At 44.9% G+C, this 288,358-nt stretch overlaps 3 protein-coding genes across 3 annotated transcripts; 1 reads left to right on the top strand and 2 right to left on the bottom strand.

The window, feature by feature from the left end:
* Window positions 1-55,430: 55,430 nt before the first annotated feature.
* On the top strand, window positions 55,431-230,708 carry LOC129337387 (poly(rC)-binding protein 3-like). Its single transcript, XM_054990991.1, has 13 exons — window positions 55,431-55,514; window positions 177,459-177,598; window positions 188,962-188,985; window positions 189,103-189,135; window positions 190,569-190,685; window positions 192,829-192,960; window positions 214,312-214,440; window positions 215,571-215,714; window positions 217,743-217,784; window positions 218,253-218,328; window positions 220,020-220,072; window positions 222,754-222,923; window positions 230,360-230,708. The coding sequence occupies exons 2-13, from the start codon at window positions 177,521-177,523 to the stop codon at window positions 230,706-230,708; spliced, it is 1,347 nt and encodes a 448-aa protein (XP_054846966.1). The 5' UTR covers window positions 55,431-55,514; window positions 177,459-177,520.
* Window positions 230,709-237,604: 6,896 nt separating this feature from the next.
* LOC129337388 (zinc finger protein 830-like) lies at window positions 237,605-259,166 on the bottom strand. Its single transcript, XM_054990992.1, has 10 exons — window positions 258,899-259,166; window positions 257,645-257,744; window positions 255,369-255,486; window positions 254,208-254,241; window positions 250,591-250,826; window positions 248,275-248,371; window positions 247,909-247,972; window positions 242,357-242,437; window positions 240,926-241,002; window positions 237,605-237,972 (listed from the first exon to the last, which is right to left on the bottom strand). The coding sequence occupies exons 1-10, from the start codon at window positions 259,072-259,074 to the stop codon at window positions 237,789-237,791; spliced, it is 1,167 nt and encodes a 388-aa protein (XP_054846967.1). The 5' UTR covers window positions 259,075-259,166; the 3' UTR covers window positions 237,605-237,788.
* A 677-nt stretch (window positions 259,167-259,843) lies between these two features.
* On the bottom strand, window positions 259,844-288,087 carry BAG1 (BAG cochaperone 1). The gene is made up of 7 exons (XM_054991984.1): window positions 287,815-288,087; window positions 285,197-285,325; window positions 280,667-280,749; window positions 278,981-279,094; window positions 277,518-277,625; window positions 263,943-264,005; window positions 259,844-262,083 (listed from the first exon to the last, which is right to left on the bottom strand). The coding sequence occupies exons 1-7, from the start codon at window positions 287,861-287,863 to the stop codon at window positions 261,994-261,996; spliced, it is 636 nt and encodes a 211-aa protein (XP_054847959.1). The 5' UTR covers window positions 287,864-288,087; the 3' UTR covers window positions 259,844-261,993.
* Window positions 288,088-288,358: the final 271 nt, after the last annotated feature.

Genomic DNA, 288,358 nt, shown 5'->3' with positions numbered 1-288,358 from the left:
CATGATTGTGAGGGGTGCACTCATATTTTGCATGGCTTTAGGTATCAGTCAAGTCAGAAAGAGTCTCAGCATCTCAGACATAGTGGCATGACTGTGTACAGCCTTGCCATGATTGTTATGAGGCCACAGTACATTGAATGTCTAATGTTAACCTACTGTATTTTCTCCTTAGCCGTGTTCTTCCCATATTATAACTGTTATTCCTCCAGACAGGATGGGCCCCCTGTTATCTCACAGAACTACACATCTCTGAGCTGGAGATGACCTTGGAGACTCCAGGTGCCTGCATTTGTTACTTTGCCCAGATGCTGGGAATCTAGTATTGTATAATCACTGTTTAGCCATAACTATATTGGGTTCTCACAGAACCAGTATAACCCTGCACGCCAAAACGTAATCATTGATGGAACGCAGGAAAACTCAAGTATAACATTGACCTTTGGTTTTGAATTGTCACTTCTACCAAGCTCCGTGATAGAGTTCAGACCTGAACTGTAAAATCCTGAATAAAGCCTTTTCTATTGGAACCAATGCGTGTTCACTGGAGAGGGACTGAGGGATCTACCTGCGAGGAACTGACACATAGCCAAGTAGTGCCTGGACAGTTTGCAAGATTCCCAGGCAGGGTTGCCAGCACTGCACTGGCAAATGCTGGAAGATTTTAGGGATGGCCCATGGGGAGGATATAGTTTCAGGGGAGGTGACATCACACCCTCCATGATACTCTAGAAATTTCTCCGGTAAAATCGATAGCGTCTGGGGGGGACACCATCTCCCCATGAACACTATGACTTTGAGCAATCTAAAACCGAATTTGAAATTGCCCTCTGTACAAATGATGAACATGTTATTTCTAAAATGTATAAACTTTTGTTGAAGTTTGAGACAGAAGAAGAGCAAGTAAAAGAATGTATGATTAAGTGGGCAACAATTTGTGGACATTACATATTAATGGAGCAATGGGAAAATATGTGGACAAGGGGGTTGAAATTTACATTGAGCTCTAGTATCAAATAAAATTTTTATAAGATGATGTATTGTTGGTATATGACTCCTGAAAAATTGGCTAGAATGTATAAGGGTGCTGCAAATGTATGTTGGAAATGTGCTAAACAAGAAGGGACAATTTTTCATATGTGGTAGACATGTAAGAAAGCAAAGAGTTTCTAGTTACAGATATAATCATCGATTCAGAAGATTTTGAATACTAGAATCCAGTTGAAACCAGAGGTTTTTTTTGTTGGGAATAATGGATGGCCAGTTGGAAAGAAGCTTTGGAACTTTGTTTTTATATTTGATTATGTCAGCAAGAGTACTCTATGCACAAAAGCAGAAAACTCCAACATTGCCTACAGTGAATGGTGGATAAAAGTGTTATTTTACATCAACAGCGAAACTTACTTCACTGATTAGAGAAAAGACATTAGTTACATTTTTGACTGAATGGAAACCGTTTATAGACTTTTTACATGAAATGGATAATAAGAGTTTGATGACATCTGGATTTATGGATTAAAAACCATGAACAATAGAAAAAAGAGGGTTTTTATGTTTAACTTAGAATAAGTGAGATTCTGAACATGATCTATATTTGTGGTGGAGAAAATTGGAACTCAATCTGTAGTTTAGTTTAAGGGTTTCTTTTTCTCCTTTACTTGCCTATGTATTGTTAGTGTCTCTTCTTTTTAGAATGTTTTTTTTTATCCTTTATGTTTGTTGCCTATCATTTTTATGTTATTGTTTATACTTTAAATAATAAAAAATTATAATCTAGAAATTTCTCCAGTAAAATCGATAGATACTGGGGGGACACCTGGTGTCATACATGATGTGACATCACTCCTGGGTAGTGGCTTGGAGAATGTGACATCACTTTTGGGTAATACTCTTAAGAAGCCTCGCAATCTCTGTGGTCTTTACCGCAGAGATTGGAGAACTTCCTAGAGTGTCACCATGAATGCTATTCCTCCCCTCCCATGGTTTTTTCTCATTGAGGGCAGGGGATTGGGGCAAAGGCGCTTCTGCTTGCAGGCAAATGGCAAGCCCATTTCCAGGGCATTCAGATTGGTGGCAGTTCCTCAGATTGTAGGCTGGGCCTACATCAAGTGTTACCTTTCAATTTGTGGCCCCTTAAACAGTGAGGACCAGGCCAAGATATTCCCCCCTCCTTCATGCAAGGTACACTCCTCACATCCTGGCCCTGCACCACCGCCACGGGCCTTGGTTTGCCCAGCAGGAGATACCAGTCCCATCCTGTGCAGCTGATGGCTGGCAGTCAAACAAGCCCTCGTGGAGCAGCAGCGCCCTTCTCATTTTGCCACCCCCAAGCAGTCACTGGGATGTCTTGCTGAAGAATCAGCCTTGCCCCCAGTGCTGCCCAGTTCTACCATCCGTGACACTATTAGCCTAGAGCTGCTTGTTTCAGAGGCAACATTTTTTATTTCCAACTGTAAGGCAAAATTAATTCTTCTGGTGTGCTGGCTTTTAAGCTGAGAAGAGAAAAAAGCCCAAATACCAACAAGAAATTTCTTGCATTTTCACTTCACTGTCTTGTGACTATAGCAGGACATTTTACGTTGAAAGGAATGTAGCAAATTAATGAGTGAAATGTTCTTCTGCCTTTGTAATTTGAATAAAAGGACTGCCTTTTAGTGCTAGCCGGGATGTGATGACTTCCTGCTGTTTTCAGGTGTGAATAAAGGGGACAAATGCTGACTTTGTAAGCACTGCTGCTGCAGGAGCTAGTAATCGAACAGGGGAGGGAGGCTCTTCCGGCCGATCTTTGTAATTATGCCCCTCTGCTCTTCACTTGCCACCGTCACTCTGCCATGATTTCCTGTGTTCTTCAGCCAGCCTTTTATATAGTAGCAGAGGTCATGTCCAACTAAGATGAAAAGCCCTGGGAAAATCTAACCAAGTATTACTGATGCAAGGGCAAGAAAATAAGAAAGAGAGCCAGTGAAAGCAGTACAGCAGATTTCTAAAATTTAATTTCCTCTTGGAGGAAGGTCACTGGTAACACAATCAAAAGAGCCCGGGATTAATCTGTGCAAATGGAGATAGGACAGAGCAGAGGCAGGGAGCAAAACAGACCCTGCACTTGCAGAGAAGATTCGTTCCCAGTTGCTGGAAGAGAGCGGCAGTCTCCTCCCACAGCATTGTCTGAAGCATCAGCATGGATACCAACCAGCCACTGGATCTTCTGAAAACAGAGGTCTGCACAACCGCATTGTTTTCTGGAAGGAGGTCAAAGTTCTCTTGAGTCTCAGGAGGGCCTGTTGAGGCACTGATGTTCTTGTAAGTGTTGGGGCCTTTGCTATTGAACAGGATTACGAGACACACTGAAAGTTTAGAAATCATGAGCAGTATGGTGAAGATGGTAAAAGACTTCTTTCTGTGCTCCATGGCTAGAACGTGGGGGGGGGGGATCCAGTGTTTCCGGTCCTACTCTGGAAGTTCTGTTTTATGCACTATGTCAGCTTGTGGGATCTACTGCGAGACAAAGGTGAATTCTTTAGTATGTACAGCAGGCTAATACCTACTGCTTTGAAAATTGGACGGGGGAGGTCATGGAAAAGTAACATACATTTGAATTGAACGAGTGTTTTGCAGCACCGCGCCAGTGACCTAATGCCCGCTCAGAAGCTTAAAAAGGAGCGGCTTGCTGTCTGCACCTAAAGCACCTCTTCATAGTGGCCCGAAGGAGATGGGACCAAATATTGGCTGCCGATTGGACCACAGGGGCCGCTTTTGAAAGCATCGGCCTTTTGTTGTCTGCTCTTGGTTGTGGAGCTGGGCCCACGGCTGCCTTTGGCAGGGGGGTGGGAGGAGGTGGGGAGATTGACTGGAATCAATCTGCTTTCTGACAGTGTAACCAGGATTGGGTTGTGTGGGCTTTTCCTTCTGTTTCTCAACTGATTGGGCATGTGCAGTGGAGGGCGAGAGGGGAAGTCTGCCCACTGTGGGCAGGAAAACATTAAGCCTGTGTAGTATGGAATGGATGAGATTCTCAGTATCACATCAAATTCAGTGGGTTAGAAGTTAGACTCTACAGGCGAGGGGACCTGCAAGGACTTCTCATTCCCCCTCCCCTACTACTTCCTCTTCCCCTTCCCTGAAAGCCCCCATAGCCTCTTCCCTATTAATGCTTCCTTCCCTCCTTTCCACCCACCAGCCAACCTACCTTTATCTGCCCCCGTCTTCAGCTTTCCCTCTGCCCCTCCCCTGGTAGCCTCTACCCAGGAAAACTCTGGCCAAGTAGCCTGGTGCTGGCTGAGCTCGGTCCAGTTGTGTAATGGGGAGCCTGCAAGGACTTGCAGGGGGTAGCTCACTCTCCTTGTGTATCCTCCCCTTGCTGTTTCCTTTCCCTCCTCCTGCCATTCCCAAAATCCTCAACTTTCCATGCTTCCTTCTCTCCTTCCCACCTACTCACCAACCTACTTTTTATCTCCCCCACCCCAGTTCAGCTCTCCTGTCCTCCATTTTATCTTCACAACAACCCTGTGATATAGGTTAGTCTGAGAGTGTGTGATTGGCCCAAAGTCACCCATTGAGCTTCCATGATCCCATGGGTGTTCAAACCTGGGTCTCCCAGATCCTAATCTGAAACCCCAGCCAATACACCACACTGGCTTTCATGAGGTGGCTGCTATTGAACAGTAGCAAGCAGCCCGGGATGGGTGAGCCATGCAAGTCACATGGTAGCAGGTCACCTGGTCGTTCATGCTGGGCCTGGTCCCAAGGAGTCCTCCCTCAAAGGCCAAAACAGCCCTGGAAAGAACCGTCCCCCTCCCCTTATGGAAAGGCTGGCAATAGTGTTGTGTTTGCTTAGCAATTGCCACTTGAGGGCATCCAGTTCTTAAAGCTACAGGTGATTTATGATTTGAGGTGGGGTTATTTCACTCCTACCAATGTTTTTTTTTAAGGTTTCATATTTTTCTGCAAACCTGAGGCTTTTCTCAGGTTTGTATAAAGATCTGTCTTCTCTGTCCATGTCCCCAATCTCTGGAATTAAGTATCCACTGACAGGGCCACACTGAGAATTAGAGTGAAACTCTAATTTCCCTCTGGATCATAATCTGCTTGGCACCTTCTGGCTGCAGAGTACATTGAGGGGAGCAAGGGAGCTTTCCGGCAGTGGCCAGAGGGAGCCAAGCAGACTATGCTCCAGCCCTCGGTCTTAGGGAGGCCATGGAGTGTGTGCATTGTTCGCCCAGTCCCTGAGTGGGAGCTGGTGGCTAGGGCTACCACAAGCGCTGCTGACTTGAGGTAGAAGGAAGAGGGAGCATGGGCACAACTGCCACATGGCGAGGCGGGTATGCAGGGAGTTGGCTGCTGGCTTTCTGGGCTGCCCCTCCTCAATATGGTCATTGAGTGGTAGGAGGGATTCTCTCCCCCTTCTCCCTGGTGGAGAATCACATTGAGTGGCCATTCTTTGCACTACACTTCCAACACACTTCCCACAAGGGCTGAAGCCAGACGGAGGAATCAGCAGCAGCAGTAGTAGTTTATTTTCCACGGTCAGTGACCAGAAATTTACAAAAACACCAATAAAAGGTACCACAGAAGAAAATAAAACATCAATAAAACCATTCACAATACCTGAGTAAACTTTAAAATTCTCAGTGGTACAATAAAATCATTCACTTAGACACTAAGGATTTCCTGATCCTTGAAGCAATCCAACCAAATCTGGCCACCTGAAATGTGATCTTAGGATGTCTATCTGAAAAGAAACCCCTCAGAGTGCATATCCTTTGGCTACGGGTAAGGGGCAAAGTTGAAAAAAGGAAGAGATTTGCGAAGATTGTTATACACCTTGCAATCAAATATAATGTGTTCTAATGCTTCTATCCCTTCCTCACAGCAGGGACAAATCCTTTCCTCATAAGGGATTTTTTTAAACTTCCCTTCGAGGACAGCCGAGGGAAAAACATCCAGTCGCATTAGTGTGAAAATTCGTCTGTACTCCTGATTTGATAGGTTGAGGAGATAAGGCATAGGTGTTACCCTATTGGGGGGCTCCAAAAGATCTCGCCATTTCTCTATTCTGATTATATCATGTTGCCTTGCAATATCTAATATCCTCTGTTTTACTATGTCTTTAGCTTTTTCGTAACCCATAGAGCACAGGTATTGTTTGCTCCCTCGCTTCCTATGCAAGCACTTCCTATGCTTTCTGTTAGTTCCCTCCAAGCCATTACTGGTGGCTGCAGTGGTGAAGAGGGAGGAACCAGAAATCGCTTCCATGAGCGTCTGCTGTTTGACGTCATGTAGGATGCAACCTCCAAAACTTGATACGTATGATCAGCATTGCTCACTTACTTTTGGCATGGAGTGAACAATTAGAGTAAGTAAATCTATCAGGTATTCATGGGGCTGGCTGCTATAGAGATTTCCTGGCAGATTGAGTGCTTGAGTCATTCTCCAGAAGTAGGCAACCAAGGATTTATTGGGCATAACAAAGAGCGCTCCTCATGTCATGACAGCTCCTTCTGGTTAAAAAAAAAAGACAATGCTGGAGGTCAAAACACATAAAGCAGCTTGTCAAATCAAAATGCTGTTCTGTTGTGTTGCTTTCTATACCAGCCTACAGAACAGAGAGATCAGACTTCCAGTGCACAGAGCTGAGTGGAGTCTGTCCATCTTAATATTATGATAAAGAAATCAGTGTGGTTTAGCAGTTTTTTGAAGGGGTGTCTAAAAGGTTTTTTGGTTTTTTTAAGGATAGTTTCCCACCCCGTAATTTTTACTCTTTCTGGGAAAAGACTGGAAAGTAAAGCAAAAACAAAGGTGCTCAGTTCAAAAATCACATCAAGCCATGATTTCTTAGAACCTAAACTGTGATTTGAACTTCAGTATGTACCAGAAACTGCGGTGTAGAGCTTCTTCCCTGCTTTTGTCTGCACGTGCGTCTCGCATCCACTCCCGGCTCTCTCCGGTTGAGCGCCACATTAGTGACAGCTCCGTGAGAATTCCCCTCAGTAAGTAAACGTAATTCTCGCCCGAAACAACTCAACGACAATCTATTTATAACACGTCTACTCAAAATATGGGACTTGTACAAAAGAAAACAAACTCCTAAAATATCACGTTATTCTATTTTTCTACTACAAGACTGGTACCCTCCTGGAAATCAGCAAACTATACGAAATTATTGGAAAACACTAAACATAACAAAACTATCAGATATAACAACAACTAAAGGCCTTAAAACAAAAGAAGAACTTGAACGGAATACACGTTTCCATACCATGGTTCATCTATTTCCAGCTTTCTTTCACGGCCTCGCAAATAAAATTACAGGAAATAATTCAAAAACCCAAAACAGATCTTGAAAAACTCTTAGACCCCAATTTTAAAATTGACAAATGTTTAATTTCCAAAGTGTATAATATAATATTACATAGCACTAAACCCAAAAGATACGTATACCAAGATAGCTGGCAACAAGATTGTAAGGCAATAATGACACAAGAACAATGGTCCCAAATTTGGTCATCTTCTTTATTAAAATCTCATGAAATAAATGTTAGATTACAGACTTTCAAAATCATTACGAGGTGGTACTACACACCCAAAAAACTTTCAAAGATCACATCGTCCCATTCTCCTCTTTGCTGGAAATAACGCGGTGAAGATGGTTCCTATGTGCACTGCTGGTGGGAGTGTTGTAGTGTCAAAACATTTTGGAGAGATATTTTAGAACAAATAGAACATATAACTTCATATAAAATCCCAACTTCATATAAAATCCCACAACTAATATTTCTAGATTTTTGGCAAGCAGTTCAGATCCCAAATATACACCGACATCTTATATCAAGTCTCTTGAATGCAGCACAGTCACTGCTAGCCCTCAACTGGAACAAACACACCCCTCCACCAGTAGCACAATGGTATTCCCGGGCCTGGGATCAGTTTATAGTTGAAAAAATTACTGAAAGGATCCAGTGTTCAAATTCACCTAATAAAAAAACAAATTTTTATGAAAAATGGAATGCCCTTTTTCAAATCTATTGATAAAAATGACATGCAGCCTTCAAGTTTCTTATATCGAACTATTTTAGAACAATGATGGTTTATATACATGTTTACTACTCAGAGTAGCGAAAGTTTTTCCAGAACAAGAGTTACCTACTTGTAATGATATAATTTGTCAAAATCTGTGTGTTCAACAGTTTGTATCAGTTAACCTCATGTTCTCATCGAATGTTATCATTATATGTATAAGGATGTTTTATTTAATTAATAAAGTCTATTTGAATTTTTTTTTAAAAAAAGAATTCTCAGTATACCTCTCCAGGCTTTCCCCCCAGAGCTTTTAACTTTCTTTCTCCTTCCTTTTTGTTAGGCGGACATAACCCTGTTTCTTCAGGATATTTTATTTCTTGTGTTGGGCTACGGCAGTAGCAACGACATAAATTACGGTTTGTAGTTCGTAAGAATTGTCTGGCTGGATCAGAGCGATGCAACTGTCTTGTTTCCAGCACTGACCAGCTAGATGACCCTGAGAAGCCAGCAGGGCATTAAGAAGACAACTATTCTCTCTTTATCCTTGTGAAATTTCTACTGTTAGTAGATCTTTCCTAAGCAGGCAATTCAGGCACCATCAGTGAATATACAAAGAATGACACCCAAGTAACCTTCTTTACTCTGATGGCATCCGTCACAAACAGAAAATGGTAGAGGTTTTCAGAAAAGTGTAACAGAAGTCCAGCGGCACCTTACAGCTGAACAACTTTGTTTGTTTGTTGTTCAGGAGGCCCCCTTAGTGTCCATCCTGTCATAAATCCATTCCAATGGATCAGTGTGGGTCTTCTAGATTGGTTCACACCTGCATAGGGGAAGCCTGCCTGTTGTGTTTTCCAGACTCTTCAAGTTTTGCTTTTAAAGACCACCATCTTATAAACGATCTCATCTCTCGTAGAAAAATTACATGGAACAAAAAAACAGGATATACTTTCAAAAATTCTGCCAAATTAAACACAAATTTCAGAGTAAAATTGGATGTTGCTAAAATTGGTCTTTTGCTTTCCTGTAGACTGTATTTCAGTTAGTTTTGATGTTTGAAAATATGTACAGCATATTTTCGTATTTGTTTCTGGACCATGACTTTTGAAAAGCTTTTGAAGCTTTTCATTGAAGACCTTGCTATAAATGCAATTGTTGCAATATGGGGGAAAGTCATTTATCAAGCAAGTAGGCCTATGCATGCAATATAGAGACAATCAAAAGAGCTGTATATAGCAGGTAACAATGCATAATTGCCACAATCCCAGAATCACTTTTAAATTAAAGCTTTGTTCAACAACAGTTGTGATCCACATGCTCATAGCTTTAGAATTAGTTACTGGGATTGTGTTGACATTGTAGGCTGTTAGTTTTATCCGTTTTTAATATAAATAATACCAATTCCATATGATTCATCACCTCTCTTCCCTTCTTGATCCAGCTGATGGCCACACTTATCCATTCTACTGTAACTTCTAGGTTAGGCTACCATAACATGTCCCACAAGGAGCTGCCCTTAAAGATATATCAGAAACCATTTAGTGCAAAATGAGGCAGCCTCTCTGATGCTGGGGGTTTGCTAACATGAATGCAATTACGCTCGTTAAAAGCTGATTTGTCTGTTTTACCCACTTCCTGAAAACAGTTGTTTTGCTCTGCTAGTTCACAAAGAGAGGGAGCCGGGCGGGAGGCCTCCTGGCTTGAGCCCGTTCCCTGCCACTGCTTGGTCAGGTGGTGGCAGGGAAATGGGACAAGCAAATCAATCACTTCCAGCCTGAAACAAGAAGTGACATCATCATATTAGGGTGATGCTCAATGGGGAGCTTGCTATATATTGTTGCTTTTGGAATAGATAACAGAAAATTTGTCTTGTGGAATGAACTACTGCACTTCTCTGTAATAATCAAAGTAACCTTGGAGTAAACATGTCTCTTACCTTCTCATCATGGTGTTTTCTTGTTCCTTCCTGGGTTTGCCAAAATGTGTTTTATCTTTTTAATTAAAAGCATTCCTAGCATGAGCCTTGCAAAACAGAAAAGGGGGATGTGTTAATTATGCGTATCAAGTGTGTTAAATTAGCATCTCTAATTTGCATTAGGACAAAAAATTCTTAACCCATTGCTTTATTTCTCTGTTCCTTTTTTATTTTGGGGGCTTCAAATGAGCCAGCATGTGAGCTTGTAACTCAGGCTCTGCATTGATGACCAAGCCTTGAAGTAGCACATGGAACAGACAGGCTGTCTGCATGTGTGATGGTGGCATGTCAGAATATGAATGGGAAAAAACCACGAACAGCCCGTTTCTCTGTTCGCGAACAAGCCTTTCGTGAGGCTCCATTCTAAACAAGTGGTTGCAAGCCTTGTTCGTTGCCTTCTTCAGCCATTGGTCAAGCCAGACAGTCTGGGGCATTTCAATCAATTCCCCGCAGGGACTGAACTCTGTCTGAACTCCTGGCTTTCCTTCTGGTTTTAACCCTTCAAAGTACTTCCAGCAGAGAGTCTCATTTGTGCCACAGTGTAGAGAAAATGACAACAAAGGGAAGGACCCATGGATCATGCCTTTCCCGGGGTGCAGTCTCTCTGAAACTTGGGGGGTCTTTGGAGGAGAGTGACGACTATGTCCCCTGCAAATTTGGTGGGTATTGAACATTGGGAAGGTCAGTTTGTGGGGTGTTTAAAGGGCCCTGCCCCTTGTTTGTTGTTCGTGAATGGCAACGAACAATGAACAGCTTGTTCGGGTTTTTCCCCGTTCGTGCCTATTTCTAATTGCAAGTGGAGCCTTCAAGTTGAGCCTTGGTGGTTTGTTCAGAATTCAAGTCGGACATCATTTTGAGCAACTTTATACTTAAACAGTTTGCAGCATTGTGCAACTTTCTAGATAAGCTGCCTTGGTCAGCTGGCTTCCTTTTTATATGCTCCAGGACTATGTGTAGGTCTTCTTCAATTCAAATAACTGCCATTGTTACAGACATATTGTGCTAGTTTTTGCGCTTACTTGTGAATGAATACATGTGCCCACCGCCACATCACTCACACATACTTTAAGCAAGAGGCAGCTATTCCTTTCTGCTTGCCCTGCTGGAGGAAGAGGACATGGAGGGCCACATGATGCAGTCTCCAAGCGGTGATGGTGGTACATGTTGGCAGCACCCATCACCAGAAGCTTTTCTAATCAGACTCATTTTCTTTTTTAAAAGGTGAATGCAGCCACTCAGAGGAGATATATATTGTGATGCAGGAGCTGAGAGCCTCCTGTGGTTGTCAAAGGAATTTGAGTTCCCTTTGAAAATGAACTACAACTTCCAGGAGGCAATGGGAGGGTGCTTATTTTAAAAAGCAAGGATAGCTTGCTTGCTTTTCTCAGATACGGAGTTCATCATGAATGCTGATTTGGGCAGATGCAGAAAAAGCCTCCAGCTGTGCTGCTCTTCCTATTGAGTCCAAGAGATTCCTTTTATATAAGTCATAAAGAGCTGTAGTTACACAATATTAATTTAACAGATAGTAGGGAAACATAGGAAAGCAGTGTAGGGCTAGGCATGTAGAGAATGTATTTTGACACACTTTAGAAGAACTGTGCGCAGTTAAATGAAAACTAAAACGTTTTCCATTTTTGTTTGTTTCTGGTCACGGTTGAGTTACAATCTGAAGTGATCAAGTATCTTTGGTTGGCATGGGGGGGTGGGGGGTACAAGCAGGACAAGGATTCAGCGCTTAATTCCTGCAGTGCTTTAAATCTGCCTCCCCTCATGCGCACACGCGCACACGCGCACACACATCTTCAAGCAACCGAAATTCTTACTCACAGGTCCTTTGCCATCAGATGTAAGCCTTACGGAGCCACCCATTTGGTATGCGGTCAACATGGGAGGCAGGATTGCAGCCTGCTGGCTCTGCCCTTCAGTCTCTCTGTTGGTTGACTATTATGCAAAGAATCTGTGCGGACACAAGTCAGATTTAGTAAGTCTTCCCCAGGCATTCTGTACCTTGCTTTTTCCAGAAGACGGATTCCTTGTACAGCTTGCATATTTAAAGACTCTGTGCAGAGCAGTCAACTGACGTATGAAGGTCAGGTCAGGGATGGAGTTGGAAGGCACAATCTCTCCTCCCCTTTCATCATGCAGAGAATTGTCAACTCCACAGGGCTTGTAGTTGGCACTGAAGTGGTAAGGTACCACTGGTCTCTTGAATCTTGCAGCTGATTTATTTGGACCACATGTTTCTAGGATAGCCTTATTTGTTCTCTCAGACAAGACAGCTTTTGGACATGTGTGAGTTTCCTTGCAGAGTTTTCTCTGTTCCTTCTCTGCCAGCCTTGTGATATTTGTGTCATTATACCAGGGAGGAACAACCGCAGTTTGCAAGGAGGTGGGCAGGTTAGGCAAAAGCCTTGCCTGGGAAATTTTCTTTCTCCAAGTACATATGTGCAGTCAAGTCACAGCCAGCAAGGGGCTAGCAAGGCAAGTGAGGAGCAGAGGTGGTTTGCCATTTCCTTCCTCTGCACAGCAACTCCAGTCTTCCTAGGTGGTCTCCCATCCACCTTCTGACCAGGGCTAACCCTGCTTAGCTTCTAAGACCTGACAAGATGGGACTATGCCATGCCGCCGTACCTCCCTTTCTCTTTTATTAGAAGCATGCGTAAGTCACCAGTCTCTCCCACCTAGGGAACAGGATCAGCCCATCACTAATAGAGTCAGGTCATTCCTGCCCCCCAGGGCCTGGTGATTAGAAATATCTGCTGTTACAAGAAGCCATAAATAGGTAAACTGACAGAACACTGTAATTAGTACTGTTTCAGTTTAAATAATTAGCTTTCCAGCAAATAGAACAAGCGTTAACCATAACTTTTCAATCTACTTTGAAAATGAAAGGCTTTAGTTTCATTCCTTCTTTAAAAGAAACAAAAGAAATTGGTTATATTTTCCAAATATATTTGTTTGTTCTATTGTACAGATAATTTTTTTCCATCATAGGTAAAACATTTGTAGTTACTGGTCACAGTCCTGCTCTAAGAACTGCACATGCCTCTTCTTCTATATGGCTTGGATAGTTTCAAGTCCCCAGAAAATCAGGGTCCAAGAGCATCCTGGAAGGGGGTGGTGGTGGTGCAGCTCTGAGCTGTGACAGTTCCTCCCCTCCATTGGTTAGCACTTCTTAAGCAGCCTATGCGAGGACCGTAAGGGAAGTTAGGGTAGCCTGCACTCACCAGTCCTGCCAGCCAAAGAATTCTGATGTGCCAGCTCTTTGGGAGTGTGGCTGCCATGCCATGTTGGCATTTTTTTCGTAAAGGGTTTTTCCATCTGTTTCCACATGTAGATAATTTATTTTATTAGAGGTCAGGAAAGCCCGCACTCTCCTAACTTTCCGCAAATGATGCAAAATTGAAGTATTGAAAAAGGCTTTTATATTGTAGGGACCATAGACTAGGGGTGTACGATTCAGGATTCCGATTTGAAAAAAACACCCAAATCGGACCTGATTTGGAAAGATTCGAGATTCCTGAATCAGGCCCAGCATTGCTGGCCCATTTCTGTAATCTGTATCAAAGTTTTCCAAAGCGATTTGCATCGCTTCAGAAAGCTTTGGGTCAAGCAGGAGCAGCCCACAGCATTTTTCTGGCTATTTGCATTTGCAAACAGCCTGAAAAGTGCTGCTTGCTTTCAGACTTCCTGCCCCACCACTGTCGCGGGCTGGGCCAGCCCAAGCAGAGTGATCAAAGTCCAAGCACCAACATGAAGCCAAAGGGGAGTTCAAGATTCAAAAGCCAAGTACAATCCATAGTCAGAACACAAGGTAAAACACCAGAGGTGTGTCCAGGATCCAAAATCCAGGTCCAGTCCAGTCCAAGGTCAGTTAATGATAGCATCAGGCCTAGGAGTGGGCACAAGCATGAAGAGGCGACCCAGAGCGATTGCAGGTAGGTAACACTTTGCTTCCATGCCTGGCAGTTCATCCAGACTGGCTTTTATAGCCAGACATGGTTTGTAGCCAGCTGCTGGGGCTCACTCCTCCTGATGCTACTCATCCTTGCTCTCCAGCAGCTGGAGTTGGCTCAGAAGGTGAGCTCTGTACTGCCTCTCCTGCAGCTCTAGCCTCTGCTTCTCTCTGCAGCGCTCTTTGGGTGTGGGTGAACCTGGGGGGTGGGGGGTGGAAGCCCCTGGCTGGGATTCACCTGTGGCATTGGATGTCTCTGGCTGAGCTTCCCCTGTGGTACTGTGGTGCCTCTGCCTCAGCTGCTGGCTGTAAACTCTGATCAGCCAACGGCTGTTGATCCTGATCACCAGTTTCTGCTGAGTCAGGGCTAGGGCTGGCTACACAAGGTTCCTCTTCTCCTGAGGAGTCCTGGCTTGTTACATGAGGCTCCTCTCCTCTGAAGGAGCCCTCAGACTCATTGATTCCAGACTGGGCCATGACAGCCACTTTTTTCCCCTGATGGGAGGGGGAGGAGGGTTCCTCCCATGGGGGGAAAAAGTGGCAGGGTGGGAAGTTTGAAAGCCACCCTTTTCATGCTGCTTGTAAGCGGCACAAAAAGGGTTGATTTCAATCCCCACGCCGCTTGCTTCAGCTGACAGGTGGGGCAGCCTGCTCCTTGCCTGTCGGCTGAAGCAAGCAGTGTAGGGGTTGAAAGTTAAAGCGTCCCTTTACAAAGGGGTGCTTTCAAACCCTGCATTGTTTGCTTCAGCTGACAGGCAGGGCAGCCTGTTCTCCAACTGTCAGCTGAATCAAGCAGTGCCAGGTTTGAAAGTTAAAGTGCCCCATCGCTTACTTCACCTGATGAGAGGGAAACTAGTGGGTTCCTTTGTCTGCCTCCCATCAGGTGAAATAAGCAGTGGAAGCAGAAAGTTTGAACACTGCACTTTTCTTGCCACTTGCAAGCAGCAAGAAAGGTGTTGCTTTTCAATGTGCTCCAAATCTTTATGAAGCATACTGAAGTGGGTCCTTAAGCGATTTCCGAAGCGGCTTGCCAACTCTTTTCCCCACTTTGGAAATTATGAAGTGGAAAGCCTGAATTTTTTTCATTGCACACCCCTACCATAGGCTTCACCCATAGACTTCATCACTATATTGCCTTACGTACTATTTGTTGCTTTAAATATGTGCTCCTATGTCATTCCTAGAATTGCTTATGTTCTGTTTCAGCATTTCTTCAATCTTGTATTGGATTCTTGGAATACAGTACAATTTTTACTAATACAGTCTAGGACCAGTACAGAACATTCAAAACTGTTCCTTTAAATAAGACACATGAAATTACAGCACATAAAAATATGGTTTATACATAATTTACACATAAAATTCTTTGGAAATAGATAATATTTGTTAAAAATCAGTTATACTTTTACTATTTCCTTACGAACCTTACACATTGCAGTGAGAAACCTAGCACAGGCAGCAGTAATCAGTGTGTTAACACCTAAAAGCAGTTTCGTGATAAGTTCCAAGTCAGAACAGCCCAAAAGCCTACCTAGCAAAGGAAGAATAAACTTTGTTTGGCTATCCACATAGAATTTACAGTGGAGCAAAACATGCTCATTTATCTCCATGCCTTCTCCATAGGGGCAGACCCTCTCACACATTGGTGCTAATGCTATGTCTTTGTAAACTTGCATTTATTTACCCTATGGCATTGTTTATGAAATTGTCCTTGATACCGGCTGTACTAATCTCACGCTGTGTAATCTGCCTTGAGTTTCAGTGAGAAAGGTGGACCGTAAATGACATACATACATACAAATGATCAATGATAAAATCACATCTTAAAAACCAACAAAAATGGTTTATTGAAACAATTAAAATCAGAACTAAAATACACATTAAAAACCTTTAGAAACAATAATTTAAAAAGTGAGCAGGAAGGAGGAATTGCCGAGGGAATGCCAAAACAAACAACGAAGTCTTTGTCAGACTGAGGCTTGAATAAAAGTTGCAATCCAGACTACCCCTTGCAATGAGACAAGAGTTCATTGATTTCAAAAGGCTTTACTGAAAATAAACAACTAATATAAGTCCACATTCCCAGATCCAAGGATCACGGCTGATCTTAGAAATTGTTACGAATGACAGGCAAAAGCAAAAGTACAGGATAGCAGTTCCCTGTGGGCTCCATCCTCCCCCTTAGTTCTCAAAACAAACGGCCCGAGGGTGAGAAAGTGAAAGTTTCCCAAGGGCGTCGGAAAGGCAGATATATGTAGACATAACATTCCTCTTCTCTCTGTGAGCTTCCAGTGGAAGGCTTGCCACCTGCAAAGAAAACACTTAATATACAGACAGGGTCAAAATGGAGTTTCTTTGGTTTGGACACAGTCAGAACCTGACAGTCTTCCCCCACTGCAGAAGATAATGAAGAAGGGAACCGGTGAGTGTCCCAGGGGAGAGAGTGCCAGAGTTTTTGTACCAGAGAGTACCATAGCCAGAAAGGCTCTGTTCTGGTTTGCTACTCACCTGCTCTCCGGAGGTGGGTCACAAGAAGCAGGGCCTTGGAAGGTAATGAGAGTGGCCTGGTACACACGAATCCATGAAGCCGCCTTTTACTAAATTGGACCCTTGGTCCATCTTGGTTAGTATCAGGGCTTTTTTTCTGGGAAAAGAGTTGGTGGACCTCAGTGGGTTTCCCTCAGAGAAAATGGTCACATGGCTGGTGGCCCCGCCCCCTGATCTCCAGACAGAGGGGAGTTGAGATTGCCCTCTGCGCCGCTCGGCGGCACGGAGGGCAATCTAAACTCCCCTCTGTCTGGAGATCAGGGGGCGAGGCCACCAGCCATGTGACCATTTTCAAGAGGTTCTGGAACTCTGTTCCCTCGCGTTCCCCCAGAAAAAAAGCCCTGGTTAGCATTGTCTACTCAGACTAACAGCAGCTCTCCAAGGTCCCAGACAAAGGACTTTCCCATCGCCTGCTTCCTAATCTTACCCTGATGAATCTAAGCACAGTGTTGGAAAGTGGAGGTTCCACTTCTCCACAAGGGGCCCTCTTGCTATTAGCGCAGCTCCCAGAGAATGGCCTTGCACTTCAGTAAGACCTTAGATATCCGCTATACTAGTGTCCCTGCAAGGGCTGAAATGGCAGGGCCAGCCCCAAAGCCCCTCAGCAACTTTCTGGACCTTGCAGGCACCACAGCTGTCGTGTTCTGCTTCCAGTTCTAGCTAACTGGTCAGAGAGCTCCTTGCCTGGGATCCTTCTCTTTGCCTTGTTGAATGATTTCCTCTGTCTTGCTGGTAGTTGGGAACCTGAACTTCTGCTTCAGTATTGGCAGGTTCCTATGGGACTAGGTAAGTCCTTCCCCTGACCCCTTTGATGTTTTTGTCTCAGACCGTTTAGACCTTTGGCAAGTATGTCCTGGATGGTGGTGGATGGTGCTGAGTGTGCCTTTAAATTGCAGAAATATGTAGAACTGCTGCTAGAGTTTATGCACCCATCCCAAATTTTCAAACAGGCATGCCATTATTTGCCCAGATTTCTCTAATCATCGGCCTATATAGCCTGTGCATATCATTTGCATCAGGAGAACGTCTGTCTCAACAATAACTTTGGTTGTGCTGCTAATCAACACCTAAAGAGCAGATCAGGTGAAGCACCGTGTCTTCTTGAATTTGTTAAATAATACGTTTCTTTCACTTGATCTCTTCTAGTTGGAGTGGTCTGAAATGGTTTCACAATGTTAAGATTGAATCAGCCTTCCGGATATTAAAACATTTTAAATTCCCAGCATGTAAGCCTAAAAGCAGCAGGTCCCTTTCAAAGCAATGAAATCTCTTTCTCTCCCCACCTCCCCCTGACCTGGAGTGATGGCGATTGCAAATAAATTGCCAGCTGTTTTACGGTGCCCTTACATTGGATTAATATTATGTATATATGAGGGAATCACAGCTGTTTTAATGCTGAGCCATAAAAGAAAATAACACTCTTACCATGTGTCTGGCTGAACAGATTGCAATAAGCTAATTGAATAAACATTTCTGAAGAGGAAATACTAGTTTTTGCTAGAGATATGATCAGCTACAGGAATGTTTTGGGCAAAATCCTGAATTAAACCCAGCCCTAAGAATAGACATAATACTCAGAGCTATGTGTAAGATAGAATTCTGCAGCAGTGCAGAAAAAGCACATGGAACTGAGTGCGGAATTTGGTTTCATGAGAATCTATGGTTTTTAAAAAATACAGGCAAATTTCTGGATTATTTTGAAGTGTGTAGCAACACCTATTCAATTATCTGAACCCAGAGGAGAGGGGTTTAAAAAGATGTAGATGCATCCCAAATATATAATTTATCTTAATATTTATTTCTTCATTTTACAGAACACTTCCACATTAGAAAATTTACAAAAATTGTAGTTGTATTAATAGTTTGCAGTAGCTGGCAGGACACATGACGTTGGCCTTTATATGTGTACTTCCCAGTCCAGGTATGGGATCCGTACTCCTTGCACACTCCTTGCATACTTGGAGCAATATTTGGGTAAATAAGAGAAAGGAGTGGGAAGAAACCTTTAATAGAATTCAATCAGACTTCCGGTTTCCAGTCTGATAGCGTGGGGCGCTTGTACTTCATGCTCTGCTTAGAGGCTGCAAATTTTAACTCTAGAGGCTTTTAAACATTTGTTTTTAGTTTCTTCTCCCCTCCTTTCCTTCTCTCTTATCCTCTGCTTAGTTTTTCTGTTTTTCTTTAGTGCTTCTGCTATTTTTAAAGTAACTGTGTAGTTACACAGTTAACACAGCTACTGTTCTCCTGAGTATTTTATCTTATTTTCAGTTTTAGCTTTTAAATTGCCAGACTTGCTGGCTTGTGGCCACACTGTCGAGGAAGGAGCTGGTTGCTCGTATTAGCTGGCATTTGATGTTTTAGCTCCCTAAATTATCTTTTCAGGTGGGCTTGAGTAGGGTAGACGCCGACCCAAATGCCGTCTCTTGCCTGAGAACTGGCTGAAAGCCTGAAGAGGTTTTGCACGAGAAAAACTACTCCTTGTACTCTTTTGTATTTCTCTCCTCTAAGCTAAGAGTTTAACCTTTTCCTCTTAGGCTTTTAAACCAAGTTTATGCCATGATTTTAGGGGTTTGATTTATGCTTTTGGAGCTGAGTTGCCACCTTCACGGCCAGCTAGAAGCTAACTGATGACCTGCTAGGGGGTTAAAAGTTCCGTGAGTCAAGGCTATCTGAGAACAATTTTATATATATTTTTATATTTCTACTTGAACATGTATATTTCTACGTTTATATATATTGTATATAAATATTTTATATAAATATTCATATATACATATGAAATATATATTTTTTATTTTTTTTATTTTTACTCAACATAAAAGACTAATTTAGTCAAATTTTTGTCCTTTCCTGGTGCTGCCATTGCCTCACTATTGTATTGTATTGTATTGTATTGTATTGTATTGTATTGTATTGTATTGTATTGTATTGTATTGTATTGTATTGTATTGTATTGTATTGTATTGAGCTTTTACCTATATTTAACTCCAGCTAAATATTATACTTCTCCTTAACACTAGGGTTGCCAGCCTCCAGGTGGTGACTAGAGATCTCCTGGAATTACAACTGATCTCCAGGTCACAGAGATCAGTTCACCTGGAGAAAAGGGCTGCTTTGGAGGGTGGACTCTGTGGCATTATACCATGCTGAGGTCCCTTCCCTCCCCAAACCCTGCACTCTCCAGGCTTCATCCGCCAGATCTCCAGGTATTTTCCAACCTGGAGCCGGCAACCCTACTGAACGCTAGGATGGGGATTAAACGCAGATACTCCCCTGAAGAAGAAATGCAACATGTAACAAAACAGAGCAGGCTAAAGGACTTTTTTGCAATAGAAACAAGAAACCGTTTCAATGTTTTGGATACTTCTGAAAAAGAGTTACAACAAGCTAGTGACCAAGAGTTGGAGGAGAGTACAGGACTGAGGGAAGCCGCCAAAGGAAGAAGTGAGCTGCTACTACTGCAGTGCTCCCTGTTGGGTGATATAGATGCTGAAACGGGCGATCAGGAGTTGGAGGAGGGCAGGGGACCCAGAGAAGCATCCAAGGGAAGAAGTGATAATAGATATTAAAATGAGGGAAGATAATGTTAGTATATTGGCAGATCAAACATACCTTATTGCCAAATCTCTTGATAAAATCTATGAAAAATGAGACATATTAACTTCTTATATCCTCCAAAACAAGAAGAAAGAGAAGGAAGTAACCAGTGATCTCTGGAATTCTCATCCACCGAAATACCTACATCAACATTCACAATTGGGAACTAAGATCAGCCCCCAAACCTTGAATTTTAAACCAAACGGAATTATGGCTGTTGTGGGTTTTCCGGGCTGTATTGCCGTGGTCTTGGCATTGTAGTTCCTGACGTTTCGCCAGCAGCTGTGGCTGGCATCTTAAGAGGTGTAGCACCAAAAGACATCCTCTTACAGGATGACTCAGCTCAACCCCACCCCTCCTGAGTAGATACAAATGACCTACATCTTTTCCACACTGTGACACTGAGAGATCTCTGTCTTTTGGTGCTACACCTCTGAAGATGCCAGCCACAGCTGCTGGCGAAACGTCAGGAACTACAATGCCAAGACCACGGCAATACAGCCCGGAAAACCCACAACAGCCATCGTTCTCCGGCCGTGAAAGCCTTCGACAATACATCAAACGGAATTATCCTTGATATCTTCCCTTACCAAGGTAGAGAATAGATATAAGTTGGCAGAACAAGTGGCAAGTGAAAAGTCATCTCAGCTACTTATTAGGAATACCAATAAGGGAAATAGATTTATGGAGTTAAATCAATCTTTATTGAATACAGCAATAAACAAAAAAAGTCAGGAAAGGAAGGTAGATATCAAAAATGCAAATACAGTGAACTTAAAATCGCAGAAATCTGGGAATCTCAGTGAAAGTGGAGTTGCATCAGAGGCGGAAAGTGCTGTGCAGTCAACTGGACAGACTGGGGAGGGAAGAAGCGGGCTTGAAGCAAGGGGCAGAAGGCAGAAAGGGCAGCGGTGGGCCTTTGGAGCTTAGCCCAGTGGAGAAAAGGGAGGGGGAAAGAAATGGGATGACGCTGATCAGAAGTGAAAGGGAGAAAAAGGCGTCTCTGGACGGGACCTTCAAGAGAGCAAAGACAAGGACATGGGAAGGCCAGGCAGGCAGTAAGAATGGCTGGGGAGCAAAAGAAGAAGGGATGGCTGGCAGGGGGAGGCTCCCATGTTGCCTGATCCTGAAGTGTGAGCATTGTCAAAAGTCATAGTGGTGGTGGGACAGTCTTGGAGTAAAACCAAACCCAAAACGCTGGTTAAAAACGGGAGCCGTTTTATCCCCCAAATGCCATTCTTTTCCACCAGCGCGGGGATCAGGGGGCTCTCATTACTTGAGTTAAATCAAGGAGGTTTTAACAGGGCAGGAGACTAAGTTATTCTTCTGACTGAGGACTTCATTAGTTTACCGGGCAGGTCTGTGTTATTATGGAGACCGTTTTAATGGGATGGAACAGTTTAGTTATGTCCACTAGAAACAGTTTTTCAGTTTGATCTGGGTATTGGGAAATCCTATGGATTTCCAAGAAGCCCTGGATGAAGAGATGTGACAGCCTCTTAGAGGGATTTATATTGGATCTTGAAGTTTAGTGTACATATTCCTAGGAGATCACCCTTCCAGCTATTTAGATATATCTCTTAAGGCAGCCTCCCCTGTTGGCTCAGTTCTTACAGGGATCTGGCTGCCTCATCACTAGATGGCATTTTATTGCACTTAATTACTTTCCATGATTCCCTAGCATGATTTGACCTACACCTTTGGCAGCATAAGCGCAAGGGATGCAGGGAGTAACAGCATATCCCCACTTAGCCTGCTCTAAGAAACAGCCTTCTCTTAAATATTAAATTAATGGTGGGCATCCTTTCCGTTGCAGCCCAAAGGGGTCATGTGCAGTGCTCATTGGCAGGCCATGCCCCCCCCCTTTTCTGAATATTTTTTCATGTTTTTTAAAACTTCTTTGTAAAAACCCAAACAAATCTTTAATCGGATGAATTTGCAAGGCACTTGGAAGAAGAACTTTTTAAAAGTTAAGAGTACAGTAGCACCTTTAAGACTAACAAACTATATTGTAGCATAAGCTTTCGAGAACCACAGCTCTCTTCATCACAGAAGACTGTTCTCTGACGAAGAGAGCTGTGGTTCTCGAAAGCCTATGCTACAGTAAAATTGGTTAGTCTTAAAGGTGCTACTGGACTCTGCTATCTCCTCTGGATCTTTTAAAAGTTGACTGCTGCTTGGCTGAAGCATGGGGAGACAAGCAAGAAAAACCAGCATTGGTTTTGGGGCAGCTGCAGGTGCCATTAGCAGAAGAGAGGTAGGGGAAGGCCAGCTACTTTGTTACAGGAAAAAACATAACTATCCATTTATAATAATATAGAATGGACAAGAATTGGGCAAGATGGGATGAAAAAGCTTGCTGGATCTAATCTCATATCTGCACAATATTTTCAAGAAAGTAAACTTTGCCCTTCAATAACTATTTTAAAGCAGTTTCAGGTGGGTAGCCATGTTGGTCTGTAGTAGAGGAGGAAGATTTGGGTCCAGTAGCACCTTAAGGACCAACTATATTTCCAGGGTATGAGCTTTCGAGAGTCAGAGTAGTAATGTTATGTATGCCATAATTTCCTTTTCCATTCAGATGCCGAGGGAATTTGGATCTGCTTTCAAAATCTACATATGACTATTCTTGCTGAAGTAAACATTATCCTAATTAAAAACCTATGTTTCTTTTTAATCCTTTGTTTCAGATACATGATAAGATTTATTACTTTGCTTATTGATTGATTAGCAGTAGGTTTGGGGGCTCTAATTATTGGGAAAGCAGGATAAATGGTTTTTGAAAATAAATATAGCAGCAAGAAAGTCCTGTCTTGCAGGGTTGTGGTAAAGGAACGTATTTGAAGAATTTTGAACAATGTACAAATAACTATCAACATTCACTGATGTTTGACTTTTGATTTTACTTATTTGCGGTCCACAATCCAGTCAGATGATGCAGTCTCCAGCCTGTTTTTGTGGTGATACCAGGAAAGAGTTCCCCTGATAAATGGCAAGGGTCTACTGTATGTGATGCACTTTGGACCTAAAAGTGCTATATTAACCAGGGCTCATTTGGAGGGGGAATGCTCCAGAATGCTGTTCCTTCGATTTTCCTATGGTGACCGCATTTTTCAATACAGGGTCCTTCCATTTGGGTTGTCCACTGCCCCGTGGGTTTTTACCAAAGTAGTGGCAGTGGTAGTGGCCCACCTGAGAATCCGGGGGGTGCTGTATCTTTCCCTACCTGGATGATTGGTTGCTGGTTGGGCATTCAGCTGAAGATATGGCTGAACAGGTTTCAGTTACTTTGGCCACTTGCCTACGTCTTGGCTTATTTGTAAATCAAAAGAAATCCAAACTTACCCTCTCCAGCGTTATCCAGTTTATAGGGACCATTCTAGATGGGACACAGGACGCGGGATTCCTCCCCCAGGAAAGGGCTATAAAGATTAAGGCCCTTATCAGGAGACTTAAGAGAGAAAACGAGTTTTCAGTCTGCTCATTTTTTTCAGACCTTACTAGGTTGTGTGGCATCTACCCCTGCTGTGGTGCGGTTGGCTAGGCTTCCTATGCGTTCCCTGCAACTTTGGTTTACTTCTGTTTTCTCCCCTGACAGGGATCCTCAGTACGAGAGGTTTAATGTCCCTAGGAAAGCACTCCAATCTGCTTGCATTGTTCGGCACATATATTGTTGCTAGTTTGTAAATCTTGCCTTCCAGGAGCCTGATTTTCAAAATCATGTATCTTCTGTCAGAGTCTCTTAATTCTTCTGTAAAATTTATTTGTAATTTTTTAAAATAAACTGCAACTCCTTTTTAAAATTATAAATTCTTAATAAACACAGAAATACATAAGAGCAAAAAACAGGAATAAAGCCCCAAAGAATCATGGAAATTGTAATATGATACAACAAGTCCTGTGCTTCATCTGCCATTATAACTGAGTCCCACATGTGAGTTTGTCACTGCTTGCCCCTCCCTGCCAAATCCAAGAGAGCTTGAGCCCCTCAGCCCCTATGTAGTTCACCGGTTGCCCGGGGGGGGGACTCAGCCCCCCTGGCCAAATCCAGGGGGGGCTCGAGCTCCTCAGTCCACCTGCCATAGTTTACACCTATGCCTCCATCTATCCCTATTTGCATCCTTTTTATCAGTTCAGTCATTGCATATAAACGGCTCTAAAAGTAGCACATTATGGCAAAACATCTGTTGAGACATTTTAAAAGTTGTTTAGCTGGTTACATTCATGTTGTGTGTTTAAATCCATTGGTTGCGAACTGCTAAGATCAGGCTTTTTAAGGGGCTGTTTAAATAACTGCTCACTCAGTGCTGCCTCTGTGGTGTTTAGGCTGAGGATTAGCTGTTTTTGAAAAGAAGTGATCACATTTCTTAAAAATGTATGTATTGCTGCATCTGTGTCACAGAAGTAGTGAAGTGTTCTGTTACATCTGAAAGCCTATCAATTTGAGAATGGCTTCTAGCTTTTGTGGAGCCCATTGCTTGAAGACATATCTTAGTACTGGCAGGGTATTTCATTTATGTGGCATATTTAACCCCTCCCCTCCCATTCCTAGACAAAGTTTTTAAGGCAACTTGCGGGATAGTTCAAAGCAACATAGAATGAAAACAGTAATGAATATTAAACAAAGCAGCAGTGGTGTCTTCAGGGCTGGACTGTATGGTGGCAGTCCAGGTCCTCTGGAGCCCAACCTGGGGGACGGGGGATCGTGGGGGGCATGCAGAGGGAAATGTACCTTGTGGATACGCAAAGTATGTGCATGCCCTGGAGCTCGTCCTTATTACACTGGGAATGACGGCATTCACAGTTTGACAAGGAAAAGAAGGCCCCTGTGGGAGGCTGATTTAATGGAAATCGGCTGCCAGGGGGTTGATTCCCTTCCTTGTTGCTCTGGCGATGATGTCATTTTCTGCACATCGTGTGGAGTGCGCTCCTGCATGCTCTGGAGCTCCTGGGCCCATTCCCCACAATTCCCTCCACCCTGCCAGCCAGATGAATGGTGGCAGGGGCAGAGGCTGAGAGCAGGGGGGACTGGTGACCCACTGGGGGACTGGTGACCCTCAGTCCAGCATCCCGAATCATAGCATTGCAGGTGGGCAAAGCAAGCTGCAGCTTTGTACTTGACCTGTACCTAAACAGAGGACCATAAGGCCTAGTGGAATTGCAGTAAAACACATAGAGCTACCAGCACATTGAAACAGCATCAGGGTGATAAACGAGAGATTTAAATATTGTCAAAAGCCAGTGCACATGTGTCCACTCACCCACATGAAGAGGCATGTATAGAGTAAGATAAGAGTGGCCCGTCCCCACTGCAAACCTCACTTCGGTACAATGGCAAAGAGTCCACCCCATGAAGCTGCCGTTTTCTCCAGGGGAACTGATCCCTGTCATCTAGAGATCAGTGGTAATTCCAGGAGGTCTCCGAAGCCCTCCCTAGCAGTCACTGGAGATAGTTGTATCTTTCTAGGCCATAGTATAGTATGCTACTTTAACCACTACAATGAAAGAGAAATTACATAGTCCAGATGGAGTAGATGTAGATTTGCTGATACATTATAGTTCCATAGTTCAACATTATAGTTCAATGCCTCCCTTCGGAGCCTTTCTGCGGATGTACAGGAATTCTGACATCAACAGCAGATCGGGCTGGGCGGCTCAAGTATGCTGCCAGTTCTTGCTCTTTTGTGGGAACGTTATCGGCTTGCATAGAGATTTTCCTGCTTATCTCAGGTAAACAACCCTCCCCACTTTTTAGATTTGCTTTCTCTGTTGATGGGCTGGACAATGACTCCTCTGCATCTGTTTTTTGAAGATTTTTTCCCCCATCACCACTCTTGAAAAGTAGCAAACCATTTAAGGAACCAGCATTTGGGGAATGGGGGAATAATCTCCACATTTTACAGTTTTAGAGCTGGAAACTCCAAGGTGAACCTTTCCCCCAATGAAACAGCCTTCCGAAATCAATTAAATCCTCTAAATCTTTGTGTCACTGTTATAGAAAAAGAATTCTGTAACAAGAATTCTTTCATAATTTCCATGTTAGTACAGGGCGGCCAATATACCAAGAAAAAATAAACGGGTATAGTCAAGATATTTTAATTCCGGGCCGGCTGCCTGCAGTTTTTGTGTAAATGCCAGATATTTGGTCTGACTGCCAGAATGTGTTGAGTAACAGGCAGCAGGCAGCAGCCTGCTTTCTCACTTCGTGGGCCTGCTTTTCAACGTGTTCGCCACATGCATAGGAGGGAGCCAAGTTGCTGAGTTCAGCCACAGCACAACAGCTCACGGGCTGCAGCGTATGAGAGTGGTGTGTGTAGTTCCTTCGTAATGCCTGTGACAGAATGAGGGCTTTAGTTAAATCACAAATGCTAAAAGTTAAAAAAGGATAGGAAAAATTCAGATGAGAGAGTGAGTTTAGATGGAGGAGGCTGGAACTGAAAGAGGATTGGACACTCTGGCTTGCCTGTGATTGGTCAGGTTGGGAGGCTGAGTGCCTGATTGGCGGAAGTGTGAACATTCCAAGGCTGGTGAGAGTCAGGTGGAGACAGTTGAGAAAAGGGACGGCTGATGAGAGGACAGAGACGGGAACCCTGCTAAGAAAAGAGGTCCCAGAGAGGCTTGGCTAACAGAGCAGGCCGGGGGACGGGCGTGGGGTAGATATAAACAAGGTATCTTAACAGGGCATATATTTTTCTTCACTTAAGTTTAAATTAGTTCTATCTAAATCTTAATCAATTTCCTGAGTGCAATTTCAAATATAGGCAGCACACAGCCAGCCTCTCTTTCTCTGACTCTCATTCACAGAAATATGAAACCTGCTCAGGCAGCAGCACACAGCTGGCCTCCCTTTCCCTGACTGAGTGCCCTTTCACAAACAGGCTCAGTTCAGGTTCCACACAGGTCATATTTCTCTCATGAATAATTCAGTATACTCAGGCAGCACACAGCTAGCCTGCTTTCTTCTGACTCTCATTCACAGAAATATGAAACCTGCTCAGGCAGCACACAGCTGGCCTCTCTTTCCCTGACTGAGTGTCCTTTCACAAACATGCTCAGTTCAGGTTCCACACAGGTCATATTTCTCTCATAAACACTTCAGCATGCTCAGGCAGCACACAGCTGGCCTCCCTTTCCCTGACTGAGTGCCCTTTCACAAACAGGCTCAGTTCAGGTTCCACACAGGTTATATTTCTTTCATAAATACTTCAGTATACTCAGGCAGCACACAGCATTGTGCTGTGATACAAATTCCTGTATCTCATGTCATGCAGGACTATATTAGTTACCATGCTCTACTCATAAGGTACACCAGAGAGTACTTTTGGGGGGTAAAAAACAAACAGACGCTTCAAGTGGCAGCAGTTCCCTGGATAGACCGTGTGTCATGGTGCCCCTCTCAAGACACACTTGAGCTCCAAGATGCACTAGGTGGTGGTAAAGCTGCAGAAAAATGCGGCTATGGGGACTGGGGGGGGGTGCCCTTGCACGGAGCCCCCTCACCCGTACTGGCTGTGTCTCTTAGTCCTGTTACATACCAGAATTTTTAAAATCCAAAACTGGTAGCTCTAATTTCCTCAGGAACTTTCTGTTATGGCATTACACTACAGTGGTATTTTGCCTGAGAACTGGCAGATTAATTGATAATCTGCAGGCAACTGAAACATGTCTGCAAGCATGCACGCCTTTCAAATGTGGGATGTTGTGATTCTGTGTCCTCCTACATATTCTCATTTTGTCAAGACTTCAGAATATGAACAAATCTTCTCTGGTTAACAAACCTTTTTTCTCAAGTATGATCGGAAAAACTGGAGTGGGGAGAGCTGCATTCTTTTATACAATAATTGTGTTCATTAGAGTTCAGATCCTAGCCACAGGTGGTTTTTAACCTTACAGTGTTAGTGTTTTGAAATTCTCTCTCTCTCTCTCTCTCTCACTATAGTCCTCAAATATTTTTGTAGCTGTGTTCTGTTTTTCCTCCAGTTTTAAAAGAGACTTTCCATCTGGCTGTGCCCCAGCTGTAGGATCCTCTGGCCCTGGAAGGTCACATGGCCATTTTTAATCTTGCAAGTACCACAAGAGCCATTTTATTTCCACTAGCGGGTGGGCTAAGTGCTTGCAGTTTTAATATTACCCTCTTTTGAGGCACCAAGATAGCTGCTGTCCTCCACCTCCTGTGCGCTGGCAGAAGTAGTGAATTTCCCCCCACCCCTTAGGAGAAGGTTGCTTTACTGCAACCTTGGTTGGGCCAGCCAGTTGAAAAGGGGTGCAGATGAAGTATTGAAGCAAGCCATATGCTTTCTTATTCTCCCTTGTTGTTGGTAACTAACAACCCTCCGATCCAATGCTGGCAGCATAGGAATAAGTGGTTGCCCAGAGGGCTGAGCAGGAATTTTGGGGCTGTTGGTCTCGAGTTTGTTTTTTGTTTTTGCCTGCACTGCTATGTAGCTTTTGTGTGGTTAGGCTGATCGGAAATTAACCCTGGCAGGTTCGGTGCAGGTTTGTTAGGGAAAGTATGAGGATGAGGGAACAATTGGTAAGCACCAAAAGGAGTCAGCATAAGGTAGGGAAGTTCATAGAATCATAGATTTGGAAGGGGCCATAAAGACCATCTAGTCCAACCCCCTGCCCAATGCAGGATCAGCCTAAAGCATCTCTGACAAGTATTCATCCAGCCTATACTTACTATAAGCCATCATAATGGGTTGCAGCCAGCCAGCCCAGGGACCATGAGGTCTGTGTCGACTCCTATGCTTCTGAGGGGGAATTTGGCAATGCTGGCAGAGTCTCTTCTGGTGATCTTTTAGACAGGTGGATGGTGAAGATCAGGGAGTAGTGGGGATGCTCGTCCAAAGCTTGAAGCCAGAGGGTAGTTGCCCAGCTAAGGTGAGCGGATCATCTTGATGCTCAGGCTCAAGGGCTTTCTCTAGCAGGTTATCCGTGCCGAGGGTTTGGGAAGTCTGATTCCAGGCAATGGAATTAATAAAGTGGGACCATCTGCAGATCCAACATTGTGGTCTCATATCTTCATTCTCTGCACTGGGAAGTCCTCATATCTTTCTTTAGCCATGATTTTGCAGTGTGGTCTTAGCAATAGCCTCACTACTCTTGCCTCACCCCAGCTGGGAATATGGGCACTGCTAAAGATGTCTCAGCTGCTTAGAAAACAATATGTCTGGTGTTGGAGGCGTTGTGTGACTGCTGCATTGGTTCTGTACATGGGGAGTCACAGGGCCAGTTCAAGGTATTTTGTCAAGGTGTACTCATAAGGAGGGTCCCAGTCTGCTGCAGGGGCTCAGCTTGAACCCGGCCGTCAGTAGCAGGAGAGGTGACTGTCTCCAGGTTCCTTGTCTTCTAGGGCCCACCCAGGCTCCCACAGCACAGGGAGGAGAGGAGCAAGTTCATTGGACAAACCGAGAAGTGTAATACTTCCCTCCCCCCTCCAATACTGGGATAAGAATGAAAAGGTGAGACTATTTGGGTTAAGATGATAAGGTACCAAGAAATTATAAAGCAATGCAGTTTAATTATGAATTGATATTTGGTACTGTTTCAAATATTAAATATTGTATATTTTGATCTGGGCTATTGCTGTGCTATGCAGAAGCAGGTAATGGCAAACCACCCTGTGCTAGTCTCTGGTCTTGAAACCCCCAGCCAGGGTCACCCTAAGTCGGCTGTGACTGCATGTCACTTTCCACCACCCCTGTATTTTGATAATATGTGCAAAGACATTAACAGAATGTACAACCCCCCCCCCCCATTCTAATGAGGGCTGAGATGCCTCCCCCCCCCATTCTATTTCCCTGATGCAAATTCCACCCCTGAAGAACTGTTCTCTGCCTTGTAAGGAATAACATATCGATACCATACAAGTACAGGTATGCTTTCTCTTGAAGTGCAAAAAGCAATTTGGGATTGGGATTTGGACTGAGAAAATGGTGTAAGGGCATATGATTCATCACCTATTTCCCCAGTACTGTGACCCCTCCCCCCAATCCACCTGAATTCCCCAGTTTTTAAGCCTAAAGAAACCCGTAAGAGATCAGTTTGCAGAATCCCAGCTATATTCTCTGGTTTGCCCCTAAGTGCCCTTATTTGCCAACAGTTTTATTTTCTGCTAACAAGCATCTGTAGGAAGATATTATTAACAGAAATCAGCTGAGATTCTTGAGATACGTCTGATCTCCCAAGCTGTAAATGTTTACTGTTTAAGAAAAATGGTTCTGTATAAATGATAATGAAGTGTTGATTAACCCTCTGATTAGGAGGCTATGGAGCTGTGATATTTTAAATTGATGCTATGCCCAATTGCTCAGGTGAGGGAAAACAAGCCATGTGCTAATTAGAATGTTTTCCATTAGAAAGCACATGATAATAATTACGTGATGCTCCAGCAGGGGGCAGTACAGGACCAACTACTGATAAATCTGTTCCTGCAAACACTGGTGGTGGATGGCTCTCATTGCATCTTTAACTCATACTATAGGACTATTCTTAGATTGTGTCCGTTTAGGAAGAAATATAGTATTTAACTGCAATGTAACTTTATTTGGTCTGTGTTCTTCTCTTGTTAGCATATTCAGTTTCGTTTAGCATCTTGAAAAGGAACAAATGTCATGGTTCAGCCATGCATTCTTAATTGCTAAAACATTAATTTTGGCCCACTGCAAACTAGTTGTCCAAATACATAAAACTGCAATTCTGATTTATGCAGGGCTTTTTTTCTGGGAAAAGAGGTGGTGGAACTCAAGACCGCACAATGACGTCCCTTTGGGTCAGTTGGAACAAGGGGGGAGTTTTTTAAAGTTTAAATCACCCTCGGTGAAAATGGTCACATGGCCGGTGGCCACGCCCCCTGATCTCCAGACAGAGGGGAGTTCAGATTGCCCTCAGTGCAGAGGAAAATCTAAACTCCCCTCTGTCTGGAGATTTGACAGAGGTCACACCAGCTATGTGACCATTTTCAAGAGGTGCCGGAACTCTGTTCCGAAGTGTTCCCGCTGAAAAAAAGCCCTGGATTTATGTATATGGACTGCCCTGGAGAAAATTTCCTTTATCATGGTAAGGCAACCAGTCTGGGAAACATTGAACTCTTTCCTAGATTCCTTTATACATTATCTTTCTGTATTGTGATGACTTTCCCCATAAGATTCTTTTGAGATCCAGTTTTATATTTATTGTAATGGATGGAAGGTCAAGTTATTTTATGTGTAAGTTTGTGTGTTATATTTGTATAAACTCACCTGGAACAAACCTATATATGTTTTTTAACAACCCAGTTCCTCTCCCGAGACAAAGCATAAATTGTCACTTTTTGCAGTAATTTAGAAGACAAATGGAAGTAAAAGGAATTTAAAACTGGAAAACTGTCTAGTCCGAATACATTTCAGAGGTTAACAAAAAATGGAGTAGGCTGCATGCGTGAAATGAACGATGGCCCAGAGCAAGGAGCTCGCTTGTGCAAAAGGAAGGGGCAAAACAAGCTTAAAAAATTAATGTTTGTTCTCAAATGGCTTGAAAATTCTTTTACCAGGAAGATTTGAGATCTGTTGTGTTACATCCAACAACAACAAATAGCAATCTCAGAGCATTTGTCAGTGCCAAGAGCTCATATAAAGGGGTGGTGATCCTATTCAAACTTACCCTTTCTCTTAGCTTGATGTCAGCAGAGCCCTATTATTCCTGAAGCCTCGGGGCCCCACAGAGAGTGGGACAAGGGGCCCGTCGGGTTTTTTTGCTGAGGCACCCCCCCCCCCACATAAATTACAATTGATTCTTTTATATAATCTCTATTAATAAGGTAATTAACTGTTTCCTTAGTGAAGCGAAAGTCTCTTATATTAAAACAATTATCCATAAATTATATATTTTAATAAATAATAAAAATTTATTCACTTCAAAATATTACAGTATTGAACAATTATACCCCCAAAATGTGCTTTCCTGAAGAGTTCCACTCGCACAATAAAAATATTTTTAAAATTGGGAATAGAATTCTTCAGGAGACCCTCAAAATGGATATGTACTGTGGTCTAGTACCTCCTGTACCAGGGCCAGCCTGTCAGCTGTAGTGGGGTGAAAGATTGAAGTGCCAAAGGGGGCCCCAAATACCTGAAAGCCGAGGGGCCTGACCATGGGTTAATACAGCCCTGGAGGTCAGTGAAGCTGAACGGAGCGCAGATTGGGACAGAGCACTGTGCTTCGTTGTGTTGTTTCATAAGGCAAATTGCTCTAATAATGGCAGCTCTGAATGTCCTTTTAGTATGTTTTTCCCTCTCACTTCTGTACACTTTTAAAAGTACCAGCTCAGCAGAGTTGTATTATTCAAAATGACATCCAATTGAAAAACAGGAGCAAACAAGCTGCAAACCTCATAATGTATATTTGGAAATGAGGATCATTATTTTATTTACTTTACTTATTATTTTACTTCATTTATGCCCTGCCTTCCTCCTCAATGGGGAACCAAAGTGTCTTATATCATTCTCCTCTCCTCCATTTTATCCCCACAACAACCCTGTGAGGTAAGTTAGGCTCAAGGTTACACAGCAAGCTGCCGTGGAAGAGTGAGAATTCAAATCTGGGTCTCCCAGATCCTAGTTTTACACTCTAGCCACACTGCCACACCGGCTCTCATTGAAACCCCCTGGTTTGCTATCTGCATAGATCTTTATAGGAACTGGCTGTAAGACAGGACAAAACTGGTCATTCGCCTTGGTGATCTGTTCTGCATGAATCTGGACTTCATCACTATATTGCTTTTCATATTATCTGTTGCTTTAAATATGTACTCCTGTGTACCATCTGTGCTCCATGTTGTCTAATGTCAGTCCTATAATTGATTGTTTTGTTTCAGTATTTTTTCTACTCTGTTCTTGCTAATTCTGTATCTTTCAAACTTGTATTTATTTACCCTATGGTATTGTTTATGGAAATGTCCTTGATACTGTATTTAAATGTCCTTGATACTGATTGTACTAATCTCATACTGTGTAATCTGCCTTGAGTCTCAGTGAGAAAGGCAGACTATAAATGAATGAATGAATGAATGAATGAATGAATGAATGAATGAATGAATTGGAGACTTAACCTGATTCCTAGTCGTGCAACCCATTTGCTCAGCCATGGAACTATGTGGTCCTTTTCTACATTTATTCCATCTGCTCACAATTCCTGGCTTTTTATTTCCTACTTTGACAGGGCAGGAAAAAAAAAATTATACAATAGTACTTTACCCAGATCTGTGTAAGCATTTTTAGAAATGTGTCTGTTGATACGATACAATCTATTCATACTGTTTTGTTTTCTCACATGGGTTGCATGACCCTCCTTGCTTCCTGTAAACTGAACGGCTGAATACATATGGATTACAGTGTCTAATAAAGAGGTCAGTTCTTGAGTCACAAGCTGTAAATATTTAGTAAATTATATTGATCTAGAAATGAGGGAAGTAACATAAACCAATTAAATTTATTACCAGTATTGTATCTGATTGCTAATATTTCATAGAGGTTCACTGGTTTTTAAACCCTGAGAGTAAATTGGATACACTTATCCAAGTGCAGAACCTTTTGTATGTACTCCCCTGAGAGGCTGTCTCTCTTTCAAGAGGATTTTATTAAAATAAAACAGGATTTACAGCAAACCTGACAGCTGAGCACTTAGCTTACAAATTTGATTGTGATAGCCAAGCCTCTACAAGGCTATATAACTATCTTTGCCCGTCAGTGCAAGGCTGAGAACTGTAAGAGCTTGGCCTGGGCAGTTCAGGCTGTGTTGGAGCTAAGGGGGATTTGTTTTGTTAGCTAACTGATTTTATCATTAAAATTCAAATTTTGTTCATTGTACAACTGATTAGAATTTTTGGGGCGGCAAAAATGGCTAAGATGAATACTTTGTTTAGTTGGTCTGTATTGAGACAAACATCATAAGGAAAGGTAGTTAGCGATGCCTTTGCAAAAGAAAAAAATGAAAAGCTACCAGTCTCGGACTATACTAGATATGTGTAGTCTGTCTATTGGGGGTCCAACTTTTAACTGCTAAATGTATACATTGTTATCATCATATGTATAATTATTTATTTAGGTAATTTATATTCCAGACTTCTATTTTGGTGTTCCCAGCAATAAAATTAAAATTTTATCAATCATCATCAAAAATAAAAACAAAAATTGAAGATCTGTAATACAGTAATTAAAATATATTTGTTTTATATCCCACCCTCTACTCCCTGCCCCGCTTACCTGGCCGGTGGGGGGGAAAGGCAGGGGAATGCACCTCCCAGGGTGTGCCTCAGTGGGCCGACTTGGGCCCCAAACAGGCTGAGTCAGGCCCGTTTGGGGCCTAAATTTGCCCACTGTGAAGCATGGGAGCACTCTAGGTCTCCTTGCACTGTCCTGGCAGTGCTCCCACGCTCTGCAATGGGCTGACAAAACAGGCCCAACTTGACCCACTGTGGAGCGTGGGAGTGCTGCCGATAGGGCCCTGGAGAGCTCCTGCACTTCATAGCAGGCCCACTTCGGAGCACGGGAGTGCTCCCAGGGGCAGCACGAGTCCCTGCACGATGATGTCACTTCCAGGAAGTGACATGCAGTTCAGGAGTGAGTGCACACTTTGTGCATGCAAAGACACCGCCTAAAGTGAGTGCCAGGTCTCCTGCCTCCCGCCCGGAGGGTGAGGGGACTTGGCAACTCTACGTTCATCCCTGGTGTGAGGCCTGTACCCAGGGAGTTATATACCTCCAGTAGTGGCTCTTTCAAGACGGAAACCACCTACCAACCACAAGCCTCACTGAGCAAAGGCCATGCCCACATTCCTGAAACATAAGACAGGTTCCACATTGGGGAACAGAGCTCAGAAGAGCCACAAGTGGCATGTCAGAGAGCCACTTGTGGTTCCAAAGACGCTGAGTGAGTAGCATTGCAGTAAATTCTTGCCATTCATGATGAATCCATTCCCAAGATGACTAAATCGGTGAAATCTGTGAGTACTGGGAAGTGGCGCTCTGCTGTCTCTTAGTAGCAAAAAATACTGTAATCCTCCCAGGCGTATTTAGACAGTAAGTCTGGTTGCATTCAGTGTAGCATACTCCCAGGCAAGCGCTCATAGGATTGTAGTTTTAGCCTGTCATTTCCTCTCATTTGGGGTTAAGTTCTGTGAAATACAGTAGAAAGATTAATTAGAGTTCCATTTCTAGAGTTTGCTGGGTAGGAATGAATTCTTTATTCAAAGGGGAACTCATTTTCACACAATTACTGAGCAGCTGTTGCAACTTTGGTTCATCTATTGTCTTCTGTGCAGTCACGCATTGAGGATTAAACATGTACGGGCCAGTTGTAGAGAAAAATTTTCTAGCTCAAATAGACTGAGGGGTTGCCCCTCTCCCACAACACATGGAGACAATGTTTTCCACCCAAACATTACGTGCTGTGAGGGAGTAGTGCCCCTTTCCTTCGGTTCCCTTTTTGCCACCATTGAGAAGAGTTCCTTCTGCCGCTCTCTCTTTGTTTACTTCAGTGTCTCTGGTTTTCCATCTGTTCTTAAACATGTCTCAAAAGGCTTTATTTAAGAACTTGTCAGGGCTTGTTGCTGCCACCGCTGGGTGGGCCCCAGCTGGGCCGGCCCTGACGTCAGAGGGGCGCCAGGGATGCTGCAGCACCCTGCTCTGTGGAAGGAGGGGCGGTATACATCACCCTGGCTCCCTCTCAAGCCACTCGCTGGCCTGCTCAACCTGGTCTGCTTCCCCTCTGCGTCCTCCATCATCTCCTCCTCCCAGAACTCTCCTCCAAGCCTCCGCTCTCACACTGCTCTGCTCTCTCTGCTCTCTCTGCTCTCTCTGCTCTCTCTCCTTACTCACACCCACCACCTCAGAGCTCTTCCCAGTCACCTTATATAGGGTTTCCTTTCCCCGCCCCGCCTTCCTTCTAGGCTTGTTCCCTCTCCTGACTTGGCCCAGCTGAGCCTTCCCTCAGGTGTTTCCCTCCTACCATTAATCCCTTCTTGGCTTCCTTGTCTTACTGGCAGGGTGGGGTTGAAGGCGAGCCATCCCCAGCTGAGGTCTCCTTGGCCTTGCTCACGAGGAGCTGCCCCAGCCGGCTTCTGTGCTGCTGAGCTTGCCTGGCCTTGCTCATGAGGAATTGCCCTGGCCAGCTTCTGGGCTGCCTGCTCATTGATGCTGGGCAGGGCTGCCCATCTCCTCCCCCAGAATGCCTGTGGCAGCTCCACCTGGAGGGGTTTGGCTCCCAGCGACTCCTGAGCCAGGCTACTGTCCTCTCGCCGGGGCATGGCTCTGGGATGTAGTGGCTGCCTCTCCTCCTTGGCTGGTAAGGGCTCTGTTTGGGCTGTTGCTGGGTCCCTATTCCCTGCCTTGGCCCTTTTCCTCTAGCCTGTTTAGCCCCCTCTCTTCCCCCTGGAGGGTGGGACTAGCTGGCCTCTCCCTCCTCCCCCCAGCCTTCTGAGGCTTTGGCCTTTCGCCCCTTCCCCCTGGAGTAGGCAGGTTCTGGCTCTGTTTGCCAGTCAGAACGGTTGAACTGCTGACTCCCGGCTGCCCCCCGCCGCTGCCTGCCAGCAAGTCCGGGGGCTGGGCTGCTGACCCCGGACAGAAATGTCGTCAGCATGGCAGTCAAATGACCCACATAGACAAGTAGAATCATAGAGTTGGAAGGGGCCATACAGACCATCTAGTCCAGCCCCCTGCCCAGTGTGGGATCAGCCTAAAGCATCTTTGGTGGAGAGCTGCTGCTAGAAGGTAAGGGGTTGTTGTCTTTCTGCCTTTGCCCTTTGCCTTTCCTAGCTACTGTGTGAGAAGCTGAGGGTGAGTGGGGTCTGTGTAGCTTGCCAGAGAGTGGTTCTGGTTAAGTTCTGTGTGGGGCTGTTGGGGGCTGAGTGAATTGCTGTTGTGAGGCTGTTGGGGGCTGAGTGAATTGCTGTTGTTTGCAGCTGGTTGCTGTTGCTCGTGGTTACAATCCCCGCCCCCTAGTGTCCTGGGGCCCTGCTGGGCTAGGCAGGAAGGCACCTTTTGAAACAAAAGGCTCCTCCTCGCCAGAGGCGCGAGCCTTTGGCACGAGCCGAAGGGTGGGAGCTAAAGGGCTCTTGGCCTGGAGATCTGCCTGGGGGACCTGAGACTCTGCTGGTATACTGGTTCTGCTGGTACTCTCGGTATATATTTGGAAGGCAGTCAGGTCTACTGAAGCCCCCTTCGCAGTCACCTGCATGGAGTGTGCCATGTTTGTTTTCCCCAGAAGAGAAGACAAAGTTCACTTGCCAGAAGTGTAAGCTGGTCAGAGTTCTGGAAGAAAAGGTTCAGAGCCTGGAGGAGAGGATCACCACCCTTCAGGAGATTAAGGAGGGAGAGGATTTTATTGACAACAGCCTGGGGGCTCTGCGCAGCCAAGAAGAGGAAAGTCAAGGAGGAGGGGAAAGAGTCGATCTCCTGAGCCTCCTCTCAGATCTACGGTACAAACCCGAAGATGTCAACGAAGAAGATGCTCTGGTCCACTTGAGCTCAAGAATCATTTTGAAGTGCTAGAGATGGTGACGGAGATGAGAGTGGAAGGAGAACCGCAAAGATCTGGAAGAGGGTGTGCAGAAGACATGGGGCCACATGAAAGTGGAAAAAAACGGAAGGTGGTAGTCGTCGGGGACTCATTGCTCAGGGGTATGGAACGCCATGTCTCTGGGCCAGATCCCCTATTCCGAGAGATGTGTTGTTTGCCGGGGGCCAGAATTCAGGATATTACCGACCGGCTGCTGAAACTCATTAAGCCTGCTGATAAGTACCCATTTGTGCTGATTCATGTGGGAACGAACGACACCGCTGCGAATACTGTTGCAAGAATTAAAGAGGATTATGAAGCTCATGGAAGGCAGTTGGAGACATTGGGGACTCAGGTGGTATTCTCTTCTATCCTTCCAGTCACAGGAAGAGGAACACACAGGGAGCAGACTATACTTGAGGTGAATCATTGGCTGAATTGGTGGTGCTGGCAGGAGCGCTTTGGGTTCTGGGACCATGGGATAGGTTTTCTTAGAGAAGGCCTTCTAGCACATGATGGGCTTCACCTCTCAAGGGCAAGGAAGAAAACGTTTGGAAAGAACCTGGAGAACTTCATCAGGAGAGCTTTAAACTGATGCCGCAAGGGGAAGGGGACAATCGACATGGTGATTTCAATGACGAAGTGAAAACAGTGGGGACCCACCTGGGTAGGAAAGGTCAAACAAAGGTACAAGGCTACAAGTCTCTATATACCAATGCCCAAAGTATGGGCAATAAGAAAGAAGAGCTTGAGCTTCTATTGCAAACAGAGGACTACGATATAGGAGGAATTACTGAGACTTGGTGGGATGATTCCCATGACTGGAATGTGCTAGTGGATGGGTATGAGTTGTTCCAGAAAAAACGGAAGTGTAGAAGAGGAGGTGGAGTGGCGTTGTATGTGAGGAGAGGGCTTGATTGTGAAGAAGTTATGGAGAATGGGGCGAACAGCCCGGTGGAAAGCATATGGATAGAAAGGGGAGGAAGGGGAAAGGGAATTATTGTTGGAGTCTGCTACAGACCACCAGACCAGCAAGAAGAAACAGATGCTGCCCTCTTTGAACAGATTGGTAGAGTATCCAGACATCAGAACCTTGTAATTATGGGTGACTTCAACTTCCCTGATGTGTGCTGGGAGACAGGCTCAGCAAAGCGTCATGAATCACGCAATTTCCTGACCTGCCTGGCCGATAACTTCCTTTTTCAAAAGGTGGAGGAAGCTACAAGGGGCTTGGCCATACTAGACTTGTTATTAACCAGCAGGGAAGAATTGGTAGATGAGATGAAGGTGGTGGAGACCTTAGGGGGAAATGACCATGTCCTCCTTGAATTCCAGTTGCTGTGGGGAGCCAAGGAAGCTCATAGCCAGACTCGTAGGTTAGATTTTCATAGGGCCAACTTCGATGAACTCAGAGGCTTGATGAGAGTCATTCCGTGGGGGAGTGTGCTGGAAGGGAAAGGAGCGAGTGAAGGGTGGGCCCTTCTCAAACACAAGCTTTTGCAAGCTCAAGCTCTCACTATCCCAGCAAGACGGAAACACGGTAAGGGCTCCAAGAAACCCACGTGGATGTACAGAGAGCTCCAGAATAAGCTAAGGGAGAAAAGGGAAATGTTCAGGAAATGGAGAGAAGGGCAGACCTCTAAAGAGGAGTATATGAGGGTTACTAGATACTGCAGATCAGCCATCAGAGAGGCCAAAGCTCAGTATGATCTGGGTCTGGCCAGGAGGGCTCACTACAATAAGAAAAACTTCTAAGATATGTGAGAAGCAAACGCAAGGTAAAAGAGGCAATTGGACCGCTGTTGGGAGTAGATGGAGAAACTCTGATGCAGGATAGAGAAAAAGCAGACAGGCTTAATGACTTTTTTGCCTCTGTTTTCTCCCTGAAGAACTCAGGCACATCTAGAGATAGTAGAAAATGTGGCAGGACACCTGAGTGGCTAATTGACATTGACAGAAAGGTAGTGGAGAGGCATCTGGCTGCACTGGATGAATACAAATCCCCTGGGCTGGATGGGGTGCACCCAAGAGTGCTGAAAGAACTTTCCAGAGAACTTGCAGAACCCCTGTCCATCATCTTCAAGGCCTTCTGGAGGACTGGGGATGTGCCACAAGATTGGAGAAGAGCGAATGTTATCCCAATCTTTAAGAAAGGGATGAAGGATGACCCGGGAAACTACAGGCCTGTCAGTCTGACTTCTGTTGCTGGGAAGATATTAGAACAGATTTTAAAGGGATCAATCTGTAAGCATCTGAAGGACCGCTCAGTGATCCGGGGAAGTCAGCATGGTTTCATTCCTAACAGATCTTGCCAGACCAACCTGGTTTCCTTCTTTGATCGAGTGACCAGCTTACTGGATCGGGGGAACTCTGTTGACGTGATTTATCTGGATTTCAGTAAAGCTTTTGATAAGGTCCCCCATGACATTCTGATGGGCAAACTGGAAGACTGTGGAGTGGACTATAGGACAGTTCGGTGGATAGGGAACTGGTTAGAGGACCTCACTCAAAGAGTGGTGGTCAACGGCGTTTCATCAGATTGGAGGGAGGTATCCAGTGGGGTGCCGCAGGGCTCGGTTTTGGGCCCGGTACTTTTCAATATTTTTATCAATGATCTGGATGAAGGAGTGGAAGGGCTGCTCATTAAATTTGCTGATGATGAGGGGGCGTGGCGTCGGCTCGAAGCGAGATGGACACGTTGTGCTGAAGCTCCGTCTTGATTCCACCCCAGGCCCCTAAAACAACACATTCTACTTCACGTTTCTGAAATTGACATGAAGGGTAAGCAGGATCAGTCTTTCAAGAAGCAAAATATAAAGGCAGTAAAGAACTTACAAACGTATTTCCCTAGTTCTCAAGCTGAAAGTGCTGAGGGGGAAACGGAGGGAGGGAGGGCTAATATGGCGGCCGCGGGAAGCTCAGCTGAGGCACGGAAGCTATCGGCCGTACCCTATGACCCTGCACTGAAAACGCTGCTAAAAGAGATCGAAATGAGCTTTGCTGATCGGATCTCTATCATGATGGAGCCCCTATCTAAACAAATAAATGATGTTAAGCTGGTGCTAGATGCGGTAGCTCAAAGGACAGACCAAGCCTTGTCCCAAACGGCAGCTTTAAAAGACGATGTTCGGCTCCTCCAGTCTGAGAACAACAAAGTCCAAAGCAAAATCCTGGACATTGAATTTCAGCTGAGGAGTTCTAATTTGAAGTTCAGAGGACTGGAGGAGGATTTTACAGCAGACGTAGATCTTTCTGCTTTTCTCTCTGACTGGCTGGCAAGTGAACTACAATTGCAGGAGGGAGCAACCGTCGCCATTTCTAAAGCGTACAGAATTGGCGCCAAAAATAATGAACGGAGGAAGGGGCCGAGAGACGTAGTGGCGATGTTCGTCGATTGGAAAATAAGAAAACAAATCCTGGAAACGGCCAGAATGAAAAGGTTTCTAACGTACAAAGGAGCAAGAATTAATGTTTTCACAGATCTCCCTTCTGAAATACTTGAAAAACGACGGCAATTTAAAAGTGTAACAGAAGGTTTCAGATCGGCCCAAGTCGACTACAGCTGGACCCGCTTCTCTACGCTCCGTGTTAATACCAACGGCAAGATTCATTTCATTTCGACGCCTGAGGAGGGACGTCGCTTCATGCAAGAGCTCGGCATTGAAATCGCCATGGAGACGGAAGCGGGCGCACAACAGAGGAAGCGCAGCATGCCTTTCTCGCCACAGAAGACCAACAAGATTGCTGCCCGTGATGCCTAACAACGACTGTTCTGATTGACATGTCCGTGTGAAGTAGAATGTTTAAAGCTAATACTATCCATTTCATTTGAGGGGGGCGGGGTGGGATTGAATGAGGGGCTTTTTTGCTCTATTTAGCTCCTTTTTACAGGCAGTCTTTTCTGTTGGTCTGAAGCCGAAGCTCAGAGGGGTTCTCTTCGCTGAGCTTCTGAAGACTGCCTAGCAACGAGATAACCAGTACTTAATTACTAAGGTTTTATTTGCGATCTCCTTGCTTGCCCTGCCACTCAAATAGCCCACTTGATTCTAATTGATAGATCAGCTGTGCGGGGGGGCCACCACTGTGATTTTCAACCACGTTGAGATCTTCCCTTCCCTAATTAATTAACACCACCTTCCCAACTGTCATAAACCCTGACACAAAACGCGCTAGTTACACTAGCTGATTGATTAATTCATTAAATATATTTTAATCTAGAATAAGGGGGGGGTAGAGGGAAATCTTTTTAACAGTACTTGATTTTGGGGGGATTGATTCACATTGCTGAAATTAGTAAACACTAAAATCGCATAGTTAATAATTTTTTTTTTTATTTCTACCACATAAGGGAAAGCCAATAAATTCTCCAATTGATCAAATATACCCCACGTGATTGACTACCCATTAGGGATTGGTAGGGCTTCATAAAGTGATATAGGGGTTGAATCTTAAGATCTCATCAACTGTTTTAATATTTATCTCTAATCAACTTGAAATATCATAATTAATTGAGGGGAGAGGGAGGGGGGTTGTCTAATATTGGGGGGTTTGATTAATAGCTTATTGATTTTGCACTGATTGAGGACGTAAGAAGCACTATCAACAATTAATTTCTGAGTGACCGCCTCTTATTGATTATCCTTGAAGCCACTTCATATCTGTGTATACGTATCAACTTGATCTCCTACAGGACCACTTGCAAATTCCTCCATTAATTGATCATAGCTGCTAAACCATCTATTCATATAGCCTAACATATAGATACAGGGTAATCAACAACTTTATTATCCATTTCAAATCAACCTTCACAATCCTGAGTGTCTTAGAGACGGGGGAGGAGGGTCCTATTATTTTGGAGGAGTCAATCTTGCAGTCAGCTGTCTGCGAATTATTGTGTGATTCCTCTCTCATAACCAGATTGGTTATATGTTATATGTTATATAGTTGGATTTAAGGTATAATATTTTCTTCCTACATGTGAATAGTTAGAAGAACTTAGCTGTGTTTGACACTAGTGTTGATAACTTCTTATTTTGCCTACCTTACCTGCCCGTGCCAAGCTGCACTATCTTAACGCAGTACTGCTCGGTTGGCAACGGAAGCACCTTATTTGCTTGTAACACTCCGATAGTACCACTTTGGCCTAAAGAACCTCACACTTCAATCACAGGGTACCTGATTGCTTAGCAATGACCTCGCAATCAGGTTTGCATGTTGTCACCCAAAATTTAAGGGGGCTTAACAACCTTATAAAAAGGAGACGGGTCCTATCGAAATTAGCAAAACTTAATGCGGATGTGGTTATGATTCAAGAAACTCATCTCCATGCGGTGCACGATGAGGAGCTTAAGGCCCCCTGGATTAAAATGCAGTTTCATGCGAAAGGCTCCTCAAAGGCCCGAGGAGTGGCAATACTGTTAACTAAAAACTGCCAGTTTGTACATAGGGCTAGTCTAAAAGACTCTAAGGGACGATACCTCTTCATCAAAGGCCTACTGGATGATCGGATGGTCACACTGGCCTCAATATACGCACCTAACGCAAGCCAGCTTGATTTCTTATCTGAAACACTGCAAAAACTACAGAACTTTCAAGAGGGACCGGTGATAGTAGGTGGGGACCTCAACTTGATAGAGAACCATAAATTGGATAAATCCTAATTTAATCATACTAACGCCAATCCCAAAAAGGTACTTAACGCCTCATCCTCAACCTCGAAGCTGCTGGCGCTCCTCACTCGCTTCCATCTAATCGATGCCTGGAGGGAGCAAAATAAAACGCTTAGGGATTACACCTATTACTCCTCACGGCATGATGTATACACAAGGATCGATTACATTCTTGTATCAACAGACCTTTCTAATAGCGTGAGCCACTCTGAGATAGGTGCCATAGATTACTCGGATCATGCCTGGGTGGACTGTAGGGTAAACCTAACCTCTGAATATCCTAGGGAAAGGTATTGGACCTTCAATAAAAACCTCTTACTCAATGATAGCACTACCACAACGATAGAACAATATATCAAACAGTATCTAGAAGAAAACAGAACGGGACAAACCTCAACCCAAACGGTGTGGGACGCGCTTAAAGCGGTGTTGCGAGGGCGGTTAATAGCGCTCTCAGCATCTCTATACAAAGCTAAAACACAGCAGAAACAGACCCTGATTGACAAAATTAACACCCTAGAACGTCTACACAAAAGGAATGGCAGTAAAAAGGTATATAAACAGCTACTACACGAACGTAAAACCCTAGAGGCATTGGAAACTCAGCAAATTCAGAAAAATCTTTTATACTTAAAGCAAAAATACTGGTACCACTCCCCTAAATCCCTACGATACCTAGCATGGAAAGTCAAAGATAAGAAAATCAATAGGCATATCAGGCTTATCAAGGATTCCAACAACCGGGTGCTCACTGGACCTGTCGATATAGTAAAAGTGTTTAGAGACTTTTATGCCAAGTTATACTCCTCAACCAAGCCAGACAAAGAGAACATCAAACTATATCTGTCTAAGCACAAAAATATTAAACAATTAGCAGAGACCCACAAGATGATAATGGACAGTCCTATCTCCAGTGTTGAGCTCCTTGACTCCATCAAGGGCTTGAAACGAAATAAAGCCTCGGGGCCAGATGGCTTCCCGGCGGAATTTTATCAGAAATTTGCGGCGACACTGCACCAGCCCTTGCTTTCGGCCTGCAATGACATTTTTGTGTTAGGCACCTTACCTGGAACATGGTCAGAAGCTAACATTACATTAATTCCCAAGGAGGGCAAGGATCTTTCGAACCCTAGCTCTTACCGCCCAATATCTCTCCTAAACACAGACTATAAAATCTTTACCTCGATCCTAGCGAAAAGGCTGAACTCTTTTATAGGGAAATATATTAGTAAAGATCAAATAGGCTTCATCCCCAACAGGGATATCTCGGAGAACATCTATAAAGCTTTAAATATACTAACTCTTAGCAAGCATTACAATCAACAACTACTGCTCCTATCCCTAGATGTAGAGAAAGCTTTTGATTCACTTGAAATCACCTACCTACAAGAGCTCCTGTCCCATATGAATTTTGGTTCTGATTTCCAACATGTAATTAAAGCCATATATGACTGCCCCCATGCAAAAATTAAAACCAATGGTGTCTCCTCCCGCTCACTCACCCTCCACAGGGGCACACGACAAGGTTGTCCGTTGTCTCCCATCCTTTTTGCTCTAGCGATCGAACCCCTTGCTGAAGCTATAAGGTCTAATGTGCAAATCCATGGAATGAAGGTCAATGACAACACCTTTAAATTGTGTCTCTTCGCTGATGACATTTTACTGTTTATCTCTCACCCTCTAGACTCCCTGAAGTACCTCCACAAAGAATTGGCCCAATTTGAACTAATCTCAGGGCTAAAGGTTAACCAGAATAAGTCTAGTCTCCTCCCCATAAATTTACCTGCTCCTGTGAGTAACGAAATCAGACGGCTCTACCCATATCAATGGGCACAATCTCACTTACATTACCTAGGCGTAAATATCCCCCAAAACCCGGACCACCTGCTCCGACTTAATCACCAGCTGCTGATGAAAGAAATTAAGAGTGTATTATTCAAATGGAACAAACAAACGTTATCTTGGTTTGAGAGGTATAACTTGATTAAATCCTTCATCCTTCCAAAACTAATATTCCTTTTCCGAACAGTCCCACTACAGATTCCCCATCACTTACTGAGCCAATGGCAGACGTCCCTCAATAGGTTTCTTTGGGATCATAAGCGTCCCAGAATAGCTTTTAAGATCCTGCGGACCAAACGCTCTAAAGGGGGATTTAACTTCCCTGATGTTGGCATGTACTATACAGCAGCTAGGCTATCGGACGTAGTTCAAATCTTGCACCATAACACACACTTTGACTGGATGGATGTGCTGCACCCACAACATCAAACCCACACGATTGGCGAACTATTCTGGACCGATACTGCTCACCGCTCCACTTCATCGAGCGGAAACATCTTCCTCATGGCCCTTCTGAAGCTCTGGGATAAACACAGGTCCAAACTAATCCCTAAAATCTCTAGATTCTCACTATTGACCTCACATGACGGGACACCACCTCAACATAATAGTGCAAACACATCAACCTGGGAGAGCCTTAAGAACAAGAGGCTGACAGATATAACATCTAAAACTGGCATCTTAGACAGAACAGAACTAGCCCGCAAACTCGGTGGGGAGGTTCCGTGGTACCTCTACTTTCAGTTAACCTACTTTTTGAGACACTTGGAAATAGGGCACGTCCTATCCAAACCTATGACGGAATTTGAAAAGATTCTTGAACCCGATTCTCCCGCAAAGGGCTTCTGTCTAAAATCTATAACATGCTGATTAACTCCCATACTAAACAGAATGAGACACTGAAAGATAAATGGCAACTAGATTGCGGTGTTGACATCTCGCAGTCTGACTGGGAACGGGTTTGGACTTCCAAACTACTAAGCACCCCGGTCATTAATGCCAAACTACAAAATTACAAAATCCTTCACAGGTGGTATCTCACCCCACAGCAGCTAGCAAGGATAGACCCCAAAAAATCCCCTCTCTGCTGGAAAGGGTGTGGTGAGCAGGGAACGTTTATACACGTATGGTGGGGATGCCAATCCATTCAAGGATTTTGGCGCTTAGTCTTCAAAGAAATCAAAACCATCACCTCCCACGCTATCCCTCCTAGCCCTGAACTGATCTTTTTGGATGTCTGGACTGACTCTCCTGTACCTCGCCAACGGAGGGACCTAATTCGCACGTTCTTGACTGCTGCCAAGAATGCGATAGCAATCAAATGGAAATCACCTGTTCCCCCGGATTTACACATATGGTACAGGATGGTGTGGGACCATCTTATAATGGAAAAAATATCTGACAGATTGCAATTCTCTACAAGCCCCTTGAAACCCTCTGACTTTGCATCCAAGTGGTTCCCTTTCTTGGATCATCTAGCCAAAAATGAGTTCTTAGCATCACAGCTGCCCTTTCAGGCAATCATAAATCCAGAAGTGTGAGTGATCAAGAGGCCATTGTGGTACTGGAGTAGTTATGTTATCTTGTCCATGAGATGTAGTTCAACAATCATCCTTGCTTGTATGTTCGCAGATTAGGTAAAGTGTACCAGCTAAGGTATATGTATTGGAAATCTCCTCTGGTGTCCCAATTGTATATACAGAAATCGTTTTGTGTATTGTTATATGATATATCCTCTTACAGTTGATGTTGTTATGACTTATTGTTAATAAACTTTTAAAATTGAAAGAAAAAAAAAATTGCTGATGATACCAAATTGGGAGGGGTAGCAAACACCCAAGAAGATAGAATTAAAATTCAACAAGACCTGAATACTCTGGAGAAGTGGGCAGCTGTGAATAGGATGCAATTCAACAAAGACAAGTGCACAGTATTACATCTGGGTCACAAAAATGGGAAGCACAAATACAGGATGGGGAATACACTTCTGGGCAGTAGTATATGTGAAAGGGATCTTGGGGTATGTAAGAGTGGACTGTAAACTAAATATGAGCAGTCAGTGTGATGTGGTGGCAAAAAAGGAAAACTCGGTCTTGGGTTGTATCAAAGGGGCCATAGCGTCGAAATCGCAGGAGGTCATAGTCCCTCTCTGTACTGCCTTGGTCAGGCTACACCTGGAGTATTGTGTGCAGTTCTGGAGGCCTCACTTCAAAAAGGATGTGGCCAAAATCGAGAGGGTGCAGAGGAGAGCGACGAGAATGATCAGGGGTCTGGAGACTGAGCCCTATGAGGAAAGGCTGAGGGCCTTGGGAATGTTTAGTTTGGAGAAGAGAAGACTGAGAGGGGACATGACTGCTCTCTTGAAATATTTGAAAGGCTGTCATTTGGAGCAGGGCAAAGAGCTGTTCCAGTTGGCAGCAGAGGGTAGGACCCGAAGCAATGGGCTTAAATTACATGCACAAAGGTACTGGCTACATATTAGGAAAAACTTTTTCACGGTCAGAGTAGTTCAAAAGTGGAATCAGCTGCCCAGGGAGGTGGTGAGCTCCCCCTCACTGGCAGTTTTCGAGAAGAGGCTGGATGAATACTTGTCAGAGATGCTTTAGGCTGATCCTGCACTAGGCAGGGGGTTGGACTAGATGGTCTGTATGACCCCTTCCAACTCTATGATTCTATGATCTCTGACAAGTATTCATCCAGACTCACTGAAACTGGCCAAGCAACAGATGAACACAGGGAAACACACAGGAGATACTTCTGCACATTCCATGGAATTATCCATCACATTGAGGTGGTTCACGTGACTTAAATCTAGTGCACTTAGAAGAACTGCAGATGTTTCATTCAAGGTCACACAGCTCTTCTTATCCAAGACCGATGATTCTTTATCTCAGATGAAGAATAAACAGACTGCCAAATCTTTGGGAGTTGTTGTGGCACCCCTGCTTTCTTATGGACAGCATCCTACTAGACAACATCAAGATTACTACAGATCTACAAGGTACCTTTCTCAGCAGTACCATTCCCAGAGGTCTTTATGTCCAGCCTCAGTCTCAGACCAGGAAGCAGGCACTGAGGCCCAGGTAAAGGCAGCCTTTTCCATTTCCACAAGGATTCCCTTCAAGGACTGAAGTCACTGTTCTGACTAGTCCAACAACCTCACCAAGGTATACTATGTTTTTTAGACGAACTTACTCCTTTTTTTCCTCCCTGGGAGCATGTAACTTTCCATAATATGGTTAAGTAATAGGTAACATTTCCGTGAATTTCTCCCTTTGGGTCTACCTCCAGCTGTGGTCAGTGGCTGCCCTGAGGGCCTGCTAAGGGTTCAAAGAGACCTCATTTCTATGGGATCAATTCAGCAGGTTGCTGAGCAGGTTGATGCTTATAGTTTTTGTTCCAGGTACTTCATGGTACCTAAAAGGGATGGTGGAACCAGGCCCATCCTGGACCTTCACAATGTAAATATGTTTCTTAAGGTTGAGACATTTTATATGTTATTTTTGTCTTATATCATTCAAATGTTAGAATTGGATTCTTGATTCATTGCTCTTGAATTAAAGGATGCATATTTCCACATTCATCCTGCCTGTTGGAAGTAACTCTGTTTTCAATGTGGTGAAGTGTGCTACCAGTACATGGTTATTGCCCTTTGGTTTAGCTACTGCTTCCAGAGTCTCTATGAAGTATGTGGCAGTGGCAGTGGCTTACTTGAAGGCTGTCCTTACCTGGGTGACTGGTAGTTGGGAGCTCCATCAAGGTCAGAACGGCACATTTGCAGTTAAAATAAATAAATTTGCAGTTAAAATAAATAAAATTGTTTAGTCTTAAAGGTGCTACTGGACTCTTTTTGATTTCGACATTTGCAGTTGACTCATCATCACAGGATCGGATTTGGGTTTAATGGTTAATGGGGAGAAATCCAAGCTGCGTCCTTCCAAGTGTACCCAGTTCATTGGTGCCATTTTGGATCCCACCACTGGGAGGGCCTTCCTGCCTTTGGATAGGGCACAAACTCTGCACTCTGTTTCTCATTTTACATTTAACAGAATTCAACCTGTGCTCTCCATACAAAAGCTTTTAGGTCTCCTGTTGTCCACCATGGCCTTGGCTCCCCTAGCAAGGCTCCATATGAGACCTCTTCAAAATTGGTCCTTAAAAAAATCCAAGCCTAACTGGCACCCCCTGAGCCTCAAATGGCCTCTTCCACATTCTATTATAAAATTGTTTTCTTGGTGGGTTCTTTACTGTCATCTCTTGAAGGGTTCCCCTTTTGGCATTCAGCGCCCTAAATCGTCCATCACCATGAATGCTTCGTTATTGGGCTGGGGCCACCCCAGAGTTGCTATTACCTGTAAATATCCTGGAGCTCAGCAGCGCACTCTGTCACTCCCTTGCTTCTTTTACAAGCCTGTTGCAGAATAGGACCATGCAGGTGCAGACGGACAATTCGGCAGCAAAGTCTTATTTCATCCAGCAACAAGAAATGGTCTTTCTGGCTCTCTGTGCCAAAGTAACTAAAATTTGGGCATGTGATGTTGCAGACCATTCACATTGCAGGCCTCCAAAATTCTAGGGCAGCTCTCCTCTGGTGGGCTTCCCTCGCCCTTTCCCGGTGCTCTATTGCTCGTTTGGCTATAAGATCCTCTGGTTAGGCTCACTCATCCTTCAAGGTGCATTTGGCGGCCATCTCAGCATTTCACAAACCAGTGGCTGTGTTTTCCCACTGTGTTTCTAAGTGATTTCTGAATGGGCTGCTTAATCTTTCCCCCTCCTTGCAGGCAGCTCTAGACTCATATCGTCCCCTGCATGAGTACTGGCTTGCAAATCAGGACCAGGCATGGGAGCTGTAACAGGCAAAGATGGCCTTTCTACAGATGCTTTACTCCCTATGCCTGTGGGTAATGGTTTTTCTCCATCTTCAGTAAACACTCTAATTGGGAAAATTCAAAAGGAGGAGCCTCTTCATTCTGAGTAACATACAAGGAATGATAGAGCTTCCAAAGCACTTAACCACTATGTTAATGCCCAGTTCTAATGCCCTAATAACTAAATATATATACCGCTCTTCTAGACAAATTAGTGCCCCACTCAAAATGACAAACAAAATCAGTGTTATTATTCTCCCCACAATGCAGGGGGACAGGGCTAAGAGGTATGGCTTACCCAAGGCCACCTACTCAGCTCATAGCAGTAGTGGGATTCAAACCAGCAGAGTGCTGATTCAGATTCCAACCAATTAACTACTATACTACAACTTGGCAGTTCTACCAACTAAAGTTTGCCCTTGTCACTTAAAATGGGCTTCTTCCAGATAATCAACCGCAACTTGACTAATTTACCAATCAAACCAATTAGAGGTAGCAGCTCTCATCCTTGCCATGACATGCGCTACCCTGCTCATGTGTCAGAAAAAGTCAGATGTGACATGGAATTGAGTACGTTACGGCTGATGATCACGACGACATATTAGGTGTCAGCTAGAACCTGGAAGCTTTAATAATTACTGAACATGTGGGTCAAAATACAGTAGTCTGCACTCTTTCCTTCATGTTTCCATAAGTACAATAGGTTTCATTTATAAAAATGAAACCTGAACTTTCAGGGAATAGGCATGGAATATGGCTTAAAGAGCTGGCCTTCAAAGGTTCATGATGGCTCTGGTTACATTGGGAATTAATATTACACAATTGGTTCCTTGTCCCATCACTGTGTTTAAGAAGGGTGTAACTCCTACATCCAATCCAAACCCACCAGATATATCATATGTGGCAAATAAATTATCCCTAGCTCATGAACTGTCCCCAGCAATGTCAGTATTCAAAATCAAATATGCATCTTCTTCCCACTCTGGCATCATTTTGATTCCTAAAAGGGCAGCACTGATTCTTGGTAACCCACAGGGCTTTTTTTCTGGGAAAAGAGGTGGTGGAACACAGTGGGTTGCCCTCGGAGAAAATGGTCACGTGGCTGGTGGCCTCGCCCCCTGATCTCCAGACAGAGGGGAGTTGAGATTGCCCCCCGCACAGCTTGGCAGCGCGGAGGTCAATCTAAACTCCCCTCTGTCTGGAGATCAGGGGGCGGGGCCACCAGCCATGTGACCATTTTCAAGAGGTTCCAGAACTCCGTTCCCCCTGAAAAAAAAGCCCTGGTAACCCAGGCATCTGACATCACCTGGAATAATGATGTGGAGAAAGCAAAAAATAGCCGTAGGAGCCAACAGTTCCTTCCAACTCACAGCATAGTGATATCTACTGGATTTTTCAGATTTTATAGTGAAATTAGAGGGAGGGACCTTCTTCACATAGATAAAAACCTTTGCGCAAGCAGTTTGAAAGAAGACAATGGCATAGGACATGGACATGCTAAGCACCCCCAAGGGTGAGTGAGTCCATATGGCAAAACCTGAAAGGGAGCCCGTGCAAGTGGCCTGCCCACCTACTCCGTAAGTTGTAGCTGCAGAAATATCCCATGCATACAGCTGAAGTCACAGAAATGGTTTCTGTGTATCTAATGGACGTAATATTATCTGATAACTGGGTCAACCCCACATAAGCTGGATCATTCTTGCTTGATGAACAAGCTCTGGTTTTCCTTTGGTAACAAATCAGCCCGAGAAGCCAAAGCTTGCTCTCTTCTTGTTTGACCTAGTTTGGATAATTTCCCTAATCCTGTCTCTCCAGTCGAATAAAAAGCTTACAGTAGCAGTACTTGCTCAGCTGTTCTTATTTGGCAGCTTGATGATTCCCATGAGATTATGCACGGCATTGAATCAAATACTCTAGTATTAACTTCTGCTTTGGTTTGGCCAGACTTCGCAGTAGTTTCTAGCAGTTTTGTCATGGATTGAGTTGCACTTGGTATCGGCTACACACAGCAACTTGTTTTGAAAAGGTTTTGTATACATTTTCATCCAGTTAATCATTTAAGTCAGATTTAAGTGGGAAAGCTGATTCTTATTTTGCAGAGTGTACAGTCTTGAAGGTGTAATTGCTAAATTCAGGAACAGGATTGACTGTCTTCCTAATTGGACAGGGAGATGAAACTGCAGGTCATTCTACTCTGGAGGATGGAAGAATTGCAAGGTAGCTGCTTGATACATGACTAGAAAGAGATGAAGGGACAGGTTTTTGACTCTGAGTTCTTCACTCTCTAGCAGCTGCTAATCCGTACTTGATACTCATAGCCCTCCCCCCGCCACAGTATGGAAGGGATCTCAGCCCCTTTGAAGAGAGACCATTGAGCCCCTCTCTGCAAATAGAAGGGTCCCTGATTCTCTGTGGTGAAGCCAACTCCCCTCTTCTTCGTGTTCTCTGTGTATCACATGAATGGACTTTGTACCTGTGCACAGAATTCTTCCCCTCGCAGCTCAGACTGAGCATGCCCAGAGGGAAGGACCTGCCCCTTCCACTCAGTTCCTTCCAACAGCATTCAGTACGCTGCAGCAAGTTTAAAAGGTACTTGTGGTGGGGAAGGTGGGTGGGTTGTGTGAATGCACAGATGACCACTTGAAGAACATCAGTTACAGGTAAGCAACCTGTTCTTCTTCCTCACACAGAGTTGACCTCCCTGGAAGCAGGTACAGGAGCTCCAGTTATGGAAAGAAGTGTTAGGAATGCTTGGATAAAGGAGGCATCAGCTGTAATAATAATAATAATAACATTCGATTTATATACCGCCCTTCAGGACAACTTAATGCCCACTCAGAGCAGTTTACAAAGTGTTATTATTACCCCACAACAATCACCCTGTGAGGTGGGTGGGGCTGAGAGAGCTCCAGAAAGCTGTGACTAGCACAAGGTCACCCAGCTGGCTTCGTGGAGGAGTGGGGAATCAAACCCGGCTCTCCAGATTAGAGTCCTGTGCTCTTAACCACTACACCAAACTGGCTCTCATTTTGTAGCTCAAACTGTAGCTCAAACATAAAGGGCACCATGTTCAAGAAAGTAAATAGTTGGACATGCATACCTCTGGCGGGGAGATCTCCCAGAGGTGGTCCACAGATACATCTACATCTCTGGTGGAATTATGTATATCTGTGGTGGGAGTGGCCAAAGGTCGGGCCATAACCGAGCTCTGTAGCATGTGAAAACCTACCAGTAAGTATCAGAGAAGAGGGATGTTGTCTCATGGCCTGAGGCAGAGATGAACACAGCCCTTAAGGCAGGGGAGAGGGAGCACTATCCTGACATTTAAGAAATGTGCTCTTTGTTTGGAGAAGAAAGGAGAATTACAGGGACAAAGGAAAATGATGCCGTGTGAATCAGAAATGTCTCTTCTTGGAAGTGAAAGAAAGGTGTCCTCCTTACAGAACTGAGGGCAGGAAGAGGAGAATACACCCTGACGTACAATACACAAAGAACACAAATGGAATGCAGTTCCTTGAGATGTGTGAAAACAAGTTGTATATACGCAACAAGCATCAGAGAGAGACTAAAGCACTGGAGGAATAGTTGCATTAAAGGTTGAATGAATACTGAGATGCAATCTCAGATTGCGTCTTACATTTCTCTCGCCCTTCTCTGAGGAGCTCAGGAGAGCGTACAAGAACCACCCTCCTATTTTTCTGACAGTTACTCTGTGGGTTGGTTAAGCAGAGAAGGATTGGCTAGACCCAAGGTTAGTCAGTGAGCTGTAAGGGTGAGTGGAGCTTGAACCAGTTCTTCTCAAACACTCTAATTAAGCATCACTACACCATGCTGGGCTGGAGATTTGTCCTGGAACTGCCATACTCCAGTGCGGACGTGCCCCTGTCGCTCTGAGCCACTCCTTCTTTCCTCGCGGTATTAGCAAGTCTTGGCTAAACAGTGGACTAAAGGACATGGACTAAGGGACACACGTGTTTCGGGAGGAAATAGTATTGATGGTCATCAAGATCCTTAACTATCACTGTCTTGAAAGGTAATAACACACAAAAGCCAAAACCATTGGTGTGTGTGAGCTCCATTGATTAACATGAATTGAAACGCCGTCTTTAGTCTCCTGTGTATTGTAGACACTTAACAATTTTCCTTCTGAAGAAGCAGCTAAATTGTAACAATTAAAACCACGTTTGCAAGATAAAGTTAATAAAAGAAAGAGTGTAGAATGAACAAAATTACTTCAAACTACAATCTTTTATCCCAGGTTGAGAATTGAAAACCAAGCTATAAAAGGTCTTAAAATAGGTGTTTCTAAAGAATCTGCTGACAGGATAACTACAGTGCTTCAAGTAAAGCACCCTAATAGCTGGCCATTAAGCATCCATCTTTTACTTAAACGCGGCTATTGTGGAAAATCTCCTTTGTGAGTGAAACTGAACTTCCTACCATAACTAGAGGCATTCCGTTGATGCCATGTGAGTAGCTTTCATTGGTGGCATCTGTTCAATTTATTTGTTAACCCAGTCTGAGTGTGTATGTTGCTTTTAGACCTGCGGCTCTGAGTATTGGAAGGTTGGACTAGCTCGATGTTGTAGCTACTCAGAGGGGCTCTTCTGTGTGTCCTTTACTTCAGGGCCTACTTCTACTCTCTCTCTTCTTTTTTAAGTGTGCAGTTAAGTCCTACGGAGGTGACACTCTTTTTCTTAGAGAACGACGTGTCCATAGTTTGCTTTCATATTTCCCATATTTTCCCTGGTGGTTTAGGTGGTTGTCTTCTCAATCACCTAGAGAAGTCTTGCCTTACTACCGCTTAGTGAAGTAAAGAACTGAGCCTACAGTGCTGCTCATAGAAGGCGACCATTCATTCAGTGTGAATTTTAGATGGTTGTGAGATTCATACTGTGTGGCGCTCCCTCCGAGCATTTTCTTGGGGGCTTGGCTGGAGAATGGAGCCTTCTCTGCAGCGCATCTAGACTGTTTGCACATTTCCATATGTCTCATGGTTTAGTCCATTGTCCTCTCAGCTTAATTAAAAATGTTTCATTTCCTTGTGCTTGCAACAACTATTCTTCAGGACTGCCAGTCACGGCCCAGAGCAGACAATAGCATTCACCACACATTTAAGGTTACTTAAGCAGTAGTTTTTTTGAGAAGTTCTGAGAAAGCCGGTTTACGTGGGCTGTCCAGGAGACTCACAAGGGAGCACTGTCTGTCTGAAAGGCAACAGTTTCCTCTCTCCATGTCCAGGGATCCAAGGCCCAGTTGTGGTGAGGAGTGAGTAAGTGACAACTTTTACTGAAGGACAGATTTCAATGCAACTGGACGGTGACATCAACTTTGGCTAGTAAATATGCCATTTTACTTTATTATGCTATTGATAAGCCCTTGATTTTTTTTTCCAGAACATAATTCAACCACAAGTTCAAAATACTCCCACCTCACCTAACCGTAGCAATAGTTACCAGAAAGGAGACAATTGATGAATTGCTTCAAAGCTCCTGCAGTGTCTGTTGATAGGTAAGTGCACCTGATTTTTTCTTTGTGTCTCTGAGCCTCAGCAGTCATCATAGTTATAAGCCAAGAGATGTTCTGTGTAGTGGGAATGCGAATCTGTTGGTGGGGAGCGTAAAGGATGTGAATCTGTCCCTTGGATGCATTTTCAATATGATGACACTGACAAAAACGTGCAGAGGTTCTGCCCCGTTCTGTCACTCACCAGTCTTGTGAATGCCTTTTTGGTGTATGTGCAGATCAGATAACAACCAACTATGGATGGTTGAAAAAACAAAAGAGAGTGAGAGACAAAAATCTGTTCAGATAGGGTCTGAGCCTTCAGAGGGTGAGAGACAGGAAGGATCCTGTCCCAGAGGTTGTCTTCTGTGTAAAATACTGAATGTTTGGAGATAGGGATGGGTCTTCAGGAAGATAGGCTGAAAATCTTTTCTCAGGAGACATCTCAGAGTCTGTCTTTTGTGGGAAAGCAGGCTAGCAGAGTGAATGCTATAGGAAGGGACTGTGGCAGTCTCGGAGTCCAAGGGAAACTGAATAAAGATCTGTAGTTTCAGGAAGAAGCTCACCTTGACATTGTGACCTCTGAGGAAGAGCAAAGGCTAATATGCACCTGAAAAATAAATGCTTGGCTGTTAACTTCACTACTCCCAGGAGCTGACAGCTGAAATATTATAACTTCTTCAGCCCAGTAAAAGCTGTGAGTTAGTTCTAAATAGTTTTAAGCCTCTTTGCTGAACATCCTTATTTCTCTACTCCCTAGTAGCAAATAAAAGGTCGAGTTTTTTAATGCTGTTTCCCTGATGTCTCATATGAATTGACTGCGTTTAGAAGGCCACTTGTCTTCAGTCTTTTAGTAGAAGGTTGGGGTAGAGACCACTCTGGTTGAACTACACAACGTGCTACCTCTGTTTAAGTGGCAATACCTTCACAGACCTTCACAGACTCCTATTATCATTTCCTTCTCAGTGACATGGAATTCGTTCAGAGAATATTGTCATGAGCAGTAGGTCAGGAAATGTGTGTTCGTTGTTTGATTTCTGTTGCATGTTGACTACAGTGAACATCCATTCCTTTCCCTGCTTAATTATTCCCACTGAAGATCTAATCAACATAGTGAGGCAATGCTCTTTCCCGGATGAGATTTAAGACAGAACAAGATGTTACCCCTCCCCCAAATTGCAGGTGCCAGTGAAAACGTCAGGGCCACGTCAACTTTCCTCTCCATTTGTAACCTAACATTGAGTGGAATTGGCTCTTCTTCTGTTTCAGATATCCAGATCCAAATCTGTTCATATTCCTGGCACTGGTGACCTGTAATTGATTTTACATACTGTGGGACTGAATGACTACATTCATTTATTACTACCCATTGGACTTGTGCTAGGTGGTTAATTCAGCTTCACTGGAAGGCTGCTTACTGTGCTCTTCCTCGCACCAATGGGCGCGTGGGGCAGTGCAGTGAGATGCATCACGATTAATCTGCAGTTGAATTTCAGCAAAAGCAGCGGTTTCATAGGGAAAGGCCTGTGAGAAAATGTGGATGTGGAGTGGTCCTTGTGTACATTGAAGTAATCAAGATTGAGACAAGATGCTTATCTCATCAAACCATAAAAGATGGTGTCTGTTTTCCTCCTCCTTCATCCCTCAATAAATATCACAGAACGTAACTACATTCTATGATTAATGGGTCTGCCCAGATCCTGTCAAGCAGGCGTGCCCGGGGGATTCCTGATTCTTAGGCAAATCAGGACCTTGGTGTGCTGAGAGAGAGTTCTTAATCTTCCCACAAGCACCATTTCCTCACCTAAAATGGACCACCGGATCTGCTGTTTGCTTGTTGGGAAAACTTACGCGTGGCCCATCAGTACACGTACATTTCCTCAACAGGACCAATAGCAGCTCTTCTTGGCTGCCTCAGGTTGTCAAAATGACACAGTGGGGAAGGCTGAAATCTCTTCTTAGTTCCTCCCCAGTCTGAATCAGGTCCAGGGAACTCCCCATGCATGTCTGCTTGAGTGACTCATGGAGCGTCATGCTCCAAGAGTGGTTGATATGGGCAGTGTCACTGCTCCTTGAGAGCTGTTGCTGTGCAGGCTGAAGTGGCCAGACTAAGGGCTGCAATTTTTAGGACAAGCACTACCTGCCTACAGTTTTTCAGGAAAACACTACGAGCCTTCCAACCTATTTTTATCCTGCTAATCCTCCCAAATTTTTGAGATAGCTTTTATTTTGTATTTGAAACTTAAAAGCCTTTTCCACTGTGAATCCATGGATATTAGTTCATCTTAATGGAATGTAAATGATATTTCCTCATATCAGTTTATTTTAAACAATGCTTTTTCAGACTTCCCCCAGTGTGAAGATAAAATGAGGCTTTGTTAAAGAATGATAAACAGGTAGGATGGTATGAGAATAGAAAAAAGATCAAGGTTCCTAAATAAATAGTGTTTACACTCAAACCACAGCTTATTTTATTTACTTCATTTATACTCCCCCCCGCCATGGGGACCTAGAGTAGCTTATATCATTCTCCTCTCCTTTACTTTATTCTCGCAACCACCACTGTATGAGGTAGATTAGGCCAAGGGTGCGTGACAATGTCACCCAGTGGGCTTCCATGGCAGAGTGGGGGGTTCAGATCTGGGTCACCCAGATCCTAGTCAAACCCATCAACCGCTGCACCACACTGGGTCTCCACCAGTGCCCAAAATGAAGCATAATTATTGTAGACATGTGTTGCTCATCCTAGACTGTCCCTGACCCTAGCGGCAAAAGTGTGCAAAATGCAGTATGTTTTGTTATCATTTCCATTCATCTGGGTAGTGTTTGTTACTCAAAATTTGATAAGCCAATCATTGCTAGATCTGAAAAGGAGAGCTGGCACCTCTTTTGTGAATGAAGTGTGTTGCCCAAGTAGAAACGAGTCTGATCATTAGTTCTTCTTGATGCTAATGGCCAGTCTGGAAAGGGATAGTTGTGTGGCACCAAGGGTGAGCTGAAAGGCTGTTTGTGCACATGAGGCTTAAGTGCCTCGAACTTCTTGCATTGTTGGTGTCTTGTGTTCATGATGTTCAGGCTCAGAATTAACACAGGACATGTTTTTAAATACAGTAGACATTCTAGCCATTGTAGGTTTTATATTTGTAGTGAGGGGAGAGGAGTATCACATATAAAAATCATTTCAGCTCCCCCACCCAAGCTAGTGGGGGATTCCGCATGATCGATTTTGATCGGACTTTCTGAGCAGTCGTGCTGCAGTGGAGTCGTACGAATCCACCGCTCCCTGATTCCACATTAAGGCTTTTGTTTTGCATTGACATTTCATTTCATCATGCTCAAAGTCCATTGTATGGAATTTGCCAGTATAAAAATCGAGTCCTCATTGCTTTTTCCGGGGGAAGTGTTGACAGACGTGCGTCTTCTTCATTTAAAAAAAAAATCCCAAAAAAACCTTGCTACATATAAACGTTGCATCAAACAAACACATCTGATAGGTCAGTGCATTTCCCGCCGATATCGTGGAATGAGTATTGGTTATTGACATTTGGAGGGAAAATGGTTACTGATGACCCCACTTTCCCTCTGCCTCAGAAGCTGTCAGCTGTCAGCGAGCAACAAGTAACAAATTTGGCACGTTGAAAAATGGACCCATTATTGGGCAGCTGTTGTTACATGACACGGGATACATTTCTGCATAGACTTGTAGAAACATTGCAATGATTTTTATATTTTTTTTAAAAAAACGAGGGGAAGGGAAAGTTAGTGGGTGTGGCTTAGAAAACATGATTGGCCAATCAAATTAAGTTGATTCGAAGGGCGAGAGAAAAGGGCAAGGGTGGGGAGAACATCGGATAAAGGATCTTTCATGATTAAAATTCCTAATCTGCTGTGAATGGACAAATAAGTTGGGGAAAAGCAGGATGGGGGAAAAAAACGGACAAAACCTGCAGTGACTTCGAAGGTGCTGCTGGGATTGCCTTCCCACGTGTGGAAACACAAAGAAAAATCGAGGTCATTTGGAAGCTGAACAGTGGAAAACCACTAGTGCGGAATCACCCAGTAACAAACATGAAGCTATCATGAATCTAGCTTCAAAAGTCAGATTTTAGTTTTCTATATGATTTTTCAAGAATCTTTGATGGACAAAGACTATGTCATAACTATTACCTGTGTCCCTTTCAATCCGGGGTCCTCTGGAGGTGATGATGGGGAACAGGTAGAGAGCTGCAGGTAGGAAATCTCTGGGTTTGAGCAAGGCTGTGAGTACCTTGGAGAGCTCCATGGGTTGCCTGTCCAAGCAAAGATCCGACAAATGGCCAAGCTCAGCAGAAAGAGCTGATTACAGTCAGCTTCAGGTTACTTTAAAGGGGCAGAACTCTGGCTTGCCCTGCGTCACAATCAATTGAGCTCCATTTGCTCACTCTCAGGGAAGGGAGGTCTCTATGAGAGAGCAAGAAGGTCAGTTGGCCGGGATGTCTAAGAATAGAGTCCTCACTAGCACAAGTTGAATTGCTGGTCTCAGACTCTGGGAATGCATCTTCTCCACCCCCCACTCCCAGTCTGTAAGGTGTCACTCCTTGGACTGTGTCTGAGACAGGTCATGGGACTACAGCTGCTCTGCCCATCCGTTCACACATGACCAGAAAGCCAAGGAATCAGGGAAGAGGTAAAAACCTCCCCACCATTTAGCAGCATATTACAAGCAGCCGGCTTACCATGAGGTTCCTTGTACACTGTGTTAAGCTACTTCTTATTTGGTCTACACCTAAAATGATGTGGTAGAGTCCCGAGGTGGAAAAGTGGACTTCAGAGTGCTAGTAAAGTGTTACCATTTTAAATGCTTCTTTATTCAAGAAGTTTAAGCAAGAAGTAAAGGAAAAAACTAATTAGCACATAAGGGAGAAAGTCTTAAATGCAGCTTTTTTCTTACTGTTCCAGCTTTCCACATGCAGGGATTTTTTTTTTACAGAGTATTCAAACAGGTCATCCACCATCTTCAATGACGTTTTGTTGTCCATTCTATTACTTCGGGATTTCACCACCTGACTTCCACCTCATTGGGACACATGAGAAGCCCAGCCCACTCTAAATGGCCACCTATGGACTAGTTATCTGGAACAACCTATTTCACATTAACTGCTTTGTTAGGCTTTTTCGTGCATACCCTCATAAAATACAAAGTGCCGTTTGCAAGTAGTTAATAAGCGTAGGGCACCTGCTCATGGATGTGCAGCCTCAGTAAGTTGTACAAATCAATTGCCAATGAAAGAAAGCTTACATCAGGCTGTCGTCATTTATGCTTTATAAAGCAAATGCTCTAAGATGGTTTATAATTATTGGAGTTTGGTTTAGGTAGGCAATAAAAATGGATATAGTTTGAGCATGACTTGAATTTCAAGACTCAGTTTGTCTTTTTAAAAAATATTTTCTGAATGTTTCAGTTTAGTGTTGTGTCATTCAGTGTTTTATGTACAGTTATTGATAAAACGTATCTGTGTTTGTCTTTGGAACCAATAGCTAAATCATCTCTTTTGTTTTCATGCCATACAATTTTCCTCTGGTCTAAATGGTGGAAGGGAAATCAATTTAATTAAGCTAATGTTATTGACCCACTGGAGCAGTATGTCTGCATATGTGTGTGTGTGTGTGTGTGTTTAAAGCACAGCGCCCTAGGGTCCTGTGCAGGTAAATTGAATGAACACTAGGAAATATCTCTTCCCAGCATAGTATATATCAAATTGTTGCAGGCAGTTTTGGATTAGCAGCCAATCAGTTGAAAGAGTTTTCGTCTTATCCTAAATTCAGTTTTTCATTGGAGAATCAGTAATAAGATAAATCAATTGTTTTGGACATAGTTTAGCTTTTAAAAACAGGCATCCAGAAATACTGGGTGGGATTGGGAACTGACCATAATTTTTAGGAGCCTGAAAAGCTCAGCTGTCTTGCTTCTTGCTCTATTTCACTTGCCATGAGCAATCCCAAAGACTTCTAAATGGGATTGCAGATCCCTCTCATCTTCTCCCACCATTAACTTGGAACTGGTAAGTAAGTTCTGACAAATACCTACATGAAGAATGACACCAACAGACATAACAGTATAACTGTTGTATAAATTTCCTTTGATGATCCTGAAGCCCATTGAGCTAACATCCACCATGCCTCCAGCTATGCAAATCTTAAGTGCAAGTACATGGGTGTTCAGTTCAAGAGCAAAGAGGTATTGAACATATTTTGGCATTGATTGTAGTATGTTTTATATAAAACCTTTGAGTTGGATCCTGTGGAGTTCTCCACCATCGCCTTCTCCCAGGAGCTCCCTGCATGTCCCAAAATCCTTTTCTGGGGGGCAGGGGGCCTTCATAAATAACTACCACACAAGCAACTGCAGTGAAGAGAGGAAATTAACCAAAACTGTTTCTAGCTTCTCATTCCAGTTCCACTTCCAGTAACCTTTATTGGCATAGTAAAAGCGTTGAGAAAGCAATGGCCATATCAGTACAGTATAATTTGCCAATTTGTCGAAATAAGAGCAGAATAAATTAACAGGTGGTTGTAACCCTAACTACTAATAAAAATGAAGTGCAACAATAAACCTTCCTTCCCCAGGAACCCGACAAAAAAACACAGGTATCGCAGTCAAGCTCCTCCCTCCTGCTTCCCCCCGGCCTCTCCCTTCCTATCCCCTTTACCAATTTTTTCCTTTTCTCTCAGCCTCAGCACATTTGCCCAGAATTCTGCCACCTTCTCAGTGATGTCAGGAGATCTGTCTGCTAACAAGAACTCTACACCTCTATCAGTCGTTCTCATAAGGGTTTGAAAGAGAGGGCTAATCCGTCGTGACGTGAGCACAGCTGGGTGAACAGTGGGCAGAATACATGGGGGGGGGAGGGAGACTTACTCTGTTGCTAGTAGGAAGCGTAGATATGTACAATCTCATTCTATTTTTGCACCACACACCTCCACACACTTCACACACATCTCATCTGTGCAGTGGTGCTTGTTATTAATAGGAATCCCCTGATCCTAAGCAGAGGATTTTATGGCATTACATGGGGCTGATGGGAAAAGGGGAAGGAAAGGCAGATATATTTTGAAAACCCTTTCTCTGAAATTTTTCCATAAGATTCACCCCTTTAGTTTGAACTCAGACAATAATTACAAATATGCCAATTGTTAGAGGTCGATCTAAAGGTGCTCAGAGGTATGTCAAGTACCTGAACATGTATTTTTTGCTAATCGCCAAAGAGAGAAAAAAAGCCTAAATAGAGACTTATCAACATTGCAGTAAACAAAAAAGGGGGAAATTATATTATTTCGACTTAGGAATTATGTTAAAACATATAGGATCAGAAGAAATTCATGCTTCTAGAGGGAAAAGCCTCAGCAGTGAACAAGAAACACAATTTCAGTAATCATTCCGAAAGAGTAATATTTCATAGGAATTCTTTCGCTTGGTGAATTACATGCATTAAAGGGTTTCAGGAGGGTAGCCATGTTGTTCTGTAGTAGAAGAACAAGATCTAAGTCTGATAACACCTAAAGACCAACTAGTTTTCCAGGGTATGAACTTAAGAGAGTCAAAGCGCCCTTTGTCAGATACATGGAGTAGGAAAAGGTGGGAATCTTTATAATCCAAGCAGAAGGTGGGAGGAGTATTGCAAACTAGAGTGTCAGGAATCACAGAATCACAGAGTTGGAAGGGGCCATACAGACCTTCTAGTCCAACCCCCTGCCCAGTGCAGGATGAGCCTAAAGCATCCCCGACAAATATTCATCCAGCCTCTTCTTGAAAACTGCCAGTGAAGGGGAGCTCACCACCTCCCTAGGCAGCTGATTCCACCTTTGAACTACTCTGACCATGAAAAAGGTTTTCCTAAGATCCAGCTGGTACCTTTCTGCATGTCATTTAAGCCCATTGCTTCGAGTCCTATCCTCAGCTGCCAACCAGAACAGCTCCTTGCCCTCCTCCAAATGACAGCCTTTCAAATATTTAAAGAGAGCAATCATGTCCCCCCTCAATCTCCTTTTCTCCAAATGAAACATTCCCAAGGCCCTCAGCCTTTCCTCGTGGGGCTCAGTCTCCAGACCCCTGATCATCCTCGTCGCTCTCTTCTGCACCCTCTCCATTTTGTCCACATCCTTTTTGAAGTGAGGCCTCCAGACCTGCACACAATACTCTAGGTGCGGCCTGACCAAGGCAGTATAGAGAGGGACTATGTCCTCCTGCGATTGCGATGCAATGGCCCTTTTGATACAACCCAAGACTGAGTTTGCCTTTTTTGCCACTGCATCACACTGACTGCTCATATTTAGTTTACAGTCCACTCTTACTCCAAGATCTCTTTCGCATATACTACTGCCCAGAAGTGTATCCACCATCCTGTATTTGTGCTTCACATTTTTGTGACCCAGATGTAGTACTGTGCACTTATCTATGTTGAATTGCATCCTGTTCACAACTACCCACTTCTCCAGAGTATTCAGGTCTTGTTGAATTTCAACTCTATCCTCTTGGGTGTTTGCCACTCCTCCCAATTTGGTATCATCACAAAATTGAATGAGTAGCCCGTTTACCCCTTCATCCAAATCAGTGATAAAAATATTGAAAAGTACCAGGCCCAAAACCGAACCCTGTGGCACCCCACTGGACACCTCCCTCCAATCTGATGAAATGCCATTGACTACCACTCTTTGGGTGCTGTCCTCTAACCACTAACCAGTTCCCTATCCACCAAACTGTCCTATAGTCCAGTCTGTAGTCTTCCAGTTTACCCTTAAGAATGTCATGGGGAACCTTATCAAAAGCTTTGCTGAAATCCAGGTAAATCACGCCGACAGAGTTCCCATGGTCCAGTAAGCTCGTTACTTGATCAAAGAAGGAAACCAGGTTGGTCTGACAAGATCTGTTGGGGACAAAACCATGTTGACTTCCCCGGATCACTAAGCGGTCCTTCAGATGCTTACAGGTCAATCCCTTTATTTATTATTTATTTATTTTATTCGATTTATACCCCACCTTCCCCACAGATGGACTCAGGAGAGCTAACAACATTAAAAAATACATCAAAATCACAAAAACACAAAATCAATAATAATTTTTTAAAAATCATTAAAATAGTCCAGGAGCAGGCTATTTAAACAAATATTGGGAGTCCGTATACGGGCATAGCAGATGGCTATGGGCATAGCAGATGGCTTTAAAATTTGCTCTAATATCTTCCCAGCAACAGAAGTGAGACTTACTGGCCTGTTTTTTCCTGGGTCATCTTTCTTCCCTTTCTTAAAGATTAGGATAACACTCTTCTCCAGTCTTGTGGCACATCCCCAATCCTCCAGGAGGCCTTGAAGATGATGGACAGAGGCTCTGCAAGTTCTCTAGAAAGTTCTTTGAGCACTCTTGGGTGCACACCATCTGGCCCAGAGGGTTGTATTCATCCAGTGCAGCCAGGTGGCTCTCCACAACCTCTCTGTCAATGTCAACTAGCCACTCAGGTGTCCTGCCACATTTTCTACTATCTCTAGATGTGCCTGAGTTCTTCAGAGAAAACAGAGACAAAAAAGTCGTTAAGCCTGTCTGATTTTTCTCTGTCCTGCATCAGAGTTTCTCCATCTATTCCCAACAGCAGTCCAATTGCCTCTTTTACCTTGAGTTTGCTGCTCACATATCTGTAGAAGTTTTTCTTATTGTAAAGACCCCCCTGGCCAGACCCAGCTCATACTGAGCTTTGGCCTCTCTGATGGCTGATCTGCAGGACCTCATATATTCCTCTTTAGAGGTCTGTCTTTCTCTCCATTTCCTGAACATTTCCTTTTTCTCCCTTTGCTTATTCTGGAGCTCTCTGTTCATTTACATCAGTTTCTTGGAACCCTTACCATGTTTCCATCTTGCTAGAATAGCAAGGTTTGAGCTTGCAAAAGCTCATATTTGAGAAGAGCCCACCCTTCACTTGCTCCTTTTCCTTCCAGCACACTCCCCCACGGAATGACTCTCGTCAAGCCTCTGAGTTCATTGAAGTTGGCCCTACGAAAACCTAACCTATGAGTCTGGCTACAAACTTCCTTGGCTCCCCACAGCAACTGGAATTCAAGGAGGACATGGTCATTTCCCCCTAAGGTCCCCACCACCTTCACCCCATCTACCAATTCTTCCCTGATAGTTAATATTAAGTCTAATATGGCTGAGCCCCCTATAGCTTCCTCCACCATTTGAAAAAGGAAGTTATCGGCCAGGCAGGTCAGGAAGTTGCGTGAGTCTTGTCGCTTTGCTGAGCTTGTCTCCCAGTACATATCGGGGTAATTGAAGTCACTCATAATTATAAGTTTCTGATGTCTGGATACTCTACCAATCTGTTCAAGGAGGGCAGCCCATCCATACATTCAATAACTAGTCATTAAAACTTAGTAAACAGGGTCAGCCCTGGTTAGTAAATGCTTGGGAAACCACCAGAAAAGTCCGGGGTTGCTGCACAGAGGTAAGCAATGGCAAACCACCTCTGCTCGTCTCTTACCTTCAAAACACCAAGAGGCATTGCCATGCGTTTAATGCAACTAGATGGGATGACATCATCGTCATCATCATCATCATTGTCATGCAGCATCGTGACAGCCAGTTTGATATAGTTGTTAAGAGCAGCAGAAACAAAAATAACATTGCACTAAAATCAAGAATAATGAATAGAACAATTATATATCAAATTATGTATTTATATCCGTGAAAGAATCCACTAAGTATTAATTATATGCTAACACAGATACACACTGGACATATTACGATTTTATACAACTAGGTAAACTCAATGAAAACAATACAGACATCTGTAGAAAAGCACACAATTCACAATATACAAAATGTAATGGCAATAATACAGAAAGACCCACTGGTAGAGGCTATGGTGGAACAATAGCCACCAACCTCACACAAGGGACTGAATCAAGAGCAGGGCTGAACAGTAAAAGAAATAGTACAAAAAGCTACTGGTTTAGTCGTGACTAGCCAAGCCGTAAATAAAGCTAATAAGCTGTATTCCGAGGTGAACTGCTAATGAGATGCCTAGGTCTACTTCCGCTTCCATCGTAGTTTCCTCAGAAGCTGATTCCGCACACGTTGGATAATGCACTTCCAATCTTCTTTATAGATCATTTGGAACAGATTTTTTCATGTGCGGAACAAAAAATCCACTTCAGACAATTGCTAAAGTGCATTGAAAGTGCATTATCCAACGTGTGCAGAATCAGCCAGAGAGTCTCTCCATCAATAATATTCATAAAGACAATCTCCTCAGAACTGGAACTGTTATTAAAGTTATTATAATTTTTTTTTACTAAGTGTGAAGCCCAGTCTACAACAAAAAGACATAACTCTATACAGACTTACCCAAAAGTAAATTATTTGTGTCTCAGCCAATTCAGTAACTTGCAAAGACGAAAAAAAAACTGTCTCCACACTTCCCATAGTTGGCAAAGCGTTCTCAGTTAGTAGAGAGCTAATCTACTGAGTTTATAGGACTGAGCTCCCTTGATTAGGTTCAGCTGGGCTTCACACCATAGTGAGAAAAAACACAACATGGGAGATAAGATTGCACCCTGTGGGACCCCAAAAGAAAATTCCCATTCTGGAGATAGCTGATCTCCGACAGCAACCCTTTGAGTTTTGTATACGTACATGCATATCAAGTCTATGTACTGATAGTACATAGAGCTGATAGTAATGGAAAGAATTACGGTCTGGACTGTAATTGACAATTAATATTGATTTATATTCTTTTAAAAGGGGAGTCTATGCCTGTTAGAATTAATTTCATTCAATAATTTAACTGAATAAAAACAGCAATGTTTTTATTCAGTTTTGAAATTGTTTCAATTTCTCATGGACAGAAGCTGTGTCATATTTTAGGAATATTCACTTTGAAAAATTATGATTTTTAAATGGAAGCTTTGCCCTCTTCACTGCCCTTATCTAAGAAGAAAAATGGCTTTCTTAATCAGTTTTATGGAAATATTCAGTGCATAATCAATAGATACTTAGAATATTTTTAGGGAATAAAAATAGTAGATATACAAGGAAACGTATTATGTATTTTAACATTTTCACCACTGACTTTACATTTGAAGACGCCATCACTCTCACTACCAATTAACAGATGGATGGGATAAATAAATACTACATGATATTTTCCTTTTGCTGCACTAAAATGTTAATATCATTGAATAATTAATGATATAAGAGAAGAGCTCTTAGGGATGGTCCTCTGCCTTTGGATTTCCTTCCCATGGTTCTCTGATTACTTTTTGAAAGAAGTACCATCATAAGTGCATCTGGATTTACCCTGCCAAGTTCATTCCAGTGAGGCAGATATGTTAGTCTGTTGTATCAAAACCACAAAAAATAAGATTTGTGGCACCTTATGTACATTTCTGCTGCTAACTAAGAAGTTGTTTCATTCATATGATGAAGTAGGCTCTCTTAGGGTCCCAGGGGCGATGCGTGTGCTCGTTTGCATACAAGAAGGTAATTCTCCACGTTTCCTCTCTCCTTGGCTATACCTCCTTCAGTCCTGCCACCACCAAACTTATTTCCACACTTCCCTTTGACCAGCAGTTTGGCACTGACCCTAAGCACATGTATATGAGTAGGCATCTAGACACAACCTTCTTAAACAGAGAAAGATCTTTATTGTACTATACTAGTGGTGCGATCCTAAGGAGAGTTACTCCAGTCTAAGCCCATTGATTTCAGTAGGTCTTAGATTAGAGTAACTGTTTAGGATTGCATATATTGCAGAGCACAGAAAATGCTAGGAAGGGAATATCATGACACAAAAGCAAGGCATAACCAATAAAAGCAAATGAAACAGTTTAAGTAGATCCACTCGGATGTTCACTTGGCATCCTGATTCAAGACGTGGGATGGATGAACATTCCCCAAAGCACAGGGGACAGAGGCAAAATCCCTCCCCCCACCCCCTTGCTCCTGGACTGGTCCAGCACAAACCCACACACAAAGGACACACTGATCTTTTCAGCTCCTTCTGCTGATGGATGGTTTGCCCCCTCCCAGTCCTGTCATTTGGAAGAAAAAAGCCCTTGTGGGATCCATGGCATCTCCCTCTCATTGTTTGGGAATACATGAACCACAGAGGATTTTATTGCCTTTACTAAAACAGTCACCCTTCTAGCCTAGCTTGGCAGTTGAGCCAAATGGTTGGAACCTCCTCTCTGCTCCATGGCAATGTGAGAACTTTATTGCCCTCTCTTCCTGAGAAAGATTGTCTTCCCAGTGTCTGAGGTGGGAAGCCATATTGGTCTGCAGTAGAAGTGCAAGATCCAGGGCCCAGCAGCACCTTAAGGACCAACTGGATTTCCAGGGCGGGAGCTTTCAGGAGTCAGAGCTCCCTTCAGCAGGTATTTTTAAGGTGCTACTGAACGTGAATCTTGCTTTTTCCTAGGTCTGATTTCCTGGGGGTTCATCTTTCTATGTCTCATCTACGACAGGCTCAAGCCCGCCAAAATGTTTGTTTCAGCAACTCTATGAGTCTTTAAGAGAGGCCACAGATTTTCCTTGTAACTCCATATCAGAAGGTTTAAAGTGAGACAATCACACTCAGCTGTTGGATTTTGCACTTTCTATTGTTTTAATGCTCTTTTAAAATCTTGTTAGTGGATTTGCTGTTATGAGCCACCCTGTTCTGGTGTGCAAAACCTCCTTTTAAAGTTGGGTCATAGCAACTTCCTACAGTGACTTCCTGTTAAAAAAATGTTTGGGGAAAACATTCACCTGACAGAGCATCATGTGTAGTTTTATCCCAGCAGAGAAAGAAATTAACACATTCATAGCAATAAGTTCCAGCAAATCCCAAAGTTGTTGCTGATTCTTTTTCCCTAGCTCTTTTAGTGCGCAGCATTTTTAGCTTACCTGGGTTCCTGTGTGAAGTGAAAGTGACTTAAATTCCAGATGTTTGAAAACTGCCCATTGTCTCCTATCAAAGCTATGTTCAGCTTAAAATGGAGTATTTGAAGAATTGGATTTGAAGGCCAAATACAAAGTGCAAGATCCAAGGGTCAAGCAAAGCTGCCTTTTAACAGCATCTGGAGTTCGAAGATAAATCCCAGTTCTGTTCAAATGATGTCTTCCTTCTATGACATCATTACAGAATGGGATGACATCTGGTCATCATTACAGAATGCTGTAACATCTGGTCATGCCTGTAGGCTGGGTCTGAATACGCAGCAGAACAAGGTTGAGAAAGAAGTGGAAGAGTGGGGGCTACAGGTAGCAAAAAATCCTTTAAATTAGAAACTTGGGACATTAGGGAAAGAGCTTCTAGCTCGGTCCTTTTCCTGCTGTGCTTTGCAGGGAAGTGAAGGAAAAGAAAGGAAAGATGACTTCTAAGGTTTGGTTTCTTGCTATGCTGTGTTCCCCACCCCCCTAGTGGTACCTGGAAGAAGAGTGGTAGAAGATTTCCTCATGCTTCGGTGTAGAGCTGCATGGATGGCAAAATGGTACTGCTGTCATTGTTCCTGGGAAACAGGCAGAGTGAAAGTGTTTGCTGCCTTTTGGCCAGAAGTTCTGCAAATCTTTACAGAAGAAGCACCAGAAATAGATCGCCACTGTCACCAGACACTGGAAGTGTGGCCCTGAGATGGGATGTCACAGCTTTCTTTGAAGTTAAAAAAAATCTCTTTCAAAGATTAGTATTTCTCCCAAGGCTTTGCTTTTATCTTACATAGATATTTGCAGCTGCGTAAGAAATATTCTTTGATTTGAAATATTAGTAAAGCTCTTCAGAAATGAAAGGAACAAAATACACAACCTAGCCTTTGCTCTCTGTAAAAAAGCTGGTATTTTTGAATTATTTTTAGCTCAGTGGCAGTGAATAAATATCAGCTAGCTCTTTTTACTTGAAACACAGTAATTTTTACTTCTGTGTCAACTGCCGTAATCTTACTCCCACTGTCACAATTAGTCACTTGTTTTGTAAATTGTCTCAGTGCTTTGTTAAGCACATACAAACTTGCATTCTTTTTTAATCAGAAAAGAGCTGAGATGTGAGAACTTTGAAACATACATGATTGGCATCGTTCAAACTCCCCATGATCTGCCTTTTCATTTACTGCAAGTCACGCATCTCACTGTATTACCTCAGTGTTTTTCTTTGACATTGGAACTGAGCAAGCGGCTTGGCAACTCTGCAGTCGCTGCTGTCAGACAGTGGCTTATTAAAAGTTGCAATCCAGCCTGTCTCTTGCAATTAGACATGAGTCCATTGGTTTCAAAAGATTTTACTGAATATAAACAACCATTATAGTCCACTAACCAAGATGCAATATCTTGGCTGGTACACGAGTATTGTTACGAATGACAGGCAAAGGTTAAGGTACAGAATAGCAAAGCCCAGCAAGTCCCATCCTCCCCCCATAGTTCTCAAAACAAACGGCTTGAAGCTGAGAGAGTGAAACTTTCCCAAGGCTGGAAAGGTTGTAGTCATAACATTCCTCTTCTTTGAGATAACTGATACTGGGCTGCTTGTCACCTGCAAAAGAAGCACTTAAAACACTGACAGGATTAAAATGGAGTCTCTTTGGTTAGATCACATAAGAAACATAGTCAGTCCTCCTGACATTTCTGCCCCCTCTAAAATGCCCTTCCCCCAGGTTTGAGAGGGTAGAGGTTGTGAAAAGATTTTACTAATCTAGGAGCATGAACATGAATAGCCTCCACCCGCTCATCAAATCCAGAATCAAAGTCCTTCCACCTGATGAGGTAAAACAGCTTATTACGTTTGATTTTAGAGTCCAAAATTTGCTGTACTTCATAATGGACTTGGTCATCAATTAGAGTTGGTATGGGAGGAGCACGGGTGTGCCATTGATCTGCTGGGGGGACCTTTTTCAACAAGCTGATGTGGAAAGTAGGATGGACGTGGCAGAGGTTCTTTGGTAAATCAAGTGCTACAGTCACTTTGTTGATGATTTTACGAACTGGAAAAAGTCCCAAATACTTTAGTGCCAATTTACGGCTGGTTTGAGCAACTTTCAAATTTTTTGTAGACAAATAAACAAGGTCTCCTGGATGCAATTCCCATTCGGCCGCATGATGGCGATCAGCGTATTTTTTATAGTCCTATTTAGCTTTGTTAAGATGTTGCTGAATAAGAGTCCATTGTTGAGCTGCCTCCCCCCACCATTGTGAAACGTCTTTGGAGGTTGTTGCGGGGGGGGGGGGGGAAGAGCTTCAAAAGGAAATGGTTTAAAGTGATAGCCATAAACTACTTTGAATGGTGTTTCTCCGGTAGAAGCATGCACACTGTTGTTGTAAGAAAATTCTGCTAGAGGCAGTAAATCAATCCAATTGTCCTGCTGGAAATTGATGTAGCAACAAAGAAACTGTTCTAATAATTGATTAGTTTTTTCTGACTGTCCGTCGGTTTGCGGATGGTGGGCGGAGCTTAAACCTTGTTCAATTCCCATAAGTTGCATAAGCTCCCGCCAGAAGTTGGCAACAAATTGTCTGCCTCGGTCGGATATCACCTTTGATGGAAAAGAATGGAGTTTTACAATATATTTCAGAAAAATATCCGCCAACTTTTTTGCCGAAGGCATAGTAGTGCAGGGAATGAAGTGGGCTTGTTTTGAAAACAGATCCACTACAACTAAAATGCAGGTGTGATTTTTGGAGGGGGGAAGATCTATGATGAAATCCATAGAAATAATTTCCCACGGTCTACTTGGGGTTTCAAGGGGCTGTAAGAGTCCAGGAGGTTTGCCTTTTCGCGTTTTGGCGCTGAGGTAAATGGGACACGAAGCCACATATTGCAAAATGTCTTTGTGCATGCCTGGCCACCAAAATTGCCTTTGGACCAGATGAAGTGTTTTTAAATATCCGTAGTGGCCAGCTGTTGAGGCATCGTGACAGCGTTGCAGTACTTCTTTTCTTAAACTATTTGGTACATAAAATCGATCGCCCCAAAGCCATTCCCCTTGTTCAGATTGAATTAATTTCTCTTTGGGCACATTCTCCCCCTCCTTTTCGACTTCGCTTTTCAGTTTTTGTCTCCACCCCTGGTCTGAGTGAGGAGGTTGTGTTGTGCGGCTGCGCATAGTAACCACTCCTCCCAGTTGCGTAGGTGAAAATACTGTGTCTATCGTCTCCTCCCTCCTGCTTTTGAGTTGGGGCATGCGTGAGAGGGCGTCCGCTAGGAAATTAGTTTTGCCAGGCAGGAATTTGAGGGTGAAATTGAATTTTGAAAAGTATTCCGCCCATCGCAATTGTTTGGCGTTGAGTCTCCGAGGACTGCGTAACACTTCTAAATTTTTGTGATCTGTCCAAACCTCAAAAGGATGGCGGGCCCCTTCTAGCCAATGTCTCCAAGTGGAGAGCACCACTTTTACAGCAAAAGCTTCCTTTTCCCAAACATTCCAATTTCTTTCAGCTTCAGAAAATTTACGTGAAAGGTATGCACAAGGTCGGAGAATATCGTCTTTCCCCCGCTGCAGGAGGATGCCCCCAATCGCAGTATCGCTGGCGTCCACCTGTACTATGAATGGGCGATTTTCGTCGGGGTGTTGCAGCACTGGTTCGGATATAAATTGCTGCTTTAACAGATCAAAGGCTAATTGGCATTGCGGTGTCCATAATAATTTCGCTTTCGGTTTTTTAGCTTGCTCCCCTTTTTTTTTTAGTTTTTAAGAGTTCTATGAGGGGAAGAGTTATTTGGGCAAAGTTTTGTGTAAATTCTCTATAGAAATTGGCAAACCCCAGAAAGGATTGCAGTCCTTTACGATTTGTGGGAGTTTGCCAGTCTTGAACTGCTTTCACTTTGCCTGGATCCATTTTTAACCCATCTTTTGAGATGCAATATCCCAAGTAACTAAGTTCAGTTTTGTGAAATTCACATTTAGACAATTTGATGGGCAATTTATTGCACATGAGAGTAGTTAATACTTGTTGCACTAAGTGTACATGTTCTTCTTCGGTTTCTGAGTAAATTAACACATCATCCAGGTAAACAACTACTCCTTTATATAAAAAGTCGTGCAATACTTCATTGATCATGGACATGAAAACCGAAGGGGCCCCGGCCAAGCCAAAAGGCATAACTAAATATTCGTATTGCCCTAAGGGCGTATTGAATGCGGTTTTCCACTCATCCCCCTCTCATATACGAACGTGGAAATAGGCATCTTTTTAAGTCTAATTTTGTGAAGATCTTACCTTGGGATCTCTGATGAGAGGTATGGGATAGCCGTTTGTGGAGGAAACTGCATTAAGTCCTCTGAAGTCAGTGCACAGTCTCAACCCTCCATCCTTCTTTTTAACAAACAATACTGGGGCAGCATGAGGGCTGTTTGCTGGTCGGATGAATCCCCTTTGGAGATTAGTGTCAATGAATTTTCGGAGCTCCTCTCTTTCATTTGGGCTCATTGGATAAAGTCTACCTTTGGGCAATGTGGCTCCAGGGATGATTTCTACTGCACAATCTGTCCTCCTGTGGGGAGGTAAAGTGTTGGCCTCTTCTTCAGTGAAGGCTTGCAAATAGGCTCTGTACTGTTTAGGTATTTGATTAATTTCCTCCCCTGGGTTAAGAGTGCTTGTTCCATGAGGGTAGGATTGTTACCCCAATTCTGGTCCCAACGATGATTTCTGCAGCTATCGTGTTTAAAGGTGATGCTTCCGGCTGTCCAATTTATGTCTGGGTTGTGGTCCCACAACCATCTGCTCCCCAAAATTAAAGGGTACTTCGCTGTAGAGCTTATTACAAACGATCTTGTCTCCCAATGTTGTCCCATGCCTGTGATGACAGGTGCTGTTTCGGTGGTGACTGGATTCATATTAGTGCCATCCATTTGTTCAAAAATGACTGGAGTTTCAAGATCTTTTATTGGGAGTACTAATCCGTTCACTAGAGCTGGTGCAATAATATCTCTGGAGCATCCAGAATCAATGAGCGCTTGCACCCGAATAGGAGTCTTTCTTTCAGGATTGATTAACGTAACAGGCATGAATAGTATGGACCCTTGAGGTCTTTCCACTATGGGAACTGACTGAGTTTTGATCTGCCATTTGGGTCTGTTTACGACAGATTCATTTCATTTCCTGAATTAGGACTTTCGGGTGCTTCTTCACTGATTAGAGCGGTTGAATCAAAGTCCATAATTTCTTCTAGCTCTAATCCTTTCTCAGGAGGACTTCTTCGGAAAGTCCCTCTCCCTCTCGTAGTTCGCAGAGCGGGTGTTGGGCGGGACAGCGGGGGAAGAGTGACAGGGGCTGGGCGCCGTGGTGGGAACGGAGTTCTTTGCACAGGCCGGAGTGGACATTGTGCTGCGAAGTGACCGCTTTGGCCACAATGTAGGCACAGTCCTTGTTGCCATCTAGCATCTCTCGCTCCTCTAGCTGCATATCCTGCTCCCCTGCCCCCTCTTACAATTATGGAGGTTTGCCAGTGCCCTGCAGTTTGTTGTTGTTCCACAAGACGCACTTCTTGCATACGGTTTTCCACTTCACAGGCTAATTGAATCCAACCCAAGAGTGTGGGGGGGATTATCTTGCATAAGGGCCCGGTCCAACAATCTGGGATTCATGCCATGTTTGAACAAAATTATTTTGGTGGATTCCTCACACCTTGGACATTTGGCGGCTAGCTGTCGGAACTTTGTAACATAGTCTCTGGCCGACATGCTACCTTGTCTGATCGATTGTAATTCTGTTCGGGCTCTGCTCTCCTCTAATGGGTCTTCATATTGCGCTCGGAGCGTGTCTACCAAACCCTGTAGCGAATCTAATTCTGGGGCCCCCAATTCGTACAAGGCTACATACCATTCTGCTGCCTTTCCTTGCAACCGGGATCCCAAATGTTCGATTTGACTGGCCTCATCTTCAAATAAATGTCCCCAACAATTGAAGAATTGTAGTGCTTGTACTAGAAAAAATCCCAACTTCGAGGGGTCCCCGTCGAAAGTAGCTTCCAATTTTACCCATCCCATCGGTAACTCTTGAGGTCTGGTAACCGGTGCTGGGAGTGGGTAATATGGCACAGGTGCCAGTTCCTGCCTTGGCTGCCAGTCAGGTCGACGCGGGAGTGGTTGTATCGGAGGGTGCTGGGACCTTGGCTGCGGGATCCCTTGGGGTCTCGGTATTGGAGGACCTTGCAGCCTCAGCTGTGGTCTCTGCGGTCGTGGAGCCAGAGGGCCTTGCGGAGGTGGACCTCTCGGTCTTAGCAGTGGAGGTAGCCTAGGCGCTGGAAGTCGTGGGAGAAGCGGCTGCCCTTGAGGCGGCGGTGGCGGCAGTGGGAGTACCGGAGCCTCCTCCTGCGGCTGTAGAGGTGGTTCTCCTGGGAGGACCGGGAGCTCCTGCGGCTGTTCTTGTGGCTGCTTCTGCGGCTGCTCCTGCGGTGCCTCTTCCTCTCCTCCCGGTGGCCCTCCCGGTACATCAGGGGGAAGTTCCTCCGGTCTCTCGTCCGCTGGCCCCTGAGGTTGTTCAGGCGGCTGTACCGGTTGTTGCTGATCATCTGCTATTAAGAGCGGTTGCTCCCTCGGGGTGGTACGTAGTCCCGGGACAATACTTTGCAGGGCCGCCAGGCCTTGGCCAACAACTCGGCTGCGGGCGCCCTCTTCTTGCATGGGGCCTTCCTCTGATCCTCCGACAATGAGTACGGAGAGCAGGTGAACAGCATGGGCTAAACTCTCCTCCATACTACAAAGTCTCTCCTCTAACATTTGTACACGTCCTGGGGCCGCCGTGGCACCCACTATTTCAGAATATTTCTGGGGAGGTTCATTGGGAACTTGGGTAGTTTCCATATATTCTGCATAGGAAGCAGTCGCCCGAGGCCATGGCCGAATTTCTCCCATGCCCCGGGCCCCGTTACCTTGCTCTTCTTCCAATATCCCCGCCAGGATTCCTTTCGCTAATCCTGTAACCGCCGAAATTCCAGCATCCACCGCTAAAGTTCGGCTTTGCAATTGTACCCAACTTTGTTCATTCAGTTCGCGTTGCCCCGTCCACGGGGTGACTTCCGCGTAGTCCCAACTCATCACGTCGCGACGGGAGGTCTCCCACACCTGGGTACTTTCCGAACCTCTTCGGTCCCACTCTAATTGGTCGGCTTCTCGATTCCAATGATACCACGGTTGGCTACTTGAATGTTCTGCTACCGAACCGACACTTCGTTTCCCGTCCATTTGCAACTTAGTAAATACCGCACTCGCTCTCCTTTCCCTCGTGTCCCTCGGCCTCGAACCCCACTGCCACGGCATAGGCAGGGATATCAGAGGTTCTGCTGCCACCCTGGGCCTAGTTTCAGCTCTATCGGGTGCGAGGGTATACAGCATAGTACGCCTGGACTCCGTTCCTCCCTGAACGGGTCGAGGAGGTTCCAGTCCTTCCGAACCAGGGGAGGTATAAGGATCAAACAAAGGGTCCCTGTTGGACGCGGCCTTGGTATCCGTCTGCCCCGGCTTAGGCATTGGAACAGATGTGATTCGTAACAAAATATCAGACAGTGGCTTATTAAAAGTTGCAATCCGGCCTATCTCTTGCAATTAGACATGAGTCCATTGGTTTCAAAAGATTTTACTGAATATAAACAACCATTATAGTCCACTAACCAAGATGCAATATCTTGGCTGGTACACGAGTATTGTTACGAATGACAGGCAAAGGTTAAGGTACAGAATAGCATAACCCAGCAAGTCCCATCCTCCCCCCATAGTTCTCAAAACAAACGGCTTGAAGCTGAGAGAGTGAAACTTTCCCAAGGCTGGAAAGGTTGTAGTCATAACATTCCTCTTCTTTGAGATAACTGATACTGGGCTGCTTGTCACCTGCAAAAGAAGCACTTAAAACACTGACAGGATTAAAATGGAGTCTCTTTGGTTAGATCACATAAGAAACATAGTCAGTCCTGACAGCTGCTTCTCCAGGGTTTCCAGAATAAACTGCTTCACATACTACAGTGTCATGTGCATGTGAAGACACCACCTTTTGTCATGAGGCAGGACAAGAGTCATGCAGTTTCTTAGGGAATAATAGGACCCTCCCCCCCCCAAAGCAATGGGAGAACTTTGATGAATGAAGTATTCCTAATCTGAACATTTCACCTGCCTTACCTTTTATCAAACACTGGCTCAAGAATGCAGAGGAGTTAGCCGTGTTAGTCTGTGGTAGCAAAATCAAAAAGAGTCCAGTAGCACCTTTAAGACTAACCAATTTTATTGCAGCATAAGCTTTCGAGAATCAAGTTCTCTTCGTCAGATGCATGGTACAGAAACTGGTCAAATATAGAAGAGGAGGGAGGAGGAGGGGAGGAGAGAGAAGAGGCAATTAGGGCGTGAGAGGGAGGGTGCAACCAAAACATTCCTTTGCTAGTAAATGTAAACATCTCCTTTTGGTGTTGGGGTCAGTTGGAGTTTGCCCTGTTAGTTTGTAGCAGCAAAACCAAAACTGCATTGGAATTGGCTGCTCTGCAGATTCCAACAATAACAACAACTCTGTGAGAAACCATGACGGTGGCCTTTCGTCTCCTCCTGCTTCTGGGTGTGCAAAGGGGATGGGTGTGAGATATTGGCGAGGTGTCACAATATACGTCTCCCAGCAGGGCGTCTGTGGGAGAGACGAGTGGCTCTGTGGTAGAGCATCTGTTTTGTATGCAGAAGGTCCCGGGTTCAATCTCAGGCATCTTCTGCCTGGGGGTGGGGGTGGGGTGGGTGGAGTAGGTGATGTGCAAGACCTGCTGCCTGGAGAGCTGCTGCCTGTCTGAGTAGACAAGACTGACCTTGATGGACCAAGGGTCTGATTCAGTATAAGACAGCTTCATGTGTGTGTTTTTTGGGTTTTGTGAAAAGGTATTGAGAAGAAATGCAGCTCAGGGTCCCTTTCTCAGTTCCTCTGTGTTTGTCTCTTCTAGCCTGTTTACTACTTGGAGTGCAACCGATAAATCTGAATATCGCTTCATGATTTGCTCATGTAACAAGGCTGTTCCATCTCCTGAATTTTCTGCTTAAGGAACCAAGCCAGCAATCTAAAAGCTGGACTCAATGTACACTAACCTCATTTTTTAAAGAAATTAAAATCTATTGGGAAAATGTTTTATCTTCTTTTGGGCCTTCTGCTGAGTCTGCAGAGCTTCACCCGGCTGAGCAGCGCGTGGTTCGGGGGGGGGGGGAGATTGGCACGTGGCTTCTGGACCCGGCAATTAGCTCTCCTTCCTACCTCTAAGCAGTAATTAAATCTGCTCCTTCTGCTCTGTTGATTCATTTTACGGAGCTGTTTAATGGCTCGGCTGAGTACGTCTTTATCGCTGAAATTGAGACGTTTTATTCAGACAAAGAAAAGAGCTTAATCCATTATTTTCTCCAAGAACAGTATTACACGAATGAAGAGTAATACAACATGATTTGGTTGTGGGGATACTTCTTGCTGATCAAATGAAACAGATTAAGAGGAGTCTTCGACTGAGCCACTTATAGGCTTGTTTTCTTCAAGAGCAGCTCCTGTCAAATGTTGAGCCCAAATGTGTCTAATTTTGAGCTGCCCTCAGAGTCAGGAATTAAGTGGAGGGGCTTTCAGTGTTTAGAATAGCAGTAATTATATGTAAAGCAGGAAATCTACCAATTGTTCAAGTGACACCAGAGGGGTTTTTTGGAGACTTTTTTATATACATAAAAGGAAAACAAAAATGTTGCTGTGAGAACATGTTCTTAGTAGGCTGCATGAAATTCCCAGTGGGAGGGAAAAGGCCAGAGATGGTGGTTCTTTTTGTTCCAGGGAAAAAGACATCTGTAGAGGTGTGCAAGATTATGGATCTGTTCTACCAGTGGAGGTACTTTCCTCTGGTGGAAGGAGCCAGAGGGAGGCAGGCTCCTTCAACTGGAAGAAAGTGATTCGGCTGGCAGAACAAATCTGGGGATCCAACCCTATGAATGGTGGGGGAAGGGTTAATAATAATGATTGTGCTAGGCAATTATATAGTGTTTTTGATGTTCAAAGTCTTTCAATAATCAATTTCAACTGGGCAAACTACCCAGTTGAGTCACTATGCTCTTCATATGGGCAGGGTGGGGGGGAGGCTGAGAAGAGAGTGATAGAGGAGGCTTAAAGAAAGGCTGAGGAGTGATTTGAGCACAGCAAGCCCCTGGTCCAGAGTTTGTTCTCTGAAGTGGCACTTTACATTACCTCCTTTGGTAAATGAGAAACATTTTTAATTTTCTCACCTAATATTCAGAGTTGGAGTCACCCAGTGAAGCTGTTGGGTACTGGGTTTGGGAGAGATCAAATGAAGTATTTTGTCAGACCTCACCAAAGTACTTGCCATAGCTCACGTTTGCTGCAGATTTTCTGATCAGGTGGTATTGAGAGTCTGGTCTCCTTGGAGGCAGCAGTTCAGTTAGCTCCCTCTTCCAGATTTAAGCTGTAGAAAGCAAGGCTGGCCTATCCAGTACATGGCCCCAGGCAATCGCCTAGGGCACCTGAGGGGGTGGAATGACAGCTAGCCCAGTTGCCACCACACTCCCCACTTGCCAGTTCCCCTGCAGCATCAGGGTCTGCCCCGGGAGGCTCCCCGGCCCCAATGGGCGGCCAGTGGGGAGTCTGCTCCTTCCCTTGTTCCTTCCCTTTGGGGCAGGCCCAGGCTTGCCTCTTCCTTGCCTCACTGTGGTGGGGGATGGTTAAAAGATGGGCAGCGGCTTCCTGCTGTGCTACTTCACAGTTAGTGAGGAGTGTGGGCTCTTCCTTGCCGCCATGCTCAGGGCTAGAAGGGACCACTTTGCCCTCATGTGTGGGGTGAGGACATTGAGTGCCACCTTGCCATGGTGCTGGGCTGGGGGAGGGCAGGTGCTGTCTTCCCACCTGCCTGTGGTGGGGCAGGGAATGGGGATGAGTTGGGTGTCCTAGTCTAAGGTCCCCAGAAAGTTTGAGTTGGCCTTGGTAGAAAGGCTTAGGAGTAGTTTGGTGTAGTGGTTAAGAGTGACAGGACTCTAATCTGGAGAGCCTGGTTTGATTTCCCACTCCTCTGCTTGAAACCAGCTGGGTGACCTTGGGTCAGTCACAGCTCTCTCAGAGCTCTCTCAGCCCCACCCATCTCACAGGGTGATTGTTGTTGTGGGGATAATAATCCAAAAAACAAAAGGACAGGGGAAGGTCTGTGCAATATTTCCAAAGAAGGGACGGCGTCCAAACAGACCCAAAGTTCACAAGTGTTCCTGTAATCCCAGCAGTACGAAGCCAAATTAATGTCCACTTAGAGAATCCACTTCTTCAAATTTGAATTCAATTTTTATTCTTCTCATTATAGGTTGGAAAATCAAACCACAATTTTTGCCGTGTCCCCCCAAAGGGAGCTCCCGGCGGGAGATTGGCAACGGGTTTGCCAGCCTCGGTTTTTCCCGTTTCACCACAACCGCTTCTTCACGGCCACATTCAATTCCCTGCAAATTTTTAACAAATAAAATTTTAACAATATAATTTTCAATGTCAATATAGCTTGTCAATGCTTATTCAAACAGTGCTCATACTGATACATTATAACTTGCATAAATGATACATATTAACAAATTTATGTACACAAGTTTTTATATACAAGGATTGCACAACACAGACATGAAGACTACTCACTTATTCAGGCTCATTATAATGCTCTGCTCAAATCCTTTTACCTTCTTCTGAACAGACACCTAGAACTCAATATATACTAAATGCCAAGTAATTAGGGAGCTTGTGTTTCTCTTAAAGAGACCTATGCACCAACCAAAATGCCAAGTCATAGTGATATTTACAAAGTCCTAGTGATACTTACAAAAAAGAGGAAAAGACCATCTCCTGGTTTAACCTTAGGTCCCATAGTGTTCGGTTTATCCAAATCTTTTTGCCTTATTCTGAACAGACATCTAGAACTCAATATATACTAAATGCCAAGTCATTGGAGCGCTTGTATTTCTCTTAAAGAGACCTATGCACCAACCAAGATGCCAAGTCATAGTGATATTTATAAAGTCGTAGTAATATTTACAAAAAAGAGGAAAAGTCCATCTCCTGATTTAACCCATTAGGTACCATGGTGTTTAATCTGAAGATCCATTCTGTTTCCAACTGGAGAATAACTTTTTTGGCATTGGTTGTGCCCTTACAGTCAATGACCTTCACCACCGAGAATCTAACCTCACGTTCACTTGTGTGATTTGTTATGAAGTGTTTTGTCAATGGTGCTTCCATATTGTGAGTTCTTATTTTAGACAAATGTTCCTGTATCCGCAGTCTTACCGGGCGCGTAGTGCTACCTACATATAGTAGATCACAAGGACATTTGATAACATATATCACAAATGAAGTTGCACAAGTGGAGAAATCTTTTGTGTAGAGGTGCTTCTTAGTAAGGGGATGGGTCAAAGTATGAATATCTACAGACAAAGAGCACACATTACAGTGACCACACGGGAAATGCCCAGTGGGCAAACGTGGTTTGGGTGACAATTCCCTGTAATCAGAGTGTACCACCATATCTTTAATGTTTTTTGTTCTTCTGAGTCCCACTAACGGAGGGTTCTCATATCCCACTATGTTGTTAACCACTAGCCAATTCCGTTTAACTATATTGGCTATCTGGAATGCCAATGGTGAGTGTTCTATAGACCACATGATCCTTGAAGTGTCTCTTTTGAAACGAGGGGTTAACAAGGAATCCCTTGGGGTCGCGTTAGCAAGGGAGTTAGCACACTGCTCTGAGTGTGGCAATGTTGTCCTGAAGGGCAGTATGTAAATTGAATGTTGTTGCTATTATTCCTCCCTCTGTACTTTGATAGCTGTATTTCTCAATGGAGACTCAACCTTGAATCTAAACTCTGTATCTTGGGGCTGTCCCCTGCATATCTGTTGGCCTTCAGGCTGCAAGGACATCTCTTGATAGAGTATTGGAGGTCTTGCGTCAGCTGCACTGGTTACTGGTGGAGTACCGAATCAGGTTCAAGGTTTTGGTATTAACCTATAAAGCCCTACGCGGACTGGGACCAGCATATCTGCAGGACCGCCTCTCTCCGGAGGACTCTTCGCTCTAATGGTAAACATATGTTGGAGGCCCCAGGGAGGCCCGCCTGGCATTGACCAGGGCTAGGGCTTTTTCAGTCCTGGGCCCAGTCTGGTGGAATGCTCTGTCTAATGAGACTAGGGCCTGGCAGGACTTGTTATCCTTCCACCGGGCCTGTAAGACAGAGCTGTTCCGCCAGGCATATGGTTGATACTGGGCGGAACTCCCCTGTTTGGTCGAGTGTGAGTTGTGCCCTCCACACTGGTAACATCCTCCATCTGTTGGATATTCCCTAATGCTCTGGTGCTGACTAAAAGGTTGTGCCCTGTGCGTATGTATAGTGCATTTTATTGTGCCGCTGTGTATATGTGTGTGTGTGTATTGATCTTTGGATGTTTTATAATTTATAGTTCATCTTCGTTCTTCTGTGCCTCCACACATGGGGACTGCGCAGGCGCAGGCCAGCTGCCGGAAGATTTTTCATCGCTTTCCTCAGCTCCGAGGAAAGCCGTTGGGCGCGCGCCTCAGAGACCGTTTCCCACCCAAATGGTCACATGTCCCAACAGCAACCAACGGCCCCTTCCCTCAGTTCTCTTCTTGCCGCCGCTAGAAGGGAACATCTGCTTCGCAGCTCCGTGCTTTATAGTGATTGCTTGCTTCGTGATTGATTATTTCGGTATTGACTTGGATTTCGGACTTGACTTACTCTTCTTCTGACTGATTTGGACGGATTTTGGACTCGGTGTGTATTGACTCGGACTGTTATTTGACGACGCGTATTGCTGAACCCCTTAAACATGGCCTCTAAGGCCTTATTCAAGCACTGTGCTCAGTGCCAGATGAAGATGGCCCAAACAGATGGGCATGATCTGTGCCTTTTTTGCCTTGGGGAGGGTCATATTGTCCCAAAGTGTAAGATCTGCCAGAAGTTTACCCATAAGGCCAGACAGGAGAGGTCTGCACGCTTGAAGGCATCGCTGTGGCAGAAAGTGTTGGATGGAGAGGAGACTCTCAGACCCCCTTCGGTGGCGGGAAAAACTCCGTTGTCCTCCCCAAAGGCTGCCCTTAGCTCCTCAGCCGAACGGCATTCACGAGCGGGCTCTGTGGCCTCTGCTAAATCGGTGTCGACATCTCGACCGGTGAGTATAGCAGTATCAAAAGCAGGTTCACAAGTGGCGATGTCTCCGAAATCGCCGAGAGAAAGGGCGTCGTCGAAGTCGGATCTGAAGAAGTCTGTTTCGGGATCAGATCCGATGGGGTCGGATCCTGCCTGCCTGTTGACTCCGATGCGGGATCCGAAGGCTACTGCGGTTCCGAGACCACACACCGCTGGCAAGAAGTCTTCCACCAAGACGGCGTCGGATCCGAGAGCCAGCTCGGAGCCGCCGTCGAAGAAGCCGAAGAAGTCCAAACATCGACACTCTCGGTCCCCACGATGCAAGTCTGCTGATGAGGTGGTGCTAGTATCTCCACGCACGCCTTCCCCTCATCTGAACTCACCAGACCGTTCTGCTCCGGAGGAAGTGCCGGATCCAGGTGCATATGTCGTTGTCTCGAGTGAGCATCGTTCCCGTCACCGGAACCGAGCCGGGCTGCCCCTCGTTGGATCCGACGCACACCCAGAGAGCGCTCGTCGGCGTCGCCAGCTTCCTCCACTCGGAGTTGACTCCCTTTCTCCGATGTGGAAAGTGTCGGTTCCGAGCGTTCCTTGTCATCACGACACCGCCAGGCCTCCTATATTCCACCTGCATACCATTGCCAATGGAAGGGGGCCCCTGCGGGGTATGACTCCTCGGATCTGAGGCCATCAACATCCAGGCAGCGTGAGTGGCTACCTCCACCGTTTCCAGCTGATGAGGTGTCGGCTCCTGCTTCTGATGAGGAGGAGGCTGCTGTTGACTACGAGTATCGCTCTGATTCCTTGTCGGAACCGTCCCCAGATGACAATGTAGCTCCCAGTACGAGTTCCCCTTATGAGGACCTCCGTATCTATGCCGACCAGATGGCCCGTATGGCAAAGGTGTTGGAGACTGATATTTCTTCGGCCACACCTAAGACGAAGGACAAGCTCCTGTGTCGCATCTATGGTGACAATCCAGCTACGGTGGGTTTCTCTATGTTGGAGGGCGTGGAGGAGATAGTGGAGAAGGTGTGGAAGGTGCCTTCAGATCTGCCAGCTACATCGAAGCGGATTGAGCAGATGTACAAAATCAAGCAAGGCATGTGGCAGTCGCTTGTCAAACATCCTCCACCTTCATCCCTGATTGCTGAGGAAATCCAGCACCGATGGTCAGGTTCCTCTTCCGTCCCGCCAGACAAGGAGGGGAAGAAGATGGACGCCCTGGGCAGACGCCAATACTCCATCTCGGCCCTAGCCCTCCGTATAGCCAACTACCAAACCATCATGGCTGGCTATCAGCTGTACCTGTGGGAGAAGTTGACGTCTTATGTCGCTGACTGGCCTGCAGATAAGAAGGCGGTGGTGTCCCTGCTGCAAAACGAAGCCATTCGCCTTTCAAAGCAGCAGATGAATGCGGGGAGCCATGCAGCTGATACTGCGGCCCGTAGTATGTCATAAGCGGTGATCCTGAGACGGCACTCTTGGCTCCGGTCAACGGCTCTCCCGCAGGAGGTGAAGACCAAAATTGAAAATCTGCCCTTTGAAGGGGATTCCCTCTTCTCAAGCACCACGGATGAGGCGCTGAAGAAGAAGGAGGAGGATAGGCAGACGGCTCGGTCGTTGGGAGTGACCTCGGCAGACAGGTCTGCTTTTAAGCCACAGTACGCTACGAGATACAACCCGTACCAGTACCATGGAAGATACCAGCAACGTCCTTACTTCCAGCACTATCCTGCTACTCAGCGCCATTACACTCCTGCGCAGCAACCCAAGAGGCGTAGGCCTTTCAAGCCCCGTCCATCTCAGCCTCCTGCTCAGCAAAAAGATCCGCAAGGAGCAGGGAGGCAATTCTGACGGGATGAACCAGTCACAGCCCTGACTTTTTCGGACAGGCTGAAGCCTTTCCTGTTTGAATGGGAGTCAATAACATCTGACTCATGGGTCTTAACGATTGTGAACAAAGGATATGGGCTGGAATTCACTGAACTGCCTAGGTGTATCTCACCGTTAAGGGCTGTGAATAATACCATGGCTGAGCTAGAGGAGGAGATCATATCTCTCTTGGCCAAGGGTGCTGAGGAGGAGGTGGCATACGAGGAGTCTGAGGAAGGCTTCTTTTCTCGTTTCATCCCCAAAAAGGATGGGGGTTTACGTCCCATTCTAGATTTAAGGGGTCTCAATGCCTTTCTAAAGGTGACAAAGTTTAAGATGGTCACACTGTCTGCTGTAATTTCCTTGCTAAAGAAGGGGGATTGGTTTGCTGTCCTTGATTTGAAGGACGCCTATTTCCATGTTGGAATACTAGAGGAGCACAGAAAGTTTCTGGGCTTCGTTTACAAGCGAAGGGTGTTCCGTTATAGAGTGCTTCCCTTTGGCCTATCCACGGCGCCACGGGTATTTACCAAGTGTGTGGCTCCTGTGGTGTCTTTCCTTCGGGAGAAAGGCTGTGCCATTTTTCCTTACCTCGATGATTGGCTCATCGTGGCAGACTCTGAGGCTGGGCTTGTGCACGCTGTAGAGTTAGTACTGAGCACATGCAAACGTTTGGGTCTGCTGGTAAATTTGGATAAGTCAAAGCTGGTACCCAGCCGTAAGGTCTCTTACATTGGTGCAGTATTAAACTCAGTTGAGGGTAAAGCACTACTTCCACAGGAAAGAGTTAGGTCTCTTAAGGGATTGGTTTCCATGTTCAAGAGAAATCGTTTCCAATCTGTGTGCATGATACAATGCTTACTGGGTCACATGGCAGCTGCTACCTCAGTAGTACCCTTTGCGAGACTGCGTATGCGTCCGCTTCAAAATTGGTTTGTGCGGAGGTACAATGCTACGCTCCACCCTCCGTCTCTCAAGTTATCCATACCTAGGGTCATTCTATCCTCCCTTGACTGGTGGCTGTCAGATGACAACTTGTTTAAGGGGACCCTGTTTGGCTATCTGCATCCTAAGGTTACAGTGACCACTGATGCGTCCCTGCAGGGATGGGGTGCCTATTGTGGTGCTGTGTGCGTACAGGATGTATGGTCAGAAAGGGAAAGGAACCTGCATATTAACGTTCTTGAACTAAGAGCTATTCGTTTTGCACTTGTGTCCCTTGCAGCGCTTCTGCAGAACCGTCAGGTGTTGGTGCAGACGGACAACACGACTGCCATGTATTATCTAAACCAGCAAGGGGGCACAGCATCTATGATTCTCTGCAAGGAGGCCACGCTCATTTGGCAATGGGCGATCCAGAATGGTGTGATGCTTCGGGCTATACACGTAGCGGGATCAGACAATGTTCGGGCAGATGCCCTGAGCAGGGTGCACATGTTGGACCACGAGTGGGAACTAAACGTAAAGTACATTGGGCTGATCTTCCAAATGTGGGGGCATCCGGACATAGATTTGTTCGCAACTTCAGCGAACACCAAGGCCCGAATATTTTGTTCAAGGGTGGGGAGCGACCCCCTCTCTATTGGGGATGCCTTCCAATTTATGTGGACCCACAGGTTGCACTATATGTTTCCACTATTCCTGCTAATACCAAGGGTGTTGTGCAAAATAGAGAACAACAATGCAGATTGCATTCTGGTAGCACTCTTCTGGCCGAGACAAGTGTGGTTCCCCAAACTGTTGCAGATGTCCAATCGGACATATGTGAGTCTACCCCCCCAGCAGGATCTTCTGCTGAATGGGAGCTTGTTTCACCATGAGCCCAAGAAGTTGCACCTGTCTGTCTGGCAGATTCTACCCCGCCTGTAACTTATTCTGAGCAAGTGGAGAAAGTCATGCTAAATGCAAGGAAGCTCTCCACTAGACGGGCTTACAAAGCTAAGTGGCTTAGGTTTGAGGCTTGGGCAGTTTCAAGGAATGTAGTGCCTATTAGTAGCCCCTTAGGGTTCGTCTTTGACTACTTATGTCATTTGAAAGACCAAGGGCTTAGGGTTACCTCCCTAAAGGTACACCTTGAGGCTATTTCCGCATTTCACGAGCAGGTTGACGGTTGTACGGTGTTCTCACACCATAAATCTCGTCAGTTTTTACCCGCCTGTGTCACCACCAGTGCCTCAGTGGTCTCTCTCCCTAGTACTATCTAGGTTGATGCTACCTCCCTTCGAACCGTTAGCTACATGCCCTTTGGACTTGCTGTCTTACAAAGTAGTGTTTCTGGTGGCTGTGACATCTGCTAGAAGGGTTAGCGAGTTAGCAGCACTCAGGGCTGACCTCCCATTTCTTCTTTTCCATAAAAATAGGGTGGTCCTGCGACCATGCCTTAAGTTTCTACCCAAGGTGGTGTCCACCTTCCACCTATTGCAGGAGATCACGTTACCTGTGTTCTTTCCAAATGCATCTACTAAAGGGGAAAAGGCCCTTCACACTTTAGATTTGAGGAGGGCCTTAGCCTTTTATTTGGACAGGACAAAGGACTTCCATAGCAGCCCCCATCTTTTTGTCTGCTTTGGAAGTAAGGACAGGGGTCACAAGGCACCGTCCCAAACAGTGTCCCGTTGGATAGTGTCGGCCATTACTAAGGCTTATGCTCTGGCCGGGGTGGATTGTCCACTGGGAGTCAGTGCTCACTCCACACGCTCTCAGGCAGCTTCGTCAGCGCTGGTCAGGGGTGTGCCGCTGGTTAACATCTGCAAAGCAGCGACGTGGTCATCTGCTGACACGTTTGTAAAACATTATGCTATGGATGTTAATGCAGAGCAAGATGTTGCTGTGGCCAAGGCTGTCCTCCACTCCTTGTTTTCATAACAATACACTTGAACGCCTTGCTCCAATGATGGAGAATGAAACTTTGTATATGTATATACGTATATAGTTTATTGAACAAATTTAATGTTTTTGAACAAGTTATTTATCTTGTGCTAATGTTTTTGGTACATAATAAATTTGAGTTGGACTTCACCCCACCTTCCTTATTGTGTGAAGCTTGGTACTCTCCCATGTGTGGAGGCACAGAAGAACGAAGATGAAAACAGGGTTAACATACCTGTAACTTATGTTCATCGAGTTCTTCTGTGCTGACACACATCCCTCCCTCCTGCCCCACTGTGAACTCCTATTACCAAAAAGAAAAGAAAAGAAAAAGAAAGAGGATTCTCCAATTGGTAATTATTGCAAAGGAGAATTAAATTTCTGTATGGGATAGCGGCAGCAAGGCTGAACTGAGGGAAGGGGCCGTTGGTCGCTGTTGGGACATGTGACCGTTTGGGCGGGAAACAGTCGCTGAGGCGCGTGCCCAACGGCCCCTTTGGAGCTGAGGAAAGCAATGAAAAATCTTCCGGCAGCTGGCCTGCACCTGCGCAGTCCCCATGTGTGTCAGCACAGAAGAACTCGATGAACATAAGTTACAGGTATGTTAACCCTGTTTTTTAAACTGTATGAATTATTTGATGTAATTTTAAATTTGTGTGCAAATTGTGATCTGCTCTGAGCCTGTTCGCGTGGGGAGGGCGGAATATAAATCTAATAAATTAAATTAAATTAGATTAGATCATCCGTTACCCCTTCCTAGGTCTCATAGAATGTGATCTACGTTATTTTGGGTATTGTGCCTCCTTCTACTTTACCACCTTGTTTTTATTGACTGACCATCCCTAAATACCCAAGGGCTTTTCTTCTGGCTAGGTTCAATGCTTTTCCTTCCACTGTTCTGCTGGACAGATTTCGAGGAGTAGCTTATTCAGATAGATTGCGTCCTTGTGGATCTGGTGCAACTGAAACTGACTCATTTCTGGGAGTGTATACCGATGGCCCCTTTGAGAAATCCCTAGAGTCCGCCCGTGGCTGCTTCCAGTCCTTCTTTTTTGCTAGCTCACACCATTTGCGGCTGAGGAAAATGTTTGGCTGCTGTGTCTTCAAGGCCATGGTTGAACTAGTGGTTGTTGTTATTAGTGTGATTTATGTTATCCAAGAGTGTTGAGTCAGCAGATTATTTGAAATAAATAATCTCTGCTAAATAAATAAAAAATTGTTGTAGCAACAAAGGGCTTTTTTGTTTTGCTGCTTGAATGCTCATCCCTGGTAAAGTATAAGCCTCCTTTCAGAGCGGTTTTCTTTGAGGTGCCAAAGCGAAGGAGGCGAACATTGTCCTTTCCCTTCAGTACTAGCTTTGCCAGTGGGGTTTCCACTCAACTAGTGATGATGAGTAAGAATTAAAATTTGTGATAAGACATTTGTGTCTTCTGTACAGATGTGCAAGAGGCTTGCCATTGAGATTAAGGCCAGGGCTTTTTTTCAGGGGGAACGCAGTGGAACGGAGTTCCGGAACCTCTTGAAAATGGTCACATGGCTGGTGGCCCCGCCCCCTGATCTCCAGACAGAGGGGAGTTCAGATTGCCCTACGCACCAGCGGCGCGGAGGGCAATCTCAACTCCCCTCTGTCTGGAGATCAGGGGGCGGGGCCACCAGCCATGTGACCATTTTCTCTGAGGGCAACCCACTGAGTTCCACCACTTCTTTTCCCAGAAAAAAAGCCCTGGTTAAGGCTATTATTTACCTGCGCTTGTGGCTGCAGAGACATGTCTGTGTTTGTATTTCACACACATTCTGCACACGTGTTGAAAGGACGTGTTGTGTATGCATGTGTGTTGTTGGGTGTGTGGCCCACGTTTTCAGTTAATTGTTTTCTTGCTAGGGCTGCTAGCTTATATCAGGAGCTGAATCAGCTGCTGCTTTAATGGGAGGAGTGAACTTACCGTTCGGGAAGGAAACTGATATGGCCCCAGAAACAGGGCCCTTCCCTCCTCCCTCATACAATATTAGTGAAAAACAAAGTTAGAAGTGATTTTCCTTCTGGTGTTTGCTCAAAGCTAGCAGTTCGTTTTGTGTTTCAGGGTGAAGCCACTACTGTGCCTTTGCTGCCTGTGATAAGGTCCTAGTTGGGGCAATTGAAAGTGGCAGTGATGGGCTGAAATTAGCACCTCTTAAATTTGGAAGTAATCTCTTCAGTGCTAATGAGATTCTTCAGAAGACACTTGGCTTGGCTTGGTTCCTATAATACACCAGGACAAGGAAGGGCCTGCAAAGACTCGGAAGCAGAAATGAAATCTCATTTCTCACCTTTTGCTCTTGGCTCTGCTCCCCGGTTCTCGCTACCGGCTCCCCATGTCCTCTCCCCCACCCAACACGCACCCTTTGGCCTCTCCTCCTCTCTCCATTGCAGGTTCTTGTTTTCTCTCCAACTGTCCTCCCCCACTTTCACCACTACATCCTCCCCACATCCTGGTCTCCAAACCTTTCCCCTCATGCTGGCTGCTGCCAGTGCTCATTTTAGGTTGCAAGAGCAACTAACAATGCCCCAAACTTTGGACGTCTGCACACATACAGAAGTTTCTATCAGCTTTGATAGAAACATCTGTACATCCAAAATCAGTGAGTATTTTAAAAAGGACTACCAACCTGAAGGTTCCTCTGGGCTTGCATGATAGCTGTAGCTGGAATAGCTTGGAGTGCTTCCCTATCATGTTCATCAGGCCCATAGTAGGTGCAGGGGATGGTGGGAATGCCAGCTGTTCCAGTTCTGTCCCACCAGTACCTTGTGGCTAGCCCAGTTACCAGGCCATGCACCACAGTGGTAAGATATTTCCCACCCAGGAGGGGCTGCAGCTGGCCCACCGCCTGAAGCAGGTGAAGGGCGTTCCTGGTGTGAGGAAACCCACACAGCCGTCTATCATTTTGGGGAGCTATGTTTTGAAATGTAAACCTTCCCATAAGTAACTAGATGTTCTTTATTTATGTGCTGGTTATTCCTAAAAAACAACGCAGCAGCCTCGGTCTCCAGACAGTCCCAGTGTCGTGCTCTGGCATGGCGTCTGGGGCACTGGCAGGGGCCCGGCAAGGTTGTTCACTTAGGCTAAGGCCAGCTCTCTGGGTGTCTGTACCAGCAAAGTCCAAAGTCAACAGTCCAGGTCAAGTCCAGCAAAGGCAGTCCAAACATGGGTCAGGCAGGTTCAGAGTCCCAAGCAAGCCGAGGTCAAGGTCTGGGAATCAGTCCAAGGGGGGACAAGGTTCAAAGGAGGTTGCAAGGCTTCCAGGTGCAAGGCTCCGGTTGCAGAGTGGAAGACGACTGAAGTTGTTTCCATGCTGCTCTGAGTTCAACGTCTGTTCTTATACTCCGCCCTGTTTAAGAGGCGGGAGGGCCAGGTGTTTCCTCGTCCATTGATTGCCCAGCCTTATTATCCTGAGGTAGCTCCAGCTGCCTCTGCACTTGCAGTTGGGCGTTGCGGTGCCGTTGCCAACCGTCTCCCGCGCCTGGCTCCTCCTTTGAGCTGCTGGCTCTGATGGCTCCCTCAGACTTGCAGCCAGGATTGCTTGTGCTCTGCTTACCCCTTCGGCCCCGGCGTCTCACTGAAAGTCCCGACCTGCACCTTCAGCCGCTCCATGGCTAGCTCTGCTGATGCCTCTTCATCCTCCGCTGCTGGTTCTGCCGGTTCCAGGGCTGGATTTGCCTGCCCAATGCGGTCCTCCTCCTCCAATGAGGACTTGCTTGCGGGTGGCCAGGGCTCGGTCCGGGGCTGGGTCATGACACCCGGGAAAACCCTCGGTGAGGCACTTAAATTAGTTATGGCTCCAAGTGATGAGTTATACTCTTTTTAATGCTTGTGATTACAAACTGACTTTCACTGCCTAACCACCAGGTTGGATCCTGTCACAACCAGGATTCCACCCACACCAGCCTGCCCTTTCCTAAGAGTCAGACTCAAGAATATGAGTGCTGCTCACCACCAGAGACAGACCTCACAAAATTGTCCTCTCTGAGTAGGGTTGCCAACTCCCTTCACCTTGAAGGCAGGGGGCTGTGCATCGCTAGTTAGTGGGGGGATCCTGGTTTCTTGCATGTAAGCTTTCTGCACATGTATGCTCCAGAGGCTCCTGGGTTGACTCACCCTCCCTTCCTACCATCAGCCAGGTGAGTGGGGCCAGGGGGGAAGGTAGAGTAGAATATCCCCCACCCCCTAGGTTTGCCAGATGGGTTCTGAAAAAATACTGGGCACAATACCCCCTGAAGTACACACTCCTGGCTGCTGCATGATGGCATCACATCAAGAAGAACAGCTGTCTCAATGTGCCCAGAGGAGGAGAAGGGATATCCATTACGGCTATGGCTGCTTTCCTCTGCTGAACTTTTGGGGGGGGGGGAGAAGGTGTTGGTCCTCAGCCAACCTGGGGGACAGTGGAGCATCCAGTCGACTCCTCATGGCCTAGCGTTGGAAGGATGGCTTCAGGGAGCTTTGGTTTACCAGCCTGCAGCTGATTGGCTGGCTGCGCTGGAAGCCTGGGGAAAAGCAGGCCTGCTGCCAGCTTGCCTCAGCCCAACCTGCCCTTCCCCTGACAGGCAGGTGTTAGCAGTCAGACTTTCTCTCACAATATTAAGAAGGCCCATGAATATGGCAATAAGCCCCTCTCTGTATGTGTTTTAAATGCTGCTTAAGCCTGTCAGAAAAATGGAAGTTGGATCCTAATTGGGAGACGGAAAAGTGCGAAGTGTCAGGCGAGACCAGCTTTCAGCCCCCACACTCCAAAGATATTCAAAGATTCTAAGGCAATAGGGTCTTTCCAGAGTTCCTGAATTAATCACCTTAACACACCATACTGGTCTTCCCTTATCCACTCTCCCATTTTCAGGCAACTCAGGGCTTTGATAGCCTTAACCACCCATCCGTCATGAGTTGTCAGTCATCATTGATAACTTTAATTTTGCTCAGGAAGGCTTTATCAAACCTTCCCAATTTATTATCTCATCCCAAAGACTGCCTTCTAGTTCTTTGTTCCACCCCGGAGACAACCATTAAGGGTTGTTTTGGGGGCAGAAGACACAATCTTGCCCCAGAGTACATTCCACAGTATAATTTGACTGTCCCTCTGCCATCATTGTGTGGGTGCCCTCAGATCCAGCTTCCACCCTCAGACTCCCGTCTCAACTCTTCCTGCATTGATGCGCTGGTCACTCAATGCTCTCTCTCCCGGACACCTTCTTCTGGGTGGTAACTATCACCCAATCCCTCAAACTCTATCCAGTTTTCCTCATTGCTTTCTAGTTAGCTCTGTGTGTGTGCTGTGCCTTTTTGTGTACAACTGACCTTTACTAGTTTCATTAAAAAACCCTTTTGATTGAACATCTACTTTGTTATTAGAAGAGTTCTCTAGCAGGGACAATCCTCATATACATTGGTGGAGATCTTGCAGTTTGCACACTAATTCCCCCAACTCCCAAGAAGGCCCTTCCCATTGGGTACACAGCAGCATGGGGCCAGCCAGGGCTCGGGCACAACCTCAAGGACACCCCACCTGGTCTTGCTTAGGGGATAGATGGGAAGTGAGAAGCTCACCCGCCAACCAGCTCTCCCCAGGAATGTCAACCTCATGACAAGGCTGGCTTTCAGTAGTGGGAGCCACCCTTACCGGGGAGGGTGTGCCATTGGGCTGGAAGGACCAGTCTTGGAGAAGTATAGGGAGGGAAGGGCCACTCTTGAAAGGTGGTTTTACGCCACAGTTGGGGGTGGCTACGTATGGTGAAGGGTAAAGATTAAGCCACAAGACAAGGACAGTGCTGTTAACTGGATCTGTGTGTATTCTTCAATAAAGCTGGAAGTTGTTGGCACACGCAGTCTTTCAGCTTTCTTGCCGGTATAGTCCACATGGAAGGCCGTCTGCTGGCCACCCTGTTGCATACACACACACTCCCTGCCCCTTGGTATCTGACCAGTTTCTTCTTACCCTCCATGCATCTGACGAAGAGAACTGTGATTCTTGAAAGCTTATGCTACAGTAAAGTTGGTTAGTCTTAAAGGTGCTTCTGGACTCTTCTATTTTACTACTACAGACTAACACGGCTAACTCCTCTGGATCTAGCTTTAGGTAAGTTAGTAATGGAGTTACACTTATGAAATCGTTGTTATTGGTTGATAATTGTTATTAGAAGAACCAGTTATTCACTACTTCGGTAAACAATAAAATGTATGCTTAGGAAGTTGCATACATGCAGGTTTTGACCAAAACACAAAACCCACAAAAAGCTAGGTACACCTGCATGAAACCTACATATACAGTGACTGTGATTCTGTGCACCTGATGTAGGACCATATTCCTCCATATTCACTCTAATGACACAATCATTGGACTTAACAAAAGCTTATGCTACAATAAAGTTGGTTAGTCTTAAAGGTGCTTCTGGGCTCTTTCCTGTTTTGCTACTTCGGACTAACACGGCCGACTCCCCTGGATCTATGCCCCGGGGTTGGCTCCATCACTGGGGACTGGGGGAAAGGGGAGGTCCAGGAGAACAACAAGGCTGCGTTCCCCCTGTCCATTTCCCAGCACGCGTCGTACACCAGGGTTTCAGTTTCTAAACCGGGCCTGAAACCAGATTGGAAAATGTCCAAACACTCTGCTGGAGTTGCCTAGCCATCACTCGTTCAATAATGATTAGATTAACACTGCACAATTGTAAGAGTATGGCTGAGAAAGTCCCACATGTGAATCTCGTGTCAGCCACACTTAACAGGAGGATTTGGCAAATCACCATCAGCTTACCTATCTCCTCCACTATGGTATGGCAGGCCTACATTACCAGCTGTTTAAAAGATTACTGAGAAAATATATATGAATGGTCCCGAATAAGCATTCATTAGTTCACAGTCACCACTGAAACTTTTGGTGAAACCTGCGGTGATCATCAAACGATGCAAATCTACCAGTTAAACTGTTAATTGTGTCTGAGGTTTTAAAATAACTGGATGACTGAATAGCTCTTTCAAAGGAAAGAATTTCATGTGTGAAGAGGTCACATAGCACTGCTAAGCCAGGGGTCCACGTTGCTCATTGTTGGCGATGCATCTTGAGGTCAAAGCCTATACCAGTGTGTTTTGCTCTGAGTTTTGTCTGCCAAAAGATGTAATTTTGGACTCAGTGGCTTTCTGACAGCAACTGCTGTTGAACCTACTATGCAAAAATGCATTTGGCAGTTTTTATTCATGGCTGAATTTGCTCTGTTGCTGAGATTGTTCTGAAAGAACGGACAGCTACCATGAACAGATTTCCTTGTAAGCATTTTGTGGCATATTTGCAATATGTGAGCTGTAATCAAACAATTCTGTATTGTTTGTACCTTAGGATCTGTTTGTTGGAGTTTTATTAGATGGGAGATGCTGAAAAATTTGGAAGTTTATCTTTAAATAGGGCTTCAGGAACATGATGCTGCCAGATAATTATGCTTTATGATTGACAACTGGTTAATGGTTTTGGGACTCTAGCCAGAACAGCAATGGCACATTACTCAGCAGGACAACGTATGCGCAGAGCTGCAGGAAAGCAATGTTAGATGCATCTGTGCTTCACTTCCCAAAAGTCCTTTAACATTTTTCTCACACTCAGATCTCAAACCAAGTATCAAAATCACAGTAAAGAGCAGATGACATCCAATATCTAAATCTGCTTTTCCCTCCCAGTGCCAACCAAGGCAAGTATTTTCAGCTGCATTAACAGCAGTTGCCTCTCAAAAAAGCTCTGTCAGCACAGCCACTTGTCTGTTGAACTTCTTGATAAGCCAAAGATGTGTTTCCATTTTACTGCCGGTTGTTCAGCAGAGTATTGGGAAGTGTGGGCTGGAGTTGTACCTTGCCACATACCAATATCACATATAGAAATGAGTGGAAGACTGGTAAGAATTAAGGTCTTCATTTAGACGCATTTAGACGTTTACAGAACAACACAAGCTAAAGGGACTTCAAGGACCTGGCAGGGGAGAGGGAAGTGCAGGAAGGAATGGGCTAGCCCTGTAGGCAGAATCAGGGTCACCCCAACTCCCGCCTTTGTTTCAGACTCCAAGCTCCTCCCATTTTTCATGCCAATGCTGCTAATTGCTGTTGCTTAAAAGGTAGGTAGGAGCATGTGTGAGAGAATAAAACTTAGGGTCTTTACAATATATTATTGTCCCACCTCCCCCTCCCCCTCCCCAAAGTCTTTAACGTATCCAAGAGAAGGCACTGAAACGTTGGTGAATTTTTCTGACGTAACTGAATACTCTTTTCTGCAAAAAACGCCCCCCCCCCCCCACATTGCCGATATCTGAATTGGTGCCTCTGGAAGGAAAGGAATGTTAAAGACAATAGAATTAAGGGATAAATGTGAGTGGATGTATTTACATTTACTTCAGTTTTGTTGTGCTTCAAAATGAAGATGGGGGGGCAAGAATTCCCAGAAATGAGGGAGGGGGGTTGGAAAGAAATAGATGGAACCATGTAGGTACTCTGAAAATACCTTTCTAAATAAAAAAAAACCTCTTCTCACAGTTTAGCTTTACAAAAATGTAGCTGTTAGCAGTGTGACGGCTGCCACGAAAACTGGCACTGTGTTGGAGTGCTCAGTGCTGATTAGCCAAAGCCAGGGATAGGTGTGCACTTAATCCTACGCGGGTCAGTTTGGCTGCCTTTGGATGAGATGTTTTCCTTTAATCAGCTGTACAGGAACCTTTGAAAAGGACTCTTGTTAGTGCATACTAATCCATACTGGCCGTCTTCTAGGAAGAAGTTGACAGCTCGTCTGTGTGGGGTGCCTGTTCTCCTTTTCGGAGCTCCTGCTCCCTTTCATCTCTCTGTGGTCCGCTTCTCTGTTGAGCTCTTACAGTTCAATTGCATGCGGATGTGACATTCCAGGCCCTTGACAAGTGCTTTTGTTTAGCCATATTTATAGCCGCTCTTGTAACCGTGGAGCAAAGACGACTGCCCTGCCCTCTGGCCCCCTTCTTAAGCAGATTTTAAGCAGAAGCTCTTCTCTTGTGGCACTAATTGAAATGATTGGGAGAGGGGTGGGTGTGTGTGCTGCGAGCTCATTCTGCCTAACTCTGGCTTATGTGCTTGGGGGCTAAACTGAGGTGGGGTGGGGGGTGGGGATGAGAGCATGCAAATCTTTTCCCTCATTCCAGCAGGGCTCAGGACTACCCGGCCATCTGTCCACCCTTCAGATTGGAAGACAGAGAGTCGGTGCCTGGCTCTCAATTCTTCAGGAGGAAAGAGAGAAATTGTTTGGAAACTCTGGGGGAGAATTTTGTTTGAGGAACAGGCTCCGGGACTCTCGTGCCAGGTCAGTCCTTATCCATCCAGTCTAATGGTTCAGTTGCCAAGGATGTCGTCAACACAGCTGCTTTATGGGGTAGAGTTGTGGTTAAGACACACTGATAACATTGGCTTCCAGCCCTTAAGTCTCCGAAACACAGGGATCTCCTTGTTGCGTGCCTGGCACCACGGGCAGCTGAGCAGCCAAAACGGGCAAGGGAACCTTGCAGAGGGTTTAAACTAGCAAGTTACTAGAAGAGTGATTTGGGTTTTCCATGCATACGATTTATCATTTGAAGACAAGGGCTGTGTTAAAATATGTATTAGGAGTTGTCATCCGAGATGTGTTGGTTTCGCTTAGGTGAGTAACCACTGCTTGAATCTCTTGCCTGAGGATCTGAATGCTATAATATTGTTGAGGACTCCTTTCCCCCCTGTTCATAGGGCTCCTTAAAATGTTAGCATAAACCAAGACAGAAGAAAGAAAGCTTTTCACAAGCTGTTATGTGATTTGAAAGTAAAGAACTTGGTGTGCATGCCGCAATCCAGCATTCAAGCTGAAATTTGGAGCTGAAATGCAGTAGTATCCACTGAAGAGTTTTACTTTTTGAAGTTAAATCTTACTCACTTTCTGAGAAACTGTTCCAGATTGAAAGCTACCTCATCTACCAAAAATTGTTGTTAAAAACTGTTGGAAATGTTTTTAAAATGTCTCTGGTTTTGTGGATTTTTACAGTAGGACAGACTACAAAGAATAACCAAATTAGTATAATATAACTTGGCAGAATGTGGATCCTTTATGTGTCATATTATTTTATATGATTACAAGCCATATACTTTATTACTTTTAATTCAACTTGTTGCTATAATATAACTTTAGTAGCAGGCTCAGTATAAATGTGTAAATTTTTTTAAAAACAGAATTGATAGTGGTTTTAAGTTCTGGTCACGCTGATCATTTTCTCCCTCAATGTAACATAAATATCATTAAAAATCCCTGAATTATTACTACTATACCTAAAAAAAGGTTTATTGTAGGTTCCTTAATGCTTGATATAGAATACTGAACATTAATTTTAAATATTAAATCATGATAAAAGTAAAAGAAAATAAGCTACTGTTCTGATTGATTTTTCTATCTATTTAGTGGGCTATTTCAAGAACTTGTTAGAATTTAAAAAAGCAATTTTCCATGATTGACCAGAAAGGGAACAAAAATAACATTGTAAAGGAAATTTTGAAGTGGGAATGGCAGCAAACGGACCAAGAAAAGTGTGACATTTTTCTAATCTCTACAAAAATGTTATGTTCAGTCTGTGATGGACTTTGGGGGGATTTTTTTAAAAACTGGTGGTAAGAAAGAGAAAATGAACTGTTTTCAAAATATGGAAATTAAATATCTCACTTCTCCAGAAACGTGCTGGTATTAGTTCCACCTTTCAGCAACCAGCAGTAAATCCGCAAAACAATTTGGCTTTTAGTGAAACCAGCATTACCTTCCACCAGTATGTCCAAAAGAACTAAAAATGAGGAAAAAATTAAAGTTATGTAACCAACAAAACTCAGTAGCGCATTTGGTATATAGTTGTCATAGGGATACTATTTCATACTATTAGTCTATAATAATTTGTGTCTGCTTCTCTAAAAATGTCCAGTCATGGCATATCTTTCATATATGTGCCCCATATATTGTATAATTAGCTTTGTTTTCTTTTTAGTTGGTGGAAAGTTTTATTTTTTTTAAAAAGAGGCAAAACAGGTAATGTTTTGGTGAGCTGTTGTCTTGTTCAAACTTGTTGAATATTTAAAGTACAGTTGATAACCACTGTGGCAAATTAATTGGACTATAACATTGCACAGGCGGTGAAAGACCTGTATCCTATACTGATGCCAACAGTAAAGGACAATAAATTTAAGAAGTAAGGAAGGACCGTGCTAGTAGTTCCCATCTTTCAGGCCAAGGAGAAATTCCTTCCTTCTGAGGGGAATTATAAAAGGCTGTCATCTTTCAGAGATACTGATGCGCTCAAAATAATAATCAGCGGGGGCAAAGGTGTAGCATCCAGTGCGTTGATGAAGGTTTGAGGGAGGAATATATATCTGCTTACTTCTACTTCATGTGTACTCTGCTAGTGGAAAGAAAGCTGTATTTGGAGAATGGTGCATGGTGTCTGACTGATGCTTTAGGAACAGGAAAAAAAACAGCAGCAGGATGCTTGTTAGTAAGAGAAGTTTTATCGGTTGAGGAGGTGGGAGGCCAAGCACAAATGAGACTGTTGGAAGAGTATGTTGAGTTCTGGCTAAGAGGGTCTGAGCAGCCTCGAGAAAACTTTATTACTTGTGATGATGAATAAAATCAATTGTTATAACAGGATAAGATGGAAATTGTGCTTGTTAATTTTTTTAAGGTAATATTTTACAATGGCGTTGTTTATTTATTTGAAAAAGGTATAGCTAACCAGTACACAGTAAGTTAGCAATACAACGGTTTGATGCAACTAAAACTAAACAGTAAAACAAATACCAGCGCAGGAGTTCAGGAACAGTCATAACTCAGCTATTAAATGCAGCTTGAAAAAAAAGAAAATCTTAGGTTCCCTTGGAAATGACAGCAGGAAGAAGCCCAGATGCACACCCCTGTGAAAGGACAACCTTGTGAATTTGGTTTTGGGCGGAAGAGGGGAAACAATATTCATGATAAAGTTCAGAACTGGGAAATAGGCACCCACATATGATCAACAGGGCATAGATGCATATACATACACACAGTCCTGCCATCAAGATACACATTTTCAATGTTATTTACTAAGACCACTTTCCTAGGAGAGAAAACGCACTTTAGTCCAGCTACTTCAACGAAGTAGCTAAGGCTATGTTAATGAATGATGGATGTCTTAAGATTTGTTTCCTAGATATTTTAATGTGAGAAGATTTTTTTCTGCCTGTCAATAATTTTAAAAAATCAACAGGAAAGAGGAAAATAGGTCACTTGGGTTTTAGCGTTAAGCAGTAAATCCTGAGTAGATAAGGTTTAGCTGACATGCAAAGGTTTATGCTGTTCATTTAGTTAATGAGCCCGCACCCCCCCCCCCGTGATAGGATTGAGAAGAGGTGGCATACTGTGCAGCCTGATAGATATTATGTAGGACCAACCTTTTTTTTTTAAGAAATGAGAGAAGACTTTAGTTTTTTTTTTAAAGCATATACAAAGAAGGGAAATTTTGAATTAAAATCCAGAATTTATAGTGTTTAAATATTGAGGACTGCTATAAAATCTATCTCATATGTTGCTGAACATATATGAAAAACCACCTGAAAAGGAAATGAGCAATTGCTATTGTAAAAGGCAAAGATGATATTGTTCAACTGTAATGCCATTTTTTCTGGATTCATAAGGCATAAGGATTCATAATGGTCATCAGCATGATGAAAGTTACTTCTGAATCAGCCTATGTACAGAAAATCCCAGGTTCTTTAATCCCTACATTATCTGCTCAGGTCACAGTCTCACACTATTCTCTCGGTCGTTCCTACATGTGTAGAAAACTCCGCATTCTACCGGTCTGACTATATCAGAGACACCCTTGGCATTATTTACAGCATGGTGATCCACCACAAGTCCTTTGGCCTGTAGGTTCTCTTTTTTTCAATTAGTATTGATACCAATTCCAGTAGTAGTAGTTGTTGTGATAGTTGTAGTCATTGTTGTTGTCAGTATTGTCGTTGTAAGGTCAATATTTGAATTCTGCCAAGTTGGAGCCAAAATCTGTACCCAAATAGCTGTCAGACTACCAGAATGCACATGTTTATAGTGCATGGCCTTGAGATAAACTGGCACAGAATCATTGCAGGGGACCCCTTCCGTCTGCTCAGCCTGTGTCACTGATAGTTCCTCAGTAGTAGCTGCCAAGGGGATCCCAATTGATACATGCACAGCAATCTCTAAATGCCAACACCAGCAGACGTTGCCTAGAGGGGAGGGAACATTTTCTGGGGGGAACTGAAGAGTAGAGAATGGGTTAAGCAATCTTCTCTCCAACTCAGTGATTTTCCTTTGCAAGTCCCCCATGCTTGCATTTGCATGGTCTCATGAGAGCATTCATTTACGGAAATATTGTGCAGTGTCATCCTCAGGTTGTCTATAGGTGTCACTATCGTGACTTCAAGCGGGGCTTTCGCAGTGACTGTGTAGCCATTGGCTCAAGCACTGCCACATTTTCCTAAGTGATGCAAGGCCCTAGGACAAGGCTTTCTGGCTGGTTTTCAAACTGCGGTGCCAGGTCACTCTGCATGCCTTTTGGGCACCATGCTGGCAAATGCTTCTGGCCGAAGGCAACACCAAATTCAAATCTCCATGCTAGACGGTCCTTGGCAAGATCTCCCCTCTCCGCCAGAACCAGCAAGTGTGCCTCTTTCCCCTGATTTTTCTTAAAAAGAAGAATTTCATGCTTTCCACTTTAATTGTTTTTTCTAAAATAGCAGGAAAGATATGGGTCTAATTGTACTGCAGGCCTTTTCTAAAATTTCATTGATTGAAGCTGCCATGTTGAATAAAGTTTTGGACTGCCAAAGACATTGGGGTTCAGTTCTTTAATACTCACCGCTTGCTCAGTAGCTCATAGGGTCATATGAATTGACTCTAAATAAGGGACACTAAAGAAGACAATATTGTATGGTGGTACTTTGTGTGAATGCTGCCTTCAGTAGCATTCTTGAATGAAGGAAACTATTCCATTTCAACTCACTCCCATATCTGCTGGTCCTTTAGGCAAGCAATCCTGACCAGTCCCCACTCCCTACAGTTCTGAAGCAATGGCTAAACTTCCCCTTAAGGAACTCATATTTAGAACCGTTTTCTTGGAGGCTGTTCCTCGTAGGGTTTGCATGCTGAGGGTACTGTTTACCTACTCAGAACTGCGCATTTCCCCTAAAGACAATGTGCTTCTGTGTCATTCACTTATTTATTTCATTTATACCCAACTTTTCTCTCCAGTCGGGTCCCAAAGCAGTTCACTTCATTCTCCCCTCCTCCATTTTATCCTTGAAACAACCCTGTGAGGTAGGTTAGGCAAAGAGTGCATGACTGGCCCAAAGTCATCTAACAGGCTTCCATGGCTGAGTGGCCACTTGAACCTGGGTCTCTCAGATCCCATTCTGACACTCTAACCATTACACCACGCTGACTCTCAAATGATAATCTAGACTTTGCCTTTTTGGTAGAAGAAAATGGTGTTCCTGTCCTAAACCAGTTTATCCCCAGAAACAGAGCAGTCATAAACTGGCAGAAAGGAAGGGCCTCTGGCCCAGGGAACATTGAAAGCTGTTTCCTTACAACTGTTCCCTTCCTTCCAGGAAAGCTCTGAGGAAAAGGAGCTGTCTGAAGCTGCCCTTTCCAGGCGACTCCTGGAAGTAGTCACAAATGTGCAAGGCCTTGGGAAAGAAACTCTCTGAGGGATTGCGACTCGCGCACTCCTTGAAGGATCCGCTTTGTTTGCAGCTTGGTGTCCATTAGAGGGCAGCTATGTGGACTTCAGTTCCTACACTTAGAAGACACTGTGAGGGAAGCTTGTTTTCCTCTCGGGACACTGCATTTGATGGGCGAGTGCTCCAGAAGGTACTGGCTTGTTCAGTCAGGCTTTATGATTTCATGCGATTCCCTGCCCATTGAGTCTCTGTTCTGGAAGTTTCCAAAGGTTCCAGAACACCCTCCTGCCTACTGGGGCCAAGAGGCTTTTTCTCAGCGTAAATTTTGTTTCTGTTGTTGACAGATTTCCCTCTGTTGTTTATTATTGGCTGTTTTCACACTGCTTACCGATCACATAAAACTCCTGGAATTTCCCACGATAACCAGAGTAAGCAGTGTGAAGCTTACGGCCATTACGGCCATTATTTCATTTTTGGCTGACTGTGAAAAAGGAATAACAGAGCAGCGCAGAAGTGTCCTATCAGAATGCACATGTTTATACTGCAATTATTAAACAATTATTAAACAACAATTATTAAACAACAGAACAAGTGGAAGCAATTATTAAACAGAACAAGTTTTTCCTAAGAATCCAGATATCCACATATCATTTCCAAACCTTTCTGCTCAAAGGCTAAGACTTTCAGTAACACCTAAAAATCTCAGGTGTGACCAGCTGTCCCCTCTCCCTGTGCCAAGTGTGAACAACAACAACAACCTTGTGCCTATATACCGCTCTTCTGGACAGATTAGTGCCACACTCAGAGCAGTTTATAAATTGTGTTAATATTATCCCCACAAACAGACATCCAGTGAGGTTGGTGGGGCTGAGAGAGTTCTGAGAGAGCTGTGACTGACCCAAAGTCACCCAGCTGGCTTCAAGTGGAGGAGAGGGGAATCAAACCTGGCTCTCCAGATTAGAGTCTGGCCACTCTTAACCACTACACCAAAACTTGCATTATATTGGCACATCCATTCAGAGAAACAGGATTAGTTGCAGTTGCTGCCATGATCCACAGTAGCAAATGTTAGGGCATGTTCACTGGAGCATCACAGGAGCTGCAAGAAGCCATTGCTGCAGATGCAAGCAGATCCTGAAGGAAGGACAGAGCAAGCAGCACAGATGTCCTTATGGAGGTCAGACTAGGAGCCTCCCCTCCAGGGACATTTCACATATGCCTGCCATATGCCAGAGGAGCTTCAGATGAATCAGGAGGGTGAGAGGTTGCGTATAACCCTGCTGAGGTTTTGAGAGTTTTGTTTTGGACTCAGCCTTCTGCGGTTGGAATGACTACGTATCCCACCTCTTGACACTATTAGACATTTTGGATTTTTTTAAAAAATCAATACAATTGTTATACTTCTGATCCTTATTACTGGACTTTCCATGTCTCTAGTTTATAGAGTAATAGCCCAGTGAAGATTTCAAAAGTGTTTTTTTTTTCTTCATACTTTGCTTTCTTGTCATAAAATGCAGATGCGTGACTTTGGAGGGGAAAATATGCATTCAGTTAGTTTATGTAAGATAAGGAATGAGCGCTGTGTGTTCCATTCTAATATATTTTAGGACTATTGGACCATTTGTGGGGATGCCTGTGCTTGCCCTCCCCTTGGCACGTTGTACTTCTCAGGTATTGGGTGACTGTTGTGGTACCTTGAAGTTAATACTCATGATCCAGTGCACCAGTTTAGAACTGCATGGGGGGCACATTGCACCCCCCCCCCCAGTTGCAAACACAGCCCTTTACTGCTGGTACAGATCTGATAGCAGTGCTCTTCACACTTCTTCGTGACTACAAGAAACACATATTTCTGCCTTGAAGACATTATGGAAGCCTGGAGCTGAGCTCCTCTTGAGTCTTATTTTGGAGGACTTGTTATTTTGAATGATTTTTTTTTCTAGAGCAAAATTGTACAGTTTTGTCACCTGAAGTCTGAACTTGAGAAAAGTACTTGCTAGTAACATTTTCCAGCGTTCACCTTGGCATGTACGGCTAGAGAGGTTGCATGTACATCAGCTGTGCACCATATCACATTTTCTGCTCAGAAGTCTTACTTCCTTAAGCTCCCACACCTACGTGGCTGCTACTGGTTGAACTGTTTCAAACAGCCAAAGCACAGTTTTTGAGTACGACTTAGGGATGCCAGTCCCCTGCCCGGGGCGGGGGATCCCCTGCTCCCACACTTCATCCCCCGCCTCCACTTACGTGGCCAGTGGGGGGGAATGTGTCTCCTGGGGCATGCCCCCGGGCGACATGGTGTGTTCCCAGGTGGCGTGGCACGCTGCTGCTGCAGGGTACGGGAGTGCTCCCAGAGCGGCCCATGACCCTGTGTGATGATGTCACTTCCCAGAAGTGATGTCATTGCACAAGCTGGGAGCGCACACATGTGCAAAAAGGAAAAACCCAAGATAGGAGCTTGGTGTCATGGCCCATTCTGGACCCATTGAGAGAGAGGACTCCTCTGGAGGAGAGGAGCCTCATGTAACCAGCCAGGACTCCTCAGGAGAAGAGGAGCTCCGTGTAGCCCTGACTCAGCTGAAGCTAATGATCAGGAACAACAGATGCTGGCTGATCAGAGTTCACAGCCAGCAGCTGAGGCAGAGGTACTGGCACCCTCCTCCCCAATACCACAGGGGAAGCTCAGCTAGGTACATCCAACACCACAGGTGAAGCCCAGCCAGGGGCTTCCACCCCCCCCCCAGGTTCATCCACACCCAAAGAGCACCGCAGGGCAGTGCCAGAGATTGGAACTGCAGGAGAGATGGCACAGTGCTTGCCTCCCAAACTGACGCCAGCTGCTAGAGAGCATTGATGAGTAACGTCAGGATGGAGCCCCAGCAGCTGGCTGCAAACCACGCCTGGCTATAAAAGCCTGGCTGGAGAAACTGCTAGGTGTGGAAACAAAGTGTTCATTATTTGTAACCACTCTGTGTATCTGGCTCATACCTGCATCTAGACCTGACGCTATCTGTAACTGATCTTGGACTGGTCTTGACCTGGCTTTTGGATTCTGGACACACCCTTGGCATTTACCTTGTGCTGTGACTGCGGACTGGGCTTGGCTTTTGAACCTTGACCTCCCCCTTGGCTTCGTGTTAGTGCTCACCACACTGGGCCCCAGATCTCCTACTCGGGAGGTTGCGGGGTCTGGCAACCCCAGTATAACTGGAAATCATAATCAAAGTAGCCCAATAGGCTGATGATTTCTTAGGAGCTCTCATGGTGAATTATATTTCACAGAAGGTTGTTTTCCCCCCCCAGACCTTCCCCCCCAAATCTCCAGTGTTTTCATTGTTCTGGATTGGCTCCTACTGCTCCACTGATCTAAGTGAAGAGCTTTCCTCTGTCTGAAGGAGCCTTCTTCCATCTCAAGGTGCTATCTTTCAGTGGCTCTTCCTCCAGAGAAAGTCTCCTTGAGCTGTAGGAAAACTCCACATGCAGCTGAGCTGGTGTAATGAGTGGGCAAACCCTCTGGGCCTAGTTCTGGTGCTGAAAACAGCCACACATCACCCCAGAAGCCCTCTTAGAGTAGTATGCCCCACCCTTTCTTCCATGAGACTCACTGGTCTCTGGGTTCTTAGCTGGAGACCCTTGTGCACAGCAGGCAGACACTCAAGACACAGACAAGATACTTATTTATTAACTCAAGATAATAGTTAAAAACTCACTCTTGAGGCAAAAGCAATGGCAATTTAAAAAAAGAGCTTGACCTAATCTTAGCTAAAACAAAGCTCACTAGACAAATAGGTACTCAACCTGCATGCTCCTGTGATTCAGCTTCTTCCTTTTTTCCGATCCACCCAGCCTTTTTCTTAACCCTGGGGGAGGAGTCGCCTAATCAAGCACAACCACCAGGTGCACTTAATTAGCTACTTATCCCTGTTCTAGACAGCTGGGTGTTGGGAAACAACTTTCTGTTTCCGGTAGAGGCTAGCAGGATGTGTTTAGGGAGGTCACAAATTAGTTTACTGCACCCTGTATCTCTTGTTCTGAATACAGAAGCTACATTTAGCTATTGGCTGGCCGTGGAACCATCTCCCAGTGCAATCTCATATAGATTTTCTCAGTCGTGAGTCCATTGAAGAAAATGGGCTCACAGCAGAGAAATTTTGTATAGGATTTTACAGTTAGTTTCTTTGTTTTTCTGTCTCCCAGTTGTCAATAATAGAAGGAGTCCTGGTCTGACGGCCTAGTGTGGTATATTCCCCACACTTAATGGCAAAATGGAAGATACCTCAGAGCAAGGGTCTCCAGCGTGGCGCCCATGGGCACCATGACACCTACTGACGCATTTCCTGATGCCCAAGTGGGTGGGGCCAGGTGGGGCTTTTGCCTAGCAGGGCTGCTGATTGGCCACTGGCGATCTAATTGGCTGTTCAGATTAAAAGTCATCCTGTTAAACAGAGCTTCTATCTGAAATTTTTAAGAGTTATTGTTAGAGTTATGTGTAGCCTTGCTGCCTGATATTTTCTGATTGGCTCCACCCCCTGAGGTAACCATTTTGTGGTTAGTTCCACCTCCTGCTATAGCCATTTTGTGGTTGTGCCCACCACCGTGTGTCAGAATTACAAAGGTGCCCACAGACTCAAAAAGTTGGGGATCCCTGCCTTAGAGGTTTATGGTCATGATGAGGACCAGTTGAGGTAGCAATAAACTGACTTGCCTTTACACAAAGAGGCATATCAACTGTTCTGATTTTGGTTTTCCTTTATCACACTCATGGATAGATGGGCTTTTAGTGTGTTCCAGAGCAGCATCAAACCGCCCATATATAGCAGAATTGTCTAATGCAATCAGAATTCCCTCAGGAGCCATGCATTAAAACCATTATGAAAATGGAATTTTCATTTAACTTATGGCCTTTCCTCCCTCCCCCACAAGAAAATGCAGCAAATGTTCTGTCTCCAATGGATACTAAAAGTCAATACGACTAAAAGCTCCAAATGAGAGAGAGAGAATGGGGAGATTAGAGTTTCCCTTCAGTTATTAATAAAATGCCACCTGTACACTGATTGTGTATATGTCATGGAGAGCATCATAAAAAATGTATTTAAATATGATATCCATAAGGGACTCCCGGGGCGTTAGGCAAATCATACTTTTGATGAAATTAGATGAGGTATTTGATGCCAGAGGAAATGTATTTTCTGCTTATTCTGGCTAGCATGATTCAGTTTTATACTGTATATTTGGATTGTTTTGCATAAAACATAAACCTTAAACTCCTCTTTTTCAAGTGTATTCAATTCTTTATTTACAGTCATTTGACCAATCATATAACATATTTACACTGAAAAAGAAAATTCAAGACCTACAATGAAGCAAATAAAACAATTTAAAATTGATCTAATTACAATATAATTTCCGAGACCTGAGTATCACCAAGCAAGCAGTGTCTGGCTACTTGATGGGTAATCTTGGCATTCTGATCGGAGAGGAGGTAATCAAAGCTAACTTTTCAGTTTTACCTAATAACAATGTGATCATCTTATCACATGCTTCCTTATAATATGGGCAGCTAAAATACATATGCGCTATAGTTTCTGCCAGGAGCAAAGCCTTTCCAGATAAGAGATTTTATTGTATCTTCCTTCCAATACTGCAGAAGCACCTTGCCAGATTGAATGCTCTTCTGAAACAAGGTATTTCTAAGGATGTTAAATAAACTGTTGGATTCACAATATTTTGAAAATTTGACCACACATACTCATTTAGTAAGCTAGCAATATCAGTTTGGCGTTCTATATCCTCAGCCCTCTGTTTATCTAGCCTCTTTGCCTGAGCATAACCACAGGATAGGGGGACACGAGGAGGAGAGCAATATGGTTTTGAATAGACTTAAGCCAATTAGATTGAAAGCTGTCTCTGTTTATAGATGGGAATAAACTTTGGGGATTAAAATATCCCTTCAGCCACATGTATATAGATGATATACACACCCATGCTTCAGCTCTAACGCTGCTTTTCCAGCGTCGATTTCACACACACACATCCGTTCTTTGTGGGTGGAACTGTCCAAAAGGGGCAGGCCTGTGTGTGTCTTCAAACAGCTGTGGGTTCAGTGCCTCCCTTCTGCTTGCTACTTTCAGCTTGAAATCATCCCTCTCCACTCCTGCTTTACAAGTATTTGGCAGTTCCACTTGTTTGGAAACACAAAATACTTCCGCTCTGGACTTCAGCATCGTTTCATTTTGAACAGTGATTGTGCTGAAACATTTGTGGGTTTCAACAAAAACATTTTTAAGGATTGCAAACATGTTGTTTAAAAAGTACAGACCAGGAGATGGGGCAGAACCTTGTGAAGAGGAGGCTGGAAGAGATCTGGAGCTTTCTGTCTTTTCAGAGCTCCGTGCAAAGGATCTGAGAGAAGATGACTTTAGGGTGAGCCGGGGGATTGTGGCTACTGGAGTTTATTTCCTGTACTGAAAAGCAAGGTGATTGTTGTGAGGATAAAAATAATACATTTTGTAAACTGCTCTGAGTGTCCTGAAGGGTGGTATATAAATCAAATCTTGTTGTTGTTGTTATTTTAAAAAATAAATCTCTAAAAAACTGTATACCATTGGCAGTTATTAATAGAGATGGGCACGATCAAAAAAAAAAATACCGATTAAGCCGTTCGTGGATCCGGGCCGCAGCCAAACCCAGGCCACCGATTCTAACCGATCAAGTCCTGTTTCTGGTCCGGAATCGGGAAGGCCAAAGCGGGAGGGTGCCCCGCTGTTTCCAGTGATATAGGAATGGTGGTTGGTGGCAGCGGCCGCCTGGCCCAGTGGGCAGGGGGAGGTGGTGATGAGCCACCTCCCTTCAGGGAGGGAGGGGACATTCACACACACACACACACACTTAGAGTAGGGGGGGGAGTTTTTAACCCGGCACCGAGCCGCCTCCCCTCAGGGAGGGGACATTCCCAGGGCCGGATCTATGGTTGCCAGCGCCCAGGGCAACCGTAGTCAGGCTCTTGCGCGTGCTCGCACGTTCCTGAGTCGCCCCCCCCCCCTGCCCACGCAGCAAGCCGGCTGTCCTGGTAAGCTGCGGAGCTGGTGACAGCGCAAGTGGCTCGGTGGCTGCCCGCACCGTTCACCTGCCCCGCAAGACAAGGGGCGGCCGGCTTGCCCGCATGCCCCTTGTCCTGGGGAAAGGCGAATGGCGCAGGCGGCCTCCCAGCCACCCGCACTGCCTTTTGCCTCTCCCCAGGACAAGGGGCGGCTGGCTTGCCCACACGCCCCTTGTCCTGGGGAAAGGCAAACGGCGCAGGCAGCCTCCCAGCCACCCGCACTGCCTTTTGCCTTTCCCCAGGACAAGGGGCGGCTGGCTTGCCCACGCGCCCCTTGTCCTGGGGAAAGACGAACGGCGCGGGTGGCCTCCCAGCCTCCCACGCTGCCTTTTGCCTTTCCTTTGTGCCCATGGCTTCAGAACACCCCTTCCCCTTCCCTCCCCTGGGTTGCTGCTCCATGGTTGGAAGGAAGCCTGCTAATCAAGGAAAGCTGGGCTTCCATTCGTGTTTCAAGGGCGACAGGAGGGCAAACACAGCTCATTCCCCGGCTCCGTTGCCCCAGGAATAAATTACTGGTGCCAGAGTGTCTGCAATTCCGAACAGAAACCGATATATCCGATCAAGTCCCGAACAAGCAAACCCCCGACTGCTGGATCGGTTGCCATGGACGGAACCAATTAGCTGAGTCACAATGGCGCAAACGCCCAAATCGGGGTTTTTTTGAAATCGTAATTCAGATCGTGCCCATGTCCATTAACCGTTTTTATAGAGATGGAGTCACCAGCTTGTTCACACCATGACATGCGAGCAGAGGTGTAGGTCTCAAGGATTCAAATATAAAAATTATCTATGGGGTCCATGAAAGTTGGTGCTCTCTCTCTCTCTCTCTCTCCGCTGATTTACTTACAGAATGTTGAGAGGTTATGACAGCAGGGCCTTTGCGCCGTATGACATGGAAGGCACTTGCATTTGCAGTGCTGTGTGTTTATATCCCACTTTGATCCCCAGCTGGAACTCAAAGCAGCAGTGCAGTTCACCAGGGGTTAAATATTAGGCGTCAGATTGCATAATAAGCTGTATAACCAGTTCTCAACATGCTGTCCCACTCCACCAATTCTATCACTGGGAAACAGACATCAGGATGGGGTGGGTGGGGATATTCTAGGGATCTCCTTCCCCCGGTGGGGTGGGGGATCCCCTGCTCCCAGCCTCTACTCCCACTGCCTCCCACCTGGCCTGTGTGTGGGGGGGTGGGTGGGAAGGCATAGGAACGGACCTGGGAGCCCTGCAACACGCTTCCATGTGCGCTCTGGAGCACTTCCTCATAAATAAGTAAGTCCTCCAGGTGCTCCTCCCCCAACTCACAGGCCTGGCAGCTCCAGAATATACAAATAGGAGAAAGCTGGGTTCTCAGTGTATAGTACCCCTGTTCTCAAGTTACAGAGAATGCACGTGCAATTCATGTACACGGTACAGTTCATTGAGTAATTCGTGTTACCTGGAATACATATACAGCTCAGAGCGTGATTTAAACCAGGGACTAGGCCCCATTTTCATTCATAAAGTGAACCATGTTGGCTCATTCTTAAAAGCAGGTGCATGGACACACACGCAGGTGCGTTGAACGTGTGTTCAGTGTAACATGTGGGCCGGTGTTGCCGTGGCAGGAAGCAGGTTCTGCCCCTACTCCAGCAGTCTCTCCAGCCGTGCAGATATGGATCTCATAGGCATGAGATAAATCTCAAATATATGTCTGAATAAGATGATTGATTTGATTTTAAAATGTACTTTCCAGTCACAGGAAAGAACCTTGTGAAAACTAGAACGAAGCTTACTGGCTGAAAACATTAAAGGGTAGCAAAGCAAAGCAAACCTGCCTCTACCTCCGGATTGCTGATTGAGCGGCCTGTTCTACAGGCAACCTGTTTGTTCTACTGGTTGTCGGTGTGTAGAGGTCAGGAGAGGGCAGCTGGCAGCTGACTGGAAGGGGCCCTGCGGACCAGGGCACAAAGCCCGGCGTAGGGCCACTGACTGCGCTGTACAGCTTTTTTTTTTTTGTAAGGATGGGGAGAGAAGGTAGCCTGGCCTCTTGCTTTTCTGATCATAACAGCCCAAAGTAACAAAATCCAGCCAGGTCCTTCCCCCTCCTACTTACTGGCTGCCCACTGCCCACTATTACTGTGTAGTAGTTAGGGTGTCTGACTAATATCTGGGAGAGCCAGCTTCTAATCCTAGTTCCTAATTCTAATACTCTGCCATGGAAGCTTGCTGGATGCCTATGTGCCAGCCATACATTCTCAGCCTAATCTACCCCATAGGGTTGTTGTGCGGATAAAATGAAGGAGAGGAGAACAATGTAATTTGCTTTTGGTCCCCAGTGGGGAGAAAGGTGGCTTTTAAAAGGAGCACATAAAAGATTGCCTCCTCCACTTGGCCAGCCTGTAGTGTGCCGTCTCCTACAGAGGCTCCTTGGAGAATAATTCCAGGGGTCTGCTGCAGCCCAAAGAATTAGAGAGTCCTGAGGCACCTTAAAGACTGTCAAATGTACTGTGGCAGAAGCTTTCCTGAGCTGTCAAAAGCGTTTGTCTTTAAGGTGGTCCAATACTTTGGAGACTGTTTGAGGCCTCCCTGATGTACGATGTTGCTAGATTTACTTGATGTAGCCTCTTCACATATTTCGAAGTGTAGAAAATATATGAGACAAATGTATATTTGGAAATGTGTGTATATACAGCGCTGGAGTGGTTGTCACTTGCCACTGCTTCAGTATGTGCAGTGGGAAATCTGGGTTTGTTACTGTCAGAGCTTTTTTTGTGTGCTGATAATGCATTGGTAAAGCATACTGGCACTTCTTTTGGCCATCAGAGATTGGGGCCATAATCTGGGCTCATTTGGAGGGGGAACGCGTCGGAACGGCATTCCTGTAGATCTGAAAAGAGGTCACGTGGGTTTGGGCCCCGCCCACGTGATTCCTTTTCCTCCCCGCTGCCTCCCCTCCAGAGGAGGGTAAGCTGCTTTAAATTCATTCTGCTGCTTTATTTTCATTCATGACGAGAGAGAGAGAGAGAGAGAGAGAGAGCAAGCCGGGCTACTGGGGCTGGCTCTCCAGAGGAGGGTAAGCTGGTTTAAATTCATTCTGCTTTATTTTCAGGAAATACCTGGAGATCTGGGGGGAAAGGGGCCTGAGGGGTGGGTGTTGCCTTCTGACACACTTCCGGTGATGTCAGGGGGTGTGGCATATGCTAATGAGTTCTGCTAATGAGTTCCTGCGGTTCTTTTTCTATGAAATGATCCCTGGCCGTAATCAAAAGGCTGGCAGAGGAGGGAAGCATATGTGGGCTGGGGGCAGCAGAGCAGTCGATATGCTCCTTTGCACCCACTGATGTCATGAACAGGCACGACCCAGGATGAAGGAAGGGTCCAAGAAAGGACAGGGCGCACCAAGATGCATCTACTGGGCAGGGCTTTTTTTCTGGGAAAAGAGGTGGTGGAACTCAGTGGGTTGCCCTCAGAGAAAATGGTCACATGGCTGTTGGCCCCGCCCCCTGATCTCCAGACTGAGGGGAGGTTAGATTGCTCAGCGGCGCAGAGGGCAATCTCAACTCCCCTCTGTCTGGAGATCAGGGGGTGGGGCCAACAGCCATGTGACCATTTTCAAGAGGTCCCGGAACTCCGTTCCACCACGTTCCTGCTGAAAAAAAGCCCTGCTGCTGGGCCATCACCCTGGCCTGGCCCCAGCAGGAAGGAATGGCCCAGCAGACCCCGGCCTCAGGTGAGAGGTATCTTGATGACCCTGCCAGGCATGGGGGAGAGGCTCTGCAGCAGGGGCTCAGAGGGAAGGGTCTCCCGGGGAGGGCTTCTTGGTTGTCTGCCTTGAGAGAATTCAGAATCCAGGAAGGGACTAACCTTGTGGGGAAGAGACAGAAGAGGCAGTTACAAGAGTGGAGGAGGAATAAGCTGGTGCAAACCCCTCCTCTATTTCTGATAAAACGTTTTATAGTTTGCTTGCATAACTGAGAACCTCTCTACACAATACTTTTGACACATGTTCTTCATGTATCAGGAGATGCAATGTTAGCTGGGAAACATAGTTTTAAATGACAGAGCTGGCAGAGATTGCTCTGGAGGGAAGGGATTCTGTCACAGCCCTCCACTGCTCCTGGTATCTCCTATTCCAGAGCCTTTGCCCTGCCAGGATTCAGTTAATTCAAAGTTTTATGCAGTGAGGGTGGCAGGGTTAAAGCTCCAGAACTGGAGACAGTCCAGCATGCCAGAGGCGGTGGTGGGCTGTGAGAGAATCCATCCCCTCCAGAGCGATCTCAGCTGACTCTGTCTTTCAAAACTACACCTTCCAGCTAACATTGCATTTCCGGACACTTGATGGGCACGTGCCCAGGTGTCTCGTGTAGAGAGACTCTTGAGTTGTGTTAAAACATCCAGGATGGTGTCTTTGCTGTCAGACACCTCGAGTTTTGCTCTGTCTCTAATCTTGCTTCAAATCGCAAATTGCTTGCTCCCCCATACAAGATACACAAAGCAACGAGAGTGAGTAAAAGGGATGACCACCTGAGCCAGGGTTTATTCTCCAGGAAACTTCAAGACATACCTTTGTTCATCTTCGTTCTTCTGTGCCTCCACACATGGGGACTGCGCAGGCGCAGGCCAGCCGCCGGAGAATTTTCTAGAGCTTCCATGGCTCCGAAGGGGCCGTTTGTCGCGCGCCTCAGCGACCGTTTTCCCGCCCAAACGGTCACGTGATCCTCCAGCGACCAACGGCCCCTTCCCTCAGTTCTCTTCTTGCCGCCGCTTGGAGAGAACGTGAGCTTCGTTGCTCTGTGCTTTTGTGCTTCGTGCTTTATTCTGACTGATTGTTTGGCTTTTGACTTCGGACTTCGTGACCTCGACTATTCTTCGGATCTCGTTTGGACTTTGTTGTTTGACTCGGACTGTTTGTTGACCTTCCTTTTGCGTGCCCCTGAAGATGGCCTCAAAGGCTCTCTTCAAGCATTGCCTCCAATGCCACACTAAAATGGCCAAGACCGATGGCCATGAACTGTGCCTGTTCTGTTTGGGGGAGACCCATAATGTAACGGCCTGTAAGATTTGCCAGGGCTTCACCAGCAAGGCCCGACAGGAGCGCAAGGCCCGTCTTAACTCCTCCCTGTGGCAGAAGGTCATGTCCGGAGGCGCCCCGTTGCCCTCCTCCAAGGCCGGCCCTAGCCCCTCTGCCGAACGGCATTCCGGAGCTGGCTCAGTGGCCTCCGCGAGGTCGGGGTCGAAACCGCGTCCCCCGAGTGCCTCGGCGTCGAGAACGGCCTCTCCAGCGCAGGGACCGGTGCGGCCGCCCCGTAGCGCATCTTCCACCAGGTCGGATCCGAGACCGACATCGGAACCGAGGATCCGTCTACCGAGTCCCCGATCGGAACCGACGACCGGGTCGATTCCGGTAAAATCTAAGAGATCGAGGCCGAGGTCCCCTTCGAAGGCGAGGAGCGCGTCGGTTCCGAGGTCTTCTTCGGAACCGGCGAAGAAGAAGAAGAAGACCAAACATCACCGGTCGCCACATCCCGCTCCCCAGGAAGAGGTCATCGTGCTTCCTCACACGCCTTCCCCTCATCTGGATTCCCCGGAGCCAGAGGACATCTCCGTGCCGGTGCCGGATCCGATGGCCTTCGAGACGGTGCCTGCAGAATTCTCTTCGGGACCGGAGCCGAGCCCGCGCCGTCGGATCCGAACATCGCCTGCTCTTCGGTCGCCGAGGCTGGAACCGAGCCCGTCTCCTCGTCGGAGCCGTCCGTCGCCTGCCCGTCCGTCTCCACCAGCTGCCGGTCGTGAGCGACGTCGGTCTGGGGACAGTGTCCGATCGGTCCGGTCCACCGCGTCCCGACATCGACAGGCCTCCTACCTCCCCTCGCCATACCATTGCCAGTGGGAAGGGGCACCTGCAGGTTTCTCCGTGTCGGAACCGAGGCCTTCGACATCGAGGTCGACGTGGGCTCCCCCTCCGCACCAGGTTCCGGAATCCCAGCTCGGTTCCGATGAGGAGGATGTGGAGAGCTTTGGCTACCAGTCGGAGTCCTGGTCCAAACCATCGCCAGCTGAGGAGCTTGTGCCATCGGCGGACTCGCCATTCGAGGACCTCCGCATCTACGCCGACCAGATGGCAAGGATGGCCAAGGCTCTCGAGATGGATATCTCTTCAGCAGTCCCCCAGACCAAGGACAAGCTCCTCAAGCGCATTTATGGAGACAACCCAGCATATGTTGGCTTCCCCATGCTCGAGGGTCTTGAGGAAATCGTGGAGAAGGTGTGGCAGGTGCCCTGCGATCAACCTCCAACATCCAAGAGGATTGAGCAGCTCTATAAGATCAAGCAGGGTACCTGGCCGGCGCTGGTGAAACACCCTCCACCTTCCTCCTTGGTCACAGAGGAGTTCAACCCCAGGCGATCGGGTCACTCCTCGGTACCTGCTGATAAGGAAGGCAAGAAACTGGATGCCATGGGCAGGCGCCAATACATTGTTTCTTCCCTAGGTCTGAGGATTGCCAACTATCAGACCATCATGGCAGGGTACCAGCTGTACCTCTGGGAGAAGTTGGCATCCTATACGCGAGACCTCCCTCCTGAGCAGAAGGCTGTGGTGTCCCTGCTGCAGACAGAGGCTGTGAGGCTGTCCAAGCAGCAGATGAACGCTGGAAGCCACGCTGCTGACACTGCTGCTAGAGGAATGGCTTCGGCGGTGGTCCTCAGGCGCCACTCCTGGTTGCGGTCTACGGCCCTGTCCCAAGAGGTGCGTTCCAGAGTGGAGAGCATGCCATTTGAGGGGGACTCGCTCTTTTCCAAAGCGACCGACGAGACCCTGAAGAAAAAGAAAGAGGACCGGCAGACGGCGCGGTCTTTGGGTCTGGCTCCAGCGGACAAGCCCTCCTCCAGGTCACGGTACGCTCCCCGATCTGGCCCTTACCACTACCAGGGCAGATACCAACAGCAGCGGCCGGGCTACCATCAGTATCCTGCCTACCAGCAGCGGCCTTACCCTCCCGCACAACAGCAGAGGAGGCGTCAGCCCTTCAAGCCTCGTCAGGCACAGCAACCGGCCCAGCAGAAAGACCAGCAGGGCGCCGGGAGGCAGTACTGACGGGTCGCGCCAGCCGTATCCCCGAACTTTTCGGACAGACTTAGTCCACTCCTCTCTGAGTGGGAGTCAATAACATCTGACTCATGGGTCTTAACTATTGTTGAACTGGGATACGGGCTGGAGTTCGTTGAGCTGCCTAGATGCAGTTCACCCCTGACAGCTGTCAATAACACTATGGCCGAGCTGGATGCGGAGATCGTGTCGCTCTTGGCCAAAGGTGCTGTGGAAGAATTGCCCTATGAGGACTCTGTAAAGGGATTCTTCTCTAGGTTCTTCCTGGTCCCTAAGAAGGATGGGGGCTTACGTCCCATCTTGGATCTGAGGGGCCTTAATGCCTTCCTCAAGGTGACCAAATTCAAAATGGTAACGTTGGCGGCTGTGATCGCCTTGCTGAAACAGGGGGATTGGTTTGCGGTTCTTGACTTAAAAGACGCATACTTTCACGTGGGCATACGGAAGGAGCACAGGAAGTACCTGAGCTTTGTTTACCGGCAACGGGTTTTCCGGTATAAGGTGCTCCCCTTTGGCCTGTCCACTGCCCCACGAGTGTTCACTAAATGTGTGGCCCCTGTGGTTTCCTTCCTACGGGAAGAAGGCTGTACCATCTTTCCGTACCTCGATGACTGGCTCATCGTGGCTGAATCAGAGTCTAGGCTGGTGCAGGACATTGGCTTGGTACTTAGCACTTGCCAACGCCTGGGGCTCCTGGTGAACTTGGAGAAATCCAAGCTGGTGCCCAGCTGCAAGGTGTCCTACATTGGTGCACTTTTAGACTCTGTGGAGGGTAAGGCCCTGCTCCCCTTGGAGAGGGCTCGGTCCCTAAGGGGTCTAGTGTCCATGTTTAAAAAGAACCGGTTCCAGTCTGTGCGCACTATCCAGTGCTTACTAGGGCATATGGCAGCGGCCACCTCTGTGGTGCCTTTCGCTAGGCTGCGTATGCGCCCTCTACAGAACTGGTTTGTGCGGAGGTATGATGCTCTACTGCACCCTCCGTCCCTCAAATTCTCTATCCCGAGGGTCATCCTCTCCTCCTTGGACTGGTGGCTGTCTGACGACAACTTGTTTAGAGGGACCCCTTTCGGGTATCAACACCATGATATCACGGTTACCACTGATGCCTCTCTGTTGGGATGGGGGGCTTACTGTGGTGATGTGTCGGTGCAAGATGTCTGGTCTGACAGGGAAAAGACCCTCCATATCAATGTGCTTGAACTAAGGGCCATTCGTTTCGCACTTGTGTCTCTTACAGCACTGCTGAGAAATCGTCATGTCTTGGTGCAGACGGACAACACGACTGCCATGTACTACGTGAATCAGCAGGGGGGCACAGTGTCCATGGCCCTGTGCCGGGAAGCCACACTCACTTGGCAGTGGGCTATCAAGAACGGCGTGTCGCTCCGTGCTATACACGTGGCTGGGTCGGACAATGCCCGGGCAGATGCCCTCAGCAGGGTCCCTTTACTGGAACACGAGTGGGAACTGAACGTAGAGTGCGTTGGGCCGATCTTCCAGATGTGGGGTCATCCAGTGATAGATGTGTTCGCCACTGCGGCGACCACCAAGGCCCACACGTTCTGTTCCAGGGCAGGGAGCGACCCCCTCTCTATTGGGGATGCCTTCCAGTTTACGTGGACGCAGGGCTTGCACTACATGTTTCCTCCGTTCCCCTTGATTCCCAGGGTCCTGTGCAAGATAGAGGAGGACGGGACGGACTGCATCCTGGTGGCCCCTTTCTGGCCACGGCAGGTTTGGTTCCCGAAGCTCCTGCGAATGTCCCAACGGACATATGTGAGTCTGCCCCCTCGGCAAGACCTTCTCCTAAACGGGAGCCTAGTCCACCACGATCCCAGGAAGCTGCACCTAACGGCGTGGCGGATCATTCCTCCCCGGTAGGCTTTACTGACGAGGTGCAGAGGGTCCTCCTGAATGCTCGTCGACCATCCACTAGGCGCGCTTATGCGGCCAAGTGGCGCAGGTTTGAGCTCTGGGCACTTGCCAGAGGGGTGGTGCCTGACAACAGTCCCTTGGGGGTGGTGTTCGAGTATTTGTGCCACTTGCGTGGCCTGGGCTTGAAGGCTTCCTCCCTCAAGGTCCACCTGGCAGCGATATCAGCTGCTCACACCCGAGTTGAGGGTGCTACGGTGTTTTCTCACCCACAATCCCGCCAGTTCCTTAAGGGCATGTACAATCTTTACCCACCTGTGTCAGCGCCAGTGCCTCAGTGGTCGCTGTCCTTGGTGCTCTCACGTCTCATGTTGCCTCCATTTGAACCGATGGCTACATGCCCCTTGGATATGCTATCCTATAAGGTAGCATTCTTGGTGGCCGTCACATCGGCCAGAAGGGTCAGTGAGCTGTCTGCACTGAGGTCTGACCCTCCCTTTCTTGGGTTTCACCCCAACAAGGTGGTCCTGCGTCCCTGCCTTGGGTTCCTGCCTAAGGTGGTGTCCGCCTTCCACCTCTCGCAGGATATCTCACTGCCTGCATTCTTTCCGCAACCCTCCTCTAAGGGGGAAAAGGCCCTCCATACCCTAGACTTGAAGAGGGCCCTAGCCTATTACCTGGATAGGACGAAGGGATTCCGCTCCAGTCCTCACCTGTTTGTATGTTTTGGGGCCAAGGACAAGGGTAACAGGGCTTCCTCACAGACCCTGTCTAGGTGGATTGTGTCGGCCATTAGCAAGGCCTATTCCCTGGCAGGGGTGGCTTGCCCGCTTCATGTCAGAGCCCACTCCACGCGGTCCCAAGCATCCTCTTCGGCACTCCTCAGGGGGGTGCCCCTGGTTAACATTTGTAAAGCAGCCACATGGTCCTCTGCAGACACCTTTGTCAGGCATTACGCCGTTGATGTCAATGCGGAGCAGGATGTATCTGTGGCCAAGGCTGTCTTACACTCCCTTTTTTCCTGAGGGAGTTTTTGGTATGACTTTCTTGGCGTACCTGTTGGGTACCCTTGAGTGAAAGTGTGTATATATGTACCTGGGGGTGTGTATATATGTAAATATTGAATATTTATGTGTCCTTACACAGTTTTTTACATAGATGTATATATGCATATCTATTTATTATTGTTCTTGTTTGTTCAATAAAATTGTGTTGGACTTCACCCCCGCCTTCCTTATTGTGTGAAGCTTGGTACACTCCCATGTGTGGAGGCACAGAAGAACGAAGATGAAAACAGGGTTAACATACCTGTAACTTATGTTCATCGAGTTCTTCTGTGCTGACACACAACCCTCCCTCCTACCCCGCTGTAAACTCCAAGGCACAATACTGTGTTGGCTGTAACGGATATTGGTGTTTTTAAGGTGTTACGGCTGAAGTGTGTTGGTCAAGCGGCGGCAAGGGAGAACTGAGGGAAGGGGCCGTTGGTCGCTGGAGGATCACGTGACCGTTTGGGCGGGAAAACGGTCGCTGAGGCGCGCGACAAACGGCCCCTTCGGAGCCATGGAAGCTCTAGAAAATTCTCCGGCGGCTGGCCTGCGCCTGCGCAGTCCCCATGTGTGTCAGCACAGAAGAACTCGATGAACATAAGTTACAGGTATGTTAACCCTGTTTTTTATTGCCTGTTCGTCTTACTGAAAATGGAATGGGAACTCCTTATTTGTTCTGTGGATTTCTAAGTGTATGTATATACAAATATTAAAAGAACTATGTTTTAATCGCTTAATTCCTTATTTATTTATTTAAAACATTTCTGCTCCACCTTTCTATCCAAATAGGGTCCCCAAGGCAGCGAACATCACAAGGACTGACTCTTTTATTTTTAAACAAAACAGCACTGAATAATGTGAAGTGTGCGGTCTGACACAAAGGCCTAATTATCAAAGAAGCTGAAAGTCTTGACTGTGTTACCTCAGTTTGCAGTGGGGTTCACATGAGGGAATACTTCCTGCTTAAAAAAAAAAACCTATGTAGAAAGCTAAATGCTGGAAAAAATAGTTTGCGCACAGCCTTCTCTCCTCATGCTAGATACATTTATTCAGGGATGTTTTTCCATGAGGAATCAATTACCTCACTTGGAGCACCCTCTAGCACTCTGAACTTGAAGCAGTGCTGCCTCAGTAGGAACTAGGGTTGCCAACTCTGGGCTGGGAAATTCCTGGAGATTTGGGGCCGAGGTCTACAGTAGGCACTGTTTGGGGAGGGACCGCAGCAGGGTATAATATCAGAGTCCAGCCTCCAAAGCTGCCATTTTCTCCAGGGGAACTAATCTCTGTTGTGTAGAGGCAGGCAACCCTTTTAGGAACTCAGCTACTCAGACAAATGATGCACAACGTTGGAGTTGTGTGGTTGGATCTCTAATACATCTTTTCCCTCCAAGAAGCAGCTTGGGGGAGAGGGCACTATGGATATGAGTGCAGCACTACACTCCCCCTCTTGTTTCCCCAAATAAAAATTGCCCTTTTGCCTGCCTAAGGTGAAAAGATTGGCACGATCTGGAAAGCTGTCTTTCCCCCTTCCTGAGGCAAAGCACAGCCTTTTAAATAGGGGAAACAGCACCAATCACATCAAAAAGATACCCTGAGAGTTTTAGTCTTGCGCAAACAGTTTGACCCTTAGAAAGGCAGCTTGAGGACAATAGCACCTCATGTGGGACGTTCCATAACCTACCACTTACTACTATCCTTATTTCAAAGTAATTCAAATTACATACATTAGTTGATCCAAATTTCAAGCTGTCTACTTTCTTGGAAAGAGGACCAGCAATCAATATCCCTTTCAGGCTTGTTTTTAGTGGTTGTTAAGCATGAAGTCACAACGGAGTCAGCTCTAATCCTCTAGTCCCTCCTCTTTCCCTATCCTGTGAGTTCCTCCATCTTGAGTGTCACTGCCCAGTTTTTAACATTTGCATCATGATCCTGCTTATTGATGCCACAGGACTTTGTGAAGTCTGTCACCCATTACTCAAACGTGTGAAAGTGTGCTGCTCTGCATGCCAAAGAAGAAAAGAGAAGTAAAGAGATTGTCTCAACTCCTTCCCATTTCATGCAAAGTGATCTGCTTTGTAATACAAGCCTGCTAAGAAGTGGGATAAGCAAGGAGGAATCCTTCTCTTGCGCATTAACAAGTGGAGCAGAGCCTTCTTGGAATGAAACAAAGAGAGGAGTGGGTGCAGAAGGGAGGGAGCAGTAGAGTGGTGGCAGGTAGTAAATAGCACTGGTGAGAATGACTGCTGATTACTCCTTGTGAGACGGAGATCTCCTTTGTCCCTGGATCTTCCAGTGAATCTCAGCAGGCTTGGGGTGATAAATTATGAGAGAAGATGACGCCCAGTGCTGAGGAAATTCAGGGATTCTTGCATCCCCTTTGTGCCTTAAAACAACAAATACATTTATTTATCATCAACTGCTAATTCTTTAAAAATACATTAACAGAAACTCTCAAAATGCTTTGCAAAGCAAAGCCCGTCAAAACCTTGGTAGTTTAAGAAGACTAATTTCAAAGACTTCTGCACACAATAAATTGTACCCTGCCATGTGCATTTCATTGATAAGCATCTATTTGGGTATATTTGGCGTGGGCGGATGAGTTGCAGCAATAAACAAAACTGTCATTATAGATCATGTCATAAGGGTAGCTTTCATGCCAACATTCTTGAATAGATTAATAGTTGTCTGTGGCAATCTTGTCCTCTTGCAGCTCTCTTTCATTACAGAGACAAGGCTGCCTTTATTAATTACTCATTCTCGCAAAAACTGGGATACTGGATGCAAAACACCCCCCTTCTTTCTTGCATGCATTTTACAATGAATGTCCAACATTTGATGTGTACCAGATGAACTGTGTAATCCTTAGAAACAAACATTTCCTGACATCTCAGATACACACAAGTGAATGCTGATACTCAGATTTAGGTGGCATCAAATTGTGGTCATTTATTGTCACAATTTCACCACAGAATCTTCACCAATGATATAAATCATATACTTATGTGCTTATAAAACCCTGGTATTGTCGACTGAGAACCAATTATGTGCCTTTGGAACTATACATTTGGTGCTTTACCTCTAGCATTACTCTTTTTTTCTCCCCCCCCCCTTTTCCTTTTTTTGCGCAAGGACTTTATGTGATGTCTGTTCATGGCGCCATTATGGGTGGGGCTCCATGGATAGCCCAAGGGTGATCTCTACCATTTCTTCTGTTCCTTTCTCTCACAGTTGTCAGGTGAAGTAAGAGTAGATGCATCCAGCTTTATCCCAACTGGGATATGATCACTATTCCATGAGATGGGACGGGATGATGATTGGTCAAAACAAGCTGAATACATTAGCTGGCTCCTTGTTGGGCTGCGGGGGGAATGAGTTTTGTTCCCACACACCCTAGGTCTTGGTTTGTTCTGAAAAAGAAAAAAACTCATTAGAATTGTACAGCCCTCATTTGGGAATTTGTATTTGGATGTTACTTACCAGTGTCTATATCCTTGGTGGAGAGCTCCCCTCTATTTATTTCATATTGGCTCATTCCGAGGTGCCTCTTACTTGCTAGCGAAGTAAGAGTAGATGAATCCAGCTTTATCTCAACTGGGATATGATCACTATTCCATGAGATGGGATGGGATGAGATGAGGACTGGTCAGATTTCAAAGATCTTGCATTGATCTTCAGTGAGCAGCACCCGAGGAGCACATAGAGAATAGCCTTCCCCTTTTAAAAATATTCAGCTCCAGTGTCCATGGACACTGCAGCCTTTGGAGAGAAAACTTTGACGTGCCACTTTCAGGATGCTGAGATGTACTGCTCGCAAGAAAAACACTGTCATGGTTTTCGAAAGATTTTCTTTTGTCTACCAAGCACAGCCACTGGTGGAAAAAAATTTCTAGGAACTCTGGATGGACATTCCTGTGACTCAGGAGTCATTGGGAAAGCATGGCCAGGTACTTGTCCTCTTAAAATTTGTGATGGATATAATTTTGCCCCATCAGAGGTGGGGAACAGAATCCCTCCAGAGCTCTGAGCATCTCCTTCCATTAGTCTTCATCTTGTTTACCCTCAGTCACTGGCACAGCTGACAGATGCTGCCCCAGGACACAGACAGCTTCCTCTGGATGGCTTAGACAAAGAAGCATATCACTGGGTGTCATCTGCCTGCTCCTCTCAGAAGTTATGGACACTCTCCCCCAGAACCATCCAATAAATATCAAAAACACTGGGGATGGTATGACCTCCCACGAGGAAAATCTCATCCTTGTTGGTTCAGTCTCTGCAGCTACAACCTCTGGGATGTGGGTGAGTGTCAGGCAGGCTTACTGGAGGTCTGCCATGCCTTGGCCAGGTTCCTCTGTGCTCCTTGGACTGAGGGGAGGGGAAGAGGCTGTGGACCTCCACTAAATCCTGCCGCCTTGCCTGTCTCCTACTGTATTGTTTACACGTGCCTTCCTGCTACGTATGAGACGGGATGGCCTTGAGGAAGTCTTCTCACGGGAAGGATTAACAGTTCCCCACCTAGAAGCTTTGTGCCAAACCTAACGGCCCCGGCTTGTGGGGAGGGAGGGAAGAGGGGAGTATAACAGTTGAGTTAGCTCTGCATCCACCAACCCTTTCCAGTTATTGCCGCTTAGGTCGTTGGCTGCCGAGCCCAACTTGGGATTTGTTCTCCTTTCAGTCAAGTGGGTATGGTGTTACTTCAGGCCAGTGTTTGAGACTGCCCTAGTCCACTCTAGGATTTGGCGTGGGCAGGGACAGAGGGAGAAAGAGGAAAGGAAAGGGACTGATTAAAACTGCCTCTGTTGGAAACAATGCTGCCTCATTATTCTTAAGCCTAGTATTAAAGGCACAATAGTGGGATACAGAAATGAGGGAGGGTTGTTTGTTTTTGCCTACTCTGCGCCACGGTGCTGGAGTGTTTTCTTCATACTATGGATGTGGTTGCATTTTAATATGGCTGAAGTAGGTCACTGCTCAGGGGTAAAGGGAGTATCATGATTAAATCAAACATGTTGGTAAGTGCCTGGAGGCCTGTGCCTAGAGAACAAAGCCTGAGACCAGACTTTCAGTGCTACTCAGAAGTCAGCCCTGCCAGCTTGCTCATTTCTATTGCTAGCCAAACTATACCTATACGTATTTGTGTGTAAGTATGAATCTTCCTGGGAAAGCATGGAACACATTTTGCTAGGGATATGTGAAATCCTCCATGAGAAACTACCTTTCGTAATTAGGCTCTCTCAACATAACAAACTGTGGCCTATTTGTGACCATGATTTGTTAACTAACTTACAGTTTCACATCTTAGTCCAGCAGGGAACTTGGTTCAGATGACTGCTGACATGCATATGTATTCCACTGGAGAGAGTGGCACAGTTCACACATCTCACAAAGCCATGGCTTATGTTAGCTGGTGCTTAGTCTGTGAAATTCAGGCTCCGCTCACAGATTCCTCGCACTTAGCTTGCCATCGTAAGTCTCAATTCCAAGGGTTTTTCCAGTTAAAAAGCCCAGTTGACACAAAGGAAACACGCACCTTCCAGACCTATGCCTGGGATACAGCATCGGGGTCAAGGGGAATGATGTCACTGGGGAGCACAGTGTAGGGGGAGGAGGGGCTTCTGCTGCATTGTTTTCTAAGCCAAAACGGCCCTGCGGGAGTGTTATTTCCATCCATGTGCACCCTGGAAGCAGCAAGACAGCTCTAGAAGGATCATCGTCTCCCACACCATCATCACCACCCTACTCAGGGTGGTGATTATCAGGATGGAGCATGCCAACATTCTTGCACTTCTCAGAGGCAGTTTTGAGGAAGATCAGTAGGGAGAGGCAGTGAAAAGCCAAAGCAGATTTGTCTCTGAGCAGCTCTTGCCAGGCATTTCCATGACCCTGAGAGTGTGAGGAGGAAACTAGAATTCTCTGCTTGAACATCATGCAAAATTATAGTTAAGAGTAATGGTGGCTAACAAGCAAGCTTGAATGAATCCTGGTTCAAGATGGATAAACTAACAATGGGTTTTGGGTCAAGTAGCACCTTAGAGACCAACAAGATTTCCAGGTGTCATGCCTCAGGTGGGGTGAGCCACCTTACACTGCCACCACTCTGGGATTTAGGGTCCCTTGGGAAGGCCCAGAGTACCCTCCCAACCCTTCTGACCTCTGTAGCTTGGCCAATAAACAGGCGTGAGGACCCAGCAGAGTAACAACAAACAAAAGGATTTATTTACAAGGAGGTAAGTTAATATCAAACAAACAAGCAAAGTGCCTTAGCAACAATAGATGGGTGAAAGCAAAATAAACCAAAGGCCCTAGCGCAAAGGCCCTCCCTCTCCCTCTGTCTGCCAGGCCTGCGTTCTCACCCTACCTGGATGAGGGCCTCTCCCCCAGCAGAAACCTCCTCTGGCCTGCTCCCTGGGAGGAAGAACGCAGGGTTTTTTCCCCTCCCAGATGTATATAGCACTAGCCCCCTGTGTTCTGATTGGCCAAAAAGGGCACCAAAACAGCCCAGGGGCTCCTGGGAATCGTAGGCAGGCCTACTCCCACTGCTAACAGGCTTCTGAGGCCTTGCTAGGCCTTCGTGGCACAGCCAGATCATGACAGCAGGGTATGAACTTTTGAGAGTCAAAGCACTCTTCCTCAGATACTTTGTCAGAGTTCTAACTCTCAAAATGTTCTTGGTCTCTGAGGTGCCACTGGACTCAAATCCTGATGTTCTTACTGCAGACTAACATGGCTATCTAACTGAAACTAACAATGGCTAGTGAAAGGTCTAAGCTTGGATGAACGACTAACCATCATTAGTATAATTAAGCCATGACATCATGAGACATTTGAACAAGCTAGTGTAATTCCATGGTCAGTTCCCAAGTTTTTAACCATGAATAAAAGCCTATTCAGACATTAAAGGTCCGTTTGGCTGCCACAAGGACTTTGGATCACCTAGTCTTCCCTGGTGGGCCCAATTCAGATGTGGACCACAGTAAACATGGAGAAGGAGCTTCAGGCCCCCCCACCCCACCCCCCATTTTCCTTACCTGAAAGGGCCCCATGGAGTTATTTGCCGCACTGGGAAAATTTATGTCCATGTAAATATCTAATTTAATATCTAAATTTATGTCCATGTAAATATCTAATTAAGATAATAATATAATAGAATACAAACTATTACACATTTGAAAGAGATTGCATACATACACATAAATACACCCTGCAACTAGGCCACCAGTAAATATTTACAGAGAAAATATAGCACATGTACAAACAGTCCACAGGAAAAATACAACCACTTGAAGAATACTGTGTTTGGAAGTGGAGCGAGAGAAGCAGTCTCTCCAAATTTTTGAGCTTTGCTGTCCTTCAATCAAGTTATATGAATTTGGTGAACATATTCATTTTCTTGAAAAAGTAGATGGATGCTGGCTCAGATTTGGGCAGATTTAGAAAATTTGCACCCTGCAGTCTTCGGGGAGGGGGGTGGGATCCACTTCGTCATTGCAGATGAAAGAAGGGAAATATTTGCAGCCACTACGAACTGCATGACATAAAAGGTCTGAAAGGAAACTTTGGATCCTTGCCAGTCCAAACTGCAACGCCTGTATGTATAAAGTGCCAACGAGGTGCAGCTGACTGATTGGAGGCCTCATAGGGTTTTCAATGCAAGAGACAGTCAGAAGCGGTTTGCCATTGCCTGCCTCTACGTAGCAACCCTAGACTTCTTTGGTGGTCTCCCATCCAGCTACTAACCAGGGCTGACCCTGCTTAGCTTCTGAGATATAAGATCAGGGTGAAAGTGGGAACTGCCATCAAGTCATAGCTGACTTATTGTGACCTCTGCTGGAGTTTTCAAGGCAAGAGACTAACAGAGGTGATTTGCCATTGCGTGCCTCTGCAACCCTGGTCTTCTTTGGAGATCTACCATCCAATGACTAACCAAGGCTGACCCTGCTTAGCTTCCGAGATCTGACGAGATTGGGCTTGCCTAGGATAATGAGGTCAGAGTAATGAGATCAATACATTACACAAATTTGGGAAATCATTTGTAATTGATTTTAACAAAAGTGGCAGAGAGCAGGATATCAGCATAGCTGAACCAGACAAGCAAGATGAAGAATGCTTTTCCAAAAACAGGGGGTTGGAGTCCTTCTGCCCCAGACGGGGTTTTACCTCTAGAAGAAGGAAACAGGATTAATATCTGTGAGCACAAGCAGGAACTCACGTATTTAGACAGTGAAGAATTCCCCTGGGGATATAGCTCTACTATTTCTCCAAAGAAAATGATGCGCATGATTGCAAGATGTTCACAGTTCTGCTGGAGGAACAGCTCTCCCACCAAATATAGTGAGTGGTCACAGGACACAGAGCCTGAAGTGCAACAAGAATGGGAGGGGGTATGATGAAATGGCATAAATGCCTTAAGGTTAGTACTGCAGATGAAAGAAGGGAACTATCTGCAGCCAGCAGAGTGCAGGACATGAATCATTTACTTGAAGGAAAAAATCAGGCATAAAAAGGTCAAGAGTGGCAGCCTCCAAGCAACCAAATAATCCAGGAGATACAGCAGCGGTTTGTATTTAAAGGGAAGGAGATGCCAAGGTGGCATGCCCGTATACTACTTAGACTTTCGCGTCTGAGTTACATTCAGAGATCGAGTGCTGAACAATGTAAAGGCTGTGCTTGGTCAAAGTTTGCAGAGGATGCCATAGGCTATGAGAGACCTCTTACATTCTGACTAAGGAACAACATGTGACCCACAAAACCAAGCACAGCCTTCAATAAACTTATTTTTCTACATGCAGAGACGACAGGACTGCTGAGCACCTGCCAGTTGGGTAGTCTACAGAGTCTTCTCTTGCTCACTGTCAGGTTCCGACAGGAAACCCCTCAGATATTTCACTGCATCAGACCAGGCTTGTATGACTTGTTATACAGAACCCCAACCAGCATCTCATTAATACAAGAAAAAAGTCTAATCTTGGTAGTATATCTAGTGGTACTTTAAGGTTTAAAATCCCAGGATGAGCCAAAGCCCATTTTAAAAAAATGAGCAAGCAATCTTGCCAAGGAAGGACGGAATTCTAATTTGGGAGGTAGACAAAGCACAGATTTACAGACATTTATTTTTAAGAAGCTAAAAAGAAAACAAGGACAGAGGTCCTTATTTTTTGGCAAGATCTGAGTCCAACAGCACTTTAAAGACCAACTCAATTTCCAAGGTATGAGCTTGCCTCTCAAAAGTACATACTCTATTTGGTCTTGAAGGTGCTCTTGGTCCCAAATTTTACTCTGACTGCACACCCACATGGCTACCAACTTGAAACTATTTTTTGGCATTTAGTCAAGACAATAATTTCTCTTTGTTTCTAGAAATTGAGCATTCTATAGTTCTAATATTTAGGTCAGTCACCTCACCTTCTGACCTGTGGATCCACAAATTACATCTGGAAGGGAAAAAAAGGTGATCGAAATACAAGCATAAGAACTTGAGCACACACAAGCACCTTCCTCCTATTTATTTGTGTTAAATTTTATATCCCACCTTTTGAACAAATGGCCTTCAAGGTAGGTGGGTTATACCAGATGAAAACTATAGAGAAAGAACCTTACATAGCAACCCATTTGAGCCCTAGCTGGTGGTTGCAATCAGATTGTCCTTCATGTTATGGCAGGCAAAGCACAACTGGCAGTTGGCGGAGAATTCTTTGTAGGAGGACTTATTTTCTGACTTAGGCCCCTTTCACACTTACAGTTTAAAGTGCCGTTTTTGATCAGTGAGGGCGATCGCAGTGGCTTTGGCTTGGCACCCGCTCCTTTCACATGGTTCCCAGCAGTTTCAATTTGGCCTCTTGTGATTCCTTTCAGACCTACCTCGAAGCCTCTGTTCGGTTTTGGGCTTTCAGGGCATTGCAGTGCACGTCACCATTTTTATAAAAAACTTTGAGCATGTGTAGTAATGTTTCTAGTTACTACATCTACTGACCAACAAGGCCCCCCTATGTCCACCCTTCAACCACCCACCCCACCCCACTGTTCCTAGTGGTAAGGCAGGATTTCCCTCCCCCCGGGGTAAGTCACAGGGAGGGGAAGCAGACTCATACCCACCCCCGACTCAGCTGAGATGTGCTGGGTCGCGACTTGGCTGGGGCACCCATTCTCCTGCACAGTAGCCAGGCTGCAGAGCAGGAGAGTGGGCGTGCCCAGTTAAGCCAGGGCTTGGCACATCTCAGCTGAGCTGGGGGTGGGTATCTGATTGAAGAGGGGGCATGGGGGACCTTGTCAGTCAGAAGATGTAGAAACATTACTACACATGCTCAAAGTTTAAAAAAAAGTGCCGTGCAAACTGAAGTCCTGCCTTACCACTGGGAAAAGTGGGGTGGGGATGGGTGGGTGACAAGAGGGCTGCAGAAGAGAGCAGCTGTATCGCTGTATGTCTGCAGGGAGAAAAATGGGGGTAATTGGGGGAAAGAGCAGCACCACGTCCCATGACTAGACATGGGCAGGAACAGACAAAAAAACCCAAACATGGTGTTCGTTGTTCATTGCCATCCACGAACAATGAACATTGACGAACATGACCTGTTCACGAACATGTTCGTTGTTTGTGAGGGCCAGCAGGCTCTCTTCCAGCCATCAAGATCCCTACCACACCACTCCCAGAAACCCTACCTGAGCAGGCAGCAGGAAAGGTACCAGTAATAAAAAATAGCTTGGCCCAGAGCCTGGCAGCAGCCCTGGAACTTGAAGAGATAGATCCCTATCCCACCACACACAAAGAAAATTCAAGCTCCAATGCACTGTCCCTTTCTCTCTCAAAATGCCAACAGCAACTGTCTCTCCCTCACTGTCTGCAAAACTAGAGCTGGGTGCCCCCCTGCTCTTTGCTTCCTTGTAACAAATTTGGAGCTCCACGCTTGAAAGGAAGACCTGCCTATCAAGCTAAATTAGGCTTAGATTGGGGTTTCCAGGGCAACAGCAGGAGTTCAGACAGAGTTCAGGCAGTCCCTGCCTCTGGTTGCCAAGGGAATTGATTGCAGGTGCCAGACTGTCTGGCTTGACCAACAGCAATGAACAGCAACGAACGAGGCTTGCAACTACCACTTGTTTGTTTAGAATGGGGCCTCAGGAACAGCTTGTTCGCAAACAGCTGATTGGCCTGTTTGTGGCTTTTTAAAGTTCATATTGCTGTTCGTGCCCATCTCTACCCATGACTAGCTTGCAAGTGTGAAACCCCTGCAAACATGGGATGCAGAACAGATACAGACATGCTTTAAAATCCGAGTGCAAAAAGTACTTTAGAGTGTTGTGCTATCTCAGCCAGCAAAACTGCCCCTGTTCAAAAGCAATGTGTCATTTCTGTTCAGCCCTTGTAATTATTACATCCAGTGACATGCTTTATGGCTACATTTAAAGGATCTTTACTCTCTCTCTCTCTCTCTCTCTCTCTCTCTCTCTCTGTGTGTGTGTGTGTGTGTGTGTGTGTGAGAGAGAGAGAGAGAGAGAGAGAGAGAGAGAGGCGGGGGGGGGACCATTAAAATTACCTTGTGGAAAACTAAGAAGAATTAGGTTTTTGGAATTTTGAACAATTTAATATCAAGTGGATAGAATTTGATTTCTACAAAAATTAAACATCGTTAACTCATATTGTACAGTTTTGGCCACTGGCTAGCGGTATACAGTTCTTATTACTTACAACGTTACTCTGTTTATTGTTTGGAGGGGGGCTAAGGCTAGCTATGGCTTTCTGGAAGCAAGGTCCATTTCTTGCCGACATAAAAGTGTGGCAGTGATTTGACTAATGCAAGATTTCTGTTAATGGGACTATACATGCTTCATAATAAACCATTGTTGCGTCTCTCCCATTCAGAAATAAAAACTAGATATTGCAAGATATTTGAGGCTGCTGCCAAAATTAGCTATACAGTGTTCCCCCCCCCCCTCCTCTTCCTGTAACATGTAGTAAGTAAAAATCTACAGCATGGTGTCAGTTTGCAGTCTTTCTGCCCCTGCAGGCAGCAGCCAGTGAAGGGGAATGGGGTCATGGGAAATCAAACTACAGCGATAGCGTCTCAAGAATTTTGACTTTCCAGATACTATATGTTGAAAAAGAAACACAGGACTGCTTCTATTGGTGACCCCCCCCCCCCCGCCCTCATGTCTGTATTGTAACGCCTGTATAAAATGCTCAGGGCAGTTACACTTTTCTCTACATAGTATACAATTGTCTTCTTTTTTCATCAGCATCCTGTGTTCAAATTATTCTCATAAAATTAACACAGCCAGTTGGGAATCCTTTTTATGGAGACTACCAACAAGGGAAAATGACACGTGTTTAAAGCTAATTTACTCAGCAGTTCTCCATCATGAGGCAGGACATTAAGTCATGATATTGTAAGTGGCCAATGAAAAGAATCTGATTGAATGATTAAGGCAAAAGGCAGAGTTGTCTGATTTCTACCAGTGTGGCAGGCAACTAGCATTTTTTTAGCAATGTATAGATATTGATAAAAGTTGAAGTGTAACCCAGCTTAAGAAGGGTACCATTGCATATTTGGTAACGTGTCTTGCTATACAAATATCCTGGGAGATCCATTTGCCAGTACATTTATCTGATTAGTATTGTTAATGGAAGGACTTACACCATCACTTCCTGAAAGCCACTCTGTTGTAGATCATTAAATGTTGAGCATGCAGCCATCTCCCTAATCCCAGTAAAGAGAGCGGGGCTATTAACTTAGATGAGAGCAGTAGACAGAGAAATAATCTGAGCCATTAGTGGTAAAAATAGATATCCTTCTATTTATCTTTGGTGTCCTTTGAGTAACATTGGCGTCATTATCCACCGGTCCTATGTGTAGGTGCATTTTTTCCTTCATTCCCTTGGAAAGACAAGTTTAGCAGCCTTACTCACCACTCCGAAGGCTGTGATCTATTCAGTGTCTTTTGTCATGATAATGTATGGCACAGTGACCCACCCTCATCCAATTCCTAAAATTCTTAAGGCTTAATATATGGTGGAGTGACAAAGCAGAGTTGTATTCCCGGAATAGGACCAATCAGTATCCTTGTCCCCTATATTCTAAGACACACATCAATGACAAAACGTAGGTAAAAGGTTTACCCAAATCTCAGGATGGTTTTTAAAAAAGTAATTGAAATGCACAACAGATAATCTGCACAATTGGTTTTTATAGATGACCTTTGTAGTAAAATAAAATTGTACTAAAACTGCTGATAGTATAAAAGACTGTGGTGGGATTCAGTAAAAGCAGAAAGATTGGAGTCCCTCTGACAAATGATCAGGGCTTTTTTTCATCCGGAACGCCGTGGAACGGCTTTCCAGCACCTCTTAAAAATACATGACTGGGTATTTTAATTTTTTTCAGCCATTTTGGGCCTGAAACAGCCCGTACTGGGCTAAGGGTCTTCCATAACTATTAGTTTTAAAAAATAGAAAAGTTGTAATGAGTAAATCAAATCTCAGATTGATATTTCTTCCAAGTGAGTGTGTTACGGTTTCTTTTGTTTTGTGTAATTTGTTCCAAAATTTTAAGTTAGCAGCAATGTTTTTTCAGAAGCTCTAAGGAAGCCAATAGCAGTTTAATCATAGAACCCCCAAGCTGTCAGTGTGTGCCGCTGGAGAAACTGGATAGTTGTGCTAATAAAGAAATAGAACAAACACAAGTCAAGCTGACTTCTTCAATTATTTCTCCCTTCTGGGAGAAAGTAAGCCATCCTTTTAAAGGGTGAATGGTAAATTGAACTTTGAACTGTCTAGGCAGTTTTTCAGATCACATATATTTACACATAGAAATGTCACAGTACTCTCCATATTTCAAAAACAAATTAAGGATTGGTGGAAACGCTTGTTTCTGTCTGGAAAGTTTTGGTGAGACATGAATCAATCCTTTCCACTCTACCAAACCTCTGTCATAGATTGTGAATTCTGGAACAGATCCTGCAATTCATGCCAAGCATGCATGATGAAGGGACCTTTGATTGATTATTTATTTTATTATATTTTATCTCCAGTGTTCTGTGTAGTTCAGCTTACATCATTCTCCTCTCCTCCATTTTATCTTCCCATCTGAGGCAGAGCAGGTGACTGACAGTATGTGAGTGACCCGTGCCAATCATGACTGTGGTGGCAAAATGCCCGGCAGGGCTGTAGACTTCCTTTCCTAAACAGATAAGCAACTTTTGTCATAGGAGTGGGGTGACCACAAGTGAATTAGGAAAATTGGATCCCCTTACCATTAGTTCTCCACCAGGCTTTCTACCTCTTCTGTGAGAAAGAAGTAGGGTTGCCAGGCCCCCTCGATCTCCCAGCGGGAGATTGGGGCCTGGCTCTTACCTGAGGGGGGGGGTGCGCGCGTGCTCCTGCAAGCGTGATAACGCCACTTAGTGACGTCACCACGCAGCCCATTTGGGCGCGGATCGGGCCCGTTGTGGGCCCCTGTGGAGCGCAGGAGCGTTCCTGCGCTCTGCAGGGGCCCACAACGGGCCTAATCCATGCCAAAACGGGCCCAATCCACGCCCATTTTGGCACGGATTGGGTCCGTTTTGGTGCGGATCGGGCCCGTTTAAGGCTCCTGTGGAACATAGGAGCGTTCCTGCGCTCCGCAGGGGCCCACAACAGGCCCGATCCGTGCCAAAACGGGCCTGATCCACGCCCGTTTTGACGTGGATCAGGCCCATTTTGGCGTGGATTGGGTCCATTGTGGGCCCTTGCAGAGTTAAGGAATGCTCCCGCGCTCCACAGGGGCCCCGATCCAGGCTAAAACAGGCCTGATCCTGGCTGCTGCTGTGCGCGGGGGCGGTCAGCACCGCAGGGGGGTGCGCATTGAAGGTGTGCACCCCCCCACTGGCCAGGTAGGTGGGGGTGGGAAGGTGGGGGCAGGGGATCCCCGCCCCCACCAGGGGCCTGGCAGCCCTAGAAAGAAGCTATTTTCAAGTAAACATATCCTCAGCGTCTGTTATCCTTGTCTTTCACCAGTCTTATTGTTAACATAGCGTTTAAAAGAAAATTGTATATAAAAATAAAATTTAAATAGGAAGTTTGTTAGAAAATCTGTCTAAACTTTGTTGAACCTCTAGAAGAAGAATTTGAAAATAAACCACCAATAATTCATAGATAAGAACATAGGGTTGCCAGCCTCCAGGCGGTGGCTGGAGATCTCCTGGAATTACAACTGATCTCCAGGCCACAGAGATCTGTTCACTTGGATAAAATGGCTGCTTTGGAGAATGGACTCTATGGAATTATACCTTGCTAAGGTTCTTCCCCTCCCCAAACCCTGCTTTCTCCAGGTTCCACTCCCCCCCCCTCAAAATATCCAGGAATTTCCCAACTTGGAACTGGCAACCCTATAAGAACATAATCTTAGAACCATGTTAGAAACCTCAGAGCATATGAACTGAGGCTTAGACTAGCCTGGCAAGATCTCTGGGCTGCACTAGATTACACTTTAGATATTCTGAGGTCTTTGATGCACTAAGAAAAAGAAATGGTCTTTGCAGGCCATGAGCTTAAGCCTATCTAATGGTAAAGTGGCTGACCCCGGGGGGAAGTGAAAGAGCAGGCCAGGACACTCCCAGACAAGGTACAGGTTCTTGCTAGCTCAGGGGACTTCTCAGTTATGCAAGTAAGTGTAAATTTGTAAATTAGTCAAAATAAAAGAAACCCCCCCTAACTGAATACGCTTCCGAAGAGATGGAATGTGGAGACTGGTTGCGTGTCAGTTAAAGGGAGAAAAGAGGAAGGAGAAACTAGCCAGATCAAGGCCCAGATCTTAGAAAGTCCTGGAGGAGATTCTAAATTATTCTTCCACTGCGATTACTCACAGATCACATGAATTTAGTTTTTTTTTAATTTATGATTCTAGCCCTTGCATTTTCTCTCACTTGTTTAAAGCACATGTTCCTTGCATTCTCAGCATAATGTTCCCGGCTGAATTAAAACAAAATTGATATGAAGCAGAAACTCTTCCACTGAATACAGTAAAAAAAACCTAGCAAAAACAAACGCCCAGTGTTCTTCCTTTCTGAATTTGTGACTCATTTGTTCTGCATTCAGAATAAAACTCTCCTATTGTTTTGCTGTATCTGATCAATGGCTGAAATGTTGGCATTGCAATAAATGCATCAAGTGCTATCAGTAGTATGACATTGCCTTAGACAGTGTAGTTTGCAGTTGAATAGCATTGAATGTGGCTTGTCTTGTGTCATCATTACTATAGTTCAGTTAGGAGGGAGCTTTTTTCTGCACATGCTTACTAATTAGGTGATGAAGTTTGATGTACTAATTAATCTAGTACAGGGAGACAGCTGTGGGTCCCAGCTGCCTTTGCTTCCAGCAGGCTTTCTGATCTGCAGTGGGGTGAAGATGGGAGTTAGAGGGAAGAAACAGAGCTACCTCTGACAAATTGATTTAACTAGCGCACACTGCCTGGAGGGAATTCTGCGCTGCTTTGTCACCGCACATGATCGCAGTCTTTGTGGGCTCCAACTGTAGAGAGCTGCAATTTCCCACTCCCCCTACCCTTTGCTGAAATTTTATTTTGAATGTCTTAAAAATACCGCCCTCTGTCTTACTGTGTATCTCAAGAAAGCCACATACTTCACGAAGGATAAATCTGTTCATATACATTAGCAAATTAATACCATCAAGTACAGAGGTAGTGTAAAGCTGAAGTGGAATATGATAACTCCTACACCTTACCATTTTTCCTTAGTGGCGCATATTTCTTGCCAGCTTCTTGAATGGCTGTTGTTCTAAACAATTAAATAGGTTTGCATAACTTTACACGTGTGTGTGTTACGTGCTGTCTCGTTGCCTCCGACCTATGGTGACCCTATGAATTAAAGACCTCCAACAAATCCTTTTTAAATCTTTAACAGACTTGCTCAGATCTTGCAAACTGGAGGACGTGGCTTCTTTTATTGAGTCAAGCCATCTCATTTTAGATCTTCCTCTTTTCCTACTGCCTTCCACTTTTCCTAGCATTATTGACTTTTCCAGATAATCTTGTCTTCTCATGATGTGACCAAAGAATGCTAGCCTCAGTTTTGTCATTTTAGCTTCTAGGGAGGCTTGATTTGATCTAGTACCCACTTATTTGTCTTTTTGGCCATACATGGTATCCACAAACTCTCCTCCAGCACCGCATTTCAAATGAATCCGTTTTATTCCTGTCAGCTTTTTTCTGTTAACTTTACACATGTTGATGCATAAATCTCTTTGCTTAAAACAAGGTTACTGACCCATATTAATAACCCAGCTATAGATATTTTAAGACATAAAAACTACAAGAAATCCTCTTTAAAAACAGTGGGTTGGATTCTATGGATCTGTTCCACTAATAGTGTTGCTTTCCTCTTTGTTCTGGATCCACTTTGTACCATTTTTGTCATTTAGCTTTGAACTTATCCCAAAGTAGGCATTTAAAAGTTCCCTCATTGCTACTACTGGTCCCTATTCCTCCATCATGTACTGAAACCCGAAGTTCCTCCGAATAGATGTGTAAGGGGAAACAGGAAGGGGCCACCATTATGAAACAGAATGCTTTATTTGATGGACTTTGGTATGATACCGCATGGTGCTCAGTATGTTTGCAGTGCTGTTCTGTTGCAGTGGATCGAATCTGAGATGAGTAATGAGCTTGATTATACAAATAGTAAAGCCGCTTCTCATTTGCTTTGCTGGAGTGCATCAGTCTCATGCCTTGAACACCCTAGCAGGGGTCGCCATAAGTCAACTATGTGTGGTATCTCTGCCCCACTCCCAATTCTGGTCATTTAGTCATAATTTTTTCCCCCAAAGTAGTCCATATGTTGGCCTCCTCAGAACAAAACAAACAACCTTTTTGTTCCCCCTGGAAATGTGTACCTCTGCCTGAGTGACTTGGGATTTATTAGACTTGAACCAGAGAGTCCTAGATTCACATTCCTGCTCAACTATGAAAGCTCCATCAGTAGCCTTGGCCAAGACACGGTATCTCAGCCTGCTCTGCCACAATAGATAGTAGTAAGAATAGAATCATAGAATCACAGAGTTGGAAGGGGCCATACAGACCATCTAGTCCAACCCCCTGCCCAGTGCAGGATGAGTATAAAGCATCTCTGACAAGTATTCATCCAGCCTCTTCTTGAAAACTGCCAGTGAGGGGGAGCTCACCACCTCCCTAGGCAGCTGAGTTCACTTTTGAACTACTCTGAGCATAAAAAAGTTTTTCCTAATATCTACCTTTCTGCATGTAGCCCTGGATCATACCATGCACTCAAGTGAATTTTCAGCCACAGTTTTCTAAAAAAATACAGCCAAATGAAAATAAATAAATAAAATACTAATTAAATCTATTGTGAAATTGATTTGAAATTGAAGCAAAACCCCATTGCTTCGGGTTCTACCCTCTGCTGCCAACTGGAACAGCTCCCTGCCCTCCTCCAAATGACAGCCTTTCAAATACTTAAAGAGAGCAATCATGTCCCCCCTCCTCAACCTCCTCTTCTCCAAACTAAACATTCCCAAGGTCCTCAGCCTTTCCTCGTAGGGCTCAGTCTCCAGACCCCCAATCATCCTCGTTGCTCTCCTCAGCACCCTCTCGATTTTGTCCACATCCTTTTTGAAGTGAGGCCTCTAGAACTGCACACAATACAATGAGATAGTCCAAATTAAAAATATCATCTGTTCCTTGGAGGGAAGGTGGATTGCAATTGTGATAGGTAGATACACACCACACACAAAAATACCCTATCCCTCCTAGTTCCAGCTCTCAAATAATTTCACTACTATGAGCTTGATTTATTTGTTTGCTGCTTATGCCAACATAATTCATGGGTACTAGATGCTTAGTAGTGTTGAGCACATTCGATTTTTGTTGGGTTATATGTTCCTACAGAGAATTTTGGGTGGTCTTCTTATGCTGGTAATATGGGGTTAGTAGGATTAGATGAGGGGCTATTCGAATTTTACCTCTGGGACCGAATACACCCAACTATAAACCAGTGGCTTCCACAATCTATAGAGTGAGCAGTAAAAACTCTTGCTATTGAGAACAATCATGTCTGTTAAAAGATGTATTCCTAAACAGAGTTATACCTTTCTAAACCTGTTAACTTCAGTAGACTTAGAAGGGTATTAGTCTTAGGTTTGCATGGTGAGATATAATTCTGCCAATTTGCGGCTTATAGCTGCCCAATTCCCTCTAAGAGTTACTGAATTCTTCCTAATTTTTTGAGACAGAATGCCATAGGGTACTCAGGAAATGGTCTGAACTTTGTATGCTGTTTAATGTGTGTCCTACATAGTGGAGGAAAGTGTTTATTTTTTTCTTGGTTACAGGAGCTCCAATGCAAGGTGCTGTCAGACAGGGCTTAACCTATCTGGCATAGAAGGTAGGGAAGTGACATAGTTGCAGTTTCGTTTTCTAGCGTTGAAAGGCTGTCAAAGCCAAGAGTTCCGTTCCGTAGGAAAAGGGGAGGGGCAAGGAGCATATAATCAGCCTTGTTACAGTTAAACAGTCATTCCCGGCAATTGCCTTATGTTAGTTGGTTGTACTGGAATTCCTGAATAAAACCGTTTACTGAATCTGCCTTTGCCCTGATCTGATTGGGGTGGATATTTTGTGAGGATCCCTTGAACAGAAACTGACAATTTCTGACATTTTCCTCTCTGTATCTGTGGTAGAGAGGGTACAGCATGCAAGTTCATTAATTCCATGCTGAAGACAATTTCACAATAGATTTAATTAGTATTTTATTTATTTATTTTCATTTGGCTGTATTTTTTTAGAAAACTGTGGCTGAAAATTCACTTGAGTGCATGGTATGATCCAGGAAGGTGGAACAATAGACCAAGGCAGGTTCAAGTTCATCTGAGATGATTTGCTAGACTGTGGAAGATGCAGCAGTCAGCAACAAGCAGGAGGTATGTGTAGCCTAGAATGTCCCTGACCTCACCATCTGAGGAGATGGCATGTTTTGCAGTGGGAGGGGCGGAGGAGGAGAGCCACAGGTCATGATGCTACCTGCTGTGTGAACGATGGGGATACAGAGGCCATATAGGGCTGGGGTCTGCCCCACCTTCCTCCTCTTTTTGACCATCAGCAAGGGAGACATGAAGAGCACCATATTGCAGGGAAAAGTACTGGGGGGATGTAGTACATAGGCAGGTGTGGGAATCCATCTTTTTGAGTTCTGGGCCCCTGCTACCCTCCCATAAGCATCCCTGGTCTCATAGGTTAGCCTCCAGGGCTCACTTCAGCAAAGACTTAACTGAGACAACATGATACGTTATATTCCCAATTCTGCCTGGTTAGTCTCCAAAGAGTTTCATCATTTTCACGATTAAAAAACATATCTGATTGTAGTATTCACAGAAATATTTTGCTGTCATCTTACATTGCCCTAAAACCAGTTCGGGGTTGGGTTCTGTAGTAGAGATGGGCACAAACAGCTATACAAACAAACAAAAAAAGCCACGAACAGCCCAATCTGCTGTTCATGAACAAGCTGTTCGTGAGGCCCCATTCTAAATTAACAGGTGGTTGTTGCAAGCCTCGTTCATTGCTGTTCGTTGCTGTTCATCAAGCCAGACAGTCTGGCACCTGCAATCAATTCCCTTGGCAACTTAGGCAGGGATTGTTTGAACTCTGTCTGAACTCCTGCTGTTGTCCTGGAAACCCCAATCTAAGTCCAATTTAGCTTGATAGGCAGGTCTTCCGTTTAGTGGGGAGCTCCAAATTTGTTACAACAAGGGACCAAAGACCGGGGGGAGGGGGTCTCCCAGCTCTGACTTTGCAGACAGTGGAGAGACAGTTGCTGTTGGCATTTTGATAGAGACAGTGCATTGGAGCTTGAATTTTCTTTGTGTGTGGTGGGATAGGGATCTACCTCTTCAAGTTCCAGGGCTGCTGCCAGGCTCTGGACCAAGCTATTATTTATTATTGGTACCTTTCCTGCTGCCTGCTCAGGTCAGGTTTCTGGGAGTGGTGTGGTAGGGATCTACCCCTTCAGGTTCCAGGGCTGCTGCCAGGCTCTGGGGCCAAGCTATTATTTATTATTGATACATTTTCTGGTGCCTGCTCAGGTCAGGTTTCTGGGAGTGGTGCAGTAGGGATCTTGACTTGGATGATGGCTGGAGGAGAACCTGCTGGCCCCCACGAACAGCCAACCACGAACATGTTCATGAACAGGGCCATGTTTGTGGTTGTTTGTGAGTCCCTGTTCGTGGATGGCAATGAACAACGAACATCATGTTAGTGTTTTTTCTGTCCGTGCCCATCTCTATTCTCTAGTGTCTTTTTCCATTGTTATACAAGCTGCTGGAAGTGTTTGAAGAATGTTTCAAAACAAAGAAGGAACAGCAAATGGTACAAAAGGAAGAATTCTTTAATTGCAAGTGACCCCAATGCTTTTTGCATCAGCTGTATGTAAAATGTTTTATTAGCCAGCCATCCTTTCCAAAGTGATGCGCATAGACCACCAGATTGGGTCTTTGCAATAGGAGATTGCTGGTTTTCCTCGCCATTACTTTGCTGATAATTTATATTCATTATTAGACATGTCAGACATGACAAGCTCCTGCGAGAGTGTGGCAAAAATATGCCTATTAAAGTAATTAGTACCTTGACATATAGCCTGTCAGTGATTTGCAAAAATAAGTCACAGAGGTAGGATTTCCTTAAATATTGGTATAAAGTTTTAAAATTAAATAAAATATTTAGTAAGACTGATTTGCCCAATTTTTGGAGAGAGAAGTTGTAAGATGAGCCCAGATATTAGAGCAGCATACATTACAGTGCTTGCTGGGGACAGTACATCTATATGTTGAGAAGAGATCCATAAGTAACTGCCAGATAGCTAAATGGAGCCTCCACCCCATATTTAGAAGCAGTATATTTTGGAGTATCGACTGTTGGGGGCAAACAGGGATGGCCGTCACTTTTATGCCCTGCTTATGAGCTTCCTGAAGTATCTAGATGGGCAAAATACAAGGCAAGTTTAGGTTCATAAATTGTTTAGATCAAAACTGCAAACCTAAATGAGTTGACGATTCCACCTCCCAGAGTCACCAAAGTGACAAATTTTAAAAAGCATCATTTTCGTCACCAAGGAAGACCAGGGTCGTTATGCAGATACAGGCAATGAAAAACCACCTCTGTTAGTCTCTTGCCTTGAAAACCTCAGCAGATTGCCATAAGTTGGCTGCAACTTGACAGCACTTGACACACACACAAGGTGATGCCACTCTCCCCTATAAGTATTTCTCTTTCTGTTGTATATCCTACCCAGAGACATGATGCAAGCACAGAAAGAAAGTGGGTTTTGAAAGCAGCTCTGCTCCCAAAGTCCATGTAATGATGTCTGCCAGCCTGCCTTGCCCAGATATAAGCAAGTGAGGTAATTTGACCAGTGGATCAGATGTAAGAAAACATAGTCTACCATTTGTATCTTCATGGTCCTGAAAATACAAATATAGAGGGTTTTATTTTCTAAAGATGAGCATGCAAGGAACCTTAAGAGTGCCACTCTAGGTAATGTTGGATTTCAAAATGTGTAATACTAAATTATCTCCACTTAGATTCCTCTCCTTCACCTAGGTTCCTTAAGGATCGCAAAAAGTTCACACCAAAACAACATGCTAAATGAAAGCTATTCATAAAAGAAAATTTAAATGCTACATATAAATGAGTGATCTTATTAAGAAGTCTCTAAGTATATATTATCCAGAAAAAAAGAAATCACAGGCAAGATATATGAGCATGCACAATTAACACAGAAACATCATACTCTTGTACTACATTAGGTTCGTATGGCGTGTTTGTTGGCAGGAGTGTGTGGCTGTATGGTATGATTGTGTGAGTAGCTGAAAATGTGAATTCCATAAAGAAGAATTGGATTTCCTGGGATATAGAATATCAAAGCAAGGGTTAAAAATGGACCCGGCGAAAATCCAAGCAGTGGTGGGGCGGGACCCCCCCCCAAAAAAAACCAGGAGAGGGGCGGGACCCCCCCACCCCCCAAAAAACCAGGAGACAGTTACAATCGTTCCTGGGGTTCACCAACTTTTACAGACCCTTCATAAAAAACTTTGCTCAAATCTCCTTACCCTTAACTGATTTATTGAAAACCAAGGGTAAGGGACCGCAAGGGGCGAAACCCCGTGCTAAATTAAATTGGACTACAGAATGCCAAAAAGCTTTTGAGCATTTAAAAACTTTGTTCACCTCTGAGCCTGTTCTATGCCACCCCAAAGAGAATCGAAAGTTCGTTGCACAAGTAGATGCGAGTGACGTTGCCATGGAGGGAGTTATTTTGCAAGCAGATGAAGCAAGGAAGCTGCACCCCTGTGTCTATGTATCAAAAATGTGTGGGACAAAGAAGCATCGGCAATGAAACTGGCGTTATGTACTTGGAGACATTGGCTGGAGGGGGCAAGGGTGCCATTTGAAATATGGAATGTTCATAAAAATTTAGAAGCATTGCGCACCCCGTGAAAATTAGGCACCAAGCACCTCCGGTGAGTGGAGTTCTCCAAATCTGATTTCATGCTGAGGCACCTCCCTGGCATATCTAACTTCCTGGCAGGCCCACTTTCACGCATGCCCCAACATGAAAGCCAGAGAGAAGACATAATAGACACAATGGTCTCTCTGGCTCAACTGGGGGAGGGGGGCAGTAACCACCCGAAGACAGGCAAAGCCAGCAAAACCTAAGCCTCCAGGCATGGACTGGGAGGAGAAAGCAAAACAAGAGGCAGAAAAGGAGGAGGAGGCCTTACCCAGAAATGAACTGCAAAAGGGAGAGGGAGGCAGATGGTACCATCATGGCAAACTATATGTGCCAGCTAGTCTAAGGGGGGAGGAGCTGGAGCACTGTCATGATTCTAAGCTAGCAGGTCACTTAGGCTATTTAAAGACATTGCATTTAGTACAAAGATAATTTTGGTGGCTGAACATGAGGAAAGACATATCTCAATATGTATCTATGTGCCAAGTATGCTTAATGGGGAAATTCAGAGGGGGGAAATCGCCAGGTTTCCTCCAGCCTCTGGAAACCCCCCCCCCTCAACCATGGTTGGTGATTTCGATGGACTTTATAACTGACCTTCCTCTCTCCAAAGGGAAGACTGTAGTTCTGGTGATGGTTGATTTATTTTCTCAACAAGCCCATTTCATTCCGTGCTCTAAAATCCCAACCACCAAGAAATTCGCCAGCCTTTTCATGCAGCAGGTAGTTAGGCTGCAGTCGTTTCCGGACAAGGTGATATCAAACTGTGGAGTCCAGTTTGTTGCCAACTTTTGGCAGGAGCAATTGAAACTGGCTGGAATTGAACAAGGGCTTAGCTCAGTCCATCATCCCGAGACCAATGGGCAGACCGAAAGAGTTAATCAAGTCTTAGAACAATTTCTAAGGTGCTACATTAATTATCAACAGGACAATTGGACTAATTTCCTAAGTTTTGCTGAATATTGTTATAACAACACAATACACAGCTCCACAGGAGCCTCCCCCTTCATGGTAGTACATGGATATGAAGGCAAAGCAATGCCTCTGGCTCCTGAGAGTGTGGGAAGTTCTTTATTGCTCCATGCCAGTGGGTTATCTTACAAATGTTACAAAAGTTTACTTTCTCTTTCTTGCATGCACACACACCAGCCTGCGTGATGACATCATGTGTGACGTCATCATGGGCATGCGCATGAGCTGGCCCGATTGCTGTGGCAGGCGGCTGGGATGGCGGGCGGTGGCCTCCCAGCTCCCCCGCTCGGTTGCCCTGTGCCACCCCAGATGCCTGCCTGCAGCTGCTGCGCCCAACCAGGGGCATGTGCTGGCAGCGGTGGCAGCATGGGGCAGGAGGGCTGGGAGGCTGTAGCTCCATGACGCGTGCTCCCGCCCCCAGCGCCTCCTCCGGTGCCCCCTGTGGTGGTGGTTTTGCTCTCCATGCTGACAGCAAGCCCTTCCCAAAACATCTTTCATATAATAAATGCTCAGTACATTTATTGAGCATTTATTATATGAAGTTTGTGTAAATTGTTGCATTTATGATCCATTGTGAAACTGGACTATCAAGTGGGTGCTGGATATTTGTAATGGTGAAGATTGATTGCATTTATATAATTGTTCTCTTTTCTATGCAACTTGCACTTTAAGATAAACTTGGAATGTGTTATTAAAGTTTTGACTGTGTTCCTGGGGACTGTTGTCCTTTTGTTTGGCGGCTCAGACCCATGGAAGTCCCATTATTTGTTGCCTTCCCAAAACATCAGCAAAGAAGCAACAATTCTGTCAGTGCTCCCAGCCCAGGAGATTGATTGAAATGTGTTTGTGTAGGTGACTGTATCCTTAGTTGCGGGGTTTTGGCCTCCTTGGTCTGAATTCCATTTTCTCTGACTGGCTTCGTGCAGGACTCTTCTCTACAGAAATACAGAAGGCATTTGTGTGTGTGTTGTCTGAATGAGAGAAGCTATGGGAAGGCAGATTCCCTGTTCCAAGTGTCTAAATGTTCATAGTTGCTGTAAAATAAGTTTTAAGAAAATTCAAGAGATATTCAGAGAAATTACTCTTTTGTAATACATTGTCTCAGCCAATTATTTACAATGGGTTGGATCCAGCAGAGCGGATGGAAGGATATCTGTCTTGGGGTTGCCATCTCCAGGTGGGGCCTGAACTACAACTGATCTCCAGACAACAGAGAGTAGTTCCCCTGGAGAAATGGCTGCTTTGGAGGGTGGGTTGTATGGCATTACACCCCAGTCAGGTCCTTCCCCTCCCCAAACCCTGCCCTCCCCAGCATCCGCCCTCCAAATCTCAAGACTTTCCCAGAGCAGCAAACCCTTCCATCCATGGAGCTCAACTTTCTTCTGCTGCAGCCTGAGATACCTCCATAGTATTCCTGGGCCGTACCTGGTGTTCCCATCTCCCCGATGGTGCCTGGAAATCTTCTGGAATTACAACCGATTTCTAGACAATAGAGATCCGTTCCCTTTGGGGAAAATGGCTCCTTGGACCCTATGCCATTATACCCCACTGAAGTCCCTCCCCTTCCCAACCCCCCCCCCCGCCCCCAGGATCCACCCTCAAATCTCCAGGAATTTCCCAACTCAAAGTCTGCAACCCTAGCGCTCCCCTGTCTCCTAGGAGCAACATTTGGGGGCATTGGGGGCTGCAGTGGTAGGAGGAGGGGAGATCCATCTATCCATGGGTAGAAATGCTTCATTGCCAGTTCCGAACATCTTCCTTCTGGGTGTCGGCTGCCACAGCTGTAATATTGGAAGCCTCTGGTTAGGGATAGACAAAGCAGGAGCTCAGTTTGGCTCCCAAGGCCTCGTAGCTGTCCTCTAGCATAGCTTTAAGCCAAAACTGAAGTGTGCGCACACTCACACAGCCAGTTTCCCTGGCACAGACTGTGTTAGCGCTTATGATGAACACCTTCCTCCCCAGTGTGCTTGGCAACAGAAGCAGAGGCTTTCCCTGGATTGAGTTGTACTGTGGCCTAGGTGATGTATACAGGAGGATGAGGTGAGGAAGGCAGATTGCCATGACTCAGATTGCTAGGGTGTGTGTGTGTGTGTCTTGTTTTAAATGGTCCTGCATATAAAACCTCCTTGAATATAAAAAGATAGCACAGAAGGGAGAGAGGCGGTACTTCTTCTCTATGTTTGCAATGCTAGATTTCTGTCTGCAGGGAGCTTATTTCATGGTCTCATTCCCAACTGTGGTCCTTCACCTGCAGTCTGCAGCAGGGCTGCCCATTCTATGGTACTTGCATGTGTCTATCAATCCTTCAAGACCCAGACAGAGAGCTCCTTCACCTCCGCTCCTGCAGTATGGATCAATCTCAGGGTCTCCCCTTATGCCCAGGCTCTCCCTATTGATACCCAGGCAAGAGCTGGGCAAATGGCATTGCTAATTTATATGGTGCCAAAGCCTCTCTTGCTACACTCTTTAGGGAAAGGCTGTGTGTTAAAGAGTCTTATTGTGTGGCTACTGAGAAGGGTGAGGCTGTGGGCAGAACTCGTGCGTTGAAGAGCTCCTTGTTCAAAATGAATCGCCAGTCCAGAGCAATTGGCTCTAGCTTGAGGAAGCATCTCGTGAAAGTGGCTTTTGTCCATGACCGTGGGTGAAGGTAATGCAACCTTCCTCTTCTTTAAAACTGCCAGCGTCAGAAACCATGTTGAGCCTTTTGTTATGTAAATGGCTGTTTATTAAAGACCAGCTGCAGGCATAGCATTTATTTTTATTTGAATGCACTCCCCCCCCCGCCCCCCACTGAAGGCACCGTATGATTAGAAGTCGCCTGCGTTGGTTTAGTAAAGGTTACTGTCTTCCTTGATGTAAATTTCTTTGGATGTATCTGACTAGGGACATTTCAAGATCAAGACTTTGGGGGATATTGAGTAGAATGTGAAATCTTCAGGTTCTTTGAAATGTGTACTTTGGAAGTCAGTGTAACAGTGTAGCCTGCTGGGTGACTGGACTGTGTGGAGACCTGCTTATCTTTTTCAAAATGTATTTTTTTATCATGCAAATTTATAACCTGCCTGTGGGCCCTGCCAGCTCCCCAAATCCCTCCAACATCTTGGAACTTAGAACAAGGTGTTGGTTTATTTTTTTAAGCAAATTTTTTGATACGTTTATTCCAAACTGTCCCAGCGCACATGAGAGATGCAGAAGGGAAGGTTCTCTCTTGTGCTTCTGCGTAGGTCACTACGGTCCTGGCCATACCAGCCAAGTCAGTGCAACAAAAGCGGAGCCCCGCAAGGAAACCTTAAACACTCCCCGGTGTCAACCAAAAATAATCATATTAGTTAGCAATGGCTCAGTTTCGAATAATATACAATTATTTATCCATTTCTTTTAGTCTATACTCTGTATAGCTTAGTCCATACTTCATAAGGTGACGTCCATGATTAGATTCAACAGTCTATGAGTGTCCAGCTAAGAGCCAGCATGGCATAGTGGTAGGAATGGCAGACTAGGATCTGTGAGACCCAGGTTCTAATCCTCACTCTGCCATGGTGTCCTTGGACCTGTCGCACACACGCAGCTTAACCTACCCGACAGGGTTGTTATGAGGATAAAATGGAGGACAGAAGAACTTTGGGTCCCAATTGGGGAGAAAGGCACAGTATAGATGAAGTAAAATAAAATAAATAAATAAAGACTGAAGGCACTGCTACACTTCATGGGCTTGGTTTGATCCCTCTCCCGAGCAGTGCATGTGATGAGGGGTGCCCCTTCTGGACTCAAGCTGCTGCCGGCTGAGGTAGGCCCCTGGCACACTGGCCTAAGAGGGGAGGAGTGCACATTGAGCCCGCCCGCCCTCGGAGGAGTGATTCATGCAGAAATACAGGGCTCTGCAGGATGAGTCATTTTTATACGTTTTGCTCTAAAAGGAAATCTTTTCAGACGTTAGGATTACTTGTGCCTACAGTTTTCATACCAAAAATAAGCATCTTTTTACTGTCAGGGCCCTGATCTGGATAGCCCAGTCAAGCTTAATCTCATCAGTTCTCGGAAGCAAAGCAGGGATGGCTTTGGGGATGGGAGGATGGGAGGCCTCCGAGGAAGACGAGGGTTGCAGAGGCAGGCCATGGCAAACCACCTCTGTGAGTCTCTTGCCTTGAAAGCCCCAGCAGGGGTCGCCATAAGTCAGCTATCACTTGAAGGCACTCTCCACCACCACCACCTCCTCCATCACTGTCAGGAATGTAAGAAATCCTCCTTCAATACCATCTAAAGAAACCACAAAGGCTTACACGGAGAGTTTGCTTTGTTTCTTTAAGCGGATGGAACAGCCCTTTTCTAGGATCACTTAAATGGAGAGCTGTTGCAAAACATTTTCATGCTTACCTCTTAAATGTGAACATCAAGTGCTGAAAGGCAAAGGATGTCATGTGGGTTTCTGGGAACATCAAAGAGCCATAATTTTATCTGTAATGTCTTAATGGCCTGTGATGGATTCACACTACATTTTCATTTAACTAATTGACTCTGTAACAGAATTTCCATCTCATGCCAAATTTATTCTCTGCCCTTGTTGAAATTTAGCATGGCTTCAAAAATGTTGAATTACCTCAGGGTTTTTAAAAAATTCTGCATCCTCTAAATTGTGAATAGGTGTTTACACAGGTAGGGAATCCCAGTATATATTAGCCATTGGGTCATAGTGTTTGCAACAAGCACTATGGATTTAAGTGACCTCCTTTTACAAGAGATAGTGGACATGCTTTTTTATGTGGTACATTTTTATCCCGTCATTCCTACAAAGATGTCAGGGCAGTTTGTACCATTCTCCTTTTCTCCATTTCAGATTAGCCTGAGAGTGTCTGATCCAAGGTTACCCAGTTAGCTTCATTGTTAAGTTTCCCAGCACTAGTCCAGCACCTTTTATTTTTATGTATTTATTTTTATTGTATTTCCTTTCATTTATAACCTGCTTTTCTTGCTGAGACACGCAGAAGATTGCAAAATATAGAAAACATTTCAACAAGCATAAAATATCTAATAAACAGGACCAGGAATCAGGAAACAATGAATACCAAGCAACCAACTGTCTAAGGCATAGTACCATAATGTAGAAAGTGTCTTACAAAGGTAGAATGCAGTAAAATAAAGGTGTACATTACAATGGACTACCAATCTTATCAGTATATCTATTTCAGAACCATGTCATAGAGTATAATGGATAGAGCCACTAATACAGCTAGGGACAGGCCAGGGGGATTTCTCTACAAACTTTTTGGAAGTCCCAGGGTTTCAGAATAATCTGAAACCCTTAAAAATATCAGGGGATTAAAACTGCCCCAAAATAACAGAACTTGTTATGTTTAAGAAAAGAAGAAAAGAATGCCCGCTGAACTCTCAGTGGCTGTTGGGGTTGCTAGGCAACCACAAGAATATTACAAAGCCTTCCAAGACTTGATTTCTGTAAAGCAAGGGTGGCACAATGAACTGGGATGCCCAAACATCCCTGGAAAAGTCCTCCTCCCCTCTACTGTCATGTCCCCAGATGGAGGAAACAGGCCCAGCAGCGGCCACAGCAAAACTCACTACCCACACAACTTGGCTCAGTGGACCATTGCACAGCTCAGCCTACCTTGGCAGCAGCCTCTGTGCTACTGGGTTTGGACACTATGCAAGCCAGTCAGACTTTTCCCAGGGAGATCTGCCAAGGATAGGGAAGGATGGAAAGCTGAAGACAGATAAAGGGGCAGATAAAGGTTGGTTGGCTAATGGGTGGGAAGAAGAGAAGGAAACAAGCCTACTTGGGCCTGGCTGGGCAGGCAGCAAGCACCATACCACTTGGTCTGGCTCAGCACTAACAGGAGCCACTGTGCTACTGAGCCTGGCCCAGTGCTGGCGAGCACCCCACCAGCTCCTTGCCAACCCTGGTTTGGCCCTGGGGACCTGGCAACCCTAGTTTCAGTGAATTGTAGATAGCTGCATGAATTCACTCACAAGACTTACACTGTCTGCTGCAGAAAGAACCTAATATCTGATGTTTGGAATATAATTTATAAAGAGGCACCTTAGCGTGGGGAAATACATACAAATGCATTCGTGTTGTGTAACGCTGGCTTACTAATTGTACAGTATGAAACGCTAACAAGAAAAGGATTCAGTTTTAATGATGGTGAAAATCAAGTGATGCCTTTGTGACCACGGAGAACAGACCGGCTTTTATAAGCAAATTACAATGATTTCTTGTTTTCCTGGCTCAAACTATATTCCTGCATTAATATGCCTTGTGATTTGGCCTGGAACAAAAGTGTTTGTGTCCAAGCTTAGATTATTATTTATTTTTTAACATTTCAGTAGAGTTACCCATTCTATGCAAGAGTTTGTTAAACAGTTAAACATCCAAAGAGATTTGACATATTGAAAACATTACCATTTCTGAAGTACAAAAACTTGTTGCATAGATTGGACTGAACTGGGTTTTTGTTTCTTTTCTCTATTACATTGAGAACGCTGTAACTGATAAAAAGCTAATGCGTATGATGTAGCAGGTCACTGAGCAAAGTAATCAATCCTTAATATATCTAATTCTCAGTGTGGGCAAATATATGGATACTTAAATCCAAAAACCGGAGCCATCAACAGACAAGACAAATCTTTCTGCAAACCTGAAAAATGTCCCAGGTTTGCAGAAAAATCTGAAATCTAAATCTATATATATAAATGGGGGGGGGGGGAATTAAATCCCTCGAAATAATAGAAACTGTCTATAGCTTTTAAGAAATGAATATCCTCAGTGGTGGTTGCTAAGCAACCACAACAGTATCACCAGTCTTCAAGCCTTGATTTCTGTCAGTAAAAGGGTGGCGGGGGGAGGGGTGCTTTCCAGGTCTGTTTTGGCCTCTGAGGGAGGACTCATTGGGGCCAAACCCAGCAGCAACCCACTGGACGTACTGCTACCATACAGTTTGCATGACTCATCCAGGCGGGGCTGCTCACTACTGTTCAACAGCAAGCCATTGCATGAAATCCAAGGTGGTGTAGTGGTTAGACTTTCAGGTTAGAATCTAAGCATGACAGGTTTGAATCACCATTCTGTGATGGAAGCTCACTGGGTTGCCTTGGGCCAGTTACATGTTCTTAACCTAACCTGCCTGACATGGTTGTAGTGAGGATAAAATGGGGGAGAGGAGAATAATGTAAGGTACTTTGACTGCCAACTGGGGAGAAAGGCAGGTTATAAATGAAGTAAATAAATAAAAAATTTAACTGAAGACCGGAGAGTGGAGATGGGCACAAACTGGAAAAAAACCAAATCATGCAGTTTGTGGTTCATCGCATTTCATGGACTACGAAGTTTCATGAACCTGCCCCAGTTCGTGAACTGGTTCATTTGGCTCGTGAAAACATCACATCCACATCAGCAAACCGTCACTTCCGGGTCAGCAGAAAGCCACTTCCAGGTCAGCAGAAGGTCTGCAGGAAGTCCATCCCCTGTTGCCTAGGAAACTCATTGATCAGCGCCAGGCTGTCAGCAGTGACGAACCAAAAAACAAACCAAATGAACCAGTCTAAAGTTTGTGGCAGTTTGTCAGAAATGGGAAAAACAAAGAGCCTTCATGTGTTGCAGTGCTCATACTAGAGATTAAAGTAAATGTGGCTCTTTTGTTTGGTAGTAACTGAAAATGTGGCTCTCTGCACCTGTGGAGTGAATTCCACTAATATGTACTCTCTTCGGCACTAATCAGTGATGAGAGAAGACCCACCCACCCCCAGTGCCAAATATACTTTGAATGACATGATGATTGCAGTTCAGTAATTGTCGTTCCAGGGACAGCTTGGGATACTCTACCTTGCATTCTTTCTGTCAGAACATGGCCAAGCTGTGAGATGGTGCAGATGAGTGTCTCATTGATGCACAGTTAACGTGGGGGTTGGCAGTCCTGCACGCTTCTCCTAAAATCATGCTGCAGGATCTAGCTTACTGATCACAGGAAATAAATATTTCCTAGTAGGGGTGTGCGCTTCGGGTTTCCAATTCAGGAAAAATTCCCAAATCGGACCTGATCTGTAAAGATTCGAGTTTTCTGAATCGGGGCCAGCATGCCCAAATCGAATCTTCTTGAAGCGTTTTGGGTTCCTTCAGGAAGCTTTGGAGCCCTTTAAACCTCAGCTGGCCCGTGGGCCTTCCATGCCTGCTAGAAGGGGGGGAGTTTAAAGGGGAAAATGCTCCCCGTGCTGTTTGCAAACGGTGCAGGGAGCGTTTTACCCATTAAACTCTCCCCCATTCCCTCCAGCCAGCTGGAAAGGGGGAGAGTTTAAAGGGTAAAACGCTCCCCGCACCATTTGCAAACAGCACAGGGAGTGTTTTACCCTTTAAACTCTCCTCTCCTCCCTCCAGCCAGCAGCGAACGAGGCAGAGGAGGCCCTTCCTGCTCCTCAAATGGCCGCCGCGGTGGCCGTTTGAGGGGCAGGAAGGGCTGGAGGAGGCGGCTCCAGCCTTCCCTGCCACCCAGCTGGCCGCTGCGGGCCCCACAGGCAGTGGCAGAGGAGCCGGCTCCGGGCAGTCCCGGCCTCACGAGGGCCGCTGCTGCCACAGCCACAGAGCGCCCTCCTGCTGCCCAGCTGATCAGCCTCCCCTCTCCCTGTCAACCAGGTAAGTGGTATGGGGGGTGGGGGGTTGCTCCCCCTCACTCAGTATGCTCCGAATCTTTACGGAGCATACTGAAGCGAGCTAAATACAAGATTCCGCTTTGGGGTTCTGGTGATTCCGGATCTTTTGGGGGTGCTCACCCCTATTTCCTAGCTATGAACATGATACTTATTGTCAATCAACAATCAGTCAGTTCTGGCCTGTGAAAGGAATTGAGTCAGGCCAATTCACTGGTAATTATTTTACCTGTGAGACTACTGTCTTGATTAAGAGGGACAAGCTGCTTTGGGGGAGCTGTTTTGTTACTAAGTCTCTTTTTTTTTAAAGAATTTTTATTGGATGGGTCATTATATCAATTCACACATACAACACATTATTTTATCTCCCCCATATAATAATATCCCCCACCCTTCCCCCCCTTTCCCGTTGACTTCCGACAGTTTTCCATTCCTTTCATCTAATTAACTTTACTACCTCTTAATATATAATCCTTAACCATCCTAAACCCTATATAACATAGTTATCCAATAACATATAATATAGTCTAACAATATGTATCATAGTTGGTTGTTGGGGGTTTTCCGGGCTGTATTGCCGTGGTCTTGGCATTGTAGTTCCTGACGTTTCGCCAGCAGCTGTGGCGAATTGCCAGCCACAGATGCCAGCCACAGCTGCTGGCGAAACGTCAGGAACTACAATGCCAAGACCACGGCAATACAGCCCGGAAAACCCCCAACAACCATCGTTCTCCGGCCGTGAAAGCCTTCGACAATACATCAATATGTATCATATATTTAATACTATATAATATCCAGTATATTCTAGCAATGAATCATATATTCTATTACTCAGCATATACACTCTCTATAATAACATACTCTATAATAGTATAACCTATAATATTCCATATCCAAAATAATATATATCTACTATACCATATCTATAACATTCAAATTTATTGTTATTTTCAGTATTACTTTAAGATACATTGTCTCATTTTTTCCTCTTATAACTTAAATTAAGCGTTTAATATAGTGTCCTACAATATACCATAATCTGGTGTATACCCTATAAATCTTGTCTTATTAAGACCTAATGTATTATAGCAAAATACATCACTATAGCCTGGTATATTATCACAAACTATATTATCCTTTTCCAATATAATGTTAAAATTTCTATCTCTATATTCAGTTAAAGTAACAGAGCACTATCCTCTCCTTAAAAAGTATCCAAAGACCACACTTTCCCTTTAATGTCCCACTTTTTTTCCATATAATTCTTAAATTTCTCCCAGTTTCTTATATATTCTTCCGCAACTTCTTCTCGTAGTTTCCTCGGAAGTTTGTCCATTTCTGCCAGATTCAATGTTTTCAAGATCCAATCTTCCACTGTCTTCCTTTGTCTTCCACAACTGAGCATATAGTATCCTAGCCGCCGTAATCATATAAAACACCATCATCCTGTCCATTTTATCAAATTCTTCAAGGTTCATACATAACAATAACAATTCTGGGTTTTTAACAACATTTTTCTGTAATATATCTGACATAGCGTCTACTATTTCCCCCCAGAACTGTTTAGCTTTTTCACACGTCCACCACATATGGTAAAAAGAACCTTCATGTTTCCCACATTTCCAACATTTATCTGACATCTGACTGTTTCCCTTAGCTAACTTTTTTGGCGTAAGATACCATCTATAAATCATTTTATAAACATTTTCTCTTATTGTGGTACATGTTGATATCTTTATAGTATTCTTCCACAATTTCTCCCAAGCTTCCATCAATATATCCTTATTACTATTTATTGCCCATTTTACCATTTGAACCTTTACTATCTCCTCTTCTGTAAACCATTTCAACAAAATTTTATACACTTTAGACATCAATTTTTTCCCCCTTAAAGTAAACACTGTTCCAGCTCTGAATTTTCTGTCCTAAAACCTGCTTTCCTCCGATCAGAATCATACAAATCTTTTATCTGCATATATTGAAACCAACCATATCGAAATGGCAATTCTTCATTGTTTTTAATACTATATAAATTCTGGTCCACTCTAAGGATATTTTGATATGTCGTCCACTCCTTTCCTTTGTGTTCAGTCCTTGGATTGACAACCTCCGCTGGTACAATCCACATTGGTGTTTTTTCATTCAGATATCTCTTATATTTAGCCCATACAGCAAATAGACTTTGTCTCACAAAATGATGCAAAAACATCATATCAGCCTTAGTCTTTTCATACCATAGATATGCATGCCATCCAAAGGTTTTATTGTACCCTTCCAATGTCAATAGTTTATGGTTTTCCAACAGCATCCAATCCCTCACCCAAACCAAACATATAGCTTCATAATATAATTTCAGATTTGGTAGCTGTAGTCCACCTCTCTCCTTTGCATCATATAACACCTTCATCTTGACTCTAGGCTTTTTCCCTGCCCACACAAATGTTAACATTTTCCTTTGCCATTTTTCAAATAGCTTATTGTCTTTCACTATTGGAATTGTCTGCATTAAAAACATTATCCTTGGTAGGACATTCATCTTAATTGCGGCAATACGACCCAACCATGACAGATTTAACCTATTCCATACCATCATGTCTTTATCTATTTGCTGCCATAACTTTTCATAATTGTTCTTGAATAAGTCAATATTTTTTGCAGTTAACTCAATACCTAAGTACCGTGTTTCATGAACCACTTCACAATCCGTTATCTTCATTAACTCTTGCTGTTGTTGTTTAGACATATTTTTACAAAGCAGTTTAGATTTCTTTTTATTTATATAAAATCCTGCCAACTCTCCAAATTCTTTTATCTTCCCCAACAGTCTTGGCATATTTTGGAACGGATCTTCCACTATCACCATCACATCATCTGCAAAGGCCCTCACCTTATATGTATACCCTTTAATCTTCATACCTTTAATTTCATCATCTTCACGTATTTGTCTAAGTAAAATTTCCAATACCATTACAAATAACAATGGAGAGAGTGGGCATCCTTGTCTCGTTCCCTTTTTTATCTCCAATTTTTTCGTTATGTCCCGGTTAACAACTATAGCTGCAGATTGGTTTTTGTATATCATCTTTACTGCTTGAATAAACATCTCGCCCATCTGCACGTTTTCCATCGTTGCAAACATAAAATCCCAATTTAAATTATCAAACGCTTTTTCGGCATCCACAAAAAAAAATCCAACTTGTTTTCCTGGGTTTTTATCATAATATTCTATCGCATTCAAAATCGTCCTCAAATTGTCCCTTATCTGTCTATCTGGTAAAAAACCTGCCTGCTCCTCCCCCACAAACTCTACCAACCAGATCTTTAACCTCTCAGCCAATATTTTTTCAAAAATCTTATAGTCATTATTTGTTAAAGATATCGGTCTATAATTTTTCACATTAGTCAAATCTTGTGTTTCTTTTGGTATTAATGTAATATTAGCTTCATTCCATGTCTCCGGCAAATCATGACCTTCCAAAATCGCATTCATCACTTTCTGCATCAGCTGCTTCAAATCCTCTGCCATTACTTTATAAAATTTAGCTGTAAGTCCATCCGGTCCTGGCGCCTTTCCCACTTTTGCATCTTGTATCGCTTCCAAAATTTCCAATGTTGTTATTTCAGCCTTTAATTTCTTTCTCAGTTTCTTGGGCACCATCGGTAAACTCAACTTTCGAAAATATTCTTCTAATAACCTTTTATCAATTGATCTCTTCTGATATAACTTTGCATAATATTTAAAAAATGCCCTCTCAATTGAATTTTGATCAAACAGCTCCTTCCCATCCTCCACAATCTTACTGATTGTTTGCTTCTCCCTTTTCTTCTTCAGTTGCCAAGCCAAATATTTCCCTGGTTTGTTGGCTCCTTCAAATGCTTTTTGTTTCATCCTTTTTAACTCCCATTCCACTTCTTTATTCTCCATTGTTCTAATTTGTTCCTGTAATATTTTAATTTCTTGTTGTAAACTTCTTTTTGCCCGGTCTTTTCTTTAACTGTTGTTCTTTTAGCTTAATTTTTCCTTGAATTTCTTTCAACTTCAACTCTTTGTTTTTCTTATCTCTGGCATTTAAATTCATAAGCACTCCTTGAATCACCACTTTGTATGCATCCCATATTTTATGAATTGCCACTCATTTATTCTCCATCTCCGTTTTTTCCCTCTCATTCCAAATCTCCAAAACACAGGATTGTGGTCTGAGCTAACTTTTGGCAAAATTTCCGTTTCGTTTGTACACACAGCAAGCTCTTTAGATACCCAAATCATATCAATTCTTGAAAAAGACTGATGTCTTGCTGAAAAAAAGGTATATTGTTTGGCATTCAGATTATATTTCCTCCATATATCTTCCAAACCCTCTTGTCCTTGAAGTTCAAAAAAAGATTTTGGCAATTTCCCTCCTTTATTTTTTATCAAATTCATTTTTAAATCTAATTGCACATCTACTACCCCATTGAAATCCCCTGTCACAATCACTTGATCATATGTCATCTGTCCAAGTCTATCTTTAATTTCGTTAAAAAATTGCTCTTTCACACCATTTGGTGCGTATATTCCCACAATCAGGGCTTTTTTAGCATTACAATCAAATTCCACTGCCACATATCTTCCATCTTTATCATTGAAAATCCATTTTGGTTGCAATTCTTCTTTAATATAAAGTACAATTCCTCTCTTCTTTTGCTTAATTGTTGCCACAAATTGTTTCCCAAATTTTTTATTTTGTAAATATTTTACATCTTGTTCTCGTATATGGGTTTCTTGTAGACAAATCACATTACATCTCTGTTTAGCCAGCCAATGAAATATTGCTTTTCTCTTTGAGGGTGAATTAAGTCTGTTTACATTCCATGATAATAATTTGTATTCCATAATTACAATCGGGTTGATTTTGGTAAGTCCTTGCCTCACAGATTGGAACTCAAAACGCAACCCTTCTGGTATTTCCCATCTATATCAACTTTTGAGTCTGATCCCTATATTTTTTTCAAACTTGCAGCACTGATCTTGGTAGCTCCTTCATAATTCGAACACGCTTCCCTTCAAGCACCAATAGGGATTCAAAATGCTTACTGAGAATTTCCTCTTTCATTCTTTTGGTAGTTAACTGGACAATAACATCCCTTGGCAATTTTTTTTGCTCTGCATATTTGGAATTAATTCTATAGGCAATATCTAAATTGGCTGCCACTTCTTCCTGCTCTTTATTTAGAAATTCTGCAATTATTTCAGTAACTTGCTTCAGGGTTGTTCCAGCCATTACTTCTGAAATGCCTCTAAAACGAAGTTGCTTTTCCATAGCTTTGCATTCCATTACCACAACCCTATCGCTCACTCCAGATGCCTCTGCTCTTAAACCTTCCGTTTTCACATCCATCTCTTGTGCCTTCTGCTGTGTAGCTTGGAGTTCCGTTCTTATTTCATCAATACTTTTTGCCAATTCTGCAACCTCTGATTTTATTGCCTCTTTAATCTCTTTCACTAAATTCGACTGAGAGTCCTTCACTTGCTTTTGCAATTCTTGAACCATTTCCTGTGTCTTTTGTATGGTTTCATTTGTTTCCTTATTACCTTCTGTTATTTTTTTGTCCAAATTTTCAATTGCTACCTGCCAGTCTTTATCTTTTTTCCCCGCCATTGGACTTGCCTTAGGACCCCACGAGTCAGCTCTCTTCCTCAACTCCGTCTTTCCTTTTTTATATTTCTTACTTTAATTAAATCAGTCTTGTCCAATAATATAAAAAGAATGTAAAGGGAAATTTTTTATCTTTTTCCAGTAGTCAAGATGTCGGGCATTTTTTCTCAATTGTGTTCTCTATGTTTGCCTTCCACTTTTCCCCTATCCAAAATGGCATATTCTGCTTCGTTTTATCAATGTTGGATGCTTTTCTCTGTTACACAGTTACACAGTTCACATGTAGTCATCTGCCCTTCCCACACTCAAGATGGCCAACTTCCTCTTCTGGTCTTCTGTCCCTCACTGTCTCTCTTCCTCTGCTCCAGCCGACTTCCTGCCCTTCTAGCCACCACTCGGCTATATTACAGGCAATCCACTTCTCATGATATTTCAGCCGCTTCCCACACTCTTCCCCCTCTCCAAAACTGCAGGTATGCAAAACAAAAAGTTCCTTTTGCTCTTTTTAAACTCTTTAAATCATTAATTTCACAGATCTTCACTCCCCGCCACTTTCAATGTCCTTTGCTTTGGGGATTTGTCTCTTTACTTTAAAACGTTTCAGTCTTTGAGCAAAAATCAAGCCCGTTAAGGGAGATAGTGATCTTTATTTCTCTAAGTCTTCTTGGGTTGTACTCACTGTCTCTTTTGTTCAATCCTGGTTAAAGTTCGTTTCTGAAGCTTGGGTACGGTGATCCTATGTCAATTTAATGACTCCAAAAAGTTGCTGCAGAGGTATTAGCCACCCCTCTGGGAGGGGATCTCAAGGCAGACGGAGAATCCTTAATTCAGAACCCCCCATCTGCCGAGATCACACCCTCTTAGGGCCAGCGAGCGTCCTTGCCCGACTTCTGCCTGAAATCGGGGGGCTGTGGGTGATCTAGGCACCCCACTAGCCCAAAAACAGCAACCCGGATGATCCAGCTCCCTGAATCACTTCAGACCACCATGGTCCCAAACCGGAAGCTCCTTGTTACTAAGTCTCTTGCCATGAAATCCCCACCAGGGGATAAGTCAGCTATGACTTGATAGTGTTCTCCACCACCAATTCAGTCAATATCCCTGTAAAATCTTTTTGAAGAATTTAGGAGGTCTACGCTGTAAGTACCCTGCCAGGATATTTTACAAAAACTCCACTGGTTGGTTTAATGAAGATTTATTATAAAAATCCAGTTCAAGGTATAATGAAGACTTTGTTAGGAATGATACATTATCAACAAACAATAGTACATGTAGCTCAAAGTACTGGCCCTCCTTCAGCCTGTGGGAGCCTGGGCACTCAAGGTCGACTTGTCAGCATTCCCAGCGCTCCCGGCTAAACATCCTCTGAAAGGGAAAAGAAGCTGCAGCTGTCTCATCCCCCTGGAAGGAGGGGGGGAGGAAGGTAGATGCCAACCTCCTGACATTTACTGCCATCCCGAAAATTAGCCTCCTCCTGGCTTTTGTGGGTATTTCTTGTGAAACTCTCTTAAAAGCCTAGGGGCACTAATGTCTGTGACTTTGACCCACTCAGTTTGACTCTTAGAAAAATATTTCCATTGCATGAGGTAATAAAGTTCTCCTCTTGTCAACTTAGAATCTAAGATTAAGTCAATTTCATAATGTAGTTGTCCATCTTTCATTAGAGGAGGGAGCTGGGCTGGTGTAGAGTGCCACTTGTTTTCTCCAGGATCTTTCTTTAGCAGACTGGAATGAAATACAGGATGAACTTTTTTTCAGACTCTTTGGGAGATCCAGTTCCACTGTTACTGCATTTATTACTTTCAGCACCTTAAAGGGGCCTATATATTTCCACCCAAGTTTTTTGCTTGGCTGGGTGCCCTTTAGATGCTTTGTAGACACATACACCTTGTCCTCTACTTTCAAATCCTATAGGGGCTTATCTGCTTGTTCTTTACAATCCATTTTAGCTTGTTCCAAGGTTTCCTTTATGACTTTCCACTGACTGCTGATATCAGACCACCATTGTTACAAGTCTCCCCCCCTCCCACTTGGTTAACGGTATCCTGCTCTAGTAAAGGCATGGGTTTTCCTTCAAAATCCTGAGTGACCTTGAAGGGGGTGGCTCCAATAGAACTGTATATACTGTTATTGTAACAATACTCTGCAAAAGGAAGAAAATCCATCCAGTTATCTTGCTGATAATTGATATAGCAACTTAGAAACTGTTCTAATATCTGATTTGTTCTTTCACTTTGGCATCACTCTGTGGGTGATGACTTGAACTCAGACCCTGTTCCGTTCCAGTGACCTTGAGCAACTCCCGCCAAAAGGTGGCAACAAACTGGGGGACCCTGTTGGAGATGACTTTGGTCAGGAAAGAATGCGAACGTATCACGTGTTGCATAAAGAGATTTGCTAGTTTTCTTGCAGTGGGGATTTTTGAGCAGGGCACAAAATGTGCTTGTTTTGAAAACAAGTCCACAGTCGCCAGAATGACAGTTTTCCGCTTAGATGGGAGAAGATCTGTGATGAAATCCATGGAAATGGTTTCCCAAGGCTGGGAGGGGGTTGCTAAAGGCTGCAATAATCCAGGCGGCTTCCCTCCCGCTCTTTCCCCCTCTTACACACACTGGACAGAGTGATTCCTAACAAACAGTAAGGAACCTGCCAGGATATTTTACAAAAACTCCACTGGTGGGTTTAATGAAGATTTATTATAAAAATCCAGTTCAAGGTATAACGAAACTTTGTTAGGAATGACACATTATCAACAAACAGTAGTACATATAGTTCAAAGTACTGACCCCCCCCACACACCTTTCTGGGGGTTGAGCATTCAGCCTGTGGGAACCTGGGCACTCAAGGTCAACTTGTCAGCGTTCCCAGTGCTCCCGGCTAAACATCCTCTGAAAGGGAAAAGAAGCTGCAGCTGTCTCATTGCCCTGGAAGGAGTGGGGGGAGGTAGATGCCAACCTCCTGACACACATTAGTATTGGATGTTCTCCAGTATTTTAGGGAAAAGATAAAAAAGACTGTCTAAGCAGAAAGAGTTGTTCATAAATAATAACTTTAGCTTATTTTATATGAAGTATATTTTAAATATTCTGTGCAGCTGTACATCATTTTGTATTTTGTTTGTGGAAAGTGAGTTGCGAATGAGAATAATTGAAGGGACTAAAATAAAGAATAAAAAGGATGCAATATTTCTTCAAAAACTGGAGGGAAAGTTGCTTACAGTTAATAGTTCTTTTCTGCTCAGGATTTTTTTCTTTGTTGGTTTATTTATTTTCTGAAAATTTATATCCAAGAGACTTTCCAAGTGGTTTACAAAAAATCCTTTATCACAAATTTACAAACTGTCCAACCTGAGGCTGAAATTCTTCGGTGCCCCCTTTAACCACAGCTTCCATGCAGATGCTCCTAGAGAGCAAAACTTCAACAGGAAAGAAGAAACCTTAAGAATGAACAAAGCATGGTTTCCAGTTCTGAAAAACACCAGGCTAACAAAACACTCTATACTCGACAATAGCCCTGCAGAGAAGATTAGCACATCAAGCACCAATCCATATGCAGAAGAACCTCCTCAGGATACAGTGAAGCCTCCCGCCATTAGCATTCCACACCCTGGGAAACTCTTACAGGATGACTCAGCTCAACCCCACCCCTCCTGAGTAGATACAAATGACCTGCCAACATCTTTTCCACACTGTGACACTGAGAGATCTCTTGGTGCTACACCTCTGAAGATGCCAGCCACAGCTGCTGGCGAAACGTCAGGAACTACAATGCCAAGACCACGGCAATACAGCCCGGAAAACCCACAACAACCATCGTTCTCAGGCCGTGAAAGCCTTCAACAATACAGTCTAGTAGCACCTTTAAGACTAACCAACTTTATTCATCAAATGCATCTGACGAAGAGAGCTGAGGCTCTCAAAAGCTTATGCTACAATAAAGTTGGTTAGTCTTAAAGGTTCTACTGGACTCCTTACTATTTTGCTGCTACAGACTAACACGGCTAACTCCTCTGGATCTATGTCCTTGGTTCATGTACTTTACAAGGCCTTGGCTCAGTGGAGGAGCAATGTGCACCCTCCCCTTTGTTACACACAGATGATGTAACACATACTCCAGGTGCTCTGCAGTTTTCTGTATGTAGATGAGAGAACAGCAAAGTGAGGATGAATCTAGTTTCCTTTTGGATAGTGAATTTGAACAAGGAGCTCCAGGGGCAGTTATCCCAAATTGCACATTGGGATAACTGCCCCTGGAGCTCCTTGTTCAAATTGGTTGGATGTGAGGGCGATCTGGCTGCGACATCTGTCACCCCATTGATCGCCAGGGTTGATTCTGCTGATCTGGCTGGCTAGGCGGGTGTCCCCTTCCTCCCTCACCGCTCCATGTGCGTCCCTCCCGAAGCTGCGCGCTCGGTGGAAGAGGACGACCATCCCAGATAGAAGGAGTGTACCGTTCTTCGGTCAAGGGTATACGATAGCTGCGCTCCCCTGCTAGAACCTCCAAACAAATTGCACATTGGGTGGGCTGCTTCCTGCTCTCTCAGTTCTGGTTGTCATTGGCTTTTCTTCAGCACAAATAGAGGGCAGGCACCAGTTCCCTAAAAATAGCATGGATAATTCAGCTTTGTTCATTCCATTAGAAGAGATTCATTCTGGCTTAGTTTAACCAGGGTCTTTAAAAGAAACAGGTGGGCTTGTTTATGCGTAACAAGAGCCACAACAATGCATTTAGCCCTTTTCAAAAGACAATTGCACAATAAACAGACAAAGGGGTAGCTCAGCTGTGCCTCTGAGAGAGATTCTGTTTCAAACTCAATGCACTGTTGAGAACAGTTATCTTGAAATTGCAGCGACTGGCTTGTCCTCCTTTACAAATGGTATTCCAAAATTTCTGTCCTGGAGCTTTAAATAGAATTAGTCAGACCCTGTTTCTCTGCAGAACGAAGAGCAGAGTTCAGTGCAGCTCCTGCTGATGAAGGCACTGGGTATATTGTACACCCAGTTGACGCTCATTAACAGAATCCGTGTTATTCAGAACCTCGACCTGTTGAAATGTTTTTTACGAATCATGGCCTGGGTTCATACATTTAACCATCACACTAACATAGAGAAGTGGAAAAACAGAACAAGTCTCTCTGTCCTCCAGTGTTGATGAAGCCCACTCCTGGGAGTCCTGGTGAGTGTGGACTTTCTCGCTCAAAAACGCTGCCAGTGCCACCCTCATCCGAATTGTGTCGTATTTAAAAAGCGGGAATGTTTATCAGGCCTGTCCACATATTCTCCTAGGCCAACCTTGCTGAGCCTGTGGGAACTTCTGAAAAGAGGTCGTGGGCAGAACAAAAACGTGGCTGCTGTGAGGGGAGGAGCCAGACGTGGAAGGTTCCAGGCCAAGCATCCTCTTATGATGGAGGCAGCTCTTTCTGAATAGGCGTTCTGTGCCAAAGGGATGCTGCCTGAGCTCTTCTGAAGTACCTCCTGCTCTAATGAGATGGAGGAAAGCCAGGACTATTTTTTTGCTTTGGGTAGGAAGGGAGTGGCCACCAGGAAACTCACTGATGGGCACCATGGCACCTACAGGTACCAAATTAGGGACAATTGTTCAAGGTTATTGGGATAAAAGAAAAATATGTCGTGTCACAGATGGCCAGTTCTCCTCAACTATTATAATAATGGATCGTAGCCATCAAGAAATTCTCCACTGAAATGAGGGGAAGCAGGAGCGCTGCAGATGGCTGCGGTGATGATGACCCCAGAACCTCCTCCTTTTGGCATCCTTACTTCCAAGCCCAGCATCCAGCAGCTCCAGTACAGCATGGTCACAGCCCTCAGATTTCTACCTGTCAGCCAGCTGATCAACCATGGCTGTCCCTTTAGCTGTCCCTTTGACAGCCAGCCTTCTGACAATCAGCTGTCCAGTGACCCCACCCTCCAAAGCCACCCTAGGTGCCTCACAGACTTGCCTGTGCTTCCCTGGGGCTTCTGGTTAGAGGGAGGCCACTGGGCGTGCCACAGGCATGGTTAAGGCTTTTAGAAGACCTGAGGAAGGAGGCTGAGGAGGAGGTGCCCTCTCCGGCTCCCAACGTGGAAGGGAGTAAAGCTAGGAGAGAGAAGGTGGAGAAGATTAAAAAAGGGCGGTGCTCAACTCCCACCCCTCTCCATCAGATGCCAAGGCAGGGCACTTCATCTGAGGCAGTTACACCTCAGGTGAGAGGGGGGCGAGGGGCCCGGACCTGACAGTTGCCACATGGCCTACACAGAATAACTCTTGGGTAGAATACACACTTCACTGTTGCCTCCAAGAATTCTGCCTCACACTTCTTTGGAGAGAGAGAATACAAATGGACAACAGTTCCTGTTTTAGTGTTCTTTCCATTAACATACAGAAACGAAACTATTCTACAATACTTCTGGTCGGTTTGACCATTTTCCAGTTGCACTTTATCAAAATGTGATTATTATTTTTTTGCCATGATGGATCGTGATTTTCGCCAGTTCAGTTCCGTAATATTTCAAATTCCATTGTGAATTAAAGACTGTAGAATACTTGCCTCTGAACTGAACGTGAGCTCAAGATTTCCAACCTCACACTGAGAGAGCTCAAGTCACTATTTTACAAACTGATTTTATTGAAATATTTTTGCAAGGCATGTTAATAAAATTGCAGTTTCCCCACCTTTGTGGTTCCTATCCGTGCATGTTACCAGAGTGGAATGAAACCAGATGCACAGCAGTAATTACCTAGCTGGAATGATGATGTTTGAAGTGGTCCTGGGAGTCCCTTGCGGTCACAGTTGTGTAGCAGTTTAGTACAGCCTCAGAGACCACTGCTGAGGCATCAGGAATCTTTGTTGTCTTGGCACATACTTTTGCAGCTGCTTAAGCAACGTAGCAAGTCTTGGGGAAAGATTGCAATACTTCGGGTCAGTGGGATGAGCAACATCTTGATCGGTTCATTTGGTTAATTGCCTGGCTGCATTCCATCTCATGGTTAAGGAGACCTGGTAATCTAGATTTCAATAGAATAACCCTTATAAATTTTAATTCACCTTTTTATCTAGATTTGGATGGTGAACTCATAATCTTTCCTGAGCAATTTATTTGCCTCTTGGTTGCTTTGTAAGATTTCAGCTCTTCTGTAGTTAATTAGGATTAGTGATATAAATGTGATACTACTTAAACCATAAACAATAAATTCATCCTTTCTTGGAGTAAAAATTTTTCTAAAGTATGGCCAATAAAAGGAATACTGACATCAACAGCAGCAAAACGTGGGGGGGGGCAATGTAGAATTATTTTCCACCCATATTTAAGTGTTTGCCCAGATGTTCAGTTGAAGTCAGTGGGCTTGAAAGGATAAAACTCCATTTAGAATTGCTCTGCTAATCTCTTAATTCAGAAATTAAAATTCATGCAATTTAATTGAACTTTTTTTAATCGTGTAAAGGCTCTTATTTTTGCTTCTGTCAAAAAGTCCTAAACCCACTAAAGCCAAAGCATATAGAAGGCTGGAAATTCTGTTCTCTGTGTCAGCATCAGAGAGGTTCAGGTACAGGCAGAATTATATATTGTACATACTGGAAGCCTGGTTGAAACTCTGGGTTTATTCCTTGCTCTCTTTTCCTCTTACTTATTTTTAAAATAATTTTACTTATACTCTGCCCTTCTCCCAAATCCAGAGGAGTTAGCTATGTTAGTCTGTAGTAGCAAAATTGAAAAGAGTCCAGTAGCACCTTTAAGACTAACCAACTTTACTGTAGCATAAGCTTTCGAGAACCACAGCTCTCTTCGTCAGATGCAACTGTGGTTCTCGAAAGCTTATGCTACAGTAAAGTTGGTTAGTCTTAAAGATGCTACTGGACTCTTTTCGATTTTGCTTCTCCCAAATACGTTGTTCTCTTCTCCTCCACCTTATCCTCACAAATCTGTGAGGTAGTTTAGGCTGGGAGAGTATGATTGGCCCAAGGTTGCCTAGCAAGCTTCCATAGCAGAATAGGGATTTGAACCTGTGTCTCCAAGATTTTAGTCCCACATTGTATCCACTACACCAAACTGGCTGTCAGTACACCTTAAAGGGTAGAGAAAGGCCTTTTCACTAAAGAGCTCACAGTCTAAAGCAATCTGATTGTTATCCCATTCCTGACCTTATGTTACATTGCCATCCCAGCTACTTGTTGCCCTGAATATATGTGAATTATTTAAGGTTCCAAGAATATCTTGAAATACACTCAGCAACGTAGGGATTTACATACACAAACAGTCCAAAAGTGTGGATGTGTTAGCCTGTCCTATCAAGAATTGTATTTTTCAAAAAATAAATATCCTTTGCTACTCCTCCCAGTTTGGTATCATTCAATTTGCAGATGATACCAAATTGGGAGGAGTGGCAAACACCCAAGAAGATACAGTTAAAATTCAACAAGACCTAAATACTCTGGAGAAGTGGGCAGTTGTGAACAGGATGCAATTCAACATAGATAAGTGCACAGTATTACATCTGGGCCACAAAAATGTGAAGCACAAATACAGGTTGGGAGATACACTTCTGGGTAGTAGTGTATGTGAAAGAGATCTTGGAGTAAGAGTGGACTGTAAACTAAATATGAGCAGTCAGTGTGATGCGGTGGCAAAAAAGGCAAACTCAGTCTTGGGTTGTATCAAAAGGGCCATTGCATCGCAATCGCAGGAGGTCATAGTCCCTCTCTATACTGCCTTGGTCAGGCCGCACCTGGAGTAGTACTGTGTGCAGTTCTGGAGGCCTCACTTCAAAAAGGATGTGGACAAAATGGAGAGGGGGCAGAAGAGAGCGACAAGGATGATCAGGGGTCTGGAGACTGAGCCCTACGAGGAAAGGCTGAGGGCCTTGGGAATGTTTAGTTTGGAGAAGAGGAGGTTGAGGAGGGGGGGACATGATTGCTCTCTTTAAATATTTGAAAGGCTGTCATTTGGAGGAGGGCAAGGAGCTGTTCCAGTTGGCAGCAGAGGGTAGGACCCGAAGCAATGGGCTTAACTTACATGCAGAAAGGTACCAGGCAGGATAGTGGGAAAAACTTTTCATGGTCAGCGTAGTTGAAAAGTGGAATCAGCTGCCTAGGGAGGTGGTGAGCTCCCCCTCACTGGCAGTTTTAAAGAAGAGGCTGGATGAGTATTTGTCAGGGATGCTTTAGGCTGATCCTGCACTGGGCAGGGGGCTGGACTAGAAGGTCTGTATGGCCCCTTCCAACTCTGTGATTCTGTGATTCTGTAAATAAAAACGTTTAGCATTTCATTTTGGCAAAGAAAATAAATAAAAATTGTAATCCCATTGATAATTTAATTTTTTAAGGCTGTTAATATCTGAAATAGGCTGAGCAGTCATCAGATTAGTTGGTAAATATGCAGGTAAAACCCTTTCAATATTTAATTAGAACTGTGAAGAACAGAATTTTAACATCTGTAGCTTTAGTACATAAAGGCCATTTTCACATGTCTTGGCATAGTGCTAAATTCACGGAACAAGGGCGCAATTTCTGATGTCATCACGCCATGAAAACAGAATCGTGGCGCAATGACGTTAGAAATTGCGCTGTGCAGACACCCTCATTTCATGAGTTTAGTGCTATGCCGAGACGTATGAAAACAGCCAAAGTTAAGTAAGTGTTTAGTTTCATGATTACATCATTCATATTTTTACATTTCCATATGTAGTTAATACGAACATTTATTAAACACTTCTTTGACAGTATTGGGTAGTAGTTAGAGTGTCAGGCTAGGATCTAAGAGACCCAGGTTCAAATTTCCACTCTGCCATGGAGGCTGGCTGGGTGACCTTGGGCCAGCCACACACGCTCTGCCTACTCTGCATCACAGGGTTGTTGTGGGATAAAGTGGAGGAGGTGGGGGTAAAGGTGGGGGTAAAGGCGGAGTATGTACAAACAAACAAACAAACAAAATGAGATCTTTCATACTTGGTAAAAGTTTTTTTTGAAAAATCTTCATTTCTGTCTCATTTTTCAAGCAAACTGCTTAAAAGGAAGTTTTGAGACATTAAAGTACATCCAGTGGCCAACTCAGATCCTTGCTCAACTATCTTCTTTGAACTAATTGTCACAAGCAGCTTTATATGAATACCCTGGGTTATGTATCTGGACCAGTATGACAAGATTTCTGTCTGTTGTTTTAATAAATAAACTATCCAATATTCCATTAAGTTAGAAATTTTCCCATGTCTGGTCCCTCAAGGATACCATGCATTACCAATTACTTTTATCGTAGCATTATTTTCCAAATTACCAGTTTAATTAATAGTTTTTACTTATACAAACCTAATTTATTACCCAATTCCTTCTTTTATATCAAATGATATCAGTGAAACCCATCCCAATGTTAGTTCATCTGTGTTTGAGCCTGATTCTCCTTTAACCTTGTACAAACTGGTTTTTAGACCTTGGCTGGGATATGACTGGAATGGGCATTTTAGTGAGCAGTAGATAATGCAGACCCATGATTTGGTGGATCTGCCAGAGCTTGCTCAATCTTTTTAAATATATATATATATATTAGAAAAGCAAAAGACAACAATACATAAAAGGAAAAAACATTAACAGAATACATAATAGCACATTTAAGCTACAAAATGTTGCTCCTCTCCATCTCCTTACTTACTTTATATTCAGCATTTTATATTCAACATTATACTCAATATTTTATATTCAACATTTTAAAATATTAATTTTCTACTTAGCCTGCTTCCATAAAAAACTATTCTTAATTTTTCTTAATTACCAGCTACGTAGTCAAAAAGAGAAAAGAGTCCCGTAGCACCTTTAAGACTAACCAACTTTACTGTAGCACAGGCTTTCGAGAATCACAGTTCTCTTCGTCAGATGCAACTGTGGTTCTCGAAAGCTTATGCTACAGTAAAGTTGGTTAGTCTTAAAGGTGCTACTGGACTCTTTCCTGTTTTGCTACTACAGCCTAACACGACTAACTCCTCTGGATCTGGATTCTATTTTTCCTGAAATTCTAAGATTGGTCTGTTATGCGTATAGGAAGTTAATTTAGTCATAGACACATATTCACACAGTTTTTTCATCCACTCAAACACAGCTGGACAAGAATCTGCCTTCTATTTTGTTCCAAATACTACCCTTGCTGCCATCACCATAAATTTAAAAGTATGTTTTTAAGACTCAGCACAAGATATGCCTGTCTGTATATCTGCCATGTATGTATTCAGTATTATGTATTGGTCCTCTGAGGGCATGAGGAGTTTCTTATTAATGTTAAGGCAGTAGGTTATCTCGCAAGTGTTTACTTCCTCTTTCCCCGCTGTCTCCAGAAGTGTCCTTGAAGACTGGCTGCAGCCTGCTTGAAATGTATCCTCCTTGGGAACTGAGATGATTTCATTCTTTGTTCTGTCTAGCCTAAACCTAGCTTCTCTCTTTCACCCCCCACCCCCGGCTCTTTCGCGCCCAAAACTTTAACGGTCCTTGTCCTGATGGCGGGAATGTTCCCTATAACTAACTTCACCACCCCTGAGCTTTGAAGTCCCCCTCACTGTAGGGAGGATGGCTCCATATTTATCCTCCCTGCAGGTGCCCCAACTTTGTAGAGCTTTTTCTTTAGCCAGGTGCAATGCTATGCCTTCGGCCATTCTACATGGCAGATTTAACAGGATAGACTATTCAGCTAGATGCTGTTTATGTGAACAAAAATGTGTCGAGTCAGTTACTCATGTCCTTTTGCACTGTCATTTGTACGCTGGTATACGTCAAACATACTTAAAAGCTGTCTTAACTAGTATGATGGATTGTTCTGACTCGCTCAAAGTCTATAGACTGTTGAACGATTCCTTTCATGATGTAACCGAGAAGGAGGCTGAGTTTCTCCATTTTGCCTTGAAGTTGCGTCAAAGGATATCACGGAGTTAAGCTCTAGATGTATTTTTGTATTTGTAATACAGCATTCTTTTAACTTTGTTCTTTTTTGTAAGTGGATAACTTGAATTGCTGCTATATGCCAATAAAGGCTAACTTGACTTGAACTAACTTCACCAACCCCATTTACGTCACTTCTGCCAATTCACTTGTCTAAGCACCTTGAACTTGATGGATCTCTAATAAAGTTACTTCAACCAATACACCTGCATGTTTGCTGTGGAGAACTTGGGGATTCTACCTGCCAAGGACTGACAGTGAAACTTTAATATCTGTTACATCTCTTTCTGAATTTTTTACCCAATATCTTCTTGCCTTCTTACATGTCCGCTACGTATGATAGAACGTTGCATCCATACATTGGCATTTCCAACACCTTCCCCTATAATCCTTATTGGTACAGAGCCTGCTCAGTCTTGAGACACAATGAAACAGCTACCTCAAATGCTGGATTATCAGCACCATAAAACAGTAAATTAGTTGTTACTTAATTGATCCCCCCCTTTTTTTTTTACTAGTCAAGGAACCATTTTTAAATTTCACACCTTGCATTCCCCCCCCCTTTAATCTGGAAGGTGCAGAATGCGATATCATCAACTCCCTTCAGTTTCAGGAGAGATTTATTATGCGATGGCTACTGTTACAGGAACACATTCAAAGCTTCCTTGGGCACAGAACTACTCATGCCATTCTTTGGATCCAGGCCAATATATTTTGTCTATTTCATCATTTGAATTGAATAAATCTGTATGTTAATGAGCAGATTAATGTAAGCAATAATAAACTCTGAAAATACAAATGAAAGTGCATTTAATTTACATTGTAGAGGGATTTGCAGAAAAGTTTTAATCTGTACATTTGTCTCCCTCCCTCAGTCCAATCACAGGAGCTTACTCTGATTCCATGTGGATCTATGCTAAGGTTTCTCTGGAAAATTTGTCTGCACAACAGAAAAGCTGTGCTTCTTTCCATGGACAGAGTTCACTAAATTTTCCCTCAGTATCATTTAGGCAGGATCTTTAAATTTAGTTATAACAGTTCAGGATTTTGGTAATATTGATAGGTCTTTGTTTTCAAGCTGACTGGGTTTCAATGGATAGTGTGGCAAATAACCTTGAAAGGAATAAAAATTAAAGCTGTCAGCGGAATAAAGCAATTATTAATCTGCCCAACTGATTAATTAAATGTAATGAATGTATTTATTAACTGGGTTCAGTATACCTTTTTGAGATGTTAAAGAATGTGTAAGAATATTTATAATTTAATTTTAAAAGAGCTATATGTCCGGGGTCTGAGCCTCAGCCCCTGGCCTTGCCGGGAGGAAGCAAGGGGAGGCAGCCGGGAGCCAGCTGCCCTGCCACCCCAGCCAGCAACCAGGGCCAGAACCTACCTACACCAGGGGGAAGGGGCAGAAGGCCAAAGCCTCAGAGGGCTGGAAGTGGCAGGGAGAGACCAGCTAGTCCCACCCTCCAGGGGGAGGATAGGGGGCTAAGCAGAGCAGAGGGAGAGGGCAAAGGCAGGGGAAATAGGGACCCAGCAGCGGCCCAAACAGAGCCCTTACTAGCCAAGGAGGAGAAGCAGCCACAACAGCCCAGAACCATGCCCCTGCTAGAGGACAGTAACCTAGCTCAGGAGATGCTAAGAGCCAAGCCCCTCCAGGTGGAGCTGCTGGAGGCACTCTGTGGGAAGAGCTGGGCAGCCAGCCAAGGGACCACAGCTGGGCCTGCCTTCAGCAATCAGCTCAGCCAGAGAGGCCTGGCAGCCAGCCAATGAGACACAGCTGTTGCTGACCCAGGCAGCCCAGCCAGCTACCCCAGCTGCAGCAGCTTGAGACAGCCCAGGCCAATGCTGGGAGGCCAAAGAGGGGTGTGGCCTGGCAGGCAGGGCCTGCAAGGAGGGTGGGGCAGTGAAAGGAAGCCCTATAAGGTTGGCTGGGAAGAGCCCTGAGGTGGTGGGTTTGAGAAGGAGTGATGGTGTGGAGTAGAGCAGTGTGAGAGCAGAGGCTTGGAGGAGAGTTCTTGGAGGATGGAATGGTGGAGACTGCAGAGGGTGAGCAGACCAGGTTGAGCAGGCTAGTGAGTGGACTGAGAGGGAGTCTGGGTGAGGTATACCATCCCTCCTTCCACAGAGCAGGGTCCTGCAGCATCCCTGGCACCCCTCTGATGTCAGGGCAGGCCTGGCTGACACCCCGCCCAGCAGCAGCGATGGCGAGTGCTGACACTATACATATTGCAATAAGGAAAGGCCTTCTTTTATATTTCTTTCTTTACCTATTATACTCACCATAACAGCCTGAAATTTAAAACCTGTTTTCTTTTAACACATAATTCATTGATTAAAATTGACCCCAATTATCAATTAAGCAGCTGAATAATACTTGCAGCCCTAAATAGAATTAAACCAATAATGTCTTGGGTTTTTATTTTTCACAAATGTTCTCTGACAATATATTCCATATATATTGCAATCTGTGCTTGGATATTAAAGGAAACTTCCTAAATTATTCATATATCTGAGCCTTGCATATCTGTTGGAAGATATTTTCAGGATGACTAGAGTCCCATTAGACAGCCTCTGAAATGCTTTGGATATTTTTCTTGTTCACTTTTTCCTTTCTCTATTTTAACTCATTGTCTCACTCCCCTCCAGCCTTCTTGACTCTTTCCTGATATATCTGGATTAAACAAATCTCTGATTATTCTTTGTGCCCCTGCAAATAAAGTCATGTTCAGAAGCAGATGCTGAAAGGACGCAGCAAAAATAATCCTGGAGGGCACTAACCGTGCTCCTTTAGCTGTTAGGCTCATGGAGCAAAGCGATGAAACAAAGTGGTATAGGCTGCAGAAGAAAAGTAATTAAATTATTGTTCTATTGCAGGAGCCCATTTTAAAATTACAAAGTATTCCAAGCTCATAATGCTGACATTATAGTTGAAAGAGCCCTCACCCTGGGTCATGAGCAGGTTTTTGTGAGTTATTAATCATGCTTGACTGGAAAGACGTGTGTCACCCACAACAAGCAGACTCTGTAGTCTTGCCAAAAGAAGCTTTTGTTCCCTAGAGAGAACCCTGTCAAAGGCCGCTGGGTCTTCTTATTACATGTGCAATGGTGGCTTTGAAACGGGGCTTTTCAGATTTCAATACACAGAATCAACAAACGACAAATAAAAGAAAACAAGTATTGTGTCATGCCGCAATGGCACGACCTCCCTTGGCCCTTTCCTACTTATTGTATTTACTGACACAAATACTTTTAAAAACTCATGATAATAAGGTGTTTCTGACAAAACTAGAGGAAAGCTAGGGAAAGTTTGAGATCTAGAAAGGAGGGAAATTCTTACCATGTCCCACAGTGGAAATTACGGGGCCCTGTTGTCAGGCAGGCAAGCCAGCTCACCTGCCATAATAACTGCCATAATAACTGTGGATGCATGTCTACTGGGGGGGGGCTTTCTTCCTGTAGTGTAGCCTATGCCTATGCTTTGCTAAACTAGGCTTTGCAAAGAGACCTTATCAGTGCAGCTGGTAGTGTGTGGGAACCAGGCGTGGGAACTTCAGCTGGGCATCTTTTGCAGGACTTTCACTGACTTCAACTGACTTGTTTGGACTGGGGGAGGGGAACTGGAGTATAACCTCTCGGGGAGAACTGTGCTTCAGCATTCTGGGCAATCGCTATGTATCAGTGCACTTCTAGGGAGTTTAATCTGAATAAAGACCTTTTTAACTCATACCACTGTGTTGGATGAAGTGGAAAGTCTGAGAGAATCCCCTAGGAAGGCCTGATACCTGTTTCTCAGTGACAACCTTTAATAGAAGGCACCTACTAAAACAAGAGGACCTTTCCCCCTCTTGATTCCTAGTTAAATATCCCCATAATACTCTCATCCCTCGAACTTGGAAGCTGGTCCCTTGATTCCAAGTGGGACTGTGGGATCCGCCCTGAGCCCTTCGTGGGGAGGGCAGAATAGAAATCCAAAGATAAAAATAAAATCACACCTCCCTCCGCCTCACCATGTTTGAGGTAATAGCCAAATGGTGCATAGGCATGATCTTTGTATTCCAGTATGCCATGTTGTGTTGTGTGTGTCAGGAGGAAATAATTCCTGTAATGGGATAGAAGACAAAAAGGAGAAGCAGGGTTCAGTTCTGAGCAAATAAGATGAGGGGAGTACCAGCCGGGAGAGTGGGAAGAGAAAGAAATATAACAGGCAAGAGAGAAAGGGGGATAAAGACATCCACAGTCCTCAGAATTGGCACAGCATACAGTACAGATGATGGGACAGGCAGGCATTTCCTCCGGTTGGGTTTATTTCCAGAAGTTGGAGTATGAGGTTAAAGACAGCGTGGAGACATTTGCAGAGGACACTCAGCAGGCGAGGGCAGGCTTTATGTAACCTCTCATACCTATCACTTCTCCCGCTGAATGCCCACAAGGGAAACCACGATAGGATTGAGGATATTTTCAGAAGAAGAAAACTTCAAAATCTGTTGCTTTGTCCTCAGGAGCTGCTTGTTCTCAGCCTCAGCCCCCCAGCTACCTAAGAAGATAAAATTATTATACAAGTTACAATGCTGTTGTGCGGGTTATTACACTGTGTGTGTGTGTGTGTGTGTGTGCATGCATGCGCGCATGCACGCCATCAAGTGGCAACCAATTTCTGGCAATCCTAGCAAGGGGTTTTCAAGGCAAGAGATGAGCAGAGGTGGCTTTGCCTTTACTTTCCTCTGCAGAGTAGCCCCTGTCTTCTGGGGCGGTCTCCTGTCCAAGTGCCCACGTGGCATAGCGTCTGAGAGCAGCCTGTGCCGTGCCATTCCACCACCCATGAGGATTTCTGGACAGACAGAAATGAAGTTCTTTGAACATTTTTCAGAAACTTGAACAGAATAGCAGACAGGAGTATGTGGTTCAGTGGTCTTTAAAGTGAGGAATAACTGGGCTGGCATTGTGGTGTCACATTGGTTGTTGACTCAAGCTGGCGGGCGCATTTCATACTTATCAGTGTTGAAAATAAATGCTGCTGAAAAGCATTAATACTGTTTTCCCTCATCTTCATTCCCAATGATAAATGTCTATATTCTTAGGCCTGTTGATGGACACTTGTTTGTTTCTATTGTTTAGGGCTGTAGGGAGCAGGTTTTGCTCATGCAGGCAAGAACTCTCAACTTTCTTTAGCATTCCATGATATTTATTACTTGGTATGTAAGACAAAGTCTGCAATTTGTCATCAGAAATTAAGAACATCCTGCCACTTAGGGTTTTGCCCTTTGAGGGACTAGGCCAAGCAATGTCTGAGCTTCCTGGACAAAAATAAAGGCAGACAGCACCAAGAATTTACTGTGGGGAAACCGCTACTGACTTACCCCAATGTCTTTGAGGCAGATGTCTGCTCCTCTTGCTGGCAGTGACTTCTGGTTAAGATTACCAAAGGAGCTACATGGAGAGAAAATAAATTCCTGTGCTCAGCCACAGCAAAAAGAACAGAATGATTTTGCTTCCTTAGCAGCAAAAAGGAACATTGGGAGGGAGTGAAGCCAATGGAGCAGGACTTGCCCTGTCCTGCTCAGCCCACAGATCCCCCCCCCCATTCTGCTCCCAGTAGTCAAGGGACCCTCAGGAACAGCCATGGAAGTGGTAGAAATTGTCTTCTCCTCCTCAGCCAGTGGAACTGATGTTCCTTCAACAGAATTGCTATTATAGTAGCAGAATGGCACTTTTGGCTCTAAGTCACAGCAGTGTCCCTTGCTTCAGTTTGCTTTGGGTGGAATTCTCTGTTTTGATGTGATTCTCTGGTTTGATGTTGGTCTTCATGATTCACTTTGGTACTGGGGGGATTCCATCCATTCCCTTGCTTCAGTTTGGTTCTATTGGGCTTCCTCTTGCCTCTGTGTGTTTCTGTCTGAGAGCCTGCTTGGAAATATTTCCCCTATAGGAAATAATGGAGAGTGGTTGGGCAGCTTGTCCAGGGGGCAGTTGGGTTGGGGAGGAGACTTCTGTTTCTGTTGGACTTTCTCTGGGTTGAGGTTGTATTTGGGAGTTGGCCTTTGGCCACTGGCAGTCTTGCCCCACGTGTTTCTGCCTGAGAACCTGCTCTGAAATGGAGAGTGGCTAGCAGCACCTTCTTCAAGGTCCCATAGAATTGGATCCCAGGGTTCAACCTTCCTGAAACTTGGTTGGTCTTTAGAGGACAGTCAGGAGTTGGATATCTGTACATTTGATGACATTTACTTGAAAAATGCCCTCCTAGCCCCCCAGATTCCACTCAGATAGTTTTCCTCATAGGAAATAATGGGAGAAGTCTGCTATTCTTTGATCTGTCTTAAACAGGTCATCAGATCTTTCCTGGATTTCAAGAATGCTGGCTTTTTTTTTTTTTTGAGATCCCTAAAACTTGGATCCAGATTTCCTGGATTTTTTTCTCTTTTGGTGTACACTCCTTATAAGGATACTGTTTTAGGAGGCAGCTCCTGGGTCTTTTGTGATGTATAGTTGTATCCAAAGAGAGAAATAAACTTATTTGCATGGATTGATATATCTTTATAGATAGATATCTGAATGGTAAACATTTTGTCTTTCCAGGTTAAGTGAAGGGGAGATATCACTCTGAAAAACTATTCAACTATTGCAGATATTGGTCAAGAATGAACACGAAGGATCCTAAAGTGACAGAAGGGGGCCTTAATGTTACACTCACCATACGACTTCTCATGCATGGAAAGGTAAACTGGCTTGCCAAGGAGAACAGTGATCTTTATGTTATACTTTACCAGGTCACAGTCTTATCCTTAGAGGGTTAGCCAAAATTTTAGCCCTTTTTAATGCTTTGTCGAACCAGGGGTAACCAATGTGTAGTGCAGCAGTGAGATTGCTTGCCTCTGTTTTCCTGTCTTTAACTGAATTCTTGCTAGCTTCTAATGCTGGATTCAGCTTCTCCATACCAAGTTGATCTCATAATGACCCCTTGAGATTGCTGTTCACCTGTACAGCAAAAATTAAATTAAAATAAAAAATACCTTTGATTCATGATAATGTTTTGGAAAAACGTTATCCTGAGTTATGGGCCCTTAGTTAATAAATTAAGAATAGTTACACTAAAGAAAAATACAGCTTTTCTTATGCCATTGCTGCTCCCCCCCCATTTATTAATGTGTTGCAGTATATACTTGGCTAGTATAAACACAGTAATACTAACAACAATCGCAGACAATCGCGTTAATCTCCCATGCAAGCAAAGTGATGCTCAAAATTATACAGCAAAGACTCTTACCGTATATGGAACGAGAAATGCCAGATGTTCAAGCTGGATTCAGAAAAGGAAGAGGCACCAGAGATCACATTGCAAATTTACAATGGCTAATGGAACATACTAGGGAATTTCAGAAGAAAATCAGCCTGTGTTTTATAGATTACAGTAAAGCTTTTGTCTGTGTGGATCATGAAAAGCTATGGAGACTGTTAAAAGAAATGGGGGTGCCACAACATCCAATTGTTTTGGTGTGCAACCTGTACTCTGGACAAGAGGCTACTGTCAGGACCGAACATGGGGAGACAGGATGGTTTCCAATTGGCAAAGTTGTCAGACAACGATGCATATTATCTCCCTACCTGTTCAACCTCTATGCAGAGGATATCATAAGGAAAGCTGGATTAGATCTAGAAGAAATTGGAGTAAAAACTGATGGAAGGAACATTAACAGTTTGAGATATGCAGATGATACCACGTTACTGGCAGAAAATAGTGAAGACTTGAAATGACTACTGATGGAGGTTAACGGAGAAAGCGCCAAAGCAGGATTACAACTGAACCTCAAGAAGACAAAAGTAATGACTACCGAGGAACTACACAATTTTAAAGTTGACAATGAGGAAAATTGAAGTTGTTCAAGATTTTCTATTCTTTGGCTCAATCATCAACCAACAGGGAGACTGCAATGAAGAAATCAGAAGAAGACTGAGACTTGGAAGAACAGCTGTGAGGGAGCTAGATAAGATCCTTAAAGATAAAGATGTCTCTCTGGGAACCAAGATCAAGATAATCCAAACTATGGTATTCCCCATTGCCATGTATGGATGTGAAAATTGGACGGTAAAGAAAGCTGAAAGGAAAAATATTGATTCATTTGAAATGTGGTGCTGGAGGAGAGTTTTGCAGATACCATGGACAGCCAAAAAGACAAATAAGTGGGCACTAGATCAAATCAAGCCAGAATTCTCCTTAGAAGCTAAAATGACAAGACTAAAGCTATTGTACTTGGGTCAAATCATGAGAAGACAAGATTCTCTGGAAAAGTCAATAATGCTAGGAAAAGTGGAAGGCAGCAGGAAAAGAGGAAGACCTAAAACGAGGTGGCTTGACTCAATAAAAGAAGCCATGTCCTCCAGTTTGCAGGATCTGAGTAGGTCTGTTAAAGATAGAACATTTTATTTATTTATTTATTTATTTATTTATTTATATTTCAATTTATATACTTCCCATCCCCAGGGGCTCTGGGTGGTGAACAGTTAAAATCGATAAAAACAAGAACTAAAATCAATATACAACAATAAAACAAATTAACAAAGTGCAGTGGTGGGGAGAACCCTCCCCCACCCCAAAGGTAGGAGGCCGATATGGCACCGCCCCCTTCAATCACCGAATGCCTGGTGGAATAGCTCTGTCTTACAGGCCCGGCGGAACGATAATATGTCCCTGGGTTTCCATTGACAGAGCGTTCCACCAGGCTGGGGCCAGGACTGAAAAGGCCCTGGCTCTGGTTGAAGTGAAGCGGGCTTCCTTAGGGCCGGGGACCACAAGTAAATATTCGCTGATCGAAGCGATCTCCGGGGAACGTACAGGGAGAGGCGGGTCCCGAAGATATGCTGGTCCCAACCCGCTCTGGGCTTTAAAGGTAAGAACCAACACTTTGAACCTGATTTGGAATTCAACCGGAAGCCAGTGCAGCTGGCGCAGGACAGGTGTGATGTGTGACTGGTAAGGTATACCAGACAGGACCCGTGCCGCCGCATTCTGGACCAGTTGTAGTTTCAGGATCAGGCCCAAGGCCCAGCGTAGAGTGAGTTACAGTAATCTAGCCTGGAGGTGACCGTTGCATGGATCACTGTAGCCAGGTCCTGGGGCGTCAGGTAGGGGGCAAGTTGCCTGATCTGACGAAGATGGAAAAATGCAGACTTGGCAACCGCCGTGACCTGGGCCTCCATTGATAGGGAGGCATCCAGGAGCACACCCAGACTCTTTACCACTGGCAACTTTGCCAGTGGTGTCCCATCCAGGGCAGGGAGCTGGATCCCAACATCTGGCAGCCCCCGTCCCAGCTGCAGGACCTCCGTCTTCACTGGGTTCAATTTCAGCCTGCTCTGTTTCAACCATGCCATCACAGCCTCCAAAGCTCTGGCCAGATTGTCTGGGGCCGTGTCTGGCCGGCCGTGCATCAACAGAAAAAGTTGGGTGTCATCCGCGTATTGATGACAACCCAGCCCAAACCTCCGCACCAGCTGGGTGAGGGGGCGCATATAGATGTTAAATAACATCGGGGAGAGTATCGCCCCTTGGGGAATCCCACACACCAAAGGGTGACGGGGTGATAGATCTCCCCTGAGCGCCACCCTCTGTCCCCGACCGTGGAGAAAGGAGATCAGCCACTGTAAGGCTGTCCCCCTAATCCCCACGTCGGCAAGGCGGCTGGCCAACAAATCATAGTCAACCATGTCAAACGCTGCTGTGAGATCAAGTAACACAAGCAGCGCTGACCCGCCTCGATCCAGATGCCTGCGAAGGTCGTCTGTGAGGGCAACCAAGGCTGTCTCCGTCCCATGGCCAGGACGGAAGCCAGACTGGAATGGGTCCAGGACTAGAGCATCATTCAGGAATTCCTGCAGTTGTACCGCCACCGCCCGCTCAATCACCTTGCCCAGGAACGGGAGGTTCGACACTGGGCGGTAACTGGACGGGTTGGTGGGGTCCAAAGATGTTTTTTTCAGGAGGGGCCACACTACCACCTCCTTTAACACTCCTGGAAAAACCCCAGAGCTCAGGGAGATGTTAACAATGGCCTCCAAATGGTCCCGTAGCCCCTCTGAGCTGGCCTTCACCAGCCAGGATGGGCAGGGGTCCAGAGGACAGGTGGTTGGCCTCATCCCCTGCAGGATCCTGTCAACATCGTCCTGAGAGAGCAGCCTGAAATGGTCTAATACGGACCCAGAAGACAGCCAAGGGGTCTCCAGTTCCCTTACTGTATCAACAGTGGGTGGCAGGCCACGGCGAAGGGACAAGATTTTGCCCACAAAATAGCTCGCAAAAGCCTCGCAGCCAATAGTCGAATTAAGAATTTGGTGGTCTCCCTGAGAGAGGGAGACCAAGGACCAAACTGTTCGAAATAATTGAGCCGGGCGTGAGCTAGCGGACGCAATGGAAGCAGCAAAGAAATCCCTCTTTGCTGCTTTCACTGCCACCTCATAGGCTTTCATAAACGTCCTATAAGATGTTCTTGCCTTTTCGTCGCGCCCCCGCCTCCACACTCGCTCTAGTCGTCTCAGAGACCACTTCATCTGGCGAAGCTCCTCAGTAAACCAAGGAGCTACCCGTTTGCGGGCTCGGAGAGGACGGCAGGGGGCAATAGCGTCAATGGCTTTGGAAAGACGGTCTTTCGTTCATAGGGTCACCATAGGTTGGAAATGACTTGATGGCACATAACACACACACACTAACAACATTAATAAAAATATGCCGTGTATTCAGAGTCCTAGATCAGCTAGATTTCAGTCCAGTAGCACAGGGAAAACCAATATACTTTCCAGGGTATAGAAGGGGCCTGACTCTCAAAAGATTATAAACTGGAAATATTGTTGGGCTTTAAGGTACTACTGGACTCACATTTTGTTCTTTTATTGCGGAGCAACACATCTGACACTATCTCCATCAGCTAATAATTCTTAATGGTCCTCAGATGGGGACTTCTCTATGCGACTCCCTGACTTTTAGCTCAGAGTCTTACAGTGCAATCCTAAACAGAGTTACTTCAGTCTAAGACATTGAAATGCCAGATGTCAAATTAGGCCAAGAGTAACTCTGCTTAGAATTTCACTGTTAGTCTTTGTTCCAGAGAACTAAAGACAACTTGTTTAGATTAATTAATTAGAGGCATCAGAGACTGAACCTTGAGATGTAAACACCTTCTCTGCTATGAGCTACATGTAAATGCCCAGGCACACTCCCCTCATTCTGCTCCACTGCGCAGTCTTAGCAGTATGTGTATGTCTGAATCATACCGGGTTTAATTTGCCCAAGAATTTCAGAAGTTAGGTCTTGTCTTAAATGGGCCCACCACAGTGTCAATTATGTTATAGATTCAACGTGAATTTGAAAGGTACAGGATTAATAATATGGCCATCAAGTGGTGAGAATCTTAGAAATCTGTGGGGTGGTCCAGCATGCTTGTGGGAGCCTGGAATCTTCAAATGTGCAAAAATGGGAAAGATTTCTCCACTAGCTGATGATATCCCAACAATCTTGAACTCTACCTCGCAGTAGACTTTTCCTTGTTATTTCTAGGGAGCCGGGCTGGAGGGGGCCATTCTTAGCTGTTGTGCTACAATTCCCTTGCTGTTTTCTGTAATACCAGTAAAGCATTCCATGTAGCTTTGCTACTGGTTTATGTATCTATTACTCAATTAGGTATCCTGTGCGCTCCCCCATACAGCTTGACTGAATATCTGGCATCAATCACTTGCACTGCCAGGTGCAGTCTCCTTGTTCCTTGCATTGTGAGTGCTCTGCTGTGTGCCTGTGTTTGACTTCTGCAGCTGAGTGTTGTTATGACATCCTAGCTAAAGCAATTGCTTTGGAAATGGAGTCCTGCATAGTGAGAACGCCCACTCCCTCCATGCTGCTCATTTGGCACCAAGGACCATTTGTTGCCTAATCCATCATGTGAATTAGAAGTGAAAATCCCTGCCACTGGGTCTGGCTTTTATCATTAAGTAAAGCAGACCTTTATCAGCTCCTTGCTTAAAAGGAATCCATCACTGGGCATTTGAAGAGGTGCATATTTTGTACTGTGTTGTCGTAGAAAAGGACGGAATTTTTATCTTGCCCAAATTTTTATTACATGCTCAGCTCAATAAGGACAAATGGATAATCTCTCCAAAATGCTTTAAAACACCCTATCAGGTTTTTAAAAAGGGATCCGGAAGTTTGATTCTGCTGCAGTTTTGGCCTTGGGAACAAGATATTGCCAATAGATGGCGCTCAGGGCTTCCTGTTGTTATTGGCACCATTGAGCTATTTGATAAAGACCCCCTTCCTGAGAACATTCTGGAACTGAAAGTCTCCCAAACCCTTGGTCATAACGGTAAAAAAAACTGGAAAATTTGAATGACCTAAATAGAAGGTAATCTAATTTAGCATGTATATTTCCTGTTTAATAATTAGAATTTAAAATAAACATGCTAAATGAGATCACGCTGTGTTTAGGGCATCCACATTTTTCACATTATTCAATTCCTTGAAAATTTAAAAAGTACCCCATGCTAATTTCATGGCCCAAGGGCACTAATTACTTGAACTGAAATATCTGAATAGGAAAAAAATCAAATGTGTTTAAATTCCTAGTTTAATTTTTTTTTTAAAGGAAGGCACTGAAAGATGTTGACATGCAAATTATAGCACACTGAAAACACTGTGCAAGGCGTGCCGTGGACATAGTTGTCAATTCATCTGTTTCAAGAAAAATTTGCAATTGTCCATGGAGGACACGGGCACCACATCACTTGCATTGTTTGTGAACTCCATATCAGGTTGATGATATCCCTTCCACCATATCAGAAGAAATACATAAACAGAGATTTGATCTTTGGTTTTGATTTGTCCTGCACAGTCAATCAGGTGAATTTGTAACTTAATTACTAAATTGGATTATTATATGTATATGATTTTATTCACCCCATTCCCAGTTTACAATTCAGTAAACGTACATGAACACTCTTGCGCAATTCCTAGGGGTGATCATCATCTGAAATTTTTGGAATTGCTAGTCTTCCCTAATATTATATTGGCAATGACACCAACTCATTGCTGCTAATTTTTTTAAACAATGAACCTTTAGAAACTGAAAAATTTCTACCTCACATCGAACTGGAACCTTGCATGGCTCTCTACGTGCCTCTGGGTTCAGTATACCTGTGGGTGCAAAGGTCCCCTTTTGATGCGCCTTCTCTGAATCGATGTCATCTTTGGATAGTCTACACATTCAGACAGGCTCTATATTTCATCTGCTCTGGTGGATTCTGATTGTTACATTTCTATACATTTCATTTGCAATTGTTTGGAAAGAGTAACTTAGTCAGCAAAACATAAACATTTGCGTATTTCTTATTTAAAACATTTATATGCTGCCTTTCCACCCAGATAGGGTCCCCATAGTGTCAAACAGATATTAAAACATTTAAAACATTAAATATTTATAATGTATATAAATTCAATAAAAACATATAGACATATAAACAAACACATACAAACAAACCAGAGAGCAGAGCCAATAAGAATTTACTGGAGGTATGCCAAATGAAACAAAAAATCTTAACCTGCTGGAATAAAATAATGACAGAGGGAAACAGATGAAACTCCCTGGGGGTTCCTATGTTTTGTTGCCATGACTGACTGAGAGAGCCTTTTTTTAGGTGGGCCACCCTTCTAACCTCAGATGGTGGGGGCACCCCAAAGCAAGGCCTCTGAAGATGACCAGAGTGGATGGGTAGGTCTGTTTGGGAGAAGGCAGGCCTTAAGATATGTTGGCCCCAAGCCATACAGGGCTTTAAAGCTCTATACCAGGACCTTGAATTGAGCTCAGAACCATATCAGGAGAAAGTGTAGATAGAAGCAGAAAGGAGAGATACAGCTCACTCCAGTCAACTACAGCTCACTCCCTACAGCTCACTCCAGTCAACACTCTGGCGACATCATTCTGTATCAGTTGCAACTTCCAGACAGCCTTTAAGGGCAGCCCCACACAGAGTGCATTGCAATAATCAAGCTGTTAACCAGGGTGGCAGGAACTTTCCCACCCAGGCAATTGTTCCTTAAAGATTGATCATTTTGTTTGCCTTAGTTGTATGTTTTGAGAAACATTTATAACTGTTATATTAAGTAAAGAGCATTTTCCTCTTTTTATTCATTTATTGTAAAGATTTATACATCTTGTTATCCAATTATCTTCAAGGCAACTTCTAAAAGATTAAAGCAATACAAGAAATACAAGTTTCAGGTGGATCGTAGGTTCATGCTTATCTATTGGTAGTGGAGCAGCTTTAAGAGATGTTGGGCACATAATGTTCAAGGTTCTCCCAAGCTTATTGGTGTTCATCCTGCAGTTGCTTCTGAGGGTCTCATGAGGATAAGAACACAAAACTCCTGCGGTAAGAATTAAGGTATTTAAAGTGCACCGTGCAAATAAGCAATTTCAATGTATAACGTAAACGCTACTTACAATTCAGTCCAGTACAAGATAAACAATGCAATAAATCTTACATAAAGTGCAAATACAAGATGCATATACAATTCTTACAAAGTGCAACCATACAATGAAAAGTTCCTTCCACAATATTGCAATTCCAAAATATATATGAGGTACACTTAAGAGAAGAGAGTAGGGAGTGTCCTTCCACTACCCGACTGGGGTGTGGCACAGTCCTCAGAGCCTCTGCAGGATGGTTTGTAATCCTCTGTTCTTCTCAATAAGAATTGATGAGGCAACGCTGTAGAGGAGGGCCACCAACATTGGTGTAGACAGGGTCCAAAAGCTGCTGAGAACCACTCAACAGGCGCTAGCAATTCTCCTGTTTCGCAGGGCTTTATCAAGAAGGTTCAAATTCAGACAATTTGCCACGTCTGGCCTTCCAGTGTATTCCTTTCTCCACAATCAACATCCACAATGGGTTCCCAGATACAACATCGAGTGTATGGTTGCACTTTGTAAGAATTGTATATGCATCTTGCACTTTATGTAAGATTTATTGCATTGTATATCTTGTACTGGATTGAATTGTAAGTAGTGTTTACATCATACATTGAAATTGCTTATTTGCAATTTCCGTAATTCTTACCACAGGAGTTTTGTGTTCTTATCCTCCTGGTTTGGTACTCCATGGCATCCCTCCTTTTAGTAGTTCTAAGGGTCTCACAGCAAGCTTGGAGAAAATTGCCCCTCTAGGATGCTTTTTCATTTGCTGCATAAATTCTATCATCTAATTTGTATGTGTATAGAAATATTTCTGTGTCTATAGTGCTGCTTACCCTGCAGACTTTTAGCTCCCACATTTTTTAAGACAAGTCTTCATGCTGGAAATTTTTTAAAACCTGAAGAACATTTTTTGTTTTGCATGTGTAAAGTGCTGTCAAGTCGCAGGTGACTTACTGCAGCCCTGTAGGGTTTTCAAGGCAAGAGACAAAAAGAGGTGATTTGCCATTGCCTGCCTCCTCATAGCAAGCCTGGATTTTCTCAGTGGTCTCTCATCCAAGAGCTAACCAGGGCTGGACCCTGCTTAGCTTCTGAGATTTGACAGGATTTAGGTTAGCCTGGGCCATCCAGGTCAGGAGGACTCTTTTTTGTTGTTAGTTAAGAGCAAGTCCGATGATTGCTCATTGAGTTGATATGTAGTTGCATTATATTAATTGTGTATCGGACTACGGAAGTAACACAACCTGCTTTAGCATCCAGCTCTAAGTTATTGTTACCGTGAAGTATTTCTCACTTGTGGGTGATCAACTGTGCAACCTGCTCACTGTCCATGGTGCTGATTCCACACTTACTAGTTTCAGGTTTTGCTTCCTTACAGCTGGGATGTTCAGATTGAGCATAACCAGACTTTCCATTACCCCCATTCAAATGCTGACATATCCTAGCTTCCATATTTCACCATTCTCGGTAATATGATTACAACTAAACTTGTGCATTTCTTTTCTTATTAATTACAATAATTAAGAAAATGGGGTGTTTTGTAATTATAGCAATTAATATAAAAATGAAACATTCCTTACTTAAACAGTCTATAATGAAAGAAACCCCTGATTTTCTTTAGTTTTGAACTTGCACTATTGCGGAACACAGGTTCTGTTTCTGTTCTCTGCTGCATTTTCCTAATAAGGGCATACAAAGCTATTTTCTTTTGGGGGAGCAGGGAGAGAAAGCCTCTGGGTTTTCTTGATTGATTGCAGACAGTAGCCACTAAGATTACACATTTGTGTGAGGTAGTCCAGCCCTGAAGCATATGGGGTGGGACTCTGAATCAGATAAGATCTGGTTTCACATTACTGAAGATTGCCTGTTTGTAGGGAAGCAAATCGGGAGGAGAGAGATCGTTTGCAAGTTTTCTTGTGCCCAAGAAGAGTGGAGTAGTTAATACTAAATTATTCCTTTCTTACTTTCTTAGCTGTCTTCTTGAATACAGGTTCTGTTCTGTGTGTGTATTCTCTAATTCTTTCTGAAGCACTGTATTGTTTTTACTTGGGGCATGCTTCCCCATCTCTTCTTCCCTGTTTTATTGGTTGCTTTGTGGCTTGCTTTCTGGCTTCCTCCTGCCACTTGTGACTGTTTGGAAACTAATTTTTAATTTAATACCCCCTCAGTCTTATTTGCTTGATCAGTTCTTTGTTTCATTGTGTGACTTTCTGTGATAGTGTGTTGCCTCAGTGTAGGGGTGTGCAATCCAGATCTGGGATTCAGGGGAAAAACAGATTTTTGCTTATCCATTTTGCCTTACTGAATCAAATTAGAGAATCCTGGATCCAATCTGGGAACCTGATCCAGACCCCCGGATAAATCTGAGTAAATCCAGAAAACATGGCTTCAGCCTCTGGCTGGCTCCTTCCTGGTCTTCTCCCACTATTTTTCCAAGAGGAGAAGGGGAGAAGGGAGGGGGGAGTGAGGCAGAGGGGGGAGTGAGGGAGGGAGTATCCTTCTCCTACCAAACCCTTTTGATTTTTAACTGTGTCCTCCTCTCATGAAGCTCCAGCAGTTCTTTGGGAATTACAGTTATTTATTTTTATTTATTTGTTTGTCCAGTAATAAAATTACATACATTTCATACACACTTTAGGGTATCTTATCTGACATCTGTGCACAAACACAGGACATCATGACTGGCAGGGGATCTTCTGGCTTTGGTGGGAAGAATGTGCAGTACGGAGGGGGCAGATCTGGCCGAGGGAGAGGGAGAGGGAGAGGGAGAGGGAGAGGGAGAGGGAGAGGGAGAGGGAGAGGTGATTTTCAAAAAGCAGCCGCCGCCACCGCAAACGGTAGTAGCAGTCTACCTGGTACTGGAGGTCTCCCTTGCCATTTCAAGCGGCTGTTCTTCAAGCTCAGTGGCTGCGGGGCCAGTTCCTCAAGCTGCTTTATGTTACTGTTTCGTATTAATTCTCCCATAGACTTTAATGTTAAACATGGGCACCTTTTACTGCCTCAAAAAGGGGGACTCTTTTATTTTATCTGTCTGATATTTGGCAGCGTAGATTGTCCTAGCGGATTACTGCATCCCCCTGACTTTTATCCAGTTCAGATAGAAAACCAGGAAGGTGCAGACCTGAAACCAATGAGAAATAATAACAAAATAGAATTATGAAAATGAAACAACAATAACGAAAGAAACAATTTGAAAAAACGTACGAAATAAACCAATAATGAAACAACACCTTTGGGAATTAATAATTAAAAATGAAATAAATGAAACAAACTTCCATGCACACATCTAATTACACTAGAATGCATTGTTTTTGTTTTCTTAGTGATAGAAACTGCTGCCAAAGATTGTATACTACCTCGATTAATCGATTGGTTGGGTGTGGAGGGGCACACAGGATTACTCTGGGATTATATCCCCTTTGTAGGTTGCCAGAGGACCATTCCTTGTTTCATTATTATAGGTCACTGAATTGATAATTGCTACAATGTAGGTTTTGTTAAAATTTAGAATTTAAGCTTTGGACACAGTGGATGTTATTTATAATAGACATTTATTATGTTTTGATCCAAAGAATTGGTGATGATGTATTTCTTTTTCTCCTCTCATTTTGTTCCATTTTGCTTTGTTTCAGGAGGTTGGGAGCATCATTGGAAAGGTCAGTGACCCACTTTTGGAAGGCTGAATTTATCTGCTCAGTTTATTCAATACTTTTGATTCACATTCACCGGTGCACTTTAAACTATCATGTTTTCTGATTTGGTTTTGTTTACAGAAAGGCGAAACTGTTAAGAAGATGAGGGAGGAGGTAAGATGTACATTTTAATTTATTTATTTTTTACTGAAAATAGTCTATTTGAGAACATTAATGGCTGTGGTAATGGGGGTGAATTAGTTGTATTGCTTAGGTGTGTGAATCAATGCTGCCATCAAGAGGCTGAAAAGAGCAAAATAAACAATGAGCTGTAATTTGCAGACAGGAGTCTTCGAAACTAATCTGCACGAATCCTCACAAACGTTTGAGGGTGAGAGCCCAGCTCATTACATTGACTGTGTTGGTCCTCATAGGCTGATGTCATCCCCCAGATCAAAGAGCCATGAAACGAGGAAGCTGAGATGTAGCTAGGTGAATGCGAAAAACAATGAAGGAGTATGTAGAGACCATTTCCCAAAGTAGTAACTGTGGGGATAAGATAATTTCCTTAGTTTTGTTAAGTTGGTTAACACCTGCAATGGAAGAATTGAAATCAGCACAATATATCTTTACCTTTTGAAGGGTGGTAGGCCTTCTTTGGCACAACAATGGGCCATCTAACAAAGATGCAAAACCAGCAGCTGGACCCTACAACAAACCCACATGCCAGTTTTGCCCCCATACACACTCCAGCAGTACTATTACAGGATGTAGTAATGCCCACCCTTTAATGTGATGCATGCCATCATGGGTCAATAAAGCTTTCTTCTCATTCCCTAGGACAAAAAAATTAGTCCCTTCACAAAAGAATAAATGAACACAAACCTGACATTAAAACTACCGTGCCTGCTTTAAAAGGCACCATTCCCCTGCCGAAGGACTCCAAAGGGAGACTGTAGCATGAAATGGCTGAATTAGAATTCACCAAGAAGTCCGATACCATCTTTCAAGGACTTAAGAAGAATGTGAGACTCCTCAGCCATTACTGGTTTTAACCAGCATAGCAAAATTATGGAAATGGTGTTCTCGGCAATTACTGTTGTTGTGAATCATCTCTGGCCTTTTCTTGGTTCCATTTGTATCTTTCATGATTATGTCTCACCATTCCTGGCATTTCATGGCCTTTTGACCTTCATAACTTTTCTTCTTTATAACCCCATATATGCCTACTGTGGACCTATTACATGTATCTGTTGGAGACCAGGACTTCTTCCAGAGTTCTGTCTCTCTGTATTCATGGAAGCACCTTAAGCATATCATAGGACTCATTGGAGCAAGGCCACAGTGTTTAAGCATGTTACATTTGTCACTTAGATTCCTTAATCCATATCTTTGATTGCATCCATTCTTTCAAGTCTGACCTTTACTTATGAATTTCTTAAATGCATCCCATTCTCTTCCCCATGGAGTGAGGACAATCTAAATGCAATCAAGCTACATAATATTGATGTCCCCGGTTCTCAAGTCAAATCGGGCAGATGGTTATAAAAGCTCTGCATGAAGAGGGAAATAGTTGTTGTTTTTAAAAAAAGATTTTCATTTTTCAGAGTGGTGCTCGAATCAACATCTCAGAAGGCTCCTGTCCCGAGAGAATTGTGACAATAACAGGCCCAACCGATGCCATTTTTAAGGCTTTTTCTATGATTGCACTAAAATTCGAAGAAGTAAGTAAATGAACATTCTTCTTTCCTCAGGTTGCATTGCAAAATTATTTTTAGAATTTCCTTTTATTTGCTTGAACATGGTACAAAATTGGTTTCATTACCATTAAATAAATCATGAAGGTAAATTTATTTTTCTAAATGCTCATCGCAGTAAAGCTAGAAGAGAAATAATGGACCATTTACATGCTTTCTGATTGTTTATTTTCCTTTTTCATTCCTTAGGGAAAGTTAATTCCCAAAGAATGCTAATGGAGAAGGAAGGGGTGTTTCAGGTGCTCAGGATCACCTGTCATATTCAATACCCCCCTGCAGCTGAAGCTGATGCTATTGGGGTGTTTCTGTTATTTCTCACTCAGGGTGAGAAACTGAGAACAAAGGGGGTTTGTTCCCGTTGTAATCACTCATGAGCCTGTAATCTTTCCTGAGCCTGGGAGCCTGCTTGACCTTGAGCAGTCCATGAATCTCACAGCCTGTTTTCCTGAATGCAAAGTTAGAGAACTGTTAGGAGAAGGGGCGGGGGGGCGGGGGGGGGGCGGGAATTAGGAGCAGCCTTGGGGATACTGGCATCTTGTCAATAAAGAACTTTTACTCATGAAGTGAAGTCTCTGTCTTGAGAGGTGCCCGGCATCCTTACAGGGTGGGGCTGATGGGGTGGAGCTTGATACTTTTCTTTCTTCCTATTTGGATTTAAATTTAATTTGAATACCATGATTCAGCGTGGGACTGAAGCAACAATTTTTCACACATTGTGCATATATTTTTATATATAGTGGCCATAAAATTCAGTCGTAATGTGAAATGTAAAATGAAGGAAATGTAAAGGTTCAGGAAGATCATATGACGAAATACAGGCAACCCAAAAACATTTCTCAGGGGAGGCAAGGCGGGCTCTTTTACTTCACCTGGGAAATGTGACAGCCAGTTCTTTATAGTCAATGAGAAAGGTGGACTATAAATAATGTAAATAAATACATTTGCGCTGTGTGTGATACCAAATAAAGTGTTAACTGGTTAAAAAACAAACTTTTACATTTGGTAGTGTGGGAGCAAGGAAGAGAGAGGGCAAATGAAATGCTGAAGGTCAGGTACTACATTTTGAGCTGAACAATTAAGGATTTTCAAGTGTACACCTAAAAATATAACATGCTATTGCAACTAAATGTGTGCTTGTGAACATACAAAACCAGAGCCAGGTCACTGGTTCATCTAATATTGTCTGTGTGCAGCAGCTCTCTAAAGGGCTATGCAGAGATTTTTCCCAGCTCTGCTATCTGGGATCCCTTTCAAAATGTAGATGCCAGGGACTTTCTCTGGGACCTCGTGCATGCAAAGCATGTGGCTCCCCCCCCCCCTATGCCTTACAGGTATCCTCATGGTGCACTTGCCTCTGAACTGTGATTGGCTACAGCGGCCTGGCAGCAGCCAATCATAGCATCTTGACAAATGCACTGGCGTGACCTTCTTTTCCCAGAGGAGCTGGGTGCTCTAAACAAGGAGACAGTGGCAACACTCGGAACGTGATGTGCTGCTAGCTCAGTACTTTTACCTACTCTCTGTGCATAAATATGGACCTGGCTGCATCTACCAACACTCTGTCAAAACCAAAGATTGCATGTACATCAGTCCACAGCAACCCATGAAAGAGCAAAGGGCAAACATGTACATTGTGATTTTTTTTATCATTGTCAGTAGATTAACGTCTTTCATTCTTCTTGTTACAGTGTTCTTTGACTTTGCCTTCTTATCTTTGCTCTAAAAGTGCTTCATTGTGGGGGATGTGCTAGTGAAAGAAATGGTCGTTTCAGAAAAGCACAGAAAGGGATTAATTTTTCACCGTGTCTTATTAAAAAAACCCTGACTAATTATATTCTGAAGTCTATGGATTGCATCCCACAGGTCTGTTCCACTATTGGTGGTACCTTCCTCTGGTGTACGGAGTCTCCCTGATGCTGCAGGAATGTATTGCTACGAGTGAAGCAGATCCGTGGAATCCAACTCTATAAGTATGGCATATAACAACGTTTTACTGTCTTTGTTCCAAAACCAACATTCTTCACAGTTATCCTTCTCAGTTCAAACACTTCAGCTGATCCTCTTGAGAATAATAAATCCTTGCTTAATTTTTATTGATGTTGTCATGCAGGATATCAATGCTTCAATGACAAACAGCACAGTGACGAGCAAGCCGCCGGTAACCCTGCGACTTGTTGTCCCTGCAAGCCAATGTGGATCCCTTATAGGCAAAGGAGGATCCAAAATCAAAGAAATCAGGGAGGTAAGCAACCCAGAATATTGATTGTCACCTTTGGCATTTTCCTGTAAGTTCCTTCCTTCTGGGAATATTTTCCATACTGAATTCCTTTCCATGGAACTCCTCGGCATTACTGAGGATTCGGGGATTATTATAAAATGGATCTTCAGTTTGTACGGGGAATTGCTTGCTGGGTCTCGTGCTGCCTGACAGCCTGCGTCCTAAAGCACACCTAGGCAGGCAGGAGCTTCATACCCAGCAACCCTGGGCAGGCTTCCAAAGAATTCAGACTTCCTTAGGATGAATTCCACTGCTTTGCCTGAAAGGAACTGAGAATTTTAACTAAGAGCTCTAAGCAGAGGGAGCAGGTGATGATGAGTGTCAGCTGTGCCTGTAGCTGCGTACTCTCACTGCATTGAGAAATCGGCAAGAAAACGTACACACCTTTGGGAGGGAGTCCGTTGTTCTCATCAGAAATGCCCACAGGTACCTTAAATATTTGAGAGGCCAAGTTAAGGCCATATAATTTAAAATGTCACCACGAAGAGAAGAAGGTGGGACTGTGGCTCAGTGGACGAGTTTTGCATGTGGAAGGTCTCACGTTCGATCCCGGGCATCTCCAGTTCCAGAGATCAGGTAGGAGGTGACGTGGAAGATCTCTGCCTGAGATCCTGGAGAGCCACTGCCCATCTGAGTAGACTGACCTTGTTAGACCAAAGCTGTGATTCAGTATAAGGCAGCTGTGTGTCTAGGTCCATGAGGCAGGAGTCTAAGGTGATACACGGACAGAAAAGATTATGGACGCAGATCACGGGGCAGGGTAGAGACCCACAAGCAAGAACCTCCATATGTTGTTGCCCGAAGATTTGAATCTGAATTGCTTACGCAGGCCACCAGGGAGGTGTGTGTTTCAGTTCCCACCTCTTTGGTGGGAAAGTGGAGAAGCATAAGCTGTGGGTGGGTCATTGGAGCTGAAGGATGGGTGAAGGAGCTCCTTCCTTGGGAGCGATGGGGGATTTTGGGGGTTTCACCAACAATGCTATTGATACCCTGGAGGTTGCGTGGAATGCTGGTCTGACTGGGGCAATAGACAGGATCACTCCTAAGTGCCCTCTGCTCAGCTTGTCAATCATCATCTCCCTGGGGGGAACTGGCCAATCTGTAAGCGGTTGGCAGAGATCCTGAATGCTGGTAGCAGAAGGTTTGTACCAAACCAGGCACAACATGGCATATAGCCCATTTCCCCCAACCCTATGGAATGGTAGTGGCAAATAAACTATTGTTCTCTACCACCACTGCATCAATGGGATCTCATCTGGTGGAGGGTTTAGCTCTTTCAGTTTCAGTTGCATGTGTTTCACGCAATCCGTGGTTCGAATGTCCCTCAGCCAATTCAAAGAAGAGACAGACGCAGAGCCTTGTGAAAGAAGCAGTCTGCTATGTTTATTAAACGTGGAGGAGTGCCAGTTACACGGAGAGTAAAGACATCACTCGTGCCCAATGCTCATCAAAGCTACAATAGCTGTGCGAAGCATTTTATACCCTTTGGTTAATTTCAATATTGGGGGTCCCATTGGCTCGAACATAATAATGAACCCCATTGATCTGTGTAGGTGACAACCTCCATTGATCCGGTGGTCCCTTACTGGAAGAATAACTCTGGTCAGCAGCATAATTACAATATTTCCCAATTAGCGTTGCTTATCACATTAGTACACTGTTTTATCTTTTCAAGGAACATCTCTCTTCCTCTCTCATACTTTCCCATTCATGGATCTCTTAGTATTTCCTTCTCCCCGGGCAATGTAACATTTTGCCAAGGGTGCCTTAGTGTCGCTTCAGCAACCTTGTATCTTTACAGGCAGAGATTGTTCCTTCGAGTACCGTGGGAGGAGAGCACTTTCCTCTCAGGAATGTGGTAGAGACTACGCTGGGTACCCCTTTTCTGTTACTTGGGGCTTCTCGGAGCCTTGGAGAGTCCTGTTAATCTAATTAACTTGAAGCCAGCTCAGTTCTCTTGCTGACTGGTTTATTGCCCACTCCTTGTCCTGGACTTTCCTGTCTGAAAGTAGCTATTCAGATCCTCCCATTTGCAGTTGGCTTCCCGTGTCTATCTTTGACTATTCTATGGATACATTTAGCATGAATAGTTCAGAAAGAGGTTTCCCTTATCAGCATATAGGTATAGCATAGCACATAGTGAATGCAGGTGCCTCTTTCTGGCAGCAGGCTTGCTTGATAAGCATATCTAGTAGCCACTGCAAAACAGCAGGCACTCCGCAATGATTGGTCTCAGCATTCCCAGTGCCTAGTATCCATTCATGTGTCTCCAGTATTAGTTCTTTGCATAATGCATTAGCATACTACAATAGTACCTGAGAATAAAGCAAAGTTGCATAGAAATAGCCAAGGCACAAAAAATGTTCTGGTTCATTAAATTCACTTCTATCACATGGCATCCATTTTTAGCTGCTTCTTCCCAGAAGAGTGTGTGTGCAATATGCTAACCAGACACTGTGCCCATTGGACTCGGAAGAACATTCTATCCAGGATGCAAACAGCCGTTCCACCCCCACCCCCTCCTTTTTAACATCCAGCCTAAGTTGCATAGAACTCAAAATCTTGCACTCTTATGTTGTATTATTTTGGTTTGTCTTAATGCAGGGAACTGCATGCCTTTTGTTTTTGGATTTCACTGAGCCAACACAGCTACATGTGTTCTTTGAACATGTTGAAGTGCTTGTTTTGGATGGGGTTAAGTTACCCTTATCCAATCAGGTTAAATGCTTAGGAACACTCCTGGACCCATGCCTTCTGTTGGAAAGGCAGGCTGTAGTTATTACCAGGAATGTTTTTTATCATTTGCTCTTGGTTCATGATTTGTCCTCCATTCTTGAGACAGCTTTCCTTCCTATGTTGATTGGAGCTGCCAACCTCCCGCCAGGGGTGGGGAATCCTTCATGCCTGGCTCCCATTTCCTGCTGCTGCAGCCAGTGAGAGAAGCATAATGTTTTAAAAATTCAGTACTGGGCACAGATGTCACTTCCAGGAAAAATCCAGAATTGATGTCAATCTTCTCTAGGAATTGTCAGAAATTATGTAGTTTTACCATAGATTTTCCATCAATTCCTAGAGAGGTGTGGCAACATTTCCTGGTTTTTCCTGGAAATGATGCTACACCATTATCTCCCATGTCCCTTTCCCCCAATCTATTGCTTGTTGCGAGGCTGTGTCTGGTAACCCTAATGCTGATCTGTGCTTCTGTAATTTTGAGACTAGATAACTAACATGCTGTACATGAGGCTGCCCTTGAAAAGAGTCCAGAAATTTCAGTTGAGAGTGCAGCTGTATGTCTCTTAATGGATGTGGGCCAAACACACTTGTCACCAATTCTGAATTAACCTCATTGGCTACCTATGTGCTTCTCTGGGCACCAGGGTTGGATCTAGGGTTGATGGCGCCCAGGGCAACCCAAGTCCAGCTCCTCGCGTGTGCGTGCAGCACAGGCACGCTCCCGGCACTGCGTGACATCATCACGCTGGGAGGAGCATGCTGCCCACGCAGCTTGCTGGCTGCCCCGGCTTGCCGCAGAGTTGGTGGAGGCAGCGCAGGTGGCTGGGAAGCCGCCCGCGCCATTCGCCTGCCCCTGTCTTGCAGGGCAGGCAACTGGTGCGGGCGGCTTCCCAGCCACCCGCACTGCCATTCACCTGTCCTGCGGGACAGGGGGCGAGCAGCAAGCCGGCCACCCCCTGTCTTGCGGGGCAGGTGAATGGCACGGGCAGCCTCCCAGCTCCCCGCGCTGCTACCTGTGTGCTGCCGGCGGCTGGCAGCTGTGCCTGGCATCCCCTCTTTGGCAGTGCTGGGGGCAGACTATCCCCCCTGCCCCCCCCATCGATCCGGCCCTGCTGGGCCCTATGCAAGGGGCTGCTTATTAGTTCTAAAACCCTGCACAACTGAAGACCTGTGAACTCAAAAGACTGCCCCTTCTGACATGAAACCTTGTGCCCCCCACCCCCAGCCATCACTAGTTGTCTTACCCCCACCGTGACAAATTTTCCCAGCTGCTGTGACGGCAATGCGTCTTTTCAGCAACTGCTCCTTCCTCTGGAGTAGCTTTCTCAAAGAGGTGTGGAGGTCTCCCTTACCACCTTTAGAAAGGGGTGTAAAGCTTTTTGTTTCAGGTGGCTTTTCCTCTGAATTTTGTGAGCGACCCTGAACTTGTGCCTGGTGCAGCATGTACAATTTAAAACAAAAATTTAAAAATAATAAAAGTTCATTTTCCACAGTTTAATCAAGATTCATGTCTAGGTCTCCATTCAGGCTACTACTAGAAAATCCACACAGGATTGTTCTCTAAATAAGAGTGGTTGTTCACATTTTTGCCTATCGGCTCCCTCACTCAGCATAATCTGACTGTATGGCCACACTTCACAGTATTGGGAACCGCCGTCTCTTCTTGCTGTGGTGGAACACTGTTTATTCTTGGGGTTTCAACATTCCAAAACTACGTATTTATATATGACTGAACCTAATTATGGTTTTTATGGAATAGTCAATGGCAGATAACATGAAAAGGAATAAGATTTGATAGGAGTTTCTCATTTATTGTAACAACCATCCAAGATAAATTCCACTTGCCCTAGGTTTATAGTTTCTATTATGTTCCAATTGCCTAGTATTAAATTAGAAATCTCTGTCAGATCTTGCCAAGTATTTCCCCCAAGCACTTCACTGCATCACTCAGGTGTATGAGTTAAAGTTACTTTATTCAAGAAGAATACCAGTATCAAGATGCTAGGACAGGAGTATTGGCTGGAATGGCCCAAGGTAGCAAAGCAAGGTTAATTATAGGGCAGACTCCCCGCCCACAATGGGAAAGAAAGTCCGTTAGGATCTTGTCATGCTGGGTCATGGAAGCAGGAGAGAGGGGAGGAGGAAAAGGATGAGCTCTGCTCGGTCTCTTAGGAGGTTGATGTGGTCTCGGCTGGAACTTCAAGGCCACGTTCTCAGGCCGGCCAGGAAATGGTAACCAAAACACCTGCAAGATAAGCCGCTAGCAACCAGTCAGCAAAACAGGTTCCCTTTGCATGTACTCAGAGGTACACTACACACTGCAGCAAGAAATTCATAACACATGGCAGATATTCTGGAGGCGTACTGACATACTGCCCCCCAAAGATTCTTCTAACAAGCCTCCCCCCAGTTTCTCTGGGTACTTTTTGTGAAACTGACGTACAAGCTTAGGAGCATTCACATTGGAAGCCTTTATCCACTCCACATTACTCTTGTTGAAATGAACCCATTGAATTAAGTAGAATAATTCCCCCTGTTTTAGTTTAGAGTCCAAAACCTCCTCGACTTTGTAGTGCGGTTAGCCATTCATGATGAGGGGTGGGTGGGACACATGTCAGGGCATGGAGCCTTCTTCAGGAGGCTGAAATGAAATACAGGGTGAACATTCTTTAGCAGTTTTACTTCTACAGTCACATCATTGATCATTCGAATGACCTCAAAAGGTCCCAAAAATTTCCACCCCAATTTCTTGCTCGGCTGCTCCCCCCCCCCCCGTAGATGTTTGGTGGAGATGTAAACATAGTCTCCCACTTGTAGACTCCAGGTGGCAGAGCATTTCCGATCTGCTTGCTTCTTATAGTCCTCTTTGGCTTCATCCAGGCTTTTTTTGATCACTTCCCACTGGTCATTAATTTAGTCCACCACTCAGTCAGATCCGCCCCCCTTTGTTCTCTTCCTGGGTACGTATGAACGGCATGGCTTTGCCCTCAAACCCTTGAACGACCATGAAGGGAGAGGCTCCCTTGGAACTGTATATGCTATTGTTGTAACAATATTGTGTGAAAACCAGGAAGTTTACCCAGTCATTCTGCTGATAATTAGTGTAGCACCTTAAAAATTGCTCCAACACCTGATTTACTCTTTCAGTTTGTCCATCAGTCTCGGGATGATGGACAGAGCCTTGCTCTATCCCTTGCTGTATCCCTGCCACCTGTAACAACTCCCTCCAGAACTTGGCTACAAATTGTACCCCCCTGTTGGAGATTACCTTCTCTGGAAATGAGTGTAACCTGACCACATGCTGCATAAACAAAGTGGCTAGCTTTTTGGCCGTCGGTATTTTGGAGCACAGTATGAAATAGGCCTGTTTCGAAAATAAATCCACCACCACTAGAATTATGGTTTTCCCCTTGGAGGGGGGTGAGGTCAGTAATAAAATCCATAGACATTGTGGCCCATGGCCGGATGGGAGTTTCAAGCGGCTGCAGTAACCTGGGAGGATTCCCCCCCTCTTCTTTCCCAAAATTGTCTTTGCACTAGGTGTAGTGTTTTTAAGTACCTGAAATTCCTAGCCAACTTGGCATCATGACAGCTTTTTAGCACTTTTCCTCTCAGGTTAGCTGGAACATATAGTTTGCCTTGCTGGTACCAGCCTTGTGCTCGCCCTGTTCCAATTCAACTTTGGGTACTTCCTCCCCCTCCCCCTCCTTTTCCACCTCAGTTTTCACTTTCTCCTCCCACTCCATGAGGACAGGCGGCGCTGCTTTGCTTCTCGCCTGCTGCCTAGTCACGACTGCCCCTCCCAGCTGCGCGGGCAAAAACATAGTGTCCACTACCTCCTCTTTTTGACTATCATGTTGGGGGAGATGCGAAAGGGAATCTGCCAGGAAGTTTGATTTGCCTGGGAGGTGTTTCAATACAAAGTTGAATCGAGAGAAAAACTCTGCCCACCGTAACTGCTTGGCGCCCTATTTGTGAGGGGCGCGTAATGCTTCCAAATTCTTACGATCCGTCCACACTTTGAATGGCATTTTAGCCCCCTCCAACAATGTCTCCAAGTACACAAAGCCAGTTTAACTGCCACCACCTCTTTATCCCAGATTGCCCAGTGGCGCTCAGAACTCAAAAAAAATTTTTTGACACATAGGCGCAGGGGTTAAGTTTCCCTCATCGTCCTCCTGTAAAATCACCCCCCGCCCCATCGCTGGCATCCACCTGCACTACAAACTTGCAATTCTCATCTGGGTGGTGCAGGACCGGCTCCGAGGTGAACAACTACGTTAGGCACTCGAAAGCCTCCTGACACTCAGCCATCCACTGTAGTTTAGCACTAGGCTTCATTCTCTGTGGCTCCTTCCCCTTGGTTTTCAACAGGTCAGTTAGCGGCAAGGAGATTTGGGCAAAGTTCTTTATGAAGGGCCGGTAAAAGTTATCAAAGCCTAGGAACAACTGCAGCTGCTGTTGGGTCTTGGGGACTTTCCACCTCACCACAGCTTGCACCTTTGCTGGGTCCATTTTCAGCCCTTGACCTGAGACTCTGTATCCCAGAAAGTCCAACTCTTTCTTATGGAATTCACACTTGGACAATTTAACTGACATCTGGTGGGCCCGCAGGGTTTTCAACACCTCCCGCACTAATTTCACATGTGATTCATAATCTTATGAAAACAATAACACGTCATCTAGGTAAATGGCCACCCCCTTGTACAGGTATTTATGCAGGACTTCATTAATTAAATTCATAAAAAAACCCACAGCCCCTTGCAAACCAAAAGGAATGACCAAGTACTCATACTGCCCCAAGGTGGTGTTAAATGCTGTCTTCCATTCATCCCCCTCTTTTACTCAAAAGTAAGCATCCCACAAGTCCAGTTTAAAGAAGATCTTCCCTTGAGCTACCACTCCCAAGAAGTCTCTGATGAGGGGGAGGGGGGTATGCGTTAGACATTGAAAGTGCATTGATCCCCCTATAATCTGTGCACAGCTGCAACCCCCCATCCTTTTTCTTGCAGAATAGCACCGGGGCGACGTGGGGAGAACTTGCAGGCCTAATGAACCCTCTCGCCAGATTTTTGTCAATGAACTTCCATAGCTCCGCTCTCTCCCCCAGGCTCATAGAGTACAGCTTCCCTTTTGGCAGTTTTTGTCCAGGGATCAGTTCAATGGCACAATCGGTAGCCCTATATGGGGGAAGGTCGTCTGCTTTCTTTTCATCAAACTCTTGACTCAAGTCCAGTACTCATCTTATAGGACATTTATGAAAGCCTATGAGGTGGCGGTGAAGAAAGAGTTTTATGCAGCCTCCATTGCATCAGCTACCTCACGCCCAGCAAGATTGTTTAATGTGGTTCAGTCATTGGTCTCCTTGCCAGAAGGAGGCCATCAAATTTTGAATTCGGATATTAGCTGTGAGGCTTTGGGGAGCTTTTTTGTTGATAAAATCTTGTCTCTCCGCCATGACTTGCCAGCCACAGTTGAATGAGCTAGAGACCCCTTGGCTGTCTTTGGGGCCAATATTTGATCATTTCAGCCCACTCTTTGGGGAGGAGATTGACAGGACTCTGCGATCAGTTAGGACCACCACATGTCCCTTGGACCGATGCCCATCATGGCTGGTAAAGGCCAGTGCCAAGGGGCTGTGGTCCTTGCAGGATGCCATTGTTAACCTATCCTCAGGCTCCAGGGTTTTTCCTGAGCCATTAAAGGAAGCTGTAGTGAGGCCTGTTTTAAAGAAACCATCACTGGACCCCACCAACCTGGTCAGTTACCATGCGGTTTCGAACCTCTCGTTTCTGGGAAAGGTGATTGAGCAGGCGGTGGTGGGACAGCTGCAGGGCTTCCTGAAGGATGCCTCAGCCCTAGACCCCTTCCAGTCCGGGTTCCATCCAGGACATGGGACGGAGACATTGCTGGTTGCCCTCACAGACGATCTTTGCAGACATCTGGATCGAGGTGGCTCGGTGCTGCTGATATTGGATCTGTCGGCAGTGTTCAATACAGTCGATTATGATCTTCTGACTCACCGCCTTGCTGATGTGGGGATACGAGGGACTGCCTTATAGTGGCTTGTCTCTTTTCTCTATGGTTGGGGACAGAGGGTGGCGCTTGGGGAGAAATTGCCATCCCTCCACCCTTTGGTGTGCGGGGTCCCACAGGGAGCATTATTGTTCAACATCTATATATGCTCCCTTGCCCAGTTGGTGCGAAGTTTCGGACTTGGGTGTCATCGATATGCAGATGACACCCTGTTGTATCTGATGATGGACGGATGGCCCGGCTCAGCTCCAGATTTCCTGGAACATGCTTTTGCAGCCATGACTGGTTGGTTGAAGCAGAGTCGGTTGAAACTGAACCCGACGAAGACAGAGGCCCTGTACTTGAGCCACGGGGTATTAGGTTCAGGACTCCGGCTCCCAGCCCTCGATGGGGCACCGTTAGTGCCAGTTCTGAGGGTTAAGAGCCTGGGGGTGATCTTGGATGCTTCCCTGAAAATGGAGGCACAGGTCACAGTGGTTGTCAGGTTCTCTTTTTTCCATCTGCGGCAGACCAGGCAATTTGTCCCTTACCTGTCAACCCGTGACTTAACTACAGTGATCCAAGCAACAGTCATCTCTAGGCTAGATTACTGTAACTCGCTGTATGCAGGGCTGCCCTTGAGCCTGACCCAGAGATTACAGCTGGTACAAAATGCAGCAGCATGTGTTATTATGAGAGTGCCAAATAAGGCACATATAACACCGTTCTTAAGCAAGTTGCATTGGTTGCCAGTGGAGTACTGGATTAGATTCAAGGTTCTGGTATTGACCTATAAGGCGCTGTGTGGACTGGGACCAGCGTATCTACGGGACCGTCTCCCAGTAGGCAAGACCTACTATCCTTCTGCCGGGCCTACAAGACAGAGTTGTTCCGCCAGGCATATGGCTGAGGCTGGGCCTCCGCCGGCCTGAAAAAAAAAAAGCGTATAAAATCTTAACCCTCCCTGTGAAGGCTGTCCACCATCCTGTTTTAAATGTGTATAGATTTTTATTGTATTTTAATATGTTGTTTTTATTGTATTTTGTTTTTTAATATGTTGTTATCCGTCCTGAGCCCGCTTGCAGGGAGGGTGGAATAAACATTTGAAATAGATAAATAAAATAAGAGGGATTTGCTCCTTCTGCTCTGTGGTCAACAGCACAGCTTCTGGGATGGGAGGGGCTGCTTTCCCCCTCTCCGGGTTCCTCACAAGTGTGTGACACTCTTCCCCTGGGAAGCACAGCTCACCGGCTCTCCAATGTACATATGGGTTGTGATCACACAGCCAGTGCACTCCCAGCACAAGAGGAAATTTAGTAGCTGTGCTAACTATAAAGGTCCAGGCTTCCCAATGGCTCCCCATTCCCAGAGGGGTAAGTTCAGTCTCATAGCTGGGAGGATTCCCCTTCATTCGAGACCCATCCATTTGTTCGAACACAATGGGATGGGTGAGTTGGGGGGGGGGGCTGGGAGTGAAGGGCTTGATGTATCACAAGTTTTGTTTTCTTTCTCATTCTCAACAATGCCTATGTTCAGCCAAGATCCTTTATAGGCCTTGGAATATGGATACTTGTATCAGAGCCTAGTCTTTCAATAAACCTTTTGAAATCAAGAAATTTGTGCTTCTTGCAGAAGGGGGAGACGAACTCTAGATAATGGGGATTCCATAGTCTGATATTTTGTTGAGAATCCCGCTTTAACTCCCCCAACCCCTCACCCAGGAAGGATGGATGCCAGCGAGAACCTGATTGATCTGTGCCTGGAAAGGAGGGTGCTAGGTCTAAAGAATTGGCTGCCGGTGGTACCAGGCAGGACAGAGCGATCCTTGAGGGAGCTCGACCAAAGACGAGTGGGATCCGTGGACGTGAACAGCTGATATTGTTGCCAACTCCTCAGCAGTGGGGCTCTAGACCCCGGGAAACCAGAGAGAGGCAAGCTGGCACCATGTTTTCCTGCTCGATGATTGATCTAAGTAGGACCATCAGGTCGATGGAGCTGGGAGCAACAGGAGGACCTGTTTGGGAAACGGTTCACCTATCCATGCTCTCGGCAGGCGCTACTCGGGCCAGTTCCCAACTGTGGTACCGTTGGGATGCGGAGGCCGGGCGCCTGGTGGAGGATGTCCAATGGGGGAAGGCCAGCGGGCCTCAGAACTGGGAGACCGCGCATAATGAACTCTTGAGTTGCGATTACACCGATGTGGGCTCAACTGGAACTTGGGACATTGGCGCAGGAGCCCAAGGTGCAGATCCCCATTGGAACCGCTTGCAAAATCAAGCCCAAAATCAGGGTATGGAATACTTGCAGTTACAGGAATGGCTAAGGGCTGGCTGGTGAGTGCCGCGGAAGAGGAAGAAAACCCTGGGGAGACAACGGGGGTAACTCCAGCAGGTGAAGATTGGGTGCCGGGGATTTCAGAGGATACCGTGGAAGAAGCGGACAGACAGCAGCATGGCTGGGAAGAGACCTTGCTTCTGCTGGATCAGACGGTGCCGGTGGAGGAGGAGGAGACAGAATTCAGCACTCCTGCCCATTACCGGTGGCTGGAGGACCGGTTGGATGCGATGGAAGGAGACCTGGCTCAAGCGGTCTATCTCTTCAGCCTGTTGGTGCAGGGTGAGGGCTCCACCGAGCCGGCTTCTCAAGGACAAGAAGCAGGAGGGGCACACGCTCGTGCTCAGCTGCCCCCTGCTCTACCTGCTCCAGGACCCCAGCCACAGGTTCAGGCCCAGCCTGGGCTCCAACAACCAGTGCCACCGCCAGCTACTCACGTTCCGCAGCCACAACAACTGCCGCCGCCACCTCCGCCAATTCCTGCCCCACAGCCGCTACCACAGCCGCCACCGGTGCAACCTGCACCAGCCCCACAGCTTTTTTGTGGTACAAGCCTTCCAATTTTTCAATCGATGGGGCTATCTGTTCCTGGACGAGAAGAGCTGGGTTACCCATTTAGCATCCCGGCTGGAAGGCAAGGCAGCAGAATGGTACGTGACTCTATATTACTCGGGGGCTCCTGAACTGAACACTTTACAGGACTTTATTGCAGCGTTAAGAGCCCAATATGAAGATCCCTTAGAGGAGGAGAGAGCACGTACCAAGCTGTAAACTCTCAGACAAGGATCTCAACCCGTGAGAGAGTATGCAGCCAAATTTCATCAATTAGTGGCCAAGTGCCCTCATTGTGAAGAAGGGACAAAATTAGTGATGCTCCAGAATGGAATGAATCCCAGGTTGCTGGACCGAGCTTTAATGCAAGATGATCCCCCGACTCTTATGGGTTGGATACAACTAGCGTGTGAGGTGGAAAACCGTACCCAAGTAGTCTGCCTTGTAGAGCAGCAACAGGTGCTGGGAAATAGAAAACCTCCACCCGTAGCATGAGGGGCCCATGGAATACCATTGGCTAGAGGAGCTTGAGAAACCCGATGGAGGCAAGGCCTTTGCTTGCAGTGTAGAAATAGCGGGCATTTCGCGGCTCAGTGCCCCCTTCGAGCGCAAGTCCAGCCAACTCCCCCAACCACTCGCCCAGTTCCAGCCCCGAGGACCAGCCAAGGTAGGGGAATACAGATAAAGGGTTGGATAAAGGGTTGGAAGCCGAAGAAATGCAAATGGAGCTTGATACCCACTTCGTGGAGGTGGATACGCCCAGCCCGCAATCGGGAAATGAGATGGATCTGTCGTGAGGAGGCCCAAATGGCAGATCACACAGGAGTCCACCCCGGAGGAGGTGAGAGAGAGAGGGGCCATTTTGTTCATACCAGTAATGCTAACTAACCCAAAGAGGGGAACTCATATCCGTGTGCAGGCTTTAATCGATTCGGGCTGTTCAAGAGACATTATTGCACCCGCCCTGGTCAATGGCATGGGGTTAGAAACCCGAGAACTTAAGTCTGATCATCTTTAAACAAATGGACGGTTCCAATATGAACCCAGCTGTCCAAGAAACGGAGCTGGTACCCACTGGGATGGGCAAACATTGGGAGAGCTGGTCCTATATTGTCAGCGAAGCGGCTAAATACCCCCTCATCCTAGGCAGTTGATGGCTTTGGGATCATAACCCATACATTAACTGGGCCAAGGGAATGATTGTGTTTAATCGAGAATGCTGCCACCATCATCATTGGCAAATGGAGTGGGGAGAAGTGGCCTCGTTGAACTCCGCAGAAGAACTCAACCTTATTCTGGTGGAATAACGAGACTTAGCACAAGCCTTCAGCCAGGAGGAGGCAGACAGCTTACCGCCACACCGAAAGACTGATGGTGCAATTGAACTGATCCCAGGGGAAAATCTGCCCAAATGAAAGCTTTATTCGATGAGCCTAGCTGAGAGAGAGGAGCTCCGAAAATCCATAGATAAAAACCTGGAGAGAGGTTTCATCCGCCCGATTAGCTCCCCCCATGCCGCACCGGTGCTGTTTGTAAAGAAAAAAGATGGAGAATTGGGACTTTGCACGGACTTTAGAGGCATCAACGCAGTGTCCATGACCAATGCCTATCCCATTCCCCTGATTCGGGACCTGCTAAGTGTGGTGGCGCAGGGTAAGATCTTTTCAAAGTTGGACTTAAAAGATGCTTATTTCCATGTCAGAATCAGGGAGGGGGATGAATGGAAGACCGCATTCAATACGCCATTAGGCCAATAAGAATACCTTGTCATGCCTTTTGGCTTATCCGGGGCACCTGCTGTTCACATGTCAATGATCAATGAGGTGCTACATAAATTTTTATATAAGGGAGTGGTCATTTATCTGGATGACGTGTTAATTTTTACAGAAACCAGAGAGGAACGTGTTAAATTGGTCAGAGACGTTTTGACCACCCTGATACAACATAAACTCCCTGTTAAGTTGTCCAAGTGTGAGTTTCATAAGACTGAATTGGACTATCTGGGCTATAGCATTTCAGGACAAGGACTAAAAATGGACCCTGCTAAAATCCAAGCAGTAAAGGAATGGCAAGCCCCTACTACCCGAAAGCAACTACAATCTTTCTTGGGCTTCACCAACTTTTACAGGCAATTTTTTAAGGGGTTTGCCCAGCTCGCCCTCCCATTAACAGACTTACTCAAGACAAAAGGGAGGGGAGAGCAAACAGCTAAACCCACAAGCAAGCTTAGATGGGGGCCTGAATGCCAGGCGGCATTCGAGAAGTTGAAGGACCAATTTACCTCTGAACCGGTCCTCCAACATCCCAACGAAAACCAAACCTTCATAGTGCAAGTGGATGCGAGCGATGCGGCCGTTGGCGGAGTCCTTTTACAGAAAGGGGAGGACAGAAAAGTACGTCCCTGTGCATACTTGTCTAGAAAATTCACCGAGGCTGAGTGTAATTGGAATGTCTGGGAGAAGGAAGCTTTCACAGTTAAGGTAGCCCTTTCTACGTGGCGGCACTGGCTGGAGGGGGCACGTCATCAGTTTGAGGTGTGGACTGACCACAAAAACTTAGAAGCTTTATGCACACCCCGAAGGCTTAATGCTAAACAGCTTCAGTGGACCGAATTCTTTTCAAAGTTTGATTTCACCCTAAAGTTTCTTCCGGGCAAATCTAACTTCCTAGCAGACGCTCTCTCGCACATGCCCCAACTGCAAAGCAGAAGGGAGGAGACTATCGATACTGTCTTCTCTCCCTGTCAGTTGGGAGGTGTGGTCACCACTTGTAGCCAAGCAACCAAACAGCAGAGTGAGCCAAATGGGTAGAGAGCTAAAGTGAAAAGCGAAGTGGAAAAGGAGGGGGAGCGAGCGTCCACAGGGAAAATGTCTCAAACAGCAGCGGGAGACTGGATTAAAGAAAACAAACTTTATATTCCCGCTAGCCTCAGGAAAGAGGTGTTACAGCAATGTCACGATGCCCGCACTGCAGGCCATTTCAGTTATCTAAATACTTTACACTAGGTTCAAAGGCAATTTTGGTGGCCAGGAATGAGAAGGAATGTGTCACAATATGTGTCTTCCTGTCCTACTTGCATTATGACCAAGCCTAGAAGGGGAAAGCCTCCTGGATTGCTACAGCCCCTGGAAGTTCCTAATCAGCCTTGGGAGGTGATCTCTATGGACTTTATCACTGATCTACCCCCCTCAAAAGGTTGTACCTGTATTTTAGTGGTGGTGGATTTGTTTTCCAAACAAGCTCATTTCATTCCGTGCACCACCGTGCCTACAGCTAGAAAGCTGGCCAGTTTGTTCATGAAACATATTGTAAAACTGCACTCTTTTCCTTCCAAGGTGGTTTCGGATCACGGTGGACAATTCGTTGCCAACTTTTGGTGGGAGCTTTTACAACTGGCGGGCATTGAACAAGAATTAAGCTCCGCCTACCATCCGGAGAGTGATGGGCAGTCTGAAAGGCTAAATCAAGTGTTAGAACAATTCCTCAGGTGTTACATTAATTTTCAGCAAGATAACTGGACTGAGCTGCTCCATTTAGCAGAATATTCATATAACAATTCGGTCCACAGTTCCACGGGAGAAACACCTTTTAGAATTGTGCATGGATATGAAGGAGTAGCGTTTCCGTTTAACTTACAACCAGAAAGCAAGCAAGCCGGAGACTTGGGAGATTGGTGGACCTCCATCTCCAAACAATGGACCTTAATTCAAAAGACTCTGGCCAAAGTGAAAGCGGATTACAAGAAGTATGCTGATCGCCATCGTGTGGAGCAGTGGGAATTGCAGCCTGGGGACAAGGTCTACATCTCCACCAAAAACTTTAAAATGGAGCAAACCAGCAAAAAATTAGGGTTGAAATATTTAGGACCTTTTCCAATTAAGAAAGTAATAAACAGGGTGACTGCAGAACTCGAACTCCCAAAGAATCTACGCCATGTACACCCCACGTTTCACATCAGCCTACTGAAAAAATCGCCACCCCCAGATGAATGGCATCCAGAACAGCCGATACCCCATCCAACTCTTATTGATGGCCAAGTACACTATGAAATAGAAGAAATCTTGGACTCAAAACGCAGATATAATAAACTTTTTTTACTTAGTCAGATGGAAGGACTTTGAGGAAGGGTTTCGGGAGTGGGTGGAGGCTTCCCAGGTCAGAGCCCCAAGGCTCCTCACTAAATTTCATTCTAGGTATCCTGAAAAGGCGGGACCAGAAGTGTGAGAGGAGGGGTCTTAAGGGGGGCAGAATGTCAGGATCTAATATGTTGTGTGGTTCCTTGGCCAGAGTTACGCCATGTTTAATCTGTAGTTGCTAGCCTTTTTCTCCCTCCAGGTCCAGATGTTATTTTGACTGAGTTTTCCATGGGAGAGAATACTCTTTATCTGTTTCTACAGCCAGAGACCTTGACGGGCCGAGCCTTTCCACAGCCAAGTTCCCATCGCCCTGGAGTATGGGTGGGGGGAGGCTGGGAGTGAAGGGCTTGATGTATCACAAGTTTTGTTTTCTTTCTCATTCTCAACAATGCCTATGTTCAGCCAAGATCCTTTCTAGGCCTTGGAATATGGATACTTGTATCAGAGCCTAGTCTTTCAATAAACCTTTTGAAATCAAGAAATGTGTGCTTCTTGCAGAAGGGGGAGACGAACTCTAGATAACGGGGATTCCATAGTCTGACAAAATTGACGCAAGGTAGCAAAGCAAGGTTAATTATCCCCTCCCCCCATGGGAAAGAAAGTCCATTAGGATTTTGGCGCACTGAGCCAGGGAGCCAGGAGAGAGGGGAGGAGGGAAAGGATGAGCTCTGCTCAATCTTTTAGGAAGTTGGTGCGGTCTCGGCTGGAACTTCAAGGCCACATTCACAGGCTGGCCAGGAAATGGTAACCAAAACACCTGCAAGATAAGCCACTAGCAACCAGTCAACAAAACAGGTCCCCTCAGCATATTCTCAGAGGTACACTACACACTGCAGCAGGAAATTCATGACACGTGGCAGATATGCTGGAGGCATATCTGACAATATCACTTCACTGTTATTCCTTAATTTCAAAAACATCAGTTTTTCCTAATGCTTTACTTCTTTTGATAGTGTTTATATTCCTCTCCCAAAGTTCTGATTTATTTTCAGTATTTCCAGAGTCTTTTAAAAACTGACAGTATATTGCAGTTCTCTCAAGCGAGTTTACTATAAATCATTCTTGTCCATGCCATAAAATTTATTCCTAAATAGAAATTTTTAAAGCCTCCAGTTAGTGATACCACTGAAGTTTGCAGTTCCTTCATTTGGAATACAGACCTTGGCAACTCGTGATGGTTCTCTTTGGTATGGCCACATGAGTTCTTAATTGGCTCAGATTTTTAATCCAAGTTGCAGAAATCTGCTTCCTACTTCTTCCCTCCCACTTTCTTAACTGTGCTGTTATTGACAAGCCTCCCCCCCCAGCAAGTGGAATGCAGCTTCAACCATGTCTCAGAGTCTCTCTGCACAAGACATCTTACATGGGAACGCTCAAATGTAGGGAGATGCAATGTTAGCCAGGAAATGTAGTTTTAGAAGACAGAGCTGGTGGAGATCGCTCCTCAGAGGATTTGTTAATTTTATCTTCGCCTCTCCAGAAACTCTGTCAATTTCACCTCCCCTTTAAATAAACAAACCCTCTGAGGAGCAGTCTCCACTGGCTTTGTCTTTTTAAACTACCCTCGTGTAGAGAGGTGAAATTGTCTTTTAAAACGATACTTCCCGGCTAATATTGCATCTCCCTACACTTGAGCGTCCCTGTGTTAGATGTCTCATGTAGAGAGACTCTCAGAAGCCCTGGGAAAAGTAATTTTCCCTGGATGCATGATGTCCATACCAAGAATATCAGATACTGTATAACAACTACATTTCCCAAAATTCCTGGTTCCTGGATTGCTGCTAGAGCAGCATTTGTTCCAGAAGCCTAAGAAAAGAGTGGGAAGGTCTGCTGGGAAGGAGCGTCTCCTGGCTGCAATACCTCAGATGCCTGGAGCATTTTCCTGAGGAATCCGAGGTCCCTACTAAAGTTCCGATGCAGGCAGAGCAGATTTATTCCAGGCTCCAGGGAGAAGGGGAGATGAAAGAGAGAGAAAAAGATCTCTCTTCTAGTGCTACTAGGGTATTGGTCTCAATTTTGGCTCCTTCTGGGCAATTGCTGTAGTGGCAGGACATGATCATGAGTAGAGGTGGGCACGAACAGGAAAAAAAACCTGAACACCATGTTAGTTGTTTGTTGCCATCCACGAACAGTGATTCACGAACATCGACGGACATGACATGTTCACGAACATGTTCGTAGCTGGAGGTTTGTGGGAGCCAGAACGGCCCCCTTGGGACTTAGCTGAACTTGAGCCGGGGAACGGAGAGTCCATGGGTCTCCCCCTTTCATGTCATTTTCTGTTTACAGTGGCAAAAACTGGACTGTCTGCTGGAAGCTAATTGAGGAGTTACAAACCGACCTTCCCAATGTCCAATACCCAACAAATTTGCAGGGGACATAATCCTCACTGTCCTCTGAAGACCCCCCAAGTTTCAGAGGGATTGCACCCCGGAAAAGGCATGATCCATGGGTCTCCCCCTTTCCTGTCATTTTCTCTTCAAAGTGGCAAAAACTGGACTGTCTGCTGGAAGCTACTTTGAGGGGTTACAAGCCAAAAGGAAAGCCAGAAGGAGTTCAGATAGAGTTCAGACAGTCCATGCCTATGTTGCCAGGGGAATTGATTGAAAGGCGCCAGACTGTCTGGCTTTACGAATGGCTGATGAATGCCTCGAAGAGGGCTTGGAACGAACACATGTTCACCGGGAACAGGGCCTCATGAACAGCTTGCTCATGAACAGCAGATTGGGCTGTTCGTGGCTTTTTTTTGTTCATATTGCTGTTTGTGCCCACCTCTAAATATGAGATGCTCCAAAGTAAAATGCAGCCCTAAATCTCATACAATGAAAGTCAGGTATCCAATTAAAAATATCACTCATCAAAGACTTCCATTTATTTGCCAGCTGAAATTTTTCAGTCACCAGAGGTCATTTTTAATTATTTTCCTTAATGATTTGAAAGAATCTATTTCTGAATTAGTCTTCCCGCCACTACAAAAACTGAAGCTGCAATGAATCATGAACAGGAATTAATCAAGACTCATATAACATCTGCAACAGTTGGATATTACAGTAGGAGAATCAATTTTGTTATGAATCTTGTTTCCTGCTTTGCTGTGGCATTGCTATCTGTGCCAGTCCTTGACCTTGTCAGGGATCTCTAGGTTCAAATCCCCAGTCAATCATGAAGCTTACTTAAAATCATAGAATTATAGGGTTGGAAGGTACCTCTAGGGTCATCTAGTCCAACCCCCTGCACAATGCAGGAAATTCACAAATACCCCCCTCCCGACTGCCCTAGTGACCCCTGTTCCAGAAGCACATGAAAGATTGCGAAACACCTCCAGGATCGATGTATTGTCGAAGGCTTTCACGGCCGGAGAACGATGGTTGTTGTGGGTTTTCCGGGCTGTATTGCTGTGGTCTTGGCATTGTAGTTCCTGACGTTTCGCCAGCAGCTGTGGCTGGCATCTTGAAGATGCCAGCCACAGCTGCTGGCGAAACGTCAGGAACTACAATGCCAAGACCACGGCAATACAGCCCGGAAAACTCACAACAACCACCTCCAGGATCCCTAGCCAAACCAGCCCGTGGAAAACCGCCACCCGACTCCAAGGTGATGATCGGCATCACCCTGGGCATGTACGAAGGGCCACGAAAACCAAGCACTGATGCAACCCCTTCTGCCCTCCCCTTCACGATCTGCCCAGGCTCACAGAATCAGCATTGCTGTATGCCACTTTTATTTAAAATATGATTGGCTATATCTCTGTTAGCCTAACCTGCGTACCTGTTATAGGGATAAAATAAACTTTATATGTCACTCCAAAGTCCCTGAAAAAGGCACGGAATTCAAATGTAGTACACAAATAAATAGGTGAGGGTTTTTTCTAAGAAATGTTACTGGGTCATCCAATATAAAAGAATTTATCTGAAGATTAGAAAGGTTCAAGGAGGGGACCCACAAAGCTTTATGGGGGCATCTCATTTTCCTGTCTCCCATTATTTCTTCTTTCCCTTCCCTGAAAGCGCCCATAGCCCCTTTCCATGCTTAGAATTATAGAATCATAGAGTTGGAAATGTCCTTAGAGATCATCTAGTCCAACTGCCTGCCCAATACAGGAACAGCCTAAAGCACCCCCACAAGTATTCATCCAGCCGCTCCTTGACTGCCAATGAGGGGAAACCCACCACATCCCTGGGCAGCTGATTCCACTGCTAGATTATTCTTAATATTAAGAAGTTTTTCCTAATGTCCAACCAATACCTTCCCTCCTGTAGTTTAAATCTATTATTTTGAGTCCTATCCTCTGTTGCCAGAAATAATATTTCTCCGGCACCATTGCTTTCGCACAGCGTAGACTCACAGAACTTTTCCAGGGGGGCTACAGAAGGAGGTGGACTGCTCTGCAGCCTGCTGCAATAATTTGGCTAAGCAGTTTGCAAATAAAATCTGGCACATCAGTTCCGACTTGGACTTTACAGTAGCAGTAGCAGGATCAGATGGTCCCAGGGGACTGATTCGCACAGTTGCGTGGGATTCCTTTCAGCTTGTCCAGTTTGAGGGCGTGGACAGGATTCTTGGAAATTTGAGACTTACCTCCTGCTTGTATGACTCTTGCCCCTCCTGAGTGCTTAAATCTGCTGGTGAGTTGTGTGTGTATGGAGTCTGGTATGCCTTCCTGAGAGAAGGGATGGTTACCTTGATATCCCTGGGATCTGTTGGTAATGCAAGATAGAGCTGAATGTCATCTGCATATTGGTGGCAACTCAGCCCAAATAACATTCCAGAAGCTTGCTAAATCATTGCAGACTTAATCAGAAGACCCCATCCCATGTACTTTTCTTCCCTATCTGGCTTGGTGCTAGCATACCTTAAGGAATGCTTTTTTCTATATGAACCTACCCATTTACTCAAGTCACCTTTGGAGGCCCTGCTTCTAGAGTTGCCAGCTGCAGGTTGGGAAATTCCTTGAGATTTGGTGGGTGTAGCCAGGAGAGGGCAGGGCTTGTGAGGGGAGGGATGTCAACAGGGTATAGATCCTCCAAACCAGCCATTTTCTCCAGGGAAACTGATCTCCAGGCTGCAGAGACCAGTTGTAATTCTGGGAGATCTCCTGGAAGATGGCAACCCTACTTTCACGTGCTTCTGCCATCTGAGTTAGACGGATGGCCACCTGAGAAAAGGCTCTCTCAGTCGTGGTGACAAAACTTTGGAATCCTCTCTCCAGAGAAATCCATCTGTTTCCTTCAATTACTGTCTTTTGCCAGTGGGTGAAGGCATACTCCAATAACTGTTATTGGTCCTCCTCCCTGTTCTTGGGGTTGTGTGTTTGTATGTGTGCGTAATTGAATTATTTTTGCAGTATTGAAATATTGTTTTAAATTTACACTGGTTTCAAATTTTTACTGTATTGATGTTCACCACCTTGGGAAACCTATATGAGTGGAAAGGCAGCCTACCAATGCTTTAAATGAATCAACGAATTAATGGATTTTTGTGGTCTTTTATTTTTGATGAATTATCCGCTTGTTCATTTCTTGTAACACCCCTGTTTGTGTTTAAGTCCACAGGGGCCCAAGTACAAGTTGCGGGGGATATGTTACCAAACTCCACAGAACGTGCCGTAACTATATCGGGTACTCCTGATGCCATTATTCAGTGTGTAAAGCAAATCTGCGTGGTTATGCTAGAGGTAGGATACAGTCTTGGAGCATCAGCAAGCGTTCTTACCACGATTCACTGTGTCTGGGAACATTTCACATTCTCATCATAACAGCATCATCAGCACTTTCCTGTCAGGTCCACTGGTGTACTATTTAGTTGTGAGCATAACACCCCTTTAACAGCGGTCTCACAGTGTTTCTTAATACTTATGGCCTGCTTGAAAAGTAAGCCTACGTTATTCTGTGATTGGCTGGATGCACCAAGCAATTTAACTGGGATAGTCTGGAAGTAGATCCTGAGAACCAGGATCTATTTCATCATTGCTCCAAGTGTTCAGTAAATACCTCTATAGCAGCAGTAACCATCCATCTTTTGAGATCGGATACTGTGTAGGATGGATAGGCCATTGATTTTGACCCAGTAAGGAACTTGGCTTGGTCTCATGGATGCTAGCGAGAGATTTGCTGATGATTTGATTAAATCCACAACCATGGGATGCTGTGTGTGGACAGAATGGCAAGCAGGGTAGCAGGGGTAATGTATTAAGGCATTATGTTACTCTTGTGATGCTCATTTTCTGAAATCTCGTTATTTAGACTCTTATGTTTCTTTTTAAAAAATATTAATTTTAGAGCCACTTCACACTTTTCTCAGGAAAAAGCTTCAATCTATATCTTCAGACAGAGATCGTTTTGGATGAACTGAAGGAAATTTGTACAAGAGTCAGTTCTGCTCACGCAGTCCATCTGTGGCAGATGAATGGACTAAGGGGGGTATCTCTGTGTGCAAATTTCTCCATGTTCAGGTTCACTGAAAACATTTTACCTGTGGGAGGTGGGCTTAAGGCTGAGTTCTCTTCTCGTGTCCAGCTGTGTGTTGCTTGTATACATGAAGAGAGTGTGTGAGCTAGCAGACATGCCCGTCTGATAGCACTACTACAAGGGTAACATAAAGGTTAAATATGATATGCACGTGCACTAGTGCACACACAAATATGCCTTGCACCAATGGTATCCTAAAGGTGAGCTTTTGGAAAATAAATCATGCTTTGAGGATAATATATTGTGTGGTTGTCTATACCATAATTCACAGCAGGAACAGTAGATGCATCTTGACTGTTTACTTTCTCTCTCTTCTTCCTCTCTCTTTTTTTCTCAGTCTCCACCCAAAGGTGCAACCATTCCTTACCGCCCCAAACCTGCCTCTGCACCTATAATTTTTGCAGGTGGCCAGGTAAGAGCAGACACCATTTTGGCTTCAGCTGGAAACCACAGCGTCTTGGCCCAACCTCAGCCAGCACCTGTTAGTTGTACCTCTTTTCTGTCTGGTATAGTACTGATTGGTGTTTTTTTCTTCTTGTTCTGGATTTACCAGTATTGTAGAGGCAATTCTCTTGCTGCTTGTTCCAAATCCAGCCCGAGCAATTCTTCCCCTCTGGGCCCCCTTCCACCACTATGCTCATGCTTCATTTCGCCTCCCAAAAGACAGCTGGAGAGCCATGTTTGGGGAAAGGTTATAACCTTTCGGATGTAGGAGGGGACAGGTTTGTACATATGGTGACTTCTGTGTGCATCAGGGGCTCGGCGGGTAAGTTTATAAAATATCAGTCGCCACACATGAATCACAGAAACTAAGTTGTTCAGCAGTATTTGCAGGCAAGATTTATAACTTTAAGAAAACCAGATATTTCTCCTGCCCTAACGCCATCTTGCCATGCCTTTCTCATCACAACCAGGCTCGGAATGTTGTCGTGGGGCAGGAAGGGCTCCTCCCCCTCCCTGCATGCTGTTTTCCTGAGCTGAAACGGCTCTGGGGGTGAGATATTTTCGCATTTTTGCTTCTGCCCAGAGCATATTCTATGCATGTGGAGTAGCAATAATGGGAAAATACTCGCCCCAGTACCATTTCAGTGTGGAAAAATGGCTCAGGGGGGAGGCAGGAGCCCTTCCTTCCCCCGTGGCAGCATTACAAGCCCAACAGACTCTCTTATTTTTTTTAACAGACATTCCCAGTGCATCTAGTTTGACCCTTAGTTACTTAAGTTATTAAGCCAGTTTGGTGTAGTGGTTAAGAGCGCAGGACTCTATTCTGGAGAGCCGGGTTTGATGCCTCACTCCTCCACTTGAAGCCAGCTGGGTGACTTTGAGTCAGTCACAGCTCTTTCAGAGCGCTCTCAGCCCCACCCATCTCACAGGGTGTTTGTTGTGGGGATAATAATGACATACTTTGTAAACCACTCTGAGTGGGCATTGTTGCCCTGAAGGGCGATATATAAATCAAATATTATTGTAATTATAAGTTACTTAATCTGAATAGTGTAGAGTGGGGGGAGATGAAGTTTTTCATCTTATTCATGGCAACTCTGTCCCACGGTCAGAGGAGTGCAGTTTATGCCTGGATGCCCCGGTTCATGTTGCAGCGGGGTGAAGGGGATGATGTATTGAGCAAAGCCCAACAGGTGGAGTTCCCAGAGGAGGAAGACAGGAAGACTGCATTTGGTGTTTGCAAAGGAACAAAACCCTCAGGGGTCCTGATGTGTGTCGGGCTATTACATGACCAGGTAATTTACAAAGCTGGGCTTAGTATAGGGCTAGAAAACCAATGTTTGGATATAGTATCATATTTAACAAGTTGAACTTAAACTTAAATATTGGCTTAAAAGCAGCCAGTATTTTGCCAAGGAGAAACCACCCCCTGATGTGTCTTTTTTCTTGGTGACTGTAGCAAAGAACAGTGAAAACGGTATTTGCACAAATGCAAAACAAAGAAAAGGGGGGGGGTCATCTTACACGCAACTTTCAGTTATGTCCAATAATATTTGTGTGTGTGTGTAACATTTTTAAGGGGGCCATCCAGGGTTGTCTTCAAATAAATATAGTATATTGTATGGAATTGCCTGTTTCTTTCTAGCTGGAAACTCTTTAATAGAAACTTTGAGAATCACTGGATCAAAACAAATGGCAACAGCACTCCGAGACTGGGATCCAGAGATCCGTGCATCTATTTCTCTGCAACTAAATGGTCTTGGGGCTCCTGTTCTTCAGGCTGTAGCTCCCTCCCTTCCGCAATAGGCCTTATGGCAAACTGTTTTTGAAGGCCATCTGTGATAGGTTGTGCAGGCTCGGGGGGAGGTCTGCTTTTACAAAGACCAGAATCCCCTGGGGGGGGGGGTGCCTAGGAGAATCCAGACTGGTGTGACTGGCGTACAGGAGCGTCCCAGCTGGATTCTGCATTGGAGATGTGATTCTGGCACTCTCTAAAATCATGACTAAGCTCCCCGCTTTTTCCAAAATGACTGAAGGGACTTCAATCTCTTTCCGTCGTTTGCAGGCCTTCACCATTCAGGGGCAGTATGCGATCCCTCATCCAGATGTGAGTCCATTACTTGGTAGCTTCTGTTTTCTGTTTGATTTGTTCTGGGTGCCTCTGACTTTCTGCATATTCAACTCTCAAGAAAACACCCAGGGGTACCTCTCCCGAATGGTGTGTCATGTAGCTGAATGTGAGCTTCCCTTGGTAACCTTTGTGGCTGGAGAGTACAGTGGCCCAGATACAAATTCATGTTTTGTTTCTTTTATGCATGCAATGTATTTGAATTTTTAATATGTAATTATGTAGAATAGTAGTTAAAAGATATTAACTGTAGCCATTTACATGTAATAACTGTAGAAATGTCATTTTAACCTATTTCTTTCAATAGATTAGAATTAGAATGATTTTAAAAACCTTTTTTGTTTAATTTTAATTAATTCAGTTTTGAAACATGTTAAGATGGTTTTTCTCTACTCTGAAATAATTCCATTTGATTGGTTAGTTCTAATTTCCCATCCTGCCCTGCAGTTGACCAAGCTTCACCAGTTGGCTATGCAGCATCCCCCCTTTACTCCCCTTGGGCAGACCACCCCTGGTTTCCCTGGTACGTACCCATGACTCCCTGGGGATGTCCTTCTTCTTAACGGCTCTGTTTCCCATGGTCATTGCAACATTTGGATTGCTAAATGTGGTAAATGGCCGTTTGCTCCTTCTGTTTTCACATATTAATTTTTCTTCTTCTTGTTATTGTTTTCCCCCTTGTGGCTCCCTTTAAGATTGCTTTTGTCATTACTAAAAATGTTGGCTTTGTTCTGGTTTTCTTGTGCTTCACCTTAATTTTACCACCAATTCTAGAACTGGAGTTTTTCTTTTTCTAGGCATCAGACATTATTCTGCACTACAGAGGATGTACCATGTGCTAGTTAAACTTGTATATTCAATTTTTGAAGAAGTCTCATGTAAATCTGGAATTAAACATAGCCTATCAGAGAACAGTGGCATTCAGTGAAAGGAAAATATTTATTATTTTATTCATTCAATTTATAACCCGGTCTCTGCAAGCAGGCTCAGGGCAGGTTACAACAACAATAAATACCATACTAATGAAATATATGCACATTAAACAACAGTCTACTGCTGTTTCCTTTTGAATTTTTATAACCTTCTATTCATTGGAATGCCTTCTTTCATCTGAATGAATTGGCAAACTTTCATTTTCACAATGAAAGGCTGTTCATTTAGGAATGTATTTGGATTGTGCCTTAGTTGACCACTCAGAGAAATTTGATTCGGAGAAATGAAAGAGATGGGTATTTTCAAAAGGCAGCGCTGCACACTGGTACATACTTTGTATGGCAAGTAATAATATTTTTATCACATACATCAAAATGTTAGTGGAAGACTGAATTGTTTGTCATCTTGATTACACAGAATTCAGCAGATCAGCTGACAGGAAGCTTATAGACTATGAAAGAAAATAGATTCTAATTTTAATAAATTCATGTATTAGTTATGCAAAAAAATCTGTCAATTTTTAAAGTACTTGTGCATAAAAAACTAAGATGATCACAGTGTAACTGGCCTCCGTCTATGGTGTATTTGATAAAAATGCCTCTGAGAAGCATTTTCTTCTTGCTTCATTCTTCTTTTCAGTAACATGCCGGTGCTGAGTCTGTTCCTTATACTGTTGTGGAATGTGTGGTTCTGTAATTTTGAGTGTTAACACACTAATTGCATTTTCCTGTGCACTTCCTTTTATCCATCCAAATTTAGTCTAGCATATGGCAACCTAATGGTATTTTGTACTTTCCCCCTGAAATCACCCCTCTTCCCAACAATCCTGCAGAATGACTAATCCCCTGTATAACTTCATAGTTTGCCTAGTTTCCCCCACCCATATTTTTATATTTTATTAGTTTTTACAAGTTCTTTTGACGACCTTAGATTTCTATTTTTTATTTTCCAGTGGACCAAATTTGAGCCATATAATCAATTTTGACATCAAATTGTCAGATTTTGTGGCTAAGTGAAATTGCCCCTTCTCTGTTTACTTTTCAGTAGCATCATAAAGACTCGTTTGTTCTATTGGTGGATTTAAGGTCTTTTTAAAAAAGTTCTGATTAGTACATAGCGCTAATATCTGTGTCTCTAGCTTTCTTTTCTGCTGAGCTAGCTGTTCAGTATTTTTCTTCGCTCCACTTTTTGTTTTAGTTTTCTTCTGAATGCCACATATGCTTTCTCTTACCTCAAAACAACTATCCGAACGTTTCCTTCTCTTTTGTCCTTCGAATCTAGGACTGGATGCCAGTACTCCAACCAGTTCCCATGAGCTCACCATTCCAAATGATGTAAGCACACTCAAGTTCTCTTGTTGTGGATGATGTCTCTGTCATGTGAGAAGGTGCAAAATCCCTGCTCTTTTTACATACATATTCATGTCATTAGAGCTGATTTAGTGCATGAGCGGTGGGGAGGTGGGTGGGGACAATTCAAATTTCACCTCAGTTTTGAACTTGGAGCACTTTACCCTAATCTAGTGATGGGAAATACATGCATAGAAGCAGCTGCGCATGAAGCTACCTTTGGCTGAGCTACCCTTGGTCTGTTAAGGTCAGTCTTGCCTTCTCTGACTGGCTACAGCACTTCAGGTCAGAAACAAATGTTTTTTCACATTACCTGATCCCTTTAATAACATAATAACAACATACTATTATATACCGCCCTTCAGGACAACTACACACCCACTCAGAGTGGTTTACAAAGTATATTATTATCAGGGCTTTTTTCTGGGAAAAGAGGTGATGGAACTCAGTGGTGGAACTCAAGACCGCACAATGACGTCACTTTGGGTCAGCTGGAACAAGGGGGGAGTTTTTTAAAGTTCAAATTGCCCTCGGCAAAAATGGTCACATGGCCGGTGGCCACGCCCCCTGATCTCCAGACAGAGGGGAGTTTAGATTGCCCTCCATGCTGCTCGGAGGCGCGAAGGGAAATCTAAACTCCCCTCTGTCTGGAGATCAGGGGGCGGGGCCACCGGCCATGTGACTATTTTTAAGAGGTGCCGGAACTCCGTTCCACCGCGTTCCCACTGAAAAAAATCCCTGATTATTATTATCCCCACAACAATAATCACCCTGTGAGGTGGGTGGGGCTGAGAGAGCTCCTAGAAGCTGTGACTGACCCAAGGTCACCCAGCTGGCTTCAAGTGGAGGAATGGGGAATCATACTTGGTTCTTCAGATTAGAGTCCTGCTGCTCTTAACCACTACACCAAACTGGCTCTGGCTCCTTTAAGAGGAGATGTTTCTTTGCTTATGTACCTACTTCATTTTAGTTCTTTCTCACTGAGACTCAAGCAGATGACTCTGTTAAAAACAGTGCAGTCAGAATAGTATAATACATGTAGCCAACAATGCAATAAACTACAAAATTAGAGAACAATGAACTAAAACAGTATAATTCACACAACAATACTATAACCCTAGATTACAAAATTAGAGGAACAGTACAACAGTTAATGTATAAAATGAGTGCAGCAATAAAAGCTACTTAAAAATTCACAGACCTTAACTGTGACCCTGTTCCCTTTATAATGCCCTCCATTCTCTTTTATATATTCTGCAGAAAAATAAAAACACGGGGGCCTTCCTGATCCCCACCAGGCGGGAGCCACACCCGAGGAAGTTTTTATATGGGCACGGGCAGCTGTTGATCTTACCCCTTTGCACTGTCGCCTTTTCAGAAGCAAATCTGTCTTAGTGGGCCATATTGAGAGAGGCAGTCCTATAGAAAAATGGCTTCTAGGCTATGAAGGGCTTTGTAGGTGGCCCCACCTCCAATCTCCAGACAGAGGGGAGTTTAGCTGGAGCGGCGTGGAGGGCAATCTAAACTCCCCTCTGTCTGGAGATCAGGGGGCGGGGCCACCAGCCATGTGACCATTTTCGCTGAGGGCGATTTAAACTTTAAAAAACTCTCCCCTTATTCCAGCTGACCCAAAGTGACGTCATTGTGCAGTCCTGGGAGCGTGTGCGCACTTTGCGCATGCACATGTGGTACCCAGGGGCACTACCTCCCGCCAAGAGTTGCCCCCTGTGCTGGCAACCACTGAGTTCCACCACCTCTTTTCCCAGAAAAAAGCCCTGATGATGAGGATTGAATCTGGGATCTTCTGCATGCAAAGTAGATGCTGGACCACGGAACCAATGTAAAAGTCTTGCATGTAGAGCTCCCCTAGTTGGATAAATACCTGCAAACAGGTGCTCTCTCTCCATCCCCCACCCCAGCTGCTTGGGCTGTGCTTGTAAAGTCTCATCGCAAAGTTAACTGCTGTGTAATTTAGACATGAAAACCTGGGGTCTGGATTTAATTGCTGCTGCTCCCCCCCCCTTTTTCCTGAACTGTGGATTGGCATACCTCCTTTGATAACTAGGTTGTGCAACCTCGGCAACTGGGACCATTACAGTTTTATATGTACACTAAACCTATCTTCAGCATACTGTTATAACATGTAAAGTGCGTATGACAAACCCATGTTTGCAAACATGGCTTTCGTACAAACATGCCTGGGAAACCAAAACTATCTGCAGATTGAAGGAGAACCATAGATGTGTGTCAGACAGCTAGATAGTCTCCATTCTTTTAGACAGGTTGGAATCTGAAGTATATGGCCAATTAATACTGAAAGCCTCATTCCTGGGAGCACAGTCTAAACATACCCACAGGCTAAAAAGATTGCATGACACCATAATGGAGTTCTGGGTGTGAATTCCTGAAGCAACAGGCTCTCAGCTCAGCCCAGCAAATGCACATGGCGAACATTCTGATGAACAAATACAGCCCATGAATGCAGAAATCTCCCTGTGATTATTGTATTATCTAGACCAGACGCCAGGAAGCCACCTCACTCAGCCCAATAGTAGGGCCGGCACTGCTTGAGTAACAAACCCATCAAGACGATCCTCCTTTCGGCTGTGTGACGGTTTCTGCTTGTTTTGTCTCTTGCCCTGAACTTTTTCTTCATTCCACTCTAGCTAATAGGGTGCATTATTGGCAGACAAGGCAGCAAGATAAATGAAATCAGGCAGATGTCAGGCGCTCAGATCAAGATTGCAAATGCCACGGAAGGCTCAGCAGAACGACAAGTAACAATCACAGGATCGCCTGCAAACATCAGCCTAGCACAGTACCTCATTAATGCAAGGTAGGTTTGCTTTGTGAGTGATGCTCTTCTCTAGGTCAGCTGCACCTCTTGGGTGGAAAGTACCCACCCCAAGTTAACTTTTGTACATCGTAGCCATTCTAACAAGTTGTTCTCATGGAAAACCGTAGATGAACCTGAGGCCTAATCCAGAAGTCCCCATGCCCATCCATCTAACCTACAAGGCAAAAATGATCCTAAGCTGCTTAGAAGAGAATACCTGTTGCAGAAAGAAGTGTTTGCTCTCTTAGTCCCTGCCACTAACCACAACAGCTGTTGTCATGAAACAGGTTGCAAAGCTGATGCAATCTGCTAGCTGGAAATTACTTCTGCAATATGATTTTAGAGAGACATTTGACTACTTAGAGAGACTGAGAGTCTGGGCTTCTTTTTCAAAAGAGCCAAAGGAAACAAGCATGCCCATAAGGCTGAGTGGACTCTCAATCCGCATGTCAGAATAAATTTGGTTTGTTGGGTGTGTGATGACACTTAAGCCTCTGTTTTACTTTTGTTTTTAGCAAAATGCTGCATTTGATTTTCAATGAATGCTTTGAAAATCTCAAAGAAAGCATGCTGAATATCATGCTGTCCAAATCTACTTCTCAATTATGTCCATTGATGTTTCTAGGTCCCCTCCCCCCAATAATCTCTTCTCACATAAAAAAGTCCTCTCAAAAATATTCCATTGTTGAAACACAAAAGCAGAATATTCAGTTGGTTGGCCACTCAAAAGGTTCTAACTTTTTCAATACTGCCTGACAGGGCTTTTTTTCAGGGGGAACGCGGGGGAACGGAGTTCCGGAACCTCTTGAAAATGGTCGCATGGCCGGTGGCCCCACCCCCTGATCTCCAGACAGAGGGGAGTTGAGATTGCCCTCTGCGCCACCAAGCGGCACTGAGGTCAATCTCAACTCCCCTCTGTCTGGGGATCAGGGGGGCGGGGCCACCAGCCATGTGACCATTTTCTCTGAGGGCAACCCACTGAGTTCTACCACCTCTTTTCCCAGAAAAAAAGCCCTGCTGCCTGAGTTGTTTAGCTATGGTATGGCCCTGGCTTCACACTCTTGTGCAAGGCCCCAAGAGGTGACCATTCATGTATGTGCAGGACTCCTTGCACTATGATCTTTTCACTCCTACCTAGCCATGAGAGAGTATTGCCCCAGCATCAGCGGTGTAGAAGGAGACCTCGGGCCACTTCTCCTGGTTTCTGTGTGGCAGTCTCTTTGAGTAGCCAAATATCTTGGGCCAGCTCTGCCCAGAACTTGCATAGAAAACTATAAGCAAATAACAGACAAGGGACATGGCCTGAATATGGCAAAGGAACTTTGCATTTTTTGAGGGAGGAAAAAAAAGGAAAAATTGATGTTGGCGTTAGCCAGTTTCTAGCTTTGAAACAATATTTAGCGGTTGTAATTTGCCTTCTTGATAGTGATTGTAAATCAGTTCCTTAAGCCCTGTGATCAAATAAAAATGTGTTCCCTCCTTTAACCCTTAAGGATATGTTCTTCTCTTGGTGTTCAGGGATTCCCCACACTTCAAGATGAGAATAGACCCCTTCATTTTTAGTTGCACAAATGCATGCCTCTGGATCTCAGAAGATAAGACTTTAAGAACTTCCGAACAGCTAAAAGCAGACAAATAAAATAAAGCACTTTTTAATGGAGCTGCACTTTGCTGCTTACCAGATAAAGTTTACTTTAGTGAACAGACCTGGATATGACTCACTTTAAAAAATGTGTGAACTCTCACAGTTCTGTTGATTGTTATCACGGAATGGGATTTAAGAGCACTTTTGCAAAGAAGACCGCTGATCAGCACAGCTACACCCTGGATACTATAGAAACAAAAGTAATTTCCCCTCCCTTGAATTTCTAGGTGGAAGGCATTTGTAACCATTGTGTTCTTTTTCTCTCTCCCAAATATCTTACCTGTTACTGTGTGGCAAATGTATCTAAATAAAATAGTTTCCATTTGTAAATAAAGCATCTTAAGGGCACATGTAAATAAATGACATTCTGCAGTGACACAGGACAAGAAGGGAGTTTTCAATTTATGAGCTGAATGTGGTGACAACCAGGGCTTTTTTTCAGGGGGAACGCGGGGGAACGGAGTTCCGGAACCTCTTGAAAATGGTCACATGGCCGCGCCGCTGAGCAATCTAACCTCCCCTCTGTCTGGAGATCAGGGGGCGGGGCCACCAGCCATGTGACCATTTTCTCTGAGGGCCACCCACTCAGTTCCACCACCTCTTTTCCAAGACAAAAAGCCCTGGTGACAACGATTTAGCTCTTGAAAATACTTCTAGGAGTGGGGAGGCGTTCTGGATGGATGGCGTTTCAGGTAGGTGGCCATGCTGTTCTGCAGAAGAGCCAGCAGGATTTGAGTCCGGGGACACCTTAGAGACCCACAAGATTTTCAGCTTTTGAAAGTCAGAGCTCCCTTCTTCAGATACAGACAGGAGTGGAGATCTCCTCCCTGTATCTGACTCGTGAAAAGTCATACCCTGGAAACCTTGTTGGTCTCTGAGGTGCCCCCGAACTCAAAACCTGGATGGATGTAGGTGACCTGGCAGCTTCCTAGCACAACTCGGGGGGGGGGGTGTCACATGAACTGAGGGAACGACATGTCACTTCTGGTTTCAGCTGGGCAGGGTGAGAAGTTTAAAGGCATCATAAAGGCTCAGCAACTGTCAGTTCAAGACTGCCAAGCCCCAGCCCCATTTGTTAGCAGGAGCCATATTTTGAATAGAGGAAAAGCTGATCAACAAGCAATATTAGTTTTGTCCACTGCATTATTCCCCCACCAGTTGAGCCTCTGGCAAAGAGCTCTTTAAGCCCTGCCATTCCAGTGTGATCAGCAGCAGAGGCCTGGGCAGACCCCTTCCCCCCTTTTTATGTACTCGGAAAATGCTTTTCAACACCGAGAGCTCTTGGACTATGGCTGACTGTGATCAGCCGAGCTGCTTGGCAAGGGGTGGGTGCTGACCAGAATCGGAGGTGGTTTACTCTGCTAGGAGTGGAGAGAGAAATAAAAAATAAATAGCTTGCCTATGTTGTGACTTGGTGGTTAAAAGCAGTGGGAATCGAGGACTGTCCTAGAGGCGAGAGAGAAGATCCCCCCGGGGGTCAGATTGAATCCCCACTTTCACACACACCTCATTGGGTATTCTTAACCCTACATTCTCTGTGGTCTTTACATTAAATCTAAAATCATATGGGATATCCATGTACATTATATAAACTATAGATGCAACAGGCAACTCACTGCCATGAACAATATATAGCCATTGTGGATATCTTTTGATATCTCTCTCGGATTGCATCTGTATTTTTCTTGAGGTCTCCTTTCTCATCTCTGCCTAGGTCCCACCTCTCCCTCTGGAATATGTAGTAGCAGGGCTTTTTTTCAGGGAAAAGAGGTGGTGGAACTCAGTGGGTTGCCCTCGGAGAAAATGGTCACGTGGCTGGTGGCCCCGCCCCCTGATCTCCAGACAGAGGGGAGTTGAGATTGCCCTCCGCGCCGCTCAGCGGCGCAGAGGGCAATCTCAACTCCCCTCTGTCTGGAGAAAGGGGGCGGGGCCACCAGCTATGTGACCATTTTCAAGAGGTTGCGGAACTCTGTTCCACCACGTTCCTGCTGAAAAAAAGCCCTGTGTAGTAGACCTTAACCTGCCCTCCATTAGCTTCATGACGAGTGTTTTCCTGCCAGGGTCAGCCAGTGCTGTGCTGTAGGGGGAGCAAAATACTGGCAGGATGTAGAGTAAGTGGTACTGCATATTCCAGAGGCGGGGGGAGGAGGACTCAACGCAGCCCTGTGTTCTTTATATCGTATTGCATCGTCGTCATCGTCCACCCCACCCCCGTGCTCAACGCTGCACAGTTGCAATTCATTGCGTAATGAAAGCTGTGCTCCTAAAGCTGCTTTTTCTTACAGCTGTCCAACAAAAGTGTTTTGTATTCTGAACCCTTCTTAGCCATAATCTTGTTTTTCCACTGGATCTAACACAAGTAATTGATTCCATGCCAAGTGGGATATGAGGTTTTCAACATATGACATTCACATGTTCTCTGCTAAGAGATTATAAAATGCCATCATGAATGTTTGCAACACTTTCTTCGTAGTGTGTTAAGAGCCACATCAGGGGGGTGGGGGGAGTTGCAGCTAAAAATTGTACAAATTCATAAACTCATTTCAAGCAAAGAGTTTTAGGCCAGATTTGTTCTCTGTTGACTCTTTGCTATCATCTTGCAGCCTATTCATTACTCTATATTGAACTGCAGCTGGAAGCCAGAGAGAACAGGCAACACTCTAATATGGTGCAGGCAGCCGTCCTAAGGGCACTAGACTGCAAGTAAGCCCCACTAAATAACATGAGACTTCCTTCTGAGTAGACCTGCTTAGAATTGCTTCCCACAGTGCTCTGAAAAATCAGAGGGATCGCCACATTCCCACCCTAGTCCCAGTTCGTGGATGATCAGAACAGGGGCCTGCCGGGCCATGCTGGCTCTTTGTTCAGGTTATGCCATTCTAATGCCCATTCTGATTTGGTTTGCAGAATATTTAACTCAGGTGAATGGTGATGCCCGAGGAATCGCCTGAGATAATCAGTCTCTAAGGGGGCCACATTCTTGTTTTACGTATTTGCTGCTGCAGACTAACAACGGTATTCTTCTGGAATTCTTCAAATGCCAGTAATGGCAAAGAAAAATGTGTCGTATTGGACTGGAATTATTCAAAAGCAGCAAATGGTGATTCCCTAATGACGTTTACCCACACATATGTTTCAGACTAGTTCCCAAACGAATATGCAAAGTTTGCTAAAGCTATGCAAAAATGTTGCAATAATTCCCATGTAGTGACCTGCTCAAATGGAGCAGATTGCGGGGGGAGGGCTGTCCCTCATTCATTATTTCCTCAAAGAATAATTTGACATTCAAACTGCAGTTTTCAGAGGGGTAGTTCCCATGTCAGCCCATTGAAATCAAAGTCTCTGATAAACAGACGTTGGGGGCCTAAAAATCCTTAAGTACAGCTGGTTGAAAATCCTGGAATTTATTTACTTACATTAGTTATAGTCTGCTTTTCTCACTGAAGCTCAATGTGAACAACAGCTGGGGCATTCAATGAATAATGCAAATACAAAACATGCAGAGAATTTGCCAACATGTCCATTGCTTTTGTTTCACAGAAAGATTGGCCTTTGATTACAGATGTAATCAGGCAAAGCCGAGCGTTTCCTGCACCCTGGCCAAATGCACCTAAAGGCCACTAAGTCCATTTCTCTGCGAGAGAAGGAAATACCAGCAGCCTTCAGACCGTTCCCTCCCTGGAGCAGGTCTGCTCATTTCTCAGTGCTTAGACAAACTGACGAGAGTTGCTTATCCCCATGGCCTTTCTGCAGAGGCTGCGGCTCATGAATCATGAGCTGGGCATGCACTGAAAAGATCTCCCCAAGCATCTGCCCTCAGGAGTCCCAGCAGCAGCAGCAGCAGCAACTTGGGTTAGCTATCTTGGGACAGGAAGTGCAAATCAGAGGCCACATGGGGGCAGTCACTGGCTTAACATTTGCTATGCCTAATGGCACAGTGATTGCTGGCCTTTCAGGTTTTAAGTGGAATTCAAACGCAAAACCATTAGATGTCTTGGGTTTCTTAACTCTCTGTCCAAAGACAAAAGACAGGAGTCTGATACTAATCTAGGAAATTATATATTGGCTATTGCAATTTGAACACAAGCTCTGTGATGCCTTGCCAAAGTTTAATGAAGCACAACCCTTGCAGCGGGACTCTGCTTGGGCTGGATTGTGCTCACTATTGATATATCAACTTTGATGGCCTTTACTTGCCACGTTAGATCCACTCCCACGTTTAACCTTCTGTGGCCAGTGCCTCAACAGCTCCAGGTACATCCCTGAGGTGCTTCTATGAATGAAAGACTTCATGCCACCTCACATGTCACTTAGGAGCAGTCACGCAACTCTTCAGAGGAATATTTTGAGGACATAGGGAGCGGCACTGAAATGTACCGCTGAAAAGCTCTAATTTGTACATGGAACACTCTGTGCAGCCTGCTGGGGCCTAACCTGTTTGAGTGATGTTGTTTCAGATGTCCATATTTATTTATTTAGTTTGTATTTCACTTTTCTCCCCAATGGTGATCCAAAGTGGATTACAACATTATCTCCTCCTCCATTTTAACCCTGTGAGGTAGGTTAGGCTGAGTGTGTGTGACTGGCCAAAGATCACCCAATGAGCTGAACTTGGATCTCCCAGATCCTCGTCCGACACTCGACCACTGACTCTTCATTTTTTTTTAAGTTTACCCCATAAACTTTGAATTTAGCTATGTTGATTTCCCAGCCCCCACAAAAGAATTAGCCAATATATTTTTTTTTAAAAACCTTTTGATTACATTCTTACATGCTAATGTAAAAGGCCAGATTAATCATTGGGTAGCTCAGTGGAATTACATCAGGGAAGAATTTAGACGACTGTATTGTGAACTGAGGATTCTTTTCACTCACTGGAACCAACTTGCATCTTTGCTTTGAATTTCCTTGAGTTGCTGGTCTAATGTGTATGTTGTGTAAATGTGGATTCTTTGCTCGTATTATATGATACATGTAATAAGTGTCAAGTGCCAGAGCAGTGTCGTGTGTGGTGGAAGAACCAGTATAAGTACCCTGCTTTTTTTTGGGAAAAAAATCTGTATTGTATTTAAAGACAAATGAAGACCCCACACCCACCCACCCACCCTGAAAATGACAGTTCTTAGTGAACATGCTGTTAAATATGAAAAATGAATCTTGTTCTCTTGCAATTAGAATGCAAAAAATGGAAACCACAGCTTGAGGTGTAAAAACCAGGAAGCAATGGATGTCTTTGATCGGATGGAAGGGAATACTCTGCTAACAAGAGTCCACAAGTAAATTCTAAAAATATACAAATGCCATGTGAATCAAATGACATCCACTGCTCTCCAAGAATGCCTGCCGGTTTTGAAAGACTAAAACCATCTATTTGTGCTGGGGAGTATACTTCATAATTCCCTTTGAGTTTTGCTTTCAGTTCTGCTTTTCCATCTTTTTGTCATTATCTGCATTCCTTTAGTTTATTTCTCATTGGTGTAGAAAAACAAATGATTTAAAAGCAAACTTTAGTGTCTTGGTAATATTTTCATCATTGAATCATGAATTACCCTTTTGTTATTTCTCTTCTTTAACACATAACATGTTCCTCCTTTGACCCTCATTTTCCCTTTTTTTTCTCTCTTTCTCTTTCTCCCTCCTAATTGTCTGGCCCTTTTGTTACCCCCCCATCTAACCTGCCCCTTTTGTGTTGGCTCCGCCCTTTCCTCCCTCCCTCCCTCCCTTCTCCTGCCCACCAATCCTTGCTTGACCTTCCCAACCTGTTTGTTCCTCTTCCTCTCTTCGTTTGCAGCTTAGAGATGGCTAAAGTCAGCACCCAGACCGCTTCCGTCACGACCCCTGTTGACCTCAACATGAACCTCTCTCAGTCTGCCACCCCTACCTCCACCCCCACCTCTGTGGCTGTCTTGGCGGCGGCAGCAGCTGCCTCCGTGGTTAACGTCAGTACCCCTCCCCCTTTACCAACTTTACCAACCACCCACTATGCTGTTCCTGTCTCCAGTCTGCTTGGCATGAAAACTGTCCCACTCTTGGCACTAAATGCCGCGGGGCCCACGGGGAATTTATCCGCTTATACTGCCAAAATTCCATCAACGACTGGGGTTAAGAAATCTGACCGCCAGAAGTTTGCTCCATATTGAAAGGCTGGGGAAGGGGGGGCGGGAATGCAAATGCGGTTTTTTCCCCTCCAGAACTCTACCAACATTCTGTGGTAGATTTATAATCATTAAGGAAACAATATGGTATTTTTGTTTCTAATTTTTCTGTTCTGTTGCTAGTGTTAAATTGTTGCCAATGCAAATTGTCTTCCACTTTCCATGACTATTACCCCACATTCAGACACAAATTTTCAACTAGTTCCAACAGTCTCCTGGGTTATTTAAATTACAGCTGGTAAGACAGTGGTTCTACAACCCCCAGGCTTTGAAATAAGTAACTAAAATAAGATTACTCAAGTGTCCAAGCACAAGCTGACAAATTGTTTGCTGTCTTTGGCAAAACGTGAATCTCAAGTGGTCAGCTGCCTCGCTAAACTACAATTCCTAAAAGGGGGAGGAAGAGCAGAAGAGCGAAAACAGACCATTATGAATTTGTAATATTGGCTGTTTCCATACCACCATCAATCAGAACGCTGCGGAACGTTGCGAAAAAAACACGGAAGATAGCGTTTTCTCGCACGAGTTTTGTGCAACATGGCACAAAACTCACGCGAGAAAACGCTATCTTCTGCATTTTTTTCGCAACATTCTACGGCGTTCCAATTGATGGCGAGTAGTGTGGAAATGGCCATTGATGAAGCTGCAAATGCTTCAGCCCACTCCTCCTAGCACAGCTAATATGGCCTACGGCCAGTTGAGTAATTTGGCTGAACTTTTATTGTTTTCACCCACAACATTTCAGAGAATATAACCACACTGTGAAACACTAATTTGTGATTTTAAAAATGGTATTTTAAAAATGGCATTCAGCTGTCAATGGAATAGTTTTTAAGATCACCTTTTTGTGCACCAATATATACTAAAAGCCATCAAATACATCTTTTTTCCTTAGTTACATTTACAAAATGTGGGAATTCCTTTCAGTTTTTAAAAAAATTATGGTAAATTGATTTAACGGTTAGAGTTGCCAATTGATTGTGCACAGCTGGTGTGCAGCCTCTGTTCATCTCCCAGGGGTGAGTCAGTCCTGCGGAGGAGCTTCTGTAATGAATGCAGATGGCTGAGAAGCTGCACTCCGTAAATCCTGGCCTGTCTGTCGGGTCCCTGATGGCATGTGCTTCTGCTACGGAGCACAGCTGAGCAGCTGTGCCTCTGCCTGCTGACACCAACAAACCACAGGTCCAAATACTCAGGTTTTCATGAGCTTCTTTTACAGATATCTGAAGTTTTCAAATTGCATTCACGGAACTCGAGTTCCTCAGGGATGTCCTGCTTCCGCTCTCCTTCCACGGAGCTTTGGGTAGCAGAGGTAGTTCCCCTACCCCCTGCTCCATTCATAGACACCCCTGTGGGGGAAGGGATAGATTTGGCCGAATGAGTCACTAGCCCAAGATTACCCCAGTGATCAGTCACTGGAAGGATGCCAACTCAGCTCTCTCTAGGCCTACACCACTCTGGCTCTCAATAAGAGGCTGCCCCCAAAGGCAGCTTGCCCACTCTGTGACCACAGGAGAAGATGGTTACATTCGCGGGTGCATGCATGGTTCAACTGGGGCAATGTGCAGGCTCAGCAGTCCCTGTGACAGGGGTGCACACCCAAGAATGTGCCCATCTTCAAACTCTCCGGCAGGGCCCAGCAAGTCTTCGGTAGAACAGTTGACACAGAAAGGGTAGGTAGAAACTTGGGGGGAAGGGGTGAGACTACCACACTGACTCCCTCAGTCTGCAGCAGATACTGCTACTTGTCCGTTGCTCTGGCTGTAGGTTTGCTGATGGAGTGCCATCAAGTCATAGCTGACTTATGGCGACCCCTGCTGGTTTGTCTTTGATTTCCTCTACATAACAAGTCTGCTCTTCCTTGGTGGCCTCCCATCCAAGCAGTAACCACAGCCAACCCTGCTTAGCTTCCTGGATCTGATGAGTTCAGGTTAGCCCTGGCCTCCTAGGTCAGGTCAACAGCAAGTCTATTCCCTTTAAAATATGGCTGTAGCAATGGCAGCTGCACTTCCAAGATAAACAAACCACCTCCTTCTATATCCAGATATCAGCAGCAGGCAATTGGCATGCCAGAACGAGCCACCAGGGAAAGTTTTAGCAATGGAAGGACTTCTAACTGCAAGCCGCCACCACAGCCTTGGAGATCTAGTGGCTGGTAACTAGCTGTTGGAACTAGTTTGTGTGTGTGGTTGGCGGGTATCTGAAAATCACGTTTTCTGTTGTCCATTCACTTTTTATTTTTCCTTTACCTTGCTTTGACACCGGCTCCACAACGCAATATTGTTTTTCTCACACTGTTTCAAACTTCAGCAATCCTGCCATGTTCATCCACTTTTGCACTCCTTGGACAAAAAGCTTTAACGGGGAATTGAACAGAATGCAAATGCAATACCTACAAAAAATATTTAAGAGTTTGTTGTTTAAATGTCTAGGGCTAAGTACTATTTCCATATCTTGTGTCACATCTGTACTCTCGTTTTTCTTTCCCCCTTTCTCTACTTAGTCCCTTTGCACTAAGTTTCGTCACTGTAACTGATCACAGAACTGCCATTACAACCAATTTGCACTTAACCAAAACGGGCTCGTTTGTATATACTGAAGGGGGGCGGGGGGTTGATGGGAAATACTGTCAAGGTACCTCGGGTATTTCACAGCTCTGAAAACCTGCTGTAAAATTGTTCAGATCTACTGTAACTGATTTTATAACTGAAGTTTTAAAAAAAAATGATTTGTTTGAACTTGCTGTTTTTTCAGTATATTTGTGTTTTGTTTTTAATGGTAAGAAGTTTTTTTAGGGTCTCCCCCTGATTTTTGTTCCTGCATTTCAGGCTCTCTTCTGAAGTAATGTGTCCCAGCATGCTCTAGGGCATGAACTGCCTGACAGGACTTTCCCAAACCCCCTGAGACCATGCTTTCTATGGACTAATCGGCAGAGGAAATAGCTACCATTTCTAACTTGATTATTCTGAGATCTCAAAAATAAATACTTTTACTCGCAAAGCAACTGGGCTTCCTCACTCCTATGTTGCTTTTCATCACTGTTCTGAGTTAACTCTCTTGAGCTCAATGATGTGGAGCCAAAATAATTTTTTAAAGGAAATTTATTGGTGTTCATGCTCAGGCGGGTCTATATGAAGCAGGGGCTGTTGGTGTTTTAAACTACTGTGCAGATTTGACAGTAAATGAAATGAGCTGTTTTTATAAATAAAACATTTTCCTGACTTTGAAAAATATCATAACTTGTGTGCATACATGCAACCACTGTGTTTTTAACTTTGCTTGTAAAAGAGTTGTTGATTTGTCACTTAAAACACTATTTTTGCAACTTTGTCACCACTGAGTTCATAGACACATGGCTTGTTCTTCAGTAACAATTAAAGATTTAACATCATTGCAATTAAGACCCCAGTGATTATTGGGAAAGAGCATTATACAGTTTGTTATAGAGGCTTTCCTCTCATTGGAGGGCCTTTGTGGGTACTTTCATCATAGGAAGATGGTTGCCTTGGAACCTCCCAATGTTTTGCGATGGTCTGTAGCCTGTTTTATGGTGCTGCTACCTGTTTCCTACAAGTTCAGCAAGATTGGGGGACTTCTAACTTAAAAGCTTCCTCTTTGTCAGTTGCCCGTCAGATTCACATTCTGTAAGTCAGTAAGAATGGTACCTTTTCCACAGACTGATCCCTCCTTGTACAGAAGGGTCTTGGTAGGGTTGTAAGAGAGGTACGACGTACCCTCTCTCCCTTCAGTCACTTGTTTCTGAAAGAGCAGAGCTCCTGCACCACAGGAGCAAACTGGTTCTGAAATAGACAGTAACAAGTTTGTGGTACAAAGTGGGAAATCTGGCAACCAGAGAAAAATCAAATTTCACTGAGCCTACTACAAACCTCTTGCAAGAGGCCGCATGACAGTTCAGATGGCAGTCATTGCCTTCAGCTCTACAGATAACATTAGATAGACGGGAATCAAGAGAGAACTGATCATTTTTCAAGCAACCCCCCCCCCATCCAGCCTTTGCCTGGGAAACTCTAGATCAGCATCCTGCGTGTCAGATAAAAGAAGGGCTTTTAGACTCTCCTGTATGGCTAAGCTTTAGAGCTCAGAGCAGCAACCGTATCTCCGTAAAAATTACGTTCCGTTTTCTCCCAAGCAAGGAGCAAACTCGACTTTCCAGATGGAGGTTAGCACTGTCAAGCAAGATGTCAAATGATTTTTGCCAGACTTCATCTCATTTACCCCGTTGCTTTTGTGAAGGAATGTAAGAGGCCTGCACCAATCACAGAGATAAAAGAGCAGGCAAAAAAAAAAAGATGGTGCAAGTACAAAAAATATGTTTATTTAGATTAAAACTCTTTACACATTTTGCCAAGAAAGCTTTTTCAGGGGAATCTACAACACAATATAATAAATAGTTGTAAGTATAAGATAAAGGTAGTACCCTGTGCAAGCACTGAGTCATTACTGACCCATGGGGGGGACGTCACACCACGATGTTTTTTTGGCAGACTTTTTGTTATGGGATGGTTTGCCATTGCCTTCCCCAGTCATCTACACTTTACCCCCAGGAAACTGGGTGCTCATTTTACCGACCTCGAAAAGATGGAAGGCTGAGTCAACCTTGAGCTGGCTACCTGAATGAACCCGGCTTCTGCCAGGATCGAACTCAGGTCATGAGCAGAGCTTGGGCTGCAGTACTGCAGCTTACCACACTGCGCCACAGGGCTTGTAATTATAACATTCCCATAATTAAAAATATCAAATGGTCAGTTAACAGTTTAAAAACAACTACCCGAAACAGCAACAGCAGCTGTCTATTCCTTCCTTTGGATTGTTTAAAAAGAGAACAAGAATTTCTTTTGAGTACAGATTAGATAATGAAACCGTATCAAATGAGTTCTGGCTCAACATTGAAACACAGCTTAATTTTTTGTTGAAGCAAATCTTACCAGCCTTGTCTTTAAATAGTCTTTCAATGAGAATACAAGTGCAGAAGTGATGATTTAGCAAGATAAGCCGTTTAATATGTCTCAGTACAGGAGGCTGCAATCTTCTCTGTTTGCCCCTGCTTTATATTGGTAAAACAAGTAAGAATATATTATTGCCGAACACAGAAGTAATATCAAATTGAAGAGAATATGCATCCCATTGGCCAAACATTTTGTTGAAAACAATCGTGACCCATCAGGCTTCACCTTTTGGGCAGTCCTAAAACTAACCAGTCAAAATGAGAAACTGCTACTAAAAAGAGAAGTGAAATGGGTATGAAGACTTCAGACCCTGGTTACAAAAGGGCTAAGCTTGTCTCTAGAATTACACCAATTTCTGAATTAAAAAAAGAGAATTCATCATCCTATACTGAGACATATATAAAACAGCTCCAGACCCTGGTTCCAATAGGGTTAAATCTGTCTCAAGAACTCACTTGATACAGGTTATGTTATCTCTGCTGTACTCAAAGAGATTTTTGTTCTTCTCGTTAAACAATCCAAAGGAAGAAATAGGCACTTGCTGTTTTAAACAGTTGCTTTTCCAAGTAGTTGTTTTTAAACTATACATTTAATATTGCATACAATTGTATATGTTGTCAATTATATAACTTTCATAAATTATTTTTTAATTAAGGGAACTCTTTACTTATAAATATTCATTATATTGTGTTGTAGATTCCCCTGAAGACTTCTCGGCAAAACACGTAGGGAATTTTGATCTGAATAAACGTATTTTTCCTACTTGTGCCATTGGCTTTTCTGCCTGCTTTATTAGCCTTGCTGATTCTGCGACCATATTAACATTCTCCCAAAGCCTACATGAAAATATTAATATATGGTTGGATGCTGTGCAGAACAAACCGTTTCACATTTTCTGTGCCCCCCAAATCCCAGCTCAGAGTTGATATGTCTAAAATGCTTGAAAATGAAACTCTCATTATTGTGCAGGTTGACAACAAAGCTGACCATTACAAGAAATGGATTTCTGCTTATAAATTAAGGACCTTTAAATTATGCAGAAGTATTTCATTTAGCAACATTTTTCATTCCTTGCACCATGGAATCTGATCACAGTTGTTTTGACCACACAAACAAACGTAGGAAAAATACCGCATCCAGGATGAAATACAGGTGTTCCATAGACTCCACTTGATAGCCAGCATCACTCAGCAGCTAAGTACTTGGAAATCCATTAGAGAGAAGTGTTCAGCAACTGAACACGGCTAGATGTATTACAGTGATGATGTCAGCATCCTAGTGATCAGTCAGTAAACCTAAGACTCCAAAATAGGTTTGGTATGTGTCTCGGAAGGGAGAAGACTCAGAACTAGTCAGGTTCTACAGGACTGTAACAAGGAGATTTTAGACCAGTTTCCCCCAACAGCAATTCCCCATGCCAAACAGGAAGCCTGGGGCCAGTTTTCTGGGGACCCTGGCTCACTTCCTGCCATTGGCGGGCACAGAAGGTAACTGGCATCTCTTCCAGGACCCAACTACCAGCAGCATGGGCACACAAAGAAATTCAATACCTTGAATGGGCTCTGGCAAGTCACTTTTAAAACTGGAAGAGTCTGACAGAACATGGAAGTCAGAAATTCTACCATGCTAGACTATGCAACTGTTTGGTCCCCAGGACCTACTTTCAAATCCTGGTGAAGGAGCCCTGGTTAATGTCGGGGCAGACATGATTAAGGCCAGAAAATGGAATTTTGTCTTCCAAGAGAAAGGAGGGACCACAGACCCCCCCCCCCAATCTGTAGCACAGTCCCATCAACGGCTTGGTACAGCCAAGGAAGCGTCAGGATTGTGCTCAGCAGGGGCCAACCAAAACAAACCCACTGATGGGCTTTCAACTGATACATCACATGCTTCATTCAATTAATAGAGGAAATGCACATTTTCTATGGATTTTAATAGGAAAGCTAAATCTGACTTTATAAAAATTTATATTGTACAATTTTTACATTTGCTTTTTTCTATTTTAAGCTTGTTAACACATTTTACAATAAATACTGAAACGCTGCCACTTGATCAGCGAGTCATATTGCTCAGGAGATGATCTCCCTTTAGCAAGGAGCTACAACAAAGTCCCTTTTGCTCTCCAGTCCTGAGAGAGCAAATCCTGCAGCTCCCCTTCATCCTCACTGCCAAGATCTTCATCCTCTTTGGCTTGGGTGGCACTCAGGCGCATCACCTCCTTCAGCTTCTCTCTCATGATATCCTGGCGGTCACGCAGCTGCTCAACACGGCGGAAGCATTCACTAGGGCAAGATAAGAATACGGTGGTCATGCTCCGGGAAAACAGGGTGCCAAGTGAAACAGTTCTTGAAGGGGGACCGGTTTTTATGAGGAAATGCTCACACAACTGCTGTTTCTTACGTATGAGCATCATGGAGGCATGAGCGGCAGGTGGAGACGGGGGGCAAATAGCAGCTGAGCACCTCTGCAAGGCTCTGGTGTTCCAGTGCCCAGATAAGTCACTACCAAGGCTGCCTCCATGGGGAGCTGCAGCCACCTTCTCAGTCAGCCCCACAGTTCCTATGGAGGCCTCCTCCTGTGCTTCCACAGCACTTCCAGATTGGCCACATTTGTTTCCAAGGGGGCATATCATGTTGTGGACCTGCTACCTTTCCACTCTTACAGACCACCCCCCCCCCGACATATTTTATTTAAAAAAATTATACCCAGGATTAAAAGTACTATATGGAAAGCACTCTCTAGGAGGCATTTCTGTAAGCAGTCCTCTCTCTTCCCCAGCTTAAGCAGACTGTGTTTCTCTGGAGCCATTATCTGGAAAAAATGCATCTGTATTAAAATTCTACAGGATTTTTCAACCGAGCCATCCGCTCACGTGTGATTTTGTATCTTTGTGGAAAGCCTTATGGCTCTTCAGAAACACTGTGAACTAAGGGAGGTCAATTTAAACTTGTACCACTGGTCAAGGTCCTCTCCACTGCCTATGGAGACAGGTTTTTAAACACACACACTCCATCCCCTCAGTTGCTCATTCTGTCCTTTCGGAGAGCAGATTCTTAAAAGGTAGGTCTGGCCGAATGTCCACGTCCAGGAAAAGGCAGCAGGACTCAGACTGGGTATCTCTGGGGAAATTTTCCATGTGCTTCTGCCTTGGAGCCCCTGCGTATCTGCCACAGAAGCCGTAAGCGTTACAAAGGATTCTGGAGCACGTTTTAGGGATTCACTCAGTTCACAAAGGTTCTCACTGAGCTTTTTCCAAGTTTCCAAGGAAATGTTTTTCTGCAACTGTTCAAAAACTATTGATTTTAGGACATACCAGGAATCAACCTTTGGCTACTTTATTTTGCTTCTTTTGATGTCTGATCCTCAACAATACCTACACAGAAACAATGTATTTCTACTATCCAGAATAAATGTTACTTTAATTCAACCCTACATACAGGGTTGTGAATGCAGTCCTGTTCTGGTTCACTTCTAACCTAAGAGCGTGAGAATAATGTTATGGCTTAGCCTGTTCATGATTAAGGCTTAACAATCAATTGCACATGAAACACTGAAGAGACAGGAACCTGCAAGTATCACTGACTTGATTCAGAAACTTTATGGCATACCAAGGTCAGAAGGAATGTCAACAAACAAAATGTTAGGCTAGCAACAGTTAAGGATGCTAGGAACTTGACTTCCTTTGCCAGGCTGAACACATTGCCTTGCCACAGGATAGAAAAGTATAGCAGTCATACAGTTCAGGGGTCATGGTAAGTGGCTTTCAGATGACCCAATTTAACACAACACTTAAAATAAAGGTATCAGACTTCTGCAATGGTAGTTTACTCTTGTGTTCCTGGAAGGAGAACATCTTAAATCGTTTCCATCATTTTTTAGATAGTCGTAAGACCTTAAAACAAGACCTTAAATGGGTTTTAAACCAGAACTTTTAGGAACAAGAAACCTAAACCCCCTAAACCCCAATACTATATTCTTGTTTTCACTGAAGCATTGGAGCTGGCGGGAGGGAAGTAGAGCAGGCAGACTGGAGTGCTCTAAAGCTGAGGAACCAAGTGTGTCAGCATTCCTGGGCCCTCCTACCAATTGTATGTTGCTTATTTTTAGGGAAAAGTTAATTCTACCCTTGCTAAGCCTGGTACTTATAGGATAACAGGGGCAGTTTGATCATATCTGGCAAAACAATACAGGTTCATCACAGTCTAGAGTCTTGTGCATTTTCCATCAGGACCAGATATAAAAGTGAACTGTACTAAAAAAAACCTTAGTTGAATTTAAGCTCTCTTTCGTTTCCTCTTCTTGCAATTCCAAAAGGTAACCAAACCCATCAAAGTATCTGTCACAGAAACAAATGCCATCCAGGACTCCTTAGCTATTGCATCTGAAGTGTTCTTGTGGAATACGGAGTTTCTAAGAAACGTATACAGCAGACCCGTGCTGCAGGGTGCCACACACTAATCCGATGCTAGAGTACCTTCGAGTCTGGGACTGCATCACTTGGCTCCATGTCACGAGTGCGGGATGTTTGCAGTAAAGACCTGCAGGATGCAATTGTGGCTGAAGGATTCAGCCAAGAAAATTAGCTTTCCTTAAGTTTCTAGTCTTCATGTTTACAAAGACATGCTTGAAAGCATGTTGGCAAAGGCTATGAAATATCAGAATGAGAGGAGCTGCTGGATTAGATTTTCATATGGGGGGAGGCTTCAGTGTCCCTTCCAGTATCTAACAGAATAGTAAAACTTGCAAAATTATACAGTTTTGTCTGACTTACATGATGTATGCAGATTGCAACACTTGTGAACAGATTTTTAATGGATTTTTAAACATGGTGTGAACCAGCCCTCTGTGTATTTGCCAGATATTAAGAAGTGATGATCAATTTAAGCCTACCTCAACCTTCAATACAGAAATGGTAATTTATGGACATTATTGTGTCTCATTAGCTCATGTTAAATTTCCAGTGTGGCCCCTGATGGTGAACATGCAGCTTGCCCAAGAGAGACTTTAACATGCCTTTCGTCTTGTTGGAAGGCTTTGATTTCATCTTTCTCTTAAACACACAATTGATGTAATTGAAAAGCATATCAGCAAATTAAAAATGTATGAATCAAGTTTTGAACAAAATTATACAATTGGTAAGTTATGTTAAAATGAACATTTATTTTTTAGAAACAAATCAATAGAGCCACTTTATGGAAAACCCAATTTTTGGGAAGCCAGGATTTATCTACTTACATCTGTTCATCAATTTCCCCAATCTGCCGGTCAAGTCGCCCTTCCTCATCTTCTTCGGCCATTATAGCTTCTGAAATCTAACTCAGAAAAGACAGCGATCTTATTATTTCCCAATGGAAGAGACTGGTGGGGGGAGTGGATTTAGAGTTAACTCGGAGTGGGGTGCTTCTTCTCACTAGAGGCTGTGAAAATGTAGAAAACTACACCCGGGGGGGCCTGGGTTCAACTCAAGCTGGCCTTCTCAACTGCATTTATGAGACCAGGAGCCAGCCAAGAACCTTTATGGTCCCTCTCCACAGCAGATTCACTCTTCCCACCTTAACCACCGCTGAGGGATATGGCATTACCAATGTTAATTTACAGCTAACATAGTTCTTCAGAATGTAAGCAAATTCAAAACATAATTCAGTCTCAACTTGATGAAGGCACGCAGCACAGGCAGGGAGGGGCCTGCTTCTATTCAAAAGATCTTAGGATGCTTTATGAACATACCATGATAGTGAAAAGTCAGGCCTAGGAACTCTTGTTATTATTTGTCAACCACCTCATCTGTATTTCAAAATGTATTTTAACCTGTTATATCTTTCAGCATATACTTTCTCAAGGTTGAATGTCTTGGAGATACTGTGCAGCCAATGGTCAACTTGTAACCAAGGACAGCCCTTGCAGATTACTCACGTTCACACAACGTGCCAACAACTGATCTTGTATGAACATGTGCTGTGTTGACAGCACCAAGTACATTTGGGAACAGGATATGGTCTGCTCTGCAACACTTTCCACCCAACAATTCATTTATGGGAATTGTCTGAAAGCCAAGACAAGAAACAATGGAGAAGCTGCCGAGTGGAATCTGCTACAGCCCACTGGCAAGCCACAGAGCCCCTTGTGCAACTGGGTAGGGAAATCTGCCAATATAAACACACACAGAGGACTGTTAAAATTCACGACAAAGCCCCCAAACTCCTGCAACAGGTACAGACTCTTTGCATAAAGACACAAGAGACCTGACAGGTTCACACTTTTATAGAGCCGAATGCAGAGTTCAAACAAACAGACATTGACAAAAGGTGCCTAATGTCACTTCAGTAAGGTTTTGTGGCATATACATACTGCACTCCTTTTATTCAGAGTCCATGGATCAATTTAGGAAAGTTAAGTACATAGCCATCTTCACCATCTCCCCCCACCCCCACCAACTGTCCCACAAAACAGATTTAGAAGAATACAGCCTTTTACCAAAAAAGGATCAATTTCACAGTATGAATAGGGCTAGACAGGCCACTCTTGAATGGCAGACTGTTAAAATTCACTTTGTAAACTTACACAAAATTAAGGCAAGCAGCCAGCAAACACAGTCATTCCGCTAAGCTCCAGTTCTGCACTCGGCAGCACTCTGCAAGCCGCTCGAGCCAGAAGACACCGACTTACCGTGCTGACTTGTCGCATGGCCTTCTGGAATTCATCCCATTCTTTGTCCATCTGATCCTTTGGGGCATCAACCTTTCGGACCTAAGAACAAACCAATGCTTCACTCTTACTTCTCGACAACAATTCTAAGTCCACCTTTGATTCTACTTCTGCTAAATGCTGCAGCAAAGAGTTCTGACGCCAAGCCCTGCTGATGCTCTGGAACAGGCAACGCATGCCCACATCTGCAGCGGGGGGCGGGAGCCTAACTTAAAACAATAAATTTGCTCTGCCTTCGTGCAAATGTTAAGGCTGCCAGAGCTTAAACTTTTTTTTTTTTGGAAATGCTAAGAATGATCTGGCATTTCTGGTACAGCAACAACTTTTCCTGTTCTAAAGACCACAGAGATAATACTTATGAGGACTGCAAGAAATTGTGGTATATATGGTTTTAGCAATACCTTCTTTAATTTCTTTGCTTTAAACACAAGCATTGAAAATCTGGCCAGTCTTATCAGTCAAAACTCATACAAAAATGCTAAGCTGCAAGAACTGATTACAAGTAGACAGGAACATGCCCCTACCTGTACAGGTTGAACAACTGAAGGGGAGGTTCCCAAAAAGCCATCAAAAAAGCAAAAATTTTGTAAAAGTGTGTGTGAGAGACCCCTGTGTATTCCAGAAACTTACATGTTTTGCAATGCTTCAGAAGACTCGTGCCTTTAGAAACCTAAATAAGTATATTAACAGCTCTCAGCATTTATATGGAACTTTAGAATATTTCAGAGCATCTCACACACATTATCTTAAAGAAAAAATTAATATAATCCCTATTGCAGATGGGAGACTTAGGCAGAGAGGTTCAGTTCCCCCCATGAGCTCATGGCTGGAGCAGGTCTGAACCAGAGACTTCCTGTCACTTAACCCACCCCTCACTATTCCACCAGATCTCAGGTATACCTCCAACGCCGGAAGCCAAAAGAGGACATCACCATGTGGGAACACGAGCACAGCGTTTAGGCAGACACCATACTGACCCTTGTTAGACTGGCAATGGAAGGTAAGCTCGGGATCAGCTGTGCCTCTCACGGCCACGCTGCATCAATGAGATGATTTACCTTTTACCTTCAAATCCACTACTGAAGACAGAGGTGGCCCCAGGTTTACCTGTGGAGTCGTATCTGAAGCCATAAGAAATAGGAGGGGGGGGGGCAAGAGAAGCTGGGGCTGCCTCACCACCTACTCAGCTGCTGAACATAAAGGTCAAGAGCAACTCTCCGGGTGCAAACCTCATGAAAAGCGCCACAAGCAAGCGGGGGAAGCCAGCGTTTCCATTTCACCTTCTAGGTGGCAATTTGGGCTCAACCCATTGAACACCAGTGTCCAGAGAATGATGTGTAGCAAATTTACACTAGGTCTATATTTTGTGCATTTGGTTTTTTCCTGGTAAATCCAAGTCATAGATGTACTTTACTTCTAAATGACTAATTGTACTTCATGATGTAAAGCATTTACAAAATCTTATCACTATATATATATATATATAAAAAAAAACTTCAGTCATGTATCAGTTTTGTTTACTGTGGTCATTTCTACATTTCTAACATAACACTTGTCTCTCTCTATTGTGGTCTGTCTTTTTCCAAGTTTAATTGATATTTCATAATAATAAAAGCTAACAAAGAATTATCTTCCTCCTGAGATGTTCAATCAGTAGCTGCTTTAAAGAATTTCTCCTAATATTAAGATCGCTTCGGAAGCATTCATTCCTTCAGCAGACCGAGGCCACCACAAACAGCACCTAACCACTCCTTGCACTTGAGAGCTTCCTGTGCTTATCTGAGAGCAAGAATATCCAGGCAGATACAGCAGACAAGGACAACATAATCCAGTGGGAAGTTCACTTGCACCAGCCCCACTGGACTGAACAGGAACGATGCAGAATCAAGAGCAGGACAGACACAGCAAATACAGCAGAATCGTGGGTGCACCTATTCAGTTCAGCAGGGGATGGAGCAGAGCATTCCACAGGATTTAACCCAGTCTCTGTCACGCCTACCATCGAGTTAGGCAAAATCTATTCTGCACGTTACATGGACAGAATGCTGGACGAGTCTCTTTCAGACTGGATGGTTATGTGGCAGCTGTAGTGTCAATTTTTGCAGACACTTCCAAGTAAAGCTCTCCCTGCTTGTCATAAGCTAGCATAGCCAGGACTATGCTAAATCTTTCCTCCTGATGTGCTAGTTTTCTGCATTTTCCCCATGCTGTTGAACCTTCAAAAATGCGCACACAAACCCAGCACTGCAGTTTAAAGAGATACAGTTCCCATTCTGAGGCTACCCCTTCCCTTTGTGCAACATGCAGATCAGTACTCTGACCCTGCCAGCGCAGACTGTGCCACTAGTCAGACCATTTAGAATTATGCCAAACAGACCAACAGTGTGTGTGGAACCGCACAAAACAAGCGACACAGAACCCACGAAGGAGTCTTCCTATCAGGGCAGCCAACTTCCTTTGGAAATCCTCTCTTTGGCTGATCAAGGATTGTAACAAACAAAACGGGAAGCCTTCTGTCCCATGGAAAGCCGGGTTCTGTGACTTCCCAGACATTTGCTTAAATTGCCTAATTTATTCTGCTGCTACTCCATTCCCTGGGAGGGATGAAGCAAGCCGCCTCGCAGACATAGGAAATCCTACCAAGCCTCCCCGTTCTAGCTTCATAGATGACTCTAGATATTGTATGCACATTTTCAAACCCACCTCTGCAAATGTTCCTTTTTTGTTTGAAGTTGCAAGATTCTCAGAGTACTGAGTTCTGCACCTAATACCAAGTTCCTGCCTGTGTACGGAAATCGCCAAGCACACATAATACTGCCTGCAATCGACAGTTCACCAGGACATTTAGGTAAACACAGGTACACTAGTTTCCACTTTAAGGAGCTCACAATCTCCACAAATGAGGTGGCAATCTAGAAAAAGTGCTGCAATATTTCGGAAATGCAGTTCCTATGGCTGTGACCCTTAAGGAGGCAGAGTATTAACTCAAGAACACTTTTCTGTACCTCCCTGCAAAGTCAGGGAAAGGTCCTAAAACAGAGACCACTAACCTGTTTGCCAAAACTCCCAGCGGTTCTTTATGGAGCTTCTGAAGAAAAGCAACCTCAAGTGATGTAAAAAGCACAGGCGGGAAAGTGAGATACCACTAGTCATTAAAGCAGCCAGCTGCTCCTGGCAGGACTGCAGAAATGGGGGGGGGGTGTTGTTTCTCTCCTTAATATGAGAAGATTTTGAGGCACTCAGATGGCTCTCTAGCTGCCCGTGTGTGCCTTGTGCCAGTATTGGCTGTTGGGATGGGAAAGGAGACAAGCAGAGGCACCAGGGCATTGCTTACTGGCAGCAACGAGCAAGATTACAAGCCATTCATACATTACTCACAAACACTGCACCGGTTGTCATTTTGAAACCGCACCTTGACACTGGCCTGAATCTTACAACTCACTCAAGGGGGAAGCCTTCCTCCAACAGAAGGAGCTCTTCTGTCTGCGTCCTATAGAGCAGGGTTGGCCAAATGGCGGCTCACAAGCTGCATGCGGCTCTTCAAGCCTTATTTGGCGGCTCCCAGAGGCTTGCAAGTTCACTCCTCCCTTTAAGGGGCAGAGCGGACCAGCCGCTCTCCCGATCTAGGCACCCAGCCGTGCTTCCCCTTTCTTTCCCAATGCTGGAGCAAGGAAAGGGCGGGGCCAGGGCCGAGGACAGCCCACCCTCCCTTGCCATGCTGGGCACTCGTCTGCAGGCACCGAGCTTTGCCAGCCCTGCGCTTGCAGCGAGCGCCCGGGAAGGGCACTTGGGGGGAAGGGGAAAGAGAGCAGCGAAGAAGCGGTGAGGAAGCGCCAAGACAGAAGTGGCCCAGGACTTCCTGCTTGCTGGCTTACTCCTGAGTAGGCAAGCGCGCAGTTGGCAACAGCCGCTCATGGCACGAAGTGCAGCTTGCGCTAGGGTGCTTTTGCATGGGCGGAAGCCCCATTCATTGCACGGAGGACTGGCTCACCCATAAGTGCGTGCAGCTCAGCTGGGATGGAGGGGCAGGGAGTGTATTTGCTTCAGAGGACATGTGCTTGCATTAAAATTGTGTGGCTCCGCTTTTGTGATCCTTCCTTCCTTGATTTCTTTATCTCTCTTTCTTTCCTTCTTTCCATTTTTCTTTCTTCCTTTCTCTTTCCTTCTTTCCATCTCTTTCTTCCTTCCTTCCCCTGCCTTTCTTCCTTTTTACTTTTTTCCATCTTTCCAAGCTTTCCTTCCTTCCTCTTTTCTTCTTTCCATACCTTTCCATTTCTTCCTTTCCTTCTTTCCATGTCTTTCTTCCTTCCTTCCTCTTTACTTCCTTCTATATCTTTTCATACCTTTCCAAATCTTTCTTTCCCTTTCTTCCTTTCTCTTTACTTCATCTTTCCATGTCTTCCTTCCTTCCTTCCTTCCATGTATTTCTTTCCTTCTTTCCCTTCCTTTCTTCCTTCCTCTTTACTTCCTTCCATATCTTTCCATGCCTTCCTTGTCTTTCCTTTTTCCCTTCCTTCTTTCCATGCCTTCCTTCCTTGTCTTTCGTTCTTTCCTTTTTTCATCCTTCCTTCTTTCCATATCTTCTTTTTTTGTCTTTTCCTTCCTTCTTTCCATGTCTTCCTTTCTGTCTTTTTCTTCCTTTCTGTCTTTCCATGTCTTTCCCTCCCTCCCTTTCCTTTTTTCCTTCCTTCTTTCTTTCCATGTATTTCTTATTTTCAATAAAACATTGGGGTTACCAAGTCCAACTCAAAAAATACCTGGGGTCTTTGGGGGTGGAGCCAGAATACTTTGGAGGTGGTGCCTTGCAAGGATGATATCACTTTTTGTAATGTCACTTCCAGGTCAAAGGTCAGATGGGAGTCCTTCCCAAGCTCCACCCCTTCCGATGACATCACTTCCAGCATACTGTGCCCAAACCCCACCCCTTCCTGTGATGTCACTTTCAGGGCACTCCCCGAAACCCGCCTCTTCCTCTGAAGTCACTTCAATGCATCATGTCTTGTGGCTCTCAAATATCTCATGTTTATTCTATGTGGCTCTTACATTAAGCAAGTGTGGCCACCCCTCCTATAGAGGAAGGCTCTCAAATTCGGCTACAATGCTAACCAACACACACACGCCCACATGGATTTGCCTAGTGACAGAAGAAATGTCACTGGAACCAGCAATACAGCTGGAAATGTCAATGGCATTTCAAAAAGTTGGAGTGTTCAATACGCTCTCCATTTGTCAACACGTTGAAATGTGTAAAAATTCCTAAGAGATTATGTAAGACTAGAGGAAACTGAATACACATGAGAAATACAAGAGCAACCTGACTAGTCTTGCTTAAAGTATCACATCACAGAAGCCCTCTAAAAAAGGCTGACAAAAAATCAGCATCATAACCGCATCACTTACCAAAAGCTACCAAGAAGGACTTTCAGTGATTATGTAAATCTATTAGAACTGAGCTAGCTGGATTAATTCCTCTATTAATATGAGCTGAAATCACCAGAACAAATCACACTTGCCTTTGCATCCACTTCAGGATCATCAAAAAATCCCTCTGGTAAGGCCTCGGCTGTGTTCTCTCTCCTGAAAAGTTAAAATGAAGGTTTATCTTCGGCTAATGCATAGGGCTCACGTTTTTAATTCCTTCAGAGAAACACTACAACAGAAACACTACATGCTGATGCAATAATTTCATCAGACTTCGCCTTCTTTGAGAAAACAACCAATACTTCAGATTACAATGGAGAATACACACAGATTACAATGGAGAATACACACAGATTTACAAGAGAGTCCATATCACATTTCACTTACTTTTACTAGGCAAACAATGTTTAGACCCTTTCAAAGCAGACAAGATTCAGCTTTCGGTTTAGATCCTTTACCTCTCCACAATCTTTTCTTGTACTTCTGCTTTCTGTATTGAGCCAGAGTGAGAGACCAGAGCTGCAGGAGCTGCTGCAGTTTTGTTTTCCAAGAGGTCTGCAAGAAAGGAAACACACCTAAAGGTCTGGGGGGAAAGACTGTAGAAATGACAGAGAAATTCCTCTCATTATCTTTAGATCACCCAGTGAAACTGACTGGCAGCAGGTTCAGCATGAACAAAAAGAGTACTTTTTTCACACAACACAAACCTTGAGGAACTCACTACCATACTAAAAATATTAATCCTATACACAGTAGGAAGTAAGCAGCAAGAAAAGTGTTGCTTTCTGGCTCCCCACCCTGCAGCTTTTTTCATCCGATGGGGAGTGGGGAGGATTGTAGTGAGTCGCAATTTTTGCCTGGAGCCTGGGGATCCATTCCACCAGCAGAGGAGCTTTCCTTTGGCAAAGCTATTACATGGCATTCATTATCCTGGAGCATCAGCCAACGTGGGTCTGTCAGAGGCAAAGAGGTGGCATAAGCCGCAGTCTGTGTTAATGCCATCAATAACAAATGAATGCCAGTTTTTGCTTTAGCATATGTAGTTGTCTAATCAGCATGTATTGCACAAGCAGTGCACAGAATAGTGCAAAAAAAAAAGGGGGAAATGGCACAAGGAAATATTTACATAAGATGGGAAGGGGCACAACTCTCCCAGGATACCCCAAAAATACACCCAAGCACCGCTAGGTTAAGTTAATAAACTGAATCAAGCACGCCAACAAACACTTCTCCCCAGAAGATCAACAACAATTGAACACCTGACCAAATTAAACTTCTATGCCAACAGAAAACTGAGCCTAGCAAAAAAAACCCCCAAACTTCTGTAAAGAAAGCCCAATAACAGGGAAAAACAGCTCCCCCCCACCCCCAGAACAAGCAGCAAACAGTAAATAAACAGTACATAAAACAGTAAATATAACCAACTTCAAAAGTCAGAAACCAAAGCCTCCCTACGCAAAAGCCCAAACAAAGCCCAAACACAGCAAAAAAAGCAGTTTTGGAAATGTAAAATTAAAAAAAAACCCTTTTCCCTTCCCCCCACCTCTAACTCTCCCAGACACCAGGCCAAAGCCCTCCCTACAAAGAGAGAAAGAACCCAGTGAGTCTAATGACTCTCAAACCAGGCAACAGCCAGGAATCCACTCCACTCACTCGGCAGCAGGATCCAGTTGCAGTCCAAAGCAGGCCAAGAGAGCCGCCAGCAACAACAACATTCGATTTATATACCGCCCTTCAGGACAACTTAATGCCCACTCAGAGCGGTTTACAAAGCATGCCATTATTATCCCCACAACAAAACACCCTGTGAGGTGGGTGGGGCTGAGAGAGCTCCAGAGAGCTGTGACTAGCCCAAGGTCACTCAGCTGGCTTCAAGTGGAGGAGTGGGGAATCAAACCCGGCTCTCCAGATTAGAGTCCCGCGCTCTTAACCACTACACCAAACTGGCTCTCAACAATAGCCAACAGCAGCAAGCAGGCCAGGCTAGAGGAAAATTGAGGCTGACTGAGGCAAGCCTCCTAATTTAACTCCTTGCAGCAGTTTAAAAAAGGCACTCTCCTTCTTGAGAATCCCATTGGCCAGAGAAAGAGATGCTTCAAGGATTGGCCACTCACGATCCCCCCTCCCTTTCACCTCGGACTCATTCCTCCTCCCTTCTCATAAAAAAAGGTGGGAAGCAGTGTTTCTTTGCTGTTCCTTAAGAAAGGAATAGCAAGGAACAGCGCAGTCACACTTCCTGAATTTTACCAAATAAATTCAGTAAACTTAATTTATTCAGGAACAGAGTTCAGTTACACCGAATTTTACCCAATCAGGTACATTTGGTAATTTTTACCGAATACCGAACCCAAATTGCACATCCCTATTGGAAATACCCCAAGGTTGCTTTCTACTGAACACTGGTTCTGGATAATGTAAGACTGGATAAAATATCCCTCCGGATCCACTTCTGGCTTTACTGAGCTGTTTAAAGAATGCTGCTATTTCTGCCAAGACTGAAATGACTCGACTTCTTTTCATAGTAGCCAGACAATTGGTAGCTTTTCCCCCCAGGTATTTTATACTATTGACATGGCAAATACAGCTGAAAAAAATCATAGTATTTGGTTAAGCAAGCAGAAGCCCTTTTCAATTGGAAACAGTTTTCCTTGTTCTACCACAATTCTCTCAAAAAGAAAATTAATCCAACTGTCTGATTTGCACCTTTCTAGCTAGTGAGGTCCTGCAACTGAATTACTTGCCACAGGGGTGTTTGTAGAGAGCTGTCAGATTACCTGACGCTACAGCAGCAGCAGAGGTTGCTTTCTGAAGAGGGTCTGGAGTTGTTGTATTTTGGACAGGTGAAGAAAGAGGTGGCTTGCTGCTGTGGTCTTTGGTTTCTGCCGTCTCTTCATCCTCTTCCTCATCCTCCTCTTCATAGTCTCCCAGCAATAAACTGCAGCTTGAATCTTTTGAAGAGACTCTTTCTGCATCCACTGGGGTTTTTTGGCTAAAAAAGTCTGCTGGCAGCCTAAGGAGAAAGAGGCAAAATGTTTAATGTTTTTACGTACTCATACCGAGTTGGAGCTGACAGATCTGTTCTGCTAACAGATGTACTTTTTTGCAGCAGGAGGAGACTTTCCTTGCTGCTTCTGCTGAAAAAAAAGGGTCCCTGCCAGTGCAGGATCCAGCGCAATATAAGCTAGGATCCAAAAGGCTGGACATGCCCAGTGGAATGATCTTGTCCTCTACAGTGGCACACACACTGTGCCTGGGACAAACTACGGCAGCCCCCTCAATTTCAAAAGAAAGTTGCCATGTGGCACGCCCCCCACCCATGCATCTTGTATATGTGGAATCAGTTCCAGTTCCTTTATATCCAGGACTGTTGTGACAAAGATTTCTTTCCACTGCCTTAGCTTCCTTATAGCAACGCTGATTTCAGGAGCTCCCCCAGGATTTCACCCTCTACTTGTCCTGTTTCTGTGTTGCCTCCTGTTCTCCTGCTATCTTTCCTAAATCTGTTTTTGTACAATCTTTTTCAAAAGATCACAGTCTAAGCACCTTTGGATGCACGAGGATGGGAAGGTAGGCAGCTCTCCAATGGAGGGGGGAGGAAAAGTTGGTCACACGGGTCTGAAGCAAGGAAACTGCAGAGAAAGCTGCTGTGTGGAGTTCCCTCTAAGCGGTGCAGTGTTGTGAGCCAGAAATCCAATTTGTGAGCAGCAACGTGCAAGTTGTGAGCGCGCCTTTTCGAAAACCAGAATCCATTTGATTAAAAGACTTTTGATTTAGGTTGTCTGAGGCATTGGTATTGGGTGCCATCAATATGCTGATGACACCCACTTAGGCATGTGGTTCTCAAAAGCTTACGCCTCAATAAAGTTGGTTAGTCTTAAAGATGCTACTGGACTCTTTACTATTTTGCAACTACAGACTAACACGGCTAACTCCTCTGGATCTACAGAGAAGAAGAATTGTGCACCATCCAGCCCCGCAATGCACTCACTCTCTGGCTATTCCCTTCTGTGTTTTATATAAAAAGGTGTTGTGAAGCATGCCTGCAAATGGCTCAGACACCATTTCTTTCCACAGGCATCAGTGTATTGCCAGAGTTTTCTTTGCATTTTGGGCAACATCAGGCAGATGAGCTTCAGTCAGGGTTCCTCTTTGCCCACAAGCAAATGCTAAACAGAATGTGATGGGCAGTCATCCCTCCCTCTACCTCTGCTCTGTCGATTGGCATTTCCTGTCTCTTCTGTGGCCAGGTCTGCAGAAAGAAGAAGGAAGCTGGCTGAACTTGCAGGGGGAGCACCTATTTAGCTTCCAGCTGAGAGCTGCTCATTGGAACAGCCTAGAACTGGCCTTTAGTCACCCTGGAGGCTTCATGGCTTTAAAACTCTTTCCTTTTCTCTTTGTGAGTTCTGGTCATGGAATCTTTGAAATGAAATCAAGTCATAAAGCGTAAAGTCAGCACTGAAGTCCTGCCTTCTCCTTGCTTGCCATTCTGTTTTATTACACTGTATTGCAATGATCTATTCTCCCCTGAAGATATAAGCAGAATGCCGTTGATGTACAAAAATACTGGTAAAACTGAGGCCGCAGCTCCCCACTCCCCATGGAGTAATTTAACTAGAGGACAGCCTGTCTTACCAGCACGTGTAAAATTTCCAGATTCAGACCCTAGCTCTGTCATGAATTTTCCTTGCCATGCAAGTCTTTGTGACTAGGAAGTTAATTTTTTGTGTGCATGTAAAACAGATTTCCTTAGTCGTGAATTTACACACACACAAAAAGAGTATTTCCCTACCTGGAGCTGGCAACCCTGGGAGTGTGAAACACCACTGCCATCTCCTCCTCCTCCTCCTCCTCCTCCAGCACCCACGCCGGGCCAGAGAGGCTGCTCGGTGGGCTGGTGAGAAATAGCATGGGTGCCTGCCGCTGCTGCCGCCACCTTTTCCTCCAGCACTGGGCCAGAGAGGATGCTTGGCGGGCTGGCGAAAGGTCTTGGGGATGCCCACCATGGCTCCTCTTCCACACTCGGCAACGGGCCTGAGTAAGGCCGCGTGGATGCCTGCCGCAGCTCTTTCCTCCAAGGGGCTGGGGAAAGACCGTGCGGGCGGCTGCTGCAGTGCCTCTTCCAGAGCCCAGCGATGGGCTGGGGAAAGGCTGCGTGGGCGCCTGCCGCGGCTCCTCTTCCAGAGCCCAGTGAGGGGCCAGGGAAAGGCTGCACGGGCACCTGCCGCAGCTCTTTCCCCGAGCCTGGCAAGGGGCCAGGGAAAGGCAGCGCAGGCACCTGCTGCGATGCCTCCTCCAGAGCCCGGCGAGGGGCCGGGGAAAGGCAGCGCAGGCGCCTGCTGCGATGCCTCCTCCAGAGCCCGGCGAGGGGCCGGGGAAAGGCTGCACGGGCGCCTGCTGCGGCTCTTTCCCCGAGCCTGGCGAGGGACTAGGGAAAGGCAGCGCGGGCGCCTGCTGCGATGCCTCCTCCAGAGCCCGGCGAGGGGCCGGGGAAAGGCAGCGCAGGCGCCTGCTGCGATGCCTCCTCCAGAGCCCGGCGAGGGGCCGGGGAAAGGCTGCACGGGCGCCTGCTGCGGCTCTTTCCCCGTGCCTGGTGAGGGACTAGGGAAAGGCAGCGCGGGTGCCTGCCGCGGCTCCTCCTCCAGCACCCAGCGCATTCCGTGCGCTGGGGCTTCTCAACTCTGCGCTGAGTTGTGACAATTCCTGCGCCATAGCGCAGGAGTGCATGTTCGCGGGAACCCTGGTGTGGACCCTCCATTGCCACTACAATTTCCTTTGCATTCACTGCAACAACAAGAGCTGCATAAGGAATTATCTCCATGTGGAAGCTGCACAGGCCATAATGTTCAAAATCCAGCTCCGAAGAGCCACAGCCTCCCTCAGATCTGCAATATGGAAATAATACTGACTCCTGCAAGGCTTAGTGAAATAATGTACATGGATTTTTAACATAATATTACCTACCTCTAAGTGTAACATGCAGTTATGGGCTCCAGCACAAGAAACAACATGGAGGAGACGTTAAATGGCTCCTCTATGCTGGTAATCTCCATGCAATGAGTTACTTGTGTCCAGGGGCTCACCATGAGACAAAGGTCCTCCATCCAAAAGGCTTATAGTAGAACTGAGGCGATGTCCCAAAAGCCACATGCATACAAACCATTAGAGAGTCCTGTTCAAATAGCCTTTTGTCCTAGTCCTAGTGGAGGAATTTTCCTCAGATGAAAGGAGCCTTAGTCTGTTGCAAGACACTGAGAAAGGCTCTATTTGTTGAAGGAAAATGTCTATGCAAGCAGAACAGATCCACAGGATCCCACCCAATGACTTTACATACTGAGCAGAGGACAAAGTGTCTTGTTTACATCCACACTTAGCAATAAAATACCTAGCTTACCCAGATGCAACAGTCTGTGGGCAGTCAGCAGGATCTGAAAAATAAGACACCATTTTCAGAGTTTTGTGCCGCAAAAATCACTAGAAATATGAACTTCACAAGAGAGATACTGAGGTGCAGGGGCTTGTTAAATGGCTTTCCTTGGATTAGTGTCGTTAAGAGAGAGAGAGAGAGAGAGATCCTCCATACATCTCTGGAATTTTTAAACTTTTTCAAGCCTGAACAGGCCCTTTAAGTTTAGGTAAAGGAGAAGCACAACTACGGTGCTCCATCATGGCACTGGCACACAGCAGATGTTTCAGTGGTGCACTACAGGTAACCTGGTCCTAACTTATCATTTACAAGGCTGCTGTGGACACAAGCTTGGCAATTCCAGCAACGCACTCTTAATGTTTATTTGCTTCACTTTTACCCGACTTTCCTCCCAGTGGGGACCCAAACTGGCTTAAGTTGTTCTCCTCTCCTCCATTTTCATTCTTCCAATAACCCTGTGAGGTAGGATATGCTGAGTATATGTGACTGCCTCACGGTCACCCACCAAGCTTCCATGGTAAAGCAGGGATTCTCACACTGGACTTCCAGATCCTAGGCCGATACTCTTACCACTACACCACACGGGCTCTCTTCATGAGATAACATCTGGGACTGGTAGTGCACTGAGACCCACCTAGTTCACTGGGCTCATGAGCTACATGCTTTTCTACATTCCCAGCAAACACTGGCAGATCTTGTATTATTCATGTGACCTGTACTTACCATACCAGCTCTGGTGGTGGAGAGTGCCATAAAGGTGATCCTTGGTGGGGTTTTCATGGCAAGAGACTAACAGAGGTGGTGTGCCATTGCCTGCCTCTGCAACCCTGGTTTTCATTGGAGGTCTCCCATCCAATTACTAACCAAGGCCGACCCTGCTTAGCTTCTGGGATCTGATGAGATTGGGCTTGCCTGAGCTATCCAGGTTAGGGCACATACCAGCTATACTAGCTAGAGAAATATATAATACCAGCAAATACAATATCCATCTACATCGTAGCTTGCATATACAAAAACTTGCCACCAAATTTTGCTGTTTTCATCAATTTTTCTAGGACAGGCAAAAAAACAAAGCCACATAAAAATTAAAGGTTACAGTTTCGTGAACACTGCATTGTGAGGCTATACCTTTCCTTTTTTTCTGCTCTGGAAACTCTGTGTCTGCAATTTTCCTTTTGAGAGAAGATGACACATCAGGAGTCGGGCCCGGTACTGACTGCTTGAGATCTTTTAACTGTGCAAGTTTCTGGGGAGACAATTTTCAACCAGAAGATGAATACCTGTGCTTTATTTACCTGGATTTCAGTAAAGCTTTTGTTAAGGTTCCCCATGACATTCTAATGGGTAAACTGGAAGACTGCGAAGTGGACTATAGGACAGTTTGGTGGATAGGGAACTTGGTTAGAGGACCGCACCCAAAGAGTGGTGATCAATGGCGTTTCATCAGATTGGAGGGAGGTGTCCAGTGGGGTGCCACAGGGCTCGGTTTTGGGCCTGGTACTTTTTAATATTTTTATCAATGATCTGGATGAAGAGGGAAACGGGCTACTCATTAAATTTGCTGATGATAACAAATTAGGAGTAGCAAACACCCAAGAAGATACAGTTAAAATTCAACAAGACCTGAATACTCTGGAGAAGTGGGCAGTCGTGAACAGGATGCAATTCAACATAGATAAGTGCACAGAGACCCATTTTATTTTCTGACACTACCTTCCCAGATCAGGAGTGAGTGAGTATTCTGGTGACCAGCGTTTAACAAGGATACACTGGAAGGCAAGTCTGGTGCCAGCAGCCATGGTAATTCCAGCTCCCAGTTATATTCATTCAGCCACAAAGGACTGATCCAGACTGAATGTTGTCCCCCTTAACTCCAATTAGGAGACTGTAAGTCAGCTGCAACAACTCAGACTCCTTCCACCTCTCATCTCCATCTCATGGGGGGCTAACCCTACCCAGGCTTACCATGCATAGAATCTGACCCAGTATGAAATTCTAGGTTCAGGCACTAGTTAAAGGGGAACCTTGAACAGGTTGCTTCTGGCATTTCCATCAATGGGAGGTAAAGGCAGGAGGGATAGAATTCACCTCCAAGTAGTCTGGAGGAAGATGTATGCATTCCCAGCACCAATTATTTCTTCAACATAGTTAACAAGAAGCCAGCATTATGCCTAACTTAGCCTAAAACTGCAGATGCGTTAAAAAAAACACTCAAAAGTGTTAATCCACAAACTATACAATATGGCAACCACAGCAAATTAAAGTACCTAGAAAGTTCTGGAATAATGTTTAAGGCAATTACTGTAACTTACCCTTTATTCAGTACATTTCACAACACTGGGGTAAAAAATCCAAAAGTACCATCATCTAGTTATTTTCACCCTGACGAAATCTACACTTATGAAAGGAAATTTCTGTGTTCTTCACATTTATACAATTAACATTTGATTTATATACTGCCCTTCAGGACAGGTAAGGCCCTCTCAGATAGGTTTACAAAGTGTGTTGTTATTATTATCCTCATGACAATCACCCTGTGATGTGGGTGGGGCTGAGACAGCTCTGAGAGAGCTGTGACTGATCGAAGGTCACCCAGTTGGCTACAAGCAGAGGAGTGGAGAATCAAACCTGGCTCTCCAGATTAGAGTCCTGCTGCTCTTAAACACTACACCAAACTTTACCTTACAGAATGATGAAGACTAAAAATGTTTATTTTTTAAAAAAGTAAGTTTATAGCTTTTTCATAGCATTAATTCATAGGAGAAGGAAATTTCCAAAAGGGACAGGATATTTCCCTTCCTATGCTTATTTAATCAAAAGTAAGTCTCACTCAGATCAACAGGACATATTTTGTAGTATGTGTGCATAGGATTGCAGCCTTAGCTACAGAAACAAAATCAAGTATACTAGACAAAGAAATAACAGTTAATGTTCATATATTAATTAATCTGCAAATTTTAACTAACTTCTATAAAATATTATTTATAAAACTAGTAACAATTATAAATTACACAATAAAGAAATAAAACTGGACAATCCAACCAAGACTTAATGAGTACAAGGCTACAAATTGTATATTTTCTTTACTACATTTCTTATGTAAAATCAACTAAAACTCTCATGGTTCTTTAGATGTATTTACTGTAGCATATATACATATCCTATCTGCTGAATGCCGGGCTAAGTGGGCTGATAATTTGACTAACAAATTTTTTTTATGAATTCTCTGGATATCCCTTGTGCCATCCAGATATTCAGCACATCAGATGAAACAAGTTTTTAACCAATTACTATTAGATAAAACCTATCACTTAGTTGAAAGGGCCAAATCTACACATACTATATTTTTTCAGTATCACAGACTTAAATACAAATATACTACCACACAAAACATGACCTCTCACCTCTTTGTGTTGTTTTCCAAGAACATGTGTTTGCCACAATAGTTCAGTCTTCACAGGTACACTGCACAGAGAGCAACTTAAGTTCCCCAAACTATTATATGTAAAAATTTCAGTTAAAGAAACCGTGCAAAAAAACTCAAACAGCTCAGAACTCTAATCCTGGAGAACAACTCTTTTAAAGCCCTGTTTTGCAAGGGAATGTTGAAAACTCTGCCAGATCTTGCTTGCGATTATGTTTTTGTTGAATGGCTCAATGGAAAAAGCTGGCACGGCTCCTTCTTGCTCCCTTCCAAGAACTGTAAGGCAGAATTATCTGGAAGGGCTTTTCAGTGATTTAGGAAAGGGAAAGGTTGCTGCAGAAGCAGACAATGTGAGGGAGTATGCAGACTTTCAATTTTGGTACTGGACGAATAAATTTTAGTTTCCTACTGCTTGAATTGCTATAGATACCATGAGAATTACAGACTATAGAATGTAAGTTCTGATTGTATTTTGTATATTTAAATTTAGGTGTCTTTGATTTTGTTTTATGCCAACAACAATAAAACACTGACCATAAGGTACTTTTCAGTGAGTCACCTTAGGGGGAAAGGCAGGTGACAAATAAATACATGTACCTTGAAAATAAAATGTAGTTATAATAACGTATAAGCCATTTACACCACTCTGCATTCAAACTAAAACATGTATTTAAGATGTTGACAACGGAGCTTCTGAGGGCGAAATATGTGCCCAGAGTAATTAACGAAATCTAGGCCACGCCCTAGCTTCCCTTCAGAAACGCACCCCTTTCTATTTTAATCCGACTCAAGCGGAAGGGCCCAGAATTCAAGGTCTGCCACGAGCCTCACTAAAGGGCGCCCAGGGCACCCTCGCGGACTCACCCGCCTCGCATGGTTGCTCAGTTAAAAGACAGGAGAGGAGCCCATCCCATTTGAGCCCCCACGGCTCGGGGCGGGGCCCAGGATCCTGCCCTCCTCCCTTCCCCTCACCACCACCCCGTGAGGGAGGCGAGGCCGAGGCGCCCCGTCAGCGGGGACCCCAGCCCGGGTCTCTCCTCCTGAGGCCGCTCCGGCTCCAGCCCCTCCCGCCGTCTCCAGGGACGAGAGGAAGGCCGCAGGCGAGAGGCGCCGCCACGAAGCTCCAGCCCCACGCCGAGGGGCCAGCGGGAGGGCGTTGCGCAGCCCCGGCGGATTCCCGGCTCCTCCCTCCCTCCCTCTCAGCAGCAGCCGAAGCCGCGGCGGGTCAGGATATCTGGCGAAGGGCGAGTCGACCTTCTTCTTCTTCCCGGCGGCCTCCGTCTGCCGCTGCTTCTCCCTCATGAGGCGCCGCAGCTCCTCCTGCCCCACCGCCGCCGGCCGCCGCCGCCCCGAGCTCGAGGCGGCCGCCGCCATCGCCCTTCCCGTCGCGGCCGCGGTGGCGTCACCCATCGGAACGATCGCGGCAATTTTATGTCAGGGCGTTTTTGTGGGGGCGAGATGCGAGCCTGGAAGCAGGGGACGTTACCTGGGCGACCGGACGCTTTTAAATAGCGTCATAAGCAAGGGTCCGGGGAGATACCGCTCTAGGCTTTGCTATGTTTATAGCGAAAGCCTCGTCTGTGGGCGGGGAACCAGGTCCGTTTAGGCACGAAGTGGCGGCCTCTTCGTGCCTCGCTGAGCCAAGAGTTTAAAATAATACTAGCTGGCCGGTTTCGTCCGTTGATGAAACCGCGAGCACCGTACCAAGACATCCACCTGACTCTAAGGGTTGCCAACCTCCAGTTGGGACCTTGAGATACCCTAGAATTCCAGCGGATCTCCAGACTACCTGAAAAAAATGATTGCTTGGGAGTCTGGGCTCTCCAGGGCATTATACCCTAATGAAACTGCTCATCAGTTTCCACTCCCAAATCTCCAGGGCTTCCCCAACCTAGAGTTGGCAACTCCACCCCCTTAACACGGCCTTTTCAACCATTACCAGCCTAAGACAGAAATGCACCGTGGTACATCTATGGGTGGATGGCATGCAGGTCCTCCATCCCCATGGGAAATGCAAGAGCTATTCCTCCTTTAGGTACCTAGAAAAGGGGGGCCAATAGGAGAGGAATCAGCCTCTTCAGCAGGATTCTTTCTTTACTTAAAACTCTACCTAGGGAAACAATTTCACATCAGTATACTAATCCGATGTAAGTACTGACCAGCCCAGAAACAAAAAAACCAGAAGTTATCTTATTTTACTTATTTTTGTTCACAATAACTCAATATCCATACACTGTCAAAGCAATTTCTATCGATTAAGATTGATGTGCAATCAAATAAAAGCCATGTTGATCCAGACTTACAATATACAAAAGAAGATCTGGGTTAGAGTAATTAAACAATACTAAATATTTCAATTTAAAATTACTCCATTTTACACACAGAAAGATGAAGGCAACACTGATTGGTTCACAGTGGAGCTGTGTCTCAATCTTTTCAGTGAAATCAGTCTCTGAAAGAAACCAGTCAAATGTTAACCTCAATTTCCCTATCTGTAAAATGGGGCAATAACACGCTAGAGGACTGTTCAGAGAAGTTAAAACTTCGCAATAATAAAACTTGACTTGTTGAAAATTTGGTAGCTATGGAACCCTTCGTGCATCAAACATGTTAAACAACACATTCATGAGTGCAAAATAAAATATCTGCACAGAGGAAATGTACATCAGAAGCTACTCTGACCCTCAGAAGCACTACAAAAAGCTCATGTTAGCATCATCTGAAGTAGTTGGAAGTGTGCATACGAGGCAAACCATTTCCCATGAACACCATCGTAATACAAGCAAACATTTCAAAGAGTAAGGCAACAGAAGAAAGATGCCAGCAATGTGAAACTCAAGAAAATGGAAGTGACAATATTATAATGGAAGGGCAAACATGCACAGAAAGAAAAATAGTTTTCCCTGCTTTCAGTTCCTAATGTTCTTTTCCGTATTTATGACGAACTTTTAAATAAATATTCGTATTATTGCTTTGAAATACAGGTGTTTAAGTCTCATCTTTAATAAATGAGATACATTATTGTTATCTAACACAACATTCAAAGAAGATATAAAACACACCAACAGCTTATTTTATATTATGCAAGCAAAACATATCTTCTTGATTAAATGCATCTTGTTTTTAGGATCTTTGCAGCAATGGAATGCCATTTTCCCCCGGTGCAACAAAACCGACTGCACTGACTTTTCATACGTTTCTACAGATTTTGCTAAAGCAAGAAAACTCTGGAGGACAGGAGGAGTTGAGTACAATATAGTGGAAAACTTGTTAGTCTATGACAGTGCAAAGCCTGGTATCTACTTTATCTGGATAGCACATACACCATTATGTACTTTGATCCTTGACATCATTTGCTGCCACTTATACTGTACCTGCCGGCATTGTGCTACAGAGGGCACTGACATAACTATACTCGCATTTGTTGGGAAGCCAAGAGAACTGGCAAGGATTTTTAAACTAAGCTTTGTGTTCTGTAGTGCTGTAGCTACAGCTGCCAGGTCTAGGCTTTACGTGCTTGGAGAAACACTGTTACTGCCGGTCTAAACATTAGTTTTAAGTAAGTAGAACAAGCACATGGCAGCCATCGTTAGCCCTGAAGCCATATCTGCCTTTAAAACTATACGTTAGAAAATATATGCTTCAAATACTTCAATATTCAATAAATAATTATCTAAAGGGATCATTTCATTTTGCCCTTAAAAGCCAGCTTTATGGCCCAATTGAAGGTGAAAAGAAAGTTTGGCAAATTCCTTATGACGAATGGTAATTCATTTACATTCCCATCACTGTTCCAACAGAGAGTGTACTTGAGGATACCAAATGTACACCAAATGTACACCAAATGACCATGTAAAGATTACAATCAAGAAGCTTACTGATGCACAGCTACTAGATGACATGTGAGACATCCTAACACTACATTCCAATTTAGGCATCCTGAAAGAAAGATAGATAAAACTTCTGCTGCATTTAAATCTTTCCTACATCCAGTAACACATACAAACACTCAACAGCATCATAGTCACATTACTTATTGCTCCAAATGATTTATAAAATGTACTATTGTAGTTAGCTGAAACATATTTGACCACGCAGAGGCATGTTTTGAATATATTAAAGAACTACTGCAAAATTTTTTGTGGAAAGAAAAGGTTTAACTTTAAGGAGTACACACCAACCAGCAAGCAATGACCACCATGCAATAATTTTACTGGACTCTGCTTAAAATAAAATTTCAAACACTAACACAGGTGCTCCAAAATCAAGAGCAAACTCTTCTTCTTGCTCACAGAGCAATTATTTCTTTTAGTTACTTAAGTGGATGCCTCATTCTGCCAGAGCCATGTTCTTCGACTGTAGCTTATCCATTTCTTGACCAATACTTCCTTCCACTGTATCACACTGTGCAAGAAAAGCCTGAAAACAAAATTCAAAAATTAGTAGGAGATTCGACACAATACTGTATCTAAAAAACAAGAGTGATACTTTTACCACATGAACAGCAGCAAGCACAGTTTATTATTGGATTAGATTATAAATAATCACAAATAACTCGAAAATAACTTGCTTCTAAGGGCTGGTGCACCAGTAACAAGAGTTTTCCAATCAAGAGACAGCATTGGGAAGAGATGCTCCCACCCACACCACCTTTCAACTTTCCAGTAGTAAGCTATGTCCAATTTGCCAAGGAAAAGAGGAGGAGCGAGGGAGAACAGCAAACAAGTCCTGGTCGCCAGACAAGCAGAAGTCTGTTACAACCTCTGACTGCTCCCTTCTCTTCCTTTGTCCAGCTTATCCATGATTTTTAAAAATATTTTATTTTATTATAACAAAAGGGGGATACAGAAAAAAGAGGGATAAAGGAAGGGAACAATAAAAACAAACATAAAGCTCTGTGCTACAAGGATTATTAACGTACAGAGTAAGCTTATCCATGATTTTGTGTATCATCCGCACCAGTGCCAACCAGGATTTTAAAGAGGTTGAAATGAGAGTGGGCTTACAAGCCCTGGGCAGGATACAGCTTGGTTAGTGCTAATCATGGTTAGTACTGGTGCAATGCTAAACATATTTAAGGTTGACAGGGGTGGGATCCACTTCACATCAGAGTGGCAATCGTGTGCATTCCTGAGGCTTGCTTCCGACTTCCGTGGCTCACTGGAGGCTGCATGCAGCCCAAGAACACGCCCTCTCATCCATTGATCTGAACAGCAATGAGGACACTAAAGACCCATGAAACGGATCCCGCTGTATAATTTTTGCATCTTTTAACACACCATGTTAAAATGCTTATAATTTGTTTTACCATTGTTTCATCAGATTTCTGTTTGTTTTCAAATTTCTGCTATCCAAACCCTATTAGATGTCCCAGCTGTTGATCATATTGACTCATGCTGTGTGATCCACCTTGGGTCTCAGTGAGAAAGGCAGACTATAAATAACGTATACAAATCAATAAATACATTTTGAATCTAGGGAGCAAGTTCCTGAGGTTCATACTGCCCTGCAATTTCTTTAAGCATTCCTAAATTTACAAAGAAGCTTACGGCGCCTTGAACAGGAAATGCCATTTGCAAGAACAGAGACTCTGCTTTGAGCACCACATTTCCTTGCACACCTGTAAAGAGGCTCAACTGAACTTGAGTCATGTACTTGGAAACCAGACTTGACAATTTTAAAGGAAATTACAAGTTTCCTCTCTTTCACTTCAGGTTATGTAAACATTTGCCAGGGACAACTACAGCTATTTATTCTTGAGACAAATGTGCATTTAGTCTTGTTTTGCTTTTAAAGTATTACCACCCTCGATTTATTATTATTATTATTATTATTATTATTATTATTATTATTATTATTATTATTATTATTATTATAATATCTTTCTCACTGAGACAAAGTAGATTACACAGTACAAGTCAACGGCTAGGACATTCAATGAACAAATACAAGAGTATGGGTTGCAGAAATTTGAAAACAAGCATAAATCCAAATGCAGAGATGAAACACTGCTAAAACAAAGCATATGTAATTACACTTGACATCTATAACATTGTGGAAATTACCCAGGAGGATATCTACATGAACAGACAGTACCCAGTAAAACAGTATATAGTCCTTGTCCATTTTCCGAGGCATCTCCCTGAGCCATCCATGTGTGTTTTTTCTGAGGATTTAGTAGAAGCAGCATCTTTTGGAAATTATATAGTTCCCCTTTAAATCTGGAAGTTCTACATCCATTTTGCATTTAGTCAAGTATGTCTTAGCACATTTCTTACCTGAACCTTTTTCACTAGCCCCTTCTTCTTCTGTTTGCAATCACTGAAGTTCTCTGGGAGAACCTGTGACAAAAGAAATGAAACCACAAGAGTGATGATATTTAGTCTTGTAAGAAACAGAAGTCCTGTGCTCAAAAGCACCACATCTAAATGTTCAATTGAGTCACAATACATGCCTCAGTTGCAATCCAATGTGAGCACTGCATGGGGATGATTAGAAACAACTGTACGATGTTCACTCATTAAATAATCCATTAAATGACCCAGACTTGCAGTCTCCACAGAGCAGCCTAAACACCACTGACTATTCAGAGCTTGGAAGTTGAGCAGGGTTGGCCATGGTCAGTACCTGGGCAGGAGACCACCAAGGAACACCGGGGGTGCTACACAGAGGAAGACAATGGCAAACCACCTCTGCTCATCTCTTGCCATGAAAACCCCCTGAGGGGGTGCCATAAGTTGGTAATGACTTGATGGCACTTTTTATTATTGTTATCATTAGCAGTCTCCATAAGCTTCTGTACAGCAGTTAGTAACTGGCTTGGGTTCCCTCTCCCAAATGCTGTGCACAAGCCTGCTGGACGCAAGGGCACCCAAAGAAAATTCCGGGGTGGGCTGCTGCTGCTCTCTCCCAGGACGCCCTCGCGTCGGGGGTGGGGAGGGGGGCTTGTGCCTGGAAGAAGGATTTGAGTCTTCAGCAGCTCATTCAAAGCGCACACCCTGAGGCACAGCTGTTTCTCTGGGTCCTTCCCGCTTTCTCCTTCCCCTTCGCTTTCTTCTGAATTATTCCATCCCATCCCCCCCTCAGTCCCCCAAAAGAAACTTATCACTTTTCCTCCACTCCTTTCCAGTTTGTGAGGCGACAGGCAGGAGAAAAAAGGGATGCCTCGGAGCTCCACCCCCCCCCCCACACAAACACACACGTTCAGAGAGGGGCAGTGAGCAGCGGCAGAAAGGGGAAGGCGTCTCCTACATTTCCCAAGAAAACTTGCGCGACCCTCGTCTTGTTTGGTCCGGTTCTAAGTTGCCCCGTGCTGCTGCTGCCGCTGCTAGAACACAGCTGCGGGCCAGGTGTGGCAGGTGGCCAGGGCGGTGCGAGGCAACGCAGTAGTCTGGGTGTGAGCGCACGCATGTGCGCAGGGGTGGTAACAGCCCTGATGCTGCCCCCCACCCCCGGCCTCAGGAACCAGAAACTCAGGCACCAGCCCTGAATATAAATCTTTTAAAATAAAAAAATGGAACCAGTCCATTTAAAGAGTCCAGAAAAAGGTAACAGTAACACTAAAATTAAGTATTTCCATTTTTAAAAACATCTTCGCTTCAAGAATATGCTGTCCAACTATTCAAGGTTTAAGAGGGGAAGTTGGCAACCTACTGTGATTTACAAAAAGGTATGCACACCTAGTTAACATAACAGAGATAATCTAGCCCTGTGAAGGGTTCGGGCAAGCCTCTCTCGGAGCTTTAAGGGCTTGGTGGTGGCGGCAGTGCCTTGCAGGGCCAGCCTGACTGGACTAGTTCTTCAATTTGAATTTCAAACAGATAAAAGGAGCATACGGCATAATATCTGAGCTTGTTATAAAACTCTAAATGTTTGTTGTTAAAAGGGCTAGTACATGGTTTAAATTCCTGCCAAAAGAATGTACTACTAAAGAGACAAGTTTTCTAAGAACAAGAAGAGTCCAGCAGCACCTTTAAGACTAACCAACTTTATTGTAGCATAAGCTTTCAAGAATCACAGTTCTCTTCGTCAGATGCATGGAGGGCAGAAAGAAACTGGTCAAATATAGAGGAGGAGAGGGGAGGGGGAGGAGAGGAGGGATGTAAACAACTCCTTTTGATGTGGGGATGCAAACAGCTCCTTTTGATGTGGGGATCAGTTTGCTTGTGTAAAGGTTCAAAGGAGTTAGCCGTGTTAGTCTGTAGTAGCAAAATCAAAAAGAGCCCAGCAGCACCACCAAGACCATCCAATTCCAGTGCAGCACAAGCCTTCAATAATTCCACTGCAGCACAAGCCCTCCCCGCCAGATGGAGGGCTGTGGTTATCGAAGGCTTGTGCTGCAGTGGAATTGGTTGGTCTTGGTGGTGCTGCTGGGCTCTTTTTGATTTTGCTACTACAGACTAACACAGCTAACTCCTCTGGATCTAAGAACAAGGAATTCTATGGCATTTTCAAAATTAACACAAGAGTTCAGAACGTCCAATTTTTCAAGTAAGTTTTTTTCTAGATGGCAGGAGTGTAGCAGAGAACATACTTTGCATGCAGAAGGTCCGAAGGTTCACACACTGGCCTGTCCAGTTAAAAGGATCTCCAGCTGCAGGATCGGGTACAGTTTGTAGCCAAGATCCTGAAACCCACTGCTTCTAAGTATATACAACAGTGGGCTATATGGACTAATGGTCTGACTCAACAGACACCATCATATGTCCAAGACTGCTATAAAACAGGGTTAACATACCTGTAACTTATGTTCATCGAGTTCTTCTGTGCTGACACACATGGGGACTGCGCAGGCGCAGGCCAGCCGCCGGAGAATTTTCTATAGCTTCTATGGCTCCGAAGGGGGCCGTTTGTCGCGCGCCTCAGCGACCGTTTTCCCGCCCAAACGGTCACATGCTCCTCCAGCGACCAACGGCCCCTTCCCTCAGTTCTCCTTTGCCGCCGCTTGACCAATACCCTTAGCCATAACACCTTAAAAACACCAATTCCCGTTACAGCCATCACAGTGTCGTGCATTGGAATTCACAGCGGGGTAGGAGGGAGGGTTGTGTGTCAGCACAGAAGAACTCGATGAACATAAGTTACAGGTATGTTAACCCTGTTTTCATCTTCGTTCTTCTGTGCCTCCACACATGGGAGTGTACCAAGCTTCACACAATAAGGAAGGTGGGGTGAAATCCAACACAATTTTATTAAAGAACAAGAACAACAACACTATAGATATACATACATACATCTATACAAACTGTGTAGTGATAAATAAGTATCCAATATTTACATATATATAGAGACACATAAATATACATATATACACTCTTTCACTCAAGGGTACCTAGCAGGTACGCCAAGAAACCCTTTCCAAGACTCCCTTAGGAAAAAAGGGAGTGTAGAACAGCCTTGGCCACCGAAACATCCTGCTCGGCATTGACATCTATGGCATTGTGCCTGACAAAGGTGTCTGCAGAGGACCATGTGGCCGCTTTGCAAATGTTAGCCAGGGGCACACCTCTGAGTAGCGCCGAGGAGGATGCTTGGGACCGCGTGGAGTGGGCCCTGACATGAAGCGGGCAAGCTACCCCTGCCAGGGAATAGGCCTTGCTAATGGCCGTTACAATCCACCTAGACAGGGTCTGTGAAGAAGCCCTGTTACCCTTGTCCTTGGCCCCAAAGCACACAAACAGGTGAGGGCTCGACCGGAATCCTTTCGTCCTATCCAGATAATAGGCTATGGCCCTCTTCAAGTCTAGGGAATGGAGGGCCTTCTCCCCCTTCGAGGAAGGGTGAGGAAAAAACGCAGGCAATGCAATATCCTGCGAGAGATGGAAGGCGGACACCACCTTAGGTAGGAAACCTAGGCAGGGACGCAGGACCACCTTGTTCGGATGAAACACAAGGAAGGGAGGGTCAGACCGCAACGCAGACAGCTCACTGACCCTTCTGGCCGATGTTACGGCCACCAGGAATGCCACCTTGTACGATAACATGTCCAAGGGGCAGGTTGCTAGAGGTTCGAACGGAGGCAACATAAGCTGTGAGAGCACCAGGGAAAGCGACCACTGGGGTACCGGTGCTGACACAGGTGGGTATAGGTTGAACATGCCCTTAAGGAATTGACGGGATTGAGGGTGAGAAAAAACTGTACCACCATCAACTCTGGTGTGAGCAGCAGAGATAGCCGCAAGGTGGACCTTAAGAGAGGAAACCTTCAGGCCCAGGTCACGCAGGTGGCACAAGTAATCGAATACAACCCCTAGGGGGCTGCTGGCAGGCACCACCCCTTTAGCAAGTGCCCAAATTTCGAACCTGCGCCACTTGGCCGCATAAGAGCGCCTAGTGGATGGTCTGCGAGCATTCAAGAGGACCTTCTTCACCTGATCCGAAAAACCTACAGGGGAGGAAGGATCCGCCAAGCCGTCAGGTGCAGTTTCCCGGGGTCATGATGGACTAAGTCCCCGTTCAGAAGGAGGTCCTGACGAGGGGGCAGACTGACATATGTCCGTTGGGACATCCGTAGGAGCTTTGGGAACCAAACCTGCCGGGGCCAAAACGGGGCCACCAGGATGCAGTCTGTCCCGTCCGCCTCCAGTTTGCATAGGACCCTTGGAATCAAAGGGAACGGGGGAAACATATAGTGCAATCCCTGAGTCCACATACACTGGAAGGCATTCCCAATAGAGAGGGGGTCGCTCCCCGCCCTCGAACAGAATGTCTGGGCCTTGGTATTCGCTGCAGTTGCGAACACATCTATATCCGGATGACCCCACATCCGAAAGATCGGCCCAATGTACTCTACGTTCAGTTCCCACTCGTGGTCCAGCAGAAGGACCCTGCTCAGGGTATCCGCTCGGGCATTGTCTGACCCTGCCACGTGTATAGCACGAATTGTCACGCCATTCCTGATTGCCCACTGCCAAGTGAGCGTGGCTTCCCGGCACAGGGCCATGGACACTGTGCCCCCCTGCTGATTTACGTAGTACATGGCAGTCGTGTTGTCCGTCTGCACCAACACCTGGCGATTTTTCAGCAGTGCTGTAAGGGACACAAGTGCGAAACGAATGGCTCTTAGTTCAAGCACATTAATATGGAGCGTCTTTTCCCTCTCAGACCAGACATCTTGCACACACACCTCATCACAATAAGCCCCCCATCCCAATAGAGAGGCATCAGTGGTAACCGTGATGTCAGGATGCTGACAGACAAAAGGGGTCCCTTTAAACAAATGGTCATCAGACAGCCACCAGTCCAAGGAGGATAGGATGACCCTCGGGATAGAGAATTTGAGGGACGGAGGGTGCTGCTGAGCATCGTACCTCCGCACAAACCAGTTCTGGAGAGGGCGCATACGCAGCCTAGCGAAGGGCACCACAGAGGTGGCCGCTGCCATATGCCCTAATAAGCACTGGATAGTGCCCACGGACTGGAAACGGTTCCTTTTAAACATGGACACAAGACCCCTTAGGGACCTAGCTCTCTCCAAGGGGAGCAGAGCCTTACCCTCCACAGAGTCCAACAGTGCACCAATGTAGGAAACCTTGCAGCTGGGCACTAGTTTGGATTTTTCAAAGTTTACCAAGAGCCCCAGGCGTTGACAAGTGCTAAGTACTAAGCCAATGTCCTGCACCAGCCTAGACTCTGAGTCAGCCACAATGAGCCAGTCATCGAGGTATGGAAAGATGGTACAGCCCTCTTCCCGAAGGAAGGAGACCACAGGGGCCACACATTTCGTGAACACTCGTGGGGCAGTGGATAGGCCAAAGGGAAGCACCTTATACCGGAAAACCCTTTGCCGGTAAACGAAGCTCAGGTATTTCCTGTGCTCCTCCCGTATTCCCACGTGAAAATATGTGTCCTTCAAGTCAAGGACCGCAAACCAATCCCCCTGTTTCAGCAAGGCGATCACAGCCGCCAATGTAACCATCTTGAATTTGGTCACCTTGAGGAAGGCATTAAGGCCCCTCAGATCTAAAATGGGACGCAAGCCCCCATCCTTCTTGGGAACCAGGAAGAACCTAGAGAAGAACCCCCTTACAGAGTCCTCATAGGCCAATTCTTCCACAGCACCCTTGGCCAAGAGCGACACGATCTCCGCATCCAGCTCGACCATAGTATTATTGACAGCTGTCAGGGGTGAACTGCATCTAGGCAGCTCAACGAACTCCAGCCCGTATCCCTTCTCAACAACTGTTAAGACCCATGAGTCAGATGTTATTGACTCCCACTCAGCGAGGAGTGGACTCAGTCTGTCCGAAAAATTTGGGGATACAGCTGGCGCGACCCGTCAGTACTGCCTCCCGGCGCCCTGCTGATCTCTCTGCTGGGCCGGCGGCTGTGACGGGCGAGGCTTGAAGGGTCTACGCCTCCTCTGTTGCTGTGCAGGAGGGTAGGTCCGCTGCGGGTAGGCAGGATACTGGTAGCCTGGCCGCTGCTGCTGGTATCTGCCCTGGTAGTGGTAAGGGGGGCGTACCGTGGCCTGGAGGTGGGCTTGTCCGCAGGAGCCAGCCCCAAGGACCTCGCCGTCTGCCTGTCCTCCTTCTTTTTCAGGGTCTCGTCGGTGGATTTGGAGAACAGCGAGTCCCCCTCAAAGGGCATGCTCTCCACCCTGGAACGCACCTCCTGAGACAGGGCGGTCGACTGCAACCAGGAGTGGCGCCTGAGGACCACCGCCGAAGCCATTCCCCGTGCAGCAGTGTCGGCAGCGTGACTCCCCGCATTCATCTGCTGCTTAGACAGCCTCACAGCCTCAGTCTGCAGCAGGGATACCACCGCCTTCTGTTCAGGTGGGAGGTCTCCAACATAGGACGCCAACTTCTCCCAGAGATAGAGTTGATAACTAGCCATGATGGTCTGGTAGTTGGCGATCCTAAGGCCCAGCGAAGCAACCGTGTATTGCCGTCTGCCAAGCGCATCAAGCTTCCTGCTCTCCTTGTCGGCCGGCACAGAAGTGTGGCCTGAACGCTGGGGGTTGAATTCCTCCGTGACCAGAGAGGATGGTGGAGGGTGTTTCACCAACGCTTGCCAGGTGCCCTGCTTAATTTTATAGAGCTGCTCGATCCGCTTGGATGTCGGAGGCTGGTCACAGGGCACCTTCCACACCCTTTCCACGATTTCCTCAATACCCTCGAGCATGGGGAAGCCGATGGACGCCGGATTGTCTCCGTAGATCCTTTTCAGGAGCTTGTCCTTGGTCTGGGGGGCTGCTGAGGAGATGTCCATCTCCAGCACCTGAGCCATCCGTGCCATCTGGTCCGAGTAAATCCTCAGGTCCTCGTATGGTGAGCCGGTGCTCGGCACCACGTCATCGACTGGTGAAGGCTCGGACCAGGACTCGGAATGGTAGTCCCCCAGGCTCTCCACGTCTTCCTCCTCGGAACCGAGCCGTGACTCCTCACCCTGGATTGGTGGGGGGAACCACGCTTGCCTCGACGTCGAAGGCCTCGGTTCCGATCCGGAGAACCCGGTGGGTGCCCCTTCCCACTGGCAGTGGTACGGTGGGGGAAGGTAGGAAGCCTGACGATGTCAGGACGCAAAGGAACGGTCGGAGCCGACACTCTCCCCGGACCGACGCCGCTCACGGCCGGTAACAGAGGGGGAATGACGGACAGGCGATGGTCGACTCCGACTCGGTGGTGGGCTCGGTTCCGGCCCCGGGGAACGACGGGCAGGTGATGGTCGACTCAGACGTGGCCGCGGGCTCGGCCCCGAGGAAAACTCGCCCGGCACCACCTCGAATGCCATTGGTTCCGGCACCAGTTCCAAGACCCCCTCCAGTTCCGGGGAAGGCGTGTGAGGAAGCACAATGACATCCTCCTGCGGTGCAGGACGCGGCGACCGGTGGTGATGCTTGGCCTTCTTCTTCTTGGCCGGTGGCTCCGAAGAAGACCTCGGAACCGATGCGCTCCTCGACTTCGAAGGGGACCTCGGCTTCGACCGCTTCGCTCTGATCGGAATCGGGCTGGTCGTCGGTTCCGAACGGGGATTCGGCACCACGATCCTCGGTTCCGAAGCTGGTCTCGGATCCGATCGGGTGGAAGACGCGCTTCGGGGCGGCCGTGCCGAACCCTGCGCCGGTGAGGCCGCTTTCGACGCCGAGGCACTCGGGGGACGCGATTTCGACCCCGACCTCACGGAAGCCACTGAGCCAGCTCTTGATTGCCTTCCGGCAGAGGGGCTAGGGCCGGCCTTGGGGGGAGGTAACGGAGTACCTCCGGACATGACCTTCTGCCACAGGGAGGAGTTCAGTCGGGCCTTGCGCTCCTGCCGGGCCTTGTTGGTGAAGCCCTGGCAAATTTTACAGGCCGAAACATTGTGGGTCTCCCCCAAACAAAACAGGCACAGTCCATGGCCATCGGTCTTGGCCATTTTCGTGTGGCACTGGAGGCAATGCTTGAAGAGAGCCTTTGAGGCCATCTTCAGGGGCACGCTAGAGAGAGGTCAAACAGTCCGGGTTGTAATTACCGAGTCCAATCCAAAGTCCAAATCAGTATCCGAAGAATAGTCGAGGTCCAAAGTCCGAAGTCAAAAGCCAAAGATCAATCCAGAAGTCAAAAGACACACAAAGCACCGAGCAACAAAGCTCACGTTCTCTCCAAGCGGCGGCAAGAAGAGAACTGAGGGAAGGGGCCGTTGGTCGCTGGAGGAGCATGTGACCGTTTGGGCGGGAAAACGGTCGCTGAGGCGCGCGACAAACGGCCCCCTTCGGAGCCATAGAAGCTATAGAAAATTCTCCGGCGGCTGGCCTGCGCCTGCGCAGTCCCCATGTGTGTCAGCATAGAAGAACGAAGATGAACATGAAATTTACCTGGAGGTAAGTCCCATTTGTCATGGATGCCAGCATCCATGCCATTGTTGTGTTCTGCAAGCATCCACTGTTATAGTCCGCATTTTATACTGAGAGTGATATAAGCATCCATGCCATTATTGTGTTCTGCATCTTACACTGCATCTCATACTGGTATAATGCCAACGTTAAATACTGTATCTTATGCATTTTATATACGTCGCCTGAAGGTGTCTAGACTGCTAATACTAATTTCCAGAGGAGCCAGTGGCCTCTTTGTTATCTCTAAGAAATACGTGCTTTCACTTCTGAGTGGCCTTGGGCCGAAGCTGCAGCTGTGTAATGAAATCCGTCTTTTCACAGGAGGGAATGATTCCACTCTGTACTTTGTCTAGACTAAACTACTTTGTTCCCATGTAACATTTTGGGTTTTCACACCTGAATGCAAAGGGCGGGAAAACGTTCCCTATATCAATAGTCCTATTGTTTGAATAATCACTTCTGCCAGCTTCTATCTATAAGTACATACCTGAACTGAATAGATCTCTAAATAAAGTGTCTTCAACCAATGCAGCTGCCTGCTTGCTGTGAGGGACTTGGGGATCTAACTGCCAGGGACTGCCACCCTAGGACTGCCACCATTAAACCCAGTCAGCATATCACTGAAATTCTCTGGCCACTAAGATTCGAGTCCAGGATATAAGCTCTCGAGGGTTAAAGCTCCCTTTGTCAGACATCATGAAATATGTGACAAAGAAAGTTTTGACTCTCAAAAGCTTATATCATGAAAATCTCATTGGTCTTTAAAGTGTCACTAGACTCAAATCTTGCTGTTCTACTGTAGACCAATATGGCTACCCTCCTGAAACAATCTATGGCCACCATGTTTGAAAAATGCTTTTTAGTAGGAAATCAGTAGCAAAGCCGATTTCAATTTTAAAAACCAACAGCTTTCTACTCTTACCTGCTAGACTGCACAAAAGCATGGTCAAAATGGGGCACTTTTTACAGTGGTGCCACCCTAGAAGCACTAGAATTATTGGGAGGACCCAAAGCAACAGATCATATAACAGAGTGACCTTTTGGGGTCAATCTGTCACTGTCTGGAACTAGTTAAGCAGCAGCCCTAGGTATACTAACAAAACGAGGGGAGGGAAAGTTGAAAAGCAACCCCCCCCCCAAACCCCTTAAAGCACAACTGACTTTCAAATGATAAAGCATTTTAATGAAGATCATTATATACTAACTGTGCTTGCGTAAGAACACACCTCGGTGGGCTTCCAGGTAAAGACCCAGTGCAAATAATACCTTATTGACAGTTCAAGAATTACCACCTGGATATTAATATTACACTCGGATCATGCAAAAATATTCATTTAATCAAAAAACAAGTTACACCCCCAAAATTATGAAGGAAGGGCATGGACATCTGATCCGACCAATATTACTGAATGCAGTATTAAACAGGGCAATCCAGAAAGCCAAGAGCCCAAAGGAGGAGGAACTGTTCTCTTGGGGCATTAACAGACCTCCAGTGGGATAGCGAGAATCAAACAAAGGAGACCTGGGTTCAAATCTTCACTCAACTTAATGGATGACCCTGTACAGGGTTGTTGCAAGGATAGAAGAGAATCACATGTGCCACCCTAAGCACCTTGCGGGGGTGGGAGGGGCAGGGTGAAACAGTTTTTTAAAAAAACTGCTGACATAAAACTGCTGTGAAGCTTGTGGTGAAACCAACTAGTTGGCTCTTAAAGAAGCCTCCTTCTGAAGTTTGTCAGTCACATACACTGGCCATAACCTCATGCAAGCTTTCCTAGTCCCCTCATTGTTCCACTATACAGCAGCTGTCATTCCAACCACCTCGACAATTCATATTTTTCAGATTGCTGCTGCTCTATATACAAGGCCAGAAGCAACTAGCGCAGAACTTCTGGGCTACAAGCCCTGTTGCAAGCAAATGCAATACAGTGGGATTTACCACCAGGTAAGCATTCATAAGAAGGCACAACATCTAAAGAACAAGCATTGCTAAGTTCAATGGGCCTCAGAATTAGGCACAGAATTATAGTGTAAGGGAAGAGGAGACCGATGGAAAAACTAAATGGTTACCAATTGAATTCCGGGTCAAGTTTGAGTTTTTGAGTATGAGGTTCAAAGCCCTAAACAGATTGGGACCCCCATACCTACGGGACCGCCTCTCACCCTTCATTCGGCCAACCAACATCTTCTGGTTGTCCCTGGCCCCAAGGACGTTTTTGCCTATCATCGACCAGGGCCAGGGTGTCAGATAATTCCCAGGATATCTGCCATGTTTCATGCTTTCTGTTTCATGTGTGTTCTGCTTTAGTACCTCTGAGGGAGTGCAGAGGGAACCAGAGCTATGTGAATCTGTTGCGAACTGTTTCTCTTTCAGGCAAAGTGTTTCGATTCCTAGTTCCTGCTGAGACTGGGAATGTGTCCCTGAAGCTACTGCACAGACTGAGTGGTGCTCCTCTCCTTCCCCCCTCCCTTCTTCCCAGGCGAAGCGCGCCTAAACTCCTGACTGACTTTCCCCCTCCTGGGGGAGGAGACAGTGACCTGTAATTGAACTGACTTTCCTGCTTTTAGGCATTCCGGTCAATGACCATGTAGCAGTATTGTGAAACTGATATCTTTCCTTAATAAAATAATCTTCAACTCATACACTGGAGTGATGCAGTGAAGTGATCAGGGAAAGTACCTGGCAAGACCTGACACAGGGCCTTTTCGGCCCTGGCACCAGCCTGGTGGAATTCCCTCTCCGTTGAGACTAGGGACCTGCGGAACTTGTTCCACCAGGCCTGTAAGACGGAGATCTTCTGCCCAACCTATATTAGCTGAGGCTTGGGCAGGTGACTTGGTTGGCCTCTCTGCTGTAGCCTTGGCTTTGGTTCGCTGTTTAGCTGAAACATCTGCCCTCTCTACCCCAACGAATTCCTGAGGACATGCATTAACACCACACACTACCACTTGGATTTGGTTTTAATGTTTATACCTTGTATTATATTATTGATTTTTTATTGTATTTTATGTTATTCTAATATTATTAATGTTGTTATCCGCCCTGAACCCACTTGCGGGAAGGGCAGGCTAGAAATGCAATAAATTAAATTAAATTACCGGAAACTAGGGATGGAAAACTAAGTGAATCACCTCTACAGTAGACCATCATCCTACATGGAAGATCTGTTTCCAGAATCACCGAGAATGGTGAAATCCACAAATACCAAGGTACAGGGGAGGGGGTCTGCTACTTCCCAACAGCAAAACAGTAAGATTATGACGCTGAGAGAGTAAAAACCAGCTGGAGACTGGTTTTTACTGGACTGCAACTGCTAGTAATGAATCCACAAAAAGCAATGGTCTACTGTGCTATGCAATTTATTAAGAACACAGCAGATACAAAATGCGACCACCACTGCCTCCTGCTGCTCCTGCACAAGCTCTGCATTTTAGGCCACATGCTCCCTCCATGCGTTCTGCGCATGCTGCAAAGCTCCACCCCAATCTCTGCTAAATGCAGCCTCCGACCACTAGGTCTGCAGTCTGTCCATATTAACTGAAAACAAATTGCTTAAGTGCCCCTAACACTGCACAGTCCTGTGCCTCCAAGTCTCCTGAGAAAGGGTCACCTGGCTCCACAGAACTTACTCACCAGGATGAAAAACACCCCCAACACTGGGCCTGTAGGTGGAAGGCCAAGAATGAACTGCAGCCATGCTGGGATGGCTCCCTCTATTGTGGCTTCAGCTTAGCACTCCTCTCTCTCAGCTCTATAAAATATTATACAATTAATAGTCATTCTAGTAAAGACTATTAAGTTTTATCTTCATCCAAGTTTTGGTATTCATTACTCCAAACACAAGATTACATGCTGGGCTATCAACAAATAACTAATATTTCATTATCCCAACTTTTGGGGGGTGGGACTTGTAATTAATAACTGGGAGATCCAGGTTCGAATCCTCACTGTGCATGCAAGCTTGCTGGGCGACCTTGGGCCAGCCACTCTCTCTCAGCCTAACCTGCCTTGCAGCATTGTTATTGTGAGAATAAAGTGGGAAAAGGGGAGAATGCTGTAAGCTTCTCTGGGTCCCCGCTGGGGGAGAACAGCAGAGTAGAAATGAAGTAAATAAAGTAATAAATTACAAGTGCATTCAACAGGCTTGTTTGAGTAAAAGCTGGCAAATGAGCCTAATAAAGTCATTTTATTACAATTAACACCAGATGGATATGTAAATCCTTCATTGTTGGGGAGGAGGACATTTCTCTACGAGACTGTCTCCTTTTCACATGTTTCTAATCCAAAAAAATGGACAATTCTGATTATATGTACCTTGTGTTGGTTACCACCCTATTGTTACAAAGCCAAGTAACAAAAAATGAAACAAAACTACATATTCTTGATACAGTTTTCAGGGACTCAGGGCACATTATTTCTGTATTTATATGGCATTTCTACCCAGTGGGTCCTTAAAGCAGCTAACACACACAGAAAACACAAAACAATATTTTGTAACATTTACAAAGCTATGTTAAAATACAGAGAAGGCCCAGGGGTGTGTCCCAAATTGGGAAAACTACACAATTGTGTAGTTTTCCTGTTGCAGCTGCTGATCCAGCACAGCAGCAAAGGGGATTCTGCAGGGCAGGCGATAAGCAGAGAGCACTGGCTCTGATTTCAGTCCAGTTCAAAGTCCTTCTGGAAGGGAAAAATCCTTTGCTTGGTCAGGAAGGCCTGTAGGGGCTTCACATAAATGTTAAAAAGCATGGAGGATCAAGACTGAACTCAAGATACCCATGCATCTGTGGCCAAGGGGCCCAATGAAACCCAGGACATCCTTCTACAACCTAAGGAAGTAGCAAAACCAGCGTAACAGTAAATCTTCTAAGCCCATCTTAGCAAGGTGATTCATAAGGTACCACAGTCAATAGTACTGAAGGCTGCAGCGCAGACCAGAAGGGACACAGGGACACACTTTCCATATCAGTGTACAGGCAGAGATGATCACGGCAACCAAGGCAAGTTCCACACAGTGATCAGTTATTCACTCACAATAGCATCTATCTGTTCCAGAATCTTCATAAACTGCTCAGCAGTTCCCTTTATTCGCTTGTCCAACTGGTTAAGAGCTTCAGTTTGAAGATTCTTTGCTAAAAAACCCTGCAAGGAAAATAGGTGTTTTATTGTACAAGAGCTTTATTCACGGCATACTGGATGACAGCCACTCTAAATGATAAATAATACAGAGTGATCTATCACAATTTTGCATAGTAAACATATAATTTAATTTAATATTGGAGCCAGTAAAGAAAGTGGCCAACTGAGAAAAGAATTTATCCACCACCACTGAATGATGTAAAAGTAATGCATATAAACAAGCAATGAAAAGAATTTCATGCACATTTAGTTTTATGTTACAAGAAAACATTCTGGTGTGAAATGACAATTAAGGTTTGGGTTGTACCCAAGCACCTTTTTCACTCAATCTTGGCCTATTCCCCTCCTTGTTATAGCTCCTGATCCACGTGGCATTTGTCTTTTCTGTCACAAGAACCCAAATATAGCCCTTTTTGAAAGTCAAAGGCAACCCCTTCCTCTCTTTTTCAACAACGGAAAACCTAGTTGGATCCAAGCTTTGTCATTCCACTACCAAGACACATTACAATAAAATCATTCCTTTATTTTCTAGGCACCACAATGATTTTTAGGTTCCAAGGCAACCTGGCACCTGGGATTTGTTGAACTCTACCTTAAATTTATTGTGCTTCTTTTAAAAATGTAAATATATAAGGGAAGGGAAGAACTGGACAGGAGTCAAAATATTCTTTCTGAATTTTGGTACAGAATGGAATTTCTAATTGACATTTCAATATAGCTTAACAGAATCCCACATTGAAAGAGGCCGCAGGGAATAGTGGGGCTAAGCACTCATGCACTGAAAATATTGCTTGAATTGTTTTACCAGTGCCAAACCAATTTCTAGGTTCTGGTGGCATTTCTCCTGGAAAATGTAAAAGCACTCTTCTTAGTTTTAAAATGCTGAATTAACAAAAATGCCCAGTCAGAAGAGAACTCAAATGGTTTAGAATTTACTAAGCCAAGAAGCTCTCTTGGGTGACTTATTGAAATCCACGGAAGGTAAAAGGAACTGAGGTTTCCTGACCTTCTAACACCACCAGAAAATTGAATCTACATGGGTGAGACAAGCAGTCACAACACAGTAGGTATATTCAAATTGTGAATATTAAAGAGTAATTTCATCAGAAAACAAAGAATCTACCTACCCCTACTCAAACTTCTGGAATTTTAATTATATTTTATATTTATAGACTTATCGCTTCTGGCCAAGCAGGCCCTCAAAGTAGTTCATGAATGTACCCTGAAGCATTTGAAAGAAAGAGCACCTTTAAATACAAAGACATGTCAACCATCTGCAATAGTAAATTATTCTAAAACTATATCAAGCAGTTCAAAAGTATATAGAAGGTGAAATGTTGTAACTAAAAGCAACTTACTTTCTGAATACCTCCAAGTTCTTTATTAACTTCCTCTATTTTTTTGGCTATCTGCTCTGCTGATTTCTCCAAATCTTTTAATTTCTTTAACTCGGTCTCTTCTTCAGGACTGTTCTGTACGTGTTCAAACAAGACAATATTCTTTTACACACCTAAGATTTCAAGTATTTTTTTTAAAAGTACACTGAATTTTTAAAAGTTTTAAAAGCACAATTAACAAAGATTTACAGTGCTAGCCTAAGCAGAGTTACTCCCTTCCAAGTTCATCGAAGACCGTGACTTCAGAAGGGTGCAACTCTTCTTACGATGACACTGCTAGAAGTCCATTATTGTTTCAGTTCAACATCCTGGCCTCTCTCTCTACTTTGTAAATTTGTTCAGCAACCTCATCTTTTTGAAACAGGCTCACAGTTTGAATGGAGAAATAGCATAGTGAAGGTAGGTGTTCCTACAGTCTGACACTATATCTACCTACAAACTTGTTATGTCCTCATGCAAGAGAAAAACAGCAGTTGGGTAAAATGCGATCTTAGATGTTGTGCTTTGCACGGAATCATTTTTATTTGGTGGGGGAAGAGCAAATATTTTAAACATGGCAGAAACCTAAAATCACAAAGATTGATGGGCAAGAAACGTCAAATAAGTAAAAATCATATGATTTTGTTTTTGCATTAGTTGTTTCATTATTTTCAAGAAGATTTGTTTATAGCCTTATATAACTTTCAGAAAGGCAATTAAGACACTGTAATAAGACAGGAACAAGACAAAAGAAGTAGGGAAAGGAGAAGAAAGATGACAGAAAAGAGAATGGGAAATGCATAAAGTAAAGAAAGGGGAGAACCTAAATGAAGTTACGTATGCAAACCCACTGAAGAAAGCAAGCCTTGGCGCCATTTTTTAAAAGGCATTTAATGCCAGTAAATCAGGAAATAAAATAACAAAGGAAGCAGAAGAGAAGGCTCTTCTTTGCCCCCTTTCCATCTAGGCAGCGGCTCAGCATCCCAAGGAGCTTCTGTGGCGGGGCAAAGGGCAGAATGATGTTGGGTTACCTGCCAATGCCACATTCAGGCAAAACAAGGACATGGTGTCAGCATGTCGACCAAAGCTCTAGCAACTCTACAGTATTACCACAGAGTGTCTAGAGCATTAACCTATGTCATCTCCAGGATTTTGCCCAGATGTCATGCTAGCCTGAAGTGCAATGTCATTTCCCCCCCCCACCCTCCCACTGCCCCGAGAAGAGAGGAAGAGTGGAAGGCCACATCCTGCTCATTTCTCTCACAACCAATGGACACAACATGGAAGACTGAAGGGCAAATCCCTGCGTAGCCAACTACTACCACCTATACACAAAAGCACATTGTCAGCCACATCTGCACAGCTCGGGCTACATAAATGACTAATAAACATTAATAAATAATCCTACTACAGGTCAGGCTCATATTTCACTGTCTTTTATTGATCACCTGCACAATCTATTTTATCTTTTCTTTCTCTCAATTAGCAAAAAAAGTGAGTAAGGAAGGGCTGTGCGCGCCCTGTGCTGGAGAAAGGCCCAGATTCCCTGCCAATCACAGAGGGAAAGACAACGGCTCACGTCTGGCAAATTTCTCTAGACATATTCTACAATTGTCACTGACTGAACACCAATAAAATGAAATAACCCCTTCATAAAAGGAAAGTTACCCTTTTCCCAATCAGCATAACTTTACAACCATTTTTCACGCCAAACACTGACAATGGCTGTTCCATTTCTTTCAGGGATTTTCCTAAAAGGGGAGGAAAAATGATTTCAGAAACTCCAAAACAATGGGTTTTTTGCATTTAATCAAGTCAAAAATAATTCAAATTTCCTACACACACGAACATAACCTCTGCTTTAGTTAAAAGATTTAAAAGCTTCTCAGCTGATTTTGGGTCCTCAAAGTCTTACCTAAAAGCCCGGGCAATGCCTGCTGTGTGTGGTCTCGCTAGAACTGTTTTCTGACTCACTTTCTGCTGTTTTTATGCTCTGGGCGAACCTTTAAGGCTGGGCTTTTAAATAGGTGTTGATGTTTCCAGCATGTTTTACTTTGCAATCTGCTTCAAATATGTTATCCGGAGAGGTGGCATAGAAATTTTCTGAATAAATAAATACATGCACTAGCACTACTGGTGATCCCTGGTGTCAATTGGGGGGAGTGTTATTTTGCAAGCAGATGGATGATGGGAAATTGCACCCCTGTGCCTATGTGTCAAAAAAAAAATTCTGAAGCTGAACACCATGGGGTGGTATGGGATAAAGAAACTTTAGCAGTCTAACTGGCTTTGTGTACCTGGAGACATTGGTTGTAGGGTGCTAAAGTGCCATTTGAAGTCTAGACTGAACATAAAAATTTACAGGCACTGCGCACCCCGCACAAACTTGGTGCCAAACACCTATGTTGGGTGGAGTTCTTCTCCAAGCTTAATTTTACACTAAAGCACCTCCCTTGTAAATCTAACTTCCTGGCAGATGCCCTCTTGCGCATGCCCCAACATGAGAGCCAGAGAGAGCAAGTGATAGACACAATGTTTTCGCCAGCTCAATTGGGGGGGGGGGGCGGCAGTAACCACCAGGAGCCAAGCCAAACAATTAAAGCAAAATGCTCCCTTCATGAACTGGGAGGAAAGAGTCAAAGAAGAAGCAGAGAAAGAGGGAGACGCCCTACCCAAAGACGAACTACAGAGGGAGAGGGGGGAGGATGGTACCGACAAGGTAAATTGTATATTCCAGCCAGTTTAAGAAGGGAGGTGTTGAAACAGTGTCATGATTCCAAGTTGGCTGGCCACTTTGGGTATCTGAAAACATTGCATCTGGAACAGAGACAATTTTGGTGGCCAAACATGAGAAGGGACATTTCTCAGTATGTATCAACTCGCCAAGTGTGTTTGATGGGGAAAAGCAGACGGGGAAAACCACCTGGTCTACTACAGCTCTTAGAAACCCCCTCTCACCCATGAGCTGTGATCTCAATGGACTTTATTACTGACCTCCCCCTTTCGAAGGGAAAAACTGTAATTTTAGCGGTGGTTGATTTGTTCTCTAAGCAAGTTCATTTCATTCCATGCTCCAAAATTCCAACCACAAGTAGACTAGCCTCCCTCTTTATGCTACACGTGGTCAGAATGCACTCATTTCCGAATAAGGTAATTTCCGATAGGGGAGTCCAGTTCGTTGCCAACTTCTGGCGGGAGCTAATGCAAGTAGCAGGGATCGAACAAGGCATTAGCTCCACCCATCATCCTGAGACCGATGGGCAAACAGAAAGAGTTAATCAAGTGCTGGAACAATTCTTAAGATGCTACATAAATTACCAGCAGGACAACTGGACTGATTTTCTAGGTTTTGCAGAATATTGTTATAACAACTCGGTACATAGCTCCATGGGGGCCTCCCCCTTCATGATAGCCCATGGATATGAGGGCACAGCAATGCCATTTCTGAAAACCCCAGCTAACCACAAGCCAGGGGATCTGTGAGAATGGTGGTCTAACTTAACAACCCAACGGGAGATAATTAAAAAGACTCCGGAAAAAGCTAAAGAGGATTACAAAAAATACACAGACAAAAAAAGGTCCATCCCTTGGAAATTACAAGTGGGAGATCATGTGTACATCTCCACTAAACATCTCAGAGGGGAGCAACCTAGTAAAAAACTGGGGTGGAAATTCTTAGATCCATTTCAGGTCAAGAAAATAATCAATGAAGTGACTGTAGAGGTAAATCGACCCAAGAATTTAAAGAATGTTCACCCGATATTTCATTTCAGCCATCTGAAAAAAGCTCCCCTGCCTGATAAGTGGCACCCGGACTGCAGAGCCCCCCCCCCCCCCGCCGTGGTGGACAGACCACTGCACCATGAAGTGAAAGGAATCCTGGACTCAAAATGGAAACGGGGAGAAATGTTTTATTTAATTTGTTGGATGCATTTTGATGAAAGTCAGAGGGAATGGGTAAAAGCCCCAAAACTTGTAAACAAATTTCACAAGGCTTACCCTAACAAACCGGGGTCAATGTGAGGGGGGAGACCTTCTTGGGGAGGGTAGTTTGCCATATATGCCTGTCTGCATATCTGCCATGAATGTATTCTGTGTTCATATCTGCCACGAATGTATTCTGTATTACGTACTGGTCCTCTGAGGGCATGAGAAGTTTCTTATTGATGTTAAGGCAGTGGGTTATCTCACAAGTATTTACTTTCTCTTTCCCTGCTGCCTCCAGCAAGTGTCCTTGAAGGCTGGCTGCAGCCAGCTCAAAATGTGTCTTTCTTGGGAACTGAGATGATTTCATTCTTCGTTCTGTCTAGACTAAACCTACCTTCTACCTGACAACCTCCTGGCTCTTTCACACCCAAAAACTTTAACAGCCCTTATCCTGATGACAGGAACGTTCCCAATAAATAACACCAACCCCAGTTACGTCACTTCTGCCAATGCACATGTCTGAGCACCTTGAACTTGCTGAATCTCTAATAAAGTTACTTCAACCAATACACCTGCGAGTTTGCTGTGGAGAACTTGGGGATTCCACCTGCCAAGGACTGACACCTGGCCGCAAGGAGGTTCGTCTTGCCTCAACCAGGGCCAGGACCTTCTTGGTTCTGGCACCTAGCTGGTGGAACTCTCTGTCTCTGGAGGCCCGGTCTCAACAAGATCCGCTATCATTTTGCCGGGGCTGTAAGATAGAAATGTTCTGCCAGGCTTATGGGGGTTGAGGCAGATGAGCTACCCAACGGGCCCTTCCCAGGGAGGGGGGGGGGCGCGGATATGTGCCAACTCTACACTGGATGAATTTTTAACTGCCCTGTCCATTGGCCCTAAGTGCAAATATGAGCTGCCTGTTTATGCTGTATTTTATGGTTGCTACCATGTTTTAAATTTCTGATGTAAATCCGCTGTGAGCCCATTTGCAGGGAGAATTTTGTTAAATTCAGTTTAACAAAAGCTGCTCACAGTCTCAAAATTTTCATTTTAAGACTTGTTCAACATTTCTTAGTATTCAGCTGCCCAGTCTCTCAGCAACATCACATTAGATGAGCTGACACATCTCTGCCTCCCAAGCCACACTGTGACATCAGGGCGATTAGGACACTCCTGGCTAGAACACATCTGTGGGCGACATACAGGACTCATGATAATCGATTATTAAACAGCAGGTTACTTAAGACCTTCTATTTGTTTGCTCAAATATTCAGTACAGACATTTTCTTTAGAAGCAAAGAACTACATGAATCTCAAGATGATTAAAATTAGACCAAATATTAAATCATTCTTAAGATTTCTGAAATGTTGGATTTGTGCCCACCTTTTTTCAGCAAGTTGAATAAGCCCATTATTTCTCTCATAAATTGCTTGCATGTTAAACTGATAAAGAGAAAAACTCAAATATGAAAGCAGCAGAAATAATAGCCAGGATTTTTTTCCAAACTGCATCCAGTATTGGGAAACTAGATTAAAACATCTACCTACATACTGTGAGCCACCAAGTAAAACTCACCCCAGAGGTTACGCCAGGACTTCTATATGTCTCCATTTCTGCTACCAGTTTGGGATTGCAGAAACAGCAGCGCTGTCAAATACCTAGAAGGGTAACAAGCTTCCTGAGCCATTTCCTGGTCTCTCCGGCTAAAGCAGGCGGCCATTGGAAGAGATCATACTGAGCAACACGGACTGACACCACGTTAGGATGCTTTGCAAGTTTTAGGGAGGAGCCACGAGTCAGTGATCAAGCACATGCCAGGCATTAAGGTCCCGGGTTCAATCCCCGGCACCTCCAACGAAAGCATCTCAGGGCAGCCAATGCTAAGAAAGGCCCCTGTCTGAACCTCTGGAGAGCCACGGCCAGCCGGAGAACACTACACTGATGGCCCAATGTTTTGATTCAGTATCAGGCACTCTAGATATCTTCATACGAACTGTGCCCGTCTGGTTCACACACCACTGTTCGGAAAAGTACTAATTAAACGGGGGGGGGGGGGGAACCAAGGAAGAAAAATTAAGAATGCATTGTTATCATTTTCTGTAGAAATGCCTATCTCATTGCACAATATGTATTTTGAAGATTTAAACATTTCACAATTTATTTAGGGATGGAAATAATGAAAAGTATTCCTGTAACAGTTCAAAAAGAAAATCAATCTTCACTCACACAGGCTATAAATTAACCAAATAAATAAATATATAAATGTTAGATACCTTTATATATCAGTTTCTGAAAAGACAGTGGAACTCCAGTTACTTGTTCAATTAAGAGAGCCATGTCACGTACTGTGGGCTGGCTATCTTCTTCCTGAGAAGCAATCTGAAGACTGTGCTTTTCATTACCTGGAGGCCGTAATAAGAACAAATTCAGATTGCCGCCTGGGCCACCCCAGTCAGCAGTGGGATTGCCACTTTCAACTTGCCATCCCTCCTTTTCTTGAAACAGCAGCCTGACATACAGGAATTTATTTTATTTATTTCAAATAAATAAATAAATAGACATGCAGGAACTTAGCAGGTGCGGCCTTATTATTTATTTTAGTGTATTTTAATCCCGTTCTTCGAGAATCTGCACAATTCTCTCCTCCACTTTAGCCTCACATTGTGAGGTAGAAGATCCAGAGGAGTTAGCCGTGTTAGTCTGTAGTAGCAAAATCAAAAAGAGTCCAGTAGCACCTTTGTATCATGCATCTGACGAAGAGAACTTGATTCTCGAAAGCTTATGCTACAATAAAATTGGTTAGTCTTAAAGGTGCTACTGGACTCTTTTTGATTGTGAGGTAGGTTAGACTGAGAGATTGGGTGGGGTCCAGCAATCCATGTGTGCAAGGATCACAGATCTTCCCTTTGTTCCCATCTACTCAGCATTCCTTTCCAAACCTAGGATAGCTGATTTCCAGGATCATGGGATCCAAGGGGGTTAATAGCTATGTGGGTGGGAGGGCAGCACGAGGAGGGGGGCGACTGCCCTCTCTCCTGCAGGCAGAAGAGGCATAAGTGTGAGTTTCACCCCTTTCCTCTTCCCAACCCGCATGGCTGTCAGTCCCCAACGGTCCCACAGCCCAAAGAATCAACTTTGTCAAGAACAAATAAAAGATCCACATCCACCAGCACCTTCCACAATACACTATTAGATCCAACCTAGTGATCAACTCAAGATCACACAGCAAGATGAACGACAAATGGGATTTATTCATTTGTTTACTTCTTTTATGTATCAGTCTTTCTCACCAATGGGGAATTGAAGTGACTTACTTGCTTGGAAAACAGTACCTCTGTTATTCCTGGAGTACAATCTTTTCCTCTTTCAAAGTTCTCCAATCTTGGTACAATCGTTGGGCAAAAGCACCAGGTCAAATTAACCAAAGCATTTTTGCAACAACTCTCCTCGCCTCCGTTTTTCCTTCACCCCACACCCCTCCAAGGTAGATTTTGCTGACAGTGTGTGGACTGACCCAAGATCACCCAGGAACCTTCCACAGCAGAGTGGGATTCAAACCTGGATCCCGCCCCCCCCCCCAGATCCTAGTCTGATTCTCTAATGCTGAACCAACACTCACCCTCTACATCACACCAGCTGTCCCTGGTAAGTCACAGGAAAAGCAGGATTTCTCCATCCTAGGGATTTATATATATAATTATTTAGGGTTGTCAACCTCCACGTGGCAGCTGGAGAACTCCTGGCTTTACACCTTATCTCCAGGTGACGGAGCTCAGTTGCCCTGGAGAAAATGGCCACCTTGGAAAGTGGACTCCTTGGCATTATGCCCAGCTGAGGTCCCTCCCTACCCCATCCTCTCTTGGCTCCACCCCCAAATCTCCAGGAATTTCCCAATCTGGAGCTGGCAACGCCAACTCCTGTTAAAGATAAGGGCAGGGGGGGTATGCTGTACTTACTATTATTTACTTCACTTATACTTCGCCCTTCTGCCCAATGGGGACCCAGAGAACCTGACCTCATTCCGCTCCCCTCCATTCATCCTCACAACAACCCTAAGAGGCAGGTCAGGCCGAGAGGGAGTGTGTTACTTGCCCAAGATTACCTGGGAAGCATCTGAGGGGGGAGCAGAATTCGAACCCAGGTCTCCCCTTGGGTTGCCAGCTCTAGGTTGGGAAATTCCAGGAGATTGGGGGGTTGGGGCCTGAGGAGGACAAGGTCTGAGGAGGTGAGGGACCTCATTAGGGTATAATGCTATAGTGCCCACCCTCCAAAGCAGCCATTTTCTCCAGGGGAACTGATTTCTATGGCCTGGAGATCAGTTGTAATTCCAGGAGCTCTCCAGCCACCACCTGGAGGTACAGTTGCCAGCCTCCAGGTGGTGGCTGGAGATCTCCTGGAACTACAACTGATCTCCAGGTGACAGAGATCAGTCCCCCTGGAGAAAATGGCTGCTTTAGAGGATGGAATCCATGGCATTATAACCGGCTGTGGTCCCTCCCTGTCCCAAATCCTGTCCTCACCATGCTCCACCCCTCCAATCTCCAGGAATTTCCCAACCTGGAGGAGGCAAGCCTAGCCTCCTCGACCCAAGTCCTGCGTGTTCGCGGCGCTTTTTCTCACGTGCGTTTGTCCCAAGCGCCCACGAGCCGCGGAGGATCTGCCTCGCAGCAGGGACCAGGCGCCGGCGGGCAGGGCCGCCTCTCCCCCGCACTCCCCGCACCGCCGGCCGGGCCGAGCCCCGGGCCGCGCTCCGCTCAGGCCGGCCCCTCGGGCAAGGCTGCCCAGGGAGGCCCGGGCGCGGGGCGGGCTGGCGCCGAGAAGCCGAGGCGGCCCCGCAGAGGCCCGGCCGGCTCCTCCGGTCGGCCCGGCTGAGGCGGAGCCGAGCCCTTACCGTAGGTGACGGTGACCATCAGGGCCGCGTTCCCGCCGGGCACCGCCATGCCGCGCCTGCCTCGCCGCCGCCGCCCCCGCCCGGCCGCCCCGCAGCAGCGCTTCCTCCCTGGCCGGAAGCGGCAGCCAGCCCGAGGGGAGAAGGGCGGGAGGCGCGGGAGGAAGCGGGGCCGCCCGGAGCCCCTCAAGGCCGCCGCCGCCGCCACTGGCCTGGCTGCCTCGGAGCAAGGCCGCCTCAGCGCCCGCCGCCTGCGGGGCACAGGGGCGGGGCGTCGCCGTGGGTTTCTTCTCGCCCCGTCCCCACCGGCGCCTTCCCCGCGAGGCGCCTGAAAAGGACACCGCGCGGTTGTGCCCTCAGGAACCTGCCGGCGCTGGCCCGGCCCCGGGGGGCACGAACACAACCGGCCCGAAGGGAGGAGAGCAGGAGGCGAAATGGAAACAGTCAAATCCAGTAGCCCCTTTAAGACTAACCACGTTTATTGTAGCATAAGCTTTCGAGCACCACAGCTCTCTTCGTCAGACGCATGGAGGGTGAGAAGAAACTG

This window comes from Eublepharis macularius, chromosome 11, assembly GCF_028583425.1.
Source record: "Eublepharis macularius isolate TG4126 chromosome 11, MPM_Emac_v1.0, whole genome shotgun sequence".
Taxonomy (NCBI): Eukaryota; Metazoa; Chordata; class Lepidosauria; order Squamata; family Eublepharidae; genus Eublepharis; species Eublepharis macularius.
The sequence above is the reverse complement of the archived record's forward strand: the minus strand, read 5'-3'. Positions and strand labels throughout refer to the sequence as shown.

Bases quoted from the DNA above. Each gene is read 5' to 3' on its own strand.
- LOC129337387 (XM_054990991.1), top strand. From the start codon at position 177,521: ATGAACACGAAGGATCCTAAAGTGACAGAAGGGGGCCTTAATGTTACA. The intron at 214,441-215,570 runs GTAGGATACAGT...TTTTTTTCTCAG, and splicing joins TCTGCGTGGTTATGCTAGAG to TCTCCACCCAAAGGTGCAAC. The intron at 215,715-217,742 runs GTTAGTTGTACC...CGTCGTTTGCAG, and splicing joins CCCAACCTCAGCCAGCACCT to GCCTTCACCATTCAGGGGCA.
- LOC129337388 (XM_054990992.1), bottom strand. From the start codon at position 259,074: ATGGGTGACGCCACCGCGGCCGCGACGGGAAGGGCGATGGCGGCGGCC. The intron at 255,487-257,644 runs GTGAGAGGTCAT...TTGTCTCCCCAG, and splicing joins TTGGAAAACAACACAAAGAG to AAACTTGCACAGTTAAAAGA. The intron at 250,827-254,207 runs GTAAGCTAGGTA...CTTTCTCCTTAG, and splicing joins CCACAGACTGTTGCATCTGG to GCTGCCAGCAGACTTTTTTA.
- BAG1 (XM_054991984.1), bottom strand. From the start codon at position 287,863: ATGGCGGTGCCCGGCGGGAACGCGGCCCTGATGGTCACCGTCACCTAC. The intron at 279,095-280,666 runs GTAACTTTCCTT...GAACACGTACAG, and splicing joins TTATGCTGATTGGGAAAAGG to AACAGTCCTGAAGAAGAGAC. The intron at 264,006-277,517 runs GTGAGTGAATAA...CTTTTGTCACAG, and splicing joins TGGAACAGATAGATGCTATT to GTTCTCCCAGAGAACTTCAG.